Source organism: Mirounga angustirostris, unplaced genomic scaffold (genome assembly GCF_029215605.1).
Source record: "Mirounga angustirostris isolate CCGP_5_RB_7025 unplaced genomic scaffold, mMirAng1.0.hap1 SCAF_2, whole genome shotgun sequence".
NCBI classification, from domain to species: domain Eukaryota; kingdom Metazoa; phylum Chordata; class Mammalia; order Carnivora; family Phocidae; genus Mirounga; species Mirounga angustirostris.
Window position 1 is genome coordinate 104,454,402 of NW_026991710.1, and position 288,358 is coordinate 104,742,759.

Sequence of the window (288,358 nt, forward strand, 5' to 3'; positions counted from 1 at the left end):
TACATGCTGAGCTCTGAGTTCTCCACAGGGATCGATCTCACAACCCTGAGATCATGAGCTGACCTGAAACCAAGAGTTAGATGATTAACTGACTGAACCACCCAGATGCCCCGAGCATGAATTGTTTATAAACCTGAACAAATGAGTGATGTGAGTAGGGTAACTTGTTACATAAATACCCATGATTAACATCTATTAATTAATATCAAATAATCCTTACTTTATTTGGTATTTTGAGATGTTTGATCTGTTTCATTTTTTAATCTTTATACAATAATTAGTCTAAAAAATAAGTAGTCTAAAGTTTTATAAGAAATGTCCACTAATTCATTTGAGGTATGTCTAGAATAATAATGTTATGAAAAGAATATTCTCAAAAAAGGTAAAGCCTATATATTCCTTTTTTCACTGAGCAAGTCTAGTGTGATAGGAAAGTAACCTTCCTAAAAGATTCTCTTGAGTATACTACTACTACTTTACAATTTTATCATGTATTAACCTTTCTAAAATACCTAAATAATTAATCTAAAGGAATTTAGGGTAGACAAAAAATACACACACGCATACACACATACATAAGATTGAAACATGGCCTGATTTGACTCATTGTTTTAAGACATGTATTGTCTAGAAACTTGAACAAGCAAATGTTTAGTCATTATCCATAAACTCTTGTTTCAAGAATTGTTATAACCTTCTGTTCTGAAGCAAATTTCTTTTAATACTTAAGTGAAATAACTAACACTGATTTTTAAAATTCATATCTCATGTAAATTCTTATCCATTAAAAAATTAACAATCTGTTATTTTACACATCGATATTATGAGAAAGAGGAAATGTTTTATAACTTGAGTTTCTTCAGGTCTTCAATTTAGACATGATATGTTAACATACAAGTTGCAATTAGTTTCTTTACAAAATAAAGGAGATCAATATGTACACATAGCTTGATCTAAAGAAAAATAAAGTTTTATTAAAGAAAATTTATATGGTTATTAAAATTATACTTTCTTAAAATTCTAGGGAAATATAATACACAATAACATTTGTATATTTCACAGCAAACATCAAGTTTGTCTGTAGAATTGTAGTGATAGTTGTTATTTACTTAGTGTCTTACTGTTTGTGGTTCTCTCCTTTTTCTAACATTTTATTCTTTGCTGTATGCCACCTTGATTTCTGAGCAGGTCTTCTTATTTCCCAGTATTTAACAGATATAAAGACTTCTGTGGATTCTCTTCAAAGTACATACATTCCATTATTTATCTGTACAGTTTCTGAAAGCCTCTCTTATGTAAAACACATAGTGATAGGATAATGGAGGTTTGCAGATATAAATTCTGTCCCTAAGGAACTTGTTCATCTAAAAGGAAAGGTAAGCTACATAAGTAATTTAATACTGTAAAAGGCAGAAACTAATAAATACCAAAATAGAAGTATTGATAAAACGCTGGGAGAATTTAGAGGAGGGACAACTAATGCTCAGAGTAAAGTGTCAAGGACAAGTTTATGAAGGCCATGATATTTCAGCCTGGATGGGAAAACTGTGCTATTTGCATACCACCACGTAGTTGGAGCAAAGGAAACTCCAGGTAAAGATAACAATGTAACAAATAGCGAGGCTGAAACTGTTGAACAATGAAAAGAGAGGAGAACTACATCCACTGAGTACAGCTTGGCAAAAGTTTTACATTCGCCATTAGCTTGAAATAATACAGTTTCAATGCTAATGGCCACAGCTCTATAAAAAGGATTCAAGTGATAGTCAAGAATTCTATATATTCCTGCAGAGAAAACTTTGCCCTTTGCCTATCCCCATTGCCGCTACAATTACAGCTACAACTATCTGCTTTGGGACAATCTGCCTTGGGACCATCAAGACCAATATCTTTACTCACTTTTCTCCTGTTGTTTCAGATAACCTTATAATTTGCAAGTCTGATGGGTAGGATGACCATTTAACAGAATTTTCCTGGGACAGTCCCAGTGTATGCTTTTTTATCTTGTAATTATTATTGGGGCCTCTTTTTAGGTTTTGATAATAAATTATATGGACTTAGAAGGCTCTATAAATCACATTTCTGGCTTTATTTCCTATATGACCCCAAACTCCCGATTCTCTCTTGATACCTTCTGGATTAACCAATGTCAGTTACCTGAAAAATCCCCTCAAACCTTTCTCTGAATATTCCTTTCCTTTTCTCGATCTAACTGCAACCAGGCTCTCCCTGAGTATGTATTTCCACTAAAGTTCTTGCAGGTAAGGGTTATTTTAAATCCCATCCATGCCCCTCCATTCATATGGTGCTGAAGTCATCCTTCTTGGTTCTCATTGATGCTTCCAGAACCTTCTCCTTTATTCTTCCCTGAGAACAATCATCTGAGAATTTTATGATATAGGATTAATACAACAAAACTGTCCCTTCTCTTTGCAGTCATCTACCAGCTCCTGATCCATTCTCCCTCTTTTCTTCAATATTTAATATTTTGTTTCCTTCTGCATTCCACAGTCATAATTCAGGTAAGTAATCCTCCAATGCTTGATCTCTGAGTTGCTGTCCTTTGTCCACTAATGATCTTGCTCCCCCACCTTAGCCACATAATCCCTTTGTTATGACCAAGACCTTGTCATTTTTAGTACCTACAACTTTTCCATAGCCACAATTTCAAGTATCCTAAACCTCCACCCAAACTTCAGCTCATTTTCCACAGTACCCTGACTCCAATAATTTGTTAGCTCCCCTGGGGCTTTGACTTGGCCGTCTTTCCCTGTTTCTCATTTTCTTATATATCCCTCTCCCCAATTTAAGTCTCATGATCAAGCATTACAACCACTATCTTCCATATACCCAAATTCATGCCCAGTTTACTCTATGCCTATACCTATGATGTATGGGATAAAGGAAACACACCTGTGCACACAAACTTGCTGACCTTTCCCACTTCAAATTTACTTTTTTGTTCTTATATTTATTTTTTTAAAGATTTTGTTTATTTATTTGAGAGAGAGCGAAAGTGAGAGAGATCACAGAGGGAGAGGGAGAAGCAGACTCATGGCTGAGCAGGGAGCCCGATGAGGGGCTCGATCCCAGGACCCTCGGATCATGACCTGAGCCGAAGGCAGACGCTTAACCAACTGAGCCACCCGGGCGCCCCTTCACTTCAAATTTAATATCACTAACTCAAATTGTCCCCTAATAATATGGTAATCAAATTAAATTTTCCTAATCCACTCACTTTCCTGCTCTCCTAAACAAGCATTTCATATTTACTCCCCGTTTCTCAGTTTTACTTAATGACCTTGCTTTCAGTTTTGATGAAACTATCTGAAGCCTCAGAAGAAAACTACCACCATCAACTCTCTCCATCTACCTACATCCAGCCACATAAACTTGCCATTTCTCTTGTTACTATACATGAATGCCTGATATTCCAGTTACAGCAAAACCTCCTCATGTAAACTCTGTTCCATTAACTCTCACCATTCAAGGACATTTCTTTTGAAAATCACACTTTCTCCTCCATCATGAGGATTTCTTTCTCTTGAATCTCTCTGTAATATGCCATAATTCCTGATACCTTTAAAAGAAGAAAACTAAACAAGCCAAAATCAAATCCTCTCAACTTCATTTCCATCTTCAATTACCATTTCAGTTCTCTCATTCCTTTTAATAAAATTCTTTGAAACCAATGTCTATGTTCATTGTTTCCAATTCCTTACCTCCCCTTCTTCTTGAAATACTTGAACCAGGCTTTCACCATTACCTCTCTTACATAACTGCCCTTGTCAAAGCCTGGAGTAACTCTCCACTCTGTCAATCCACCTGTCCATTCTCATCCCCATGTTCCTCAATCTGTCAGCAGTATTTGACAGAGTTGGTCACTATCTTCTCTGCAAACACTTTCTTCTCTTGGTTTCTAGGACATGACTTCCTCATGAATTTCCTTTCATCTCTGGCTGTGTTTATTCTCTTCTTCCATAAATAACTTCTCTCCTTCACCTGAGAGTGTTGAAATGGTCCATGCCTTAGTCTTAGACCTCTTTTCTCTTCTATCTACACTCAACCTCTTGGCAATCTCATCCTCTTTCTATATGCAGTGACTCCCAACTCTGTATCTTTTAAGTGAAACTGTGTGCTGAACTGCAGGCTCATGTATTCAACTCCTTTGTCAGTATCTGCATTTGGATAGGCATCTCAAATGTAACGTCGAAAAGTGAGCTGCTGATAGCTCTCACCTTAAAGATCTACTCCTTTGGGGCGCCTGAGTGGCTCAGTCGTTAAGCGTCTGCCTTCGGCTTGGGTCATGATCCTGGAGTCCTGGGATCGAGCCCCTCATCAGGCTCCCTGCTCGGCCAGGGGCCTGCTCCTCCCTCTCCCACTCCCCCTGCTTATGTTCCTTCTCTAGCTGTCTCTCTCTCTCTCTGTCAAATAAATAAAATAAAATCTTTTTTTTTTAAAAAAAAAAAAGATCTACTCCTTTTTTAATCTATCTCATTTCATTTAAAGTCAACTCACTCCTTCATTTTGCTCAGCCAAAATGTTAAAGTCATCTTTGACTCCTCTGTATTTTCCTCATGAGCAAATGTGTATTGTGCGCATTCTAAGCACTATGTATTCTTCTATGTGCTGGAACTACAATAGTGAAGTGAAATTAGACCAGAATTCCTGGTCTCATAGGGCATAAATACTAGTTGACAAAGTCAGACAATAAACAAAATAAAATTATAAACTATATAGTATTTTATAATGTTACTAGTAGTATGATGAAAAATTAACAAGGGTGGGAGACGAAGAGTGCTATGGGTGTAATTAGAAATTTTAAATCAGATACCATGGAAGTCTTTACAAAGAAAATAACAACTGAGTGAAGACTTGAAATATATGAGAAATTGGAGCATGTGGATTTTTAGGAAAAGAACATTCCACTTGGAAGAAATACTGAGTGCAAGCATTCTGAGTCAAGAGTGGGCCATATATGTTCTTGAAACAGTAAGCAGGCCAGTATGGCTAGAGCAATGGGAGCATGAGGAAATGAGGGTTGTGAATTAGGTGAGAGCCAGGTCATGGAGCGACTAATCTTTCATTTTTACAGAGTGAGATAGGAAACGACTGGAGGGTTTTGAGCAGAAGAAAATCATCATTTGACAGAATTACTCTGTATTATCTTTGAGAAGAACTTATATTAAGGCAATGGTATAATCAGAAAGATGAGTTTGAAAACTACTACAATGATCTTATATAGTTTATATAATTCACTTTATGTAATTCACTTTATTCTTTTTTTTTTAATTCACTTTATTCTAATAACAACTCCTTGGAAGGGATATTATTTTATATATACTTTATATAATTCACTTTATTCTAGTAACTCCTTGGAAGGGATAATATTTTTCATAATAGTGAAGGAATACTCAACATATTTAATGATGAATAAGTCCCAGACACTGGCAAACTATAAGAGTCACCAGTCTTAATTACCTAATAGAGCCCTGCCCATGGAAATGAGGTGAACACCAGCCCTGCTAGGCTGAGTAGGGATAGGTACAATGTATGAACTCCTAAATGAAAGAGATTGCAGCTCCTATTCTGTAATACTTATTAAAGTGTTTTTCTTGTTGGGTCTTATAATATATATAGTCAACCTCAGCCCACTGCATAAATTTGAACTTCTGAAACAATTTTATAATCTCTAGAAGTTTACATGCCCTATAAATGCTAAAAAACTAAATTCATAACACAGAAACAGGGCATTTAGAAAAATTACTAATTTTTAAAATTTATTAGTCACTTAACAAAATTGGGATCTTATACTAAATAATGATGTAATCTTTAGTTTAATTTATCCCACTCTATGCTATTACATATTATACATATATATCATTAAAAATTTATAATTTTAATACACCATAACTTTAATGATTTTTAGAAAAGGAGGATTGATTCTTTAGAGGCTACAGTTTCCTTGACCTAAATATCATTTCTCTATTTAGTGAAAAGAACTAATCTTAACAGAAAAAATATATGCATATTTCTTGTACATTTTAATTGCTCTCTGCATTGTTAATTAATTGAGCTAATACTTTTTTTTTATCTAACTGTTAATCAGACATTGGTGATTTGTTCGCCTCACCAGACAACTTAAAGCAACACTATCCATACTTTTGACTGTAAACTATCTATAAATAGCCAAATTGCTCCAAGCCAAGAATGAGGTCATTTTATGATACACTCAATAAGTCCTGCTTTGTTTTGTAACTTTTCTAGTATATTGTTGGGTTTAAAAATTATATAGAATAGACATTTTCTGTGCAAGTATACTTCAATACTTTTCCCCACGCTTACTATAAAATACAAGTCAAAACACAGAAGTGATTTTTTTTTTTTTTACACAGAAATGGGATTATACTATCCATACTAATCTGGAAAACTATTTTTTCCCATTTCCCAATTTATCACAGTCGTTTTCCCAGGTCAACACTTACAAAGCTAACTTAATATTTTAAATGGAAGCATAACATTTCCTATGGCCATTCTGATTATTCCTTTTCTAAAAAATAATTTCATTACAGGTCTACAATATCTTATTTGCAATTCCAAAATTAATTTTTTTCTCACTCAAATGGGAAATCTAACCTGAGGCAATATGATATCATGTATTATCTTTCTTTAAACTACTTAATTTGAATATTCATACATTTTGCTGAAAAAATATGAATGTGCTTGATTATGAGGTGCTGCTCCTGGACTCCTAGTGGTATTAATAATATATGAGGGGGCGCCTGGGTGGCTCAGTTGGTTAAGCGACTGCCTTCGGCTCAGGTCATGATCCTGGAGTCCCGGGATCAAGTCCCACATCAGGCTCCCTGCTCGGCAGGGAGTCTGCTTCTCCCTCTGACCCTCGCCCCTCTCATTCTTTCTCTGTCATTCTCTCTCTCTCAAAAATAATAAAAAAAAATAATAATATATGAGATATGCTTTATATTATTGCTTTAAGAATACCAAAACATCAGAATTTTTAAGTGTATCTGGCCCCAAGGGTTTTGGTTAATGGTTTGTAGATCTGTATAAAGAATGCTACAATAAATATCTTTTTACCTATCTAATTAAAGACCGGGATTTTAGTTTTTATACTCTAGATTTCTAGAAGTGAAATTATTGGATCATAGATTATGCATTTCTTCAATTCTTTAATGCCCTAAATTGCTTTCAGAAATCTTGTAATCCCCATTTTTAACAAATATGTGCTTATATGTTTCTATTTCTCATGGTTTCACCAGCAAAATATTTAGACAAACTTTTAATATAATAACTACATCGACTATCTTAATTTCTATACTGATATTTCTCAGACTAAATCTGCCATACTAGGATTACGATTCACAAAATTTCATAAATAATCCTAATACCCAGCAGACGATTTCGAAGAGTGGCTCAGGATGTGTGAAGCATAAATGTCACTTGTAGTAATTATATTACAAAGAGCTTTCTTCTAATCATTTCCAACATTTACCTGTTACCTCATTTCATTTACCTTTATTTCCTGGATTACCATCCTTTTGATGCTATTGTCTGTTAACTGTACAATTAACAATAACTCACGTTAGTCTGTTCTCTTTTCCTTCATACTTCTCTCTCTTCAGTTTCATTGGAGATTACTCTTCTGAGTGCACTTTAACTTTAGATATTGCCTTTTTGCTTCCTCAATGTTTTACCTCTTGGAGCATTTCCTTTTCTTTTCTTTTCTTTTTTTTTTTAAGATTTATTTATTTATTTGACAGAGAGAGACACAGCGAGAGAGGGAACACAAGCAGGGGGAGTAGGAGAGGGAGAAGCAGGCTTCCCCGCGGTGCAGGGAGCCCGACACGGGGCTCGATCCCAGGACCCTGGGACCATGACCTGAGCCGAAGGCAGACGCTTAACAACTGAGCCGCCTAGGTGCCCCTCTGTGAGCATTTTCACCTACTATAGTATTGAGCTAATAATCCCACATTTATTTCTCCACACTAAAATATTCCCCTGGTTTCACACACATACTGGTACCGACTGTGACGTATAATATCTGTGCTATATACTCTACTGGAATATCCCATATGCATTTCATACCCCACTTTTTCCTCAGCATCTGCCTTCTCAAAATGCTTTTTTAACATCTTATATATCACAGGAGCTAGCAATGCCTGGCATTTAACAGAGTCAAGAAATATTTTATAAATACCTGAATACAAAGCAATAGTGCTTTAAATAAAAATATTTCTTTTTTTTAAGATTTTATTTATTTATTTGAGAGAGAGAATGAGAGACAGAGAGCATGAGAGTGGGGAGGGTCAGAGGGAGAAGCAAACTCCCTGCCGAGCAGGGAGCCCGATGCGGGACTCGATCCCGGGACTCCAGGATCATGACCTGAGCTGAAGGCAGTCGCTCAAACCAACTGAGCCACCCAGGCGCCCTAAATAAAAATATTTTCATAGTCATTATCTAACACCCAGAATGTCCAACACTCACAATAATTTTTTGATAAGGGCAGGATAATTTCAAAGAAGTTAAGCAGCTTTAAAAAGGGCATAAGGCAGAATCAGGAATAAAATCAAGTTTTCCGGTTTTAAATCAGTATCTCTATTTCATCATGGAGATTTTAACTGATGAGCCCTTATTTTATTCACTTTTATAAAGTATATATTGATACTTTTGTACTGTAGCTTAAACATATTGTAAAAAATATAAAATCATGCTGAACACTAAATAGATTAGAGAATTGAGAGTGGACAATGAATGTGAAAATCCTAAAATTATTACATTACGATGTATACACAGATAAATGTATGGGTGTAAGCATGTTTCTAAATTACTTTTTTTTTTTTTTTTTTTTTACTTACAAGCATTTTCACTGGAAATCAAAGACAATGGCAGAGCCCTCCGAGCCAGAACAAGATGCCTTTAGTGTTGGTCTGCCCATGTAGTGTCCAGTGATAATGTGGACAGAAGTAGATGGTTTTGATTTTTCCAAGAGAATATATTTTATTGTATGCGGCATGAGAGTACAAAGAAATATCGCCTGATTTCATGACTAGTACGCATGAATCACAATCACTTCTTTGAATTCTTTCAAAGAGGTCAAAATCAATCCAAGGATACAACCTTTTCCTATTTCATAATATTGCTGAAAGTGTGTGAGCAGCAGATATGACTGTGCCTCTTTCTACTTGTGGGAACATTGCAGCCTATCCATTATCCAGTTGTTCCTTCCTGCTTCTGCCCTATGTTGGCGGAATAGTATTTTCCCACACTGGTTTTCTTCAGATGACTCAGTAAATCCTTCGGCTCTGAGTAAAGCTCTCTGCACACCACCCCTTCCCAGGGTGTACAGAATGCACGCCCGTGGAGCATACATGTCAGGATTTGATCAAGAAGCTGAATATGGCTCGGCGCCTGGTTTGCATTTTATGGTCACAAAAAACACTGGGCGAAACCATCATTCTGCAGATCTTTTACTTGCTTGGAGCATCATGCCATTGCTGAGAACACCGGGGTTCCAGAGAACTCTCTGGCCTTTTCAACTGACTTCCTCTGTGCTTCATCCAGACCATCATTTCTCAGTGCATTTTTTAAAAGATATATTGCTTATTAACAACCTTTTTAAAAGGCAGGAGATTGTGAAGACCCATAATCTCTTCTGCAAATCTAACATGAAATTTTTGGAGATAAAAACCTAACCTGACTAGACATGAGGTTATTCATAATCTTTATTTATCCTGTTTAGTGTGACTATGCATTCAGGTCCCTGCAGAAATATTAATTTGTTTGATTATTGGGTGCCACCTAAGACATAATTCATTGGAAGTGCTATAATAATATACAGTATGTGTACCATATTACCTTTCCAAAATTAAAAAAAAAAAAACAAACTGAATTTCAAATCACATCTAGTTCCAAGGGTTTGAAGTAAGAGAGTGTGGACCTATAAATATATACTAACTTACATCTATGCACTAGCCTGGAAAGATTACTGTGATATACTAGGTCTTAAAAACGTTTTTGAAGAATGGCATAATTCCATTAAAAACAAATACATATATATTTGTGTGCATGGGATGTATGGTTACATATAAGTATAAATATAAGTATAAATATAAAGATGACTAGAAGCTTATGGTATTCTAGTGTATATTCTATTTTATATTGTTTCATACAAGTCAATGTCTTCATACACAAGTACATAAATTTTCCTTGAATAGTTGGATTAGGTGGGGTTAGGGCACATGAGGGAGGAGGCAGTTGTATCATATTGTTTTACTACAAATATAATTATTTCTAATTCTGCTACTATTAGCAAAAACATGTGTTAAGTACTTACTATACGGCAGATATTGAAATAAGCATTTGCATTAATCATTTAATATTTAATAAAATTCTTTGGAATAGGTAATATTATTTACATTTATTACATTTATTTAATTTAATACACTTTCTACTCTGAGTTTTTATTTTTTTATTATATTTTTAAAGATTTTATTTATTTGACAGAGAGAGACACAGCAAGAGAGGGAACACAGCAGGGGGAGTGGGAGAGGGAGAAGCAGGCTTCCCGCCAAGCAGGGAGCCCGATGCGGGGCTCGATCCCAGGACCCTGGGATCATGACCTGAGCCGAAGACAGAGGCTTAACAACTGAGCCACGCAGGCGCCCCTCTACTCTGAGTTTTTAAAAGGTTACCAAAAAGCATAAGACCTAAAAAATGGCAAAAATTTCCATTTTGCCTACATAAAATTATAAAATTTGTTAATTATTTTAAGCTATATTAAAAAGAGATTCAATTTTTACATGTAATAAATTGTCTTTAGTATATTTATTAAAAAATATCCATAAGTAAGAGTAATAAGTAGTAATGTTTAGCAACCAGCCTGTAGGATGTGGGGTGGGGGAACAGAAGGAAAGGGAAGCCTGATATATTGCATTTGTCCATTTATAGAATATAAATACTCCCATCATTGTCAATTTCAAGCTATCCCACATGACACCATTGAAGACGGGGTTGCAATGAGATATATGTGATTGCTCTTGGGATCCAGTGTAGGCTGGCTCTAGTGACCCTTGGAAGGATAACTCAATAACCCCAGAGATGATGAAATTCATTTTAAAACAGAAATATAAATGCCTATGCTAAAATGTTTTAGATGTGCTCATTAAAAAGGAAAGAAAAATGCAAGTAAAACAAAACAAAGCAAACAGGTACAAACAAGATTATTTTAATTAAGTTCATTACATTTTTAATATACAAATATAATTTTTAGCCCAGAGTTTTTTAAAGACAAATAAGTAGCTATAATTATTGAATATAATTGCATCTATCTGAACGGTCAACATAATTAACCATGCTCACGAGTTTTAAGAAGTGGGTTTTTTTTGAGGTAGCGCAATACACTTCAAGTCACAGTATTCAAGGAGTGAGCACATGGAGACCATGTCATTTCTTTTTTTTTTAAGATTTTATTTATTTATTTGAGACAGAGAGAATGAGAGACAGAGAGCATGAGAGGGAGGAGGGTCAGAGGGAGAAGCAGACTCCCTGCCGAGCAGGGAGCCCGATGCGGGACTCGATCCCGAGACTCCAGGATCATGACCTGAGCTGAAGGCAGTCGCTTAACCAACTGAGCCACCCAGGCACCCAACAATGTCATTTCAACAGCATATTTCAAACCTCTGATTTCTTAGGCTAGTGCTTAGAAAGCTCTGAAGAATGTCACCTAGTTTCTCCCTAATGAATATTTAAGATCTCCTTTTAGTAAAGTGAATGAGAAGATTAGGAAGGAAAAGAAATGCTGACTGTCATATGGACTACTCTGAGGAAAGGTAGAATTACTTGGATCTTTAAAGTGGTATTGGTAGAGTCATGACTCTTAGAATCCAGGTAAATTTTTCAATATAATTGTTACATAATTGTTAATAATATACATGAAAAATAGAATACCCTTATCCAGAAGTTATTTATGAGGTGGCAAAAGTAGTACATACTCCTTTCTTCTAAGTAATAGTTTAGATATAAAAATATTAATAAGGAATAACACTCATGATGATTAATTTTATGTGTCAATTTGACTGGTACACGAGGTACCCAGGCATTTGGTCAAACATTATTCGGGGTGTGTCTTTGAGGGTATTTCTGAATGAGGATAGCATTTAAATCAGTAGACTGATAAAGCAGAATGCCCATCCTAATATATGTAGACCTCATCCAATGAGTTGAAGATCTGAATAGAACAAAAGGCTGAGTAAAAGATAATTCCTTTTGCCTAACTGTGTTAGAGCTGGGACATTGCCTTTTCCTGCCTTTGACCCCAAACTGAAATATCAGGTCTCCTGGATCTCCAGTTTGCTGACAGAAAGTCTTTGGACTTGTCAGCCTCCATAACTGCCTAAGCCAATTCCTTATATTATGTATATATGTAACATATACATATAATTATACATTATATACATATATGCATACACATATACACACACTTCTGTTTCTCTCAAGAAACATAATACAGTATTTAATTAATTTTGTTTGAAGAAAATCAATGTAAAAGATTAAAATAACAATGAAATTCAATATGATCAACATGATTCACCCCCACCACCCTGTTATCTCTCTATCTCACTCTCTCTTTTTTTCCCTCATTTGTTTCACTCCAGCCACATTGGCTTTCTTGTTCCTTGAATATGCCTGACACATTATTGCTTAAGGTATTTCCACCAGGTATTCACAGATCAGGTATCTGATTTTCTATTAGATAGTCACAGGAGAAACTCCCTCAACTGCTTCAGGTTTTTATTCAAATGTCTTTTTTTTTTTTTTTTAGTAAGACCCTCCCTCATCCTTCTATTTAATATTCCAAGAGACTAACCAAAAACTGACCTAATTGTAGCCCCCTACCTTTGCTGCTTTATTTTTTCTCCTTAATATTTATCAGTATATAATATACTATATGTAATATGTGTTTACATATATAATAAATATTAGATAGATACATAGGCACATAGATTTTAGTGGAGGAGAGACAATAAACTATATTTATATCTACCTCAACCTGTTCTGTTTTCTGTATTGCTATATGTCTAGTGATGAGAATGGTGATTGACACTGAGTAGATGCTAACAAATATTGAATAAATAAATGACTCCTCCATGTGACAGATGTTCTGTATGTAGGAAACTATGTAAAAAAACTGTATACAACAAACAACAGACGTTTCAACAATTAAGAAACTAAAAGAAGAGTAATGATGATATTGATTGAAACCAATTAATGTAATCCCACACATAGTCTAATGAAGAAATATCAAATGATAATATCAATAGATGAAGAAAAAGCATTTAATAAAATCCAACACCCATTCGTGATAACAACTCTCAGAAAACTCAGAATAGATGAAGACTTCCTCAGCTTGATGATAAAGAATCTAAAAAAAAATGTACAGCTAATATACTAAATGCTGACAAACTTGAAGATTTCCTGTTTCAAGCAAAGAATCCGGTAAAGATTTTTTCTTCTCACCTCTGCTTTTCAACATCATACTGGAAATTCAAGGTAATGCAATAAAACAAGAAAAAGAAACAAATGGCATACTGATTGGGAAGGAAGAAATAAAATGTCTTTGTACACAGATGACATAATTATCTAAGTAGGAAATCCAAAAGAATCAAAAAAATTCTTAGAATTAATACATGATTATAAGAAGTTTGCAGGATATAAGGTTAATATATATAAGGCAATGGCTTCCTATATAATGAACACTGGAATTTGAAGTTAAAAACACATTACTATTTACATTAGCCCGAGAAAAATGAAAGATTTCATTTATTTGAAAAAGAGAAACAGTGAGAGAGGGAACACAAGCAGGGGGAGTGGGAGAGGGAGAAGCAGGCCTCCTGCTGAGCAGGGAGCTCAATGTGGGGCTCGATCCCAGGACCCTGGGATCATGACCTGAGCAGAAGGCAGATGCTTAACAACTGAGACACCCAGGTGCCCCCCAAATGAAATATTTTGATTAAAACTAACAAAATGTGTACAAGAATGATGAGGAAAACTGCAAAACTCTGATGAAAGATACCAAAAAAGAACCAAATAAATAGAGAGATAATTTCATGTGCAAAAATAGGAAGATGCAATACTCATTCTAAAGTTTTTATGGAGAGACAGCAGACCAAGAACATCCAACTCAGTGTTGAAGGAGAAGAACAAAGTTGAAGGACTAACACTCCCCAACTTGATGATTTACTATAAAGCTATAGTAATCAAGAGAGCGTGATATTAATAATACATAAATAGACAAATTGGTCAATGGAACACAAGAGAAAATCCAGAAATACACCCACACAAATATAAACAACTGATCTTTGACAACAGAGTAAAGGCAATATTATGGAACAGAGACAGTCTTTTCAAAAAATAGTACTGAAAAAACTAGACATTCACATGGAAAAAAAAAATGAATCTAGACACAGACCTTATACCCTTCACAAAAACTAACTCAAAATGGATCATAGACCTAAATGTAAATACTAAGTTATAAAACTCTTGAAGATAATGTAGGAGAAAACCCAGATGCTCTTGGGTATGATAATGACTTTTTAGATACAATACCAAAGTTCTGGTCAATGAAAGAAATAATTGATAAGCTATACCTCCTTAAAATGAAAAACTTCTGCCCTGTGAAAGACAATGTCAAAAGAATGACAAGACAAGCCACAGACTGGGAGAAAATATTTGCAAAAGACACATTTGTTAAATGACTGTTCTTAAATATACAAAGAAATCTTAAATCCAATAATAAGAAAACAAATAACCCAATTAAAAAATGGGCCAAAGACCTGAACAGACACTTTACCAAAGAAGATACACAGTTGGCAAGTAAGCATATGAAAAGATCATCCTATGTCATTAGGAGACTGCAAATTAAAACAACGATAAGGTACCACTACACACCTATTAGAATGGGTAAAATCCAGAATGCTGATAACACTAAAAGCTGGTGAAGACAGAGAGCAACAGAACTCTCAGTCATTGCTCTTGGGAATATAAAATGATAGGTCCATTTTGGAACACAGTTTGGCAGTTTCTTACAAAGCTTAACATACTGTCACTATGTGATCCAGCAGTTGCCCTTCTTGGTTTTTTTTTTTTTTTTTTAAAGATTTTATTTATTTGAGACAGAGAGAATGAGAGAGACAGAGAGCACATGAGAGGGGGGAGGGTCAGAGGGAGAAGCAGACTCCCTGCCGAGCAGGGAGCCCGATGTGGGACTCGATCCAGGGACTCCAGGATCATGACCTGAGCCGAAGGCAGTCGCTTAACCAACTGAGCCACCCAGGCGCCCGCCCTTCTTGGTATTTACCTAAACAAGTTGAAGTCTTATGTCTACCCAAAATTCTGCTCACAGCTATTTATTGTAGTTTTATTCATAACTACTGAAACTTAGAAGCAACCAAGATGTCCTTCAGTAGGTGAGTAGATAAATAAACTGTGCTACATCTGGGCAATGGAATATTATTCAGCATTAAAAAGAAATGAGCTATCAAGCCATGAAAAGACATGAGAAATCTTAAAAACATATTACTAAGTGAAAGAAGCCAATCTAGAAAGGCTACATATTGTGTGATTCCAACTACAGGACATTCTGGAAAAGACAAAACTATAGAGACAGTAAAAAGATCTATGGTTGCCAGGGGCTAGTTTTGAGGGAGTGAGAGATGAATAGGCAGAGCACAGATGACCTAATTATTGTGTATGATACTATATGGATGGACACATTCATTATACATTTGCCCAAACCCATAGAATGTACATCAATAGTGAACCTTAATGTAAACTATAAACTTTGAGTGATTATGATTTATCAATATAGGTTCATCAGTTGTAACAACTGTACTACTGTGGTGTGGAATGTTGATATTGAGGGAGGTTGTGCTTGTATAGGGATGGGGGGTATCTGCACTTCTTTCTCAATTTTGCTGTCAGCCTAAAACTGCTCTACAAAATACAGTTTATTCACTAAAAGAGAGAGAGGAGACAGACACTATCGAGAAGCCATCAACAGAGTATCATAATTTTAGCTTCAAATAATGACTCTGCTCTAAAAATTGTTCTCTATTTGTTCTTTTATTCTCATTTCCTCATTTCCCATTCCAAGAAATCAGAATTCTTTCTAAGGCTGATACAGCCTTTTAGAATATTAGTAATAGTCTTATATATAGATCAATCGATTCCTTCCATACTTTTTCCTATTTTTTTCACAAATTCATGTATGTTGTATGTAGCCTAGTAATTTAAACACAGTCAATATTTATTAAATAACTATTGATTGATTTTATAAGACACTGATATACACGATGTAGTCACTAATTCCATTGCTCTATACTAAATTATAATTAATACCCACATGTATTCTATATTGCAATGGTCTTACCTTACAAAGTACATTTTAAAATATTAGATTTAAAAATAAATCTTCATCAGTACAGTTATCCAAAGATCTTCTTATTTCTTTAAAACAACTTCAAAGGAGGTCTTTGTTTAAATTTTTTAAGTCTCATTTCTAGAATTTTGCAACAACAGTGCCAAGGTTGCATTACATCTTTTTAAACATACCCCTAGTTCTATAATGATATAATATTATCATAATAGAACAGTTCAGATTCATTTTATTTTTTAATTTTATTTAAATTTAAATTTAAATTTATATTTTATATTTTATATAAATTTATATTTATATATTTAAGTTTAAATTTTATTTTATTTATTTTATTTAATTTTTTAAAAAGACTTATGTATTTGAGAGAGAGAGTGGGGGGGGCGGGAGAGGGAGAGAGAGAGTCTGAAGCAAACTCCATGCTGAGCGCAGAGCCCAACATGGAGCTCGATCGCACCACTAGCAGATCACGATCTGAGCTGAAACGTAGTCCAACGCTTAACCAACTGAGTCACCCAGTGCCCCGGATTCATTTTATTTTTAATTAAACAACTGAGTAATAATGATTTACTTCACAGGGCACCACACCAAGCTTCAGGATACATGAATTCAAAACAGGTTCTTCTGTTTACTAGCTTTATTGGTTTAGGTGCATCATTTTACTTACTACGGTTTGAGGTCCCTCATGTGTTGGATTGGAATAGGTTATTTCCAAAGTTCTTCCCAATGCTAATGCTCAACTATTCCAGTTTAAGAGAATTGACATTTCTAGATACTAATCTTCAAACTATGTCAAAATACCATCAACCCAACATAATAATGCGTATTCAAAAAGTTTAAACATTCCAAAATTCTTACAAAAGTCTTTTTTTTTTTTTTTTTTGTCTTCTGTAACATTCCAGAATTAACAAATATGGCCTGCAGCATGTAAAAACAATGCTAGAGAAACGTTAAAAGTGTGTTTTAATTGAGTAATTTTCTTCCTTGGCATGTCCGTCTTTGTCTTGTTAAGAGCCTCACTTTTCCATATTATTATAGACATATCCTCTGCCCTCTATTCCTGGCTTACTATCATTACCTGCTAAATGTTGCTTTTTAAAATGTTTGCTGGTTCATTTTGGGACCCTAAGTTAAGTAAGAATTAGAGAACTACAAAGTGTGGTTTAAATAAAAATGACTTGCTTTTGTACAAAATATTTTAACCTTAAAAATCTGTGAATATTGTGGGTCTATAAACAAGTAGAAATAAATCCTTTCCAGTGCAGTGAATTTTCTACAAAAATTTCTATTTCTAATAGAAAATACTGGTGTAACTGGTATAACTGAATGGTTATAAACAGCAACCACTATTAATATATTTCTTTTTTTTCCTTTTAAAGGTTTTTTTAAATTTTATTATGTTATTCACCATACATTACATCATTAGTTTTTGATGTAGTGTTCCACGATTCACTGTTTGCGTATAAAACCCAGTGCTCCATGCAATACGTGCCCTCTTTAATACCCATCACCAGGCTAACCCATCCTTTTTTTAATAAAAATATATAGCAAGCTTCTTTTTTGGTCATAATGTTACTTGACAATGTGCTAAAAGAAAATAAAACAATATAAATCTTCCCATAAATAAGACATAACCTGCTTGGTTGATGACAACATTGAAAAATAACATTACATATGAAATGATTAAGTGCTGAATGAATATTGTAGATACATAATTTTAGGCGTTGGGAAAGGAAATTTTCACAGTTGTTTTGGCCTAGGTCCTTTAGAAAGTAGACCCTGAGTTTTATATTAAATACTGACCCTTTATTTGGGAGATACAAACTAGACTAGGATGATGGAAATAATAAGAAAAGAAAAGAAAACAAGACGCAGGAGGTGAAATGCTGTGAGTGATAAGAGGCATTGACAGTACTGACTCTTTCTTCAAGAGAGTCTCTGAGACATAGCAGGTCGCTGGGAACCATGTTTACTCAGCACAGATGACATCAGCAATAGGACTGTGAGGGGGAGCTACTCTCAGAGGGGTCCACAGGAGAGAGAAAGGGGATGGAATTTATCCTCTCTTTCCCATCAGTCAAGGTTTACCCCATGGGGAGCCAACTCCTCACATTTCCGGCTTTCATAATGGTGCCCCTGAAAGCCTGCTCAGTTCCCAGTACCCCAAGCTCCTAGGTGTCATCCCCGTCTGCAAGAAAGAGCAACTTAGCTTGGATGGTGTGCCAACCAAGGGAAAGAAAAAGGCAATTTAGGAAAAAATTCTGAGAATATAATAGGTTTGAAAGGTCAGGGAAAACTTGTAGACTTTGGGATAGGTAAAATTTGGATAATTTTTAAAAAAAGAGAGACAATGTTCTGGTAGGGAAACACTATAAAGTAGGAAAGAGAAGAATGCACATGGAACATTATAAACAGACTGAGTAGCGTAGAAAGAAAGTTTTGGATAAAGAAATGACTCATCAGAGGGTTTGGTAAAGAGTTTGAACAGGATTGATTGTTGGGCCAAAACATTTACATTTGACTCCCACCAAGGAAGCACTGCTAATTGGTGAGTTAACTAGGCATGTGATTGGTGTGGGATATTTAGAGCCTCAATTTGATAGTAGGGTATAGGACTAATTTGAAGAGTGAGAGCATGGTTGCTGAAGAACAATGAAGTGGAGATGTTTTAAAAACCACCATTTATTAAATGAGCTTAATAGGATAGAAACTATGTTAAGTATTTTTTATGCATTATCTCATTTAATTCTATACCATAACAATTTTTTCATTATTCTCTCTTAAAGATGAAAAGGAGGGGTGCTTAGGTGGCTCAGTCGTTAGGTGTCTGCCTTTGGCTCAGGTCATGATCCCAGGGTCCTGGGATCGAGCCCTGTATCGGGCTCCCTGCTCAGTGGGAGTCCTGCTTCTCCCTCTCCCATTCCCCCTGCTTGTGTTCCCTCTCTCACTGCCTCTCTCTCCCTGTCAAATAAATAAAAATGTAAAAAAAATCTTCAAAGACAAAAAGGAGGCCTTGAAGTTAAGTAACTTGACACAACTAATAATAATCCCATCCTGCAATCAAACAGACCAGTTATCTAGTTTATATTTTAACTACTAAACAACTGTCTAAAAAATTTTATTGCATATCATTTTCAGTTTAATAAAATCCAAATAGGTATAGCATAAGATTTAAATATGACATTTCCATTGTATTATAGACTTACAAAAATCCCATCTGCTGAGGTCAATATAATAAATCCTCAAAATCTTCATATTCTAAAGTGAGGTAATGGGCCACCTACTCAGAACACTGTGAATTTATTTCTGTCAGCATCAGTGCATCACCCGTACCCCAGCCTACAGAAGAGAATACCAAGAGGAGATTTGAAGTTGAATTTTGAAAAGCTCATTTGTCATGCCTTTCCCGGTACCCAACCCCCTCCCCAGTGGCAAGTAGAGTGGTATGCCATTTCACCTTAGGCTAAGCCAGAGGGAGAGCTTTATGTGTGTGCTCCGGAATAAATAAGAAAAAGATCTAGAAAGTCTGAAATTAAAGGGCTATTTATAGAGTGAGCATTTCAGGAGAGGTCCCTCTGGGATTGATCTATACTTTCACTGACAGAGAGCCAGAGGTGTGCTTGTCATGAGTCATTTGTGGACATCTGGATGAAAGCAAGCACGCTGGAATAGGATGCATTCAAAAAGTTTTCCTGATAGGAGGGAGGTGACCTCAGCAGAGAGGGCATGGACATTAAGTGTGATAATGGTATGGGAGATTGTAAGTGAGCAGCTGGAAAAGGCAGAGCCCACAGAGAACTTCAGCTGGAGGTCCACAGCACAGAGTCTCTAAGGAGCCCTGAGAAAGAGGTAGCTATGGACACCTGCCCCCTCTGATTGTAATTCTTCCACTTAAGAAGACTTTTTCAAAAAGAAGAAGGAGAAGAAGAAGAAGAAGAAGAAGAAGAAGAAGAAGAAGAAGAAGAAGAAGAAGAAGAAGAAGACTTAAAAAAAAGATTTATTTATTTGAGAGAGAGAGAGAGAGAGAGAGAGAGAGAAAAATCACGTGTGGGGGGAGGGGCAGAGGGAGAGAATCTCAAGCAGGCTCCTGACTAAGCAGGGAGCTGGATGCTGGGCTCGATCCCACGAGCCATGAGATCATGACCTGAGCTGAAATCCCAAGTTGGATACTTAACTGACTGAGCCACCCAGGCACCCCAAGAAGAAAAAGACTTCTTCTGTCCTTCCCAGCTACTCCTCCCTATTCTCCAAACCTGGAGACGGAGTAGCACAAATAGAGTAGCATGAAGAGAAGAGAAATTGTCAGCCACCACCTTCTCACCACCTGCCAGTGTGCATATTTGAGGCAGACCCAGGGTAGGGCAATAAGAAATGCTGTAAATTGGTAGATAGTCTGAAGATTTTATACTAGACTGGACTGGTTTTGAAAATACCCAAAACACTGCAACTCATCAAGATTTTATCCAAGTGATTAGAAAGATAGTAGATGGGAGATGGGGTCTAAGTAGGGAGTAGACATGGAAAAAAATAAAGTTGTTTTCTGCTAGCTCTCCTCAGGGACCAGAACTTTCAGTGACAGCTAATATGCTAATTTACTTATATTATAGCTGCTTTTGTAGTACTTTTAAAAGCATACTAACATATAAAAAGCAAATATTATACATCTTCAGTAAGATTGTAGATAAGATTAAAATTAATAGAAATCCTAATATTATAATTCCACTTTGAAACTTAATGTGTTGTAATAATTCCCATATAAGACAATGAGTATATATTGACATATATAATATGTTGTAATATTTCCATAAAAGACAATGAGCATATTGTATGTTTTGGTGGGGGCAGTGATGTGTAATGGGAGAGAGAGTGGACTGTTCTATACATATGACAGGAATAATCAACAGTTGGTTGGGAAAATTACTTTGATGCAGTAAAAGGCAAAATATACACTAGTGGTAGACTGCTATAATATATTGTGATATACAGTCATATGTGAATTGAGCCTTTGAAGAAAAATTTAATAAAAAGAAGATAATTTTTTCAAAAAATTGATAGTAGTGAGTTTTTAGTAAAATGTGTTAAGGGAAAGAAGGTAAATATTATATACTCTAGAGAATTTTTTTTAGTTTTTAGTGATCATTAAATGCTGGAACCATGGAGAAAGTGCCATCCACGGTCCTTATAAATGCAACTTAATTCGTCTTGTGCCACAAACCAGTTTATAAATTTTTGACTATAGAAAATGCTTTTTATTATTTTATATAATTGTTTCAATTATAGGACTTTCTGTACTTTATTGTTTTGTAATTAACATATGCAATGTGCTCAATTAACTTCCACCCTATCCCAGTTTTCTGTTCTCCCAGCTTTTCCGGTAGCTTTCCCATCACTAAACCATCACGTCCATGTTTGTTCAAACCATACACATACGTACACTCAAAGCACCCACTAGCTTCTAAGTTATGACAGGGTCTTATGAATGCTTTTCGTATGAGTAGATGGATGAGAAAATGAATAAAAGAAGGAAGAAATGAACAATGTGTTTGTATTTAACTCTTTCTGTGATAAGCTAAAGGCCATTCTAATTTAAATTCTTAGAGTCCTTCTCAGGTGGGATAAGAAAATGGAACAAAATGCGTAATTTCAGCTGGCAGTCTCTGTTCTTTAATGGCCATTCTTTTTGTGGCTTTTCTTCCCATAACTTCTGGGCCCAACAACTATATTCTTTTACCAGTTATAGTGAATTCTGAGAAAAATAGAAACTTCTTAGTCCCACATTTACATATTCCTCTTCATCTTTCCCTCATGCTGAGAGCACCGACTAGAAATTGAGAAAAGAGAGGATTTGCTATAGTGACATTTTTTCAACCGTCTTTTATTTATATCTTAGACACATGATTCAATATCTCTTTTGGACAACTGTCTTTGTTTTTAAATTCTCACCATAGCATTCTCATTCTTTGATGTTTCCAGATGTGATGTCCTATGTTACTCTTTCTTTCAGGTGTTGTGTGCACACATGCATGTCTGTGTGTCCATGAGGGGAGTCATGCCTGGGTGGGGTGGCTAAGAATGAGGAACAGAAGAGCAGAAGGATACTTGGGAAGGAAAAGGGAATATGTGCTTGTAATCTTTCCAGACACTGAGCTGTTCCAAAATTCTGCAAATCAACTTTTCTCTATGACATTTTCCTAATTTTCAGATATAGGTGATAAGCCTAATAGCCCTTCATTCTTTTCCTTCCTTTTGTTAATGGTAACTAATATTAATGATAATAACAGCATGCACTGTGTGTTTGCTTTGTGCAGGTCCTCTTCTTTGTGCTCTGCATGCACATTCAATTCTCACAATGAATCTTTGAGGCAATTGTTTTTATTATTCTCATTTTATAGGTAAGAAAACTGAGGCAAGGAATATTAACAAACTTGCCTGAGGTCATTCAACAATGTAAGGGGTAAAGCCAGAATAAGAACCTATGAATTTTTTTGATTTTGATTTTAATATTCATGTTCTTAAACTCTTATAATACAATTGATTTTTTTCTATTAGGCAGAACCTGTCTCTACTTGGTCAAAAAAAAGGAGGTTTGGAGGAGAAAAACTATCCAGTGAGAGGAAATGCATATCTTCCTCCCTCCAGAGCAACCTCTGGGGCATGGGATAGAGCCCTCTCCCACATCCCATCTGATACCAAAACACAATGCTCCTTAATACATGAAATTCTCTTTTTATGTTTTTAAACTATAAAGATGAGTAAAGATATAATGCCTGTTCTGGGTTTAATTTTATGAAATTTTGGGTTTTACAAATGATCTAAAGAAAAAGATAATATTGTAAATGGCTTTTTAGAAACATTGTCCCTTTTTGGTTAAAGTCTGCCACCGTGTGGCTACTTTCAAAAACAACATTTTTAGAAATTCTCTTTCTTAAGCATTTAGGTCTGTAAGGTAAGCTAGCAGGGTGTTAATCAGTGTAGAGAGCCTGTTTGTGGGAACATTATTACTGTGAGAAGCATTACCTATTCCTTGCTACCTGCTTTTGAGGTAGATACATATAACTTGTCTACGGTTTGCAAGCACGATTTCATTCATCCGTCATTGAGTACTGACACAAACCCTGGACAAGGATCTTTAGATTCCAACTTGGTCTCTAATGTCAAAGAATTGTGATCTGTAGCATCACATGACTAATACATGTCAGAATTGGATTTTAACCCACTTCTGCCTTACACTGGAACGAGACGTATAGGGGCCTAACCTTTTTTTCTCCCCAATGCCTTCAAGTTGCTAGGCATTTTTTAGTATATTAATTATATTTGTCAAATAACCAAAATATCTAAGCTTCATCTTACTAGGTTAGCATAAAATTCATAGTAGTATTAGTATTATCTATATTTTCATGTACCTTTTTGAAATTTCCATTAAAAATTAAGAAAAGCATATTCTGTGGGCCGCCTGGGTGGCTTAGATGGTTAAGTGTCTGCCTTCAGCTCAGGTCATGATCTCAGGGTCCTGGGATCGAGTCCCGCATCGGGCTCCCTGCTTGGCGGGGAGCCTGCTTCTCCCTCTCCCCCTACTGTTCCCCCTGCTTGTGCTCTCTCGCTCTCTCTGTCAAATAAATAAATAAAATCTTAAAAGAAAAGAAAAGAAAAGAAAAGCATATTCTACAAGCTAAAGTTGAACACAGTAATTTTAGTACTTACTCACTTCTATGGAGAGTAATAGCAGAATTGAAATCTCTATAAGATGGAAGATAATGTCCAAAAATGAACTATTTAATATTAATTTAAATTTACTAAAATTTTTATTTAAAATTTGATTATATATATATATATATATATATATATATATATATATATATATATATATATATGGTTTCCTATTTTTGCTTACAAACAAGGTATTTTGTCTTTGAGGAAAATTTTAATTCATTTTATTTTTCTAAAATACAGATCCTGAATCTGTCCATGGAAAGAGCCTGGAGATAGTAACACCCAGAAGCAATGAGCACAGGTACACAGAGACCTTGATTTCTAAATACGTTTCACATTAAAGGGAGCCAGAGGTCCATGGGGAAATGACTGATTGGGGTATCAGCAGGGAAAGTGTAAGGTGAGCCCTGACATCTCAATGTACCAGAAACTAAGGAAGCACTAAAGGAAGAATGTCAAAAGGACAAAGAAACCAGTTTAGTAGGCTCCCAATGCCCAAATTTGGAACATTTTAAGCATAGAAAAAAATAATAAGTGTGTCTGATTGTAAAATATTCTACAAATTAAATGCATATGTTCATAATAATACTTGTAGACAGAGGGGAGAGTGGGAGAGGTGAGAGGAGAGGAGGGGTGGGGAAGGGAGGGAAGGGAAGAGAAATCTATTTTTCCACCACCTAAATGGACTATTACAATACCTTAATATAAAAATTCTTAATTAATGTTTAAGTACTAGCACTTACTCTGCCTTTTGGAGAAAATGTAGTACATCTCAAGTTGGTGAAGGAAAAATTTTATTCTAGAAGTATTCTCAATAATAAATGTGAAAAGAGCAATGGATTTAGAAAAATCACTTATAGTGACACCCAATGAAATAGTCAATTCAGGCAAGGATCATTTATGGATGCTGAAATATTTCCAAAATATTTCTTCAAAGATTGCATGCTAATTCAAAAGGATAATTAACATTTTTTTGATAATTAACCTTTATAATGGAGGAATCTGGTGGTCAACACCTTAACTAAGTAACCAAATTTAGCATCATTAATACTGAGAAATATCTGATATTATGTGCCCCCTACTGTGATGCAATATGATGAAACAGACTGGAAATAATGAAGCCTTTAACCTATTTTCCAGTGTAGGTAAAATAAAGAGATAGAGAAATAAATAACAACAACATGGCAACAAACAAATCAGAAAAATCCCCAAAGACAAGTCTAGTCTCTTCAATTGTCAATAACTTGAGACTTCTGGTTTCTAGTCCAAGCATGTAAGGAGCTTGGAAGTCGCCACTTTATCTTAACAACAAGCAAAAAGTTGAACAAAATGAAAAGTCAGCAAATCCTCTTAGATCCATCAGAAGTGAGGTCACAGGGCAAACTGCTGTCCTCAAAATTGGAGAGACACAAGGGCTTCCAGGTACATAGACTCATACCTTACCTGAGCAGAAACTTCCCTGGGAGCCAGTACCAGGATAAAAAAAACCCTAAACTCTAATTGAGGAATTACTGGAGGCTCAGTGTGGACAAGTCTGAGAGTTAAAAACTCCAGGGTTCCCAGTCATAGGGAGGTCCCCACCCACTTACGAATTTTACCTTCAGGGCTTGACCTGGTTCTCACAGTGAATACTGGAGAAAAATCTCTTTGCCTATGGTGCAAGGAGTGGAAAAGTAACCAGTTTTGAAATACACCAGAACATTCTGGTCTTCTTAACAAGGCTTGCCCTCAAGATTACCAGAGCCTAACCACAGAAATTTTTTCAGTGCCTTACTGACCGGGGAAAAGGGATGTAACTCAACTCCAGACCTTTCTGGCTATCTGTAATGGGGTCTTAATGGGGTTCTCCTAAAATTCATATGTTGAAGCCCTAATCCCCAATGTGATTATATTTGGAGATAAGGCTTTTAGAAGGTAATTAAGCTAAATAAGGCCATAAGGGTTAGGTCTTACTATAAACTGAATACTTGTGTCTCCCTAAAATTCACATGTTGAAACCCAATCCCCATTTAGAAGATTTGGAGGTGGGGCTTTTGGGAGATGATTAAGGCATGAAGATGGAGTCCTCATCAATGGGATTAATGCCCTTATAAAAGACCCCCCAGGGAGCTCTCTTCCTCCTCTGCCATGTGAGGACACAGCAAAAAAGGTGATTATCTACAAACCAAGATGAAGGGCCTCATCAGATATGGAATCTGCCAGCATTTTGATCTTGAACTTCCTAACCTCCCGGCTGTGAGAAATAAATTTCTGCTTGTGAGCCATCCAGTCTATGGTATTTCTGTTATAGTAGTCTTAACAGACTGAGATGGGTTCTAATTCCACAGGCTTTTTGGTCTTATAAGTAGAGGAAGAAAGAAAGTGATCTCTTTCCATGTGCATGCACTGAGGAACGGACATGTGAAGACATAGTAAGAAGATAGCGATCTGCAAGATAGAAAAAGAACTCTCACCAGGAACCAAATCACCATGCACCCTGATTTTGGACTTCCCAGCCTCCAGAACTAAGACAGATAAATTTCTGTTGTTTAAGCCACCCAGTCTATGGTATTTTGATAGGTTAGGTATTAAGATAGATTTTAGTACCAAGAAGTGGGGTGCTGCTGTAACAAAAACCTCATGTATGGAGGTGACTTTGGAACTGGGTACTGGATGAAGACTGGAAGAGTTTTGAGGTATATGTTACAAATATGGACGGTAAGAGAGATTCCAGTGAGGACTCGGAAAGAAAAGAAGAGAGAGCTGGAGAGAAAGTTTTCATCTTCTTAGAGAATCCATAAATAATCATAAGTAACCACAATAGAATATTGGTGAAGATGTGGATATAAAAGGTCTCAGAAAGAAATGAAGAACATGTTATTGGAAACTGAAGGAAAGGACAGGAAAGGTGACCCTTGTTATAAAGTGGCAAAAAACTCGACTAATTTTTGTTCTTGTCTTAGCATTTTGTAAAAGGTAAAACTTGTGAGCAAAGAAATTGGATATTTAGCTGAAGGTAAGTCTAAGTGTTGAAAGAGTGACTTGGTTCCTTATGGCTACTTACAGTAAAATGGAAGAAGAGAGAGGGAAATTAAAGAAGAAAATGGCAGGCAAAAAGGAACCAGAACTTGAAGATTTGGAAACTTCTTAGTCTTTCTATATTGCAAAAAATGAGAAAGCATGTTCTGAAGAGAACACCAAGAGTATGGCTGGACTATCACCCTGCAAAGAGTTTATGGGATTATACAGCAGAAGTACTGCCAATTTGACCTGAAGGAGATGGAGACAGGACACAATGAAAAAAGCCTGTCAGACTTCTTGGATTTAACAGAATGGAATGATAGAATTGTTCAGTTGAGAAAGTGCTATCTTTTCTTCAAGAAGAAGGAAAAATGAACCTGAAGGCATCAGGATCATCAGGACATATCATCAGGAAAACCATCTTGGTTTCAAAAGGCCAGAGAGCCTCCGCCTGAAACCTTGGGAATGGGACCACTTTACAGAGACTTGGAGGTAGGACTACCTGGAAGAAACACGGAGATGGAACCACCTGGAGTCTTGGGGAAGGGACCACCCAGCAGAGCCTTGGGAATAGGGTGGCCTGGCATAGCTGCAGGGGCAGAACCCTGATACAGCATGACCCATGACTTCAAGCATACAAAAACAAGAACTCACCATACATCATATTATTAGCATAAACTGATCCAACTGATACAGTGTGGTCCAAAACTTCAAGCATACAGAATCACCATTATCAGATACAATATTACAAGCTCTCTGAGGTTATCTCCCACTAGCTGGGTAAAAACCAGGCCTCCTGAAGACAAACCTTTCTTTGGAATGTATGTGCAGGGTTTGAGTGATCTTGGTCAGCTGAGTTAACTCTTGACTGCATTGCTATTAGGGTAATGCTATTCTCATGGAATGTGCTAGAAAGTGTTCATCTGCTTTTATTTTTGGAATATACTTTGTAGAATTAGTATCATTTCTTCCTTAAATCTTTGATAGAATTCACCAGTGAAAACATCTGGCTCTGGGGTTCTCTTTTTTGGAAGGTTATTAATTATTGATTCCATTTTTTTAACAGATTTAGGCCAATTTAGATTATTTGTTTCTCTGTATGAATTCTGATAATTTGTATCTTTCAATGAGTTGGTCCATTTTTTCTAGTTAATAAAATCATGGACATAAGTAATTTGGTATTCTTCCATTATCTTTTTGGCACTCACAGAACCAGTCCTATTTCATTTCTAATATTGGTAATTTGTGTTCTCCTCTTTTTTCTCTGTTAGCCTGGCTGAATGTTTATCAAATTCATTATTTTTTTCAGAGAACCAGCTTTTGGTTATGCTGATATTCTCTATTCTTTCTCTTTTCAGTTTCACTGATTTCTGTGTCAAATTTTATTATTTTCTTCTGCCTCCTTCAGTCTTCAGTTGTTATTCTTTCCCTAGTTTCTTAGAGTGGAAATTTAGGTTATTGATCTTATATATTCTTTCCTAGTACATGAATTTAATGTTACATTATTTGTTATATAACACTACATAAATTTTCCTCTAAGCATTGATTTTACTGCATCCCACATATTTTTATATTATATTTTCATTTACTTTCATATCAAAATATTTTAAATTTCTCTTGAGACCCTTTTTTAACCCATGTTTTATTTCAAAGTATGTTGTTTAATTCCAAATACTTGACAATTTCCTAGCTATCTTTTTATTTTTGATTTCTAGTTTAATTTCACTGTGGCCTGAGAAATATTTGTATGATTTCTATTCTTTTAAATTTGTTAAGATGTGTTTTATGACCAAGAATATGGTATATTTTAGCAAATGCCGTGTGAGCTTGAGAAGGTTTTTTGACTATCATTAGATAGAGCATTCTGTAAAGGTCAATTTGATCAAGTTGACTGTTAAGTGTTTTTCAGGTAAACTCTATCGTTAGTGTTTTTATGCTTCTGAGACCTCTCAACCACTGGAAGAGGTGCGTTGAAGACTCCAGCTACAACACTTTTGTCTATTATTCCTTTCAGTTATATCACTTGTTGCTTCACAGATTTTGATGCTTTGTTGGTGAGTATACACATGTTTAAGACTGTGATATCTTCTCAGAGAATTAATCCCTTTATTAGTACATGGTGCCCATCATCATCTCTGATAACTTTCCTTGCCCTGAGGTCTCCTCTTTCTGAAAGTGATATAGGTATTCCAGTTTTCTTTTAATCAATGTTAACATTGCATATACTTTTCTCCATCCTGTAATTTTAACCTTGTTGAGTTTTTATATTTAGAATGGGTTTCCTGTAGACAACACGTAGCTTTATTCACTCTGATAATCTATGTCTCTTAATTGGTGCATTTAGACCACTATCACTTACACTGATTATTGATAGAGTTGGAGTAATATCTACCACGCATGTAACTTTTTAATATTCCTTACATTTGTTCTTTACTTTCCCCCCTCTTTTTTCTGCTTTTCTGGATTTCATTGAGCATGTTATATAATTTGAGTTTTCTCTCCTTTCTTAGCATATAAATTATGCCACTTAAAAAATTTTTAAGTTTCCTGAGGGTTTGAAATATATATTTAAATTAATCAAAGTCACTTCCAAATAATACTATGCCACTTAATGTGTAAGATGGCTTTCTCATGAAGAGTATTCACAATTCCTCTCCATCCTTTATGGCATTTCTGTCACTCATTTCACTTATTCATATGCTATAATCACAAAATAAATTGTTACTATTATTCCTATAAACAGTTATATTTTAGATCTATTGAAAAAGAAAAATAGAATATTTTATTTTCATTCATTCATTCATTCATTCATTCATCATTCTTCAACCTTTTTCTTTATGTAGATCTGAGTTTCAGACTTACATTATTTTACTTCTCCCTAAAGAACTTTTAATATTTCCTTCAGAGCAGGTGTGCTGAGAGTGAATTCCCTTAGTTGTGGGTGTGTATACATGTGATGTGTGTGTACACACACAAGAGAGACAAAGACACAAAAAGTCTTTATGTTCTTTGGAAGGACATCCCTCTGAAGGGTAATCTCACTGGGTATAGAATTCTAGATGCTTCTTTTCTTTCTTTCAATAATTTGAATATTTCACTCTCCTCTTCTTGTTTGTATGATTTCTGATGTGAAGTCCATAGAATTTTTTTTTTTTCTTTTGCTTAGTAGGTAAGATATTTCCCCTCCCTCTCTTCTGGCTTCTTTAAAGATTTGCTTCTTTTTTTCTGGTTTTCTATAGTGTGAATATATGCCTAAGTATAGTTTTAATTTGTTTATTTGTTTGTTTTGTATTTATGCTGTGTTATTCTCTGAGATTCCTGGATCTGTAGTCTGGTGTCAGCTATTAATTTTGAAGATGTTTTGTCCATTATTACCTCAAATATTTCTTTTGCTCCATATTGTCTCTTTCTTCTTCTGGCATTCCTAATCCATATATGTTAATTTTTGAAATGTTCCAAGTTCTTAGAGTTTCTGTTCTTCTTCTCTTCCTCTCTCTCTTTTTTTTTTTTCTTCACTCTTTGCATTTCAGTTTGGGAAGTTTCCATTGGTCTGTCGTGAGGCTCTCTGAATCCTTCCTCAGTGTTTCCATACTGATAAGATCTTTGAAGGTATTCTTTATGTTACAGTTTTTGATTTCTAGCATTTCCTTTTGAACTTTTATAGAGTTCCCACCTATCTGCTTACATTAGTCATCTCTTCCTGAATATGGACTTATGTTTTCAATTGGAGCACTTAGCATGTGATTCATAGTTAACTTAAATTGTTTTCCTGGTAATTCCAAAATTTGTGTCATATCTGAGTCTGCTACTGATGTTTGCTTTATCTCTTCAGATTTTTTTTTCTTGCTTTTTGGCATGCTTGCAGTTTTTTGTTCAAAATGAGTCATGGTGTATTGGAGAATAGGAACCGCAGTAAAGAGGTCTTAGTGTGAGCATGTATGCTAATCTGGGTAGAAGTTGAGCAGTGATTAATGTTTGCTGTGGCTGTGGGTGTCAGTGGCTTTAAATTATTTTTTATTATGCTGTTATTTTTGTCTCCCTCCTTCACTTTGGGCTTCCCTAGGTACTCCCTCCTCCTCAGGGTGTCTCTACATCTTGCAGCTCTTTCAACAATATTCTGCTGTCATTATACTGAAATCCAGTGTGTGTGGTGCTAAGATGTGGGACGGGAATGATCCTGTCATCTTATGATTAAATCTTGGTCTTTTAGTGAGTCTGTAACTCTGGGCTATGACCTTGAGAGGAAGGCAAGAGATAGTTGGAGTGGGAAAAATTTCCTTCCCTTATCTAGGATAATGCTCTGTGTAAAGTCTTTTCCCCTTGAAAACCAGGCCTTTGTTATGAAGAATACTCTGGGCAGATTTCACAGTGATTACTCTTCCCCTCTTCCAGCCGAAGTCACAAGGTCAGAGAACTTTTATGTTCACCATGAGAACCTGGTGAAGCTCCTGCAAATAAAACCTATGAAAGTGTGGGGATCATCCAAGACTGCAGCCCCCTTGAGCTTCTTACTCTCACACTACTCCTCACTCAGCCTCCAGCAAGTCTTCAAAATTACCGTCTAAGTGTCCTTCTCAGTTTATGACTTCAGTAGCTTCTGCTCGAGGTAAGCAGATCTCAGAGGTGACTCCAGATTTGCCTGTCTCTCCAGATTTCAGGGCAACAAGGTTCCTGGTCTGATGTATCCAAGAAAAGTCATGGATTTTCAATTTGTTCTACCTTTTCTTGTTGTAGTCACAGAACTGACAACTTACAAGTTTTTTATACATTGGAGTTTAGACTGGAATTCTGTAACATGAACACACTTATTGTGGTGTTCATCAGGCTTCTTTTTATGAGACAGCATCTTCTCTATGAGTTCATCACATATAGAAGATTTCCATGGAGAAAAGCTAACTGCATAGGGTCTTCTAATTTAGGTTTATCAAACAAACAAGCAGTGCACATCCTAGTGTTGTCAAGCATTTTACATTCAGAAAGCTGAATATCTTTTCGTATAGTACTACAGCCTCTGGGTTTAGGAGCTGTGCTGTTTCAACTCTCCATGGATTAATAAATACTTAACAACTATGTTTATGGTTCCACCTGCATTTTGCAAATGTTCTCTGCATATCTAGTTGACCCCAGTTGGGATCAACTGGTTATCAGGGAAAGACAGAAGTATCAAACCCCATCATGAACAGTCACCATCTGGGTAGTTATCAGATAAACAGTGTAAACAGAAATATGCCATCTTGATTAAGTCCGTATGAATGTTACTCCAAACCACATTAATGAAGGGCTATAGAATGGCTACACATAGATACCAGGTAACTTCTCTGCAAGAAGAGAGTATTTCAGATCCCAGTGCCTGTAAGTAGTATGCGTGGCATTTGTTTACTGCTGAAGCAGAAGGTACAGTCTTAGTTGCGAGGCAAGCAATTCTATTTTGAGAATAGAAGGCGGCTGTATTTTTGGAGCTGTGTGTGGAGCTCTGGTTTTCATGTCTTGTTGCAGTACTCTCTTGACTGCCAGATCATCTGCACACAGAACTTGTAGACAAGCTCCAGAAAATGGTTCAAAACATGTATTTCAAATAAAGAAATTAAATGATCTGTGTCACTAATTTCATTCATCCTTATCATCCATTTTTCCAGTTGACCTATGATGCACCTCATCTTGATGCCTTCAATACAGTGCTCTTGGCACTTGACGGCTTATCTGGTCATAGTGTAAGCCTGCCTTCCGCCCACTCCCTTACCACCATTCCATTTGATATGAGTTACTTTTAATTAACAGAATTATTTAAAAGATGGCCAAAGTTGGGGCGAGGACATATTGAATTCATCAAATAAACAGCAGGATGCTGTAATTAAGTCTTTACTTGGAGCCTAAACTCTGTTACAATATTGAAATTGATATTACTTCTACCCTCCATTTTCGAGTCTGAAAAAATAATATTCATAAATATTAATATATTGTGAACTCTAAAGTGCCATGCAAACCAAGTTATTAACTCTTTCCAATTCTTTAGTACTGAAAAAATTTACAATAGAGCTTTTTTTCCTCAAATGTTTAGTAGATCAAGAGTCTGCCATTTCCAATTTTTTTTTTAAAGATTTTATTTATTTATTTGAGAGAGAGAATGAGATAGAGAGAGCATGAGAGGGGAGAGGGTCAGAGGGAGAAGGAGACTCCCTGCCGAGCAGGGAGCCCGATGCGGGACTCGATCCCGGGACTCCAGGATCGTGACCTGAGCCACCCAGGCGCCCCTGCCATTTCCAATTTTATTTATTTATTACATAGATCTTAAAATATTTTAGTTTTTCTATTAATTTATTTGAGACTTCCTTGCAGAATACTGCTTTCTCAAAACTGATAGGAATTTCAGAATTTCTAGAAGGTTGACAACATGAAACACCCATATATCTTTAAACATAATTAAGATGCTACTGTCTTATTAAATTGCGTACTTCTTACAAAAAAATCAAATGTTTTAATTAGAGAAAAATATTGCTCATTATGAAAGGGTAGCAAGAAAGATATTAGTGAATTTAAACAATGAACTACAGCTACTGCTTTGTGATTTTTGTTCCAGGGAATGTTGTTGGCAGCCTCTAGGGTGGACCTCATTATCCATGCCCCCTGGTGTTCTTGTTTTGTCTAATACTTTTCCTTCTAGTGTGGGTGGGACTTTTGAATTGCTTCTAACTAATACAATATGACAAAGGTGACACGATGTACTTATTAGATTATGTGTATATATATTACAAAATATTGTAACCCATTTTACTAGTAGATTCTCTCTCTTGCTGGATTTGAAGCAAGCTGCCGTATTGTGAGCTGCCATGTGAAGGACATGTGGCAAGAAGCTGAGGATGCCCTCAGGCCCACAGTCTGGCAAACTACAAGGGACTGAATGCTACCAACAAGACTGTAAGTTAGGAAGTCGGGTCTCTCACAGTCAAGTCTCAAACGAGATCACCACTTGGCTGACTCTTTGATTGCCGCTTTGTGACACACTAAGCTAAGCTGTGCTCAGGCTCTTGACCCAGAGAAACTGTAAGGCAATAAATGTGTGTTGTTGAGGCCACTGAGTTTTTAGCACTATTGTTAAACAGCGGCAGGTAAATAATACACTGAGTTTTACAATGTTCTTTTTAATTTAAAGACTGAATATAACTCCTGCGGATGATTTTCTCCATTTGCTCTAAATGAACACTCTTGTCAGTTTTGCCACATGAATGGGAATGATAGCTAACATTGATTGAACTCTTACTAAGTACCAGGCATGCACTATCCACTTCATGGGCATTATCTCATTAGTTCTATTTTCCAGCATGGAAGATCCACCCCTTCATCATCATCCAATCAATCTGAAAATCACAATGTACCTCCAATACAGATAGAAACCATTTAATTTTAAGAAATATCTGGTGGATTGTAAAGATTAGAATTCACTGAGCACAAAACCGTGTGACTAATAATACAGAATTGTTGAAAACAAACAAAAGTATCATAAACTTTAGCAAAATTATTAAAGACATAAACAATTGAATCAGCATGACACTTAGATCATCTCATCCATCCTTCTGAATAACATCAATGTAATGTCTTGAGTTATGAAATTATATGGTAAGTGTAATCATAAAAAGGGATGAAAAACAGAGACAGATTTACCATTTGCAAGCATTAGTCTACAATAAGGCAATAATGCACCCACCAAGAAGAAAAGGTGAAACACAAGTTATCAAAGCAAATATATTTACTTCAAATCACAGCGCTCTTTTAAGAAAATCCTTTTAAAAAGAAACAAATAACATGTCACAGACCTACTGGGGATCAGAAAGAGTTTGAGCCATCCCCTCAACATGTTTGATACAAACTTATTACTACCAATCTTTTGACTAAAAAGCAATAAAACAGTTTCATAAAATATTGTTCAAATTTAACATATAGATTATAAAAAGAACCTGGTGATAAAACCATAGAGTAGTATTTTGGTTATATGCAATATAGTAGTATTCAGTGACATACTCGCTTTTCCTGAAAGGATTAACATATTCAATTTCTTCAAATGTATTTTTTTATTTGGAGACAATAAAACTTTTAGTTTTTTTCTGAAATATTTGTCATATATAGGCTTCTGTTCAACTTTATATGGTTATTGTTTTCTTTGAACTAAGTTTTATTAATATGTTGTCCTGTCTGAATCTACTTCATTGAAATTTATTCAAATTCATTTAAAAGTGAATACATTATTAATATTTCTTTTCACACAACCATATTCTCGTATTTGAATTTATTTACCTGTAAATATTTCAACGTATTTATTTTATATAATTTTCTCATTTTGCTCCAAGTTTTATAGAAATTTACTATAAATTTTGAAATTCTACGTATGTAAGTATGTGGTGCTGTTTTTAAATGAACAAAACTGTTTCCTTTCCATAAAATTGGAATATATTTAAAAACTTTTCCCTAATATAGGTAAGATTAACAGTATTTAACTTTCATCTAGAACTTTTTCTAAATAAATTGAGATATATCTCATACTCTGGCAGATGATAACTTACAGTGACCACGTGAGCTGATTTCTCTCATTTTACAAATGAAGAAGTCAGTCGTGGAATGTTCAAATGACTTACACTTGACCTAGTTGAGAGTAGGAAGCAGAGTCAGGATTAGATCCAATAATTTTGAGATTCTTAAAATTCATCTTTATTTAAGTGCAAAAATTAAGAGTCTTGACTACAATAGTATCTTATTTGTGATTGTCTATATTATTTTGACTTAACATTGTTTTATAAGTATTAAACTGTCACTTTTTATTTGTTTGTTTCTCTAGAAACATTTCTTTGGTATAACCACACATAAGAATTACAACTGAGAAGTAATTTATTTTCCTTGCCTTGTTTATTTTGTGTTTATTGTTTCCTTGCATCTTGTTATGAGTTCATGAATAGAGTGGAAAGGAAGGGGTTAATATGTTCTGCCACTCCAAAATTACTACCCACAACCAAAATCATAGCTTAGTTTCGTTTCAAAACACATGTTTGCCATTTTTAATCACAGACTCAGTGATTAAGAATGGGAGGAAAAAGAGACATGACTAAGGAGCAATTCAAATAAAGAATTAAGATGTTGTGATATGTTTATGAAGACTAGAGACATCTGGAATATTCCAACTAAATAGTACAGATAATGCACTCTTTTATTTAATAAGAGCTTTGAGTACCATAAAATATCAAAATAAAGTATCAAAATCCTGAATTATTTTTCCTTTGTCTTCTAGTGTATGCCAAGTTCTGAGTTTTTTCTTTATTCCAATGTGTATTGTGTTCACTACTTCTGACTCATGAGATTTGAATCTTCTTTATTAAAGAGAATCTATATTGTGTTCAAACAATATCATGTTAATCAAATCTTGAATTAGTTATGCTTGTCCTGTAGGACTATTCACTTAGACCACTCTATTCAAAAGGAAGACATGTGATGTTTAATAGGGGATAAATATTCTGATCCCATAGAATTTCTCTTTTACTTGAAAGAGAAATGAAAGTGGAATAGCTTTTATTACCTGGGATTGTATCAGTCAAGATCTAGTTGCAGGAACTCTTAGGCATTCTAGCTGTTTCAATAAAGACATTTAGGGAATGAGGTACTTTCAGAATTATTGTGATAGTGCTAGAAACAGAAATGTCCCACCATGGGCACTATGACTTCTGCCACATGAATCAGCAAGGTGGAAAAACAGCTGGCCACATGGAATAATTAATTTCAACAAAACACTAAAGTAAATGTGATCCAGAGCTTAGGAATTAGCTGCAGCTACAAATGATATAATTGTTGCTTCTCAATACACACAAATTAGACACTGGCACACCAGTGTGGACATGCATCCATGGCTGTGCTGGCTGGCAGAGAAAGAGCTAAAGCAAAATGAAGATGGCATCTGTATATGTTTACCTAACAAATTCCACGTGCATGCATTTAAATAGAGGAACATTGTGTGAAGAACCATGGATGACAGCGTGTCTGAAAAAAGGCCTCTAGAAAAACATACTAAAGGTAGACTGGAAGATTTGAATAGAAGGTGAATGTCAAGCTATAATACCCACTCTAGTGTTCTGAATTTTTTGTTTTTTCTCATTTGTCATACTGTTCAATATATTCTTCTGAGTCCCTTGGATTTATCTGTGAGGACCACCCTTTACCACATTTTAGAAAACAATGTTTTAGACTGTGCCATAAAACAATTTATTATTGCTTTTTAACATTTTATTTTATTTTGAATTTTAGGCATCCTTCGTGGGCTGAAATTTTACAGGCATTTGTTAGAAACTATATGAATTCCAGGCATCATCCCAGGTTCAGAGAAAACAAAATTATTTATTTTCCTTGCTCTTTTGGTAGTATGCCACTTGATACAATACAATTAAGACAAAGAAGTAGAAGGAAGAACAGAAGGAAGAAAGTAGAATTAAAGATTTAAGAACATTTATTCAGTCTCTACATAAAGGAAAGAATTACAAATTTTAAAAAGGTAGGTGTTTATAAAGGAAAACAAATAGATTTAACAACAATAGCTACAACAACCAAAAAAAAAAAAAATCTCAGACCCCCATTGATTAAGGCAACAAACATGAATTATTTCATTAAAAAGGGAAGACAAATAGCTAATATATAAAAATAGAGTAGAAATACATGTTAAAGGAAAACACACCTTTTTACCACTTAAATGGGTCAGGATTTAAGATGTTATATTCAAATATATTTGTTTCTTGGTTTTGCTGGGAGGAGAATTCTGATATACTTTGGTTTTGAATATAAATTGGTATATAATTTTTGGAAAGCAACTCGGCAATGAGTAATAAGAGTCATTAAAAGTTTAGATTCTTGGGGCACCTGGGTAGCTTATTGGTAAAGCATAGGACTCTTGGTTTTATCTCAGGTTGTGATTGCAGGATCTTGAGATCCAGCCCAGCATTAGGCTCTGCCCTCAGCAGGGAATTTGCTTGGGATTCTCTCTCTCCCTCTCCCTCTGCCCCTCCCCTCTGTGTGCTCGCTCTCTCTGTCTCTTTCTCTCTAAAATAAATAAATAGATCAATCAATCAATCCTTTAAAAAAAGTTTAGATTCTTTTAAATTTTTTTTTAGAGATTTTTTTTTTTTTTTTTTTTATCTGAGAGAGAGAATGGGAGACGGAGGGCATGAGAGGGGGAGGATCAGAGGGAGAAGCAGACTCCCTGCCGAGCAGGGAGCCCGATGCGGGACTCGATCCCGGGACTCCAGGATCATGACCTGAGCCGAAGGCAGTTGCTTAACCAACTGAGCCACCCAGGCGCCCCTCTTTTAAATTTTTTATAATGTGACGAAACATGGTAGAAGTTGTATCTGTTTTCTCATCTCTGTATCTTGTGCAGCTTTTAAAGTACCTGACATGAGGATAATTTTTAATAAATTTTGCTGGATGAATGAATGAAGATTTATCAAAACATAAATTTCAATAGCAAAATAACCTAAAAAAATCCTGATTGTCAGCATTAGAGGAAGATTTAATTTTTGGCCTATTCATATAACAAAATGTTATTCAGCCAATAAAATAATATGCATATAAAATTATTATAATGGCAAATGAATGCTCATTAAGCAATAATACAAAATAAAGTAGTCTTAACATAGTCTATACTTCATTATCTCAAATAAATTTAAATTGAAAATATGATAACATTTTAGCTTTGGGTCAAAGTTACTTGTGTTCTTAGAATCAGCTTTTCTGGAGGGACTCTTCTAATACTTCACTCGCCTATTGATGATGGAAGTTACAGTTCAAATTGTTCAGTATTTTCAATATTTTTTACTTAACACTTCTTTGACAAGTATATAAATTACCTGTAAGTCAAAGACATCCATTGTCTAGATTCTCACTATATTCTAGCATGAAGTTCAATGTCAGATTCATTTTAATATTAAGGCATTTTTTAACTATTACCCATATTAATATATGTTTAGTTTGAGATAAATTGGTAGTTATACCTGTAAAGATAAAATATGACCAACACTTGACATATTATGTATTTGAACAAAAGAATAGATTGTCACAAGCAGTTGTTGGACTGAACAGTTTCTCCAAATTATGGTATGTAATTACTAGTTTGTGGCAAATGCCACAATATTGAGAAGCTTAGTCTCACATTTAGTATAAGCAATTTCCATTCCAGTGGGTTTGCTCACAAACTCACATGTACTATATTATAAAGGATTTTAAAGCTAACCCTTCATTTTGTTTCTCCCATAAGTGTGATGTTAAAAAATATGATTTTAGTTTCCATCATGTAGTTTCAGATTTATTTACATACACTGGTGGTTCCACATAATCTTTGGAAATTGAACACTGGCCAGGATTTTAAAAAAATAAGCAAACATATATATTATATAATTGTGTGTGTGTGTGTGTGTGTGTGTAAAGCAAAGAGATATAGATAATGGAAAAAGAAAACTAAGTACCAAATAATACAGGCCAAAAACATTTTATAAAAGACTAGACAGGATAAAGTTTAGAAAAAAATGACTTTTGTCTCTATCCTGTGTTGCCTTGAGGAAGTTACTGCCTGCTTCTCTACAGAAATGGACAGCAACAGCCTAGACATCAGTGTCCTCATGAAATAAGTACAGACTAACCAGTTGCCTTCGGGCACTGAATATCCCACCCTACTATCCAAAAATCCTTAGTGCTGTGGATTATAATTTAGGGAGATTGTGACTTCCCAGTCATAATACACCTCACAGTTTAAAATTCAAGACTACAAAAGGTCAGAAGGTAAAAAGAAAAAAGTGCAGTTGATGCAAAACAGATATAGAAATTTTGAATCATATTCAAAATATTGACTTTATACATATACACACATACATATGTTTAAAAAAAAAGATTACAAATAGGAGCAGTCAACAATGGTCATCTGGTAGAGTTTTCAGTACAAATCTTATTTCCCATGCTCTAAAACAGTGGCCAGCAAATGTCAGCCTTCAGGCCAAATTGGGTCTGCTTCTTGTTTTTGTAAATAAAGTTTTATTGGAACATAGCCATACCCAGTAATTTCTATATTATCTATAGCTGATGTCACATTACAAGCACAAGGTTAATAAGTAGTATGGCAGAAACTGTCTGATCCTCAAAACCTAAAATATTTACTATCTTGCCTTTTATAGAAAATTTTGCCAATCCCTGCTCTAAACTCACAGACTGAAGCCTGGCTTTTGATTCCCTCTCAGCGCACATTACATGTTACCAGCACAGCCAACACCTACCAGAGCAAGAGCTCACAAACCAAAATAACTAAACACATGAGAAAAACAGTACCTTATAGAAAGTCAAACTGGACAACATAGGCCATAATAAGGAGAGAATTTTGATAGATGGAACAAGACTCTAAAATTAGTACATTAAAGATAGAAAGATAATTGATGGCTACTGTCAATATAAAACAAGGATTAAAATTCATTTAAAATGAAATAGACAGGGGTACCTGGGTGGCTCAGTTGGTTAAGTGATCAACTTTTGATCTCAGCTTAGGTCTTGATCTCAGGGTTGTGAGCTTAAGCCCCCCATTGGGATCCACACTGGGCATGGAGCCTACTTAATAAAAATAAATAAATAAATAAATAAATAAATAAATAAATAAATAAATAAATAAATAAATAAATAAAATGAAGTAGACAATATTAAGTATGAAAAAATATGAGTTGATATAAAGAGAACTAAAAGTTAATCAGTGGTAGGTTAAATGACTATAATTGAACAGTGAAATAGTGAGTTGGAACATCAGATTGAGGAATTTTCACAGAAGGCAGCAAGAAATGCTATGAACTGGCTTATGGATAACTACCAAGAAATAAGATTTTTCCAAAGGAATTAAAAGAATGGAAAGGGAAAAATATTCCAAGAAATAAAGGAGTTTGGGGACATCTGGATGGCTCAGTCGGCTAAGCATCTCACTCTTTATCTCAGCTCAGGTCTTGAACTCAGGGTCGTGAGTTGAAACCCTGCATTGGGCTCCATGCTGGGCGTGGAGCCTACTAAAAAACAAAAAACAAAAAAACAAGATAAGAAAGGAGGTTTTTGTTTTTGTTTTGTTTTTTATTCTTTAATATGCCAGGCTATTATTTACTACTAAAAATTATTTAAAAAATTATTAAAATAATTTAAAAACTATCAAATTTTAAAATACTTTCTTAAAAGATCAAAAAGCTGACATTATATGATAGGAATTACCATATAAAGTTTAGGAAAAGATGAGAACCTACAGAGCTAACTTCAACATTAAAGTAGCTCTTGCCCTGAAGACATTTGCCAAAATTTAAAAAGTTTATAAATAAAACATTTAATTTTTAAGTTGTGGTAGGATTTGAAAACTAAGAAAAAACTCAGACGTCTCTGAGAGTGTGGAGTCTAATAGGTAACCTTCTATTAAAGCTGTAGGTCCCAAACTGTAAGGCCAGTTGAGATAACTAGATAGATATACCTAGTCACCCTGCCTTCTCCAAAACACTGAAAATAAAGTTGCCTTGGAACTGATTAGAATAGGCAATGGAGAAACATCTCTAAGAGTTGAAGTCACAAGGCTGCTCTCAAAGTCACAAGGTAGCATAGGAAAAAAAACAAAGCAAAACAAAACAAACAAAAACCAACCAAGCAAACAAACAAAAAACCCAACAAAACTCAAGTTATGAATTAACTGTATTTCCTTGTTCCAAGATTCACTTTTTGCCTGGGGGTGGGGGGACATCCCATTTTAACATTTAGCAGTCAGAATGTATATTATCTTTGCTGAAGACCCAGCAGCAATTGTGACTTATCATTGACTGTACAAGAACATCAAATATGCAGTGTCAGTATGTTAGGAAAAAAATCAAAGACAAAATAATGGAGTAATTTTTCAATAAATACTCACTTTGAGCTAATTTTCAGTGTGAAAAAGATTTTAAGTGTACTTTGTCCAATTTATCTTGCTTATAGCTTCCTTTTTATACATATAAAAGAATGACACATAACAACAATCAAAATTAGTTTTTAAAAAGTCTTTAAATAAAAATCCAGTTATGGGAAAACAATTTTTGTGTGTGTGTGATTTACTTGGCAGCATTACTTAGTGATTTATAAAATGCTTTTATTGCTTTATTTTACTTTTTTACTTTAGCTTCAGTGAAAACAGTAGTGGTTGCTGACTAGTAGTAATCCACATACACCTAACAGAAGCCTTTACAGAAGCACATCTATCTTTTTTTTTTTTTTAAAGATTTTTATTTATTTGACAGAGAGATACAGCGAGAGAGGGAACACAAGCAGGGGGAGTGGAGAGGGAGAAGCAGGCTTCCCGTTGAGCAGGGAGCCTGATGCGGGGCTCGATCCCAGGACCCTGGGATCATGACCTGAGCTGAAGGCAGACGCTTAACGACTGAGCCACCCAGGCGCCCCGAAGCACATCTATCTTAAGCCTCAAGGAACATCACAAATAATTTGCCAATTAAAATGAACAATTAAGATTCAAACTTAACTAGTTAAACAAAGAAGCGATTTACTATGAGCAGAAACTAGCAATAACAATGGAAAGCAGAAACAGATGATTACATATTTCTGATATTGGCATTGTCAGACACATATTTAAAATGATATCAAAACTATGTTTAACATATTCAAAGAAATAGAAAACAAGCTTGAAAATATCTGTGGGGTATAGTTAACTACAAAACACAACAGGATATTAAGGTATAAGAATTCAGTAATTAGGGCGCCTGGGTGGCTCAGTTGGTTAAGTGACTGCCTTCGGCTCAGGTCATGATCCTGGAGTCCCTGGATCGAGTCCTGCATCGGGCTCCCTGCTCGGCAGGGAGTCTGCTTCTCCCTCTGACCCTCCCCCCTCTCATGTGCTCTCTCTCATTCTCTCTCTCTCAAATAAATAAATAAAATCTTTTAAAAAAAAAAAAAGAGGGGCACCTGGGTGGCTCGGTCGTTAAGCGTCTGCCTTCGGCTCAGGTCATGATCTCGGGGTCCTGGGATCGAGCCCCGCATCGGGCTCCCCGCTCCGCGGGAGGCCTGCTTCTCCCTCTCCCACTCCCACTGCTTGTGTTCCTTCTCTCGCTGTATCTCTTCTTGTCAAATAAATAAAATCTTTAAAAAAAAAAAGAATTCAGTAATTAAACTGAAAAATAAATGGATGAGTTTAGAAGTAGGTTAGACACAGCTGAAAATAGAATTAGTGAATTGGAATGCAAGTCAGAAAAATTATCCAGAATTAAGCATAGAGAAAATGAAAGAGAAAAATATTAAAGTGATATTATAAGACATAGAAGGTATCACGAGAAGTACTAATATATGTCTAAGTAGAGTTACAGAAGGAAAAACAAGGAGAAAGAAACCCTGCAAATATAATGGCTGAACATTTTGCAGAAATAATGAAAGAATGATCTGTATCATGAAGACTTCAATTTCCAAGCAGGATTACAAAACCACTTTATATCTACTCATATACCAAAATAAAACTGCAAAATACCAAAAATAAAGGGCATTTTAATAATAGTAAGTGAAAAATATCTCTTGAGCAAGAGATAAAAAGAAATTGGAACAAAATTGACAGCAAAGTGAAAGTAAAACTTCTGTGTAATCAACTGTGCTTATAAATATGAATACTGATTTTTGAGAAAAAAAGATTCATGTGAATTGAACTATCAATGTATAGTATTAGAAATACTCTATTTTCTTTTTTCATATTTGCACTAAAATGGCATATGACAAAAAATCTTTGTCTAAATGACTTAAAATAATTTTGAATTTTGAATTATATTCTTAAAGAAAAAAATCTTCCAGGAACAGGGGCACTATAAACTATTTCTACCAGCAGCTTCTATTTTAAAGGAAATTAAAAAAGATATATTTCAAGCAGAATGCAAATGGTCCAGGATAGAATGTTTGTGTTAGAAGGCAGACTGAAAAGAAAAAAAAAAAAAAAAAAGTGTGAAGTACATTATTGTCTTTTTAAAAACAAAATTGCTGTGTAAGGTTAAAGTAAAATGAAGAATTGAAAAGAAATACCAAATTAAGATGTAAGTTGAAAAGTAAATGAATGTAAAAAAAATGTGTTGTTCAAGAAGAAGCCTCTTTTTTGCTTAAGGTATTGAATTATTATAAACTTTGAGAAGAATGTTTTTGTAATTTCTAGAGGTAAAACTAAAATAGCCAAAACAGAGCACATATCATCCAATGTAGTAGAGAAAGATGAAAGAAATATCTAATTAATTAAAAGCAAGTAAGAAACACAGAAATAAGCAAAAACATACAACTAGAGGAAAAATAACAAAATTAGATAGAAGATAGAAATATAAGAGCAATTATAAATTGTTTACATTTATATTAATTTACATTAAATGTAAATAGATAAAAAGCTCCAGTTAAGAGATAATGATAATTAGGATGTTGATTTTTAAAAAATGAACATATTTTCAAAAATAATACTATGTCAAAAGACACATTTAAAACATTAGGGTACAGAGAATAGTTGGTGAAAGGATAAAAAAAAATTTGCCATGATAATACTAAAGAATACTGGCTACCTGTCAACATATTAGACAAAAATAGACTTTAAAGGAAAGTATATTATTTGGAATAAAGAATCACATCTTAATTAGAAAATGTTTAAGTCATGAAAAATATATAAATATTTTATATAATATATACATATATAATGTCTTAAAATACAGAACAAGAATAGCTATATAACCATAAGGAGATTTAAATCTTCAATCAAAAATGCAGATTTAGGGGGGCTTGGGTGTCTCAGTTGTTAAGCGTCTGCCTTTGGCTCAGGTCATAATCCCAGGGTCCTGGGGTCGAGCCCTGCATTGAGCTCCCTGCTCCATGGGAAGCCTGCTTCTCCTCTCCCACTCCCCCTGCTTATGTTCCCTCTCTCGCCGTGTCTCTCTCTGCCAAATAAATAAATAAATTTTTTTAAAAAAATGCAGATTTAACATGCCTCTTTTAGTATCAAAACATGAAGCCTGCAGAAAATCAAAAATGATATATAAGATTTGAGTAGCATAATTAATAAACAACTTAATGGTTGTGGGTAGAACCCTGCACCCAAGAACTACAGAATTCACATTCTTTTTGTAGTTTTATCAACTTATTTGACATCTTGAGACAGGATGAGATCACCAAGGCACTGAGAGCTTAGAAAAGAGAAGGGAACAATTTGTTCAACTCTGGGGTGCTAAATAGTAAAACATCTGAGACTGAAAAATAATGGTTCATGAGGCAGGAAGGTATCCTGAAAGGCAAATGAGTAGTTAATCAAGGAGAAAGAAGTGCCCATCAACTGCCACCCTGATAGGAAAAAAATCAGTAGGGAGCCTGGGTGGCTCAGTCAGTTAAGTGCCTGCCTTCAGCTCAGGTCATGATCCCAGGATCCTGGGATCGAGCCCCTCATCAGGCTCCCTGCTCAGTGGGGAGTCTGCTTCTGCCTCTCTCTCTGCCCCACCTCCCCACTCGTGTTCTCTCTCTCTCAAATAAATAAATAAAATCTTTAAAAAAATGGCAAAAGTTAAAGATAAAAAAAGAATCTTAAAGGTATCAAGAGAAAAACAATTAGTCACATATGACAGAAACTCTGTGACTGTCAGCTGATCCTTTACCAGGAACTTAGCAGGCAAGAAGAAAGTGGCAGGGAGTGCCTGAGTGGCTCAGTTGGTTAAGTGTCTGATTCTTGGACTCAGCTCAGGTCTTGATCTCAGGGTCCTGTGATCTCAAGGTTGTGAGTTCAAGCCCCATGTTGGGTATGGAGCCTACTTAAACAACAACAACAACAAAAAACAGGGAGTGGCAGGATATATTCAAAGTGCTGAAAAAGAAAAAAACTTACAACCAAGAATAATTTACCTGGCAAGATTATCATTCAGAATTGAAGGACAGATAAAGAGTTGACCAGAAAACCAAAACCTAAGGGAGTTTATCACCACTAAACCAGCCTTATAAGAAATGTTAAAGGGTCCTTTTTAAGCAGAAAAAAAAAAAAAAAGGGCCATAACGAAACATAGGAAAATAATAAGAAAGAAAAAATCTCACTGGTAAAGGCAAATATATAGTAAAGGCAAAGAATCAGCACCGCCCCCCCCCCAAAAAAAATTCCATAGATTGCTTCGGAGTAGGTTAAGAAAATGTGAGAGGAGAGAAATTAAAGATTTCTTTCTATCACAGATTATTGATTTTGAATATAACACAGTGAATAAATAGTGACAAAGGGATATAGATTCCATGTATCAGGAAGGTGGTGAAAGCTGCAGTGTTTGCTGAAGGAGTTAGTTTTCACATATTTTGAAATGTAACTATATATTAATAAATATTCTTGTGTTACAGAGGAAACCATAAAATAAATTACTAAATATTTAAAGGTGAATGATAATGAAATCACAGTACATAATATTTTATAATTAAACCTTTTTTTTGTGGAGTAAGGCTAATCTAATACTTTGAGGGAACTTTATAATTTTAAATATATTTATCAGGAATTAAAACATCTAAAATACTGAATTAAACACTTAGCACAAAAAGTTGTAAAGCAACAGAACTGAACAAAGAAATAAGAGTGAGATATAATATGGGTAAGGACAAAAATCCTACCCACCTGTATCAATGTTATCAAGAACTGGTTTATAAGACTCAGTATTAAACCCACCCCAAATCAATGTTAAATTCACAATAGTAACCATACATCTGAAATTCAGCCTATCTGCAAAAACTATAGTAACTTCAATTCCACAGCTAAAAGTTAACCAATCTTGAACTCTTCCCATTTCTGAAAGTTTGCCATCTCTAATGGCCAGACTTACCCAAATTTCAGATCAGTTCTCTTCTTAGCTCAGAAATACTGTGTCCTACAAATGCAGCTCTCACTTGTTTAGCAAGTAATCAGCTATTTATTTCACATATGGAGTAGAGGCTTCTTCCTTTGACATTATGTATCCCAAAGATATTCATTTCCATAGGGGGACAATTACAAGGGTATTCACTGCAGACTAATTTGTGATGTCAGGGAGTTGGAAGCAAACTGGGTGTCTACAACTGTGTAAGTAGATATAGGTTAAGGGTAATGGATACATTCCTAATAGTAAAAGGCAAAAGTCAGAAACAATAATTTAGATGTCCACATACAATAGCAACACTTTAAAATCTTTAAAACAGTGTTTGGTAAAAAAGATAAGAAACAGGATGAGACACATACACAATATAATCCAAATCATCTATCTCAGTCAAAAATACAGGACAACTCTATAATAAATATTTTGCAAAAATATGGAAACAGAAAGACACACTTTCCTCTCATTAGAATATTTGCCTCTGGGAGTCCTGTAATGGGAGTGAAGAATGATGAGGAGAGGAGAGTAAGGTAGAATACACTAAAATAAAGTAAGCCAAGTATAATGAAGAGTAAAGGGAGAGAGAGAAAGGGAGAGGAAGGGAGAGGAGAGGAGAATAGAAAACCTAGGGGAGAAAAAGGAATGGGGGTGGGAATTGGAAGGGAAGAGAAAAAAGAAGAAAGGAGAGGACCAGAAGCAAGAGAGGGAAAGAAAGGGGAAGAGAAAAACAGGGAGAGAAGGATAAGGAAGAGAGGGGAGAAGGGAAGGAAAAGGAATGGAAGAGAAGGGGAGAAGAGGGAAGAAAAGGAGGAAGTAGGAAGGAGAATACTTTTCCAGACAGTGTTGCTAATATGTTATAAATTAAAGAGTATGACTAACCTAAGCTTTTTTACCTGGGGTCTAAAACATGAGAAAAAAAATTCAGACAATTAATGAAGTAATGATGGCAAATGTCTACAGATCAGAGTAACAAATTATTATAAAACTATTTGTTTTAATGTATTCTAGAGCTCACATGAGCTGTATTCTCTAGTTTCTTTCATGCCTGGACAAAAAATATATATATATATAATTTCCCATACAGTCCATTAAAATTGATGAATATCTTCTCTCTTAGAAGCATCTATTTTCATGTTTCTTGAAAGCTCTCACTAGTTCTTTTCTTAAAACAATTGAACTTTTGGTGGACAAGCAAAGATAAACTAAACTTTGTGTTTTTTTCATACATTCAGTCTCTATATGTCTTTTTCTTTTATTTAACTTTTTTGTGGGGCATCCTTACTTTTCATCATGCACTGTATTATCACAATTTTTGAAACCCAAGAGAATAAAATATAAAAAAGGCTTCATCTCTTGTCTTTCAGTATAATATTTTTCTATGTCGTATCTTAAATTATGTACCTATGTATACCTAGACTGTAATTTTATGCATAGGTGTTATCTATAAATGAATGTCTTACTTTAAAGTCATTATCATGGAAAGCTTCCACTTACTCAAATAACCATACCATAGTCTAAATCATTTTTTATAATCCTCTTTCAGAATTGTTCACAAAGTTATTTTATGTACTGAATATATACATATTTACAGAAATATTACTTAATTTTGCCATATCTCATTTTTTAAATTAAAAACAATATTACACAAAATGAACACCCCCATTCCACAAAATGGATGATTTTCGCCTGTTCTCCCAAATTAAATCCACTTATAGATGACTAAATTTAAAACTATAGGGACTAAATATGAAGATTACTCCACAGGTTCTACAAACAAACAAACAAACAAAATCAAACAGAAGTACCTGATCTCTTACAAGAAGTATCTAAATGTTTTCTTTCTATTCTTTCCTACCTGAGTGATTGAATTGTGGTGCATTAGCAACAACAACAAACAAACAAAAAAACCCTAATATTCTTTTAAAACCATACACCATAGCCATGGTTTGGTCCCACAAAGAAAAAAAGAGACAGAAAATAAAATAGACTCTTAAATGTAGAGAACAAACTGATGGTTACCAGAAGGGCGCCGGGTGGGGGGATGAGTGAAAAAGGAGCAGGGGACTAAGAGGACACTTATCATGATGAGCACAGAGTAATGTACAGACTTGTTGAACCATTACATTGTACAACTGAAAGGAATATAACACTGCATGTTAGTTATACTTGAATTTAAAAAATGAATAAAAAAAGTTTAGTTCCGCTTCAGTTAATCTACAAATCTTTGTTGGCTAAATTACACAGAAAAATGGTATTAAGATTGAAACTTGTTGGCAGAGATATGGGTTTGGGAAAAGGATTAAAAATGTCTCTCTTTTAAAAGAAAATCTTCCAATGTTTTAGAAAGTTTGCAAGTCCTAAAAATACAGAATTGTTGAAATTTAACTTTCTTGTTAGAAATGTTGGAATTTAATTTTCTTGTCTGTTTCCAACTCACTCATTATATATGCTATATATGTCATTATATACCGTAGTGGAATATGCAAAAGTGAATGCTCTAACCTAAACAAAGGAATTGGTGAAAGCATTTATATTATGCTGTCTACATCAGAGAACTTGAATTTGCTGTCTGCTCTATTGCTCTTAAACTTTTTTTTTTTTACCTTAAATAAGGAAAGGCACTAGGAGATTCCTAAAGATCTTTTTTTCTTTGCCACTATCCCTAGGCAAGAAGGAGGAATTAGCCTTGTAACCAGATCTTTTTAGTCTCTGCATTTAATTTTAAGCAAGAAACCAGACGACTAAAGGTGTAAGGCTGACATAGAACAGCAGAGGGCAGTATTTACTCATAGCTGAATCATGTCAGGGCTCAGAAAAAAATTTGGTGGGGTCACTGTGGCAGAAATGTGTGACATATGCCCTATATTTGCATTCCTTGGCTTAAATTCGTATTTTCTAAATGGTTTCCCTTAAAGGGGAAAGAATACTCACCTGGTTCCCAGTAACTTTTTTTTCTTTAGTGAAACAATGCATGCCACCACAAAAATTAGCTACAGTAAATAGCAGAAGAATTAACCCGAGTGCAGTACGTGGCACGTGGGCATTTTTAAAAATTTTGATTTCATTTTATTTATTTCTATTTTTCTCGTATCTATCCTTTCCCCAGGTAAAAAACAAAACAAAACAACAACAACAACAACAAAACCGAAACACAACTTGATCAGGATTCCTTTGGCTACAAAACGTCAAGGGGGAAATACTCCAAGAGGGATCAAAATTCCAAACTTTGCAACAGGAAAAGATCTCCATCTTTCCAAAGGGCTATCATTGTTATTGTTGAAACTGTAAGGTTTAGCTACTGGCACCTGGGATCCATTTGGGAAGGGAAACAAAACAAACACTGAGTTCCCTTGGCTTTTCCTATAGGAAGTCCAAAGTGCGATTGGTAGATTGGTACTGAGGCCTTGGTGCCCCTCGTCACCTGGAAGGGAGGGGAGGGGGCAAATGCAGGTTTAGAGTTTGGCTCGCTCTGGACCTCAGGGAGCTCATTCTGTAGACAGAGGAGGAACGAGGACGATTTTGCGTGGCTTCTGTCGGGTCGCGTTGTACAGCAGCTCTCTCCCCTCCCATCGAAAGAGAGGAGGCAGAGAGGAGGCAGGAAATGGTTAAAGCAAATCTGCACTGTGCATTCCCAGACAGGCTTTGCTTAATCCTTCCTCCCCGCTCTAACAGACCCTCACCCCCCGCCTTTCTTTTATTTCTCTCGACCCCCTTACCCTGAGTTATTACTAGCATAACAACCTAACGGTCTTCCCTCGGACCCCGCCACTAAAGTTATTTATCTGCAAACCTGACCCCACCCCCATCTATCCTGCGGCAGCTTTTTGCTGTTATTGCTCTGACGCCGGCCAAGATTTGACCAAAGAGAAAGAAAGAAAAAAAAAGGAAAAAAAAAATCATCCCCCTTCTCAGCGCCTCCGACTCGCCGGGCTCCCACACCCGACCGCCTACAGTCCTCCGGGAGGCTGCAGTGATTAGCATCCTGAGAAGCCAGTCGGAGGCCCAGAGAGCCGGAGAGCGCTCGCGGTAGGAGTGCCAGGCGGGGCTGCCTCAGCTCCGGCCCAATGGGGCTGGGGCGAGGGAGGGGCAGTAGGTGACAGGACCCGGAGTTGGGGGGAGTCCGGGCGAACTAAAGTGCGGGGATCAATGAGCGGCGAGCAAAGTTTCTGAGCCCTGCTCCAGCTCGCGGTCCTCCCTCCCCCTCTGTTTGTGTTTCAGCGACGGTCGCTGTGTGTGCGTGTGCGTGTGTGTGTGTGTGTGTGTGTGCGTGCGCGCAGCGGGGAAGAGGCGGGGAGTGTGAGGGACCAGCCGGAGGTTGAGAGCTGCTCGCTGAGCTCCAGCTCCACAGCGGTACAACCTTCATCCCCGGCAGGCGAGAAGCCGAGCGCTGACAGGCGCCGTCCGGAGCTGCCGCGGGCGCCGCCACAGCCCGGCGCCGACTTCCCCGCCTCCACCGCCAACGGTGAAGGAGAAAGAGGGACCAACCACCCCCCGCCCCAGACAAAAAGGCTTGTGGATTACAAAGTGAAACCGACACGGGACAATAAAAGCAAAGATAACGGGGGCAGGGGCGAGGCGCACTGGAGCGGGCTTCCGACTGGGGCCGCCGGAGAACGATCCCCCTGGCATGGTGAGGGGAGGGGACTCCGGGACCGCGCGCCGTTCCTGCCCGACCCCTGCGAGGCCGAGAAGAAAGGGGGACGGACCTGCACTCGATCTGGATGTACAACGAATGAGTCGGCAGGCACCTCGGCAGAGGTAAAAAACAAAAACAAAACAAGAATGCTGAGGAGCACTGGATGTTGCCTGCGCGCCACCACCGGCTCGAAGCCGCAGCAGGGGCGGCGGCGGCGGCGGCGGGAGGAGAAGGGACGGAGCTGAGCGCTCCTGGGTACCCGAGCCCTAGCTCCAACGCGAGCGCTTGGAACGCAGTCGCCAGCTGCCAGCGCGCAGACGCCGGCGCCCGGGCCTCCGCGGCCACTTCTGCAGCCCTGTTGGAGGGGCCTGGCAGCCTTGTTAGTGAGGACTCGAGGAAATCCCTTGTCTCCAGCTTTTGGGAAAGGAATTCGATAATCTCCCGGTTCCCCACCGCCCCCTCCCCCGTGCGCAATTGTTCTCGCCACACATCTCTACCGAAGTCTTTCTTCCCTCTTCAGTTTCTTCGCCTTGGGTAAGTTCTAAAGTTTCTGAAGACAATTGTTTGCAATGATTCCTCATATACCTTAAACGCAGGCAACGCCTCTCCCAAATCCACATCCACCCGGGCGAAAACGCTCAGACTCTCTGGATTCAAAAAACCAAGTGAAGGGGGGAAATGTAGGCGGTTTGAGAAACTTTTCTGGGAATTCATCAACGCACAGGAGTGTCCCGCGGAATGCCTTGCCGCCTTTCGTCAGGGCATCTCTCTTGTACTACGAGTCCAAATGACTACCTGGAGCCTTTCTCTGACGCGATTTGCTTCAGCTGGGCTGGAGGTTCTTTGAAATAGCAGCGCTCTCAGAGCCATCGGCTGCACTTTTTGCTGGGGCTCCTTCATCTCTGCTGTACTCTTTTGCTTCACTCTTCCTTCTCTTTCTCACACCGTTCCAGGGAGCCAGGACCATGGACTTGGCATCAGACAGGGCACCTGGACGCCCAAGGCTCCAGCTGCCCACCCTATCAGTATTTCAGCTCCTCCGAGTCTTTTGGCTGCTATCACAGCTCCCCGGGCCGGCCCGGGTCAGCGGGGCTGAGCAGCGCCAGGTGTTCCAAGTGCTGGAGGAGCAACCGCCCGGCACGCTGGTGGGCACCATCCAGACGCGCCCGGGCTTCACCTACCGGCTCAGCGAAAGCCACGCCCTGTTTGCCATAAACAGCAGCACCGGGGCCCTCTACACCACCGCCACCATCGACCGCGAGAGCTTGCCCAGCGACGTGATCAACCTGGTGGTCCTTTCCAGCTCTCCCACCTACCCCACCGAAGTGCGAGTGCTGGTGCGGGACCTCAATGACAACGCCCCGGTCTTCCCCGATCCCTCCATCGTGGTCACTTTCAAGGAGGACAGTAGCAGCGGGCGCCAAGTCATCTTGGATACGGCCACCGACTCGGATATCGGCTCCAATGGTGTGGACCATCGCTCTTACCGCATCATCCAGGGCAACGAGGCGGGTCGCTTCCGCCTGGACATCACCCTGAACCCGAGCGGCGAGGGTGCGTTTCTGCATCTGGTGTCCAAGGGCGGGCTGGACCGCGAGGTCACACCGCAGTACCAGCTATTGGTGGAAGTGGAGGACAAGGGTGAGCCGAAGCGGCGGGGCTACCTTCAGGTAAACGTGACTGTGCAAGACATAAATGACAACCCCCCGGTTTTTGGTAGTTCCCACTACCAGGCGGGGGTGCCTGAGGACGCGGCGGTGGGCTCCAGCGTCCTCCAGGTGGCGGCGGCGGACGCGGACGAGGGCACCAATGCGGACATACGCTATCGGCTGCAGGACGAGGGAACTCCCTTCCAAATGGACCCCGAAACGGGGCTTATCACGGTGCGGGAGCCCCTGGACTTCGAGGCCAGGCGCCAATACTCGCTTACCGTGCAGGCTATGGACCGGGGCGTGCCCTCCCTCACTGGGCGTGCCGAGGCTCTCATTCAGCTGCTAGATGTCAACGACAACGACCCCGTGGTGAAATTCCGCTACTTCCCGGCCACCTCGCGCTACGCCTCTGTAGATGAGAACGCTCAGGTGGGCACTGTGGTGGCTCTGCTCACCGTGACGGACGCAGACTCGCCCGCGGCCAACGGGAATATTTCTGTGCAGATCCTAGGGGGCAATGAGCAGCGCCACTTTGAGGTGCAGAGCAGCAAAGTTCCGAACCTGAGCCTCATCAAAGTGGCCAGCGCCCTAGACCGCGAGCGCATCCCTTCTTACAACCTCACAGTTTCGGTCTCTGACAACTCCGGGGCGCCCCCTGGCGCAGCGGTCCAGGCGCGTTCTTCTGTGGCAAGCCTGGTGATTTTCGTAAATGACATCAATGACCACCCTCCTGTCTTTGCACAGCAAGTGTACAGAGTGAACCTGAGCGAGGAGGCGCCCCCGGGAAGCTATGTGAGTGGAGTGTCTGCCACTGATGGAGACTCTGGTCTCAATGCTAATCTGCGTTACAGCATCGTCTCTGGCAACGGACTAGGTTGGTTCCATATCAGCGAACATAGCGGCCTGGTGACCACTGGGGTTGCCGGGGGCTTGGACCGTGAACTGGCTTCCCAGATTGTACTGAATATCAGTGCTCGGGACCAGGGGGTTCACCCCAAGTTTTCCTATGCCCAGCTTGTAGTAACTCTCCTGGATGTGAATGATGAAAAGCCAGTATTCAGCCAGCCAGAAGGGTATGATGTGTCCGTGGTTGAGAATGCCCCCACAGGGACAGAGCTACTGGTGCTCAGGGCAACTGATAGAGACCTGGGTGACAATGGGACAGTGCGCTTCTCCCTGCAAGAGGCTGAGACTGACCGGAGATCCTTCCGGCTGGATCCTGTGTTTGGGAGGTTGAGTACTATCGCCTCCTTGGACAGAGAGGAGCAAGCTTTCTACTCCCTATTGGTTCTGGCCACAGATCTGGGCTCCCCTCCCCAGTCATCAATGGTTCGCATAAATGTGAGTCTCCTGGATGTGAATGACAACAGTCCTGTGTTTTACCCAATCCAATACTTTGCTCATATTCAGGAGAATGAGCCTGGAGGAAGTTACATCACTACAGTATCTGCCACTGACCCAGACTTGGGTCTCAACGGAACTATCAAATATAGTATATCAGCTGGGGACAGGTCTCGGTTTCAAGTCAATGCTCAAAGTGGGGTTATTTCTACCAGAATGGCCCTAGACAGAGAAGAAAAAACAGCGTACCAGTTGCAAATAGTGGCTACTGATGGTGGCAATTTACAGTCTCCCAACCAGGCGATAGTAACCATCACTGTATTGGACACTCAAGACAACCCACCTGTATTCAGCCAGGCTGCCTACAGCTTCGTGGTATTTGAGAATGTGGCTCTGGGATATCATGTGGGTAGTGTGTCTGCATCCACCATGGATCTCAATTCCAACATCAGTTATCTCATTACTACTGGGGATCAGAAAGGTATGTTTGCTATCAACCAGGTCACTGGGCACCTTACCACAGCAAGTGTGATTGACAGAGAAGAGCAATCCTTTTATCAGCTGAAAGTAGTGGCCAGTGGGGGCACAGTGACTGGAGACACTATGGTTAACATAACGGTTAAGGATTTGAATGACAACTCTCCCCATTTCCTTCAGGCAGTAGAGAGCGTAAACGTAGTAGAGAATTGGCAGGCAGGTCACAGCATTTTCCAAGCCAAAGCTGTGGACCCTGATGAAGGTGTCAATGGCATGGTACTCTATAGCCTGAAGCAAAACCCCAAGAACCTGTTTACTATCAATGAAAAGAATGGTAATATTAGTCTGCTAGGGCCCCTGGATGTTCATGCTGGTTCCTACCAAATAGAGATCCTGGCATCTGATATGGGTGTTCCACAGCTCTCCTCTAGTTTCATCTTAACAGTTTATGTTCATGATGTAAATGACAACCCACCAGTGTTTGATCAACTTTCTTATGAGGTCACCCTTTCTGAGTCAGAACCTGTGAATTCTCGATTCTTTAAAGTGCAAGCTTTTGATAAGGATTCAGGAGCAAATGGTGAAATTGCATACAGCATTGCTGAAGGAAATACAGGGGATGCTTTTGGCATATTCCCAGATGGTCAATTGTATATAAAAAGTGAACTGGACCGTGAACTTCAAGACAGATATGTTTTACTGGTTGTTGCTTCTGACAGAGCAGTGGAACCCCTTAGTGCTACTGTGAATGTTACTGTAATTTTAGAAGATGTAAATGATAACAGGCCTCTTTTTAACAGTACCAATTACACATTTTATTTTGAAGAGGAGCAGAGAGCTGGGTCATTTGTGGGCAAAGTAAATGCTATAGATAAAGACTTTGGGCCAAATGGAGAAGTAAGGTATTCTTTTGAAATGGTGCAGCCAGATTTTGAGTTGCATGCTATTAGTGGGGAAATTAGAAATACTCGTCAATTTGACAGGGAGTCTCTTATGAGGCAGAGGGGGACTGCAGTGTTTAGCTTTACAGTCATTGCAACAGATCAGGGGCTCCCTCAGCCTCTCAAGGATCAGGCCACAGTGCATGTTTACATGAAGGATATAAATGATAATGCTCCCAAATTTTTAAAAGACTTTTACCAAGCCACCATATCAGAGTCAGCAGCCAACCTGACACAAGTTTTAAGAGTATCTGCCTCAGATGTTGATGAAGGTAATAATGGACTCATTCATTATTCCGTAATGAAAGGGAATGAAGAAAGACAGTTTGCTATAGACAGTACCTCTGGTCAGGTGACACTAATCGGCAAATTAGACTATGAAGCAACACCTGCCTATTCCCTTGTAATTCAAGCAGTGGATTCAGGTGCAGTCTCCCTCAACTCAACCTGTACCTTAAATATTGATATTTTAGATGAAAATGACAATACCCCTTCTTTCCCTAAATCAACACTATTTGTTGATGTTTTGGAAAACATGAGAATTGGTGAACTCGTGTCCTCTGTTACCGCAACCGATTCAGATTCAGGTGACAATGCTGATTTACATTACAGTATTACTGGAACTAACAACCATGGAACTTTTAGCATTAGCCCAAACACTGGGAGTATTTTTCTTGCCAAAAAATTGGACTTTGAGACACAGTCTTTGTACAAATTAAATATAACAGCAAAAGACCAAGGAAGGCCTCCTCGTTCATCTACAATGTCAGTGGTTATACATGTGAGGGACTTTAATGACAATCCTCCTAGCTTTCCTCCTGGGGATATTTTCAAGTCTATTGTTGAGAACATTCCCATTGGAACGTCTGTCATTTCAGTGACTGCACATGACCCTGATGCAGACATTAACGGGCAACTATCCTATACAATCATTCAACAAATGCCCAGGGGCAACCACTTTGGCATAGATGAAGTCAAAGGCACTATATATACTAATGCTGAAATAGATCGGGAATTTGCCAATCTCTTTGAGTTAACTGTAAAAGCCAATGATCAAGCTGTGCCTATAGAAACAAGACGCTACGCTTTGAAAAACGTGACCATTTTGGTCACAGACCTCAATGACAACGTTCCAATGTTTATATCACAAAATGCCCTTGCTGCAGACCCTTCGGCTGTGATTGGTTCTGTTCTGACAACGATAATGGCTGCAGACCCAGATGAAGGGGCTAACGGAGAAGTGGAGTATGAGATCATCAATGGGGACACAGACACCTTCATTGTGGATCGTTATAGTGGAGACTTGAGAGTGGCTTCAGCTCTGGTGCCTTCACAGCTGATCTATAACCTCATAGTTTCAGCAACAGACCTTGGCCCTGAAAGGAGGAAATCGACCACTGAACTGACCATCATTCTTCAGGGCCTTGATGGACCTGTTTTTACTCAACCCAAATATATAACTATTTTGAAGGAAGGTGAACCCATCGGTACCAATGTAATATCCATAGAAGCAGCTAGCCCTAGAGGATCTGAAGCCCCGGTGGAGTATTATATTGTTTCAGTTCGTTGTGAAGAAAAAACAGTTGGACGCCTCTTTACTATTGGACGACAAACTGGAGTAATTCAGACTGCAGCCATTCTGGACCGGGAGCAAGGAGCATGTCTTTACCTGGTGGATGTGTATGCCATAGAGAAATCAACCGCTTTTCCCAGAACGCAGAGAGCAGAGGTAATGATTTTGTAGTCATTTATGAATTTTTTGTTGATGTGCTTTTTAGAAAGACTGTTCTCTCATATTTACTTTCTATAATTATTTACCTTCATTGTTTATTGTTAATATTACTGACAGGCATGTATAAAATGTTTTGTCACATAAAAGAACAAGAGTCACATAAAATTGAGCTTTCATCATGGTCAAAACCAAATGGTGAACAGCTTATATGCTTCACCTCATAGCAATCGTATGTATAAAGCCAGGGAGAAATCTAGCCATTTCAGAAGTGAAAAAAAAAAAAAAAATCCGTTTATCTAAGCTGAATCAGTGCACTAACTAGACACTTCTCAGTGAAGAAGTATGCTAGAGAATGTGCAACTTCAGACTTAAGTTTCTGTTCCCAAACGAAGAACTTTGGTAGAAATCAGCATTAGAGCATAGCTTTCTGGAGGAGTGGCAAGATAGCAGAGCCTGGCAGTTTACATCAGGACAGTATTAACTTTCACATCCTCAGCAGTCTTGGCAGTTTCTTTATAGACAGTGACTAATTTTAATGTGCTGAGCCAAGTTTGGAGAGATTCCTGATTTCATCTGCTTTCACATTTGAGGCACTATCTTCTGACTTAGGGTAATCCTTTCTCTTCCCTCTTGAATGAAAGCATGTAATGTGCTGTGAATTATCAGAGATTAGAGGGTGCTGCTTGATACAAATCTCTGTTCAGGGCTATGGTATGGGCACATGTCGTTCTGTCTGCTGATGGGTAAGAAATTAGGGTTTCTAGCATATGCCTAAAGATTTCCAAGCTTGGCCTTCCCTGGGTGTATTTTAGGCTACTACCTCTGTGTATTATTGATTTGTATTTTCATTAAACTACTTCCAATGTTGTTTTGATAATCAATTAGAAATCACATAGCTGTACTCTGGAAAGCTCTTGTTCTCTGTTTTCTAAGTTCCTTCTCTCCCTCCCCCTCCCCTCAAAGACATTCTAGTGTCACTCAGCCAAAAACACAAAATATCAAATGTGGTTTGTGATACTTGGCAGTAACCCAGACACAATATACTAGTGAAATTGAGGCTTACGTATTTGTTTTCTTGCTTTCTTTTTTGTGTGTGGGGGGGGTAAATGGAGGGTGCGGGGTTTTCTTAATTTAAAATGTTCATTTATTTTTATTATCTTTTTGAATCCTTTGTGATTTTTTTTTAATAATAGCTAGCTGTATCTATTCTTCAGATAGAGCGGTATATTCACGGCCTAGAGGGTATTAGAGATATAATTAGAGATATAATTCTTAATAGAGATATAATTCTTAGAGATATAATTCTAACTGGAGTTTTATCTTATATACATAGCCCTGAAGGGACTTCTAACCCAAATGTCCTCTTTTATCTAATAAGCTTTTAAAGATCTTCACATGGGTCTTATATGTTAAGCTATTTGGTTTAACTTAGGCCATGATTTACATATAATTTTATATTGATTTCAGGTTATGCCTCACATTAACCTATTTCTACCTTCATTCTCTGGGATTATTTATTAGATAGAGAGATTTAATTAGTTAGAAAACTGAAATATTTATTGAAGATAGGCAATTGAGTCTTTCTAGACCTTTAGATGAATTTGTTAAACAGTAAAACAAATTATGTTATTGGTTGTTGTTGTTGTTTGGTTTAGTGCATTATATTTTATTAGAACAACATGGAGCGTGAGAATAAATGCCCATTGGTATCATTAGATTTATTTTGTCTTACTCATTAAATATGCAAAGATCGGCTTGGCTTAAATTTATTAAATAGTGCTGTCTCTGTAATAGGCATGAGGATTTAAAAGTAATAATCGTAAGTCATTTTGCTGGTAATAAGGGATAGTATGTCTGTTACTTTTTAAACATCAAATAACACCAATATAAAAAGTTGTTCATATTTACTGCACCCTATTTATCTAAAAATCTGGGGATAATTCATTATGATGATTTTTTTTTTATAAGAAAAAAACTGTGAGGGTATTTTCTGTGAACTAAAGTGCTGAAATTGTAAACCATGTTTGAGTTTCCAAGCTCCAACCATTCCTATAATTAAAAGCAAATGTGTTTCTCCAAAGAATATTGAAAGCAGTAGTTGGGAGCTAGAATTTCATATTATTATTGGTTGTATTTTTCAGGTATATACAATAAAGTTCTTTTTTCCTTCTGCTCAAACAATTAATTTACTGTGATTGTGCAAAAATAAGTTATGTTACCTCTGGTTGTCAGAGGTGATTTTTCAGTTGTTTGTTTTCAAGTGCAAACTTTGCTCCAATACATTTTTTTTTTTTAATTATTCATGTGCACTGATAGAGCTCTGAGTTGCTTACTCAGGTTTCTGGCTAGAGTCATAGCTGATCACATTCCATGGGCAAGCATAGGGTCAGTGGGTAAAAGAGAAATGATTTAATCTGCATTCTTTTTCAAGCTCTGACACTTGTGGAAAGGGCTGAGGACTGTGGCTCTGATATTGCTCATTCCAGAGATCTGTCCAATTGTACACCTTCACTTACCCTACTTATCATACCTAAACCTTTGGCATTAACAGGAATTTTTCAAGGATGGATTCTGAGTTGCAGACACAAGGTTTATTATAGTTTTGTGTCTTAGTATTGTTGGATGAATCTTGATCATGTTAGAACAGCTCATAAAAAGTTTGTACCATTTTTCTAGGTTCAAGAAAAAATAGGGATGTAATAGTTCAATAAACATTTCTTTTTTAATATGTGTTGTATAGAAACATGCAACTTAGGGACTTGGTTGTACCTCAACAAAGCCAGAGGTTTTGTTTCATTGATCTTTATTATCTCAGAGTCTAGTATATACCTGAGGTATAGTAGTGTTTAGGACGTGTTTGTTAAATGAGATGGTAGAAGAGTTAAGACCAGAATATGTTTTATTCGCCTCAGGAATAACTCAACAGAGAGAAACTGGGGGAATGGAGGAAATTAGTAAACCTGATCTTGATCATGAATTGAACTAAGGACATAAAGACATGCCAATTATCTCTGTTGTACAAGTGAATTGAGAGTTGTCAGAAAACTAAAAGAGGAAAGAGAAACTTAGGTGGGTGGTCTTACATGGAACTTAGGGTTTAAATGGAAGGACATACTGTATATGGGTCCAGCTGACATTTCTCAAATATGTTGGTCTTAGTACCCCTGTATGCTCTTAGAAATTGTTAAGGACTTCAGAGAGCTTTTGGTTAGGTGTGTCTTACCTATCGAAATTTATCATTTTGAACATTAGAACTGAGAAAAAAATTAAATATTTATTAATTTGTCTAAAAATAATATTAAACACATATTTTAATTTATTAAAAACCTTTATTTTCCCAAACTTAAAAAAATAATGGAAAAAGAGACATTATTTTATATTTTCATAAATCCCTTTAATATTTGGCTTAAGAGAACACAACTAGATTCTGAAATCTTCTCATGCATTCCATTGCAATAAATTATTTCAGTTAAAGTATATGAACAGAATCCATCCTCACTCAGATCTATGAAGTTGGATCAGGGAGACATACTTTGGTATTCTTTTAAGATAATTGTCAATTTTCTTTTGATACTACACCAGAACTCCACAAGTGGCACTTTCTTAAAATTTACTTGCAGTGTGGAATTTGAAATCCTATCAGTGAACTTTGTATACTTTGTTACATAAAAATACATTGATCTATCTTGCATTTTGAATGGATCTTTTATTACCTACTCATGACTTAGAAATATCAGGAATTGATCATTTGGAAAATATTGTTATAAGTGCTAAGAATCGTATCAAAAAGCTCTTTAAATATATATTGACTCTCAACTTCATGGCAATGGTTAGAAGTTTTTCAAAATTTGAGTTTTTTACTCAAAATCTCAAATTTTATTATCAGTAACATGTATTATTTTTTCCTTCAAGTGTCAGATCCCTTTTGTTCACTTGCTAACAAACAAGTATCTGCCACATACTCAAGTCTAAAAAAATATAGTTTCCCTACCAGTTATTTTTTTAAATAAAAACTGTATTCCATAAGTAAAGCAGCTAGTTTAGCTTGCAGTTTAATCACATGCGTGCTTTTCTTTGAGACAACTATAATCCTTAGGTACAGATTAGTGGTTTATGTACATTGTACTGTTTGCCACACAAAATATTGAAAATCACTGAGATTCAAGGGCCTAGGTTTTATAAATTTAATAATTTTGCTATTTCTTCAAAAGATTTTCTTCAGTTTTCAGGTGAAACTGGCATTTTATTTTTACTGTGAGTGCCTAGCAGTGAAGAATACAATTACTGCTAGGACACTTGAGAGCTATTTTGGAAAAGTACTGCTTTAATTTGTGCTAAGGCACCAGCAGTTTACCCATCATTGCTTTTGCACTTCTAGTGTACATGTCAATACAGAAGAAAAGGCAAGCAATGGTGTGCATTATTATGAAGACAGTTTTGACTTCCAAGGCCTCTTTAATGGGTCCCTGGTATGCCTCGAGCCCCATGTTGCACTGAGGAGAACCATTGGTCTAGGTAATGAGATTTTCGCATTTCAGTTTAAGAAAAGCCACTAGAAATAGTCTATTAGAAGTGTGTATAGAATATTAGGTGCACAGACTATGACATTAACAGGAATGAGTTTTAGCAATTGGGCAATAAATTAATATATTTTCACAGTGAACAGCATCAAGATTTCTAAGAAAAATGATGGGACATTTGTAAAATTAGTGCTAAATGATTGTCTTCTAGACAGTTTAGAATCAGAGTTAGTGAACCTTAATTAAATGTCTGTATATCTTGTGTATCATCCCTCACAGGCAAAAAATAAGCAACAGAACTGGGTAAATAATAATAATAATAATTAAAATAACATCGATTATTGCTATGTTCAGTCATTGAGTTAAGTGCTAAGTGCTTTGAGATTTTACCATTTGATGCTCATAACACTGTTAATATCATTCCCACTTCATAGCTATGGAAACAGTCTCAGACAAGTTAAATGATTTGCTTAAATTCAGATAGATAGAAAGGAAAATCACATCCAGACTTACATACGTCCATTATTTATACTCATACCTACTATTCTAGAAAGGCAGGGCAATCTGTGGTTTCAGTTAAGAGAAGGGCCCTTTACCCTGTGGATATGCGTATATATGTATGCTTTTAATAATCTTGTTTTCAGGCCCTTATTTATTGTTAAGAAATCTTTGAAAAGTAGTTTTATATATTATCTGAACTAAGGGAAATACGGTTTTTGCTTGACTCAATCCTGGCCATCAGCAGATGCTGTACATTTTATGGGTCAGTTAGTGGTGGTAGCAATCCCAAATTGCAGCATGTGGAAGTGTTTCTGGAGCAGAGAGGAAGGGTCAGAATACAAGAGAGGGGAGCTGGAGACAAATGAAGAGCACAGGTATTGGTAATGCCTCTTCTAATCCATAGAACTGTACAATTTGGGAGTAGTTGCTGTAATTTATGAAGGTGGAGAATCCATTTTTAGATTAACAGATGATAAATCTTACTCTCCTAAGGAATATGATGAAGTTGGAGTAGATGGCGTATGAAGATTATATTAAAGGAGGGGAAACATTTTATTGATTTTTCTTCTTTTGATCTCCAGAGTGTTCTTTTTAAAAAGCAACCTGTGATTATTTTCTGATTTTATTTTTTTCTTATTGATATGTTTCTAAATTTATTCAACAAAATGTTGTGATTAAATTTTCAAGACATATACAAATGTGTATTACAAACAGCAATATTGATGGCCAATTAAGCTCATGCTCCATGTTTATATATGGCTTCAGGATGCTTGATTTGGTCTCTCTGTTTTGGTAATAGATTTCCGTGGACATAATTTATCTTCTGACTAATTTATTCTTTCTTTTTTTTTTCCCTTGCCTTTATTAAAACACTGATCATTTTAATTCCTTATTGTTCCAGTAGATTTTGAGGCAACTACTCTAGGATTATTTTGGAAAAGTATATATGTACTTAGCATTTTGTGGAATCAATTCTTCATTGTATTGTTTACAGCTTGCACTTTGTCATCATTATAGTGAAAAACTGCCTAGTGACCTCATTAGTTTTGAGGGACTGTTGAATTAGTGACTATAAAGGATTCCGCAGGCCTGAAGGTGGGTCCTCTATTCCAAGAATTAGTAAATCTGAAGTTCAGCTCTATATAATACCCATGAAAGTAGGTAGTATTCAGAATTAGGAGCGTGTGACTAACAATAGGAAAAGAATAACTGACAAATAATTTGGGCCAAGATGAATTTAGAAATACTTTAAAATATCTTAGATATAAAATGTGGTAAATACTTTTTAATGTTTTCAGGCTTTAAGCAGTCTGACAACAGTGGCCAATTTTAGTAGATTAAATAAGGAGGAGAGCGTATAAGGAATGGAGACAAGTAAAAACAATTCTATTAGACAAGTGTTTTTTATAAAATACACATACACAATTATATATTAACATATATAATATCATATATTAGCATATATGCAACTATTATACAAAGACTGTTGGATTTTCCCTGGTGTTAAGATCTGAGATAAAATGGGACAATAAAGTCATGGAGAAGAAACATAATCTAATTGGCAGATAATTTATATGTGGTAATCAAGAATTGACTATAGGTCCACAGTCTTTTTCAGTTTCCAGACATATATCCATATTTAAGAAACAATCAGTGAGTAAAAGCCAAATTTTAAGGAACATTAAGAAACATTGAGGAAATGTTGACGGACATTGACAAACCCTGCTGGACAACTGACAGTTGGGAACCATGGGGTTGTTACTGATTATTTGTTTCAGATTATTTGATATTTTTCTGAAATATTTTGTCATTTACAGATATATGTAAAGTGCTTACACTATATCAGACAGTGGTAAGCACTGGGCATTGTCTTGCTTTCACAATACTCTTGGAGGTATAACAACACCTCATTATTCAACAAATGACATACTGAGGCTAGTGGAGGTTTAGTTTATGGAGCTGGTTTATAGTGAAAGCAGGATTTGAACCCAGCAGCCTGACTCCACAGTATGTACTTTTAATCTCCACACAGCACTGACTAACACTACGTATTGTAACAATGGTGGATACTTTCTGTAGTCTCATAGGCATACAATTTTTATTGTGTAAAAATTTGTTTTCATAGTTTGATATTTCTTCATACTGGTGACGGAGGAAATACGGGGTAAATTTAAATTTAGGTAATGACCTAGTAGTAGGTCATTAGCTCCCTATTAATCTTTATTTAGGTTAGGCTTAAATGAATGGACCTACAATTTGTAAGTTCCTCATTTTGATTTGTTAAACTTGAGGTGGGAATACATTTCCATTCTTCCAGTTACTGCCTCATTTATTTTCTTCCCTTTTCAGCAAAATTTCTTGAAAAAGTTGCTTATACATGCTTTCTTTCTTCTCATTATCTCTTAAACTCATCTCATCGGGCTTAACTTCTGCCACTCCAATGAAAATTGCTCTTACCAAGGCCACCATGATAGCCACATTTCTACATCCAACGGTTGGTTCTCAGTGCTCATTGTATACATACTTCTAAGTCATCATACTGTGGATTTTTAATCCTATTTCTCGGATCCATTCCATCTCAGCCTCCTTTACCAGTTTCTCTCCATGTCCTTAAATTCTAAATGTTGTAATGTCCATGGAATCAATTCTTGAAAACTCTTCTCTTTTCAATGCACACTTATTTTCTCGAGGATCTCAATCAACCTTATGATTTTAAATAACATATATACATTGATGACTCCAAAATTTTGTTTCTACCCTATGTATTTCTCCTTAATCCCATATTTATATAACCAACCACTTACTCATTATGTTTAATTAGTTTCTTAATAGATATTTTAAATTAATGTTTCAAAACTGAGCTTCTGTTATCTTCTCCAATAAAAATCTATTTCACCCCTAGCCATCTCCTTCTCAATTGATGGCAATTCCAATCTTTAATTGTTCAAAAAGGTAAAAAAAACTTGGAATCCTCCTGACTCCTTACTACCCTACATACAATCTATTTAGCTAATCTTGGATATCTTAAAACTATATGCAGAAACTGGATCATTTCTCATCACTTCTACCATTACTATCTTGATCTAAGATACTGTCATCCTTTCTTTCGATTATTGAAGACATTTTCTTGCTGATTCCCAACATCCTTTCCTACTATTCTCTTCCCTTGCTTGTCTGCTTTACCCATACTGGTGTCATGCTAGGAACACACCTGCCTTGGAGCCTTTCCTCCCGGCCCTTCCTTCTGCATAGAACACTCTTTCCTGTATATACCTATTTGGATAATTTTCTCCCATTTGGATAATTCCCTTCCTTCAAGTATTTGCTCATACCTAACATTCTAATTGAGAATTAATCTTCCTTCACTAACATCACTGTAGCCACCTTCTCATCCTGCCTGATCTCTATTTCCCTGCTGTAGTTTTTCATATTCCTCTTCCATAGGATTTACCAGTCTCCTGAACCAGCCTCTTCTTATCTCCCAAATGCTAAATGTTGGGATACCCCTGGAATCAGTTCTTGAAATTCTTCCCTTTCTAATCTACACTATTCTGTTGAGGAGCTCAATCAATCTCATTAATTTCAAGTATCTATCTATCTATCTATCTATCTATCTATCTAATCTATATCTATCATCTACTATACATGTATAAGTATGTGTCTGATATAATTTACTGATCTATAATTTTGATTATGGTTTATCTGTCTTTCTCCCACTAGATCACCCTATGTGACCAGCTCTTGTCAGTTACTTTTCTGACTTTTTTTCCTCCTGGCTCTCCTTACTGAGCTTGCTCAGCAACCACAGTGAGGGCTCTAGGCCCCAGCTCAGGTTCTTCTGCCTCTGAGTCTTTGTGCTAGCTGTTTTTTCTCTCTTTCCTTCTTTTTGTTTCTCCTTAGACTCTATCATCACCCAACATAACACATACGTTACTTCTTTATTTTGTTTACGATATGTCTTCTCTCTAAAATATATGTTCCATGAGGGGAAAAATTTTCATCTGTTTATTACTGCTGTATTCCCAGTACCTACAGTAGGGCTGGCTCAATTCAGACATTCAGTAAATCTTTGATAAACTAAGGAATTACTGTTGAACACATTGCAAATAAACTGCTTAAATGCTAGGAACTCAGTCAGTGATGCATGCTGAAGAAAAGAAGCCATTTTTCATATTTCAAGCCAAGCTATGGAACTTCTTCTGAAATTAGTGAAGCTAGCTAATTGGCAAGGACTGATTTTCCTGGATAAAATGACAGTGGCTGTATGACTTGACTGGCTAAGAGCCTTGTAACCCAATATTAAGAAATTGTTAGTGTCTGAAGAACAGTGAGATCAACTAATGCTTATTTTATTGATATTTTTGTGAAGTAGAACATTTTTGAATATATATCACAATGTAACTACACTATTACTATGTCTTCTCATTTTCTTGGAACTTATCTAATTTTGCTTTAGAGGGCAAATCTTAACTTATCATAAACGGTGCTCTTGAGCAAAAAAGGGAATACATAGACACTTTTTAAAAAATTAGTACTTTCAATAGTAATAAATTTAGGTATTGTTATTCTTTTTTTTTTCAAATTTACCATCCTTGATCAACATCTGACATTAGCAATATTAGTAAATTTGATTAATAAAATACAGCAGAGAAAATGTTGCTTAATAACTCATCCTGACTGAGGTTTGGTTGGCAGAATGTATGGTTTTGATTTGGAAGAATCTCGATTCAAATGTTGTCACAGCTACTCGCATTTTCCTCATCTGTAAAATTTGAATGACAATACTCATTTCACTCTCATTTCCCTTATTACAAGGGGGAAAAAAAAGTACTCAGTGAAGTTTTTAAGTTTCCTCCTCTTTTCTCCAAAGTACAGGCATGCACAGAACTATTAACATTAAAAAAATACTTTCTATTTCTAAAGCGTTTTGGAGCACTATCCTTCCTTTTTCTTGATTTCCCTAACAAGTCTGTAAGGAGGTAAGTCAGGTGTTCTCTTCATTTTAAGGAAAAAGCACAGAGAATTTCATGATTTGTGTGTGGTCACCAATCTAGACTACATCTGGGTTTTTCTGACTTTGGTCAACATGTTTGACATTAAGCCACATTGTCCAGTCTGTGGTTAAATTAATGCTATTTACCCATCCACCATTTTATTGTTGTTGACATAATTCAATAATAGTTGTAGTCCCTTAAGTGAAGTAATTTATTAATCCAGAAACTTTGTTGAGAAGCTTAGTTGCTTATGACACATTAAAATATTAGATTATTCATTATCTATTTCATTTTGAAGCCTTATCTTTGATTCAGATGGGGAATGTTCATCTCCCCATTTTTCAATGATGGTAGTGAAATATCAACTACCATGAAATTGTGTGTTTATTTGTGAACTTATTTTGGAAATATTTTTTTTATCAACTACCTAATGCAGTTCTCTTAACTGAAGTCAAATTGTCTTCATCAAATGAAGGTTAAACTATTTTTTCTTCAAAACTACTTTGATTTTTATGAGACATATAAATTCTGGTAACTTCTTAAGTGAGAGTTTTCTAATTCATAGTTTAAACATTTCCCCAAAAGAAAAATGTTTTGCTACTTACAGAAAATTTGAAAATAAGCATATGCCCAGAGACAATGGGCTTCCCTCTTGCTTGGTGTAGTGTTCTATAGTATATAACTGTTTGTTCTTTGGTCAAAATAACTACAGTTTATATTTATGTATATATCCACTTCATTCTACAATGGATTTGAAATAGGTTACAATAAAAGAAAAATAATTTAATGAATCTCCAGGAAGCAAAAATAAGTGATTGCTAAAAAATAATTCTGGAATATATAAGATTTGTGTACAGAAATGTATAACTTAGGTAGTCAGCTGAGTTTATGTTTAGCTTTCTATAGGCCAAATCAAATAGAGAAATGAGATCAGGTATATAAGTCATAGTGTTCTAGGACTAAACAAACACATACATGTGTAAGAGTGTTAACAAAAAATATATACATTTTTCTAAAACTAGGGGCCTAAGAGGAATTTGTCTCACAGATGCTCAAAAAGAGATCTTTTTTTAAGAGATGATATTTTAAAATGGTACCCTCACTAGTACAATGACAGATTTTCAACATCTCTTTATTGTGATATCTTTTACTATGGGTTTATGGCAAATTGTAAAAGTGTGATTCTGACAAATTATTTACTTATGGATCAGAGGAGATTCCCCATTGGTAAAGTGCTTATGTTTGGCTTTATTTCATGTGATGAGTTAATATTTTATAGCCACACAAAGAACAATCCTGTTGGGGTTTTCACATTAACACATCTGCAGCACATCACGGGGAAAACCTGACTTATAAGGGTTTTCAGTACAATTTTAGCTTAATTTATGAGGAGATTGGTATTTTTAAAGGCAAAATTGGTTAATTTAAGGCAATCCTCTAAAACACTTGGCACAAATCTAGCAATCTGTTTCTTAGATTGTGCCTGTTTCTTAGAGACAGACTCAGAGTTACTAAATGATACTGAATTGATTGTATTGCTTTATTGTAGCATTTTTCCTTAGCAGTAGCCACATGCTAAAAATTTAATTCATCCTCTATCTTTTAAGATGGTACATTAAATTCTCCACTAAGAAGATTAAAATACTAATTCATGTGTATGACTAAGTGGGACAGAACTGCTCATATTGCAATGCCAACTGAATATTTTATTACTTTGCATAATAAAATAGGGAAAGTTATTTGTTTATCCATTGAGGTTGTAATTGGTTACAAGTAAATAATGAATCCTTAGTATTTGAAGTCCAGAGCCTGGCAGATTTAGAACACCACTTGACCTCTGACTTTCTGGAAAATTAAGGAAGTGGGAGTAAAAATTTTCTTTATAGGACAAGATGGTTCAGGATGGGAGGGACAACACAGCTTGCCAAAAATTTTGGTCAAACTGAACACAGATGGCTGTAACCGATAGAGGTGTCTATTACTGTATTTTCTTCTCAGCACTTTTCTTTGTGTCAGTGTGTTTATACTGAGATGAAGAATATTTTGTTGCTCAGCAACCAAGAGAAAATACATTCAGAGAATCCATTTTTGTTAAAAAAAAAAAATGTTGTGGTAGATATTAGATAGTGGAGGATGGGGCAGTATTTCCAGGAGATTCTCCAGGAGGGAAGTGTTTGTTACACACGTCTAAAACTGAATAAATCACATTGTACATTTTACTTTTTAGCTTGTCTCTACCTTCTACCTTAAATACTATTTGAAAACAATGGCCTAAGTAAATGCATTTTTTTAGTCAATAGTATGTTATAATGCATAGGGTAAACATTTGAAGAAGTAAAACTATAATTTAAATGTCACTTTCATACTTTATTTTTTTTCTATTTTTCTTTTCAAACTTTGATTAAGGGATTTAATGTGTACTTTACTTTCTGAAGTTTTATTTTATTCTTTTTTTATTTTTTATTTTTTATTTTTTTATTTTTTATTATTTTTATTTTTTTTTAAAGATTTTATTTATTTATTTGACAGAGAGAGACACAGTGAGAGCAGGATCACAAGCAGGGGGAGAAGGAGAAACAGGCTTCCCGCGGAGCAGGGAGCCCGATGCGGGGCTCGATCCCAGGACCCTGGGATCATGACCTGAGCTGAAGGCAGACACTTAACCACTGAGCCACCCAGGCGCCCCTCTTATTTTATTCTTAATAATTGAATGCAGTTGTGCATGCATGGTTAAACACTAAAATAAACAAATTTGGGAGTCAGAATAATTTTGTTCAAATCTTGGCTTTACCCTTTTGTGCTGTGTGACCTTGAAGCAGAGGCTAACTTCTCTGAGCCACAGTACCTTCATCTGTTAAAGGCAGGGAATTCTAACCACTTACCTTTTTTAAAATTTTTTAATAGTATTTTTTATTATGCTATGTTAATCACCATACATTACATCATTAGTTTTTGATGTAGTGTTCCATGATTCATTGTTTGTGTATAACACCCAGAGCTCTATTCAGTATGTGCCCTCTTTAATACCCATCACCAGGCTAACCCATCCCCCCACCCTCCTCCCCTCTAGAACCCCCAGTTTGTTTCTCAGAGTCCATAGTCTAACCACTTATCTTATTAAGTGTTGTGACAAAAAGGTCCAGTACACATAGCAGAGCAGATTTTCTTAAAAGACGGTTTGGTTTACTTTTATTGATGCTACATTCAGTTACTCCTTGTGTGGTCCAGAAGGCAATGATTAAAAAAAAAAAAAAGGTAAACAACTACTGGTATGTAAATAGCTACTGTTTATGCAGGAATTGGGATGAATTTCTAATGATACCATGCAGAAAGGAAACAAAACCAAACTTATAAGTTCTATTTCCAAGTTTTAGGAAAATTATTAAAGAAACACATTAAAAATGACCTCTGTGGTAATTTTCTTCATGATAATATATCAGGTTGAAAAATAATTTTTAAGTGACAGTGACTACTGAGCTGAAAGACATAACTAAGGAAAGAAAGATTATTAACTAAGACAGGGGAGAGATATAGTTTTCAAAATATCGAGTTTGCTCATGATTTAAGTAAATTGCAGGATTCTTTTAAAAATTTAAATATAATACAAAGCCAGAGAAGCATTATCCAACTCATACACCATGTTCTGATAAAAGTATCAAATATTAAAGTCATTTTCTCAATATTTGGAGCTTCTTAAAGCAACTGTGTGAAATAGATTGCACAAAAGAGGACACATGCTTTGATACCTATTTCACAGAGCTGCTTTGAAGAATAATATAAATAAATGTACAGGATATTCCCCCCAAAATAAGTATTAGGTCACCTTTTTCATTTACATAGATGGTAATTTTGTCTTTTAGTAGCCAAAATATCAAGGATATAACATTGAGAGCTGCATAAATGACACCTCATCTTTTCATTCCTGCTTTTAAATGAGAACAAGTTTGAGAGCTTTCTTGGTTTTTCCCAGTAGAGAATTCAACCTACTTAGGATTTCCAATTTTCTTCTAAGATGGAAGGTGGACATAGAAACAAGAGATATTAATTTTTTCCTGGCCAGTTGTCCAGATGTATATGTCTACCTTGCTCAATCTTTTCCTGCACATTGTCACTTAGGCACTAACCAAGGACTTCTAAATTAGGACTTTGTTCTTACTTTTTTTTAAGTTCTTATTTAAATTCCAGCTACTTATAATACAGTATAATATTAGTTTCAGGTGTACAATATAGTGATTCAACACTTCTATATATCACTTGGTGCTCATCACAACAAGTGCACTCCTTAATCTCCATTCCCTATTTCACCATCCCCCTGCCCACCTCCCCTGTGATAACCATTAGTGTGTTCTCTGTATTTAAGAATCTGTTTTCTTGGTTAGGACTTTGTTCTTATTTTTTATTGTAAACAATTTATTTGCCTTTGTATTGACTTCCCATTCTTAACTTTCATTCCAGCGTTCAATATGCCAGACATCCTGTTCAGTACTAGAAATTCAAATTTGCCTTTTCCAGATGCATGCTTTCAAGAGACAACAGTATAATAGGTAGACAAACATCACTTAAACCATTATCAGAAAATGTAGAAAACTGCTATGATGAAAAATGTCTTACAGTTAATTGTAGTAACTGGTTCCATGCAATTGAGATTATTTATCCTACTTAATTGTTTAGTTTTTGTACTTCATAAGGGGTTGTCTACATATTTTAAGCTATTTGAAGTAAAATTATTTTCATGCTCCATATTCTGAGAAAACATCTGTGAAACAATGCTTACCTTTATTATTTTCCCATTTTTAAAAAAATATTTGATATATCACTCTATGTAACTAAATGGAGTTTGAGTTAAAGTATGCCCACCATTGGGCTCATCCCAGAAATACTGTAGTGTACCTGGTCTCAGGCTGCTTCTCAGTCCTAATGTGTGTCCCCTTCCTCACAGTTTGGACACAGGTCCATTCTGTGCTGCTACCGTCTCTGCCCTTAAGAGCTATCTGTGCCCTAAGATGCCTCTGCACATGTTTACATTTGATGACATATTTGCTCAGGAATTATGTTTAATCATCTGTCTTCAACATTATTTCCTTCTCTGGTAGTGGTTATTAAACAATAACAGCATGGTTATTAACTAATAATTATTGAACAATAATAGCAACTACCCCTAAAACAATGTGAATTATTTATTAAGAAAAGATGGCTATTCATGCTTTTTAATTCAAATCTCAAAATAATTCTGTGAAATAGATGCTGTTATTGTCATTTTACAGATGAGAAAACTCAGGCTTAGGAAGGACAAATTTGCTCCCTTTGGGCCATACAATTAGAAAGACAGAAAGCAGGGATTGGAACCCAGGCATTAACTCCAAAACTCATCCCTGCCAATAGCAGAATTCAACTGAAGTTGCTGACAAAGATATCAGTTTGGGAACTTAAAAAAAAAGAGTCATCAATATTTTCACTGTACATGGCATATTATTTGCAAATTATATATATATGTATATATGTGTATATATATATATAATAGCATGGTTGCTTTTTAAGATATCACTTTAAGTCTTTTTGGAATGAGTCATAAATTAAAAAAATGTAGATACAGGATTTTAAGCAAATAAATCTGGAATATATTTTTTAAAATATGACTGGTATCACTGACTCATACAAAATACGGGAATATATAAAAACATTATTTCCTTCAACATAGATTTCAAGAGCTTTTATTGTTTCTATTTGGAAATATTGAACGGAAGCAAAATTTAAACTTTTAAAAATATTTAATTTTCATATGGTGATGTCTTTTAGTTTGATTAGTTCTCAAAACTTAATGCACATCAGAATCCCTTATGTAGATAATTATTTGAAATGTAGATTATTTTTCAGAAGATTCAAGAAAGATCCTTGGAACCTGCTTTTTTTTTTTTTTTAGTCCCACAGTGATTCTGATGCAAATGGACACAGACCTCATTGTAAGACACCATTATTCTTTACTAGGTTAGGTTTTATACAAGCAATTAATCACACTTTTGCAAATTTGAAAAACTCTTCTCTGAAGCAGTAACAGTGCTAGATCAACACATGAGCATTAAATGTATAGATACATTTTCTAACTTGATATCTACTGAAAAATAGTATAATACTTTGGCAATAGGTGACAAGATATGGCAAGTATGTATAAATAATAGTGAAATAATAAAATGTAAATTGAAATAAAAATGTACACTGCTCTATTTATTGCTTAATTAAGCTCATGTAAATGTCTTATAAATAGTTATATGACTTTCAATATCCCCTCACTGTCTTCTCAGGAATTACTTTTAACAAGATAGCTTTTATCTATCTATCTATCTATCTATCTATCTATCTATCTATCTATCTATCTATCTATCAATTTTTATATTTGTTATACATTTAGAAAGAAGATGGGAACAATAGACTTTTTGTTAGAATATGTCACATTTTAAGTGATTAAAACTTCTTAGGAAAAACAATATTTCAGAGAGATACACAGGGAAAAGAACAATATGGAAGAACTATGTAGTTTCAAGTGCTCATAGAGCCATTCCCAAGAGAGTATATTTAAAAGGAATTAAAATAAAGATCTTTTGCTGAGAACAGAATGTATAAGGTGTATTTAAAAGTACATCAGGTGGCCTAAGATAGTAGATATATAGGAATCTATGCTAATATTAGAGATTTAGATTTAACAGTAAATGATATATTATGAACTTTACTGACTTATTTGAGGAAGACCTCTTAATTTTCATATTATAGTTCAATAATTGTTCAATTACTATTAGTATGAAGTCTCAAAGTGTTTTTATTTATGAAGTTTTCTGAAAAGTGAAATCATGGGAGCTATAAAAAAGTCCACTTATGAGAAAATTGATTAATCATTAAAGAACTGTTAAAGAAATTTGGGATCCATCATGTACTCAATTAAATCCATCATGCCCTCATTATCTTTTTAAAGTTCTGACTTGTATACTGTGTAATGCGTTTTAATTTTATGTATATGCTCCCTTATCTAAAAGCATTTATATTTACAAATAAGAGTATTTTTACATACAGCAATCAAGATCAATCAATAGCTATACATGCAACATTCTATATGTAACAGAGTAAGAGAACACTTGAAAAAAATTGTACTTTCACTTAATGGAAACATGTGCCCAGCCATCTGGAACACTTCTGCATAATATAGAGACATTTGGCATTTTAAAGAAAGGATTTTGAATTAAACCAGAAATCTTTTGTGTCTTCCAAAGACATTGATTTATTGAGACTATGTGTGGCTTTCCCTCATATACAGAAGATTAATGATTTCCTAAATGCCCTTTCATTCTTTCATTTTATAAAATGAATATGTACAGTTAAGCAAAATGACATCTTTGAGATTCTATGAATAAAGATGACAAGAAATATTCCAAAGTATTTTGTTTGAAAAATTCATCACATGATAACAAAATATAATTTTTCCAAAAATAAAAGATGATCTTGGCATTATTGAATGATGGTTGAATGAATGAATGAATGAATGAATAAGTAAATAGATGACTATCTTAATATTACACGAGTGATTTGTATGAAGCACATTAGAGAGTACTATAAAATCATTCTATCCTGTGATTTATAAACTTCTTAATTTTCAGCATGGTGACTGATGTTGATAAACTTAAAGCATCAAGCAGATCTTACCAGTGTGAAGTAATTTATATAAAGATGTTTTTGAGAGTAAAGTTTTTTTTAAGCTCAAATAATTTTAAATCTTATAATTCAAGTATTAAAATAATAGCTTTTATGTTATCAAATTTGAAATTGTTGTTATATGGCTTTTTGCGTTCAAATTTTTATATTATTTTTAATTTTTATTGAGATTCTGTAACTGAAGTTATACATTTATTATTTATGTTAAAATAAGAGTCTGAGTCCCTTCTTCAGTGGTCTGTTTTAATATAAAATGTTCATGTGGAATGGTTACCAGAGAGATAGATTTTTGTTATTTCTTGTCCAGGACACACACAAATCTTCATAGTCAAGTAAATTGAAAGATTTTATATAATTACATATATACAGGGTTGAGCAAAAGGGTTATATCAACAAAAATAGGAAAATAAATTTTAGGACCCCCAACAAAACCCTGAAAACTCACTTGAACATGAATAAATTTAATCAATTAACTCTTTATTGACTGATCAGAACTGTTTCACTGACTGACATTTATATATTCTGAATAAAAAAAAACACATAAAAAAGAAATGCCTAATTATGTGTCCGTAAAGCATGTCTTATGGTGTCTAAAATTGTTAACAAGTAGTTTATCTTATGAAAGGGATTCATTAAGTTTACCAATAATTATAATTGTAGTGATTTGAGATTTTATAGTTACTTGATTTATCATTTTAAAACAAAGCTATGTGAAAATTGCTGAGTTATATCTTTCACTATATGTTTGCATGAGGAACACATTGACTTAGTAGAAAAATTAATAACTAAATTATTTTTAAAGTAAATAACTAAAATATACTTTTATATTTTACTGGTTCTTATCTAAAGTAAATGCATTCTAAGGACAAACTTCTAATCAAAATAATATTCAGATGATTTATTAAATTATTACATGATATATTTTATTTAGTTTTATAGTGTGTTTTGGATTTTAATGTAAATATATCTAAATTAAAAAACAAACTAAAAATAGCATTTTTAATATTGAGAGCATGAGGTATGTTGTATACATTTAAAAAAGAGTATTTTGGTTAGCATATGACTTCTTCTTTAATGTGCAAAAGGTTTCTCGTACTTTTTTTTTCCATATTAAAAAATTCAGATTTTGTGTTCTTAATTCTTAGGGATCCTTTATATTTCAGAGTGCTAAGTCTGTGTCATTTCATTATTATTACTGAATGATGGCCATATTATCTTCTTTGGATTTTTGCTTTCTATATTAGGCAATACATTTCAATCTGTCTTAAGATCATCTCATTACACTTGCAAAATATTTCTTTTCTTAAGAAATTTATTTAGGCTGCTACTACAGAGAGCAAGGTCAGTGGCCAAGACTTGTTAGTCAAACTTTTTCATAATTGTTTCATATATATAGTTTAATAACTATATTGTTATGTTTCATAACATAGATATGTATACATATACATCCATTAATATGAAAAATATTGGTGAATTCTTTGTACATAGTTCATATTCTGAACCAAATAATCATGTGTTTGCCATTGTATTTTATTTTAATTTAGGCTTCTGAATTAGAAAGATTTGTTTAAAGACTTTTCCCCCTTATTTTCTTATTTACTATGAATATAGTCTTAAATATTAAAAAATTCCTAAAACGGTGTATTTGTCACAATTTAACATGATCATGGCTAGCACTTAAATATTTTGTAGATCTCATCATATGCATATAATTTTATTCTTTATAGTAAAAGCAATTGGGTGAAGAGAGAAACAAAATGTTTTATTACTCCATAGCTAAGAATACTACAATGAAATCTAAAATGCTACTGTAAAACTCTGTTCATTCATTTCACTGCTCTTTTTATTTCTTGTTTTTTATATTAAATCAGAGTTTTTTAAATGGAGAATGTTTCACCTGTGTACAGTTCTTCTGAGTAAATACCTAAAGCAAATGAATCAATGCTATATAATTTTGAAACTGTACATTGGGTTATAATGAACTATACTGCTAACATTAATTGTATGAGTGCTTTAGTTACTAGATAGTAAATGTTCTGCTTCATTTTTACATAATTTCATGTAGAAGCTACATAAGGTTTTTAAGAAATCAGTCACTCTGCAGTTTTAAATTTTGTCCAGTGAGTACTTTGGTATATTAAGGGCTCTGTATTTTCCCGTAAAAGCTAAGGTATGTCTTTTAAAATCTGCATCTAGTCTTCCGTATACTGATAGCTTACTCTCCTTCAGTCAGCGCAAACATTTTCAGAAGCCAATCAATATTTTATTCTAGGTGTGTTGCACTGTATCTTCACGGGTTTAAAAACGATGATGAATGAAGCAACTTCAATTCACGGGGCCTGTTGCTTTTTAGTTTCCCCGGCTGGAATCGACAGCCTCACTTCCAGACGCCTCTCGCTTTTCCACTGTGTAACCATCCGCTGACTGTTCTAATGGACCCCCTGAATCAATCAAGAACTTTTATCCAATTTAGAATTCCATTTGGTTGGAACATGATGAAACTTTAATTCTATTTCTCAACATAGTATTAGTAGGAGCAGTTCTTAGTGATTTTATTTATCTCAGACTTTTGAGCATATTTTTAAAAATCTGAGTTTGCATACCGACTACCTAGTATGTGAAGAACGTCACTGCTTAGAAAATTAAATAAAAAAATAAATATTGGCCCTTCTCTGATAAAAAAGAGTTTGAGAAGCCACGGTATAGGAAAAAAAAAAAAAAAGGAATGTAGCGGCAACTTCCTGAGAGCAGGCAGAGTAAATTAGTTGACCACATTGTTAGGTATGTTAATTTGAAAGGGCTTCCAGAAGATAAGTTTTTTTTTTTTTTTAAAGATTTTATTTATTTATTTGACAGAGAGAGACACAGAGAGAGAGCGAACGCAAGCAGGGGGAGCAGTAGAGGGAGAAGCAGGCTTCCCGCCGAGCAGGGAGCCCGATGGGGGACTCGATCCCAGGACCCTGGGATCATGACCTGAGCCGAAGGCAGACGCTTAACGACTGAGCCACGCAGGCACCCCCAGAAGTTAAGTTTGATCTTGGGCTTACATGAATTGCTAAACGCAAATAGGGAGGGAGAAAACACCGGGCATTTTCCAAAGGCAAACTCAGCTCAGGACTGTGTAAAATGGGAATCAAGAAAAGTTATTGAGCTGGTCACAGGACCGTTTGTTTTAAGAGATGAACTGATAGATAGATTTTGATGGGAGTTGCAGGAGTGAGCATGAGAAGTACATTAGGACAGAGAGATTTTCTTGACATGTAAAGCAATTTACACTTTTAAAGTTGCCAGGGACCTCTCACAACTCAATTACTGTAATGAAAAAAAGGTCCTTATGTCTCACACTTGGGTCTTTAATTCCTTTTGAACTTATTTTTGTGTACGGTGTAAAAAAGTGATTATTCTTTTGCATGTAGCTTCCAGTTCTCCTAACACCGTTTATTGAAAAGATTGTCTTTTCTCCATTAAATATTCTTGCTTCTTCTGTCACAGATTAAGTGACCATATATGAGTGAGTTTATTTCCGGGTTCTCATTCTTGTTCCATGGATCTGTTTATTTTTATGCCAGTACCATACTATTTTGATTAGTATAGCTTTGTAGTATATTTTGAAATCTGGGATTGTGATGCCTCCAGCTTTGTTTTTCTTTTTCAAGATTGCTTTGGCTATTCAAGATCTTTTGTAGTTCCATCCAAATTTTAGGATTATTTGCTCTAGTTCTGTGAAAAATACTATTGGTATTTTGATAGGGATTGCATTAAATCTGTAGATTGCATAATATGGACATTTTAACAATATTAACTCTTCAAATACATGAGTATATCTTTCCATTTGAATTCACTTATATGTGGAATCTAAAAAAACGAAACAAACAAAAATAGACTCTTAAATACAGAAAATAAACTGGTGGTTGCTGAAATGGGGATATGGGTGAAATAGGTGAAGGAGATTAAGAGGTATGAACTTCCAGTTATAAAATAGTCACAAAGATGAAAAGTACAGCATTAAGAATATAAGCAATAATATTATAATAATGTATGGGACAAATGGTGACTGTGCTTATTGTGGTGAGCACTGAGTAATGTATAAAATTGTTGAATCAATATGTTGACACCTGAAACTAATGTAACGTTGTATGTCAACTATAATCCAGTTAAAAAAAGTTCCTGATGAATGTTGAGCAGTGCTGTAAATTTTACCAGAGCATATCCAAGAGACATCGAGTGTGGATTTTGAATAAAACATCCTTAGTGTCTATAGCAGTACCTGGCGCAGGGCAATGATCAATAAAAGTTGAAGAAATGAATTCATTGAAGTGAATTTTATGAATAACTGGGGTTAGCTTTCTTGGTGCTATTGTAGCTATTGCCTTCAGATTATTTTCTCTTTTACCTTTAGGAGGCACATTTGTAATTTGGTCATATTTAAATTGCTAATAGAAACAAAGATCATCTTCTAATCAAAGTCCTAGAATTGCTGACACTTTTCTTGTACACATTATAGGTGATCAAAATATTTGTGAACTTGGTGAACCAGGTGACTGTCCAGGTGTCTCCTGGAGGGAATAGTGAATGGAGCAGGTCATTGTCCTGCTTACACAATGTATTTTTACACTGGAGTAAGCAGTGGGAAAAAAAAAAAAAAAAAAAAAAAAACTCTGTAAAATAAAAATATTGGGCAGCGAGGGTGCTAACTTTGCCTTTTCTGTGTTTTGGACTTGGAGATTCTAAATTTGAAGTGATATCAGTATCACCCGATATCAGAATCGGGTTTCTTCTACTATTAGCCTTGTGCTTAAGGCCAAAGAGAAATGTCTAAGGACCTCTTGAGAACAATAGGGAAAAAGGATAATAATAATATATGTTATTTTCCTTTAATTTTTTTTCTGGGATTTTTGTTCATGTTGTTATTATAACCATTTAAAGATAGCTAATCTTAGAAGTTGCCTTTGATACCACAAAAAAATGATACATAAATTACGTGTTGTTCTTCCTTCTCTTTTTTATTAGTAGAATAAAGAAGAAGATTTAAAAAAAATCTTCTCTCTCAAGCCTCTAGCTAGTGTGTAGATTTTCTAGTAGCACTTAATGATTTTTCCTTCTCCTAAATATTGTCTGGCATGCATTATTAATGAACTTTGATTTGCATTTGCATATTGGAATTTCTTGTTGGCTTATAATTAAATTAGAGTACACTCAGAGTTTCCAAGGGTTGTAGTTTACATATATATCTTATGTTTTTATTCTATAATTTGTAGTTTATGCATATACATATGCATATAGTCCTTTAAATGTTAACAGGAAGATTTTTCCAGCTGCCCAGCCAGAGAGCACAATATTCAGTATCTAAGCTGAGCTGCCTTATCTGTATGAGATCAGTCTTTTGGAGAAAGCGATGAAAGTTTTCTTATTTAATTTGCTTTCAACTAGACTTTTTTTAAAATTTTAAGTGATGCCCTTAGTAGGTCATTAGACTTTGAGAGTTATTCACTTTGTTAGCCCAAACACTAAAACTCTGTGTCTTTTAACTCTGATTAGTGACACTTTAATAAAGTCATTTGAAGTTCAGTGGACTGAATTTTCCAACTTTTCTGATGTTTCTATGGTCACGGAAAAGCAACCTGTATTGAAGCTTGTGTACAATCTTTTAAATGCAAATCTTGGAAAACTGTGTGTAATTTTGTATATCTGACTTCAACACTGACTGCAAAATGTGAGGGATCAACACTGACTGCAAAATGTGAGGGATTAGAATAAAAGAAGTAGCAGTGTTCCTTCTTTTTTGTTTTTTAAGTTTGGGTACAGTAAGTGGTGGGAAATAGAAAAGTTGTCATTTGGCTAAACTTGAGTCTTTGAGGAGAAAAAATGTGTGGGTAAAACTTTTATGGCTATACTTTTTTTTTTTTTTTGATAAGTCAATAGCACAAAACCTCATTTTCTTCCACATGATCAGATAAGGGCAATGCAAAGCTATTGAATCAAAATTTTCTTAGAGATAGATCCTTGAGTTATTTTTTTCAGAAAAGTAAAGGAAGAGTATGTCCAATTGCTATAATTAAATCATGCACGGTGAACTCACTTTGGAGGAATTAATGCATTTTGTATTGGATTGTGGACTTGAGTGAACATTTACAACATGTGAGAATGGAAAGGATGAAAAATTATGGTGTCTTTTAGTTCACAAGAAGCCAAGGAGGCAGGTCATTGACTTGATTTTCATGGGAAGACCGACTCTAGCCTGCTCGCATATTCAGGGGCCGAAGAACCTGGTATTGACAGCCCCAGTTTGGGAGGGGAACATGCAGGAGCATTGTGCCATGGTTTGTTGAGAAAAAACAAGGGAAGATTTAAAACAAAGCTGTGAATGGAAACAGTAGTCCTTGTGTCTTGAAGCTGACTGACTTTTCTCTGTAGTGCTTCATGAAAATGTTACCCTTTCACTAAATAAGGTCTATACTGTGCTAAGAGGAATGTTTAAGTTATAATTCAGTGACTTTCAAGAGTGGAAGCACATACATACACTTTTGAAGGAAATAAGGTGGGAGCAATTAATTGCAAATGCCATAAAAAGCATGAGCCTGAGATATAGGCTCAGTGCTCGTCAAAAAATATATAAATATACTAAGAGATTCATTTTTCCAAATCAAATGAGTTAGTAGCCTTGCCTATTTTTTTATATTTCTAAATCTTGATATTAATAAATTTGGATATTTGTGTTATATATTCAATTATATAGGAAATATAGCTTAGTGTTTAATTATTGCCTTAGTGGATTTTTTTCTTTTCTATCGTAGTAATTAACTGATGGATATTTTCTATGAATTAATTTTATGGAAACAACAGAAATGTCATTATGTAGACAGAATCTAAGACCAACAATATCCATTTATTCACTAGGGATTAATAAATGCTTGTGTTTAACAAGTGAGAACACCAATAAATTATGACAAGGTAAAGGAGAAACTAGTGGCTAACAGTGAATATGGAGCTTTTTTGAATTTTTAATGAGTTATAAAGTATATTGTGCAATGTTGAAAATGAATATTTATTTGTAATGAAGCAGTCTTCTGGAAAACTAATAAAAGAACAAAGGGCTTCTTTGAAATAATATCTTGGGATAATAACTGATAAAAAATGCTTAATTTTGGTTCCTGTAGCTTTAATTAACAAACCTCAATCATAAATATATATTACCAATTATACATGCAATACATAGTTTATATCATATACATACAAAATACACATAATATATATTATCTCTCTAGATATAAATTTCAATCATTCAACTTATTTTATATGTAGAGATAAAGACACATAGGTAGAAAGACCAGCCCATTAATGGTACTAAATACAAATTATAAAATAAAAATAAAAGAAGAAAGATAAGCAAATACAGTACAATAACATTTACAAATATTTTTGGAAGTACAAGTAAACGTCAGTTATACTTCCAGTGGAAAAATAGTCGGTTTTCTATAACTAACTCTCTTTTACCAGTAACTCTTCAGTTTGTTGATTTAAAGAGATGACTGCTAACATTTAACAAAAAACATTCATTTTGGAAAAGAAAAGTTAATGTGTATGTTTGGATATATTTGATATATAATTTGAACATTATGTATAAAATCTATAACATTATTAGACCATAAATAACTACTAATAAATTAAAGTTTGTAAGAATTCTCACTTTGTTATATTGCCATTGTGGTTTGATCCATTGTTCACCAGATTAAAATAATAATCAAATTTATTTTTAAAAATTAATATATCTTACTTAAAATGTTCAGATTTTTTTTAATGTGTATTTCCTAACATTTTAAAAAGAGCCAAAACTTTATTTATATTCATTGGACCTGAGGGATACATGACAGAAAATGAATTGACTTTTGCATTTGGTTATATAACCAATTCACTTAGCCATTTTATTTTTTTAATTTAAAAAAATATTTAAAAGATTTTATTTATGTGAGAGAGAGAGCATGAGAGGGAGGAGGGTCAGAGGGATATGCAGGACTCGATCCGGGACTCCAGGATCATGACCTGAGCTGAAGGCAGATGCTTAACCAACTGAGCAGCCCAGGTGCCCTCACTTAGCCATTTTAAATTGTGTATACCAGTTGCTAAGAGTTAGCAATTTTATCATAATCATCATAGTGATGCATAATAACCTTTGCATCTACTACTTGGGAGTTTTAGAGTTGAGAAGAGTTAAACACAACAATATTAAAAGAACTAGAAAGATAATAAATTTTAGAGTTGGGGGCTCAGGGTTCAAATTTCATTTCATAAGGCTCACTTAGCCCCTGAACTAGCTCTATGACATTGAGAGTTATTAAAAATTTCTGACCCTCAGTTTTTTGATCCTAAAATAATTATTTTGTTAATACCTACCTTACTTAGTTACTGTGCATCCTAATTAGTGAATACAGCAGCACATCTAATATAGTAGTTTCTATATTGTAAGCAATAGCTTAAGGAAATAATTGTTTATCACATAAATTGGAACATATCCTTTGATATTACAAAACGGTACCATAAAAAAACAAACAAACAAACAAACAAACAAAAAAAACCTTCAGGGCGCCTGGGTGGCTCAGTTGGTTAAGAAGCTGCCTTCGGCTCAGGTCATGATCCTGGAGTCCCTGGATCTAGTCCCGCATCGGGATCCCTGCTTGGCAGGGAGTCTGTTTCGTCCTCTGACCCTATCCCCTCTCATGTGTTCTCTCTCTCTCATTCTCTCTCTCTCAAATAAATAAATAAATCTTAAAAAAAAAAAAAACTTCAAAGGTCAGAGAACATCACAACAAAATATCAAAGTGCCCACACCTGTAATAGAATAGAGCTCTATATCTGGGTGTACACTTTGGAAAGGTGAGGGATTCTTTCTGTCCTCATTTCTCGTGCTCATCATTGTATCCCCTGCACTGAGTTAAATGCCTGACAGCTAAAGTGTCATCAATAATCATTTATTGAGAAAGTGAATAAACACCACAGGATTAGAGTGGGAGAAAATTAATTAATGTGAAAACTATGTTCTTAACCTAGATTGCACACTGGAGGGTTTTTTGTTGTTATTGTTGTTGTTGTTTTTGTTGTTGTTTTTACTGTATGAATACATAAAGTAATATTCCTGAAGAACATATATAAATAATCCAGCAAATATTAAAACTTGGAACCATATAGTGTTGGCTATATGGATAATCTCAGCAAAAATGATTTGATAATGCTATATTTTACTTGTGATTGAAACAAGGCATTTCTTTCCCTAAGATAGTGTGCTAAGTTTATTACAAAACTGAGGATAGCTTATATTAAAATGATCACATCTGGGCACCTGGGTGGCTCAGTTGGTTAAGGGACTGCCTTCGGCTCAGGTCATGATCCTGGAGTCCTGGGATCGAGTCCCGCATCGGGCTCCCTGCTCAGCAAGGAGTCTGCTTCTCCCTCTGACCCTCCCCCTTCTCATGCTCTCTCTCTCTCTCTCAAATAAATAAATAAAATCTTTAAAAAAATGATCATGTCTGAAAGAAAACTGCTGACATTTTATGATGCTAAAGAATATGGAAGAATCTGGGAATTCTATATAGATAACTCTTGGAAAATTATAGTTGTTTTCCAAAACTCCAACCAAATTCAGGACGATTAAAAACTCAAATAAATTATCATATAGGAAATAATCTATGTGCTAGGAATATTGTATAGTGCAACAATTGAGAGTGATACTGAAAAAAGGACATAAATTATCCAGAAAGGTAGAAGAATGTAATGAAAATAGCAAAATTAGGATTCCCAAGTCTAGGGAAGAAAATAAAAAAAGGCATTTTTTGTTGAAATGTATAAAATGATATAAAGTATAGCTGAAACTGGCATTTGTTCAGAATTTACCAGTATATTAAAGATAATGGCTAACATTTGTAGCATGGAAGAGATGTATTTAGAAAAGTAATATAATATCCAGTATTCTGTTATATATACTATATTAATACATATGTTATGGATTGAATTACACCAATATCACAAGAGATGAAATGGGTTGAAACTTTAAAAGAGGTTTTAAATTAGTTTGTGAATGGTTTTCACACCCTTCTACAAATGGCCCTGTGCTTCCATAGCCTGAGATGGAATATTGGATCCAATGACCTGAAGTCTTTGCATTCCAGGTAAAGGTCACACCTAGAGAGATTTACAGGGACTTAAACAGGCAAATAACACACATAGATTTTTATGTGTAATATATGTCATGTCATGGTTTAATGTAATGCCTACTTTTAAACTTTTAAATATACCAGTAATGCATTTTGGGAGAATAATAGTGAATTCACTTATAATATTGTAATTTTGCTTGACATTTGTATGTCACAAACTAGTTTCAAATTATAAAAAGATGCGCAAAGCCTCATCTGAAATAAACAAATAACTGTGATTAACTTATAAAAGTGAAAGACAATAAAAACTGATTAATATCTGGTTTAATACAATTCAGAGAGCTTTCATAGGCCCCTAACCTCAGTGAAAAATTTCAGACATGCATATTGAATTGACAGCTACTGACTATATTTAATTTATTTTGTAACTATATTTAATTTATTTAAATATATATTTAATTTATATTTAATTTATTTTGTAACTATCGTCAGGTTTTCATGTGTGAGTCCATTACTTCCAATTAAATTTGGATTCAGTAAATTTCTATCCAGTAAAGCTTGGTTATTTGGTACTTCATAAATATACACATTTCACATAATGAGTGAATAATTTATATTATGATTTCTCTTGGGTAGGATGGCTTCTTAAAGGAACACAAAGGAACAGTAAATTTTGATTCCAGTAATTCATCACTTAAGAGCCAGTTGAATGTGGAAGTAACTTGGTTGTGTTTATCTTTGGTCACAGTCACTGTTTTCTTTCTTTCTCCCCAACAAGAGGAGAGAGACTTGAAGCTTTTTCTCTACTTGGACCATGCAAATTCAAAGAAATTGAGAAAACAGGCCCTGTATTTGCTGTAATTTTATCATTATTTTTTCCAAGTACAAAAGTCAAACCTCATCCTACTTTATTTAGATGATCTTCCAAAGTCCTGTTCCTTAATGCTGATTATTTTTTTAATCAGTTTCAATGACTTAGTTTCTTGTATGCAACAGAAAGCATCCAGTTTGGTCTTTGTAAGGAGTGAAAGACTAGGAAGGAAGTATGTGTTGTATAGCCAGTGTTTCCAGTTAGTAGTTTTTGCCTTTGTTTACTGTGTTTCTCATTCAGCCCAAATGTCCCTATCTATAACAGCTTTGGAGAAGCACCTTTGTCCCCAGGGCTGGCCTCCAGGAAGGCTTGGATCCTTGCAAGTTTGGAGAAATGGGTACTGGCTGTCATCCATAGGAAAACAGAACAAGTTTACAGAGCTCCTGCTGATTTCCTTGAAAGTTCTCGCCCCTCCCGCACTGCAGTGAGCCATTTAATGTTACTAGGGACAGACACTAGTCAGAAAGATTTCTGAGGTATCCAGTCAAGCAGTCCATTACATTTGAAGAAGAATGCCTGATACTTTAAGGCAGGGTGGTTCATCATATTCCCCGTTCTGGGATTTGTCATGAAAAGACTCAAATTATTATTTTTACTATTAGATTAGAGACACAGGGATGGTGACAGGTTTCTCAGTAGAAGATTACTGTCTTCAGGCATCACTCGGCAGCCAATCAGAGCCAACACTTAGTGGACTTGCATATGGTCATATGATGTGCTTGACTGGTCAGATTGGAGTAAGGCTTGTTTTTTGTTTTTTGTTTTTTTTTTAGTTCTGTTTTACTTCATCTTTATTTAATGAGCTTACATTCAAAGGCAATGAATCATATGAGTTTCTAATTTTAGGTTTAAAGTATATATGAACATAAGCTTGGTGCCACCAATTTGGAATTAAAATGTAAAGACAAAACACAAGAACCATTCCCAATACAGTGACTCCTTCAAAGTGTTTCACAACTTTCATTTTCATGTTGATCTTGGTCAATGCACTTTTTTTTTTACATTTAGTTTTATAATTTTAGTTCCAGCAGTATTAGTCATACATAAATGAACAAAAGAGAATTTCACATTTTTGAGAAACTGTGAATAACGTGATATATTTTCTTTTGTTTTCCTCTGCTGTTTTGTTAAGAAACTAGTTTTGTATGGTCATATTATTTGTATCAGCTTGTCTGCAATACTGTGAATCTTTACATTTCTCTCTTTTCTTAAATCAGAGTAACTTCAATGTCATTGTATATGCAAGAGTTCTTCTTTATACCACAGCTTTTTGTCTTCTTGTCCTAATGTATAGAACTGAACTATGTACAAAATTAGGAAGTAAATGCATCATGAGTTAAGGGGCAGAATTTTGTTACAATTTTTCAAAATTTGTCAGTGAATGTTAGAATTAGAAATATTTGTACAAACAGAGCAATTAAAAAAAATTTGTATAAGTCTCCTTCTGATTATGACCTTTGACTAAGTTTTTGGATTCACAATTCTTCCTACCATGAGATACTCTTCTTTCTGAGAAAGGTGAATTCTTCAGAATTTATTCAGAATTCCCCCACTTTCTACAGAATTCTAAACTCTTCCTAACCCAGGATGAACTTGTTTTTGAGGTATCCCCCACTGGAGGCACAGGACTTGGTGCAGCTATTCAAATCACTTCAGAAAGATGAATACTCCCTACTGAAGCATTTTATACTGGAATTTCAATAGGCAGTAGATAGACTAAGCTTTTAGCTTTATTATAATGTAACTCTTATGTTCTCTAACAAACACTTTTTTATAAAGGAGTTTAGGTTGTTGCAAAACATTGCTGTTTTAATTTTTATGATTTGTATAACATAAAATAGATATTGTGAAGATTCACACATTGAAGTGCAATAAATAAATAAAAAATAAAAAATAAATAAACACAATATAATTCTAAGTGATTATATGCAGGGCAATTAAAATATTCTGGAAGCTTTTTGATCACCTAATGCAGTGATTTTCAAACTAGAGTTGGAGAGGCCTAAGGGCCAGGAGAAATTTTTACCAGTGTTTCTCTCCCTTTTCAATATTTCAAGCAGAGCAGTTCCAAGATTAACTATTTTAAATGTTTTCTTCAACCTAATATTTACTTTTAATATAACAATTTTTCAAGACTAAAAAATATTTGAACAGGATAGGTAATTACTAGTGTTTTCTTTGAAAATTTACGAGCATGAGGGTTGCCAACGGATTTGGGAAATGCATCTCTTATGCTCGACTATTCCTCCTAGATAAAGAGTTATTTTTCAGTTGTTACTTTTTAAGCCCATTTGTCAGTATTTCCAAGTGCACTGTACATATTACAGTAAGGATCTTTTTAAAGTGGGACTTGGGGTCACTGATATCAAAGAGTGGTTCTTCAAGTCGCTTCCCCATCTGGGTAACTGATGGTAGGGACGCTTTCCTCTGTGAGTGCTGTCAGTCTTGTCCTTTGCAGTTTCAACACATATAAGTTGTCCTTCAGTGAAATGAAATGGGGGCTTTCCTATGCTTCTCTAACACATGGCAGCCTTGGCATTAGAGGGAAAAAAAGCTAGCATCAACTGTATATGCCACAAGACTATATTGGATTCAGCGGTGGTATTAGAAAAATGATGCATTTCCATATTGTTCTGTCCCCAGTAGAGTACTTTGCCCATAATAGGCTCTTGATGAATGTGTTTCTAATTCATAATTATCCCTCTTCTGTATGGTAATGTTAAAATTTGATTCCACTCTAACTTGAAGATGTCTTCAAATCCTTCTGAAATTCTCGAAAAATACAAAAGGTGCATTCTTAACAACTAATAAAGATTTTAAATGACCCAAACCAGATCTTATTTTTCAAGAAATGTTCAGCTCCATAGGAAGTTTGGCATTCAGTTAGAATGACTTCTTTATTCAAACAGTTTTACAATAATTTGAAAATGAAAACCAGCCAGCATTTAGTGATGATAGTCTACACAATTTCACCAAAACATTACTTCATCACAAACAAAGAAACTATTCATTGCCTGTTAGGCATCATTTCAACATCTGTCCACTATTGACTTGTCGATTTTATATTAAGAATATGATGTAAATTAAAATTTTAATTGTTTTCTTTTTACTTTAAAATGGTATTTTGCCCCCTTGGAATTGGCCCAAAAGTGAGATAAATATGTTTTAAAGTAAACACTTTTCATGATATGTTTACTATTCTTTGTCGATCTATTAGTTGGTCTAAGACTTGACGTTATCTTTAAAAACATAAATGACTATTTATCTTTAGAATAAAATAGTGCTATAACAAAGCTTATGGTCACAAAGATTTGGAAGGATCATGGGTCTAGGCAAAAAGTCTCAGTGGTGGGTTTGTGTCATAAAACAGGTCTGCTGTTTTTGTCATATGGATTACATACAGTAAACTTTACTTTTAAATGAACATTTGGTACATTTTACTCTTTAAAAAGTATATTATTTAATGGCTGAAAAATTCCAAATGAACAATAAATAGAGGATATGCTTTGGTTGAATGCTGTAGCATTTAAGAATTTGCAAAGTCATCATTATAGAATTGACCCGAAGATCTCAGAAATGTTTCATAATCAACCATCCTTTCTGCAGACTAGATTTTAATCATCAAAGGAAGATAGATATCTATGCTGTTACTAAACAAATATTTCCAAAGTGAGTGTAATTCATAAGGTAAATAGTAAAGACTGGAAATATGCTACATTAAAAAATAGAAGGTTATGTCTATGTTTTAAAACAAAGATCAAAAATTACATTGCATTTTACAATATTTTAGAAAAAGCCTATAAACCACTAAAATGGTTTTGAAAGATTTTGCCCCATTTTTTTCATTGATTACTTATGGAAAAAATAAATTAACATTTTCTCAAATCAGTTGTTGCTAAAATTAATGGATTTTTTTCTTTATGAGATTTTTTATTTAATAAACATGTCTATTTGTAACCAACATATATTTTATTTGCTTTGGATATAGTTTCTGATCCAAATGCAGAAGCAATAACTAAGATACTTTGGGGTTACATGTAGATAGAGTCAACTTCCAAAATTCTACACTTAGACTCTTTTTATTATGGTTGCCTATAAGTGAATTTTTGATTATGTCCTTGCTGGTGGAATGATGAACAAATTATCCCTCCCTTTTCTTATCCATGCTATAGTAATAGTATCTGCAAAGTAAGAAAAGAGAGTCTCTGGCCAATTTAAACAGGGCTGAAGTTCACCGTTCTTAGTCCCAAGAAGCCAATTCAGGAAGAGAAATTAAACCACAGTTGAGAGGGTGGTAAGCTATAGCTAGGAAATGAATATCAAGCCTCAATTCTAACAGAAGGATAGAAATCAAAGAATGAAGGACAGATTGGTAGACGGGTGAGTAGTGAACTAACCATGCAGAGTTTAATGAAAGGACTGATTGGAACAATTGGGTAGGAGGGAAAATATATCTAAAGTTTAGTTTTAAGTTGATCAGAGTCTTGGGTCAAACATGGTATCCTAAAAGAACTGTTCAAAGCAGTATTCTCAGAATTGTTTCTGAGACTTTCTGAATTTTTTGGATTTAAAAATGTTGGAGAAAATCGTAATAGCTTAGCTTCAACTGTACATTTATATCATGGCAGCATTTCCCATGATCCACATGTTTTTTCATTCAGATATGCATATAAAGAACTTTAGTATAGTTTCTACTTATTAATAATTTTGATTCTTCACTTTTCTCAAAAATTTCTTGCATGTCATCAATTATTTCTATATTTAGCCCATTTAGTTTTAGAGGACTTTCATATGTTATATTGATACTGATAAGAAAGTTAAAGACCTTTTTAGAAAAATCTTTATTTTCAAGCAAATGATTGATACATTTATTAATTTTCTTTAATCCTAAAACATACTTCTCTACAGTAAAATTAAATAACCTCTATTATACCTATTAGAATTAGCTAGCTATAACAGCATATTTAAAGGGCACTCTTACTAAGTCAATAGCCTCTACATGTATTAATATAACAAGATATAACAAAAATAAATTCTTTTATCCATCTCATTACAGAATGCATTCCAGATCTGGTGTAAAGGCATTTAGGTAAATGGAAAGGAAAAATGACCCTACAGTGATAATGATGGAAAAAATATTAGAGATGTGGTTTGAATCTCAGCACTTTTTACAGCTTTATGCTCTTGGTCAAGTTACTTAACTTTTGTGAAGTTCAATTTTCTTATCTGTGAAATGGGAAAAACACCTATATTTAGGGTTTTGTGAATATTAAAGAATGTAATTTATGTATTGCACATATAACAATGCCTTTTATGTTATCACAGGTAAAATATTTTACATATTTATCTCATTTGTTTGTGGTGATGTGGAGATGGTGGTTCAGTCTCTTTGTTTTGTTCTCCATTGATTCACAGACTCAACTGAACTGGGATGGGTGGTGCTTTATGGGAGAGAAAAAAATTTGTGATAATAATGGTAATGATGAGAAAGTGACTTCCAGGATCCTTTTCTTTTTTTTTTCTGTCTTTTCTTTTTCCTTTCCTTTTCCTTTTCCTTTTTCCTTTCCTTTTCCTTTCCTTTTCCTTTTTCCTTTCCTTTCCTTTCCTTTCCTTTCCTTTCCTTTCCTTTCCTTTCCTTTCCTTTCCTTTCCTTTCCTTTCCTTTCCTTTCCTTCCCTTCCCTTCCCTTCCCTTCCCTTCCCTTCCCTTCCCTTTTTTTTTAACAGGTCCTCTTGCTACAGGGCCATTGCCAGTGTGCCCAACACAGACATATAGAAGCACAAATAGTCCTTCCTCCCCCTCCTCCTAATATATTTGTGTTAGAAGATTTTCTCTATCACAGCTGCATCCCTTGATTGACATAATAATATCCTGTGAGTAGCAGCCCTGCTGTTTGGATCATGTTTTGTTTTCTGTCAGCAGTGTATCACAAGTATTTTCCTCAGTGGGCTAAACAGACCCCGAGTGGGAGGCCGATAAAAGCAGCCTCGTCTTCATGCATCACTTTGAATGATTTCAAAGAGAAAAGAAGCAGCTGTGACAGTGTTCACACGAGCCACTCAGGGTGGTCTTATCTTTGTAGTCTAACAATAATAGTACACCCTGGCTTGCATTCCTCAGCTTGAGCAGGGCAAAGTCGCCTAAGAGTCATACATTTTTATTCCTTGACATGTCTTAAAATTGGATCTGTGATAAAGGGAATAACATCTTTACCTCCCTGGGTAATTTGTCTTCAAAGTAAATGTGGAGATGTGCTGTTTATGGATTTATTGCATGTCTGAATCAATATTTATTTTATACAGATACTTGAACTAATATGTAACAGATTGGTTTATATATGCAATCTGGAGGGTTTTTTTTATTTGATTAAGGGAATATGAAAAGAAGTTTTCTATATATGCAGGAGATTATTATAGTAATAATATTCTGCCCTAAAATTGTAGATCCAACTTTTTGCTATTTTATATGTCATGAGCCATGTTCACATATTTGGAAATGTTCTATGAAAGAATTATTTTCAGGGCGCCTGGGTGGCTCAGTTGGTTAAGCGACTGCCTTCGGCTCAGGTCATGATCCTGGAGTCCCGGGATCGAGTCCCGCATGGGGCTCCCTGCTCTGCGGGGAGCCTGCTTCTCCCTCTCCCACTCCCCCTGCTTGTGTTCCCTCTCTCGCTGTGTCTTTCTCTGTCAAATAAATAAATAAAAATCTTTAAAAAAAAAAAAAAGAATTATTTTCAAAAGTGACTATATAATACAAGTGAAAAGACCAGATAACATAAGTAAGATATAGTTGAGTTGGAGAATGTTTTATACAATATACATACAAATGAAAGTCATTCACCAATAGATGATGGGGCGTTGCATGAAACCTCCAATAGTTCTATGTTGGACGTTCATGAACCAAAAACAAGGGAAATTTAATTCCCTGAGGGTGTCACTGTATTTTTAAATTTCTTCTATTTTATAATCTCACCATGTGCCCCGCCCAACATCTCCCATTGCCTGCTATCATACAAAGCACATGGCAGTAATGATGAATGAATAAAATAAAAAGTGAACACACCATATGATGTGCTATATAAAATGCAGTATAAAACAATATTCAAGTAGACACAATAATCGATCATCATTGTGCTCAAGTGTAAATGTCTGCGTTTCTGAGCATCTGTAAATAAAAAGAAGCATTAACACTTCTCAGGTGTCACAAGTGATCATAGACTAAAATGCTTAATTTGTTTCTAGTGGATAAATGTCTGAAAAAGAGACTCTTGATTCCAGTTTTTTTTTTTAAAGATTTTATTTATGTATTTGAGAGAGAGAATGAGACAGAGAGAAAGCACATGAGAGGGGGGAGGGTCAGAGGGAGAAGCAGACTCCCCGCTGAGCAGGGAGCCCGATGCGGGACTCGATCCAGGGACTCCAGGATCATGACCTGAGCCGAAGGCAGTCGCTTAACCAACTGAGCCACCCAGGCGCCCTCGGCTCATTTTTAACTAGGTATTTTTTTTTGAAGATTTTATTTATTTATTTATTTATTTATTTATTTATTTATTTATTTATTTTAAAGATTTTATTTATTTATTTGAGAGAGAATGAGAGAGAGCACATGAGAGGGGGGAGGGTTGGAGGGAGAAGCAGACCCCCTGCTGAGCAGGGAGCCCGACGTGGGACTCGATCCCGGGACTCCAGGATCATGACCTGAGCCGAAGGCAGTCGCTTAACCAACTGAGCCACCCAGGCACCCCCAGGTTTTTTTTTTTTTTTTTTTTTAAGATTTTATTTATCTGACAGAGAGAGACACGCAACCAGAGAGGGAACACAAGCAGGGGGAGTGGGAGAGGGAGAAGCAGGCTTCCCGCAGAGCAGGGAGCCCGATGTGGGGCTTGATCCCAGGACCCTGGGATCATGACCTGAGCCGAAGGCAGACGCTTAACGACTGAGCCACCCAGGCACCCCTTGATTCCAGTTTTTATGATGAATTTAGGCTGGTATACAATCTCTTGATCAATAACAAACATTGTTACTAGCTCACTTAAATTAATGCAGATTCTTATAGAGCAAAAATGAACTATAAAAACAAGATCAAGGATATATTTATATTTTAATCCAGAAAATTTCAGACATTTAAGTAATAATAACAAAAGAAATGAATCAAATAGAATTTTAGTAGAAATGATATTAGTAAATATGCCTACTAGTATTAACTAAACAAAATATATTTAGTATCCCAGCTTTGTTCACTAATACTAGCTTTTCACACAAAGACACAGGAAATTTCATTTTATTGCTCGGTCTTGTGGTTTTTACTCCTTTCACCAAAGAGAAACAAAATATTTTCTCTCCCCATTGCGGCTCCGATTTAAAGTGTTAACAGCTAAAGCACAAATTGTTGAACACTGCTAGCATGTGCTCTATGGATATGTTTGAATCAAGGGCTTTTATAAAGGGCTCAGACTTTCCTCCTAGGGGGCTGTCATTTGCTATAGATACTCTTTTTCACTGTGGAGGAATAGCCTCTGAGGACCTCTCAACATTGTTAGTCAAATCCTATAGATTAATGAACTGGGCCACGTATCCCTTCCCCTTCACTTATGAAAGGAATAGCTAACTAATTCATAGAGCTGGAAGATTATATCCTTTTGCCCTTTGGTATTAGTTTCTTTTGTAGTTATTTAATCTTTAAATACATAAATCCAACTGGAGTTCTTGTAAGTAAGCCAGCAAGGGAGGGGGAAAAACACTATTATTATGAGAGTGTAGTTAGAGAAAATGTAAATGGAATTTCAGTTGACTGATACTAGCCTCTTTTTTCTTTAGAAGAATTATGTTTAATTTTAAGCCTCTCTTTTTGAAATAATTGGGACTTACTATGAACAAATTTCCTGTTATGTTGTGAGGTTAAATGATTTTTTATTACCATTTGTGTCCACATTTTCTGTCTTTTGCGAGGATTTGGTGTGTGGTAATGGATTTTGAAGCCAAAAATTATATGTTAGAAAAAAGAATGCAAGTGGAAGTGGAAAGTACAGCCCTTTACATTGTACTTTCTTTAGAACCCACATTCTAGGTATTATAAATTACAAACTTGTTTGCTGGATGAAGCATGACTGTTTTACCAAGGTTTATTTAGAAAGTAGTTAATTGTGCGTGAGTCATAATCACCATTGTTGATTGGCCTATATTAAATTTATGATCAGACTTAGTAGCTAAATGTTCAACAAAGAATAGAAGCACAAACATCTATGCAGCATTTACCAGATTTTGCTCTAGCATGTTGACACATAGTTGCATATTTAATGTTCCCAAAAGTCCTCTGAGGTAGGTACTGCTACTCTCTCCATTATCCCAATGAAAAAAGTGTCATTGACAGGTAGAGATAATTCACCCAAGGTCATTATGGCCAAATGAAAAAATCTTCTTACTGTAGCAAATTAGGTTATTTAGTAAATATCCTTGATTTGGGGAATATTATTGTCTTCTTAATAAGTGAGTTAACTGTACTAGAATGCTAAACTGGCAGTGCATGTTGACCAGGACAATATGTCCCTCAAATAAACTGTGCTCATACATCTTTGCTAAATGGGATATTTTTAGACGGTACATTGCTTATATATTCAAATGCAAGTCATTTATTTAAGGGTGGCTTGCAAACTGCTACTCAATAAATTGACTAATGATTACTAGTATAAGATTTATCAGTTTTGAAAATATAATTATTTATAAGATCATTATTTATAATTCTGTTATTGTCTAATTTTCCTTTTAAACCAAAAACATGTACCTTCTTTTTGGTATGAGTATAGTAACCCAAAAGAAAATAGAAGCTTCAAAGAGAAAACTGAAATAGTGGAGAGTAACCATTAGAGGAAAATCATACTTGCATATAAATTAATATTGAAGCGGGGCGCCTGGGTGGCTCAGTTGGTTAAGCGACTGCCTTCAGCTCAGGTCATGATCCTGGAGTCCCGGGATCGAGTCCCGCATCGGGCTCCCTGCTCGGCAGGGAGTCTGCTTCTCCCTCTGATCCTCCTCCCTTTCATGCTCTCTGTCTCTCATTCTCTCTGTCTCAAAATAAATAAATAAAAATCTTTAAAAAAATTAAAAAAAATAAATTAATATTGAAGCAATAGTGCAATATTGGCATTTAGGGCATGAATGCCCTTATGTTTTGCCTGGTTTTTTTTTTTGTGTGTGTGTGTGTATGTGTGTGTGTTTTGCTTTTATTTTTTATTTTATTTTTATTTATTTAGTTTTTTTTTTTTTTTTGCCTGTTTCTCTTACTTATAGGCTCTAGCCTGAATCTCTGGGTAGAAATAATTCCAGTTTATATTCCTTAACCTTACTCTAAAAACACTACTTACTGACTTTCCGCTGGTGTCCACTCACCCACATTCCCGAGATGGGTGGTCCTTGGGACACAGTCACCTAAGTTCAAGTGTCCTAAATTCTTCTCTTTCCTCCCTCTAGGCATTACCTTTCCCTCAGTTTCTCCACTCCAACTCAGCTCATCTTTTACTCTTCTCCGACATTCTGAAGCGCTCGTGTTCCTCCACAATGCTCCTCTCTCACACATTAGCAGCACTAACACTACTGTCACCCTGGGAATTATTCCCTCCTTCCTCTTTCCCAAACGGATAAGGGTCTGGAGTCATAATATCTGATTCACATCCTGCATTCACAGTTTACTGGCTTTTTGACCTCAGCAAGTCAGTTTAACTTCATTAAGCTTCCATTTCTTCTACATAGATAACATCATTCCCCCCTCAGGCTTGTAGGGAGGGTAAGATTATGTAATGAAAACATAGTTCTTAGCAGCGAACCTGGTGCTAGATTGCATATTAGCTATTATTATTGTTATTCCCATAGTACAACCCCACTGTTAAGTTATTATTTCTTACATAATTAATTAATTCAGGAACATTTAATCAAGCCTGTTATGTCCAAGGATCCAAGTAAACAGATATTGTCCTCAAGGAGCTCACAGTCAGGTAGGGGAGGCCTGACCAGATGAGGGATAATTGTACTGTGCCGAATACTATTTGCATTGACCTGCAGTATATACGCACTTAGGTGTGGCTGTCCACCCGACTATTCTTATAAAACTTTACATACCTTTAGGGAGGAGGATGGATTACAGACAGAATATGGGACGCATAACCATCTTTATTCATTAAAATTTTAATTTACTAAAATAAAAATTATAAGCATGTAAAATATGGTTTTGGTTAATTCTGGGATAAATATTTATGGATATGAGTACACTAATGTGTATTGTTTTGAGTACTTTTCATTAAATTCAGTGTAAATTGCTAGTTACTTTATGGCTAACTATGCATTTTTTCCCTATAGGGCAAAGTTCAATTTAATTAGCTGCAATGAATATGTATTAGATCTTAATTCTCTCAGAGGTACTGTGATATGTGTTAGAGGGAGTTCAAATAGAATAAAAAAGTGTCTGTCTTTTGAGATTTTTGGTCATTTATTGGCTAATCATATAAAGCAGTTACACATATAAAGCAGTTCAGTATAACATGTACAAGGAAAAAAATATAACAAGGGGCAGTGGGAATAAAGGGAATGTGATCCATCAGATTGCAGCAATCTGAAAGGAATCGTGAGGGAGATGGCATTTGACAGAATAAACAAAAGATGATGCATTTTCGATAGTGATGGAGTAGAGATTCACATGCCCATGAAAGGTTTGGGAAATACAGTTATTCTGTTTGTTTTAGATCTAGGTTGGTGTGCAGGCAGTAATGTTGAGATGTGAGCTAACAAATATTCGTTTAAAACTTGCTACCTTGAACAGGGACTGTATTCGATGACAAACAAAGACATAAATTTGCCCTAATAAGGAGGACAGGCAACTAAACAATTTATTTTAAAGTTGTGATATTTGCAAACTTTAAAAAAATTTTATTTTATTTTATTTAAATTCAATTAATTAACATACAGTGTTATTACATTACATGCAGTATTATTAGTGTCAGAGGTAGAGTTCAGCGATTCATCAGTTATATATAACACCAATGCTCATTATATCACATGCCCTCCTTAATGTCCATCACTCAGTTACACCATCCCCCCAAGCACCTCCCCTCCAGCAACCCTCAATTTGTTTCCTAGAGTTAAGAGTCTCTTATGGTTTGTCTCCCTCTCTGATTTCAGTCAAAAACCTGGGCACTTTAAGAATGTATTGGAAGGGACCTGAAACTAGCCTGTGGATCACTTAAGGAGTCACTATAGAAGTGATACTTAAACTGCAGCTTGAAGGATCACTTGAAATTAATTAGGCAAAATTCAATGGTCAGGAGGCAGTGTTCCAAGCAGAAAGAATAGCATGCCTAAATGCCCTGAGGTGGGAAAGGGTACAACTCTGAGAAACTGAAAAATGAGAAGTCTACTGAGGTGGCAGATTGAGTGCTGAAAGGAAAGAAGTGAGTTGAGCAGGAAGAGTCAGGCTGGGTAGGAGGATGAAGAGCTCCAGAAGCCAGGTTAAAAGTTTAGTATTCCTCATGCCGAAAGGGGAAGCCACTGAAGAGTTTTCATCAAAGTATTGATTTGATCATATTTGTGTTTTATAAAAAGTCTTCTAGCTGAATGGAACCAAACTAGTTAGAGGTTGGGGACATTACATCATAGTAGTTCAGCGTAGAGAACATGGAGCCCTAGATTAGGAGGTGGCTGTGAGATGGGAGGTACAGGAATGGATTTGAATGTGTCGCTGAAGTGGTAGTGAGTGGTTCTTGGTGATGAATTGGATGTACATGTGGAGGATGATGGAAGTGGCAAGATGGTTGGTTTCTGCCTTGAACAGCTAAGTGATTGGTAAGTTAGGGAGCACTGGAGGAGGTGATGCATGTAGTTTGTTAAATGAGGTTATTCTGTGACACCCAGTGGAAATATCAGGCAGGTAGATATTTGCATCTGGAGCACCACAGGAGCTGTCTAGGTTAAAATTTATATCTGGAGTTTAGTATTCATGAAAGTAACATGAGAGCAGTTGTGTTATCCAAAGGAGACTGGGCTCTCTTTTTATATTAAACATCATCACTACAAGCTCAAAACTTCAACTATATGCTTTGACTCCTTGTGCCTATGTGTAAGGCAGTTGTTGAGCCTTGCCAGTTTGGGTCCCAATTTCTTTCTCATTCATACTGCCATTTCTATTTTCAATGGTCTAGTTAGGTTCTTGTTATTTCTTACCAGAACTATTACATATTTGAGGGTAGCAAGACTGGTTGCCAGGAGATTAACAATTACAGCAAACTAGGAGAGTTATGACTATCATTTGAACAAGGGTATTAGCTGTGGGGAAAGAGGAAAATGGATGGATTTAATAAATATAGGATATGGAAAGAAGGAATGGAAAATGAGTATTTGACTAAAACTAGTAGTAACGGGACATTAGAAATACCTCAGCATATGTGTATACTAGAACTTTTTTCCCCTTCACTTTTTGTTTAATATTCTTTTTTTTTTAAGATTTTATTTATTTATTTGAGACAGAGAGAATGAGAGAGAGCACATGAGAGGGGGGGAGGGTCAGAGGGAGAAGCAGACTCCCCGCCGAGCAGGGAGCCCGATGCGGGACTCAATCCAGGGACTCCAGGATCATGACCTGAGCCGAAGGCAGTTGCTCAACCAACTGAGCCACCCAGGCGCCCCCCTTCATTTTTAACATAACAAATATACATCAAGTGATATCAGTGTATTTTATCATACTGCTCTACAAAACCTTATCTAGCAATAACAAGTCTTTCAGGTAAAATTGATTTGAAGTGAATTTTAGTAGAGCTAAGACTAAGTATTTGCCAGATAATTTTTCTAAATATCATTTATGAAACCATTTTATTATATATATATTAAACCATTTAATATTTATAAAAATTTTATGAAACACTTATCACTTCTGACAAATAAGGAAATTGAGGAACAGAAAAGTTATGCTGTATCTATCCTTAGATCATACAATTTTACAAAAACAGATTTGAGTCTAGATGTTCTATTTCCAGCAAATGTACTGTTATCTCTGAAAATAGAGGGTTGCATATGTTTTAAGCACTTAGTAATGTGTGAAGAACTATGGGGCTTATGAGAAATGCATGACTTAATATTTAAATGCACATAGATATTTAAAATATCTATTAAATATCCATTAAATACATATAATATTTAAAAACTCATTGGAACAGAGAGCAGAAAAGTGGTTGCCAGGGGAACCACTGGTAATGGGGGAAATAGGAAGGAGTCGTAAAACAGTACAAACTCTCAGTTGTAAGATGAAGAAGGTCTGAGGATCTAATGTAAAACATGGTGACTGTAGTTGATAGCACTGTACTGTATAACTGAAATTTGCTAAGAGTAGAACTTAAATGTTCTCACCGAAAAAAAAAAGAAAGAAAGAAAAATAAATATGTGAAGTGATGGATGTATTAATTAACTAGGTGGGAGACTCCTTTCACAATGTATACATATATCAAATCACCACGATGTGCACTTTAAACATATCCTACAATTTTATATGTTAATTATACCTCAGTAAAGCTGTAATATACATACATACGTAAATCAATACATACTTACAGCTTAATTATCAGGTTGGGGGATAAAAGAACACACTCTAATTAGTTTTAAAACCACATATAATAGGAAGTTAAGTTATTTAGTTGTTCAAAGTGAGTTGAGTTCAATGAGAGATGTTTGAAATGAAAAAGATTTTCTGTAGGGGAAATTCAAGGTTTACCTTTATCATTTATACTCAGACATCTACAAACATTCAGCTTTCCTTAAGTAGCACGTGAGGAAATTACTGCTAACTAGGATGTACAAAAATCGGGTTTGGTGACTTGCCAACAAATCTACCATGGTTTTAAATCAGAGAACAGAATGTGTGGGTGTGTGCATGTGTGTGTGTGTGTGTGTGTGTGTGTGTAAATCCCACCCTGTCTCGGGTAGGTAGATATTATGAACAAAAGGGAAAAAGGCAATTTCCTACCTGATGGTGTGGAACTCTCTAAATCTGCCAGTCCAATTGTTTTTTCTCTTCTGTTTTAGGTTTTATAGGACTTTCTAAATAGTCAATTTAGTATTTGTTACCAGTTGAGAAATTATTTTTCTGAAGCCAGTATGAAGTGTTAAGTATTTATAGACAGAAACTTTGGCAAAGAATATAGAGAATCTTGAAATGGCCTTTCGCCGTGGCAGAAGAGCTTGTACAGATTCAAGTGCAAATCCAGATTTGTAGAGAATAAGTGCGGGTTTGTGGAAATAAAGTGTATGATTGAGAAAGCCGGTTTTTCCGGTATGACTTAGTGATTATTAAATAGCTGTGTGTTTTATATGAATTGCTTGGAGGGAAGCTCCATAGCATTTAGTAGTAAACAATTTATGCAGTTAAAATATGAAAAAGTCAAAGAAAAGCAAACTAAAAAGACTTTTTAGAGTAGAATGGGAATTGAGCCAATAAGCCTGACTGGTAGAGTCTTTGGAGGGAAGCCAGGAAGTCTGTGATATTTCTCTAGTTTGGATATATATATGTGGTATTGGATAAAAAATGTTAACTCTTTCCATTGAATTTGAGACTTTCCTGATTCTGAAACTCAAAACAGAATGCAAATTAAGGTTTTTTAAGAGTATGATAAAAAAAATACCAATGTATCCATGACATTTGGCAATGCCTTAGCCCTCTCTAAAATGTCAAGATAGGAAAATATCCAAAACCTTTTTTTTTTTTTTGAGAAAAAGAGAAAGTTGGATTCTAGCCAATGCCTGCTGAGGAATTCTTATGAGAATTTCTGGAAACTGTACTTTTTAAGGTAATCATGTTCTCCATGCTTGCATAGCCCCAAATGTTACTTGAATGAATTTAAAGTCTCATCAGTTTGTGCCTTGTTGTTGTACATCCTTTAGACTTCAGTGGTCAAATTTCATTTTGGCGAGGTGACCAAAAAAATATATTGTGTTTGACACTACACAATCTAAGAAACTTTAAGAATAAATATGCCAAGAAAGAGTTATGTTTAGTAGTTTGAATTATATATACATATGTATATATTTAAAGATTTTATTTATTAATTTGACAGAGAGAGACACAGCGAGAGAGGGAACACAAGCAGGGGGAGTGGGAGAGGGAGAAGCAGGCTCTCCACTGAGCAGGGAGCCCGATGCGGGGCTTGATCCCAGGACCCTGGGACCATGACCAGAGCCGAAGGCAGACGCTTAATGACTGAGCCACCCAAGCGCCCCTGAATTATATTTTTTATGTATGATATGTATGTCCCCTTATGTTAGACAAATCTATGTCAGCCTTTTGCTTTCTCATTAAAATAAATAGACATGAGATGCCTGATATACATATGAAATGGTTGGAGGGCAGAAGTGAGATATGATTTCAGGTAAATAATGTAAAATCAGCAGAGCTCTCATCTGAACTTAAAAGTTTTAAATCTTATCAACATAGCTTTCAAGGGGCAGGGAACAACTGTCTACAATCAGAAATGGCCAAGAAGAAAAATGCCTATGTTTTCTGCAACAATTTGGGAGATTACTATCACTTGTATTAATTAATTAATTAATTCTGTTATTTAATATAGATGGTACAGATGTGCCCATAGCATTGAGTTTTTTCAAATTCTGGTAAATTATACATAACACAAAATTTGCCATTTTAAGCACTTTTAAGTGTGCAGGTCCTTTGCCACCATTCATTTCCAGAACTTATTCATCTTCCCAAACTGAAACTCTGTATCCGTAAAACACAAACACTCCTTTCCCCCAACCCCTAGATCTTGACAACTACCATTCTGATTCTGTCTCTATGAATTTGATTACTCTAGAAGCTTCATATAAATAGAATCATACAATATTTGTCCTTAGTGACTGGATTATCTCACTTAATATAATGTCTTTAAGGTTCATGTGTATTGTAGCATGTGTCAGAATTTCTTTTCTTTTTTTTATTATGTTATGTTAATCACCATACATTGCATCATTAGTTTTTGATGTAGAATTCCCTTTCTTTTTAAGGATGAATAATACTTCATTGTATGTATATACTGCATTTTATGGATCTATTCGTTTGTTCAGTGGGTGCTTGAGTTGCTTCCATCTTCTACTACTGTGTGCATTGCTTTATATCATATGATCCTTTAAAAGGGCGGCTGGGAAGGAAGGAGTCAAGAAGGTGAACAATGTATCTCTTTGGGGAGGATCAACTGTGGGGAAAGATGGAAGATAGTTGGACAAATATATAAATCGGATAATTTTGCAGAGTGAAAGATTTTATGAATAAAACTAAACATGGTGATGTAATGGAGAATGATGGAGGTATATGGAGAATACCCTTTGCATAAGGTCATTTAGGGAACACCTTTCTGAGAATGAGGCATCTTAAATGACGATTGTTCAACTAGTCCACTCCATCAGGGTGAGGACCATGTTTTCCTCGTTGGCTAGTATATCTGCAGTGCCTAGCCCAGAGCCTGGCACTTGACAGCATTCACTATTTATTGAATGTAAGAAGAGTGAAGGGGAATGACAGTAAATAGGTCTTCACCATGTAAAAGAGCTGCTTCCACCTCCCATAGTTCTTTTTCCCATATCTCATCTGCCTTGTATGGTCCTTTTCTACACCGCTTTAGGCAGCCCAGGGAGAGTGATTGGTCAGGATTTGACAGAGGGAAGACAAATAAATTATTAAGGAAAAAAAAGAATGACGGCTTAACAAAAATGATATCAATAGTAATGACACTGGTATCAAAATATAGTATAATGATGCTTTATAAGTATAAGTCACTTTTAAATATATTTTAATAGGTATCATTTTATTTCATCCTTATTTATTTTTATTTTTAAAAAATATTTATTTATTTAATTTAGGGAGAGAGAGAGTGTGTGCACGAATTGAGGGGGGGAGGGACAGAGGGAGAAGCAGACTCCCCGCTGAGCAGGGAGCCCCACCTGGGTCTCCATCTCGGGACCCTGAGATCATGACCTGAGCCAAAACCAAGAGTCAGACGCTCAACAGGCTGAGCCACCTAAGTGCCCCTTATTTCATCTTTAGAACTACCAGAGACAGTGTGACAGGTATTATGTGACAGGTGACCTTTGATGAGTCGAGATATGTAGATTACGCAAACTAGTGAATGGAGGGCTGGCTTTTTAAAAAGGGGGAGAGAGCTTCTCAAATAACCCTTATCTTACATATATGACACAATGATTCATGATTAATCATGTTATTGAGGTTGAGTTTGGAATTTTTACAAGAATGCAGATCACATTCATTTACATAATAATAGTTCAAAGTGTTTTGATATATGCTTGTATCCTTACAGTGGCCCAATGAGAAAGACAACATTATCACATTCATGTCTATAGACATAGAAAGAGAAGTTGAGACAAGTTGTCTTGATCAATGTTATATATAGCAAGTGGAAAACCCATGCTTTTAATCTAGGAATCTATGTTCTTATGGATTTCTTTATCTAGTCAGAATATTTCTTAAAAAATTCTAAACCTAACATCTTTCTTTTTAAAAATAATATATATTGCTTTTTCTTTTTTACGAAATGTTGGCTTTTTATTGGAACAAATTTAGAAAATACACAAAAGAACAAAACAAGAATGATCACCATAATAACCTGGTATGAATAATTGAACTTCTTTCTTCCTAAAAATATTATATTTGAAATGTATTATTCAATTTGTTTAGAGGCTTGAGGATGATTGGATTTAAATCTATTATTTAAATTTATTTTAGTGAGGGGCACCTGGGTGGCTCAGTAGGTTAAGTCTCTGCCTTAGGCTCAAGTTCCTGGGATCAGCCTGGTGTCAGGCTCCCTGATCAGTGGAGAGTCTGCTTCTTCCTCTCCCTCTGCCCTGCCCACCCTTCCACTCATGTTCTCTCTCTCTCTCTCTCGCTTTCTCTCTCTCTCTCAAATAAATAAAATCTTAAAAAATAAATTTATTTTAGTGAAATAATAATAATTAATGAATCACGTGAATCAGAATTGCCATGGATGTAGTTTCACATATATGAAGCAAATCAACATAAGAATATTTCCCTGTACTTTCCTTTTTATCTTGATTTTATCTTAATTTCTCTAACAAAGACATGTTTTTTTTCCAAAAAGAGGTGTAGAGATGAGAATAAGTGTTATAGGTAAAAAAAAGTTTGACATTTATCACTGTGTGCCTAAAAAATGTTCCTTCTAATAAATGAAGCTTTATTTCTGTAACTAGAATCTGTATGTGTATGTGTTGAATATTTGTGTTCTGTTGCTTACAAAAGACACTTCAGCAGCACACAAGTCAATAATACTAGTATTAATATCAGCTCTCTCTTTTTTTTTTAAGATTTTATTTATTTATTTGAGAGAGAGAATGAGAGACAGAGAGCACGAGAGGGAAGAGGGCAGAGGGAGAAGCAGACCCCCCGCTGAGCAGGGAGCCCGATGTGGGACTCGATCCCGGGACTCCAGGATCACGACCTGAGCCGAAGGCAGTCGCTTAACCAACTGAGCCACCCAGGCGCCCAATATCAGCTCTCTTTTAATGAGCACTGTGTGCCATCCAGATTCCATATGCTTTACACCCTTTATCTCACCCTAATCATCACAACTATATGAGCAAGATACTTTTATTGTGTCAAGGTTACTAATGAAGAAACAGGGACATATGCAGGTTAAATAATTTCCTAATGCCATACAGGTGAAAAATGACAAAGCCAGGATTTAAACCCACCAATAGGACTATAGTACCCATGCCTTCCTTTAGAAATTAATTGAGGGCAAGAAACTACCCTTGTTTAATATCTAACTTGAAACAGCATCTAGATGAAGATAATAAATCTATTGGAAAATAATGGGGACTGTATCCATTCAGTTTTAAATTATTTCCACTTTAAATAAATTAGGATAAATGACATGTTCGTTAAAGGGTGAAATGTTAGGAAAAACCTCAGTTCTAGTCATAGACCTCTGCTAACCCTGAAGTCATAGGCCTCTTCAAACCCTGAAGTGGGGACACCACTTTAACTCTTTGGCCTCAGATTCTTTATTCACAGGAACCAGACGAGATGATCTGTAAATTCCTTGCCAACTCTAAAATTCTGTTGTCACCTTCCACGTTATCACTTGATGGTTTGTAAGCCATATAGAGTAGTGATAGTTTCAGTTTCCCCCACGTTTCTCGTGCATCCTTACTTGTAAAAGTGAAATTGAGTGTAATGAAAAAATGTAAATCGTTATTCGCATTTGGTTCTCGTTGAAGTTCTTGCAGCATTCCAGAAGTTTGGTGACAAGCTCCTGTTTTTAAAGCGATGAAACATCAGCGTAAATCTGTGGCTTGACAATATTCCATAACAGATTACTGAAAATAGTCTTTGGAAAAACTCACAAAAGGAGGTGCTATTTATAAGGAGCTATCTTGGCTTCAGTACAAATAAGTTATATGAGATAAACATCACTTTCTTATTCTATAGATTTACTGATTTCGAAAGGCCTCTTACCTATTTTTAAGAGCTGTAGCAAGATATAATTCATATACCATAAATTTCACCTTTTTAAAGGGTACAATTTGGTGGTTTTTAGTATATTTACAGAACTGTCCAGATTGATCTGTATTTTGTCTTTGCTTGTCCAGAGCATCTATCCCAAGAAAGTGTGCAGTGCTGGCATTCTATCAACATTTGCTGAATGAACCACTTAATGACTATAAGGGTATATAAAGCAGAAAGAGGCAGATAATCCTAGCTAAACCCAGATGAAATCACTTGTAGAAACACAAGGAATGATTATGTATTTAGATATAGAGTCCCAGAAGCATGCAAATAAATGATTAAAAGAACATGTTTATTTGTAATATTAGCACCTAGAAAAACAGTGTAGGCTTGTTAGCATGAGATAAGTTTTCCAGTCTGACATTTGTCCCTTATATATCTCAAGTAATTTTATGTAGGACTTAAATTCACAGATACATCTTGGCAGCTTCAGAGCAAAATGAATTAACACTTTGGAGTTCTTATTGTTTTAATAGATTATCCCTTGAGAAAGGCAGTATCATGACATTCAGTGGCAACGTTTAGAATGTTCCTATGGGCCTAAGTGATTTAGCAACTCATAAAACCAATGGAAAGAAAGTTTGGTCATTATTTTATGTTCCTTCTTGGTGATTCTAAATTGAAGGCACAGCAAAAATGTTTTCCGTGGCAACCTCTTTTGTCTTAAGATTCAGTGATGTAACACATTTGCAAAGCAGCTAAATTATTGTTCATGTATATGCTTGGTTGAGGTATTCATTACTACAAAGAAGATAAAAAACTTGAAGATTTTATTTACTTTCATGTTTCACCTGTAGTTGCAGTGGACATTGCCTGCATGTTCAGGTCACTGAATGACCATTCTTTATGTACCTGCTCAGGCCTTGGCAACCTAGTTGGCTGCCCTAATGAGTTGGGTTCCCTGATGTTTGGGTCTGGAAATGTGTAGTTAAAAACGACTGCACTCAAAGGAAGTAAGCTCTTTTAGATCTCTGCTCTGGGTTCAGTAGTTTTTATTATCCAGTAGCTATCTTTTGTAACTTGGCTCAAAAGATTTTCTTGACTTTGATGCTGTCCGTAAAAGCATTTTAAGGAACTATTTAATTACTACTTTTAACTGATTAAAAAATTGTATAAAAAGTTTTAATATGTGGTAATTTTCTAAGCTTTTCATTTGAATAAGTAATTACTTAGATTTATAGTCACCTGCACTACAATTATATAAAACCTATTTTTATGATGATGTTACATTTGCCTGATATCATGCAAAACTTTATTCATTTTGCATCTGGGAGCCCCATTATATATATGAATGAGTTGAGGCTTCGAAAAGGTGACAAGTGTTTGGATAAGTAGCATCAAGACTAGACAGAACCCAGGTAATGTACAGAGACCTGTGCCTAATCTCACACGGCTGTGGAGAACTTATTTTCAGCAAAACAATGTCTTTCATATCCACTTATTGCTATTAATTTGAATTCTATTGGGTATGCATTTAATTTGCAAATTTTATTGGTTTCTCATTTGTATAAGAACTATTCATTTATGAAATTTTTACTAAGTTTATATTTTTACATATTTAAATATGTATTGTTTCCACTCCAGATTATGCTGCTCTTCCCTATCCTTATGTTTTCTTGACTTATAACTAATATTATTTCTGAAGCTAGACCCCAAAGAAATTAATTATGGTTTTGCTAAGATTTGTTTAAATAGAAGTCTTTAGAAATTCTTAAATATATTATTTATGAGTAGTAATGAATACATACTTGAGTGGTTATTTATTCTTTTGTTACATGTATTTTGAATAATTATGCACATTTTAAAAGACAAGTTATTATCCTACTTAAACTTTTAAATTTTGGATTTTTATAGGTAATTTGCTTTTCCAGAGCACTGGACATGAAAGAATTAAAAATTACTCAAATCATGAATAAATAGAATAAAAAATATTGGCGAGTTCTCACAAACCAAAGCAAAACTTAGGACATTTTATTTGATTTTAATATTACCTTAACAAAAAAATATGTTAAATGTTTTAAAAATACTTATTAAAAGTAGAGAAAACTTTGTTCATTTATTTACACAATTATTCTCTCTAGTAGGCAAGGGAGTGTAAATTATATGTTGTTGGTTCTTTTAATAAACAGTTTACTCAAGAAGAAAACCTAAAAGACACTGCAGGCATACACTGGGTTGGAACAGCTTATTGATATCTGCAGAACATGACACTCCTCTATCCAACATGATTTTCCTCCTTCCTTCCTTCCTTCCTTCCTTCCTTCCTTCCTTCCTTCCTTCCTTCCTTCCTTCCTTCCTTCCTTCCTTCCTTCGTCCTCCCTCCCTTTTTCTTCTTTCTTTCTTTCTTTCTTTCTTTCTTTCTTTCTTTCTTTCTTTCTTTCTTTCTTTCTTTCTTTCTTTCTTTCTTTCAGAAGTAGAGAGGGAGACTAGGAATGTGCAATCAGGGAGAGGAGCAGAGGGAGAGGGAAAGAGAAAATCCTCAAGGAGACTCCACCCTGGAGTGTGGAGTCCAAAGTAGGGCACCATCCCATGACTCTGAAATCATGACCTGAGCCAAAATCAAGAGTCGGTTGCTTAACTGACTGAGCCACCCAGGTGCCCCAAACACAATTTAAAAAAACCCATACACATGAGAATAGCTCTATGCCAGCTCTATCCCACACTAATAGACCACTACTGGTTGCATATATTGTATTGAATTGAACATATAGAGGAATGAATTTAGGAATATAGTCTTTTAAAACCTGAACTGTTTGTAATAAAATGTAATTGCAAGAGCCCAATATAAAGGATAACTTTAAGAATGTCATTAGAAAGTAAGGTGTATGAGGTCAAAAAATGTGGTCAGTTTTGTTTATTATTATGTATCTACCATTTAGAACAGTACATAGAAGACGCTAAATATTTATTGTCATTCCTGCTCACCAAAATGCACAATGGAATTCCTCAAATCGATATGATCCTCTAAATTTAACAACATTCACCCAATAAATTAAGAGAAAAATTCCATGCTCAATATTCACCACTGTGATGTAACTTAAATTACTTTCTCATTACTATTATGAAAATTTTAAATGTAGGAAGTGAACTGAACTGAAAAGATTTTCTAAAGGATAGTTTCATTGGCTATGGAGTAAGTGAGAATTATATCCTCTATTGTAAAATGCTTATGAAAACTGCTTGATTTGCAACTTCATTGGTTATATTAAGAGTTCATTCTGTACACAAAAAAAAACAAAACAAAAAACGTCTTCTTGTGAAAAGAAATGCATCTACATAATGGTCAACAAAAAAACTTGATTAAATGAAATATGAAAAATGGCTGTAGGCTCATTCCAATTTCTTTGAGTTTTAGTTATTTAGAAGCATAATGCTTGTGTCTTACTTCTGACAAAGAATACACTTTTTGAAAATTGAGAACAAATTTTCTTTTATTTACATGATTAAAAACATGCTAGAGAGAATGAAAAATATTAACATGCTAAACTAACTTTTGAAAAGTGAAAGTAATAGATTGTAGAACTCCTAAAGAATTGTCCATATTTTCTAGTAAATAAGTTATATGTATTTAATCTTTCTCTTCAAAATTTGAACTTATTTCATATATTTTAAAGAACTAAATTTCTAACTTGTACTTTACAGTTTTTATGGAATTTAATTCTTAGGGAAATTAAGTAGGTGAAGGTAATTATAAAAGAGACACAAATTAAAAGAGATAAACTTTGGCTTTGGCTGTTCTGAACACTATTAAGACAATCAAGTGACAATGTTAACCTGCAAAAGCCAGGTCATTTTTGTTACAATAGTCTATATTGAGGTTTTTTTTCAGAAAATATTTTTGAAAAGAAAGACCTATACAGTGTAATGTACAAATGTTTGTGGTAGTTTAAGGGAAATTTTATGTGAAAATTTGCCTAATGCAAATTTTATTGACAATATTTAAAAATATTGTCAATAAAATGTTGACAATGCTTAATCACTCTTTAATATTAGTAACAAAGTTAACAATGACTATTAAAACTGGGGCTTATTCTCTTATTAGAAACTATTCTCTGACTAACTGAACAAATAATCACAGGCTCTAATATATAAATACAGTCACTAGAGGAAAGGGATAGATTTCCTGTAACTTTTATTAACATATGCAGACAGTGAGAATTCTATTAGTCTAGACAAGGGAACTGCAATATTTCTTTGGCCTTCCTTATTTTGACAGATCTGAAGTGCTTGCAATTCTGTACTACCAGGTTTCCATGAATCCCCTACTCATATAGTTTAATTTTTGCATACTTATCAGGTGTTTAAAAAATGTGATTAGTTTCTTTTTTTAAAATTATTTATTTTAAAGAAAGAGAGGAAGAGAGAGATTTCAGTAGTGGGAAGGGCAGAGAGAGAGAGAGAGAGAATCTCAAGCAGACTCCATGCTGAGTGCAGCGCCTGATGTGGGGCTTCATCTCAGGACCCTAACGCAAATGGAAATCAAGAGTTTGACGTGCAACCGACTGTGCCACCCAGGCGCCCCTCTTTTTTCTTTCTTTTTTTTTTTGGTAATGTTTGAAGTTTTTACTTAAATTCAAAGCTGTGGTCATCAAGATAGTATGGTACTGATAAAAAACAGACACATAGATCAATGGAACAGAATAGAAAACCCAGAAATGGACTCACAACTATATGGTTAACTAATCTTCGACAAAGTGATTATATATATATAGGTTCCAGTGGAGAGAATATACTTTGGTTTGAAAAATAAAATCAGAACATCTATTGATACCATACTAAGTGTTGTATTGTCATGAATTAAGGAGTGAGAGTGTAGTGACAAAATAATCGAACCATATTTCATGGAGATGGTTAGTTGTAGTCAGTACATATTCATAACGGGCATGTCTTTTTCATGACTCTTGAGTCTTATCTCATATCTTGCATAAGTATACAGACATTTCCTTGTATTTTGCATGATTTTGCTTTCTATTGGGAGAATACATTTCTGTAGCAATTTAAAGATTTCTTGGAAATGAAATATTTTTTAAAGTTTACTGAGTTTCATTTGTTATTGCTATTTTGCTATTTTGGTCACTTGGCTTTGGCAATGAAAAATAGAAGACAAATAGCCTTCTGTACTGAAACATCTTTTTAATTTAATTTGTCATTTATTTCTTTATTCTTGAAATTTAATAAATTTTCCTTCTGTTAATTAGTTATTTTCATAGTCATCAGGAGATCATTCTTAGATTTTCATTATTTGATATTATTGTGATAGTTGATGGTTCATCCCTGCTCTTAATTTTACATATAAAACACCATATTTGGGGCACCTGGGTGGCTCAGTGGGTTAACCATCTGCCTTCAGCTCAGGTCATGATCCCAGGGTCCTGGGATTGAGCCCCACATCGGGCTCCCTGCTCAGCGGGGAGCCTGCTTCTCCCTCTGCCTGCCGCTCCCCCTGCTTGTGCTCTCTCTCTCTGTCAAATAAATAAAATATTTAAAAAAATAAAACACCATTCTCTTCATTTGTGTGTATGTAAGAACAAAATATGCTTCTGCAATGAGCATGTTGGCTTATTTTTTTACATTTCATATTTTTTTAAAGTTTTTATTTAAATTCCAGTTCGTTAACATACAGTATTTTATAAGTTTCAGGTGTACAATATAGTGATTCAACACTTCCATACAACACCCAGTGCTCATCATGACAAGTGCACTCCTTAATCCCCATCACCTATTTAATCCATCCTCCCAGCCCCTCCCCTCTGATAACCACCAGTTGTTCTCTATAATTAAGAGTCTTTTTCTTGATTTCCCTCTCTCTCTCCCCTATGATTTTTTGTTTTGTTTCTTAAATTGCACATATGAGTGAAATTATGTGGTATTTGTCTTGCTCTGACTGACTTATTTTGCTTAACATTATACTCTCTAGTTCCATCCATGTCATTGCAAATGGCAAGATTTCATTCTTTTTATGGCTGAATAATATTCCATTGAATGTGTGTGTGTGTGTGTGTGTGTCTAGAGAGAGAGAGAAGATATATATAGATAGACAAGATATGGATAGATAAAGAAGATCTGATCTATATCTAGATATATAGATAGAGATGTGATATATATATATATATATATATATATATATATATATATATATATATCTCAATATATCTCATATCCTTTCTATCCATTCATCAGTCAGTGAGCACTTGGGCTGCTTCCATATTTTGGCTATTGTAAATTAATGCTGCTATAAACACAGAGGTGCTTGTATCCTTTTATTTGGTGTTTTTGTATTCTTTGGGTAAATACCCAGTACTGCAATTGCCAGATCATAGGGTAGTTCTATTTTTAACTGTTTGAGGAACCTCCATACTGTTTCCCACAGTGGCTACACCAGTTCACATTCCCATCAACAGTGAACAAGAGTTCCTTTTTCTCCACATCCTTGCCAACACTTGTTGTTTCTTGTGTTGCTGATTTTAGCCATTCTGATAGGTGCGAGGTGATATCTCACTGTAGTTTTGATTTGCATTTCCCTGATGGCAAGTAATGATGAAATTATTTTCAAGTGTCTGTTGGCCATATGTATGTCTTCTTTGGAGAAATGTCTGTTCATGTCTTCTTTCCATTTTTTAATTGGGTTGTTTTTTAGGTGTTGAATATATAAGTTCTTTATATATTTTAGATACTAACCCTTTATTGGATATGTTATTTGTAAATATCTTCTCCCATTCAATAGGTTGCTTTTTAGTTTTGTTGACTCTTCCCTTCATTGTGCAGAAACTTTTTATTTTGATGTCATGCCAATAGCTTATTTTTGCTTTTGTTTCCCTTGCCTCAGGGGACGTATCGAGAAAAAAGTTGCTAGTGCTGATGTCAAAGAAGTTACTGCCTGTGTTCTTTTCTAAGATTTTTATGGTTTCAGGAGTCTTTAATCCATTTTGAATTTATTTTTTGTGTTATGAATGGTGTTAAGAAAGTGGTCCAGTTTCTTTCTTTTGCATGTTGCTGTCCAGTTTTTCTAACACTATTTGTTGTAGAGACTGTCTTTTTCCCATTGGATATTCTTAATAGCTTTGTCGAAAATTAATTGACTATATAGTTGTATATTTATTTCTTAGTTTTCTATTCTGTTCGATTGATCTATGTATCTGTTTTTTGTGCCAGTACCATACTGTTTTGATTACTATAGCATTGTAATATAACTTGAAGTTCAGAATTGTGATGCCTCCAGTTTTGCTTTTCTTTTTCAAGATTGCTAGGCTGTTTGAGGTCTTTTGTGGTTCATACACATTTTAGGATTTTTGTTCTAGTTCTGTGAAAAATGCTGTTGGTATTTTGATACGGATGGCATTAAATGTGTAGATTGCTTTGAGTAGTATAGACATTTTAACAATATTTGTTCTTGCAATCCATGAGCATGGAATGCCTTTCCATTTCTTTGTGTCATCTTGCATTTCTTTCATCAGTGTTTTATAGTTTTCATAATACAAGTCTTTCACCTCTTTGATTATGTTTATTCCTAGGTATCTTATTATTTTGGGTGCAGTTGTAAATTGTATTGTTTTCTTAATTCCTCTTTCTGCTGCTTCATTATTGGTATATAGAAATGCAACAGGTTTCTGTATCTTGATTTTCTTCCTGTGACTTGAATGAATTCATTTATCTGTTCTAGCAGTGGAGTCTTTCGGGTTTTCCATATATAGTATCATATCATCTGCAAATAGTGAAAGTTTTACTTCTTTCTTATTGATTTGGATCCTTTTTTTTTAAAGATTTTATTTATTTATTTGAGAGAGAGGGAATGAGAGACAGAGAGCACGAGAGGGAAGAGGGTCAGAGGGCGAAGCAGACCCCTTTGCTGAGCAGAGAGCCCGATGCGGGACTCGATTCCGGGACTCCAGGATCATGACCTGAGCCGAAGGCAGTCGTTTAACCAACTGAGACACCCAGGCGCCCCAGATTTGGATCCTTTTTATTTCTTTTTGTTGTCTAATAGCTGTGGCTAGGGCTTCCAGTACTATGTTGAATAAAAGTGAAGAGAGTGCACAACGTTGTCTTATTTCTGATGTTAGGGGAAAAGCTCTCAGTTTTTCCCCATTAAGGATGATGTTAGCTGTGGGTTTTTCATATATAGCCTGTATTATATTGAACTATGTTCTCTCTAAACCTACTCTGTTGAGGGTTTTTCTGCATCTATTGAAATGATCATATGGTTCTTATCCTTTCTCTTATTGATGTGATCTATAACATTGACCAATTTGTGAATATTGAATCACCATTGCAACCCAGGAGTAAATCCCATTTGATCATGGTGAGTGATTTTTTTTTTAATGTATTGTTGGATTCGGTTGAAGATTTTTGCATCTACATTCTTAGGGATATTGGCCTGTGGTCGTCTTATTCAGTAGAGTCTTTATCTCGTTTTTGTATCAGGGTAATGAGCATATTGGCTTTTAAGTCATTGAATAAACATATATTAAGTGCCTCTTGTATGACAGACACTATGGTGGAAACTAAACATTGCCATCAGAGCTAAGAAGAGAAGCAGTCTGAGTTCATTGAAATAGGATTTCTAAATATAATTAAAGCATAGTGCACTGTAAAAAAATTTTTGTTTTGGCAGGGAGTTCAAGATTTTCAGAAGATATATGTTATATTTCCCATCAAACAAAAACTACATTCATTCCTATTTATTGATGAGCTAATGCTGTTTCAAATAAATTAAAATTGTTATAGTTTTGAAGTAAAAAAATAACCCCACACAGCTCTAAAATGTTTTTTTTTTTTTTTAGATTTTATTTATTCATTGGAGAGAGAGACAGAGTGAGTATGAGCAGGGGGAGAGGCAGAGGGAGAGGGGAAAGGAGGCTCCCTGCTGAGCAGGGAGCCAGATGCAGGGCTCGATCCCAGGACCTGAAGATCCCAGAACCTGACGATCATGACCTGAGCCAAAGACAGATGCCCAACCATCTGAGCCACCAGGCGCCCCTCTAAAATGGGGTTTTAATCTTATAGTTTGAGATAGTTGTTTAAAATCTTTAAGGAAGTGTAGTGAATATACTAATAAGCAACTAAACTAAAATAGATTGGCTGTAAGTCAAAATTTTATATCATTTATGTCAAGTAATAGAAATTTCTCCCACATTGAAGACTAATGTGCAAAGTGAAATTGAGCAGAGGGATTATTTTGACATTGCAACAATTCCATTTAAAAAAAAAAGAGTATATTGTTTTTTATTTAAATTCAATTAACCAACATATAGTACCTCATTAGTTTTTGATTTAGTGTTTAACACCCAATGTTCTTCACATCACATGCCCTCTTTAATGCCCATTAAAAACAGAGTGTAGCCAAGTCTAATGTGGGTACTAGAAAGCCACTAAAGATGGAGTGTATATATTCATGGGGACTGCATTCTCTTATTGTAATTCTGTCATTATTGTTCTCTTACAGGGTTCCCATTTTTTTCATAATTTTCTATGCTTAAGAAAGGCAATCTGATTGACTCAACCCAGTCATAATTTGCTCCTCTTGGGTCAAGTAGTCCTACCTTCCTCCCCCAGTCTTTGGTTTGGGTGGGGGGGGACTTGAAGGTCACATCTTGTTTTGAGTTGCCCTTCTAAAAGATAGGGGTATGGCATGTGAAATGAGAATGGGAAGTTCTACAGGTTAGGAAAATTTATTAATAGATTCATGGCAATAAAACATATCACACATTATAAGGTATATCACAGATACTAGTACATATAATCTTTTATCTTTTTTTGCCTTTTAAATAAAATAGTAATCTGTTATTTACAAATGAAGATTGAGTAAAATAGTCAATTAATGAATCCATTGTCATGACTTGTGTATTTGTTAACTGTTGACACAATAATGTTGCATAATAACAAGCCACAAAAATCTCAAAGGCCTACAGGAATACACATCTTTCTTGTACACCTGCAGGTAGGCTACAGTCCGGCTGATCTAGGCTGGGCTCAACTGGGGGCTCTGCTTCAGACTCTACAAGTCTCTTAGCTGAGGCTTGTCAACTCAATATTTGCTGTTTTCCTTCTGATACGAGTGGACTAGCAGGGACATATTGTTCTAGTGACCATGACAGAGGTACAAGAGAGCAAGCATATTTCAAGTCCCCACTTGAGTCATATTTGTAAATATCCCATTGACCAAAACAGTTGGTCATCATGGATGAGTCCAATGTCAAGAGATAGAGAGAGAAAGCCCACTTTTAGTGGGAGGAACTGTGAAGTTGCTTATAGAGAGGACTGAAAAATCAGGGGTGAACTTTATGAAGTTGCTTATAGAGAGGGGTGAAGAATCAGGGTCAGTGATTCAGTCGGCCACAACTTGTAACTTTAATATAAATCAAACTACTTTTCTATTTTTTCAGCAGCCTGAATAGAAGTATTATATATTTTATAAAATACCGTATCTACTGGACAAAAACAAAAGTGAAAAGTGAAGAAATAAAAGGATGGAATATTTTTATTTGTTTGTTTTATACTACATTTTCCTTTTGATATTTGTCTACCACATTCAGATTAACATCTATTGAAAAGTGTACTACAGGATGCTTTTGCAGGGTGTTTGTTTTGAAGAATAGTATAAAAATTTCTGTAAGTTTCATATTCAACCACACATATTTTAACCTGATCTTTTATTCTGCATTTACTTTTGGGCGTCCTTAAGAATCTGTTAAAATTCTGAAATTATGCAGTATTGATTTCAGGAAAAGATGAAGTGGATACACATGATTGCCTCTGCCTTAAAAGAAATCCTTATTTGGTTCTAATTTGAACAATATTGAAAGCACAACAAAACTAACTTTCTATTATGTCACCACACATTTAGCGAGTTATGGAAAGCATTCTGTTTCAAGAATGGAGTTAACTATGTCTTGTCCGCGCTTCTAGCCATTCTTGTCATTTCTGGCTACTCTCCAAGCCTGCCTGTTACTCATACAGATTTCTTTCCTAGTTAGAAATGCATTGAAATCCCAGGAACATATGCTGCTCACTGCTAGAAGAGTTTTAGTGATGAGAGATTAATGTAATTGCTTTTGTTTGAGAAATATAATTGGTCACAGTTACATACATGTAGCTTATATGAGAAATATGTTTTGTTTTAAAATTCACTATGTTTATTTTTATTTTGCTTTTAAAATTAAACTAAAAAGAATCTGAAATGTGCATGCTTCCTTCTTTCCTCATATTCCAGAACATTTGGAATAGAAAAAGTACAAATTTGTGTGAAATAAATGCACAGGTATCTAAATATACACATAACTTAAAATTGAGGTATAAAGTTTAAAATGACAAAATATTTGCTAGCCTAAAATTCCAAAAAGAGGAGTATTATAATTCCCAAATTAAGTGTCATTTCCTCAAATGTTATCATTATATCATGTTTGTTTTACTAAAGTGTATTCTGTAAAACAATAGAGTAAAATAGTAGTTAGTATATATCAGATAACATGTTAGTGCTCATCTTCTAGTACAATGCAATAATCGTTCAGGTTTCTTTTTTTTTTTTCATCATTCTAAAGAAAAACTATACCTAAATACATAGATTTATTTTCTGGTGATCTCTGAAACTTTCAGTAGAGTTTGAACCTGCAACAGACCTGTGTCCGCAAGAGTTTCTGGTTCACGTACAAATACAGTGGTGGAGGCTCTGTCGGTTTTCCTTAATAGGTCCCACCTAGCCCCTGTCTGTCTTTCATAGCATGGGATCATAGGTCTTTTCTCCAAAGTCTGATTTCTCCCTTCTCTTTGAAGATTTCAGTTTCAAAAGTTCAGAAATACCATTAGGATGAGAGAGTGTACTATTAATACAGCTACCACATACTCTTCTGAATTAGGTAGGTTATACATTATAAATAAGTAACCACCTAAAAACATTGTTCACAGAATATGATTAGACCTTGCATACCTACATAGTCCAAACATTACATTCTTGACATTTAGGACTTTTAAATGTAAACTGTTCTTTGCTAGGGCCTTCTCATAACTAAAATATGAGTCAGTTGCAAACCATAATAGAGTTTGGCTCTGCAACATGATGAAGTGTTCTGGATGTAGTGAAACATTTCGCCCAGACTCATGGCAGCACAATTCCCAGTGGTCACCCAAAATAGGGAAAGAAATGAAGAACAAAATTAAAGGAACTATGCAAACCCTGGCACCATCCTTTCATGGCAATACAGCTTTTTATTTATTATTGCTAAGAAACGAAAGTACTTAAGAGTTTAAACACATAAATGATAGTACAAGTACGTATTGAATTTTCTCTTTCCTAATGACTGAATTTAGCTCTCAACTTGAAATGTTGAAAAAGAGTGTATATATATGTATGTGTGTGTGTGTGTGTGTGTTCTATCAAGTGAAATTATGTGGTTAGTTCGGTAAGAAAACGAACATAGAATGTCAAACTTTCTGCTGAAATTTAATTAGAACTTCTGCTATGTAATCTTAGTATATATAGGCTTTGACATAAATTTGCTAAATAAAACTTTGTTATTGGAAGCCTATATAGCATGTAAAATGTGTCAATCTCACTAAATTAAATGAATCCTGTAGTAGTTGGCTTCAATTGAAGAGTGAACATGTGAAACTATTGCCAAACATTTAAAATATAAATTTGATTATTTACTTGAGCCATGGTTTTGATATTTTTATCCTGATGTTTTTCTTTAATGAATATTGTGCTCGAGTCTCAAATTTCATATCCAGTCCCAGAATGTTCCTTTTTACACACCACCCTGATGCGGTGATAACAAGCTGTCCCCCAGCACCGAGCCCCTCACTGCACTGAGGGTAAGCTGCTACTCCGCACACAGTCTCCTCTCAGGCAGGAAAGGTGGAGTTTTCCTTTTCAGGGTCAAAGGAAGTGACAGGCCCGGCGTGATGGGTGTACTGATCATAGCGGGGATTTCAGCTTGGTTAATTTCCTTTCAACTTCAAGTCCTCACTTGAGCCTGCATACAGAAAATGAAGTGGGAGGTCTCAGCATCTTGTTTCACTCTGATGAATAAAAGTTGTTTTGAGTGTAAGATTAAACTTCCCCCCCCCAGTGAATTTCAGTAGCACCTACACAGTATAAACCAGGGCATCATTTAGTAGAGTGCTATTTGAGTGACATCATAATGACCTATGAAGGGTCATGCGCATTTGAATGAGCTTAGTTATTACTTCAGGTTTACTCATGATTTGTGTGGTATTTAGTGTAGCTGTTTCTTTTTTTTTTTTTATTCTTATGTTAATCCCCATACATTACATCATTAGTTTTAGATGAAGTGTTCCATGATTCATTGTTTGTGCATAACACCCAGTGCTCCATGCAGAATGTGCCCTCCTCAATACCCACCACCAGGCTAACCCATCCTCCCACCCCCCTCCCCTCTAGAACCCTGTTTGTTTCTCAGAGTCCATCGTCTCTCATGGTTCGTCTACCCCTCCGATTTCCCCCGCTTCATTCCCTCCCTCCCGCTACCCCCTTCTTCTTTTTTTTTCTTAACATATATTGCATTATTTGTTTCAGAGGTACAGATCTGAGATTCAACAGTCTTGCACAATTCACAGCGCTTACCCGAGCACATACCCTCCCCAGTGTCTATCACCCAGTCACCCCATCCCTCCCACCCCACCCCCCACTCCAACAACACTCAGTTTGTTTCCTGTGATTAAGAATTCCTCATATCAGTGAGATCATATGATACATGTCTTTCTCTGTTTGACTTATTTCACTCAACATAATACCCTCCAGTTCCATCCACGTCGTTGCAAATGGCAAGATCTCATTCTTTTTGATGGCTGCATAATATTCCATTGTATATATATACCACATCTTCTTTATCCATTCATCTGTCGATGGACATCTTGGCTCTTTCCACAGTTTGGCTATTGTGGACATTGCTGCTATAAACATTGGGGTGCACGTAGCCCTTCGGATCCCTACTTTTGTATCTTTGGGGTAAATACCCAGTAGTGCAATTGCTGGGTCATATGGTAGCTCTATTTTCAACTTTTTGAGGAACCTCCATACTGTTTTCCAGAGTGGCTGCACCAGCTTGCATTCCCACCAACAGTGTAGGAGGGTTCCCCTTTCTCCGCATCCCCGCCAACATCTGTCGTTTCCTGACTTGTTAATTTTAGCCATTCTGACTGGTGTGAGGTGGTATCTCATTGAGGTTTTGATTTGGATTTCCCTGATAGTGTAGCTGTTTCTGAAGTCATGATGGGCGTTGATTAAATCTTATATTCCAGTCTCCCAAGTGGGAGATTTTCTGAACACAACATGCATGTTTGTCTGAAGCTCTTTTAAGTTATCATTCTGAGTATGAAGTTATTGAATTATCATCCAATAGGATTTCATATCATAAAATTTACACATGATGGCATGAGAGGCAAAGCTAGGAAATCAATAGGATTTGGATTGGTTCTTGAGTTACTTAAGGAACTTAATTTGGGGTGTCAGTTCCACAAAAATAAAAAGACAATAATGTATTTTTGCCACTAAAAAAGCAACTAATCAAGTACTATGGGTCTTGATGCATCTTTTACTATTTTAGAGTTTTGTGTAGATTATGTCTATCTCACCAATCATTTAGATTTTAGTCATTTCTGAAAATGAATATTTATGATTGCATCTTTCAAGAAAAAGAAACAAATTCTTTGTAGACATTTTATTTTATTTTATTTTTTAAAGATTTTATTTATTTATTTGAGAGAGAGAATGAGAGAGAGCACATGAGAGAGGGGAGGGTCAGAGGGAGAAGCAGACTCCCCGCTCAGCAGGGAGCCCGATATGGGACTCGATCCCGGGACTCCAGGATCATGACCTGAGCCAAAGGCAGTCACTTAACCAACTGAGCCACCCAGGCGCCCCTTTGTAGACATTTTAAAAAGCGGTAACTTTTATTGATATCTACAGAGAATTTATCTAGTTTCCTTACTTGTAATATATACCCACCACCTTCCTGCTCAATGATTGAGTTTTCGGTGGCATTGATAAAACAAACCTTCACAGATTATTTTCCCCTATTGTAAATATGAAGAAACTTAAAAATGAAAAAAAAATGTAGGTGAAATAGTATTTGTAGAGTAGACAATCAAATTTTAATATCTTCAAAGTCATTTTCTTATCGATATCAAATGCATATTTTGTTTGAAAGCTCATTGTCTTCATGCACAGATGCTTTGGTCTAAGATATTCAGCTTGCACTCTGGCTCTGGCTTTTTCTACACACAGGTCTCTGGAAAAATCACTGCGCTTGAGTTAGGAGGCTTACCATTGTTTTTCTTAGATAAATCACTTGACATTTCAATGCCTTAGTTTTGATTTTCTGTAAAATAAAGGAGATAGACTTGATATTTAAAACTCCTCTAAAATTTTAATACATCTACTTGCAAATAAATGGGTTTCTGAACTTTTAGTGTACTATAAACTCTACAGTTTCCCCAAAGGAAAAAAAATATATTGTTTTTCATTCTTATTTCTTAAGAACCATTTTATGTAGTTTGTAGGGAGGTTTTGAATTAAAAAATATGTTTTAGATATGTGTTCATCCTTATTCACTAAGGACCACTTTATTTAGCCTGCAGAAAGGTTATGAATTTAAGAATATGTTTTTAATTGTGGTTGATCTAGTGACCACAATGAAATTACTGATTTATTAGCTGGGGTATCAGTTCATAATGGACCTTGATATTTTAGTCAATTCCTTAACCTTGACTGTAACATATTATCTTCGTAATATCAATTTAAATCAGTGAAATGCCATGTTTTATAGTTATAGCTACATGTATGAATGATAATTGATAATTGATATTGCTAATTAATGATTACTTATTGATTATGCAGTTGTATGCTGATTTATTCACTTAAAAATTAAAAATAAATCTCCAAGATATAATATCCTTCTTAAGCACTACAAAATAAAATGATAAGACTGCATATTACAGAAAAAAATTAAGATGAAAGCTTTGTACTCATTTCATAACAACTATTTACCCGGTTTGTAAATAGTAAATTTTTTTGTTTTTAAATATCTATTTAATTACTCAGCAGGCTGAATATCAAGGACTCTTCCTTCAGCATAAAGAAGTTTGGTGACAATACTTAAAACCGTATTTTTTTTTAACTTTTACCTTTATCAAACTACCAAAAGACAGCCTGTTTTTAAATTAATTGGTCATTAGCCCCCTTAATCTCAGTCATGTTTTTGTTTCTAAATATAATCATTCATTTACCAGGTTTCACTGACTAGGATCAGGTGTCTCAGCAAAGAAAGTCATTATTCTAAAAGTCTTTAAATGGTGACAGAGGTGGTGGCAGTGGACAATACCTATGGCTCAACCATTAGCTGCAGCTGATGTTTTGTTATGAATAAGTCAACCACAAAGTTACCAACTGCCCTTGTAATTGTAGCAGGTGAAACCACATATGTTTCTGAAGGCCAGCTATCTAAGCACAAAGGTCAACATTTGATAGGCAGGCATAAAATATGCAAGTGCCTTATCTTCGTGGTATAATGTTTCTTTAATCTTTAAAGGTAAATTCTCACAAACTTTCAGAATAGATACCTTGAAAATGCCCCCTGGATTTAAATTATGGAAGCTGTTGGCAGTTTCTGTTTTATTTTGATTTTAAATACAGCCACTTGTGAAGGGAAGTTTCTGAGTTCAAAATGTGATTTTATTTATTTTAATTTGCAAAATGATTATTTTATTTTATTTTAATTTTGCAAAATGAATATTTAAAAACAATTATTTTATTTCAGGTCTAAACAACTGTAAAGATAATGTAAAACCCTGAAGTAACAATGTTAGCACTAAAAGATTAGCTGTTCAGTAGTTTTGGTTTGTATTTTTAGAGAATGGAGTGTATTTTTCTACATATACTTTTTTTGGCTTAGGAACAATATCGTAGACTATTTTAAAATCTTGGAATTTTAAAATAAACTACTAATAGCCATTGTCTGTATTATGAAAGTGATCTTGTTTGTATAGAAAGAAGTCTTTAAAAATTATAAAGTCTTAATTCTTGTTTCCAGATATCTTTTCTAAACTTTTAATGTTTGATTCCTGTGTTTTATATGATAACATTTCAAACAATTCATATCAAATCTTAGTCCAGAGAAGGCATCGTAATGGAATAAGGCTTTTAGGGTAGTGGCAGATCCAAGAGTGAGCCAAGCACAGGTTAGGGTCTGGAGTCATCAGAAGGGTGGTAGCTGGTAAGGGCAAGAGACAAGGCAATCCAGAGAACTATCCATGGTGTGGGAGATAAACTTTTTGGGACTGAGATGTCAATATTTCTATTATCAAGCTCCACTTCTTTCCTGCAAGGGGTGTGAACTGTCTTATTTTCTTCTGTATTTTTAGTGACTAACATATGCCTGTTGTGTGATAGATTCTAAAATACTGAATGAATAAATACTGAAATCAGTGACAATCTCATCACAAACAGGATCTGTAGTCCTGAAATTCTTGGTAGGTAGAAACATGGCACAGGGGATCAGGAGAAGTGAAGGGATTGCAGGATGACACCTACCTGTGCTAAGGAGTTCATATCTCCTTTTCTATATAATTCATTACCCCAAGCTATTGGGAGAACTGAGAAAAACCATGCTAAAAACTTTTTAGGGGTATCTGAGGAATTGTGGAATACAAAAGATATACTGGGCAATTAAGAGAAATATCCAGATTTCTGCCCCCCAAGAAAGGAATGGGAAGTTCTTAACTTTTTAATTGGTAAGCTGACACTGATTTTAGGAAAAAGGATAGCCTGACTTATTAAATGAATGGCATGTGGTATCCAAAAAAAATAACCTTTGCATATATCAGATGCAATGATGAAATGTTCTAGATCTGTTTTTATAATTCGTTGACTATAGATACATTCATAAATGTTTAGTTTTGGACTCATTAATATTAAACTAAATTTATTCTTTCTAATAAAATAGGAAAGCTCAGGGGCACCTGGGTGTCTCAGTTGGTTAAGCATCTGCCTTCAGCTCAGGTCATGATCCCAGGGTCCTGGGATCGAGCCCCGCATCAGGCTCCCTGCTCAGTGGGGAGTCTGCCACTCCCTCTCCATTTGCCTCTCCCCCAGCTCATGCTCTCTCTCACTCTCTCTCTCAAATAAATAAAATCTTAAAATAAATAAAATAAAATAAAATAAAATAGGAAAGCTCTTTCTACACCTGAAATGATGAAGTTGGCCAAAATATCATAGAGCATACACGATCAAAGACTTCTAGAGCTGTATCTAGGGATCAATAGAACAGTCTTTATTTTTTCTTAAATTCTTTTTTTAAAAGATTTTATTTATTTATTTATTTATTTATTTATTTATTTATTTATTTATTTATCAGAGAGAGAGGGAGAGAGCACAAACAGGGGGAGCGGCAGGCAGAGGGAGAAGCAGGCTCCCTGCTGAGCAAGGAGCCCCATGTGGTACTCGATCCCGGGACCGAGGGATCATGACCTGAGCAGAAGGCAGACACTTAACTGACCGAGCCACCCAGGCGTCCCAATTTTTTTTTTTTCTTAAGTTCTGACAGAGAAAGATTTATTGACTGACCCAAGATTATATGGCTAGTTAGTTCATATGTGAGTGATTCAGTTTCCAGACAGAAATAATATGTACATATAGTTGTGACATACTTTTCAAATATGATTCATTGTGTTTATTGAACATACACACCTACACATGAGAGAGACAGGTTTGCATGGCAGTAGAGAAAACTTATTTTCTAGCTCTGTGTCATTGACCAATTACTTAACCTCTTTACCTTTGATAACTAGTTTCTCTAATGGGAAAATAATTGTTTTTCCTCATAGGGCTCCTTTGAGGACTTTTTAAAATGTGTGTGTGTATGTATATATATGTATGTACACACACACATATAACCTAAAACTATGTCTAGCATGTATATTAGTTATTTTGCTATAACTATTCAAATATAGAAGAGATTTGTTCAATTCATGAACTCACCATTTATAATGAGGTAGCTTTCTGGAATACCCAGCATGTTTCTAGTGCATGGTACTCTTCCCTGATGCATCTTTGATGTCATATTTAATTGGTGCCAATATAGATTATCCTTATTCTCAATTTAGTGTTCTTCCTTAAACACACACATGCATACACACCCATATACACTTAGACAAATACACACACTCCTATATTCACATTCACAAATACACTTAGAAAATATCTTTCTCTCTTTCTCTCTCTCTCTCTCCCACACACACACACAAGGTTGGCATGTTAGTTTCCAGTTGGACCAAGTCATAAAATTAGGGATGAAAGATAATTTAGAATTGAAAAAAAAATCTATTAAGCTAAAATGTCAGAGTTGAGTTATGAGGTATTTCTATCAGTTATCTCTTATTCTTCATTTATTTTTCTACTGTATTTTAAGGACTGTGCACACATATATGAAAGTTCAGACACATATAATATGAAGATAATTATTAATTTCTAAAGAACATTAATGATTATATTTTTGGATGACCATCTGTTCATTGATTCTTAAATCCATATTTTTCAGGCTTTTGAAATACATACATGTGTATTTATGTATGTCAAAACTCTTCCTACATGAAAACTATGAAGTTTTGGAACTATGTTCCAGAGATGAACAATAAATTATAATTTTGACTTTGGGTTGTAGGGCCTGGAATTCTGATTTATTAAATCATTTTCTCAAAGTCTCTCTCTAGCTCTAAGGAACTCCTAGGTCTGTGCTCACAAATTCAAAACCAAGATTAACGTTTTATCAAACACTTCCCTCTGGGCTAAGCATTTTGCTGGCATCATCAAAGTCTAGTCTTCAGAAAATGCTCTAAGACACATAGTATTATCTCGATTTTAAGATGAGGAGACTAAGGCCAAGATAAATGAAGTGCTCAAGTTTACCCAGCTAATAAGTCGGGGAGCCAGAACCTGAATTTCAGTTTTTCTAATTTGAAATAACCCACGTTATTTACAACCAGACAAGGCAGTTGGACATTGGCTGCGTTGGAGATACTGTGGACCTTTTCTTAAAGGAAGTGACTTAGAGAATGATGTGAGCCCAAACTAGAGGTGGCACATTACCAACTGCTTGGCACTGCCTGTCTGGACTAATTTGAGCCATTTGTTGTGATTAAACCTCTCCTATTAAAAGGTGGAATTAGAGGTATCATAGTTCTTTAGTACTTAATTTTATATATTGGTTTCTGAGTTTTTCTTTTTATCATTTGCTCATCTATTTATTAGTCTAGCTCTGCTATCGTTCTCGTTCATTCCCGGTCAGAGAATAATGACAGTCCTACCTCTTGCTTCCCCCTCTACCCCATCTCCACCTCTTTCCGGAAAAGAAGAAATCAGAATTCTTTTGCTCTCTTCTCTTCTCTTTCCTCATATTCGTCTGCATTGCTCTTAGATCTGATGGAGTTTTTATAGTTTAACTATAAAATATGACATTTCATCTCACGAGAAAAATGTCTTGGTTATATCCTAGCTAAATGGCTGGATGGACTTTTCTCTCCATGACTTAATTTTGTGACCCAACTGGGGAAACTTATAGTTTTATTAGCAGCTGTCTTCCCTTTTCTTATCAGATATACAGCTTTTAGCACCTAGCTCAAAAGAGAAAACACACGGTTTGAAGTTCTTCTTTAGACTTCACAAACCCTTCCTTCTAAACAGTTTTTCTTAGTCAGAGAAACAAACAACTCTGACTAATCTTTCAAACAAAGCTGTTAATATTTGCAATCTACATAAACAGTACCTTTGAAAGGAATGAATGCTTTGCTTTAGTCACAATAAGAAGTGCTGATAGAAGGGGAAATAGAAAGAAAAAAAGATGCGTGTATTTCCCCCCATGGGTTGGGAGTTGATGTTAAAGGGGAAAACGCTGAGCGTTTCTTCAAACGAAATGTGAACTTCTTTATTTCTCCCAGACGTTGCTAATATGTAAACATTTCAGGAAGAAATTCTACACCTCCTCATTTGTGTGTCGGCTGACATTTCATGGTTGAATGGCACAGGGTCCTAAGTCTGGGCAGTTCTGCAGTGGTGCACAAATCTGGGGATTAAATCAACAGTTGATCTGTGCTCCTTTTCTTGTATAAACTCCAAGGCAACCCTGTAAACTCAGTTACCATCAACAAATCAAATGATTTTTACTTGAATTTTTATATTTTTATAAAGATTTTTTTTTTTTTTTTGCGAGAGAGAGAATGAGAGAGAGCATGAGAGGGAGGAGGGTCAGAGGGAGAAGCAGACTCTCTGCTGAGCAGGGAGCCCGATGCGGGACTCGATCCCGGGACTCCAGGATCATGACCTGAGCCGAAGGCAGTTGCTTAACCAACTGAGCCACCCAGGCGCCCTTTTTATAAAGATTTCACAGCTTTCTTTAGGATATTTCCTGTTATTTGGATGTTATATAAAGGTTCTGATTCTTTTTTGAAGGTCTAGTTAACCAGTGGACTCCTGGTATATGTTTTCACTGGTACCTTGCAGGCATGTGGGGCATTCATGTGTTGTTTCTTTCTCTCCTCGTAGGTTGAAATAACACTTCAGGATATCAATGACAATCCACCAGTATTTCCAACAGACATGCTGGATCTTACTGTGGAGGAGAACATTGGAGATGGCTCTAAGATTATGCAACTGACAGCGATGGATGCTGATGAGGTAACTCAGAGCCTGAATTTGTTTTGAAACCTAATATTCCAGTGATCTATCAAATTTCTACTGTATGTTGACCACTTTTAGTACCCAATAATTAAGGTTAAGCATTGAATGCTCTTTTCCAAAGAATGTCAATTGTTGAAATGTGATATAAGAGGCTAAGATAGAGACTATCAAGAGGTAATTTTCCTTTGATCAGCAATTCACTGTTCAGTTAATTGCTGGTTGCATTTTAGATTTCTTAGTCAAATTAGTTTAATTTCTCAAATAATTAAAAAATATCTACAGATATAACCATATTTTTTATGCCTTTATCATTGGCTTCTGACTCGGTTTTGGCCCAGGTCATGATCTTAGGGTTGTGAGATCAAGCCCCACATTGGGGTCCATGCTCAGTGCAGAGTCTGCTTGAGATTCTCTCTCCCTTGTCCTCTGCTTCTCCTCACCCCCACCCCCGCCTCAAATAAATAAGTACATCTTAAAAAAAAGAAACAGAAATTTCTTGTCTAGTGGTGAATGTAAAATTTGGGGGCACAATTTAGATTTCTCTATATTTCAAATTTAGCTATTTAATCACAGTGCTCTAAATGACTAACAACTTATATAATTTGTAATTTATATTTTTCCTGTGAAAAAAGCCCATTGCCTCTTTTCTCCTACTTGCTAGGTAAAGGAATTAATTCATGTTAAGGAATTATGGAAAGAGGGATAACTTTCCCTGACACCAATATCTCCTTTCACCTTAAGCTACTAAGCCCAACACACATCAGAGGATTTAATTTTTTTGCCCTCAATTAAATTTCAGAAGCATCTGAAAACTTTTGGTCTTTGAGTAAGATCTTCATGAATTTATTTCTTTAACTTTAAAAGGTAAATAAATAAAAAAAAGCAGGTGAATTTTAACAGCTAATAGCTAACACATAAATGTAAGGACTTAATTAAATTTTGACAAAATCTAAGGAAAAGTAAACAAAATAAAGCATAGATATTTAGATACTTATAGTTTTCTATTAAAAATTTTGGTGTTTTAAGTTTAGTATCTTCGACTCAATTTTATAAAGTGTAAAACAACAAAAACCCAGCTAAGTAAAACTAAAAATTAAATTGGCTTTATTTGATGATTCATGAATCAGGCAGCATCCCATCTAGCAATAAGAAAAGAGCTCCGCCAAGCTCTAGAAATGGAAAATTTTTTAAAGGCTAAAAGGGGATGGGAAAAGGAATTTATTAGCAAAGAATGCATTCTTTCAGGCAAGGTCACCTTCCTAAGGGGAACAGGGTGGATTATCTCACTAGTGCTGACCAGGTAATTCCATGTTGACTGGTTGAAGGTTACATTTCTGGAGGGGTGGGGGGTCTGAAATTGCAATTAAATAAGAATTACATCTTGGTTAGTTGACATGAGATTTAGCATAAGTGACTCCATTTGGGGATTTCTGTCTCCTTTTTACCAATTCCTCCCTTTTGATTGGACTCTCAGTTTAACTGTGAAATATGATACATATTTAAGGCATTAGCACCACTCACAGCTACCACTCAGTCATTTGTACAGCTTTTGCCAATCTTCTGTGTGGCATTCATAGGTCATGACTTTTTTTTTTTTTTTTTTTTTTTTTTTTTTTTTTTTGCTTAATCTCTGTGATATTCATAGCCCACAACTTCAGGTTTACAGTTTTTAAGCTGGTCATTCTCTTCATTTCTTTTCTGATGTTCCAGTCTTAGAGAGATCATTTGCTTGGTGACTAGCAGCAGCAAACATGCATTTAAAACCTTTCAGAGAATACAATGTTCCAGGGAGATTACTATGATCATTATAAGCAGGATAATTCCCAACGTTTGGAATGTACTTCTTAGCCTGGTCCCCCAAACCAAATCAATCGAAATTAGGTAAATCAAGGAAAGACCCTGCTGAAGGAGTCACCTTTTTAAGCTAAGTGGCCTGCTCAGTGATCTCATTAAACTGAGTTTCAATTTCCACAAAAGTGTTAATCCAGGTGCAGCGGATGATGTTGGCCACAGCACAGATACCTTATCACTCAGCTAAAAAATATTCAAGGGACCAACTTTGTCTAGTGAGTCTAAGGATTTTTGTTGGGTGGCTATTGTTTTTGCAGACTGTGCAGTACTTTCAAGAGTTAAGGAGAGGCTTCTAATCATAGCCTCATTTATATTTACTCCCAACCAGAGAAGTAAGGCCCTGCCAAAGGAAGTGAATCCTAAATCATTAATTCCTTCTGGTAATTCCTTTCTAACTCAACAATGTAAATCTAGGGGAGTCGACCAGTGAGGTGTCTTTGTTTGTGGAAAGTTAGGGACACAGTTAGATAACCTAAGAGGCATTGCCTGGCTATGCACCAGCTATTTAGGCATTCATGGGTCCAAGGAGAATGATAACCACCACAGGAAAAAACAAAAAACAAAAAACAAAAAACAAAAAACAAACCCTGTAGGGGTATAAACCATTCTTGATAAGGTGGTACTGTTAATGGACGGATAGGAGTTTTAATGACAAATCCAGCGGTCTGAGAGGCAAAGCCTCCCTCCCTTAGCAATGGTGTGGGAGATACTGGTGATGGCATTATCTTTCCAGGCCAATGCCAGAGTAAAGGAAAGAGAGGGTTTTATGTTTAGTTAGAGTGTGAAGTCTTGATCTGGCATCTTGGGAAGAAGCTATTTACCTTGATGTCAGCTACTTCTCTTTCTAGTCAATTTGACTTGGAGGTTTCCAGCATTTGTACAAGACCAGATGTCAAGAGGAGTTTTCTTTAACTGTGAGATGTTTACCCACAAGTCCCTGGAGTTTGGCTGCCATCTGAGTAGTGAGCAGGACCTGGTACAGTCCTTTCCAAGGAGATTGAAGGGAAGTCTTTGTTCTTAGCAATTCCAAATCAGAAGGGTGAGAGAAAGTTGGAAATGGTACTTTGGTGAGATGTAGCCAGATATTTGAGAAAGCTAGAATTCAGGATCTAGTCCAATTTATAAGTATGTAACAAAACCTCAAAGACAACAAGTTTAGAATCTAATATCTAGAAAGGTGCAAACATAATTTTTCTTTCTACAGTTAGTACCATTTTAAAAAGATAATTGTAGTAAAACGAATTTGTTTGCATTATTTACAAAAGTGCATTATTTATGATTATTTACATAAGTGCAACAGAAGTAGTGACTGACCATAAAAGGTTTTTAAGAACTTTGCTGTATCCTTAGAAGCAAGATCCCAGGCCAGTTTTTCCAAAGGGCTTTTTTTTTTTTTTTTTGGCTCCATAAAGTCAACCTCAGTTCCTTAAAACTGTTTGATCATATGTGAATCTATACACATCTCTCTTAAATATGACATTCCAGTTAAGCCTTGGTAATATAACCACTATTTCCAATTGTGTCCTGTTAAAGGAAAATAGATTCTCATTTAATTTGTGCAAATAACTATATTGCCATGAAACAACTATATTGCCAGAAAAAATAGTTTCTGAATTCTGGAGGGATCAGGTAGGGAGAAAAAGAAAATGCTTTATCTTTGTTCACAAAGGTATACTTTACCAATCTTCTATAAGCCATAGCAAAAAGAGAAAAAGAAACAAAAAGAAAAAAAAATGTTTCTTATATCTGATAAAACATTAAAAACCAGCAATGTTTTAAACAAAAGTCATGCAGAATTATAATCATCCTCCTTAGTTCCTTTAGTCTGATGTAATTAATACTTGTTCTACTTGAATCCAGCTTTTTCATTAGCTCCGAAAATTCTTACCCCATTCAGTTTTGTTTTGTTTTTGTTTTAAAGTTATCAGAAACCTGTATTTTGGAGTACTTTCCATGAGTCTTCTTGAAGATGAAGCACTTTTGCCAAAGTATCAGAATGAAAAAACTGTCTATAAATGACAAAAGACTTTAAAATGGCCATGATTAAAAATCTGATGCGAGTTCACTATAATTCACAAGGAAATGTGTGTAAAATATTACATATCATTTTAAGATAATAACTGGAATTATGACTGAAAACATATGCCAAGACATATCAGATTTCCAAGAATTTTACATTATTTCTGGAACACTTATACCTATACAACATAAAAATGCTTTAGTATTATTTCTTATTTGACAATGTTTCCCACATAATTTAACATATCAAATAAACTTAATTACTTTCAATGACTTAATATCTTTTTATAAGGAGAGAGACCAAATCTTTTTTTTTTTTTAAAGATTTTATTTACTTGACAGAGAGAGAGACACAGCGAGAGAGGGAACACAAGGAGGGAGGAGTGGGAGAGGGAGGAGCAGGCTTCCCGTGGAGCAGGGAGCCCGATGCAGGGCTCAATCCCAGGACCCTGGAATCACGACCTGAGCTGAAGGCAGATGCTTAACGACTGAGCCACCCAGGTGCCCTAAGACCAAATCTTTTGAGATGTTTCAGGGACCCTCTTGAAAATCCCAAAGTTAAATCAAGGTCAAAAAAACTTCGTTTAGAATTTGATTTTTAGGAAGGTTGTCAAAAAATATCAAAAGGCTTTAAGACCATAGGTCACTATGAAATAATATTCAGTTATCTATTTAACCAAAGTGACAATTAAAGACTTCATAGGCAAATATAGAAGACTTCATGGTTCTGAGTAAAACTTAATTCTTTTAATATTGAGAGTCCTAGGCTTAAGTAATCAAAGACTTGATAAAAACAACACAGGAAATTATTTTGATGAAACACGGAATTCTTGTTTTTTAGGTATATTACTTTGAAAGGTAAGGAAATCCTTTTATAATCTCCAAGAAGAGCAGACCAATGGACCAAGAAGACTTTGTCCTTTTAACAGACAGAAAACCAAATTCTGATTTTACACCAGCTTACTTTTGATATTAGAACTCATTTGCTTAATTAAATTCATTCTGATCTTAGCCAGAGTTGATCACACATAAAATTCCTTTCACTCATTATTTTTAGTGGTTTTTGTTACATATATTAGGATTTTTCACTTTTAGAAGCCTTTGATTTCTAATGAAAACTACGAAGTAAGCAATTATGAACTGTCTTTTATATTAGCATTCTGTGGATTGGCAGACTTATAAAAACTTTTTTATAATTTCTAGAAACATGTACTTTCTCAAAGAAAATTTCTCAACATGGCATAAAACATGTTTGCCAATGAAACTATCTTTAGTTTCTCTGTAAAAGGAAGCTAAAAGTGGATAAGCTTATGTTCAATAACATGTTTCAGTATTTTATTTTATTTGTAAATGATCTGGATATTCAATGGCTATAACTTGACTCATAACTTAACCTAGCAAAACTTTAAAGTTTCAGATTACCAAAAAATTTGGGAAACCTAAAAAGTTTACCTAAAACTTTTTATACTACTTATATCTATTTTATTTACTTGTTAAACAATTACATTTAGATTACTTATGAAAATTTCATCATGACAAGTTATTTTTATTGCTGACAAATTTATAACAGAGATAACAAAAACTTATTTGATTAATCTAGGTAAAGTAAAAATTGTATGACTGCATTATATTCAATGTTGAAAACTCTAAGGACATGTATATTTTAATTAAAATAACAAATTAGTTTTAATTGAATTAGTTTTAATATTGAACATTTTCCCAGATTACATGAACCCAAAAAGCATTTGGGTTAGTTTGCATTATATTTTTGAGAATTTTTGTGAATATTAAATTTATATAAGCTCATATTTATTTAAGCCAATTAAATGTAGCTCTTTCACCAATTAATTTTAGTAATACCATCTGGAGGCAGAGGTGGTAGAATTTGCTACCACCAGATGGTATTATTAAAATTAATTTATATATATATGTGTGTGTGTATATATATATGTGTGTGTGTATATATATATATATATATATACACTCACATAAACATACAGAAAGAGAGATATTGGGGCACCTGGATGGCTCAGTTGATTTAGCAACTGACTCTTGGTTTCAGCTCAGGTAATGATCTCGGGGGCATGAGATTGAGCCCTGTGTCAGGCTCCGTGCTGTGGGGAGTCAGCTTGAGATGCTTTCCTCCTTGCTCTTCCCTGCCCCCCTCTCTACTCCACCTGCTCACCCTTGCTCTCTTTCTAAAATAAATAAATAAGTAAATAAATAAATAATAAAATCTTAAAAAGAAGAGAGACATTGTAGCTTCTATATACTTAATATTTCCCATTAGCTCAAATTCTAAATTACTTCCTTTTTTTTTTTTCTGATAAGAATTACCTCTCCAAAGTTCATTACACCAGCTTACTTTTAACATTAACACTTAGATCTCGAAGGCACAGTGAAGAATGCAAGTTATAAGCTTTTAAAGATAAATAGGAATGTTTTGGGATTGGTAAAAAAGAGTAAATGAACTTTCAACTGCCTCTAGAGCTGGATTTTTACTTTTGCAAAGATTTGTAAGATAAGGACAGTTGCTCTCAATTCCTCAAAGAATTGGGTTGCAACTTAAATGACATCATAGGTTGATTCACCCATAAATCCTTTTACAAGGGCTTTAGAAGGTTTTTCTTTCCCTCTGGATTCATAGTTTTGTTTTAGCTTAGGGGAGAAAGCCTAAAAAAAATTCTTTTAGGCTCTGGAATTTGGCCAATTTCTGACCACAGAGCTACTTTTTAGTTTTAGCTGGGACAAATAGTAAATATTTCTGGCAGTATTGTATAACCCCTTGGACTGAAGAGGTGTCCCCAAAGAGGATGCATAAGATATTTTGTTTTCCTCCTTCTACTGGCTGCTACAGACAGAGATCTGGGAGAGCTGACTCTGGCAAGAATTATCACTCTTAGCTGGCCTCCACTAGTTTTTTCAGGATCCCATCTGTAGCTCTGGTATTTACCAGAATTTGGCTAGGTTTTTCATTATTTTTAACTTTAGTTTTCCCTTGGCTGTTTAAGACAATAGCAACAGTTTACCAGAAAATCCCTCAGAGTCCCATCAACTTTGGGAAAGTCCCATCAACTTTGGGAGATCCCCATTAGCAATGGGCCCTCCTTCAAGAGTAGACGTGTGGTGTCTGTAAGGTCATTAACTTGGCAGATTTTTTGCTTATGGCCACATAAAGGAAATTCAGACAGAGGGTTACTAGAATGTATACTCAAATAGAGGATAGAGGGAAGCAGCAAGACTTACATACATTAGCCTTATGTTTTTTTGTTTGTTTGTTTTTAGGTACCTTTTATACCTTGAATTTTTCATTAGCCTTTTGAAACAAATCTTTTAATGAAGGTATTTTGGAATTCTGAAGACTTTCAGAGGTTTTTGTATGCCAATTAAAATAGGTATTCCATTCTGTTTCTTTGATTTGGGAGTCCTCGCTTTTAAATGCACTTCTTAAATGATCTTACCTAATTGGAATGTTCCTTATAATGGCCACTGTAATTCTAGGTTATAATTACTTGAGGGCTGGCAGCAGTTTGCTAGGACCGTAGGCACAATTGGGGTTTAACCCACATTTTCTGTCCAGCCATATCTAGCTGCTAATTGGGTGTGACTCACTTATCTGCCCAGCCATATCCAGGGCTCCCAACCTGAGAGATACCAAACCAAGTTCTCAGGACACAAAACAAGCTTAGGAAGATTTAGCTATTTTTATAAATATTTATCTCTTCCAGGACCATAATCCTTAGACATAAAATAACCAGGTGTGTAAGAAGGTAGCAGAAATTCTTTAGATTTTAAGCATCTCATTTTTATTATAATTACTTTTTTCAGATAAGCCTTTGGGTCTCTCAGAACCAAGCTAATACCTAAAAGGGATGTGCCTCTCGGTTGGTGATTGTACAGTGTTTCACAGGGTACCTCTTGCATGGAAATTTGCTTGAGATTGGCAGGAGACCTGGTGTCAGTTTCACTTATTCCATGACGAACTTATTCTATTACAAGAGTCTTTGATTTAGGTGGTAAGCATCACAATAGCTTTTAAGTGATTGACCAATGCCCACCAATTTTTGCAGCTTTTTGGCCTCTGAGACCCCTGTTAGCAATAGCCTTTATCTACATAAAACAAGACAAACATGTGCCTCTTAACATGCCAGCAGTAACCAGAAGATGTTATTGCAGACTGGCCAAGAGAAGGCTGTGTGCAACACCGGCATTTCCCAGTGTAGATTAAAGCAACAGCCTCCAGCAAATGGGGACTGTGGACTGGAACTGGGGAAAAGACTAAACCAGAAAATTCCAATAGAAAACTACAATCTGGACACTGCAGATTGTAGGTGGGGAAAGGGATTCCAGTCTACTGGGGGATTGCAGACTAAATCAAGAGCTGGGGACTAAGGTTTTGGATAGAAGCATCTGCCTAGCTCGAGCTGACTCACTAAGTCTTGGAATGGAAGGCCAATTAGGTTGGGAGCTCAACACAAAGAGAGCAGTGCTCAAAACCAAGAGTAACTTACCCAACATCCTCAGAAATAGCTAGAAAGACAGTGAACTCAAAGGAGTTCCTTGGGTCCTGAACCTGTGTTTCTTGTCCCTGAAGCTATTGAAAGTCTTTTTTAGACTTGCCACTGCCACCAGATCTGTTACACAACACAAATTCAACTGAGTAAATTTACAAATTGGCTTTATTCAACAGCTCATAAATCAGGCAGCATCCCATTTAACGAGAGAAAGGAGCTCTGCCAATCTGTAGAAAAGAAATGGTTTTTAAAGGCTAAAAGGGGGTGGAAAATGAAATTATTATCAAAATGTATTTTTTTAGACAAGGTCACCTTCCTAAGGAGAACAGAAAGGGTCTATTGAGTAGATTACCTAACTAGTACTGACAAAATAATTCCATGTTGACTGGTTAAAAGTTACATTCCTAGAGTTCAAACTGCAATGAAATTCAGTATTACGTCTTGGTTTGTTGACATGGGGCTTAGCACAAGGGACTCCATTTTGGGCCTACTATCTCTTTTTTAACAATTGAGAAAAATTTTTTCCAAATTCTAGCTACTATTAAAAGTTATGTGACTACTTATATTATTATTGATAAGAGATGTCATCAGCTATTATTTAGGAAACACTTCATTTTCTTAAAGCTCATCACTGATAATATATATTTGGAAAGCTCAATTCACAAACTTTGATTAACTCTCATTTAGAAAAGTAGTAAACCTATGATCCAGCAATTGCACTGCTAGGTATTTACCAAAAGAATACAAAAATACTAATTTGAAGGGAGACATGCATCCCAATATTTATAGCAGCATTATCAACAATAGCCAAACTATGGAAAGAGCCCAAATCTCCACTGACTGAAGAATGGATAAAGAAGTTGTGGTTTATTATATATAGGAATATATATATATATATATATATATATATATATATATATATATATGTTTATATATATATATGTATATATATATATATATAATATATTACTCAGCCATAAAAAAATGAAGTCTTGCCATTTGTAATGACATGGGTAGAGCTAGAGAGTATTATGTTAAGCAAAATAAGTCAGTCAGAGAAAGACAAATAATATATGATTTCACGCATATGTGGAATTTAAGGACCAAAACAAATGATCATAGGGGAAAGAAAGAGAAAGAAAAACCAAGAAACAACTCTTAACTATAGAGAACAAGCTGATAGTTACCAGAGGGGAGGGGGTGAGTGGGATGGTGAAATAGGTGATGGAGATTAAGGAGGGCACTTGTGATGAGCACTGGGTGTTGCATAGAAGTGTTGAATCACTAAATTGTACACCTGATACTAACACTACACTGTATGTTAACTAACTGGAATTTAAATAAAAACCAAAAAAGAAAAAACAAAAAAATGTGAAGAGTTAAAAAAAAAGGAAAACAGTTAAAAAAAAAAAAAAAAGGAACCCATGCAATTGGTACAAGATGATTCACATTAAAGACATGTAACTGTAGTGACTCTCATTGGCTATACTTTCTGTAGGACTAGGACAAAGAAACCTCCTTTTTAAGTGGTTTATTCAAAGAGTGAAGCAATAATCATGTAAATTATAATAAATATATATCCTAATGGAATATACTATTCTTTTAAGAACTGATTATTTGAAAGAGATGCTATGATGTTGATACTGTTATAATTTTATATCCCTCTCTATTTTTTCAAGTTATGACAAATAAGGGTTTCTACAAATACAGTGCTGTCTGCATATTTAAGTTTCTCCATCTAACTTTTTTGTGTGTGTTTGTGTGTATGAGTGCACATAATTGCATTGCCTTCAAGTTTATCTTTTGAGATATAGTTATATTTACAATGAGATCTGAGGGAAGCTGGGAAGATACTTATGTGTCTAGGTATTTATATCAACATTGTTTTAGTGTACTTTGTTTTATTTCTATTGAGCTTCATTTTTTAAGTTTTAAAAGAAGTGTAAGTACCATGCAGTTGTTATCACTTAGACATCCTAGTATGAATAACTACTGAGGGGTGCCTGGGTGGCTCAGATAGTTAAGCGTCTGCCTTCAGCTCGGGTCATGATCTCCAGGTCCTGGGATCAAGCCCCGCATCGGGCTCCTTGCTCAGCTGGGAGTCTGTTTCTCCTTCCTCTGCCTCTCCCCACTGCTCCTGCTCTCTCTCTCTCTCTTGCTCTGTGTCTCTCTGTCTCAAATGAATAAATAATTAAAAAAAAAATGCTTTAAAAATAAAACCTACTGAAATGTAAGATGATTATATCTAGGATATGCAAGAAGTGCATCTGGGGTGAGACAAGGTGTGGAGTTAAAGGGCAGGAAAGTGTAATGTCGTGCAGAAGAAATAGACCAGAGAAATGGAGGAAGGGTTATTTGAAATTCAGGGGGAGGTAGGGATGCTGACAATTTGTGCAAAGTGTGACTGCCTGAAGGCATAAAAATCACCAAGTACTCTGTGATCAGATCTGTTGGTGGGGGAAGGGAAAGGCAGGAGAGGATGGGAGGGAGGAAGTAGGTTTACCTACAATTTTAAAAGAAAGGAGGACTTTTTTGTAAAACTGCTTTTGAACTATGATTTTTTAAAGATTAAGCTCATGAGGTTGCTGTCCTTCTTGAATACATTTTCTCTTAAAAATTTTAGTAGCTTTTAAATGATCACTATTTCAACTCATGATGTGAGGAATCAACATTTCTCTGGCCTTATGCCCAATAGAATGGATACCTCAGCTTTCTATGGCCTTCAGAATCATTAGCTGTTTCCTTTATTGAGTAGCTTGCAATGAATTAATATTAATGCTTTTAGATAAACCTTCATCCTATTTTCTACTCTATCCTCAACTTTTTACCTCTTAGTTGATTTTTTTTTTTAAGAGAGAGAACTGGGGGAGGGGCAAAAGGAGGGGGAGAGAATCTCAAGCAGACTCCATGTCCAGCCCAGAACCAATGTAGGGCTTGATCTCACGACCCTGAGATCATGACCTGAGTCAAAATCAAGAGGCGGATGCTTAACAGACTGAGCCACCCAGGTGCCCCTCTTATTTGAATTTGAAATATATATATATATATACACACACACACACACACACATTTGAAATGTTTTCTCTCTTACTAAGTCATGGCTGTTTTCTTTCTTCATCTAGTTTGAATAAGACTCAATATTGAATGAAAGGGTTTTCTTTTACTTTGTAGTTAGCATTAAATTTTCCCACAACTATCCAGTGGACTGGTTTTAAAAGATTAATAGAATTATTTAAAATACTAATAAATATGTAGGTCATTAGCAAACTATACATCAATACATTCTTTATTAGTTATACGTTTTTCTTTAATTGCTAAATCAAACATAAAAATATTAGTATGTTAGAGAAATTCTAGTAAGGCACTGGAGAATAATGCCTGGGTAAAGGAATTGGTTTTAGGAAGAAACATGTACATGTTGAACTTAATTTAAATATCATTTGAAACATATGTTGGATCAAGATACACATCTTTCAGAAGCACATGACTTTGTCAGTCTCTTGTTTCCTTTTATAAACAGAATTATTATGCTTGTAATGGGCCAGGATACTCAAGCTTTGTTTCATGGTACCGTACTTGTTTTTGAAAATACTACTTAAGGTTATAAAATGCATTTGCAATTTATAGCTATTTACTTTTAGAATTCCTTCCATGTGCTTTTGTCTCTGTGGTTCCTCAGGAGGGTAGAATATTTTTAACCAGCATTATTTCCACCACACTGCTGCTGAAATACGATATTTGTTTCTCGTGGTATTGCTGATACTGCATATTTTGGATATTAAATAAATAGACTTTTCAAAAGACCTAATTAAATCATTACTCTTGGCCAGACATTTTCAGACATTCACCAGAACTATTAATTCACTGCATCAGCTGATTTTGAATATAAAAAACTGTTTTATCAACATAATTTGATGCTTTTGCTTCTGTTCAGAAGAATTATCATAACTTAGGAGCATTAATTATGACAGTTATTTTGTGGACAGGACATCTCTAAATTTCAAACCATTTGTGTAATAGCTTTCAATATGTTTTTGTTTCTTTGCCTTCCCCTAATTTCCAAATAATTGCCATTTTTAATAGGTCAAAATTGAATGTAGCTGTTTTTATACCTGGACTGCTTTACTAGACTAATGGAACTTAGTGAAACAGAATAAATAGTACAGAATGTAGTCAGATTAAAAGTCTAAAATTCTTATTGAATGTTTTTGTTAAACCATTCCATTACAATAAATATGTTAGCTACCCCATGTACACCTGAATATACAAGATACATGTGGTATTGTGTTAAGCTCAGCTATTCCATTACTAAATTAAAAGGTGCTTTGAGGCATTGACTTTACTAAATTTTAAGATTGGCTTGGAGAATGCAGTACAAAAATGTAGCAAATGCCACTAAACATGTATTTTGAAAGAGTATTTTTGCCTTTGACTGTTAGAAATCATGCCCTTATACGTTTGACCATGAAGGATGAAACATATCTAATCTGTGAAGGAAAGAATGGAAACCGTGGGTACCATAATCTCCTGGCATACCAGCCTTATAGTCCTACACATCCTAAATTTATGTTCTTCCCAATATCTTTCTTGAGAGTTCTTAGCCTGGATATTTTGATAAGTAAATTTCTAGAGGTTAATAATCGTAAAGAGCATGCTTATTTTATGTAAGTATATTTAAATCAAAAAGGAATTTTTGGAAGTCAATGATTCCAACACTAATTATACCTCAGTGTCAAAATGCAACAATGACATACAATAGGAAATCAGAAAACATACTTTTCCTGGGATATATAGCAACTCAGTTGTATTTTTATTTAAAGTATTCATTTACAGGAATCTATCCTCAAATGCACTTAACCCATTACATAAAAACAGAAATAAAAATAACAGCTAACATTGTCATATACTTTCTGAAGGATCATTCTAGGTTTTTTACATGTATGAACTCATTCAGTCTTCACAATGGCCCAGTGTGGCAGGTAATGTTATTGTCCTGATTGCACTGATAAAGAAACATCAGCTCATAGAGGCTGAGTATAAGGCCCAAGGACACACAATTAACAAGTGGCGGAGCAGATTCAACCCCCAAAGCATCAGATCTCAACCAGTACAGTGTATAATATTTAACTCAATATTTTAATTATAATATACATAATTAAGAAACATCTAAATCACACTGCTTGTAATTTCAACATTGGACTGTCATGTTTATAATATATTTAATATATAATATATTTTAAAATAAAATACATATAATGTATTTTAAAAATACTATGAGGTTAGCATTCCCCATCATCAAATCCAGATGGGTTCTTTACTTTAAATTCTTTTTTTTTTTAAGATTTTTAATTTATTTATTTGACAGAGAGAGACACAGCGAGAGAGGGAACACAAACAGGGGGAGTGGGAGAGGGAGAAGCAGGCTTCCCGCCCAACAGGGAGCCCAATACGGGGCTTGATCCCAGGACCCTGGGATCATGACCCGAGCCAAAGGCCGACACTTAATGACTGAGCCACCCAGTCACCCCTTTACTTTAAATTCTTCTAAATTTCTTTTTTTTCTTTCTTTTTTTTTTTTTTCCACTTTGCTAAGATCTACTCTCTCTTGAAGCCTTCCCTTTAACCTCAATTAGTGCCTATGAAGTGATGTGCTTAAACAGCGTTGGGCACTTAAACACGTGAAGAATGCTGTGTTTTTCTCAACCTTTCTGTGTCCTCTGCCAACTTTCTAGTTTAGACTTCAAAGTTCTGAGGGCCACCGCTCAAAGATCTAAGAGTACATAAGAAATCACCCCTGCTTTCATTTTACAGAACATGGACTTGGAACCTACAAAGAATACAGATTGTAGAAAGTTTCACCTTGAGGAACTGAAGCCCCAGCCTCTTGGGGCCAAACTCTACTCACTCTTTGCCTTCTCCGGTCTCTCCCCACTCTAGTTCTTCCTACAATATCAAGAACCTTGAGAGATTGCTTCCAATTAAAACAAGATTAATATTTTCTTGGCCATAAAATTCAAGGCAGTTTGTGTTGCAGTTGAGATTCTCAAAAATATACCCATAACCTAACATGTTAGTTTGACCTTCTTCTTCTATTCTTCATTTAAACTCTCCACTCTAACAAACTGTTTAACAGTGAGTAATCCAGACATATCATTCTCCTTCCCTCTGCATTTTTGCTTAAACTGAAATGTTTCCTTAGTCCTTGCTTAAAAAAAAAATTCTACAAGCCCCAATTCAGCTCCATATATACTCTCCTTTATTATCTTCCCTAAAGAAATCAACTCAAAATAATCCATCTCTCTTCTTGGTTCTTACAGTGTCTATGGCAAGCCTCCTCCACTTAGCACTTGTCTCATTTAATTACCTTCTCATGCTGAATCAGAAGGACCATGAGCTCAGAGTCAGGCAGACTTGGGTTTGAAATCCACACTAACACTTGCAGTGTGACTATGTGTAAGTTAACCAGCATCTCGGAACCCAGTGTCTTCATTTGTGAAATGGCACCTCATGAAGTTGTGAACTGAAGTGAGAGGATGCATACATAGTGCTGTCACAGTGCCTGGCACAGAGCCATCCTTCAGCAAATCCTCTGGTTATGCGGTTAATAGTAGTAGTGTCATTTGTATTTTCTGTAGCGACAACTTGACTCCTTTCTATGTGTACATTTTATGAGTTAAAACATATATATAGCTAATACTGATGGCTGAGATTTTCTGTGTTATTTAATGGATAAATGGTGAAAGATGATGTAATATACTACTTTGGTTTGTTATCTTTTGAAATCTTTTAGTATCTTATCAAATAAAGCCAAAAGCCTCACTTTGTCGAATACATACTCAACATAAGAAATGATGCCCTTTACTGTTGTACTTCTAACAACTGAGATGCGGGTCTTTTCCTCAGGGTGCAAATGCTCTGGTCACATACACTATCATTAGTGGAGCTGATGACAGTTTCCGCATTGACCCTGAATCTGGAGATCTGATAGCAACCAAGCGGTTGGACAGGGAACGCCGTTCCAAATATTCTTTGCTGGTTCGGGCAGATGATGGTCTTCAATCCTCAGATATGAGAATTAATATCACTGTCAGTGATGTGAATGACCACACGCCCAAGTTCTCCAGACCTGTGTACTCTTTTGACATCCCAGAAGACACAACCCCAGGTAGGTGGCACACCCTTAAGTATGTTTTGCAAAGATCGCTTTTGACTACAATTATGGACCATGTTTTGCCTGCTCTTAATTAGTGACTAGTTTTTACCATATGCTGCTAGGTATAAAAATATATGTGCTAGGTATTTTAGTCTGTTAATTAACCACCTTCAGTACAGTTCCCCCCCAAATTGCTAGACTTTTAAGAACAAATGAGGTTAGCAATTCATCTGATTACCAATTACAAATACTTCTGTTTCTGAAAGTATTTGTGATGAGTTGTTAATTTTTTTGGCAACAACAGTTTTGATACTGTTTTCCCACTTTATACTCTGTGATATTTTACAGCCCATTTAAACATTTTATGTGTTAATATCATTTCTAAATGCTGACTTCTAAAAAATGGTCATATAATATGTAGTTTGCTACCTCTGCATCCATTCTGAGTCAATATACTTCAGAAAGGCATTTGCAAGACAAGACTACATCTTTATTTTTAACATATTTTAATTGGTTATAAAAATTAAAATAAATGGATATTTTAAAAATTCTAATATGATTATAGTGTTATGTAGACAAAGCAGAAAGAAAAGCACATGAAAATCTGTGAATACTAGCTCTAACACTTAGAGCCTGTGTGGCCCAGGGCAAGTTCATTCATTACTCTTAGCTTCAATTTTACCTTCTGTAAAATGGAAACAATAATTCCTGTTAGAATTAAGGTAAAGGTTAATTCAGAGAATACATCATATATACCGTAGTTAACATGGGGCTTAGGAATTAGCATGTACCCAGCAAGTGTTAGTAGAATCTCGTCCTGAATTGTCAGCTTGCCTCTTTGAACATATTATGTTGTGATTGTTGAGTTTGAGTACTAAAGATCCATATTTCTGGTGTGTGTTTGCTTCATTTCCATTATTGGAAATTCTTATCTAAAATTGAAATTTTATTCCGAATTACATTTGGAATGATTTTGCGTAATAAGGCATATGTTGTGGAAACTCATTTGACAAAGAAATTAAATATTTATAGACTACTCCTTACTGCAGTTTTCCCTTCACTCCCCAACATGAGTTGTGCAAGTCCTTCATGAAATTATCATCACATTTATTTCTGCCTTAATTATAGCACTGACCACACAAGCTATCAAGTGATATCCACTGAGCTTAAGTCTGCATTATTTCTGGGGACCCCTACTTCCTGATACTAGCAATGGGCCCCAATATATGTTCACTGCAATCACCAATATGTTCACGAATTGGTAGTGCCAGGCAGAAAAATAGTGTCAGAAGTATTATTTCTCCAGAACATTTACACTGTAACATAAAATTTACTGAGTATTTAATATGCTATATGTTTTGTTAATATTTGGGAAGGTTGGTATCAGTGTTAATATAGAAATCTGCAGACTGTTGTATTCACTATATTTTCATAGGGATTCTCTAGTTAAAATATTTTCCTGTACAAATAAAATTTGTTGGTGTCTGAATATATTCTCTTAGTAATACCCTTATCCCATTAATTTTAGGCTATTAATTTTTTTTTGATAGGTTCTTTGGTAGCAGCTATTTTAGCTACAGATGATGACTCTGGTGTGAATGGAGAAATTACATATATTGTGAATGAAGATGATGAAGATGGCATATTTTTCCTGAATCCAGTTACTGGAGTCTTTAATTTGACTCGAGTATTAGATTATGAAGCACAGCAATATTATATCCTTACTGTTCGAGCTGAAGATGGTGGGGGACAATTTACTACCATTAGAGTTTATTTTAATGTACTAGATGTAAATGATAACCCACCTGTTTTCAGCTTAAATTCATATAGCACATCTTTAATGGAGAATCTACCTCTAGGATCTACTGTTCTTGTGTTTAATGTTACCGATGCAGATGATGGTATGTACTTTATTTTATACACTTAAAAATTTATTAAAAATGTCCACAGATTTATATTATTTTTATTTACTGTGTTCAGTTGTCACAAAGAGGGACAGATTTATGATTTAACTATAGAGGATTAAAATTAAGTGCTTTAAGCTTATTAGAAGGATGAACTTAGGTATCTACCATGATTATTTTTGTAATCTGGTCAGTTAATAAATGACTCCTATCAAATGGAAAAAAAATAAGTGCTTTATCAGTTAAATTCTTATTTATAACAGTTACACAGCATGCACTGTTATCATTCTATAACCTTTATTTCCCTTTTTACAGTATCACAGCTTAATAACGTAGAAGTCATAAAACAGCTTTTTACTAGTTTTTTGTCAGATTAATAAAAATATTTGTATATATTATTTTAACATAAAAAGGATAAAATTTGGAAGCAAAAGGAAAACCAGCATTTTAAAAAATACTTAATGCATAATTAGTTTTAAATTTCTGACTGAAAAGTTCTAATAATATTCTAGGAAGCTTTCATGCTTGATTCAAAGGACAGTCTCAGATCTCTTTAATTTATGCTATATAATCAAGTTGAGATTTTGCTTTAAAGCTAGACTTCACATGTGTTTGATTTTATTTATTGCAAAAGCATTTGACAAACTTTCTTTTAAAATATAACTCTCAAAAAATAAAATAAAATATAACTCTGCTGGTCTTTCTTCTAAGATGTGTTTGTCAATACACATATCGGATAATACAGGACTAGAGATAACATTGTGCAGATTATCAGTCTTTAACTGAACTGTTTGGAAAGTTAATACCTTGTTTCCCCTTTTATTGGATGAGTTCAATGTCCTATCGCTTGAGAAAACAAGGGGCAGAACTTTAAAGAGGAAATAGGTTTCTAGCTTGAAGATATGCTTAGTGACATGGGCCTATCAATCTTAATTTAGAATTTCCTGATTCTTACTGACTTGGATGAATGACTAAAGTAATTTCAGAATACCATCCTATCTCAACATTCTCCTCTATACTTACATAGACGATCCTTTCAGGATTATCTACAAGTGTCCCTGAGAAAGATATGAGGGGCAAAAAGCACAGTATTTTATATATGTTTCAATTCATAAAATTGGAAATACTTTCTTCAGAATTCATGAAGGGCATTGTGAAGTTTTCCCCTTTTATGTTTAAGTAGTTAATACTGGTCACAGGAATATATATAAAAATAGAAGAATCTGTAATACTAGTACTACTACTGTTGTTGCTAGTAATATTAATAAGAATAACAGAAATTTATGGCATATTTAGTAAGTAACCAGTCTAGGCCTAAGAACATTGCTCACCCTGTTTCACGTACATCAGCCCAGCTCAGCTCAATTAGACTTTGTAGACAATTGAGCTTAATCTCTATTTTGGGAGTTGATTTCTCTATTATAACCTTAGTTTATCTGCTCCCTGGATATGAATATCTTATTTGTCCTTGTGACTGGTCCTGACTTTTCTGTAGTGAAGAATTTTCTGCCATGTTTCTTTGTGATTCATTATTATGCATTATAGAGAGACCGTTGTTTCATAGGATTGTGTGCGTCTCTGGGCTAAATTATATTTATCCTCATACCTTCAATTATCGGGAACTGAAAAATAGCAAATAAGAAACTTTCTTTGTGAAAATCTGCTGGAATATTCCACACACACATATGCACAGACATACATTAACCATTGACTTCTACTTACTTTTCATGCATTTTTTTCCCTTTAATTGTGTTTGTGTTGGGTAAAAAGTGTCAAGCTACATTTTTCCATTGTTTTAGTTTTGAATACTTTTATCAGTGTAATTTCCTGTACCTTGACCTAAAATATAGGACATGGTTCCTATTCTTTCTGAATTTCAAGGATTGTGATAAGACTGTACAAGGGTAACCTCGCTTATTTAAAATTGCCAACTTGGTCACACTGAATAGTTCTCAAAGTATTTCACAAACAGTATTATTTAGACATTTTTTTAAAATAACAAATTCATCTTGGGGCACCTGGGTGGCTCAGTCGGTTAAGCATCTGCCTTCGGCTCAGGTCTGAAGGGTCCTGGGGTCAAGCCCCGCATTGGGCTCCCTGCTCAGTGGGTAGCCTGCTTCTACCTCTTCCTCTGCTGCTCCCCCTGCTTGTACTCACTCTATCTCTCTGTCAAATAAATAAATAAAATCTTAACCCCCCCCAAAAAAAACAAATTCATCTAATCTCTGATCAAAAGTTTCCTGATGAGGAAATATTATCATCTGAAGAAATTTTATATAAAAATAAAATTACTATTTTCTGTTCCCTATACCCAGATTCAGAGTTCAACATCAAATTTGAGATTACAGAATCTTTTAATAAGAATAGGTCAAATATCTTAACTATTTTCATAAGATAAATAGTGTATGTATTAATCTCAAGGCTTCCCTATATACAGTGTAAAAAGTATTATATTGAGGCAAACTTTTATAAACTTAACTTCATGGAAATATACTGGCTTTGATAATTATTATGTTATTATCCTAGAAATAAATGCATATGCTCTTCAAAATATTGGGAGTCATAGAGTGTTCTGAGAATAATGCAATGGTAATGCTGAATAAGTTCACCTGTCCATGCTTGGTACAATTGCAGGTCATTCAAATGAAAGGAGTTTCATATTCTGGTGACTTGGTGACCTTGTTGGAACTGCTTAAAGATGCATAAAGATGAATGCCGTCTGAAGCAGTTCCATGGGTTACAGCTGTGTGATACGTAGACAAATGCTAGCTTATCGTAGCATAATTAGACAACGTTTTCGAACTGTAAATGAATACACACATTTCATAACAGAATTATATACCTATAGTTATGTGCTATATTTCCTGGAACTAAATTATTCCTGAGACTGAAAAAAAAAAAAAAAAACCAACACAACCACACACACACAATAAAACTTTCAGAAGGAATCATGTGACTAAACCACTTTCAGAACATTGAACACAAATGGTTAGAAGTATGAACAGTTTTAAGTTTAAAGACCTGGTGAGCTATAAAACACCACTAAAGTCAAATTCTGATACTTATGGGTAGATTACAGATTTTAAAATAATGTATGTACTGTTTCATGATTTGAATATTTGATGCAAAGAACAGAGAAAGACAAATGGTCTGGCCTCTCTATTTTTTTGGACACTACAAATGTTTCTATCTATCCACATCTCTTTTCTAGCTGTAGAGCACATGCCCAAAGTCATTTAGATTTGTCAGAAATGAAAAGTTCTTTTCTTTACAGTAAAGTAAATATAAGCGGCTTTTGTGGCCTGTAATTGTAACAATAAGGATTCATGAAGTTCCTGAGATGAGAGCTGTTTTTTCGATGGTGTGGCAGTATTTTGTACAGGAGTTGTTATATTTTTATGTTTATATTCTCAAAGATGATTGTTATTGTGAGTTCATTGGAATGGTATTTAATATCTGTATCTGTCATTTTGAATTTGAATATAAAATCAAATTTTTCTTTTTTCATAATTCTTGTTAAAGTTTAATATTTATTACTTATCCCACCCACCTACCCCACCAAACCTTTTCCCTTAAAAAAAGAGGCTGCTCTGTTGTTTACAAGGAGGCTATAAAGTCTTGGTATCATGTTCTCTTTTTGCCTCTCAAATTTAGTTGTTTACTCAGGAAATAGCAAACACTGTGGACTGAGGGTGTTCAGATCCTTGCTTTAATTGCTTGCATTCCAATTGATTTATGTAGAAATGCTAGGCTATCACTTCGTAACCATGTGTACTTTTGTCAGTTTTTCTAATTTCTTTTGATCTTGGGCATGAAAGATTTTATATGCTTTCACAGAACTAAATTTTATATCTCTGCTTGCTGGTATTATTTTATCCAGATATTTTCATAACTTTTTCTCAGTAATAATTGGATCTGAATTTGTGCCTCAAAGAATAGGAATTCAAAATTTACTGATGGATTTAACCATAAAAAATGCAGAAAATTTCCTTAGTAATATGACTTAAAAATATATAAAAATATAAATTCAAATTAAATTTCTTTCTAGGAATATATATATATATATATATATCCCTATATGTCACCTATATAAAATTTCCATTAATTGCACCAATTGATGGAACTTTTCTTTGCACCAGTTGATGTAACTTTTTCTTCCCTCATTCCTGTGTAATTTTAAGTCAAGGGTTGAAGAAGGCTGTTGACCTTGTTCAATCCAGATCTTAAAATTCTCTTTATCTCCTGCTGGTAAATTGACCTGTGGCCTCCATTAGCTTTATTTATTCATATTTTTCCTGATCTTCAGAGTCCTAATTATTCTGAACTTTACACTGCTTTGTTCACTTGTGAATAGTTTAAACAAACTATAAAGATTAAAAGCCACAACTCATAATGAAGGGGAAAATCCAAACTTTTCAAAGATCTACTGAATCCTTGTTTATCTTAGAAATTTTTACGAATAAACCAGCATCTAAAAGTTATTTTCATACATATTTCTTCTCTCTATCAACATACAGATAAAGGATATTAGATAGAGACCATAAAATCACAGGAAAAGAGAAATTCTAGCATTTTTTTTAAGGAGCAGACAAGCTTACCTAGTAGAAAAGAAAATCCCATTACTCTACTCAAACTCGCCTTTGTAAGGAACCTGACAAGTTTCAAGAAAAGATAAAAGCTAACTCAAGTAGTCATAGAATCCCGAGAAAGTATTTTGCAAGAAAAAAAGAGAAAAAAAGTGATTAAATTGTTCTAGAAGACTCTTGGCACAGAGTGGACATCATTTCTGACACCTAAATAGTTTACTTAAAAAAAAAAATTTTTTTAAAGATTTTATTTTTAAGTAACCTTTACACCCAGCACTGGGCTCGAACTCACAACCCCAAGATCAAGAGTCACATGCTCTACTGACTGAGCCAGCCAGGTGTCCCTGATGCCTGAATAGTTTAAATTAACTTCAGAAGTAGAGGAGCTATTTGTAAGCAATTAATGTAACTCAACAGATTTTCCCTAGTGTAAAACCTCAGAGTATAAAATCTTTATTAAGAATGAATTATCTAGAGGCACAATATATTTCTTAGCAACGCTTATAATATCTTACAGTATCCCAACATCTTTAGGATAAGATATAAAAACGTACATGGCATTATGCACAAATGAAGAAAACACTTCTGGGGCAAGAAATCAGTTTTATTTCTGTTTTCACTGCTTATCTGTTATTGACTTTTAAATTATTTACTAAAAATGATTGGCCAATCCACTCTCCACTCATTCGTTTTAGAATATTCTGTGCAATCATTTTTTGAAATGAGAAATTATGTATATATTTTTTTACAATTAAAGAGTGACACATGTTCCTAGGAAAAATAGATAAAATAGCATCTAAATATAGCCCAATAAAAGTGTGAGCATTTATATTTGCAGGCTCTTGTGTATCATTTTACTGCTAACATTTCCTTCAAAGAATACTTTTAAAAGACATTAAATGTACATAATAAAATTTGAGAGAGAATTATTTTCACAAAGGCCATTAGCCAAATGCTTAATAAGAATTAAAAAGTATTTATTGGTTCTGACAAGAAATGTAAAAGTAGACTTAAAACATCCATGGCTAATGCCGTACATCAGAAAATTTTATTACCCTTCCCTGAAAATTGGTGTCAGCCTCGATAAATTACTGAAGTTCTAAATGTTTGGCTAACAGTAGAGAGTGTGGCACTGTTAATGTTGAACCCTCAGGAGCTATGTTACAGAAATAAGGAAATGTATAGAAATATATTCACTCCCTGGAATATTTTTCTCCTCTTTATTTTTGTAATTTAACATTTCAACATCGTAGTGAATAGCAAGCAGTATATAGATCATTCATTTGCCGATTTTAAACATCTTTTCACATGAAAAGTTAACAGGCAATGAATTATGTGTGTGTATGACTTACAAAAAAATTAACTGCAGCTAAATCATCCATAAGGTGTGTTTGGGGCGTCATCTATCAAATATGCAAGTTTTATCTCAGAATTTTTGGTGCAACTTAGTCTGTAATCAGCATGCATTTGGGAAAATTTAATTTTTTTTCCCTTCCATTTCAGGCATCAACTCCCAGTTGGCCTATAGCATTGCTTCAGGTGATAGCCTCGGTCAGTTTACAGTTGACAAGAATGGTGTACTGAAAGTCCTTAAAAGTTTGGACCGGGAAATTCAGTCCTTCTACAACCTGGTTGTTCAGGTGCATGACCTGCCACCGCTTCCAGCCTGCAGATTCACCAGCACTGCCCACGTCTCCATTATTTTGTTGGATGTAAATGATAACCCACCAACATTTCTTTCCCCTAAATTGACATACATTCCAGAAAACACACCCATTGATACTATTGTTTTCAAAGCTCAAGCAACGGACCCAGACAGCGGCCCAAACAGCTATATTGAATACACCCTGCTAAACCCTTTGGGAAACAAGTTCAGCATTGGAACCATTGATGGTGAAGTGAGGCTCACTGGAGAACTGGATAGAGAAGAGGTTTCTAATTACACTCTGACAGTGGTGGCTACAGACAAGGGTCAACCAGCTCTCTCTTCGTCTACCGAGGTTGTAGTTATGGTACTTGACATCAATGATAACAACCCTGTTTTTGTGCAGGCCTTGTATAAAGTGGAGATTAATGAGAACACACTTACTGGAACAGATATAATACAAGTATATGCAGCAGATGGAGATGAAGGTACAAATGGACAGGTTCGCTATGGCATCGTTGATGGTAATGCCAATCAGGAATTTCGCATCGACTCTGTCACAGGGGCCATCACTGTGGCTAAGCCATTGGATAGAGAAAGAACTCCCACTTACTCTTTAACTGTTCAGGCAGCAGATCGTGGCAGTACCCCCAGAACTGACACCACCACTGTCAGCATTGTTCTACTGGATATTAATGATTTTGTTCCCATGTTTGAGCTGTCTCCATATTCTGTAAATGTCCCCGAGAATTTAGGGACACTGCCCAGAACAATTCTTCAGGTTAGTATATTTAAATTAAGCAAATATTGTGTTCACTCTAAGACATCTAATTTAAAAGTCCACCCTCTCTGGGGTCCCTGGGTGGCTCAGTCAGTTAAGCATCTGGCTTTGGCTCGGGTCATGGTCTCGGGGTCCTGGGATCAAGCCCCACATCGGGCTCCTAGCTCAGCAGGGAGCCTGCTTCTCCCTCTCCCTCTGCTTCTCCCCCTGCTTGTGCTCTCTCTCTCTCAAATGAATAAATAAAATCTTAAAAAAAAAAAAAGTCCACCCTCTCCTACACCCACCTCTTCTTCATTCTCTTCATAAATGCTTAACTGCAGATAAACAAATCTTGAAAAGGAAAGGTTAATGAAAATTATGCCTAAGAACCTATTGATTTCCTCGTAGATTAAAATGTTGTATTTCAGTTATGTTCTTCTGTGTGTAATCATGTTGCACACATTTACATATTTGTGTATTTTGCATTTTGTTTCAGTATAACAGTAATATCTAAACATAGTAAGAAAATAAAATGATATAAAAGTTTGAAAACATTGTTGTTTTCATTGTAATGAAAACATTACATTGTTCTCACTTCCCTTTTTACAAATGCAACTACCTAGATGAAACTGATGTCAAAAATTTTTGTGAAACCTTCCAAAAATACTATGCTTTGATTTTATTCACATTTTTACACAAATAATACATATTTACTCTGTACCATTTTTATTTCTCACTTGAAACTTAAAATTGTGCCTTTGGAAACTTTTAATATTGGTACATAGGACATTTTTTTTAATGGTACATTTTACTTTGTGATAGACCGTGTGTTAGTTTTACTCACATTCCTGGCATGCCTTGTTCTCTCCTATAGGTGGTGGCAAGAGATGATGATCAAGGTTCTAATAGCAAACTCTCATATGTTCTACTTGGTGGTAATGAAGACAATGCTTTTACTCTCTCAGCTAGTGGAGAACTTCGAGTAATACAGAGTTTGGACCGCGAAACAAAGGAGCACTTTGTCTTGATGATCACAGCTACAGATTCAGGTAAATCTTGTCTGGTTGTGAAGAATCTCTTCACAATATAAATAAATGAAAGTCTATTTGTCTACCATGAAATTAAATATTTGTTGAAATGTGCTAATCCTTGGAACTCTGATTATATCTATATGATTTAGAGCACACATATTGCTTCGTGAAGTTTGTGTATAAATATGTAAGTGGTAAGGGCTTGAGTACAGAGCTCTATTCTTGTAAGACAAAATGCATCCTTGCCCAGCAAGCCATCTGAGTACCTTTGAGGATGACCTGATACTCTACCACTTGAGCCGTGAGGCATTTCAAGTATTTTAAGCTTTGAAAACATCCAGATGGGGGCGCCTGGGTGGCTCAGTCATTAAGCGTCTGCCTTCAGCTCAGGTCCTGATCCTAGGATCCTGGGACCAAGCCCTGTGTCGGGCCCCCTGCTCAGTGGGAATCCTGCTTCTCCCTCTCCTACTCCCCCTGCTTGTGTTCCCTCTCTCGCTGTCTCTCTCTCTCTGTCAAATAAATAAATAAAATCTTAAAAAAAAAAAAAATCCAGATGGTTCTAACTGGTCATGGAGATAATAGAGTGGGTCCAGAGTTTTACTTCATTAGTATTCTCGGTTTTGTAAGTAGCTGTAACAGGTATTTGATGAAGCCCCACAGAGCTCCAAAAAAGAGTATCAGTGAGAGCCAGTATTCTCATTGAGTTAGCAGTGTAACAGACTATGATAAAAATAATGAAAAATAATATACATTAGTTAGCTTTTAGTGTCTGGAAGTAGTAATTATGTAACATTGTATAGCAGGTAGTACAAAATATAATTTATTAAAAAAAGATTTACCATTATTTTGTTTTGCATATATTGATTCTATAAATACTGAAACTTCTAATTCAAAATTGAAATAATTAAAAGTTGGTCAAAGAAACTTTAGACCTTGAAGAAAGTGTGTATTGCTTAATTATTTGTTGAGTAAATGATTGAATGAATGAATTAATCATTGATTTCCAGGAGTGGTAATGAATTATGAAACATTGTCCTATGTAACATTCATTTATAATAATAGTCACAACTTGGGGTACTTGAATGGCATAGTCGGTTAAATGTCCAACTCTTGGTTTCAGGGTCATAAGATCAAGCCTGATGTCAGACTCCACGCTCATCATGGAGTCTGCTTGGGTTTCTCTCTCCCTCTCTTACTGCCCTCCCCCTCAAATAAATACATAAATCTTTAAAAAACATAGTCACGACTTATTATTTAAGTATTAAAGAATTTGATAATGTTGACATAGTTTTTAAAAATGTGTTGAAATTGTTTTAAGCCAAGACACTTTGTTGGAACCTTAAATGCCTAAAATTATATACAATTGTGTATGTGTGTTTATATATATTTATATTCATGAATATGATATATATTTATATAGATAAGTAGATGTGTGGATACCGATACAGAAGAACAATTGTGAGTTTACAAATGAGCTGTTTTTACTGTTGTTGAAATGTTTTTGATGAACATAATTTATTAATATTTTTGTTATATATGACCAATTCCGGAGTATACAATATATTGTTTCATGTCACTACTTATGAAAGAGCAGGAGATTTTGAGATTACAAGTAATGATAGATTTATGTTCAGTATTCAAATGATAGTGTCGCTGATTATTAATTGAGGAGGCTCTTATATATTATTTGCTATTTGCTTTTGGGAATGTAATTATCTGAGACCTACAGAGAAAGCACAATTCTCTGTATTTTTTTTTTTTTAATATGTGTGGATGACCATGTTACATTTTATGTAAACTATAAAATTCTGAGGACTGATGAACAGAATATGGTGTGGTAACCACATAAAGCTTAAACCAAGTTGATCTGAAGCATGTTTTATTATGTGTGTAGTCAGTATTTTGCTTCATGGTTAGTAGGCACAAAGGGTAAGCATCCCCATGTAAAAAAAATGCAGCCACTACCACATTGCTCATATCAATCCAGTATTTCAAGAGTCGCCTAGAAAGAAGAGAGGATAAAACTGAGTAGAAACTAGTAGTCAGATATTTAGAACCAAGGTTTTATTACTAAAACATCCCAGTTTTAGCTTCTCTCTCCAGTTACTACTGAAAATATGCGGTCAATTCTAGGCGTGCATGAAAACATAGCTTTTGTGGAGGTGAAGTGGGGGAGGAGAAACCAGGACCAGAAATCTAGTTGGCTAAGTCAGCAGTCACGTGAAGGTCATCCCCAGGTGAGAAGCAGGATGTGACTGTGAGAGTTAGGGGTGCAGTGCAGGGTGACTTGGGATGGGCAGGCACAGCCCACAAGTTCTCCATCAGAGGATTTGTACTTTGGAACATTCTAAGTCAAAAGGCATGGCAGAGAAGGAATGTAACCATGTAGACAAGAGTGCCTGTTTTCAACCACATAATTCTGAGAATTTAAATTATTTTTGTGTGTCTATGCAGTCAAGGAGTGGAAGATATTGTGAAGAAGAAAGGAATGTTGTTTTTTTGTTTTTGTTTTTGTTTTTGATATATGGCCATCTGTGTCATGCAGTATACCAGGTTTTACAGACATTAACCAGTTTCTACACATCACTTTCTTCATCATCTTGAAGACTTAACCTGTTCTTTTGACTTGACTTAAAGTAAACTCAAACTCAGAGTGGTTAACTAATTTGTTCAGGGGATGCCTGGGTGGCTCAGTCGGTTAAGTGTCTGCCTTCGGCTCAGGTCATGATCCCGGGGTCCTGGGATTGAGCCCCACATTGGGCTCCTTGCTCAGCGGGAGCCTGCCTCTCCCTCTGCGTCTTCTCTCTGACAAATAAATAAATAAAATCTTAAAAAGAAAAATAATTTGCTCAGGATTACACAGCTATGTGGCAGAGTATGATTCAGACCTCAGTCAGCATAGCTGACTTTCAAGTTCAGAGTATACAGTGTTTTTAGTGTGTAGGTAAAGTAAAATTTCAAAAAGTAATATTGATTTCCAAAATTATTTTATTTGCAAAACAAACCCACTAATAATCTATATGATATAATGATAAAATACTTTTAATTTGAATTTAAATCTATTTGAATTCTGGTTCTGTCATAATTTTCTTTGTGATTCAGGCAAGGTATATCATCTCTCTCAATCTTAGTGTCTTCTTCAGTAATATGGGGACAATTAACTATAAAGTAGTTTATTATAAGGTTTGACTGAAACAACATATGTTAAATTACTAAATATGCCTATCACAGTGTGTAAATGATGATTTTAATAAGAATGGCAATTCATGCATTTTGAATACTTTAAAGTTCTTAGAAATATTTGTCCTGTCCCTTACTACATAAGTATTCTTACTAGAAGATGTATAGATGCATTGGTTTAAAAAACATTTTTTAGAAATTGCAGTTCACATTGTTTCATTTTATACTTTACTACTTTAAAAGGTTTTTATTTGTAGCAGAGATTTATTTTCAAACTTCCAAAGAATATGTTATGTAGTAAGTATTTCACCATTCAAGAAGACCACAGATTTTTAAAACTGTAGTTCAGCCAAATCATAGTTAACTCCTTATTTTGTGGACTGACCAACAAACTTAACCAGGACTTGTGGTACTGTTTCTCCATCAAAATGACAATATAGAAGGGACATTTCATTAGGAAAAAGAAAAAAAAGAAAAAGAAAACTTGTATTGATAGAGCTAAAAGTGTTTTCTTCTAATAGACATAGGTGAATGAGCCTGTTAGGAGGAGCTTTCATGAGGAGGAGATTCAATAGAACAATGCTCTAAATGTACAGACTGTGAGGAACCAAGCTGGTTCCAGGGAGCCAGACTGTGTGAGTTCCTGGTGCCACGAGCCTTGAGCCTGAGGAAAATTAGGGACCTAGGATTCTTAATGTAAGGACAAATAATAGAATTATAACTCTAATTTCTATGAAGGATTATTGCCATTACATGAGAAATGCGAAGACTAGGTGTGTGTTGATTCTGCCCAATATTGAGATAACAGAGTTATGAGTTATGGAAATTCACATTATCAGTAAAATTAAGGAATTTGGAAGTTTGTCATTCAGAGCCTTAAGTATGGTGTTAGGGAACATGATGGGAGGCATAAATGAGATTCAGCATTTTGGTGGCCCTGGAAATTAGAGAATTGACTGAACTTTGTCCCAAAGCACAGATTTTTATGAGAGCTCTTTTTTTTTTTTTTTTTTTTTTTTTTTTTGAGTTGCCCTGAAATGAACTGATGTGTCTGAAGCTAATGGAGAAGTATTCAGTTAGGTGTCTGAAGATCACCTAATATAGATCACATAGAAAACAATCAGAAATTGTATAGGAAAGGACTAACTTATTTTAAAGTCATTAAAACTCATATGTGACTATGATTTTATGTTCAATTCATTCTCATACTTTGGGTATCACAAATAAACCACTTTTATGTGAGTTTGAGATATCAGGTTTCAGAATCTACCATTTAATCCTGTATTCCAACAATGAAGTTTCTGACACAGGATTTAAAATACAGATTAAATGCTTAGATTTAAAAGTCAAATTGGTAGGCGACATGAGAAAATTCAGAAAAATATGGCAGCTTTTAGATCCCACATGTCATGGTATTCTCAAATTTGCAGCATTTTAAGAACCAGGAAAATATCAAAGTAGTCTAAGTAAGAAAAAAAAATTGACAGTTTTATTCTAGGTCACAAATCACTTTTCCTTTGCTTTTTAAAAATTCTTACCTGATGGCAACCCAAAAATGAGTCAACTTTGGCAATATGGCAATAATTGAATCAGCAGGGTTTATTTATTCATTTTTATGTATTTATTTTTATTAGCAAAACTTTAAATCTTTGAATATTGAGAAAATATTAGCATTCCACTCTCATATTTTTATTTACTGACAGCACAGATATCAAGTAGCACATCTGGAAACTCTCTAACTACTCCTGACTACTGCTTAAAATGGGTTACAACCACACTATCACATGTATGTGGGGCTGAAGGTTACACTGCTAAACAACAAAACCAGAACACAGTATACTCATTCTACCTCGTTTTTTCCTATAGGATTAAATTTTAAATGGTAGTTTAATGAGTTGAGACTATAACTCAGTTAAAAATAATATTTTATTTAACTATAATTAAAAATTAAACATCCCCCTTCATTCTGTATTCCCTACTGTTACTTTTTTCCCCCAGAAATACGTACTGTATCAAGTAATTTTTTTTTAACTTTAAAGATTTTATTTATTTGTTTGAGAGAGAGAGAGAGTATGAGCAGAGGGGAGAGGCTGAAGCAGAGGGAGAAGCTGACTCTCTCCTGAGCAAGGAACCCGATGCAGGTCTCGATCCCAGGACCCTAGGATCATGACCTGAGCTGAAGGCTGACGCTTAACCGACTGAGCCACCCAGGCACCTCTCAAGTACAAATTTTTTGAAGCTAAAGTTTCAACTTGGCACAGTAATGAAGGTCCTGCAGAGAACTCATCACTATGTGGTTCCTTCTAAGAGGGCAGCTGACTTTAAAGCAGTTAGTGCCCTTCACATGGTTTGGCATTCTATTCTCAAGTAGCCTTCCTTAGAAGAGTTTTCCTTATCATTGTCTTATATGTGCAATAAATAAAATAATATGATTTTAATATAGTAAGTTGCACAGAATTATCAGGGAACCTAGAACAATACACTTAAAACATTAAATCAGAGAATTAATTTGCAAAATGGAAGTATATCCTGAGGTAAATACATAGCTCTGTAGTTAAACTGAGGCTCAAATCTCACCTCTGCCATTTCCTAGCTACATAACCTGGCATAAGTTTACCTTCATGTTCATATTGATAAAATGAATATACTAATTTCTACACAAAAAGCTTATTGGCAGAAATAAATAAGAGAATGACTTAGTTTAGCTTTTAATATTAGTCAGCATGTTTGCTGAACATCTGAAGCTCAGTAAGGCCAAACAAAACCTTTTGACTCTAACTACTCCCTACCCTCCATAAATTGCTCTGTTTCCACAAGTTCCCAATTGTTGTTATTATTCTTTGTTCCTCTTTCTCTGTACCCCACATTGAACAAGTCCCTTGACAAGTAGACTCTGCCTTAAAAAAAATATCCAAAATGTCCTAAATTTATCCACTTTTCTTCATTTCTACTACCACCACTTTGGTCTAAGCCAGGGCTAATATAATAGCTCTCTAACTGCCTAACTTTTCTCCCCAAAGTACATTCTCCAACAAGCAGCTCATGAACTTTGAAACTATAAATCAGATCATCATGCCCCATCGCTTGCTTGAGAACCCTTCAGTGGTTTCTAAGAATAAAGCCTGAATTTCTCACCATTGACACATGGCATTAAATGACCTGGCCTCTGTCCACCTGTCTGACCTCCTCTCTCTCCACCCACTGCCGCCTTCATCAGGCGCCTTCCCTCGAGCCCTGGGCAGGCTCAGCCATGGTCACCTCCCAGCTCTGCATTCAGTGTCATCAGGTTGATGGGTTGAAATCGGCCAGTGTGGAAGTATTTGCCACACCAAAATTCACAAATGCTGCCAGTCCAGTGGCTTGCTTCTGGAGAGTACTTGTCAAACTTTTATTGCAAATTGCTAATGCCAGTTAATCTGCCCTCTTTTAATTTAAAAATGCCAACCTTGTCCTGCCTTTTCCCCTGTGCCCATGTGCTTCTCTTTATCTGGAGTGTTCTACTCTATAGCTGGCTTTTTTTTTTTTTTTTTTTTTTTTTTTACGGTCAGACACATCATGTCTTGCTCATTTTGTTGTTATATCTAGGTGAGATGTCAACTTCTCAGAAACAATTTATCTGACTACCAATCTAATGTAATCCCCTCTCTCCAGTGTCACTCTCTATCACTTTACCTTGTTGTGATTTTTTTTTTAAGATTTTATTTATTTATTTATTTGACAGAGAGAGAGAGAGCACAAGTAGGCAGAGCGGCAGGCAAAAGGAGAGGGAGAAGAGGGCTCTCAGCTGAACAGGGAGCTTGATGTGGGACTCGATCCCAGGACCCCGGGATCATGACCTGAGCTGAAGGCAGACGCTTAACCATATGAATCACCCAGGCACCCTACCTTGTTGTGATTTTGTCTTAACATTATTATCTGAAACTGTATGCTTATAAATAATAAATGAGTATGTGCATTTTGTTTACCCCATCAATAGCTATCCTTCTTCCAGTAGAATGGAAATTTCCTAAGTCTTGTCAAGAAATGAATTGCCAGAACCACCCAGAACAGAACCTGTGACATAATAGGTGCTTAATTAAATCTGTTGAATGAAAAACTGATTTAATGGGTGAAAAATGATGATAATTAGTAACCAATTAATCACCGCCCTGTTATTTTAATATACGTGTTATTTCATATTTATTTACCATACTTTTAGTTTATTGTATATTTATCACTTGCAGATTTTTTCAAAGGACCTACCAAAAAGGAAAAGTGCCAATCTTTTTAAACTCATGGCTGAAATTCCAGAAGTTTTTGCTATGTTGGTTGTGGTCATTCAAATTGACCTCTTCTTTGAAAAACAGCACAAGTGTTTAAGGCTCTGGAGTGTTTAGTGTGATGTGATAAATTGCAGTCATATGTAAGGACCCACTGAAGCATTTTATGGCTTTAATTTCAGTTTCAAATACTTAAAATAGTGTTTAAGCTATGTTCTCATGACTTTCCCCTGAACCTTCTGGATCTTATTCAATTCTGTTATCTGTTAGATGTTTCTAGGTAGGACTTGTCCTACTCTGTGTTATGCCACCTACCTTTTCTTAATTTGATTCACTAATACAAAATCTGCATAAGAAGAAACCATGAGCTTTTGAAGTGTTACCATTTGGCAGTTCTTTTGTATGTGGGCTTCGCAAAACAAAAAAGTGTGAGCCTTCCATATCTCTCAAATACGCAAAGCACCTTTTTAGCTACAAAAACTATATCATACATATGGTATTTAGCTTCATGTGGCTTAATAATAAGGGCCTATGACTCTTCACATACATGTAATATGAAAAGATTCACTTGTTTTGAGTTTCGTTGTAGAAATTTTGGTGTTTAGATATACCATCCCAATAGATAGACATCTATACAAGTAATTTTTCCAGAACTTTTTGATATATGTTTTTTTTTAAATTCAAGATGATCTTCTGCCCTCACCAGTGAATTTAGAATCTGTGAATCATTAATATCTGCACTACTCTTTCAAGGAACTGCATTAATATGTGAGAAAGCAGTAAAACAAGGTGATATGACAATAGGGGAATGTTAGTTATAATTCAGTGTATAAATTGGAAGGATTTTGAAAGAGAACGGTCTATGAAAAACTTCCAAATTAGAGAAACCTGACTTAAAATGGTAGTTTTATAGCCAGAAGCCTTCTTGGAGATGAGCCAGTCCATTTTCTTTATATTTGAGATAAGAAAAGTGAGGCCTGGAAAAATAGGCAGTTTGCCAGAGCTTGAAGACCAAGAGTGACAGAGTCAAGAACAATATCCAAGGATTTCTGCCTTTCAACTGAGTTCTTTCTCACGTCTACTGTATTTATGAAGCAGGATCTGCTGACTCTCTGCATAACATAGATTTCCAGAAACATGATTTTAAGAAAGCTTCTCTTCTTATATGCTGTTCATTGTATCCTCCTAATGCATAAAAAGTTTAACTGTTATTTTTTCCCAAATAAATTGATGTCTCAAAATATGCTTAAGTGAAGTCAAATTAATTAGAATCAGTAATTTCAATATTGATCTTTTGAAAATAGGCTTAAATTTAGCCATTGTTCAAATTAAATTGCTAAGTAGGAGAATATATAAAAAAATTCATTAGGCTTTCCAGGTAGAAGATGATAATATTACCAATTATCCCTGCCAGTTGTCATTTTGCATTTATTAAAATCAAACCATGAGGCTGATTTAATAGACCTTATAAGTGAATTCTGAGTACAGTCAATGAGACACTTATGCTTTTATGGGCTACATTAATGTGTGACAAATATCTTGATATTGTTTTGTCAGAAAGTATTTGTGGAGCAGTCTCTTTCAGCTCTTCTACGTACTGGTGAATGGTGAAAAGTGAAAATTTCTGTTCTCAAAGATAGACAAAACCCAAAATATAATACATAGACCAGGAGTGATATGAGATGCTATGAAGTTAAATAGAGCAGGTTAAGTGGCAAGAGAGTGAGGAACTGGAGGTATAGTTTTTGATCGTATAGTCCGGAAAGTGAAATGTGAGGATCTAGGTAAATAATGTTGCTTGCAGATGAAAACAGCCCTGAGGCAGGGATCAAGTTAACCACACCCAAAGAACAGCAGAAGGTCCTGAAGGGCTGGACTACAGTGAAAAAGAGAAATTCTGTCTTGGAGGATGAGGTAGGCAGAAGCTAGATCACATAAACATTTTAGGGCGGCGTAAAGAACTTTAATTTTGTTCAAAGAGAAAGGTGAAGCCTTGTTAGGGCTTGGGACAGGGAGTGACAGGGGGCTTTGGAAAGATCTGGTTTTGTGGAGAAGAGATCTGGCTTTGTGGTAGTGATGAAGAACAAGAGCAGAAGTAGAGATGGTGTTTAAAAGACCATGACGGCAATCCCTGAGATAGAGTTTGAAATTAGGTGACAGTGTGGAGGTGGGGTGAAGGAACGAAATTTCTTATCCATTTTAAAGATTGAGCCAGTGGGACTTGATAATGAGATTGGAGGTGTGGGAAGTTAAGGAAAAGAGATGAGACAAACAGGAGTCCTAGAATATTTGCCTTGGAAATTTGGAGATGGAGAGAGAGAATTTTAGGATAAATTATCAAGAACTATTTTTTGGATATAGTATATTTTAGATCTGAGATAAACAGTGGAGATGCCAGGTAGATAGATATAGAAGTTTAGTTCTCATGAAAGACACTGGGGTAGAGACAACATGGAGTCATAAACTTTAGATGCTCTCCATTCTGGGCATACTGAGTGCTTGTATGTGCCAGAATTTTACACTATATCGTCTCATTTAATTTCATCACAGCCCTGTAAATTAGATACTTTTATTCCAATTTTATGCATTAAAAGAAAAACAAAAACCCTGAGTATCAGAGAAGGTAAGCAACTTGACTTAAGCATGCAGCTGTTTTTCAGTGAAAACAGGATTCAAAACTGGTAAACCTGGGCAAGGAGAACATTTCTTGACCATTACTCACTGCTTCCCACATATTAACTTACCTACTTGTGATATGTTTTGTATAGACCATGTTCATAAGAATTTCTTCTCTCTGGATTAAATGTTATTTTTATATTAAAAAAAAACCATTGGTTTATAAAAAAAACAACTTGTGGTTTTCAGCCATTAAAACAGCTTGCAAAATAAGAATATTCATAAATTTGAAATCAAAGGATTGATATTCTCTTCAAATCAGGAAATGTGTATCTAAAGTTTTATAAAGTGCAAAACAAATGTTAGATATTTTACTAAGAATATACAATATGTATGATACACACGTACATATACATACGATGATTCAGTTGGGCTGTGTGCTCACGTTTGCATTTAATTTGGGGGTGGGAAATTAATCAGTGCACAAATTAAATACATTATTCTTTATTTGTTCTTAGTCTAATATATAAAAAGGGATATAGAGATATTCTGGATATAGATTTGGCCAAAAAGTTTAGTTATGAAGCATCTATGTGTCAGCATAACTAATAGGTCTGAGGGGAAAAGTTCAGTTATTAGCATTTCTAATTAAGGGCATTTATCATCTGACTGAAAGAAGGACTAAACTTCATTCTTATACAGGGGTAGAAAATTACTTTTTAATGGAGGGGAAACATGATGCTTTTGCAAAAGTTGATTCTGAAAGCTAAAAGGGCTAATCACCATGTTTTATTTTCTTGGTGAAGATATGATGACATTTGAATTAATGCTATCTGTCACATTGTTTGGTTGAGACAGTCATTGCATTACAAATGGCTCTATAATCAAAAGAGAGCTCAGAAATGTGGAATATGACATATTACATCTGAAGATAGTTGTTTTTTTTAAATGTTCCAGAAAGATGGCATTTTGTCAGCATTATTTGTGGGAAAATGTTGGAGAAGAGCTTGCCTTGTCTGTTATGATGAACATTTTTAATAATGAAAATTGCTAGAAAACTTTCCATAAGGCACCAGTGATTCCATAAATCAGATAGAACCAGGATTATCTTCAATTACTAAAAATTAATTGCATTTAACTTGCTTTCATATTTGAGTCTAAGGCAGTTTTGGTTATTTCCATCTGAGTTGTTGAAGGAAAGTCTTTCCACAAACAATTTACTGATCTAGTAAGCTTTAATTCAGCAATTCATGAAATCAAGCAGTATCCAATCTAATAGAAGGAACCTTCGCAGAGCTGTACAAGGCAAGAGATTCATATAGACGAGGTGAGCAGAAACAAGGACATTATACTAGGCATTTGCTGACTGATTAAAGCGAGGTTACTTTCCCTATATGGCACATGAGGAGATTTGGAGTCAGTTGAGGTGATTTGTGCTGAAGAGGCAAGGGCTGGTTGGTTGACGTAGGCCTCTGTTTCTGGGAGAAACCCCAAACACAGAAACTTAGTTTTAAGTTCTGGTTTGCTGATGGGAGGCTTAGCATGAATGACTCCATCTTGGGCCAAATAAGGTTACTTTAACAAAATATTTGTCCTAGATGAGAATTTTGTTTCCAAGGTTGATAACTGATGATTATTTTACTTCCACTTATTTCTAGTAAGGCTTTGTACCATATCTGTTAGTGACATAAGTGTTATTATAAATTATTTATTTATATACTTTTCTTTAAATCAACTACTCTTTAGTAGGAAAAATATTTCCTCTGTAGAATTTCATTTATCTATTCATAAGATACAAATACCAAAACATGATTTAACCTCCAAAATTCTGTTAAATAAGAGTTAGAATTGTCATTATGTTGCATAGAATTAAAATTTAATAAAATAATTTCATATAAGCCATAGATATAAGTAGACAAAGGACCCAACGTTGAAATGGAAATAAACTATTTGCAATGGAAAGGAAAATGTGTATGTTATAAAAGATAAACATTAAGTATCATAAAAACTAAGTTGATCTCATTGTTAGTTTTTTTTTTCTTTTCAAAAGTCCTTTAATTTTATCCTGTTAAAACATAATCATTTTGTAGCCTATTTTTTATGATTATTTCATAAATATGTAATTCAATATTTCCACTAAGTAGGCAGGAGGAAGGTTGTGTTTAGCCTTTGAAGGCAGCCTTGGTGTCTCAGAGTTTTAACAGGGGTTGAGGATTTTTTTTAATATCCTCTAAAAAGTAATTCCTCAAGACCTACTTTTTGTGCAGGATAAAATATTTTATTAACATTACGTATGGCTTTATAAAATTTTTTAATTGTGGTAATATATATATAAAACGTAATTACCATTTTAATTACTTTTAAGTGTACCGTTCAACAGCATTAAGTACATTCACATGGTTGTACAACTTTTCCATGTCATTTTCATAACATTATTATATAGTTGCTTTAATTTTACTTATCACCTCTATTTAGTATAAGAATTTATCAAGGAGGGCGCCTGGGTGGCTCAGATGGTTAAGCGTCTGCCTTCGGCTCAGGTCATGATCTCAGAGTCCTGGGATCGAGTCCCGCATCGGGCTCCCTGCTCCTTGGGAGCCTGCTTCTCCCTCTGCCTTTCTCTCTCGCTCTGTCTCTCATGAATAAAAAAAAAAAAAAAAAAAAAAAAAAAAAAAAAAATCAAGGAAATATAGTATTTTGTGTTTGTTTTGTTTTTAAAGATTTTATTTATTTATTTGACAGAGCGAGAGAGCACAAGTAGGCAGAAAGGTAGGCAGAGGGAGAAGCAGGCTCCCTGTGGAGCAGGGAACCCAACGCGGGGCTCGATCCCAGGACCCTGGGATCATAACCAGAGCTGAAGGCAGATGCTTAACCCACTGAGCCACCCAGGCACCCCGAAATATAGTGTTTTTGATAAGGATTCCTGCAGAGATAATTTAAAAATCAGGTGTTATCTAAGCATATATATACCTAATTGATATAAATATATTTGTAGAACTAATTAGCAGAAATAAATTACATTATAAAATGTAATTTCTAAAATATTAAACTTCCGGTCATATTTAAATGTTCCATACTTATTTGCTTTATACATTTGCTGAATTCAGATTTAAATCTCACCACAAAAGTTCCAATGTTGTTATAGAATGGCTGAAATTCAGTGCATTTTCAGTGGATGGCTTACGAACTGTGAGAAAACCATGTTTACTTCCTGGGAAAGAAAAAAAGAAGCTAATACTTTACTAACAAACACACACCCAGTCAGAGGACCCATTCACCAAATGTTTGATGTCAAGAATGAAGTCGGCTTTGTTGCAAAGCAACAGATTTCAGTTAGGCAAAAATTTTTATTTCTGCGGAACAGTTTTTCATATTTCACAAAAGTATGTTTAATTTATAAGGGCTAACATAAAAAATGTAATCTCCCTGCAGTTTGAACTTTAATTACTCATTTAGATTCATTTATTACACTTACTAAAGATGTATTTTCTGATAGAGTAGTTGTCTGAAACTTTTTTCTTTTTAACATCTTATTATAAATTACCTTGAACTTTATCTTGATATATTTGAGCTTATTAAGCCACCAGTGTTAAAAGGCTTAATGCTTATTTAATTTACTTAATAATTTCCCAAATTCAAAAATATAGAGTATAACTCAGACAAAGCATGGAACTACCCACAGTAGCATGGATTTTCAGAAGATTAAGCTGTGAATATTCTTTCTCCGTGGACGTAATTTATTTTCACACACTTTTAAGAATGCTTTTCAGAATCATGTGCATTGTTTGCTATTTGCTTTAAAAATTTCAGGTTTCGGGCGCCTGGGTGGCTCAGATGGTTAAGCGTCTGCCGTCGGCTCAGGTCATGATCCCAGGGTCCTGGGATCGAGTCCCGCATTGGGCTCCCTGCTCCTTGGGAGCCTGCTTCTCCCTCTGCCTCTCTCTCTCTGTCTCTCATGAACAAATAAATAAAATCTTAAAAAAAAAAAATTCTCTTTGTTTAAAATAAATAAATAAATAAATAAAAATTTCAGGTTTCTATCAATTTATTCATGTTTATTTTACATTTATATGTATATGTATATACATATATACATATGTATACACATGAATGTGTATATATACAATACATAAAATTTTACAAAATGAAATTTGAAGTTCTTTTTATCTTTTGACTCATAATTATATTTGAAATGTCCACTGCACCTCCTAGCCTCCACGGTTACAAATTTGAGACCTTAACTTTTTATTTCATTTGTATCTTCAACCCTTTTCATTGGCCCCCCATCATCCACTAGGAGTCTGTGTCATTACATCCTGCCTCTTCTTTCTGATTGCATCTGTTTTTCATAAATCAATCCCAGATGAAATTGAAAAATCTTGCCCTATTACGCCACTGCCTATATAATTCATCATTATCAGATCTATTCAAACTAAACATTGGCCCCTCGTATTCTGATTCTTCTCCTAGGACTCAGGATTAATTGGGACCCTCTGTTTATAAGTAGTAGACTATCTCCAAAACTTTGACCTTTGTCTGCAGTCTTGTTCTCTGACCCCAGGCTTAGGCTAAGGCCTGTATTCCCAGATGTATATTTCTAGAAGTATTCAGCTCTTTGAACTTTCAGCCAGTCACTAGACCAGATTTCATATAAAGAATCAAAGGAAAAGACTACAGAACGAGGACACGGCCTAATGGTATGCATTATGGGTTTATATAAAGATGAATTAAATAAAATTATCTTGCTCTCAATTAGCTTATAACTTAATAGAGGATATGGCAGAAGTGCACTGATAGTAATGATAATATAGAGTGAAACATCTGTAATAAGAATGGCATAGTTTATCTGAGCCCAATGAACTAAAAAAAGATTTTTTTAAGAGTTCAAAATTGGCTTGCTCTTTCCACTATGGCTGAATGTAAATAAATTGCTTAAATTCTTTGAGTCTAATTTTTCATCAAAAAAATTAAACAATACCTACATCATGGAATCTGTATATTAAATGAGTAATACATACAAAAGATCCATATATGTATATATACCATATATATCTGATTTCAAGTAAGTATTCAACAATATATATATATATATACAAGTATGTGTATATATTCATTTATATTTCCATTTATAGATAAAAAATATGGGCTAAGTTTACCCAGAATAATTGATATTTCATTTTTTGACATAGGAGTGTTGAGGCTTTTTTGGCAACTTGCAAGAGGCGACAACAGGTAGTCAGTTGCATGTACCAGCCTGGAGTCAACAGAAAGTTCTGGACTAAAGATAAAGTAATAGTAAGCACTGTGTAGCACTTCACAAGGAATATAACAGAAAGATGTTAGGAAACAGGAACATAAAGACCCTGGACCACTTCTTCACACAGTTAAGAGGTAGAGTATAAAAACAAGCAAACACAGAAAAGCAACAATGAAAACATGACTTCATTATTCAATTAGTAGGTAAGAGGACAGGCTAAGATTTGTGTGGGCCAATGACTAGGGAACTTGTGTCTTTCATCTGAGATGAGTGATATAGAAATGAAACTTATTTGAAATCAGAGGGGATTCCATATTTCTTTCTTGATTTCATCTTCCTGCTTAAAGTTGAGAGGTAGTGACTTCCAGAGCTCACACTATCAGTAGAAAAAAATGAGGCGGGATCTGGGTGTATGGTGGTAGGCCCCATTCCCAAGAACAAAAGTAAAATATATTGGAGGCAGAATTCAAATGTAGGGTTAGTTAAATCTCAGTAAAATACTTAGAAAGTTAGAACAATGTGTTTGTAAGCTTTCCTTGTAAAACTGAAAAAAGTAGATGAGACCTGCATGCACATCCTTTGGGGCAACAAGAAAGGGAGACCACTGGAGAAATTGTGGTTCACTCTATCAGTTCATGAAGAAAATAGGAAGAGAACCCTAAGTACTGATAAAGTGAGTTGTGGTGGCTACTAAGGGGAGAGTAGGGGAATCTGGGGATCATTCTTTGCTTGAGAAGAGTCCCCATGTTGATATGATCTCTACTGTTTCTATTTAGAGAAATTAAAATTTGAAAAAATGATTTTGAAAATGCATCTAAAGGCAGTTGATTTGACTTTTAGTTGTGGGACAACCCACAGAATCTAACCAAATTTAACCATCTATGTGGCTGCTTCTCAAGCCAGGACCATCTGTTGTTACTGGTGTGCTTTTAAAATCTTCTGGAAAATTAGGCCTTCTCGGGTATGAAGACAGTGAGATTAAACTTGCTGAACATTTTCCTGCATAAACAATGTTTTTTCTCTTTTTGCTTACTGATTCAGAAGACATATCAGCAACAACATTTATGTAGTTTATAGACAAAGGAAGAAATCACATGTTCCTGACCAAATGAGTTAGTCATCATTTTATGTGGTTTTCCATATGTGTGTCATCAGACACTTTAGAATACCAAAGACAAAACCTTTGGTTGGCAGTTACTGGGTTATTTCTTAACAAGTTTAAGTATATATTGTTGATTAGAGAGCAATGTGTATACCAGAAATATGTAGGTCTTCTTTAAACTCTCACTGTAAGTTATCAAATTTTTTATTTTTAAATTTTCAAGCAACATGTCCTCCACAAAACTATGAAAGTTTTGAAAGCTAAGTGTCTCATATTGTTATACTACAAAAGAATCATTAAGAGGAAAGGATGGCTCAAATATTTTCCTAAAATATTATTATATAACTGACTCAGAAGTTTTGTTGGGGAACAAAAATCCTGGGAATTATGATATTGAAATCTGTGAGATTTAAAAACGAACCTTCTATAAGTCAGTTTTTAATTTTTCTTGTTTCTAAAGCAAATACAAGAAAAAGGAGTAATAAAGAATGCATTTTAACCATGTGCCAGTCACTCTGCTAAGCATGTTACATTTCCCTCAATACTTCTTTGGGGTAGGTTCTGTGCTTATTATTCCCATTTTACAGATAAGGAGACTGAAACTTAGTGAGTAGAGTTCAATGTCAGTAGAAGATATGAAAGAGCCCTCCATCTCCTCCTATCCTTTGCTTCTAGGACATTGATTTAGTTATTCCCTCTCTCAATTCATCATAGTATACACACTCATCTTCCCATGACAGCCTCTTTCGCTCACATTAAAGCATAGATATCCTCTACTTACATTTTTTCAGTGTAACCAGAGGAAGAGATACTAACATGATGCAGATATTTAACTTCCATTTCACCAAATTATATATAATTAAACACACATAAGAGATTTAGGCCAAACATTGGTCATCAATAATACCCCGAAGATATGTAGTTAGCTTTAACATGACTCTTGTGAGAAATTCTAAATCTCTATGAACCATGAGAAACAATGGACTCTGAGAAACAAACTGAGGGTTCTAGAGGGGAGGGGGTGGGGGAATGGGTTAGCCCGGTGATGAGTATTAAGGAGGGCACATACTGCACGGAGCACTGGGTGCTATACGAAAACAATGAATCGTGGATCACTATATCAAAAACTAATGATGTAAAGTATGATGATTAACATAACATAATAAAAAAAATCAGTGGCATAAAGAACAACAACAAAAAAAACTAATGATGTATTGTATGGTGACTAACATAACATAATTAAAAAAAAAAAAAAAGAAATTCAAAATCTCTGACAAGATTATTGTCTCCAAATACCCCACAAACATCAACTGGCAAATAACTAAGTTCCCTCACAGATGCGCCTTTTCCTCCAACTCATGACTTGTGTTGTTTTCTGGGCCCAGATTGTCCAAAGTCCGAGCACATTTCCCTGAGTGGCACCTGTCCAGATACTAACAACACCTTCCAGCTTTTTGCCAGTGGCAAACATCTTCACATCCAAGTCACGTGGGTTAAATCCCAGCTTCCTCACTATATCTATGGCCTTGAAAAGTCATTTAACCTAATCATCAGCTTATTTAAACATAAGATGGAGAGAGCAGAAGTACTAACTGATGAGATTAGACAAGATAATCTATGTCAACTTCTTAAACCAGTACTTGCATACCTAAGGACTCAATAAGCACTTGATATAATCATTATTAATGTGTTGAGTGAAATTTTTAAAGTCTTATTTTGATGTGCTTCTCCAGTGTTTATAATACCTCCAAATCTATTTTGTGTGTGAAATATTTGTGAAATCATTTTACCATTATTTACACTAAGTGACTAGTGAAAAGGCAATTATACTATTTTAGTAAGTTTGTAGTTAATTATACACATAAGCAATAGTGAGGACTAATTTTCTTCCCTTTAGTATAAAATCAAACATCTGAAAGGTAAGACTTACGACGCCTGGCTGAATTAGTTAAGTTTCTGACTCTTGATTTTGGCTTGGATCATGATCTTGGGGTTGTGAGATCAAGCCCTGCATTGTGCTCTGTGCTCCCCGGGGAGCCTGCTTAGGATTCTCTCTCTTCCTCTCCCTCTGCTCCTCCCTCACCACATGTGCACTCTCTCTCCCCCCCCCCTCAAAAATAAAAATAAATAAATAAATAAATAAATAAATAAATAACAAATAAATAAATAAATAATAAAATGAAATAAAAGATAAGACTTTGGCAGTCACGAATTTAAAAATATGTTAGTGTAAATAGAATGCTTAATGTAAAATATCTTACCGAGAAAGATATATATGGCAATAATTATCACCATGTAGCCTAAATTTAATTGCATAGGTTTCTGGGAATGATCATGCTTCATTACAGTGCCCAGCTCAACTGGTCATGCACATTTTCATCTAACATAGTCTGAGCTTCCTTGTATAGAGCACAAAAATAACAGATCACCAAACCCACTGGGGTCCATAATTTTCCAGTTTGCTGATTTTGGTTCCTATACGTTTGAGCATACGAGCTGGCTTGGTATCAGGCCATCAGTAAGTACAATATAAGAACATAGAAAAAGTTTAAATAGTAGTAAAGGAAATATCAGCAAATCACAAGATTACTAGAAAAAAGAATATAGAAGGTTGTGAATCGCAACACCGTTCTGTGAGAGTAAAAGGTCACACCATAAAAATTTTACAGAGAAATGAATGAGTCAGTGAATGGATGGCTTTTTTAAAAAAGTGTTGAGTGCTAGAAATAAGTAGAATTTAAACTTCATATAAGAAGAAATAATTTTCATGGGAAAAAGTTTTAATATTTTAAACAGAAAAGGAGAGTGTTCAGGGCTTTGTTTCATTTTAGATAAACACAGTTAAACAGAGCTCTATTGTTTTTATTTAGAGAAGTTAAAATTTGAAAAATGATTTTGAAAATGCATCTAAAGGCAGTTGATTTGACTTTTAGTTGTGGGACAACCTACAGAATCTAACCAAATACGGCATCTGATTCACATCACCACAAAGAGTCTGTTAACTTTGCATAGCACAGGCAATGTACGCCAAGGTTTTGTTAAATGTTGGCTTTTCATTATATGTTGATAACAGAACTGGAACAAGAAATAAAAAAGAACTGTTTCACATTTATATTAAATAGTAAATAAATGTAACAAAAGTAATTCTAAGTTAGCTCATTGACATGTTATTTCCAACAAGTGGAAGGTTGTGGTTTTGAGACATCACTTGAAGCTTTATCTTTTTCCTTTACAAACAAATATTAGTACAGAAAAGGGGATCTAAAGACTTAGAAACCCAAATTTTTTATATTAACATTGATAGTCACGACTAGGAATTTAGCTTTCTTGCCTTGTCAGTTGGCCAGCTATTCAGTGCCCATGGATATTCTCCAAATCTGGACTGAGCTATTTTAATGGAATTTCAGAGAAACCAGCAGTGCCTCTTTTGTGGTGTTTAAATGATGTTGTTGTGTTCTGCATTGCTGAATCAGCACCTTTAAAATAGAACGAGAGGTTGACATACTCTTTTTGTGCAGTATCACCAGGAAAGATTTGAAATACTAGTTTATAAATGAAAATATTTTCTTTCTTTTTTATCATCTGAATCAATTTTTTAATTATGTTCAGTTAGCCAACATATAGTACATCATTAGTTTTTGATACTTTTCTTGTAACAAAATTAAAAATCACTCCACTGCTTGTAGCCTTTAGAAATTTCACTTTGAGATGTTTTCTAAAGTCTCTTCAGTAGTGCTATCTACCAATGAGTCATTGTTAAATTTGCTATTATCTTTGTTATTTATAAACATTAAAAACTCGATTTTCTTTTCCTTCTAGGATCCCCTGCCCTGACTGGAACTGGAACAATCAGTGTCATAGTAGATGACGTCAATGATAATGTCCCCACTTTTGCCAGTAAAATGTATTTCACCACAATTTCTGAAGATGCACCAACTGGAACAGATGTGTTATTGGTAAATGCCTCAGATGCTGATGCTTCAACAAATGCAGTTATCAGGTCAGTACATTTCCCTTTGTAAATTCTGATTGTTTTTCTCATGAAACAGTCTTTGGATTAAATGAATATAATGCTTAATTTTGCTAGGAAGTCTGTAATATTAACACATAGCCCTATTGTGGCTACCTGCTGTTAAATAACCAACTATGCCTAAAATGAGGATTCAAACAATAATAATTTTATTTAGTGTTCTAAAATTTTAATATATTAATTTTATTTATATTTTTATCATATCTCATGATTTTGTAGTTCATGTAAATCGTTTGTAGGGCAGGGTTCACGGGGAGATTCTTCTGCTTCATGTGATTGACTGGTATCACTTAGTGGTATTTACCTGGTCCATGGGTGGCTGGAGGGTTTAAGATGTCTTCACTCAATGCCTGGTGCCTTGGGAGGGATGGCTCAGCTGGACCCCTGTCTCTGATCTTGTAGTCTCAGGGCTTCTCAATGTGGTTCTTTAGCAGGTAGCTAAAATGGGCTACATGGTAGCTTTGGGCTCCAGGAACTTTGGGTGAAAGCTGCCAGTGCTCTTAGAGAAAAGGCTTGGAAGTGGCACAGCATCACTTCCATAATATTCTATTTGTTGAAGCAGTCATGACCTGCCCAGATTCCCTGGGAGGAGAAATGCACATCCCCTCTTGATGGGAGGAGTATCAAAGAATTTTGGCCATTTTTAGCCCAACCGCTAGCCCCAGTAAGAATATTTATATTTTCAAAGTTTAAAAAGTTTATTTTACTCTACTTACATCTGCTTAAAATGGCAAAAAACAAGATGGTACCTTGTTCAGGGAGCATGTGAAAGCAGTTTGGTTGTTACATTTGGTGGATCTAGCTGAGTCACATTCTTCCAGGCCCATTCTAAACTTTGAGAAATGAAGATTTCCAAATTTTCCAGAGAAAAGTCTCGAAGACATAAATATTTCTTACCCACACGTCACCCCCACCTTCTATAGACTGATATTAGGTAAATGAGAGTGGATCAGATGGCTATGGCAGTAATGGTCAGAAGAGAGAATTTGAGGGTTCAGAGGACTTATCAGTCAAGGGCTGTGCATGTTGCTATTGTGATGATTTGGTTAGGGATTTGTTTTGTTTGTTACTAATTTCCTATTTACAAAATCACTTTGGGAAACTGGCATTTATCTCTTCCTACTGGTAGAGATGACTGACTTATGTAGAAGGCCTCAAAGTATTTTTCATTTAATTAACATGCATTGAGTTGTTAGTATGAGTGACAAGGCAGCATTTCCACTTTCTTCAAGCCTGCATTCTTTTTTAGGTAGATAAACAATTTAATACAACATAAATACGATTACTTCATATGGTGAATGCAGCCTTGAAAAGAAAGCAGGCTTATATAACAGAGAGTGACAAGGGACTTTTAGGTATGGTTATTATGGGTGGCCTCTCTAAGGAGGTGACATTTAGGCTGGAAGAACTGGACTGTGGGATGAAAGTAAGCATGGTGTCTTTAGGAGGGTTTGGGAGCACGGACCAAAGTGAGAAAGGGGCCAGAGAGGTAGGCAGAGATCAGATCATGTAGGCCATCTGAGGGCTCCTAGGTCATGGTAAGAAATTGAAATTTTTATTTATTTTTATTTATTTATTTTTTTAGAAATTGAGATTTTTAATTTTATTTTTATGTGAAAAACTATTGGAGTATTTCAAACAGGGACCAACATAAACTGTTCTGTTTGGGTTGGATTGCAGGAGGCAGGACTGTAGAAAGAAGCCACTGGGAGAGAAACCGGTGAGACCATTTAGGTGCTAATTAATATAGTGGTTGAAACAAAAGTTGGAGGTCCATGTACTAAGGTGGAGAAATGACAACTGAGTGAATAGATTTGGAAAAATATTTGAGATTGTAAGTGGGAATAAGAAAAAGAGAAATCAGAGTCATCTACTAAGTTTTTGGCTTGAACATCTGGGCAGATGGTACCATTGTAGGTAACACTGGAGGAGAAACAGGTGTGAGAGAAACTAGTTCTTATTTGAACACAACTTAAGATGACTACGAGTCATTCACATGGAGGTATCAGTTGGGACATTGAAGATACAAGTCTGAAACTTAGGTTAGGGTCAGGGCTGGAGATACAGATTTGGGAGTCATCAATGCTTAGAGCACATTTAAAACCAAGAAAATTAATAAGAACACTTTAGGAGAGAGTATAGAGCAACAAAAGAAGGGCAAGAACTGACTCCTTGGAATCCTCCCAATGCTTGAAAGACAGGTGTAGAAGGAAGAGTCACCTAGGTAGCCTAGCAGTCTGGCCAGAGTCACAGGAGGAAATCCAGAAGATGGACACTGACATGCACTGTAGGATGGAAGGCAATGCACGAACTTCTTTCAGACTCCTGGAACCTTCTTCCAGAGCTGAATTCCAAGAGGCTTATACAGTCAAATCATTAAGGATGGAGAAAATTTCTGCCCAAGGTCATAACTATATGGCTCTTGGGTCCCTGCGCTCAGCACCACCTGGAGAGAGGCAAGTTCAACTTACCTTCTTCCTGGTATGAGCCTCAAAACGCCAGTAAATACCACCTCCTTTGCTTGTCCTACACCAAAGCATAGAAATCATGGAATCCATACCCTAAGAACTAAGTCTTAGCTTAGTGTTAAGAGCACAGCCTTGGGAATGAAGCTGACTATACTATTAATTGTGGGGCAGCTTATTTAACACTTCTCGGGGTCAGTTTTCTTATCAATAAAATAAGTATACTAAATAATAAAACTGACTTGATAGAATTATTGTGACGACAAATAAAACAATTAAGTGGACTGCTTAGAATAGTGCCTAGAACAAAAAATACTCAATATCCATCAATGCATACTGTCCTAACCCTTGCAAAGCACTTTTCCCTTTGCCTGTCATCTCTTAGTGCTCAGTAAGTTTCTGACAATTTTGGAAGAGATGTCCTATCCATTGTAGTGTTATAGTCCAGTAAATCTTTATCTGCCATGCCAAGGAGTCTTTCTCTAAAGATAGTATGCAGACTATCACCAATCAGTGGCAGAACAGTATCCTTGTCTGAGATGTTTCAATTGCTGAAACAACTGTGAAGCCGCATGCTTACAAAATCAATGCAAGTACTAGAAGAAAATGCTATGAGGATATACTGTCTTCTAGAGTATGTCAGATTTGCACTGCTAAATGTGAGCAATGGTGATCAATGTAAAGTTGGTCTAGAAAATCCTGTTTGTATTTCCAGAATGATGTACTGGTAGCTTTGAAATGATTGTTTTGATTTGATAGTATGTATTTTGGTTGTTTGGTTGACTGGTTGAATTTTCTTCTTCCTTTAAAATCAGAGAATTAACTTCATACTTTTACATTCACTGAGATCTATAAAATACGTCTGCAAAAATCTTTAAATGACTACATTGACTGTCATATAGTGAGATAATATAGAAATCGAAGCTGTTTTTATCTTGTAAAAATAATTAAATTCACTTACCTTAGGACAGACAATTATTACAGCTTAGATTTAAAATACTTTCATAGATAAAGTAAATAGTGATGCCAGCCTAAACCTTATTTACTCTGGCTTGATATCTTTTTAAAAAATATTTTATTTATTTATTTGACAGAGAGAGAGAGAGAGATCACAAGTATGCAGACAGGCAGGCAGAGGGAGAGAGAGAAGCAGGCTCCCTGCTGAGCACGGAGCCTGGGTGGTCTGATTATCTTTTTAATGGAATATTAAAAACTTCTATATTAAGTGTTAATCATGCCTTGCTAATCATGGAATCGAGAGAAACCCATTCTCCTAGTTAACAGAGTAATTTTATATTAATATTATATTGCTTATTTAAGTATTATGTAAGTAAGTCATTTACCCATCTATTGATGGGCTCTCTAATAGCACAACCCGTTATGTGTCATATAATTTGTTAATTTTCCCTTATGGTCTACCATAATCTTGTACACAGTGGTCACCCGACAAATACTTATTTATATTTTTCTTTCTACCTATTTGATCAAGCTATCCATTTTTATGGACGGTGCACTTACTTTAAGTTATATACTTTATTTCACTCTTAGTGTTTTCCCCTCTAGTAAACTAGTCTGCATTAATTCCTAGTTTTTATCTACTTTAAATATTTGCTTCCCAGACAGACACCCATTCCAGAAGTTAGCTTTTAAGGATACATATCCCTTTTTCTCCCAACTGGACCAAATCTCCATTTAAACTTCACTTCTAACTTTCATGTCACAGCACTGGAGAAACTCACAAAATTATATTGACAGGGTCAACATTCAAAGGCAGATCCCTCACTCTGTGTTCTTAATCCCATCCCACTTAATTTCCTCCAAATCTTTAATTCAACAGTGTTTGCATTTCTCTCTTGGATCTTCAAATCATCCCTGTTCCCTGGATCATGTATTGATTGATCCCTGTGGAAATGCTCAGAATATCTGCTACTGAATGCTGGTTCCTTTATTTACCTACCATAACTTAGAAAAGTCATGCCTGTGTCCCTAAGATTGCATATATCCATCAGTAAAAGTGGAGATATGAAGTGTTACTTTACAATTGGTAAGAGTTAAATATATATTGATCAAATGCCATGTAGTATATATGTAATCAGTTAAGATGCGTAAATGTCTCTAATACAATTATCGGGACACAAAAGTCACTAAATTAATGTTAGGTTTTTTTTTTCTTTTTATTCTTCTTATATCTATTTTACCCCTAATATCTTCTTGCTTATACAGTGTCTGCAGCATAGCAGTGACTGACAAATAAATGTATTGAATGAATGATTCCAATTCTTAGAACTGTTGTTTTTACTCACTTTTTTTTACACCACATTTTTGAGAGAGTGGGTCACTTCCTCACAGTTTTCTCCAACCATTTATTCCTGAAAATCTTTCAATCTGATTTTCTCCTCCATGGCTTTATTAAAAAAATAATCTATCTGAAGTTTCTGCTGAAATTTATCAAATTTATTCATAACACTCAAATGATCTTTCTGAGTATTTTCCTTTACCTTTTGCAATATTTGCGCTACAGGTCATCTCTTCTCTTGGCATTCTTTTCTCTCCTCAATGTATACGTAATATTATCTCTTATTTCTTACTCTGCATCTCTGACCTCGCTTTCTAATTTACCTTCTGATCTCCTCTCTGTACAAAATAATTTGGATAGTCCCCCACAATATTTTTTCTCAGTCCTTTTTTCCCCTTTCTTTGTGTGTGTGAGAGAGCAAGAGAGTGAGAAAGCGAGAAAGAGAGAGAGAGAGAAAATGAGAGAGAGAGAAAATAATTCATTTTCACAGCTGCAACCATCCAGAAAACTATGCAGAGAATTCTAAATCTGTGCTATCCATTCTGACTCCATCCCTGAGATCCCTGCCTATATTTGTAAATCTGTAGTGGACACCCCTACCTGGAGGTTCTGTTGGCATCAGAAGCACAATATATCAGAAACTCCTAACTTTTCCTGTTTCTCCTCTTGGCATTCTGCTTTCTTTTAATGGTGTTGCCTTGCCTTCTTCATCCCTGTTTGCTAGCCAAGGGTCATCCTCTCCCTCTCTACTCAGTCAATGGACAAGTTCTCACATTTCTTCTTCACTAATGCCTCTGGCACCCATTCTTTTCTGTGCAATCTTCCTGCCAAGATTCTAGTTCAGCCCACAATTACATCATGCCTGGACTATTATAATAAAAATTAACTTTCCTCCCTGACTCTAGTTTCTAATCCCTCCAATCTGTATACCATCCTGTACTGTGTAATTTTGGACCCTCACTATGTCCCAGGCACTTTAAGTCCCGAGGACTTGGACCCTCTAGCTACCACAAGGAGAGCAGTTCAGGAAAGGAGATAACTTTGTAATCCTGTAATTATAGTACTCTGCGACAAGTATATAGTTTAAGCACAGATGGGGTGGAAAGAGAAGAACAGCATACTCAGTGCTATCTGAAGAAATCCATAGAAGCTTCGAGTAATTAATGATTTTTGGAAAGACCGAGAAGTAGCTTATCAACAAATACAGTACGAAAGACTTTCTAGGCAAAGACAATAACAAGCATAAGGGCAAGGAGCTCTGCAGAAGCACAGGGTCCGGGAAGCAAAGCTCTTCCGTACGGTTGGTATGGGTGAGGAATGGGCCTCGTATACCACATGAAAAATTCACACTCCTGTCTGTATCTAACGGGAGAAACAACTGAAGTGTTCCAACTGGGCAATAACATGACTAGATTACATTTTATGATGATTTATCAGTGTTGTAGGAAGTGATCTGGATGAAGCCGAGCCTGGGTCAGTGAATGAAAGAGCAATGGCAGTAATATGAACCAGCTTGGGCATTCAGTGGCTCAGCTTTAACAATGATACTCCTTTCCTCAAAATCCTTCAACTTCCAGTTGGCCTATGGCATAATGCCCAGTCTCCATATTCCAGGCACTCCATAAACAGCCCCGGCTTATTCTGCCCAAACCCCCAACATACAGCCTAACTTGCAGGCTCACTGGATCACTTTCTGCTCCTGGGAAAAGGATCTGTGCTTTCCCAAGCCTTATGGCCTTGTTCAAGTTCTTCTGTATCCTAGATCAAGGTTCTGCAAACTGCAGTCTGCAGGCTAGATTCCGCCCAGTGCCTGCATTTGTAAATGAAGTCGTACTGGAATAAAGCCATGCCCGTTCGTGTACTTTTGTCCACGGCTGCTTTTGTGCGCAATGGCAAGCTGAGTATTGTAGCAGAGCTTTTCTGGCCTCCAAAGCCATATTTACTAACACTGGCCTTTTACAGGAAAAAAAAAAAAAAAAATCTGCTAATTCCTGACCTGAAACACCTTTCTCCCTTTTCACCACTATTGTAAGATGGGTAGACCCTTTAAAACCCAGCTTCAATTTAGCCTTCCTCAGGGAAGGCTTTCTTTTAATCATTCCACTCAAAAGCGCTCTCTTTGGCTTTTGGATACCTAGAGCAGCGCTTCTGGACAGTTTCATAACACTCAAATGCACTGCCTGGCTTTGTACTTTCTTTTCTTTCTCTCTTTCTTCCATTTAGGATATAAGTTTGAGGGCAGGATTTTTACCTTCTAATCCTTGTATCTTTTAGTCCACCTATCCATTTAACTTAAGTATGTAGATGGATTATAATAGATTACATATGATAAATTATTAAATTGTAACTACACAGGTGTATGTGCTCTGTTATGTGTGTAATCCTAGACTTTTACTTCTCAGCATGTACCAATTACAATTCCAAATGCATTTCGTATGAAATTACATTTAATACTCAAGACTACCAAGTGAAAGGAATGCATATGTGATCCACACTTTACAGGTGGAAAGAAAAAGCTTAGAAAGATTAAGGAATTTAATGAATTGAAGTGTTTTGAGTGAGGTAAATATTCATGCCCAGGTGAATTGTGTTTCGAAGTGCAGTCTTTTAACTATTACTAAATTATCGTATTCTAGTAACATATAGCACAATGTTTTATGATCCTAGTAGATCTCAGGGAGAGACAAAAAAAGGTTAAAAAATCAAATTGGGGTATTTTAGCTTTACAAGTGCAAAAATGAATGATTCAGATTTTAGAGAACAATGATGTCAGTTTATGCCAATAATCTGAAGCAGTCATTTCTTATTCTTGAATCAGCAAATAAATAACACATTTGTTGATTTCTTTGAACCAAATCGATGTAAACAACGCTACACTGACATCCCTTAAATAAAAAAAGTCCCCTTTGGCCTTAGCAAGCAGTACAGCATTTCTTGTCTCCACTAGATCCACTCAGGCTGCTTTTTACCTTCTTTATACTGTGGTCTAATGGAGCAAGTATGTGTTGAAGTCATAAAGACGGAAGTTCCAACTCTAGATTTACCATTTTTAGATGGTATGCTTTGTTGTGCAACCCCATGAGTCTCTCTTAGATTCAGACTCCTCATCTTTAAAAAATCCAAAACAAAACCAAAGTGTCAGGGTTGTTTTGAAGTTAAATGAGAGCATATATAAAATGCCTTGTAGTGTGCTCAGTACACACTAAGAACACAGTAAGATGCTGCAGATCTTTAAAGACCAGCATAGATGTTTAGATGTTAAAAAGCACAAAACCCAGGGCGCCTGGGTGGCTCAGTCGGTTAAGCGACTGCCTTCGGCTCAGGTCATGATCCTGGAGTCCCGGGATCGAGTCCCGCATCGGGCTCCCTGCTTGGCAGGGAGTTTGCTTCTCCCTCTGACCCTCCTCCCTCTCATGCTCTCTGTCTCTCATTCTCTCTCTCTCAAATAAATAAATAAAATCTTAAAAAAAAAAAAGCACAAAACCCAATCTAATAGAGTTTATACCCTTAGAAGAAATTAATGTAGACCAGAGAAGCGGGAAAGATCTCCATGAAGGGATGAGAACCAAACCAAGACTGAAGTGATAGGGGAAAGGCAAACCTGGGCATATTATTTTGGCCGTCTATCCATTGTGTCCCTTCTATCTGTGTGTGTGTGTGCATGTGTGTGTGTGTATTTTAACTTACAAGTATAAATTGCACGATACTGGTATTATAGATATTATGAGACGTTACAGAACACTTTATATTTAAAATCGACTTTTGATATACTTCAGAATCAGATAAAGTCTAGAAAAAAATCACATATTAACCTGACAATTTATTCTTTAATGTTCAAAAATAGTAAATATGTTAATTACTTTTAAACAGACAATCATATGCTCCATAGCGTGTATAATAGCATAAAATAAAGAATAAGAATTTACAGTACAAGATTTCATTATGGATTATTTCATTAAACTTGGAGCAGAACTCACATCATTTGCCTTTCAGCACATTGCTCTTTCTTCATATACCATGATCTTGTCATATACAAAAATCCAAATCTAAATTTGCATGCATTTTTCATTACTTTAATTTTATTTTTATTTGTGAATAGTTGAGGGAATATTTAATTGACCCCTGATCTTTGCTGTCAAAAAGCTGTATAAAAGTCTTTGATGCTATGAATTACTCTTTTTTTTCCCTGTTATTTGGTCATTTCTACATCCACTGTTATAGGGAAACAAGGTTTCCCAGAATAAAATCACACAATTCTCATAATTCAGGTTCTCACAGAATTTATTGAAGAGGTAAAACAATTTGATTACCTCATGAGTCCTGAATTTCTAACTTTAAGAATTCAATTATAAGCCTCGGATATTTTTATTTTGACAAAGGGATTAGATATCTAGTGTGTAAGGGCAGTAATTATACTGTATAAAGAGTCACTTCTGGTCCAGGAAATGGAATTCTCATTTAGTCCTGATCCTGGCATGTGGGTGTGCCAAAAAGTGTTAAAATTCTGAGTGATATCAAATACTGTATAAATACTGAAGTCATTTCTCAGCCAAAACTCCCTCTTCTACTTTTTTTTTCTATTTTGCTATCATTTTATAGGACTTCTATTTTTAAAAAATATCAGCTCCCCAACAGTTCATTATTTCTCTAAAAAAGGATGAAAATGCTGAAATGTTTGTTTTAAACTCTGAGCTTAATGGAAGGAACGTACACTCTACTTGCCGCAATGTAGGCCTTTTTTTAAACTGCCTCTATTAGATACTTGCCGTTGCTATGTTTTCATGGGCACAAACCAAACTATAGAAACATGCAGTTAATTCCAACAAGGGCATTTCTTTGTTGGCATAAAGGAGAAAACTTTTAAAGGCATCCATTTCCTTGCCACTCTCCAACCTTAAAAACAATGGACCACAGCCAGTTTCTGAACCTTCAAGCTTAGCTACTTCTTTTCTAGCTGATCTCTGAGGAATACAGAGATAGCTTTCCTCTTCATAAAGAAGAGAGAAGCTATTCTCAGTGGAAACTCCTGCCCATTAACCAATCTGGTTAGCATCAGAATATCCATGAAAATGTCATACCTCTCCTGACAACAAGAAAGAAAAGCATAGCCATATGAGGAATGACAAATGAGAGAATTAGTAAACAGGAATGTCTTTGTATAAATAATCTGTTCTTTAGTTGTTCTGGGTAGTCAATGGATGTCAAATACAGTGTTTTGTCTTTAAAAATAAGATCTTCATCTGATCTCTGGTTTATTATGGTGCACAGCAGAAAAATAATTTTTAGATTCATTTAACAGATGTTCATTTGTGATCCTGGCCACTAACCACAATATCAGAGCAAGGCCCTGATTTATGCTTCCAGGTTCACTTATTTATAATGCGGTTGTCTTCTGGATATATTTTGGGGCCTTGCATGATCCAAGAAATCCACGGAACTTGTGAGGACCCGCTTGAGCTCACTGGACATTTCACAGTAAAGATTGTCAATTAGATGCTCACATAAAATTTGAAATATTTATCTTCTAGCCATATTCTTTAATTGTTGTGTGATCATACTTAAAGTGATTTTTTTTTACATTTCTGTCTCAGTTTTTAAATTTTAGTGAATAGATGCTACAACATGATAACCAGAAAAAATATGCCCATCTCTGCTCTCTCTAGTTATAGGATCATTGGTGGAAACTCTCAGTTCACCATCAACCCATCCACGGGACAAATCATCACAAGTGCATTGCTAGACAGGGAAACAAAAGAGAATTATACTTTAGTTGTGGTCTCCAGTGATGCTGGATCCCCAGAGCCGCTTTCCAGTTCTACCAGTGTGCTCGTCACTGTTACTGATGTCAATGACAATCCACCAAGATTTCAACATCACCCATATGTCACACACATCCCATCTCCTACTCCTCCAGGTAATGAAGCCAACTCTGAGGTCTCATGGATAAATGCAAAATATACATTGGACATTTTCTATAAATATATTTCTGTTTCTTTTACATGGATATTTCTGATTTAGCTTAGGTTTGCAAATCCTCTAAAATTCAACTTGTTTTGACTAATGAAATTGAAGGAATGTTGAATCTCATAATTTAATTATTTTATCCTAGACCAATTGTGCTTAAGATTTTATAATTGCTACATCTTTCCTGGTACTCTTTCTTAATATTACTTGAATATTTTCACATGATTAAAATAGTCACTTCATAGTCAAGAAGAGTTCTGCCCTGAGATATAATTTGTCAATTCCCTGAAAGGAAGGACATTGTTTTTTGTTTTTTTGTTTTGTCTTGTTTTGTTTTGTTTGCCATATGCTAATACCTGAAACATCTGGGAGGTAGTAAGCAGTCAATTATATTTGTTGGTTGAAAATAAATATTTTACCTCAATCCTTCATCGATAGGTTTTCAAAAATATTTAATGAATGGATACTTCTAATGAATTATTGTTATTAATGTTTTATTCCAGTTTTGATGGATGAAGGTTTTCTGTTAGTAAGTTTATTAAGACGTTAATGACCACTTTCATATGACAATATGCATTTCTCTTTCTTCATTTAAATTAGTTTGGTTTTATTTGCTTGTTTGTAAAGAATGGCAGTCTCTCTTAAAAACTGCACAAATAATCTGCCATTTGTAATCTTTGAGATGCATTTCCAAACAGGAAAATATACAAATATAGGCCGAAATTAATTTGATCTGCCTTACTTTAAAATATTTTTAATTAGAAGAAAAAGCAAATGGATCCAGGATTTCTCCTCTCAGTGATCTTTGATCTTATATTCACTTGAGAATGTCAAATTGATACCAATTCAAAGTATGAAATGCATAATTTTTTGTGGCAATTTTTTATCAAAAGGAAATGTCAATATCAAAGTCATAAATCCCTGATGAAGGCCTCTAGCTGAAATGATGCTGGCAGGCATGATTCTAATTACGTCCAATGTGTGGGGATACAAAATAGCATCCCCTATAAAAAGTGAGTATGTAATGCTTGAGCATCTTTTCCTCATTAGACTTATTATAATTAATCAGAATCACTGGCCTTAATAAAAGACTTTTCACTTTTGTCACAAACTTTACTGTAGGGGAATGAGTGCAGGTTTGGAAAAGGTTTCCAAATGAGTATATCAAAAACATGTCCTTATGGCAGTTTTTCTGCATATTCCTGCTACAATCTGTTCCATTGGCAGTCGTCCCAAGCACTAACTTTTGGAATCCAAACTGAGTCCGTTCTTCCTCAGTTTTTATTTCATACTACTTTATAATTGTTCTAATTGATTTATGGTTATATATATATATGTATGTATTTTATCTCCATGTGACAATAGCTCACTAATAAAAGAATGCTGCTAAGAAAGAGTGGATATAAAGAATCAAAACAATCTTTTAAAACAAATTAAAAATTTTGTTGACATGATTACCTGTAGGGCAAATCAAAGATGTTTTAAGACATACAGAGCAGTTATCTTTTTTCATTGGGTAGAAACAGAGCTCTTAGCAGAGCTCCCATAGTAGTATCATGTTTGTTGGAAGTTGTGTTATGTACAGATTTTCCTCCTAGGAACTATAATTCTGAATGATTAGCCATTGCTCTTCCCTGTGCTTCTCTCAAAGGCATACTGAAAAATATTAAATCCAGTAGAGCATATGGCTTTTAGTTAGAAAATGGCAGGTCAGTCCCTGAAGACTACCATTAAGTAGATTTGACTTGGGGACTTCAGAGATAATACAGGAGTTACTGTTCTCCCCCAGTAGTCATGAGAAAGTAAAGTGATATTAGGGAGCAATATAATATTTTGTATACACTAATCTACTAGCAAATGTTTTATTTGGGTTTTGTGTGATTGTAACCGCACTCTCCCTCTTTCATAGGTTCCTTCGTCTTCGCAGTTACAGTCACAGATGCTGATATTGGACCTAATTCTGAACTGCATTATTCACTTTTGGGTAGAAACTCTGAAAAATTTCACATTGATCCACTGAGAGGGGCTATTATGGCAGCTGGACCACTAAATGGGGCTTCGGAAGTGACATTTTCTGTATATGTAAAAGACGGGGGCTCATTTCCAAAGACAGATTCTACAACAGTGACTGTCAGATTTGTGAACAAGGCAGATTTCCCTAAAGTCAGAGCCAAAGAACAGACTTTCATGTTTCCTGAAAACCAGCCAGTCGGCACTCTTGTCACCACCATTACAGGGTCCTCCTTGAGAGGAGAACCTTTGTCCTATTATATTGCAAGCGGGAACCTTGACAGTACATTCCAAATCGATCAAATAACAGGGCAGGTGTCCATTAGTCAACCTCTGGATTTTGAAAAGATACAAAAATATGTCATATGGATAGAGGCCAGGGATGGAGGCTTCCCTCCTTTATCCTCTTATGAGAAACTTGACTTAACAGTCTTAGATGTCAATGATAATTCCCCTGTTTTTAAGGAAGATCCATTTGTATCTGAAATATTGGAAAATCTTTCTCCTCGCAAAATACTTACTGTTTCGGCAACGGATAAGGACAGTGGACCCAATGGACAGTTAGATTATGAAATTGTTAATGGCAATAAAGAACATAGTTTTGCTATTAATCATGCCACTGGTGAAATTAGAAGCATTCGGCCATTAGACAGGGAAAAAATATCACAGTATGTGCTTACCATAAAGTCTTCAGACAAAGGCTCCCCTTCTCAGAGTACCTCAGTAAAAGTCATCATTAACATCTTAGATGAAAATGATAATGCCCCTAGGTTTTCTCAGATATTCAGTGCCTATGTTCCTGAAAATTCCCCTTTAGGATACACAGTTACACGTGTCACAACTTCTGATGAAGACATTGGTATAAATGCAATTAGTAGATATTCTATAACAGACACAAGTCTTCCATTTACAATTAATCCCAGCACAGGAGATATTGTGATTAGTAGACCTTTAAATAGAGAAGATACGGACCGTTACAGAATCCGAGTTTCTGCGCATGATTCTGGGTGGACCGTAAGTACAGATGTCACAATATTTGTGACAGACATCAATGACAATGCTCCAAGATTTAGCAGACCCTCCTATTACTTGGATTGCCCTGAGCTTCCTGAAATTGGCTCCAAAGTGACTCAGGTATCTGCAACTGATCCTGATGAGGGATCAAATGGACAAGTGTTTTATTTTATAAAATCTCAGTCAGAATATTTCAGGATTAATGCCACCACAGGAGAGATTTTCAATAAACAGGTCTTAAAATACCAGAATGTCAGTGGCTTCAGTAATGTGAACATCAACAGACATAGTTTTATAGTGACATCTTCAGATCGAGGGAATCCTTCATTACTTAGTGAGACAACAGTTACCATCAACACAGTGGACAGTAACGACAATGCACCACAATTCCTTAAACCTAAATATTTTACTCCGGTCACCAAAAATGTTAAAGTGGGTACGAAGTTAATCAAAGTTACTGCAGTAGATGATAGAGATTTTGGTCTGAATTCTGAGGTGGAATATTTGATTTCTAATGAAAATCATTTTGGAAAATTTAAGTTGGACAATAGTACAGGGTGGATTTCAGTGGCATCTTCGCTGATATCTGACCTGAATCAAAACTTTTTGATCATTGTCACTGCAAGAGATAAAGGAAACCCTCCACTTTCATCCCAAGCCACCGTCCAAATAATTGTCACCGAGGAAAACTACCATACACCCGAATTCTCTCAAAGTCACATGAGTGCAACCATCCCCGAAAGCCATAGTATCGGGGCCATCGTCAGAACTGTTTCTGCAAGAGACAGAGATTCAGCTATGAACGGCTTGATTGGGTACAGTATTTCCTCAGGAAATGAAGAAGGCATTTTTGCAATCAATTCCTCCACAGGTATATTAACACTAGCCAAAGCTCTTGATTATGAGTTATGCCAGAAACATGAAATGACTATTAGTGCAACAGACGGAGGATGGGTTGCAAGAACTGGTTACTGCAGTGTGACTGTAAATGTGATTGATGTGAACGACAATTCTCCAGTATTTTTCCCAGATGAATATTTCCCTACTGTTTTGGAAAATGCCCCAAGTGGAACAACAGTCATCCACCTAAATGCAACAGATGCTGACTCTGGAACCAATGCTGTGATTGCATACACGTTACAGTCATCTGACAGTGACCTCTTTGTCATTGACCCTAACACAGGAGTCATCACCACTCAAGGCTTCTTGGATTTTGAGACCAAGCAGAGCTACCATCTTACTGTGAAAGCCTTCAATGTCCCTGACGAAGAAAGGTGCAGTTTTGCCACTGTTAATATACAATTAAAAGGGACGAATGAATATGTGCCTCGCTTTGTTTCCAAACTTTACTATTTTGAAATCTCAGAAGCAGCTTCTAAAGGTACTATTGTTGGAGAAGTGTTTGCCAGTGACCGTGATTTGGGCACTGATGGGGAAGTACACTATTTGATTTTTGGTAACAGCCGAAAGAAGGGTTTCCAGATCAATAAGAAGACTGGACAAATTTATGTTTCTGGACTTCTTGATAGGGAAAAAGAAGAAAGGGTATCTTTGAAGGTGTTGGCCAAGAATTTTGGCAGCATCAGGGGTGCAGATATCGATGAGGTCACTGTAAATGTCACGGTGCTTGATGCCAATGACCCACCCATTTTTAGTTTAAATATCTACAGCGTTCAGATCAGTGAAGGGGTACCAACTGGGACTCATGTGACATTTGTCAGTGCCTTTGACTCAGACTCTGTCCCCAGCTGGAGCAGGTTTTCTTACTTCATTGGATCAGGGAATGAAAATGGTGCCTTTTCCATTAATCCACAGACAGGACAGATCACTGTCACTGCAGAATTAGATAGAGAAACCCTACCTATCTATAATCTCACGGTTTTGGCGGTTGATTCAGGGACCCCCTCAGCTACAGGAAGTGCCTCCCTGTTGGTTACCCTCGAAGATATAAATGATAATGGACCTATGCTGACCATCAGTGAAGGTGAAGTTATGGAAAACAAACGCCCAGGAACTCTGGTGATGACACTTCAGTCCACTGATCCCGATCTCCCTCCAAATCAAGGCCCCTTCACCTATTACTTGCTGAGCACAGGTCCCGCCACCAATTATTTTAGTCTGAACACTGCTGGAGTTCTGAGCACAACCAGAGAGATTGACAGAGAACAGATTGCAGACTTCTATCTGTCCGTGATTACTAGGGATTCTGGTGTTCCTCAAATGTCCTCCACAGGAACCGTGCATATCACTGTTATAGACCAAAATGATAATCCTTCCCAGTCTCGGACCGTGGAGATATTTGTTAATTATTATGGCAATTTGTTTCCTGGTGGGATTTTAGGTTCCGTGAAGCCACAGGATCCGGATGTGTTAGACACCTTCCACTGCTCCCTTACTTCGGGAGTTACAAGCCTGTTCAGTATTCCAAGGGGTACTTGTGATCTAAATTCACAGCCGAGGTCAACAGATGGCACATTTGATCTCACTGTCCTTAGCAATGATGGAGTTCACAGCGCAGTCACGAGCAATATCCGAGTTTTCTTTGCTGGATTTTCTAATGCTACAGTGGATAACAGCATCCTACTGCGTCTCAGTGTTCCAACAGTAAAGGACTTCTTGACTAACCACTACCTTCATTTTCTACGCATTGCCAGCTCCCAACTGACAGGCCTAGGGACCGCTGTGCAACTTTATGGTGCGTATGAGGAGAACAATAAAACGTTTCTTTTAGCAGCTGTGAAGCGGAACAGTAATCAGTATGTGAATCCCAGTGGTGTAGCCACCTTCTTTGAAAGCATCAAAGAGATCCTTCTCCGGCAGAGTGGAGTGAAGGTAGAATCCGTGGATCATGACTCATGTATTCATGGCCCATGTCAGAATGGAGGGAGCTGTATAAGAAGACTGGCTGTGAGCTCTGTATTAAAGAGCCATGAGAGTCTTCCAGTCATCATTGTGGCAAATGAACCTCTGCAGCCTTTCTTATGCAAGTGTTTGCCAGGTTACGCTGGTAGCTGGTGTGAAATAGATATAGATGAATGTCTTCCATCACCTTGCCACAATGGTGGGACCTGTCACAATTTAGTAGGAGGATTTTCCTGCAGCTGCCCAGATGGCTTCACTGGCAGGGCCTGTGAACGAGATATCAATGAGTGCCTGCCAGGTCCGTGCAAGAATGGTGCTGTCTGCCAAAATGTTCCAGGAAGCTTCAACTGTGTTTGCAAAACTGGATACACAGGTAGGATGATGTTGGGCTCTATCCCTAAAACTTTAACCATGTCAAGTATAATGGAAAGCAGTGGATTTTGTCATTTTTAAATGATTTTCCAGGGCACCAGGGTGGCTCAGATGGTTAAGCGTCTGCCTTCGGCTCAGGTCATGATCCCGGGGTTCTGGGCTCAAGTGCCGCATCGGGCTCTCTGCTCCTTGGGAGCCTGCTTCTCCCTCTGCCTCTCTCTCTCTCTCTCTGTCTGTCTCTCATGAATAAATAAAGAAAATCTTTTAAAAAATAAATTATTTTCCATTACAATGGGCATAATCATAGCAAATGTTTTAAACACTTACTATTGGCTGACATTGTTGTAGGAATAATTATTTTCCAGTTTGTACAGAAAGGAAGCTGAAGTAGAGGGAAGGTAAGTCAGTTTTCTAAGGTGACCCAGATTTGTCACAGAGTCAGATGGTAAGCCTACACAGTTATTTCCAGAGTTTGAGCTCTTAGTCAATCTGCTGAGTGTCTTGTACAAGACCAAAAATAGTATAATATCTTCAAATAAGAATATTCTAAAGTTTAAAGGACGTAAGATATTTAAAGCATAAGACCCAGACCATTTTATGTCCTAAATAACTGTTAACAATTATTGCTGTTTGATTCTCCTATCATCACCATTTTTAATGATCTTTTAAAATCATCGTCATCGTTATTATTGAAATTTGATCCACACTGTCACAATAGAGCAAAAGCAGTGTTTTAAGATTGAAATCAAAATGCTTTGTTATTTCTACTATCAGGTAGAAAGCATAATAGCTGACTTCCCTGGTAAGCCACAATAAAACTGAAGCATAATTTACCTTGACATTCTAGAAGCATAATAAAATATAGAGCAGCATATGTTTCACTAGTCTTTGGAATCTTAATAAGATACGATGTACAAATTACATATATCTCTATCAGTTTCTGTATTGTCTGTCTATCATCTATCTATCATCTCGCCATCTATCTAACCTCTATCTATTAGCTGATCAGTTGTTGGTACACTTTGAAATGTGTATAAATATTATGCTGTTAATAAGTTTGAGGAGAAAGTCTCTGCTGTAATTTGCACACTATACTGTGTTAGGCCATATATATTACACTGGATTGCTCTGCAGTGTTTACAAACACAGTTCAAAGTACCAGTGAGATAGGTAAAACCAGGACATATATATATTTTTTTAATTTGGTAAATATTTCACAGAATAATACTTCAAAAGAGTTTTTATAAGAAAATACATTTAGCAGGACACCTGGGTGGCTCAGTAGGTTAAGCATCTGTCTTCAGCTCAGGTCATGATCCCAGGGTCCTGGGATCGAGCCCCATGTCAGGCTCCCTGCTCAGCAGGGAACTTGCTTCTCCCTCTGCCTACCTCTTCCCCTGCTTGTGCTCTCTCTCTCTCTCTGACAAATAAATAAATGAAATCTTAAAAAATAAAGAAAACACATTTAGCTATTATATTTTTAAAAAGATTTATTTATGTATTTTAGAGAGAGAGCAAGAGAGAGAGCATGCACGCATGGTGGGAGGAGGGGTACAAGGAGAAAATCTTCAAGCAGACTCCCTGCTGAGCAAGGAGCTCCACCAGGGCTCAGTCAGATGACCCATGAGATCATGACCTGAGCTGAAATCAGGAGGTGGACACTTAACCGACTGAGCCACCCAGGTGCCCCTAGCTATTATATTTTTAAAAAGGTACCCATCATGTATATACTTACGGCTTCATACTTGAAGAATTGAATTGCTAGATGGTGACATAAAACAAGTCTGAATAAGTCAAAGCAGAACATACAAGCTTTACGTACTAATAAAATAATATTCTTGAAATATAAGTGAAGAAAAGGGGCAACAATAATGTGTAATGAAAAGAATCAAAGGATTTTATAGTATTTGATTTAGCTATAGCTTTTGGGAAGTCATTTAACCTTGCTGACCTTCAATTTCCCCATCGGCAAAATGAAAATAATCATACTTATCTTTTAGGTTTGTTGTAGTAAATAAAGATAAGGGTTGTAAAACACCTATCAGAGTGTCCAGCATTCTATAAGTAGCCATGCAAATTAGTAGTGTTGGTAGTAGTGTTATGTAGTGGTAATAATAGAGGTATAGCACAGAATTTCTACAAAGACAAGAAGCCTCCACAGCACAGGGTGTGAATCTTACCCCAGTTGTATTCTTAGCGTCATGAATAATAGGGCTATATCCATGTATCTATTTAATGTTCTTCAGAATTTCTAGAAAATTTTCCTTAGTCTTCCCACTCCAACCCAAAAAATTACTTCCTCTGCTGAGAATTCAACTATAAGGATTATTTCTTTGTCCATTTTAGTATAATACACTCATTCGCACTTAGATTTAAAATGAGTTTATACTTAGTCCTAGAATGAAAAATGTGTGAAGGCGTTTGTAGTGAATAGGGAACAGTGGAAAGTACCATGGGTATGAGTGAAGGCCCCATATGCTGATTTCAGCATAAATATTGCTTCATGATTGGACAGAGAACTAATTCTTTAACATAACTTCCCTCTAGTTTGTTTCTTTCTTTGATTCATTACATTTAAATGTACATTGCATACTTTTCTAAATGTAGTAATTGAAACTTTGGGGAATTCCCCCCTTTTCGTTAGGAACTATGCCTAACATTTACCAAGTTGCTATTTAAAGCCCCGCTTAAAGTTCTTTACATCATAGACATTATTATTCATTTAGTAATTCATTTAGTTCTTCTAAAAATTCAATGAAGCTGTATTATTATTATTATTATTATTATCATCATTATTATTATTACTTTAAAGGCACAAAATATTGGGTCTCAGATAGGTTAAAAGAGATTAAATAACTTGCCTCCAGCATGGCACAGAAGGTGGTCTAAATGGGTTTTCACTGTAAACTTGACTCTAGAGCCTCTTTTTATATGTATGTGATTCTTCATCACACATTGGTGTGTATTTGCTATGGATTATTACAGCAAGCCCATGATATCTTTTAAGATCTTTTGTGCACTATTCTACTGGATCTGCACAAAAAGCATATGAGATAATGTATTGGTAGGAGATTGGTCAAGAACTGAAATTACTTCCAGGTAGGAAGGTACTTAATAATAAGAAATAGCTTGCAAAATCTTTAAACTGACTAAGAATGAAGGTCAGGAAAATTGGCCAATAACTTCAGCAATGAGAACACTGTAGGTATTGCAAGAAACCACTGCCAATCATCTTGTCTACCAGCAGGGCTGCAATGAGTGAGTCCCAGAACAGTCCCTGCTTTGCTTTCATTCTCCAAATATCATTCAACTTTCACCCACTGGCAGAATCTAAGCCTGAGCCCTGTTGGAAAGGAGTCTAGAAAAGACTCCTTTAGAAAGAAAATATCTTTTGTATTACTCATGCCTCAGAAATTCATGGGATCCTGGAGGAAATTAGCAGCTTAATAACTACAAATCCAGTATTTCTTTTCCTATACAAATGACATTTCTTGCACTTAATAGAACACTCATTAGAAACAATTCAACTCTCACCCAGTGGCAGAATCTAAGCCTGAGCCCTGTTGGAAAAGGGTCTAGAAAAGGACTTCCAGCCCCTACAATACAGAAGGATAGGAATGATGCTGAGTGTCAAGACATAATATCTGGCATAGAAAGACTGTAGAAAATTCAGCCTACATTCTGGTAACTCTAGGGCCAGAGCTGCCAAAGACTAGATCGTAATGTCTTTCTGTTAGGAAAGTTATTTGAAGTTACAAGAGTAATTTGAAATTACTATGGTAATTTTACACACTGCCCCGCTTCAGAGCTCATTTTATCCTTCATTTGCATAGTTAGAGATAATCCAACTGATCAAGAATGATGTAAACAAACATAAAGTTGAATGATTAATACGAATCTTCTATTTTTGAGTTCATGTAATTCATAGTTTTAAATTCTATGTGCATAGTCCATCCAGTACAACTAGCAGATAATTCAAGTCTGATAGTTTTATTTCTTTGTTTTGTTTTACAGGAAACAGTATAACAAAAATCATAGTGACAAATTCTTAATCCATACGGAATGTATTGTTCAAATGTCTGTATCTATTTAATGTTCTTTGTAAAGGTAATCCCTGAAGAATCATTTTGAGTTAGTCCTTCCAGGTAGTCTTTACCAGCTAACCTGACTCAGGAAGATGGAGTAAATGCATCAGAACATTAAAGGAGCTAATCAGAGCTATTAAGCCATAAAACAAAATTCTTACTTAAGCATATGTGTAGTGTTTGCTTCAGCAGCACATATACTTAAGCATATGTGTACCTCATAGAATGAATTTCTAAGACTATTCAGTCTAGTTAGCTTTACTTTTATTAATGCTAATTAAGTACTAATGCTTTGGTAAAGCTTTACCCAAAGCCTGTGTATATTCAAATGTTTTTTGGACATCAGAACTATTTCCGATCACCCACACCCTATTTATTTGTTTGAACTTTTACTTGCATTTTTTCAATGATTTTTAAAGTCTGTGGCATTACAAACTGGAACTGTGAGATTTTCTTAACTTTATGTTTAAAGTAATCCTCAGATATTACCCCATCACACACACACACTACCACCACAACCATCACCACTGTATATTTCACATAAAGTTAGAAATTGCTCTAAAGATTGGAAGAGTGAGTGGCTTATGCACTGATGAAAACCAAGAGACTTTATCCTAAGAATCCTACAGGGAGTGATTGTTAGCTAAATAGCAATTTTGGTGTGAACATCCTCTAAGGGTGTAAGTACAAAAATGAATATTGTGGAACAACTAAATAAAATGATATGAAGGGATATAGTTATTACCACATTGCCAACAGTATATTTCTGATATATGAATTTATCATATATATTTTTTAAATTTTATTTTAAAGTTGGTAACCATAGGATCACATAATACATATGAATTAAGGATTTTTTTAAAGTGAATGAGTGATTTAGAAAGAATGAATTTGTTTGTATAACTTGTGTTTTGGATCTCTTCTTCTTAATTACTGGAAAAATAACCAAAAGGAAATTGGAAAAAAAAAAAATAGACTTCACATTCAGTAACAATCACTTATGTTTCATTGTTAAAAAAATTGTTCTATAGGGGTGCCTGGGTGTCTCAGTCATTAAGCGTCTGCCTTCAGCTCAGGTCATGATCCCAGGGTCCTGGGATCGAGCCCTGCATCGGGCTCCCTGCTCAGCGGAAAGCCTGCTTTTCCCTCTCCCACTCCCCCTGCTTGTGTTCCCTCTCTCGCTGTGTCAAATAAATAAATAAAATCTTTAAAAAACAAAACAAAACAAACAAAAAAAGAAAACTTGTTCTATAATAGAATTTAATTTTTATATCACTAAGTGGAATTTTGATTCACTGTAACACAGCATATTAGAATTAATTGATTTAATATAGTATAAGGCATGTGAAAAATTACTTTCTAGATTTTCACAAGGTTTAATAATACCAGAAATTACATCATTGTCAATATACCTCAGTAAATAAAAAAATATATATATATATATCTTTTGTTTTATTCATGCCTCATAAGTTCAGGGGATCCTGGAGGAAATTAGCAGCTTAATAACTACAAATCCAGTATTTCTTTTCCTATACAAATGACATTTCTTGCACTTAATAAAACACTAATTAGAAAGCACAATTATAGTCAGTAACCACTTACCATTTGTCTTCCTGCTCCAAGTGTCCACTGTTTGTAGCATAATCCTGCATTAAGCCTTTCAGAGGAATGAATGGTGTAAAATGCAGCATGTAGATAGTGCTTATTTTCAAATCTGGGTCTCTCTAACAGAATTAGTTCATAGCCCCTTTAACCTTTCCCATCCACTTTCACACATCTGGATGCATTTTAGGTGTGGTATTTGGAGTAATGCCAGGGTTTATTACCATATGGAGAAGTTTTCCTATGGTCTCAAGTAAATCCTGATATTTCAGGGGAGGATGAGATTTGCCCATTCATCACTTTTATGACATTTGAAGGTATAAATAGGAATTTTTTTCCAGACATATAAAGTTATATACAGGTTGTGCATGGTAATTTTACTGAGAAACTTGGCAAACATTTGCTTTCGTGAGGAAGGGAGTTGTAACTGAGTCATTCTTTTAAAATCACAAGTTGTACGCGAACGTTGTCAATGATCATGTGATCAGAACACCATAGAATATAAACAAAATGTAGTGAATAGTTCAGAAATGAAATTTTCTGTGAGATACAAAAGTGACTCATTTCTTGTTTTGATTACTTTAAAATATGATTTGCAACTTATGAAAGTATTAATAAGGGCGCCTGAGTGGCTCAGATGGTTAAGCGTCTGCCTTCGGCTCAGGTCATGATCCCAGGGTCCTGGGATCGAGTCCCACATCGGGCTCCCTGCTCCTTGGGAGCCTGCTTCTCCCTCTGCCTCTCTCTCTCTCTCTCTCTGTCTCTCATGAATAAATAAATAAAAATCTTCAAAAAAAAAAAAAAGAAAGTATTAATAAGAGGCTTCCAGAAGCTTAAGTGCTTCTTATTTCTGCAGAAAACAAACATATTTGTAAGCTTATCATGGATATTATGAATGTCATTATACATCATCATTTGTAGTATCATTGAAATTGTATTTGTACATATTTTAAAATACAAAAGGAAAACAGTTGTTTTTTCCTTTTGTTTTTCTAACTAGCAGCTCTTAAACATGATATTTTTGCTTTCTTTTGATGTAAAAAAACATACTATTTGATCAGGATCCTTAGATGAGCTATCTTCATAGTTCTTTGCACAATAATAGGAAACATTAACATAGTGTGAAAAAAGCTACTTTCTGCTAAAATAATAAAAAAAGCTTATAAGCATAAATATTCAGAATAAGTAACACATATATTAGGAAATCAGATTTATTAATAATATAATCAATATAGATATAAATTGGACTTTGATAGTTTCACATAGTCTCCCTTCTATCTATGTATAAATACAATAGATGCAAAAATAGTAATTGTTGTGACTATATTACACATAATCTAAGAAATCATCATATTCTCATAGGTGTTCAAATTTAACAGGTGAGAATAAATTTAGCTCTGCTCCACATAATCAACATTAAAATGTTCTATTGGAATGAATGAAATTTGAATATACAGCCTTGTTGATAAGACCGCAGGTGATCACAACAGATTCAGTTTATGAATTCAGCACACCTTCTGCCCCAAACATGAAGATAATATGCTAAATTTCTTTTGTAAGCTTAAACTATAATCTTGGAAAGTCTGTGGATAGATACCCTGGCCTCCCATGATGCATTCATTTTCTTCTTCAGTAACTCCCATTCTTCAAGTTCTAAGAGCTTATACTTCTCAAAGCACACCTCCTTCTATCAATGATAAATAATTTATATCAACACAATTAATTGATGAATGTCAAAGCAATGAAACCAGTTTATTCTTGAAACAGCTGCTATCACAACATAACTTGATAGAACAAGGCTTTTTATGTTCTAGAGATATGGTTGCATTTCTTTGTGAAAGCCCTATCAGTATACTTGCAAGCCTCAAGGCTCTGACAAATATTGTTAATTGACTTGCAGTATTAATTAAGTTAATGATCCAAGATTTGGCTTCACGGTGCTCCAACACATCAGATTTTTTTTTGTACGAGAAGTATGTTAGAGTAATTCAAACTGCTGCATTCTCTGATAAGCATTATGCCATTAACATGAGAATTTAAGTAGATTGATGTGTGGGGAACAATACAGAATTTGCTGCTGACTTCTAACTGGATAATAGAGCATGAACTTTCCAAACCTGAGAAATTTGCATTTCAAGGCTTTCCTTTAATTCTATGTAAAATTATATACTCTAACATTAACATATAAATATGACTATTTTTCTCAAACTCAACAGTAAATTGATTTATTTAACTCCTAGCAGAGTCATTTTTTACATTTTTTTATATCTATCGACTAGAGAAAATAAGAAAATAAAGCTCTGGTTTAAATTAAAATGCAAAATGAAAGGTTGAATTTTTTTCTCTTACTAATATCTATTTATATTGTTGTATACTCAAAGAATCAGATTCCATTGAGAATTTATTTTAACTTTCAAAAGAAATTCATTCTCACACTAATATTTTCTTAGTTTGTAGCTTCTTCTGCCATTTCCATAGTAGCATCTTTTAATACATAAGTAAGTCTTACTTAATTTGGGTTTTCTTTCCATCTTTAATTTTGGACTAACTGAAATAACCTATAGTTTATATTTCCATTAAAATCAGATGTCTATGTTAAATTCTAATTTTGCAAGGGTTAGATAACCAGTTTATATAAATTACAAAAAAAAAAAAACCACCTAATTTTCTTTTGTTGTTATTGTTTAAACCAAAATTTTAAAAGGCAGTCTTTTCCAACAGGATTCAAAAGAAGATATAATTGAGATTTATGGTATCAAAGACTTGTGTTTTTATACACTTACATATTTTTTCTTAGAGAGCACATATGTCCAAATAGTTGCATAATTGTTCATGACAATGTTCCCTAAATTGGTTACTCTTTGCTCCCCGTTTCCAGTCTTCCAGAAGTAAAGTTGTAATTTTGTAACCCGCTAACTTGTTTTCATAATATTAGACTAACCACACTTATAAAATATATTAGTTGACCCTTGAACAAAACAGGTTTGAACTGTGCACGTCCAGTTATATGTATATATTTTTTATAAATACAGTACTACAGATGTATTTTCTCTTCCTTCTCATTTTCTTTTTTTTTCTTTTTTTTTTTTTTAAGATTTTATTTATTTATTTGACAGAGAGAATGAGAGAGAGAGAGCACATGAGAGGGGGGAGGGTCAGAGGGAGAAGCAGACCCCCTGCTGAGCAAGGAGCCCGATATGGGACTCGATCCCGGGACTCCAGGATCATGACCTGAGCTGAAGGCAGTCGCTTAACCAACTGAGCCACCCAGGCGCCCCCTTCTCATTTTCTTAATAGCATTTTATTTTCTCTAGCTTACTTTATTGCAAGAAGACAGTATTTAATACATATAACATACAAAATATGTGTTAATCAACTATGTTATTGGTAAGGCTTCTAGTCAAAGCAGGCTATTAGTAATTAACTAATACTAGGGGAGTCAACAGTTTTATGTGGATTTTCAACTACAGGGGTTGGCTTCTTTACAAACCCAGTGTTGTTCAAGGATAACTGTACTCGGTACATGCTACTTTTAACATAATTCTAAAAGAAATTTCCAAAAAAAGAAAAATGAAACCTTACTTAATCCAATAGTGCATGGGAATGTTCTTATAGTGGAAAAACAATGCAAGGAGTGGATGTGACTTTCCTGATTGCAAATAAGTAATTAAAAGTACAGCCAATAAGTCTTATTTATTCTCTATTGGGCAATACTAATATAAAGGGAAAAAAAATCCACTTCTCTAGAGTGATCTGTCCGAAATTCAATTGGAAAACACCATAGGAGAGAGTTCTATGACAGCGCATGTCTCTGGCGTGATATTGTACAGGCTTATAATAAAGCTGTTCTGCCTGTTTCTCAAATGTAGCTCATTGCTGCAATACTTAAAACCTAATTTCTGTGTCTCTAGATTAGTAACTTGTGTATTTTCATTATTTCCCCCTAGAATGGAAAGGTATTCTAAAAATGTTACCGTTTTGCCTTTTAAGGAGGTTCCCCATTTTATTTATAAAGAAAAAAAATGTTGTTTATGACCTTGTGATGTAGAGAAACATGTTTAGTTAGCAGTGTCATGAGGTCTGACTCACGCTTATAATTTTAAACTAGAACAAATGTAGCTACATAATCAAGCCACAAAAACAGAACTAAGTTAAACAAAACTTTGACTCTGTTTTAAGCATAGTAATCATGATGAAATGGATTATCTATGCTCGACATTAAGTCTAGTGGTGTATATAAAACTTACATGTTTTCGTAAGATATTTAATAAAGGCATTAGTGCAATCATGCTAAGAAGTAGAAAATAGCTTTACAGAAACAAACTCTATTTAATTAAATAATTCAATCCCCATATCAATGAGTGGAAATAAACAAAGCACACCATAATGTCTCATTGTTTCTGGGAATTGGAAAACTAACAAATAAATTATTGAAATAATTTAGAATTATAGAAAAGTGGCATTAGAACACATTTATATTTACATAAAAAAATTACCACCACCACCACAACAAAACAAATAGGACTGGCCATATACTCTACATTGGCCTACCTAGACATTAACTATTCAGTCACAGCTTTGCAAAACCTGGATATGGGAGCAGACCTACACTGGTCTGTGCCATAGTTTTATAATTTCTGAGGCAAAATATTAGCCTTCAAGAGACTTCTCCTTCATCTATGAAATGTAAATGTTTCCTGTTGCTTGGATTAATCTCCCCCACTGAAACGGAAATGCCATGTTCTGACACTTACTTGTTTTTTTCTCTCTCTCTTTTTTTTTTTTTTTGACTGCCATATCCCTATCTTCTAGCCTTCCTGGCCAGTAATAGGCACTCAGTCAATATTAGTTGATTCAACTTAAGATGATCTATGAGAAGTCCTTATAAACTGAAAAATATGCTGGTTAGGTATTAATGTTTTAGAAAAAAGACAAGGTAGGGGTGCCTGGGTGGCTCAGGTGGTTAAGCGTCTGCCTTCGGCTCAGGTCGTGATCTCCAGGTCCTGGGATCCAGCCCCATGTCGGGCTCCCAGCTCAGCGGGGAGTCTGCTTCTCCCTCTTCCTCTGCCTCTCCCCCTGCTTCTCTCTCTCTTTCTCAAATAAATAAATAAAATCTTAAAAAAAGAAAAAAAAGACAAGCTATACATAACCTGTACTCTAGAATAAATATTAAGTATTTGAAATATATGTTGTGTTTCCTGATTTCTTATTCTGTTTTACAGCAGATATGTGTCAGTGAAGGGATATTTCTTGAGAGTGAAAGTATTTTAGTTTGATAAGCTAAATAAGACTGTTTCTTACCTTTAAAAAATCTGAGTCAAGGAAATCTCTACAGTGAGACTTTTACTGTAAAAGTTTCAAATCTCATTATAAAATTGAAAAAGGAAGCAACATTGACAAGATAAAATAAATTCAGTGAAAACATTTAAGTACGTTCACCATTTGTGATTTTCCCGAAAACAGTAGTTCCTTCCAAGATGATTATGTAAATTATTTCCTATTTTAAGCACATCTTTACAATAGGTTAACTAAATAAGATTTTGAACTGAGAGGTATTTCAATTTTCTCATGTCAAGTAAAATATTCTTATATTTCTTTTCTCCAAATACGATCTCTCAGAATAGATTTTTACATATGGTTATAAAGTAATGTTATTAATATGTTTATGCACAAGATTTTTTTAACGAGTTTGATACTTTTCAGGTAAAATGTGTGAATCTTCAGTCAATTACTGTGAATGTAACCCCTGCTTTAATGGTGGTTCCTGCCAAAGTGGTGTGGAGTCATACTATTGTCATTGTCCATTTGGTGAGTATAGCTTAGCTGTTGATATAAAATATCAATCTGTTTTGGCACACAGTTTAGCAATTTTATTTTATCGTGGTCATGACTGATTAATAAAATATTAGTTGTTTTACAAAGGAGGTTTTAGCAAAATAAAATTACAAAGGTTTAATATTTTTTAATAAGTTAACTATGGAAATGCCATTGAATATATTGCTTCAGTTATTACTAGAAAAGTAATCAACTCAAGATAATTGAATTTGATGTTGTCTCCTCAGGACATTTCCCCTCAAATATTTATGGATGACTTCTTTGTGGCCTGGAACCTATCAAAGAAAAAAAATCTTTTAAGTACTATCTGACATCACTCTCTATTTAAAATCTTTAAGGATAATTAGCCAAAATGTTTTTTTGTTTGTTTGTTTGGTTTTGTTTTGTTTTGCTACTTTTCTTTTTTACATTAATTCAACCACTTCTAATAGAAGGATTTAGTAACTAGACTTGAAGTTTTTTCATGATAGGCTTTTTGTAGATATTGCCAAATAACTAATCACAATTCAGACTAATGTGTTCTTTTGAGGAAGAGAGTCGTTAGAATTTTTCTGTACACATTTGTATTTATTCACCATAATGGAGTGGACTAAAAGATTCCTTTCAGATCTCACTCAAATGTGACTCAGCACTGGGACAGCCACAGACTATGAGAACAGCTTTGGAGAGAGCTTTTATTTTAACTTGGATTGTTTCATTGATTTGTGATTACTACACTACAGTTTGAAGGATACTTTACCCCACAATATATTATTCATCTCCAGATGTCCTACAGTAATTAGAGACCCTATCTCTCTCCATAAACAAGAGAGGAGAAAGATATTTTTCTAGTCTTTCCTTGAGCAATCACTGAGCTACATGGACTCTGAAAAGGGACTCTCAATGTGTAGTTGCGAATAGAACTTAAAAAGAATCTGAGGTTTCTAGTAATAGTAAAATGTAGTGTTAATTCATTTTCAAATAACTCCACGACTCTAGTTTTATTTTCATAAAGCACAACATCAATAGAATGATAAAGAAAAACAGAATTTAAGTATCTAATTGTGAGCCATGCATTTTAGCAATGGTTCTGAGGCCCAGAAATAGAGGGCTTTGTCTAAAGTTAAAAAATAAAAACAAAACAAAACTACCCCAAGATGCTACAGTGACTAGAACACAATTTTATTTTCAGTCCAGTATGACATTTACAGTATCCCTGCTTTTTAAAATTTCTCTAAGATTCTCACCAACAATGCCTCTGAAGCAGTGAAAAGCAGATTAAGGTCAAAATAAGCACAACTTCAGATCTCCCAAAACTTCTTTCAATAATCTCTTATAATCCTAAAGGGTATTGCTTTCGACAGATAACCACAAGCAGGTTTCATGGCTTAACTTGTGTTAAGATATGGGGATTGGAATGAAAGATAAGGGGATTGGAATGAAAAGTGGAAAAAAATGATTTTCAAAGTGACTGAAGAAAGGTTTTTACATTGTTAGAGATTCCTTTACATTGCAGTTGCAAATATGAGGACTTAAGATAATTGATATCAAATAGAAACAAATCGTTGCTGCAGTGTAGCTGATACAACAATCGTTGCCTATTGGGCAAAAGTGTCTTGGGGTCCAAATGGATGTTGCCCTCACCCTACCAGAGATCCCAGGGGACTAGCTCAGCAATATGAATTAGAGACAGATCACAGATCACAGGGCAAATTTCTCCCTCCATTTATCCCAGTGGCAAAAACCAAAAAACAACAACAAAACCCCCCAATAATTTAAACTTTGATGTTGTCCTTTGGCAACAGAAGATTTATAAAAGAAAAAAAAACAAAACAGAAAACCTTGAAATGGTAATACATGACTTGAGACCAGAGAGATAGAATTAAAAGGACAAAGTATTTTCCTTTTCAAATTGAATGGGGGTGGAACACGCAAATACAAATGACAGATGGAATGCCTCAAACAAATAGCTGGAGGTAGTTACACATGCATCCTATAAATCAACATCTTAACTATAATTTTGAAGTTGGAAAAAAAAATTGCACTGTTTACTTTCTCATCAGTGAAAGATTTGTTGTTTGGATTTTTAAATTTTTTTTAGATTTTTATTTTTTTAGATTGTAATTTAGAAAAACATAAAGTGCTTAAGATTTTATAAAGGGAGCCTGTATAATGATAACTTCATATGTATGTGTATGTATGTGTAATTACCCATTCACAGAATATTCCTTATTAGAGTAATTTTAATAATTTCTCTTGATCTTTATGTAGTTCTATTTCGTGACATTTCATTTGAAGGGCTGTTTTAAAATCTTCCTTAAATTTTATTTTATTTCAAAAACAAAAATCTACCTTTTTCTAGAAACAATAACAAAACTCTTTAAGAAGCAAAATATTCCATAAACAAACATTTTCATGCCTGAAAATATCCGAATCAATTTGTATCAAGTATCAATTTGAATAAAAATATAGGACATCTTCCCAGTATCTATATGCTTTCTACATATATTTATATTCAATTGTTTTTAAAGATTTTATTTATTTATTTGTGAGAGAGCATGGAGCAGGGGGAGGCGCAAAGGGGGAAGCAGATTCCCCTCTGAGCAGGGAGGCCGATGCGGGGCTCCATCCCAGCACCCTGAGATCATGACCTGCGCCGAAGGCAGACGCTTAACTGACTGAGCCACCCAGGGGCCCTATATTCAATTTTTTTAAAGGATTTATTTATTTACAAGAGAAAGAGAGAGAGAATGAGGCAGGGAGGGGTAGAGGGTGAGGGAGAGAGAAACTTTAGCAGACTCTGCACTCAGCACAGAGCCCGATGCGGGGCTCTGTCTCACAACCCTGAGATCACCACCTGAGCTGGAACCAAGAGTCAGATGCTTAACCTACTGGGCCACCCAGACACCCCTATATTTAATTTTTAAGTCCATGTTCATATTTTTACCAAAATTTAATCAGGAGAGTCCTGAGAGAACACATAGTACAATTTTTTTCTTCAACTCTATTTTATTTGTATAGTTTATCTTTGCTGTTTCTTTAACTTTGGTTACTCTTTCTGTATATATAAGTAAGGTATATATAATATAGTAAATGTATATTTAATATAAATAAACTTTTAAAGTTTGTTGCATATATGTTATATATATGATATAAATTATAAATATAATACTATATGATATACATCATATGTATTATGTATACATAAATGTATGACATATGATATACATAGTATATATAATTTCTATCATTTCTTTACTTTTTAACTTCATTTAAAGTTTAAAAATAAATAATATGCATATTTCCGGCACATTTATAATGAATATTATCTCAGCCTTGACAGAGCAGGAAAAGATAAACAACACAAGCTTTTACAGCAGCTTCTAGGCCATTTTAATTTAAAGAACATTTGGATATAAGATGTAGTGCAGTCAAAACAACTAGACAATCAGTAGATCTGGCCTCAAATTTTGGCTCTGTCTCCCATGGTTCTGTGACCTCAGGCAAGTTTTAAATATTCTGTGAAATGATGGCATTAGTTTCTTCTAGCTGAACAATTCCCTGACTCTAAATTTAATGCATTTATGAGAGATGTACAGCCAAAATTAAGGAATGGAACCTTTGCAAGTTAGTAAGAATCATGATGTATTGGCGTGGGTTAATTTTCCAATCATTTGCTACAGTTGACTAATATTTGTGGGAAAAGAATTTTGGCGTAACATCGTAACATCAATAAAACTCATTTTTCAAGATGAGAAAGAACCAGCACAAACAAGTGGGAATTCTGGGTTTCAGAAAAAAGGCAGAAAGCTATTTTAAAGTAGTCTGTTGTAAATCATACCCAAAGAAGGTATAAAACAAGAAAGAGATAAAAACTTAAGACAGTTATTTCCTTCCCGAACAACAGTGATTCCCTTCCCTGATCTTGTGGCTCCTGAAAATACCATGAGGACAGGGACTAATATTTTTTAAGGTCAAAACAAAATTTGCCAACCTCAACTGAATTGAAATTGTTTTTGAAAATTATATATTATAAAGGAAGTTATCTCGGTTGAAAATTGCAGCATATTAAAACTTTTAAAAAGTTGACAAACTAATTTTGAAAGGTTTCCAGGAAGGAAATCTCTTCAGACATACTCCATTCCACTAATTCTAATTTTTACAAATGAGACCTACTTAGATGTTTCCTAGTTGGCCAAAGAAAAACAAATACAGCAGTTTTTTCACCTCTTGTGTGTTTTAAAGATCATTAATTTGTTCTATTTCAACTTAGTTTAGACAGTTTTCTTTGGAGATTAATACAAAAAAGGTTGTTAAAAGCATGATTCATTATTGTAATTTAAGAATATCTTAATCAAAGTCATTTACTAACACGTCACTGGAATTTCATGTATCAATCTGTCAATTCTCCCATCTATAGGTGTCTTTGGAAAACACTGTGAGTTGAATAGCTACGGATTTGAGGAGTTATCATACATGGAATTTCCCAGCTTGGATCCCAATAACAACTATATTTATGTCAAATTTTCAACTATTAAAAGTCATGCTTTACTGCTTTACAACTATGACAACCAGACAGGGGACCGGGCTGAGTTTTTGGCCCTTGAAATTGCTGAAGAAAGACTAAGATTCTCTTATAATCTAGGCAGTGGTACATATAAACTCACCACCATGAAGAAGGTGTCAGATGGACATTTTCACACCGTGATCGCCCGGAGAGCAGGAATGGTAAGACATTTCATTCTATGTTAAAGCTTGTTTACTTGTTGTACATCCGGTCAATCAAGCCTTCAAGTTAAAGCATGGATTGAGGTGCAAATTTGACCAGTTTTGTTATGAACTACAGCAGCAAAGAGGTAATGTCTTTCTTTTGCTCACGACAACTATTTGTCACAAAAAACAACTTGTCTCAAAAACAACAAAATGTAGCAAAATAAAGAAAACATCGTAGTGCATAAACATTTCATTTTATACATTTCCTATATGTGTTTAAAGCCATGTCAGAACTGTACTTAAAATGGCTACTTTTCTAAGTATCCCAGCCCTAACTGAAGAAACAATTTGAAAACAAATGAAAAAACTTTCCTACAAATAAATTATTGACAAAAGATGATACTAATACATATTCCAATACAGTAGTGAGTAATTCTTACTGTACCAGAACCTCAATGTGCTGTCATCTGTGAGGTCTACGACATAGTATGAAAATGAAGTTTTTGTTTGTTGACTATCTAAGGTATTCTCAGAATTATAAACTCAGTAATATTAAAGATTTCCATATTATATTCCATTTAATTATATGGCTCTCATATTACAATAAGGTGGTGCATATTTACTTAGTATTTATGTTCATTAAACAAGCATTTTTCTTTATAAAGGAAAATGCATGATGTATTTTCCCTATTAGGGTTTGAAAACATTTGAGATAGAGTAATAGAATGGAAAGACTTATTTATTTATGTATTCATTTATTTGCCTTCCCAACTATCTCTTCATGGACTCCCCCATTTTCAACAACAATCGAGGGTTTTTGAAAAAGTAATTGCTAACAAAAACTATTTTAAAATATTTTTGGATTTTACATCAGGGTTTTAAAATTATAACTACTCTTTAAAATTTACATTTCACCCTTCAAAAGAAATAGAATGAAAAAGCATAACGTCATATGTTAAAATAAAAATTAGCCAAAAAAACCCAAAATACATGTTCTGAAATAATTTTTAAATGAAGAAACTTGGGATCTAAATGATTATAGTTTTATCTCTTAGCTCTGTGGCAATCTGAAAAATATAAAAAATATTATAATGAGTTATATGGTTCTGAAACTGATCAAATGAATCGTATATTTGATGATACAAATATTTTTAACACTAAATTTTGGGAACCCTTTATATTGTTGGACTACATGTAAAAAACTTGCAGAAAGAACATAGAAAATGTTTTTTACCATGTTTTTGCTATTTTTTCTGTGATCCATAGTTTAAAACAAAAATTTTTGTGCCCTTTATAATTACAGATTTCATAAAGGCATAAGACAGAAGCAATCTTATTATGTTAATTTTTTCTGACAAATATAGATAACAAGCAGTCTTTATCAAAGGACAAAATTCTCCATTTGTTTTTCCAGAGTATTTTAAATCCATGTGCTTTGGGACTTTTTTAATGACATCGGCTATAATGTTTTTTCTCCCCGCAACTCTAATATAAAATAGGAAAGAAGATTTAAACAACTTTTAAATACAGAAATATTTTCATACAAGGAAAAAAAAAAAAAAGAATAGTGATGGGTCTAAAGATGACCAGATAATCGTATCATCACCATCAAGGTTAGATGTCCTGTTATTCATCCACAGATATCCCCATATCCACTGTGTTGCATTCAGGGTTCTACCAGGTTATTAGATGTAGTCTATTGAAATATATGTGAGAGAGCAATAAAAGTATCAGTGAAAATTTGTGAATCATTTTCATTATATGTTGTCTTCCATTTTCTTATGCTGGTGTTAATATTCTGTAACTATAACTTTTTTCTAATATATTTAATTTATAAAACTTCTACTTAACAAAATTACCCCTAAAATTCTGAAAGTAAGATCAAAACAAGAATAAAATTTAGTAACAATAATTGCAATTTAGAGCATCAATGTTTGTAAAGTAATTTATTTAAAAAATCTACTTGAAAAGTACTCATTTGGAGCTTTGATTTGACAGTAATTCAAGGTGGCTTTGTTTATTGAAAAGGGGTTGAACTGAAAATAAAAATTTGGTTTATAAATGGGAATAATATCTCCACATTTTGATATTAATGCAAAGATTAATATAAATCATATCTAAAATTTTATATATTTGATATTAAATAGGTGCTTGATAAATGTTAGTCATCCTGAGTTTCCAACAACACTGCCCCATATAGCCTTTTGAGGTTAAAAAAAAAATCTTTTACTTAATCTCAATAAAGTTTTAATTATGAATAGTGCCTAAAGAGTCACAATGACTTCAGTGGATCCTAATAGGGGTATAACAAACAAAACTTGGAAATAATAATTTTTTAGGTTAGTAATAAGTCAGTATGTTTATCTCTGCCTGAGATTTTTAAAACCAGCCTAATACCAAACTAGTATGCTCAGAGAAGGACCTCTAGGAGAATACAGATTTAGAGAATTCCGGTATTCCTGACTATCAATTTACCCCAGCATTATCAAACCTGACAGAATTAGAACAAACATGTGGAGTCTGCTATCTATATTGTATATTGGGGCTTCCATGAGCCACAATGATTTACTAATAATGACAGGACCCTAATGGGGCATAGCAGGTAACACCTCACCCCAATTCTCCAAGCATATGTGAGATAACCAAATTGCTAAGGTGTGGTCAACAGACGTTTATGTAGAATAGATGATTTTATCTGATGACCTCCCAGGTCCCTTTAAATTTCATAAAGATTTAATTCTATTGAACTAGCACTTGGGAGCAAGAGGGAGAGCAAAGAAAGAGGTACTGTGTATGCCAAAAGGGATAGAAAAAAAATGCTTTCAGTGCATTTGTAAAGTGTGGCCATAGTCATCAAGTTTTAAAGAATACCAAATGTGGAAAAAAATACCTTTGTCATTCTTCAGTCAGAGGAAAAAAATGTCATCCTATCTTAAAGAACATCCAAAATAAGGCCCCTACTGGATTTTGAATCTGTCGTTTTCTGCAGTTCAAAGGGATTTTGTTAGAAACTGGCAAAATCATTAACTTCTCAGCTTTGAATCATTGAATAGACAGGATAGAAACATCTCAATTTACAGCAGTACTGGTAGAAAAATTCAACGGTAAGAGAAAGCACATTTAACTCTGAAGATTAAATTGCACAAGGCGCTATTCAAATAAAACTTCCCCTCTGGCGTTCTTTCTTTGTGCTGTATCATGAAGCTTTTAGAAAATAAGAAAACTATATTAACTCTTAAGATTGACCGAAATATGATGCCGTTATGTAAGTGGGTTCTTTTTTTTTCCTATTTGAGACATTCATATATATCTATGTGATATTCTGTAGTTTGTGATAGCTTTAGGGATCTCTAGAATGGAGGGACACTTTGCATAGTATACAAAGAGGGATGTGTAAACATTTTTGTTTTAGAAATAAAGGGAATTGTGCTTAAGTCAAATAGTCAACATGAGCGACACAAATTGTATCTCAAAAACCTAGTATTGCTTTTGAGACTGAATGTCACTCAATTATTATAGAACACTGGAAAAAAATTAACTATTGAAAGAATTAACTAAATGAGGCATGAAATTCTTGACACAGAATTGGAAGTGTGTTTCCTAAAAATATTAGTATTTATTATAATTGCCTTGAGAAGGTGGCCGGGAAAAGATTTACATGGCTCATGAGAATTTATTGTATGGGGTTTATAATCAATTCTAATAATTAACTGATAGAAAAATCTTTGAATATTTTAGCTAGTAATATTTGATGCACAAAAACTATAAATTGACCCCATTCTTTATTTTTGAAATGCTAGATATTTAAGATACACTTTTACAAATGTCCCATCCAAATATAATTTTTTATGGACAATCTCTAAAAAATAACATCCACCATTGATAAACATTGGATGTTAAGGAAATGAATCATTTCCATATGTAATAATTCAGGAAGTCAGAGAACCTGATATTTTTGCATATAAGTCAGGTATAATGTTAGTCAACTCGCTCAACCTCCCTGTGCTGTTTCTGACATTTGCTTTGCTTTTATTACAATTAACCTCAAATGAAAACCATTCTTAAAAATTAATACTTGCATAGTATTTATGTTTTTATTATATAATTGGATTAGCCCTGCTTGTGGCATTCAAGTAAATTTAAGTAGAACCCTTTACTGTTTGCCTTGGGAGAAACCCTTAGTCCTCCTGTACTTCTGGATTTGGGGTTAGGCATTCTCCTGTGATTTACTGGCCATGTTCTGAAATACCACATTGTGAATATCATCCTTATAATTTCACCAACTAAAATTTGCAAAATTTTGTCACTTGCAGAATTTTACTGCAGTTTGGGGAACGAAGGAGGGACATTACAATAGCATTGCAGAGCACAGGATAACATGAATATGCAACAACCTTGGTCTTATACTGGACCACAGTCATCTCTAGTGGCCATTGCTCGATATGGAGAAACCTGACTTCTGTCATATTCCTGTATCTTGTGACCACAATTTGATAACTCCATTTATTGATCACATCGAGTATTCAGCATTCATATGTTCTAGTAAACAGAAGAGTTTTGTCTCGGGGGTATGCATTTCTTGGAATGCAAAAATAGTTACTGTTAGTTGTAATTTAAATATTATTGGGGAGTTTCTACTGTATCACAATAGATAATGCATTCTAATAATGCAGAAATGCACTGTAATACACTATTTATAAATAAAGATTCTTATCATAAGTGGAAGGGGCATCTAACTGACTTGTTTACTTTGTCTCAAACTTTATTTTTAATACAAGTATAATAATTTTCATAGATTGCTCTAATAGTATTTACACTGTGCTTTGAAAATATTTTTGTAAATACGACTAAAATATTATTGGAATAAGACTTCTGAAAATCAGAACTCTAATGTCTTTTCATTTGTTAGAATAGCTGGATAATACCTTAAACAGGTTTCTTAAGATTGTAACCCCAGGAAACTGTCCCATATGTCCCATAAGCTTCCTGTATGATATTGTAAGAGACATTAATGGCATTTATAGTTTTTCATTTATAAAACAAAGGGGCTGGAGAAGATTTTTCAAAGTACCCTCCCACCTCTTATATGTAATGCTTTCACAGTTTTAGACATGTGAAAGAAATATGTGTCCAAAATTTGGTATTGTAATTGTACTATGTCATAATATACTAATTGTTATCACAATTTCAAAATCATGTCCATGTAAAAACAAGTGCTGGGTAGTGTTGGCTGAAAGGACAATGGGGATGGCAGAACCCAAGATGAATGTTTCCTTCTGCTTTATAGGCAGCTTCCTTAACTGTGGACTCTTGTACTGAGAACCAAGAACCAGGGTACTGCACTGTCAGTAATGTGGCAGTTTCAGATGACTGGTGAGTAAAATTATTAGTTTGATCTTTATTATTAATTGACATTAAAAAGGAAATTATACCGGGACGCCTGGGTGGCTCAGTCAGTTGAGCTTCTGACTCTTGATCTCAGCTCCGGTCTTGATTTCAGGGTCATAAGTTTGAGACCTGCGTTAGTAGGATGTGGAGCCTACTTAAAAAAAAAAAAAAAAGGAACTTATACATTTAAAGATAATTGTATTATGCTAAGTGTTATAAAAGTTTACAATAGTTTATCCTCTCCAAAGGAATTTTCATGCTGTAAAATAAAAAGTTAATAACTTGTGTACAGAATATGTAAAAATGGTGTGAAATGAAGCGGTAGAGATGAGTATAAAGCTAGAGGAAGGAAAGACTAATGTAGCCTATACTCTTTGAGATGATTCACGAAATCGTTGCATGTGACTTGGGTCCTGCAAGATTAGGCTAAGGACCCCACTCGTTTTAAATACCTTCTCTGAAAGTTGTATGTGACAATTATCCACAGATATTTTTCAATGGCACCTCAAGCTGAAACACAGCATTATGTCATCTAAAACATAAGTGATTTTAAAAGAAATAGCAACAGAGAAAAATAAATATCGACATATCATCCATGGTATTAATTAACTTATTGACATCGTTATCATCTTGTAATGAAGAAAAAATATAAACTAACATTAATAATAGAGTTGTCACTATTTCTACTGCACTGTATCTTCCTTCTGATAATATGCTTCCTCTTGCAAATTCAACATTGTTTTATACATCCCACTTGACTAACTGAAAATGTCATTTCCATAAGTTTTATTATTTTTCATACCTTGAAAACCTAATAATCCTGTAGAAATCTGTTAGAGGATATGCACCAATAGGAAATATTTTTTTAATTAATTAATTAATTTTTATTTTTTTTAAAGATTTTATTTATTTATTTGACAGAGAGATAGAGAGAGAGCACAAGTAGGCAGAGAGGCAGGCAGAGGGAGAGGGAGAAGCAGACTCTCCACTGAGCAGGGAGTCCGACACGGGCTCGATCCCAGGACCCTGGGATCATGACCTGAGCTGAAGGCAGCCACTTAACCGACTGAACCACCCAGGCGCCCCAATAGGAAATATTTTCCTTCAAATTTACCACGCTATAACACATGCCAGAAAAAGTTATGTTCGCTGTTTTTAAAACTAAACATTCTACTGAAATCTATCATGTTGGAACTAATATACTTATCTCTGCTTTCTTATGTAGGACTCTTGATGTTCAGCCAAATCGAGTCACAGTTGGAGGTATCAGATCACTAGAACCGATCCTTCAGAGGAGAGGACATGTGGAAAGCCATGATTTTGTTGGGTGTATAATGGAATTTGCAGTCAATGGAAGGCCTCTGGAACCCAGCCAAGCTTTGGCCGCACAAGGCATCCTAGATCAGTATGGCAATTTTATTTCTTACTATTTTAAAGAAAAAATGCACAAAATTTTCATAATTGAGCATCCAAAGATGAGATTATTGTGCCTAAAGCCCTAAAAGCATCAAATGTTTTACATTGTTTTGAATTTTAAATATTTATTTATAGTTGCGAAATTTTGTTTGGCATAAAATGTGATATTTAGTTAGAGAGTTAACTCTTGTTTTCTGGAGTCTAAGAAAAACTACGTATGCATGTATGCTTGCATATGCGTCACGTTACCTTAAGTAGTTGTTGGGAAGTTTATAGTGACTTAAGTAGAGTAAATCTCACAGAAAAGAACCTGGCATATAATAATAATATATAAATGTTAGTGATAATGTATGCCAAAAACAATTTGACATTAAATAGTTTTAGATACAAACGTGTATATTTTCAAAAACTTGATACATCTTTAACAAGCAATAATTTGATTAATTATAAAATATTTTATTTATTGGGCCCCTCAGTGTTTCTCAAACATAGTAGGTATACTTTCACTTCAAGACTTTCTTACTTTCTGTTTCCTCTGCCTGGAATGATCTTCTACCAAATATGCTTTGCTCTTTCAATTTGTTTAGGTCTTTACAAAGATGGGTCCTTCCTTCACTGATGAATCTAGAGGATCCAGCAACACCGCCCCACCCCCAAAAAGCTCCCAATACTCTGTCTATCTTAATTTTCCCATAGAACTTTCTTCATTCTACCATACCCCACGTTTATCTAATTTTTGTTTTATTTTGTTTTTTGACTTTATCCTCCACAAGGAAAAATAAATACTCCATGAACATACGGATTTTTTCATCACTTTACCCCCATGCTTAGAATAGTATGCTTATAATTGGCATACAGTAAGCATTCAATTAGCGTCAGTTGAATGAGTTGTCTGGGAGGAGATGTGTAAGCAAATAAGTATGTGGCCCTTAGTAACATTAACCAAAGATGTCCTACTCCAACAAGAATTCATTCAAAGAAGAAATTATCACCTCTTTTTATGTGTTGTGTAAGATGTCATTTTGTCTAATTTTCTCCTTTGGGAATGAGGCGGAACATGTGTTACAGGACAGCTCCTAATTTGAGGAGATACTCCAAATGTAGTTGTAACTTGACTTTCAAAGAAGTGAGTGCATGAAACTCAGCAAGTTAATAAAAGTTTATATCTGATTTTAATGAATGCCCTCACACACTTCATTTTGTGCCTTACGAGTCTTTATTACGATTTCCTTCTAGATGTCCTCGGCTGGAAGGTGCTTGCACTCACAGTCCCTGCCAACATGGTGGCATGTGTATGGACTACTGGTCATGGCAGCTGTGTCATTGCAAAGAAGGACTAACTGGGAAATACTGTGAAAAATGTACGCAAGCTGTTTTATCTTTTGCAGGATATTATAATAATCATGAAAAGTATAAATATATGCTCTTAAATACGTAATTGTATTCAAAGAATTGTTTTCATTCTAAATGCTGAAAATATTAAATGGGAATAATTGGTACAAGTATAGTGACATTTTCTACTTATTTTTAACTTGAAGAAGAGTGATATTCTTTTAGAATTATTTACCTAAATTTTTAATTTCCATTTTATGAATTTATTACCATAGTGAACCTAATTGATGGGAATGTTAGACAATTTATAAGGTCGAGGGCTAACCCAGGTTTTGGCTTAGTATTATCTGCCTGTAGGGGATATTTCTCCAGTAAATATTTCTTATGTGGTAGAAAAGTGTAAGTACTAAATGACTGGATACTGAGTTCGAACATCATACATTGTCAGTGTAATCTATTATAATTAAGGATGATACTTGCATTTTATTTTATTTATTTTTTTAAGATTTTATTCATTTATTTTGAGAGAGAGAGAGAGGAGGGGCAGAGGCAAAGGGAGAGAGAGAATCTCAAGTAGACTCCCCGTTCAGCACAGAGCCCATCGCAGGACTCTGTTTCATGACCCTGAGGTCATAACTTGACCCCAAATCAAGAGCCAGATACTTGGATGCCTGGGTGGCTCAGTTGGTTAAGAGTCTGCCTTCGGCTCAGGTTATGATCCCGGAGTCCCAGGATCGAGTCCCAGGATTGCGTCCCGGGATCGAGTCCAGCATCGGGCTCTGTGCTCAGCAGGGAGTCTGCACCCTCTGACCCTCTCCCTGCTTCTCCCTCTGACCTTCCTCCTCCTCGTGCTTTCTCTCTCTCTCTCAAATAAATAAATAAAAATTAAAAAAAAAAAAAGAGTCGGACACTTAACTGACTGAACTACCCGGACACTCCAATACTTGCATTTTAGTTTATAATTATTAGAATTGGTTTTGAGTCTTTTTAAATCTTTTTATTGTTATTTGCTTTTAAATGCTAATACTATTTTTAATAAGACATTAGTGGTGTTCAAGCCATCTTTCGAACATGGCATTCTCTAATTTTAAGCTGTGTATCCCACTAATCCTAATGGGGTTTCTTTTATAAAATTTGCTTTATTTTCAAATATGTGATTACTACTTAAAGTCATTGCAGTTATTTGACCACTTCCTAAGAAGTCTTGATTCTATTAAAGTATGAGAATGAATAGAAATTCATGATCACATTAAGGATATAATGTAGTTGAGAAGATCTTACTAGAAGAAGGTACAATTATGTTTAATTTTAAGGATAAAATCAATACATAAAAAAGTATGTTGTCACATAATATTTTTTTATCATAGTGAGTATTTTAGTAAGTAGGAACCCAATTATGTCTGGAATATGAAATGAGTCATTGGCTTGAGGAATGCCTGAGGTCCTTTTTTTAAATTGAGGTAGAACTCACATACTATAAAATTTACCTTTATAAGTATACTATTCAATGCTGAAACTCTTTTGAGTTCATTTGCTTTATGTCCTTTCCTTAGCTATATTCACTGTCTTCTAAAGTTCAGTAGTGTGGACATTTTATCACATTATGATAAATTATAATCATACATGACAATTACATGTAATGATAAACTAAATTCTATGTGATCATATGATTATTACTACTAATAAAGTTGCTACAAATATAAATACTTGATTATGCACTTCTTTGTCCAAATTTGTAATGTGCTAGAGGCTTAAGATTATAAATCATTTAACTGTGAAAACGTATATTCATTCGTGAATTTTGGAAGCACAGTAAAACTTACTATAAATGCATATTTCAATTCCATATTTTTAACAGGTGGTATCTCTATGGGTATTCATGACTTATATCATATATCAAATATGTTAATATTTCCCAAATGATTAATGCTTCTGAATTGGATTTAAGTGTGTGAAATTAACTTACACAATAATTCACAAGTGGAAATAATTTTTTTTCAAGGGGAAGATTGGGGAACATTGATTCCAAAATATTTTTTTATAGTTTTTGTCACCTCTAAAAACTATTTAAGAAGCCAAATGGACACATTCATTTTTCCCTTTCTTCATTGGCTTTCAGCTATTACTCCTGACACTGCCTTATCATTAGAAGGCAAAGGGCGCTTGGATTACCACATGAGTCAGAATGAGAAGCGGGAATATTTGTTAAGACAGAGCATACGAGGTGCCATGTTGGAGCCTTTTGGTGTGAACAGTCTGGAAATAAAATTCAGAACAAGAAGCGAGAATGGCATTTTAATCCATATCCAAGAAAGCAGCAATTACACTACTGTGAAGGTAAGATAAAAGCTAATGGTGACTTCATTTGATTAGACCGCCTGCTGTGTCATGGTTTAAATCACTTCGCCCATAATTTCTGTCCTTTTCTTTACAACCCATTAGAGTTCCGACTAATGCTGGGCACGATTCCAATATCATCTATCTTAACTATTCCCCAGGCACTGGCCAGAGTCACAAAGATCTGAAGGGTTTGGTTTCTAAACACTTTTGTCTTGGTTTCGAGTAAAGACCACTGCTAGCACTGCTAGGCAGGCCAGCATAGAAAGAATTTGTTGCAATCTGTTTTGTCAAATAAAAATTTATATTGCTTTTATTTCTCTACTTTTAAACAAAGTAAAACAAAAAGATAATGTGTCTTTGAGATTTAAAAAAAAAAAGTCTCCAAAAATTATTCCAAACACTAATATGCTTATATTAATTGGTGGGACTAGAATAAGGAAAAACATTTTTAAATTATCTGGCTTTATTCTGGAGCATATAGCCAATTCACTATCTTTGGAATTATTGTAAGTTAAATCACAGCTGAGTTCTCCAAATAATTTCTTTTTTTTTTTTTAAGATTTTATTTATTTATTTATTTGAGAGAGAGTATGAGAGAGAGCACATGAGAGAGGGGAGGGTCAGAGGGAGAAGCAGACTCCCTGCCGAGCGGGAAGCCCGATGCGGGACTCGATCCAGGGACTCCAGGATCATGACCTGAGCCGAAGGCAGTCGCTTAACCAACTGAGCCACCCAGGCGCCCTCCAAATAATTTCTAAATAAATTATTTTTAAAGAGAACAATGTATTGACTTATCATTAGACTTTTACATAATATTTTCACTATAAATGAAATGCTAAACTGGTGAATAATTTCCTTAGAGATGCATTTTCCTTCAGCTCTTAGCTTTCTTAATTTCTATCAGTCTGCTTTCTTTCCCACAAATAAGACTTCATCTTTTAAATCATCAGTTTCTTTAGTTTAGTTATCTTGACTGATTTCTATTGATATCACTTTGATATTATAATACTACTCATAATTTTTATATGAATTTTGGTAAATTCTGAAGAACATAAACCCATATTTCCTATATTATTTTCACCTATAAATCAATGTTTTGAAAATTACTAGGAGCTTAGTTCATGAAGACAAAAGGCAGTATACATAGCAAATTACTAGGTTTAATTCACATAAAATACTAAAAATAAAAACAGATGTTCACCTCTAAACTTCAACCTCTTTATTCTTAAAATTTCTCTCCATCCAAGTCAACTCTGGTTGTTATGGTGCATGCACATATCTTTAATAAGTAGTACAAAAACAGGGGCGCCTGGGTGGCTCAGTTGGTTAAGCGACTGCCTTCGGCTCAGGTCATGATCCTGGAGTCCCTGGATCGAGTCCCGCATCGGGCTCCCTGCTCGGCAGGGAGCCTGCTTCTGCCTCTGACCCTCCCCCCCTCATGTGCTCTCTCTCTCTCTCTCATTCTCTCTGTCTCAAATAAATAAATAAAATCTTTAAAAAAAAATAAGTAGTACAAAAAAATCTTTCTAAAATTCTCACAATCCTCATAGTTAGGTCATTCTTGACTGAGGTTGATGTTTATCCCTCCCCCACCCCAGGGGACATGTGACAATGTCCTGAGGCAATTTTTTCTTGATGAAATGTTTTATTAAAATGCTAAAAACTTTTTTTTTCCTTCTTTTTCAATCTGGAGGTATTTTTTTATTGTCACAGTGGGGAAGGGGTGCTACCAGCATCTAGTAGGTAGAGGTCAGGCATGTCACTAAACATCCTACATTGCACAACACAGCACCCCACAGCAAAGAAATATGGAGTCCAAAATGTCAAGAGTAATGAGGTTGAGGAACTCTGCTCTAATCCAGTACAAAAGAACATCTTCAGGTTATAACTTTACCTCCATTATTGAAACAAAGAGCCCAGTTCAGAATTAATAAAGCTACTGCAAAACAAAGCCCATTGTATTCTATTATTATTTGGTGTTTATAATTTGCACTGGAAAGTGTATCAGAACCTAAGAAAGTAATGAAGTCCAGAAAGAAGTAAACCTTCACAGTCTACGAGAAACACTTTTTTTATATGCGTTGAGAGGCTTTGACATTGAGGTCTGTGCATTATCTGTTAAGCTGCTTTCCAAGTCCTCGTGCCATTTAAATGACATATGAAATATTTCTTTACATTATCTCTTTAAGCCAAGAGATACAAAATACAATGTGGTTGAAGAAATTAGAGACAGAACTTTTTTTTTTTTCCTTAAGGAAGAAGCTGAATGTCAGGATCCATATTTGTCACCATAAAATCTTGCATTTCCAACAGGACAGCAGCATGCAACTCTCCAGATTTTCTTACATTGGTAGCAAGCACTTAGAAAGAGATTTTTTTTTTTTTCTGAAGGAAAAGTAAATGCTAATGAATAAAAATAATGACTAATGCAGACCAAAATGCACATTTTTTTGGTATGAATATTTTGAAAAGTAGCTTTTTAGAGATTAAGGGGCTTGGCAGGTAAAATAAGTAGATTAAAAAAACAGTGAATAAGGAGAACAAAATAGACAAGTAGAGAATGGCTGTTGTCAGTAAGCAGGCAAGTTATTTGGATGACAGGAATACGGTCTACTTATACAGGCTAGGAAGCTAGTCAGGAGGGGCTGTTACTTTTCATTTAGCTTATCGGGGACTAAGGCCCCTGGTTTTCTTCTTTCTTTCTTTTGACTCACTTTCTGACAGTTTCTTTCTTTCTCTCTTTTTTTCTCTTTTTCTTTCTCTCTTTCTCTCCCTTTCATTCTTTCTTTCCCTTTCTCTTTCTATTCCTTCCTTCCTTCCTTCCTTCCTTCCTTCCTTCCTTCCTTCCTTCCTTCCTTCCTCCCTTCATCAATCCACCTCTCCCTTCTCCCTCTCTCTCACACACAAAGGCAGCTAAATGATATTTAAAAAAAAAGAGAGAGAGTTGGGTAAATGGGATTTCAAATGGTTTGAGAGGAGAGTATCAGGAGTGGGTAACAATAGCAATGTGAGGAGAGAGGAGAATATGTAGAATAGATAGAATCTGTTCGGATAAAAAAGAAGTTAGGTAGAGAGAATTTGAGATAGAAAAACAGAAGGAAGCATACTTGTGTATAATTGTGTTGACGGTATATTTAAAGTATTTCACAAATCTCCCTTCTTTTACTGCAATTGTGTATCTCCATATTTGGAGTTCTGTGATACTGTCAGATGATGGACTTTATGTTTGTTCCAAATCAATTCTATTGTTTTGGCATATGGTTTTTTTGTTTTTGTTTTTGGGTGAGGCCAAGTGTAGTGTACAGGGTTGGGATGAGGGACTCAGAGCTTTAGATTAAAAAGTAAATAAAATAAATAAATCTGTGGGTAAATCAAACCAAGCAAAAAATTAGCATAAAAATGAGCATGATGTTTTCTAAGTTAGGAAGGATATAGGAGCCCGGGAGAGTGTTATTGGGGAGAAGCAAAACATTAGAAATGTTACAATGGGAACTTGTGTTCTCATTCACCAGACTCCATGGTGTATTCTAAAGACTCTCTTATCAGAGCTGATGAATAAAAGGGATGCCACGGTTTGATCAGGTAGGAGGGAAACGCAGAGCTGGGAGAAGGCTCTTCCCAAGAATTCTTTCCAAAAGGACTCTGGCTCTACCCAAAGAGGGGTTGCTGTTTTTACTGTGTGTTTCACGAGACATTGCCCATTTGATGAAGTGTTATTGTCATTTAACCACAACTTTCTTTTCTTTTCCCATCTGAGTTTGGTACTGAATATATATTATTATCTAGAAAGGCCACTTTAATAAAATAGTACAATAGGAATAACGTATGTAAATGTGTTAGGCATATTTTCCACAAAGCAAAAATGAACTAATTTTTAGTTCTACCAGCTGTGTTTGTTGCATGTAGAAATAGCATTTGATCCGAGTGACAAAATAACCTATCCCTCCTTTCATCCCTGTCACTTGATACACAGTGCCACTTCATCCCCCGGCCCAGGCACCAGCTCTGTCTGGCAGCATGATGGGATTATGCTCTCTGAACCAAATGTTCATCTTGCCTCATAAATTATTTCATTTTCTAAAGTACTCAGAATACTGGAAACTTGGTAGCTGGAAACTGGAGTAGGAGCATCCTGTTACCCAGTGTTCTCCTGGGCAAAGTCAAAGAAACTAAATACCCCTTAGATAAATTATAAAAGGCAGCCAAAGTGAAGACCTGCCCAGACACCTCATTATTAAGAACTCACTCATTATTCATCATAGTTTTCATCTCAATAAATGATATAAAAAATAGACATGCTTTCTTCTAAAATTCCAGTGCGTTAGAGATGACAGATGAAAGAATTTCTTTTTGTCGATTTTCCCAACTATGCTTCATTTTTACCTCAGCATTGATGTTTCTTTTTGCAAGTAGTTTTAACCTTTTTTGATCACTCTGGACCATTTACTAAACTGACAGATTTTTTTTTTTTTACGCTTGCCATTGTGATTAAATTAGAAGTAATTAAAAAAAAAAGGTGTACTTTACTTAAAATGGTTTTTCACTCCATTATTATCTCAGTCGGATTCTGGAAGATAATTTTATGCATCTTGAAAAATTAGGTATGAATATAATAACACCTTGCAAACTATTGAAACAATCGAATGTGAAGGTATATGTTACCTAAATTTGTAGAAGCAGTATGGGTTAAGTGTACTCTGATACAGCCAGACTCTTCAGCTAGTCTGTTGGCTTTAAATTGATCAGGATTTTAAGGTTTCACTTTATTTTGATTCTGTTTTTATTCAAGCACATCATAGTTTAACTGTACATTCTTTTTAATACATCTTACAGATTAAAAATGGCAAAGTCCATTTTACATCAGATGCAGGAATTGCTGGGAAAGTGGAGAGAAATATTCCTGAAGCGTATGTTGCCGATGGTCACTGGCATACTTTTCTAATTGGAAAAAATGGAACAGCCACAGTACTGTCCATTGACAGAATATATAACAGAGATGTCATCCACCCTACCCAGGATTTTGGTGGCCTCGATGTGCTCACTATATCTCTTGGAGGAATTCCACCTAATCAAGCTCATCGAGATTCTCAAACAGGTAAATGCTTGGGTTGAGCAAAGGAAAGGTAATATTGTTCCCATCAAAGTAGTTGGACTGCTGAAAATATCCATTATGCAGATTCTAAGACTATCATAACTATCCTTAGAAAGCCTATATGATTGGCCGTCACTTGCTTTAGCCATTTGCACTTGCTCTACCAGATTCATAATTCAGCCCACGGTGCTTCCCTTGTCCACCAAACATTTATTTATTCATTAATTCACTTACTCATTCATTTGTTCACTCACATGACAGATATTTTACTGAGCCCTGTACTTGGCACTGGGAGTACAATGGTGGACTAAATAAATAGCTACTCTCTTCACATGACACATGGCCAAGTAAGGAAGATGAAAATCAATGAAGTCATTATACAAGTAAATATATTATTTTAGAATATAATAAATGTGAAGAAGGAATATAGAATTCTAAGAGATTTCCAAAAAAGGAAAAAAGGGAAACTTGCCTGGGAAATTGACATTGGCACTTCAATCTGAACTATAAAAATGAAGATGGGAGAGTATGAAAGCTTAATTGATATTGATAGAAACTTTAACAAAAAGTAGATTAAGTCAAGATCACAGAAGCTGGCCTATTGGCATATTGGAGACTGATGTCACAGGTAAAGGATGAAGTTGGAGAATGAAGCAGGGCCTTCCAGACCATGTCACATTTTTGGTCTTACTCTTAGGACAATGGGAAGTCACTAAAAAAGTTCTCTTAGGAGTGTCAAGATTAGATATGCAGTGATATTAAATACCTTTCAGGTTACAACATGGAGAATGCATTGGAGGAGGACAGGAGTGTACTTCCATAAATTAGCTGGGATGATATTGCTGTGATCTAGGCAAGGTATTGTGTGAGTTTTTAACTAGTCTGGTGCAAAGGAGTTAGTAAGAAGTGGATAGGTAAGAAATACTTTAGGAATTAAAATAAACCAAACTGTTGATGGTTTTGGTGAAATTCAGGAAGGTTTCTGACTTGTGAACTAGAAGAAGGGCAGTGCCACCGAAAGAGGAAACTGCAGAGCAGTGCCGAAAGAAGCATGTCTACAGGAAATATCAAGATGGTGGTTTGGGACCTTTGGGGTTTGGAACATCTTTGCGAAAGACTTTTGGATAGGTGGACTATAATCAGAAGTAGACACCAGCTGGAAATACATACTAGGAGTTAGCTGAGTCAAGCAGGTAACTGAAGTACGGAACGTGGATGCGATAACCTAATGTGAGGGTGTGGAGTGGAAAGAAAGCCTAGAGCCTTAGCTTAAGCAACTCTGGGAGTCAGTGGTTGTTTAGAGGAAAATGAAACATAAAAGAGACTAAGTCATAGAAAGAAAATCTGGAAAGTAGGAACAAAAGCAGATGTTACAGAAGCTCATGGAAAAAGAGTGTATCGGGGATGGAAATACCACTACAGTGGAAGGATACCAGGAAAATATAAAAATGCAGGGGAGAGTAATAGACTTAAGGCACAAAAGTAAAAGTCCAGGTCATAACTTGTTCTTATATACTTAGCTTATTTTAGAATATGGATGCTAATTCATTTGGATGTTGTAGGAAACAAACCAATGTAAATCATACTCTTTTGTTAGTGTCAAAATAGATTCCTGGGCTCTCATACAGGAGCATGAACAATATTAGCACATCCAAGTCCAACAGAGAGTTTCTCAACTTTAAAAAAATAATAATTATTTGCCTCTAAGGAGCCATTTTAGATGTTTTTTTTCTAACTTCTGCCCTTCCCACCTCGTGAAGTGTTCATGCCATAGTTACACTCGATATCCGCCCTCTAGAGGACCATAAAGCACTGTAATAGCTTTTTCTTTTGCTCTCCAGGAGGAGGCGATGTTCTGCTCCTTGGGAGCAATATCGCCTCTATGGAGAATGCATGATATCTAATGATTAAAGCTATTTTTTTTGTTGTTGTTCTTTTTGCTGTTGTTCTTTATAAGTATTTCTTAATACCTTTTATTTCTATGTATTTCTATGTAGGCAGTTCTTGGTCTGTAGACTATAAAAATAGGACAAATAGATAAATAAATAAAAAGAGGGAGAAAAAGAAAATCCAGGCTGAGTCATTCATAAATTTTCAGAAAGAGCAATATCTGAGCAATTCTCTCCATACTTTTGTCACGGAAATCTTACATACCTTAAGCTATGTTGTAAGACGCACGGAGTTACCTGCTTCCGACCGGGCGATGGCTCTGAGACTGTGGTTTCTAAGCTCTCATGACATGACCGTGCAGCTTCTTTTTACCAGAGTCCCCGAGGGCAGCGTTTTAAGTCTTGGTTTTCTCTACAATGCCTCACAGCTCCTTCTTCGCCCCGCAGGTTTTGACGGCTGCATTGCTTCTATGCTGTATGGTGGCGAAAGTCTTCCTTTCAGTGGGAAGCATAGCTTGGCCTCCATCTCTAAGACAGATCCCTCCGTGAAGATTGGCTGCCGTGGCCCGAACATTTGTGCCAGCAACCCCTGCTGGGGCGACTTGCTGTGCCTTAATCAGTGGTACGCCTACAAGTGCGTTCCTCCTGGAGACTGCGCCTCGCACCCGTGCCAGAATGGGGGCAGCTGCGAGCCGGGCCTGCACTCTGGCTTCACCTGTAGCTGCCCAGAGTCGCACACTGGGAGGACCTGTGAGACGGTGGTGGCCTGCCTCGGTGTCCTCTGTCCGCAGGGGAGAGTGTGCAAAGCTGGAAGTCCTGGAGGCCATGTCTGTGTTCCGAGCCAGGGTCCTGAAGAGATCTCCCTGCCTCTGTGGGCCGTGCCTGCCATCGTGGGCAGCTGCGCCACCGTCCTGGCCCTCCTGGTCCTCAGCCTGATTCTGTGTAACCAGTGCAGGGGGAAGAAGACCAAAAGCCCCAAAGAGGAGAAGAAACCGAAGGAGAAGAAGAAGAAGGGAAGTGAGAATGTTGCTTTTGATGACCCAGACAATATCCCCCCCTACGGGGACGATATGACTGTGAGGAAGCAGCCTGAGGGGAACCCGAAGCCAGACATCATTGAGCGGGAGAACCCCTACCTCATCTACGATGAGACTGACCTTCCCCACAACTCAGAAACCATCCCCAGCGCCCCCTTGGCTTCTCCAGAGCAAGAGATAGAGCATTACGACATCGACAACGCCAGCAGCATCGCCCCTTCTGACGCGGACATCATCCAACACTACAAGCAGTTCCGCAGCCACACGCCTAAATTTTCTATCCAGAGGCACAGTCCCCTAGGTTTTGCGAGGCAGTCCCCCATGCCCCTAGGAGCGAGCAGTTTGACTTACCAGCCTTCCTATGGTCAGGGCTTGAGAACCAGCTCCCTGAGCCACTCCGCTTGCCCAACTCCCAACCCCCTGTCTCGCCACAGCCCAGCCCCGTTCTCGAAGTCCTCTACTTTCTACAGGAACAGCCCGGCCAGGGAATTGCATCTGCCAATAAGAGATGGAAATACTTTGGAAATGCATGGTGATGCCTGCCAACCTGGCATTTTCAACTACTCCACGAGGCTGGGAAGGAGAAGTAAGAGTCCTCAGGCCATGGCCTCGCATGGCTCTAGGCCGGGGAGTCGCTTAAAGCAGCCAATTGGGCAGATTCCTCTGGAATCTTCTCCTCCGGTAGGACTGTCGATTGAAGAGGTGGAGAGGCTAAACACCCCTCGCCCTAGAAACCCAAGTATCTGCAGTGCAGATCATGGAAGGTCTTCTTCAGAAGAGGACTGCAGAAGGCCGTTGTCCAGAACAAGGAACCCAGCAGATGGCATCCCAGCTCCAGAATCTTCTTCTGACAGTGACTCACATGAGTCTTTCACTTGCTCAGAGATGGAATATGACAGGGAAAAGCCAATGGTGTATACTTCCAGGATGCCCAAATTATCTCAAGTCAATGAATCTGACGCAGATGATGAAGATAATTATGGAGCCAGACTGAAGCCTAGAAGATACCATGGCCGCAGGGCTGAGGGAGGACCTGGGGGCACACAGGCAGCAGCACCAGGGGTTGCTGACAACACACTGCCCTTGAGGCTTGGGCAGCAAGCAGGGAATTTCAACTGGGACAACCTTTTGAACTGGGGCCCTGGCTTCGGCCATTATGTAGACGTTTTTAAAGATTTGGCATCTCTCCCAGAAAAAGCAGCAGCAAACGAAGAAGGCAAGAATGGGACAACGAAGCCGGTCCCCAAAGATGGGGAAGCAGAGCAGTATGTGTGAACTTTATGTACTGGCATTACAAAAATCGAAAAACAAGGGACACTCAAACCTTTGTGAGGTTGCCGACTAAGGAGGGTCCCGTTTGCAAAACAGGCCAGTATGGACTGGTGTTTGGAGGGAAACTTTAAAAAATAATAACCACAATGCTGCTGAAACAGACTCAACGCAAGTCTTTAATTTAAATATGCTTGGTTGAATTTATTTTCCTGCATGCATTGTATTTTGTAACTAGTTATGTGGCATGCAGCCTTTGGAAAGTTTTCTCTTATTTACCAGTGTTTGATTTGTGATTTTTTAAAAATCAATTACCGTTGCCATTGCAGAAATGAATTTGTGCTTTCTCAGTGGGGTATGTGTATCGTTTCCATTGTATTATCATTGTTATGTTTTGCATTGCAAGATCCTTGAGGTTTAAGCAATCCTTGTAAAGTGTAGAAAGGGCCCTCCTATCCTTGAATGAAAGACTAAGTATTAACACTTCAGAATTATAGATTCCATATTCGATGTTGCTCAGAAATGTCTGATATTTGAGGTTAAGTTTTACATGACAGTGGGTACTAAAGTTAAGTCATTTTGTTCAGCACTTTAGAACTTTCCTACAAAATCGTGTTAAAACTTCTGAATCTTTTTTTTTTTTTTTTTTTTTTGTAAACCGTTCCGGTCTCCTGACCTTCATCAGGCTTCCACTAGGAACAAAATGACTGCGTATTATCCCTAGAACACTGCTCCCTTCCTACTGTGGAATGATATTCTCAGCGGCACTTCTCAGAGACACTTTTGGAAGTTATTTATTGAAAAATGTTCTATGCTTTTAAAATTTTAAAGAATCGACCTAAAGAAAGCCTGTGATTGGACTTATTTTTCAACCACTTAACATCTGTCCCAAGTACCCAGTTTTTATAATTTATATAAAGTCAGTTTTCAACTCTTCTTTCTTTCCACCATTTTGTAGATCATTTTTTACTACCGTGTAAAAACTTTTTTTTACACCTAAGCTGTGTTTTTGATACTGATATTTTCCTATGCTGAAATGTTTTCTTACTTTCAGGGAAGGTAAGAAAATACTTTTTTTACATTTGTTACTTATGTAACGTTCATATTTTTCACATTTTGATATTTGTAACATACTGTATGCTTTCTACTTGTAAATGCCAACAATAGAATTAAAATATTTATTTAAAATACTTTGCATTCATCGAGTGATGTTAAATTTTCATCTTTCTATACTCTTTTATGCCCAATTTGAATAATCTCTACTTGTCATTAGGCAAGGTGAACTATGAATGGGCGACGTCATTTTCTTCTAAAAAACCTCAGTGTGGATAATTGCCAGAACAGATATTTTAAGGTCACTTTAGTACATTCCTACCTGTCAGAGTTCTTGAAATTCCCTAGGGCATAATGAGTCTAGACAAGATTTCGTCTTTGGGGATTAACTTTGTTATGAACCTGGTTTAAGCCTTCAAGGCAATAAATGTTTGGAAGTTCCCAGCAGAGTATGTTCACTGAAGGCCAGCTTTAGACCAGGCTTATAGTTATAGGAACAGCAATGAATTAAACCTAATTATGGAAAATGTCTGGGTCTCATTTTCTCCAAGGACCTGGCCCAAAATGTTCTAAATCGGATGGTGGATAGGAAGAATGACAGTGAAGTCTCTGCTACACAGAACTGTCTTTAATTTATTGATCACTCTGCTGCATAAATTCTAAACACATTTTGCATGCTATCCTAGCCAAGACAGACCTCTCTTTTCAAGTAGTCACCCAAGAGTGAAACAATTCAGAAGGGACTAGAACAAGATTCGTTTGTGTATAAAAAGTTACATCTGAAATAGGATTTCTGCAAATCACCTCACAATCTCAAAATTTTTGTAATTAAATATCTGCCACGTAACTAATATTTGTTCAGAATATTATCCTCTAACATTGACTATGCCATACTGAATAGGGATTTTAACAATATGTAGAAGTTTTGGGTACAAAAATATGTAAATGTTTTTAGTAAATACAGTATTTTTAAATTAATACCAACAGATTGAGATACATGCCAGAATTATTTTGTCATTTAATAATGATGAGATTTTTTGTTTGTTTCAGAATAGGAAATAAAATGTGGGTTTAATCTAAATTGTAACATTCCTACAGTGCAGTTTAGAGACTGAATGTAAGACACTAATCTAATTTTCTTTTTTTTTGTCACCTGTGATGAGCCAACATGTTTTAGTATTTCCCTATGAATTTTAGTATTATGAATTTATGTGCCAAATATGGGAACACGCTGATTGCTTTGCATAACTCAAAACAGAATACTTTTTTTTCTCAAAATCTCTGAAGCAGCTCAAAATGTCTTCAAGGATATAAATTGTGTAATTGAGAACAGAGCTAAAAGTAAAAATGATAACCATGATTATAGCTAAGGGTTAAGAGGGCCAAACCTGATGCCAAGACTCTGTATTCTAGTTCTCTAAGAATTCTTTGTGAGATAGAGAATTATTATCCCCTTGATTAATCAATCCCAGTTTAGGAATAAGATCGGAGTTTTATAGGGCAATTTCTAGTCTTTGGTTCTTCTTAGAAATCTTTTCCATTGAAGGAAGAACTATACTTGTAGCAAAACAAATCAGAAATGTATGGAATGTAGGTCTCACTTCAAATGGAGATTAACATTTAATGTAGTGAAATAGAGGAGTGACAAAGCATGAACGATGGTGGAAGTGGGAGAGGGATTAAAGGCAGATTGACAAGGTAACACTCTCCAAAATTAACAGTGAGTAGGGACCTGCATGCTCACATTTAAAATCATGACCTCCGAATTTTAATTCAGCCCCTGTTAGGGTTCGTTGAATTGCCTGCAATCCAGTCACTCTGGGGCTTTCTTTCAGTTGCGCACTGAAGATGCCGCAGCGAGCACGTTGTCAGGAGCAGCATGTGAGCATCCCACGCGGGATGCGTAGGTTTAGAGCAGCAACGCAGCCCAGTTCTTAGTTCTTGCTGTTTGCTGTTGTCTTGAAGGTTGTTTCTGGAAATTCCTAAATTGGCTGCTGTGGTCAATAGCTTATTTAGATAAATTAAAATCATTGTAAGGGAATGAAGATCAAAATGAAAATGGAGACAACTTCTCTCTTTGATGCCTGCTATCACAGTGTTTACCAACGCCGAGGTCGATGAGAAACATAACTGGCCTAAACTATTGAGAGTGATGCCCCTTATAAGTATTTTATTTACAGTGGGAGATAAAATACATCACCATGCGGCTTTATTACTCCCAAACATTCCATCTAAGAACAAAGCACTATTTTAATGAAAATGCATTTTTATTTATTTGGATTCAACATCATGGTAAAATTAATCTGTAAAAGGTGAAAATGACTTTAAAATTTTGAATCGATATCTCAGCAATGCACTTTTTTCTTAATTTATTTTATGTCTTCTATTTAATTTTAAAAAGCATTTCAAGAGGACTAAATTTGCCCTTCCCTAGGAAAAATAAGACTAGAGATGAAATAAATTTTAGCGTACATGTATTAGAGCTTACAGCGTGAAATAAAATATTAAAGTCTATGATTAATGTGGTAAATATTCCTTAAAGACACTTTGAGTGAAATATCACAACATTAATAATGTATACTGTTACTACTACTGAGCCAAGCAGTAACAGTTTATCAGTCCAAAAGTTATAAGCCAATGTTATAATGAATTCAACATTTTCATTTATTGTTAATGAGGGAAAAGACATTAGGTTCTAATAAATGTTGGTGTGAACAAATGAATACCAATAATCCAATCCTAACATCATCTATGTATCTCTGACAATCATTGCAAATAAATATATTCTGGACTAAAGACCATGAAGTACAATATTCTCCTTCAACAGAGAAATAAACTGAGCTATAAAGGTCAGTATCCTGGGTAAATCTCTTTAATCACAAACTATAATTAGTGACCTTTACATGCCAGGCCCTCTTCTAAATCATGGGATAAAATAGTGAAGAAAACAGACAAAATACCTCCCTCAATGGAACGGACATAGTAGTAAAGGAAAGAGACAATCGATACAGAAATGCAGTAATATTTATGCAGTGTGATATCTAGTGGAAATAAGTGCTAGCGAGCCAACTGAAGCAGGGGAAGGACTAGTTATTGATTTGGGAATGTGTATGCTATTTTATTTTATTATTATTTTTTTAATTTACTCAGTTGATTTTTTTAAAGATATTTATTTACTTATTTGTCAGAGAGAGAGAGAGCATGAACAAGGGGGAGCGGCAGGCAGAGGGAGAAGCAGACTCCCCACCGAGCAGGGAGCCTGATGTGGGACTTGATCCCAGGACCCCAGGATCATGACCTGAGCTGAAGGCAGACATTTAACCAACTGAGCCACCCAGATGTCCCCGTTGATTTTTTTTATTATTATGTTCAGCTAGCCAGCATATAGTACATCATTAGTTTTTGATGTAGTGCTCAACGATTCATTAGTTGCGTATAACACCCAACACATGCCCTCCTTAATACCCATCACCCGGTTAGCCCATCTCCCCTACCCCCCTCCCTTCCGTATGTGTATGCTATTTTAGATGGGTTGGTCAAGGAAGACCTTTCTGGAAAGATGACATTTGAGCAGAATGCTGAATGAGGCAGAAGAGCAAGCCATGGACTCTCATGGATAATGCTGCTGTGGGCAGGGGAGTGGATGAGGAAGCCCAGAGTAGGAGAACATTCTATGTTGGAGGAACAACCAGAGAGTGAAAGGCCAAATCTTTGTCTACACATCAGCAAAGACTGCACCACAAGAATCTTAGGGATGAATGGAAAAAGTAAGAATAATAATTCATAACAGGCCCAGAAAGAATTATTGTGGAAGCAAATCTTCATGTATATATATTACCTGGTGAAATAAGAGCATCTCTAAATGCAAGGGAAATCCTGAGAATGCTGCTATGTACTCACTCTGCCCTGGTGTCTAAGATCCAGAAGACAAAAGGCGAGATGTGTATAATGGAGATAAATATCTATTCTAACATTGATTGATTCATGCTATCCTGGATGACCGATCCAAATCTGTAGACACATTCACAGGAAGCATGTTAAGATGTATGAAAATAAGGCAGTCTGTTTCCTTATTGCTGAGATATTAACATGTCCAAAGTATCAGATATCTACTGATTGGAAAGTTGCAGAAATTTCTGTTTTAAAAATCAACTTCTATTTTTATGAAGTGGATCATTTGCAAGAAAAAATTTTCAAACAGAATGAAATTTATATTGGTGGAATGAGTGATGGTGAACAAAATATCTCTAAGACACAATGATATATCTGTCTGAATTCAAGGTAACTACGGCTTGTCCAAAAGTCTCTTGCTGAGTCCATAATAAGTGAAGTTCACCTCTATCTTTGCAATGCTAATAAACCTTTTTTAAATCCAAGTGAAGTGCGGTGAAGTAGGATTAAGGTTTAAAGACATACTTTTGGCATTTACCATAAAACCTCTTGGAGGAAGTCTTTTTATGTACTCTACAGTGTGCATATGTCAAACTCATAATTATGTTAGGATTCCTATAGGCAATTCTGACAAATGTGACGTCATATAGGTAACCTAAGGACTCCTTGAACTTATTAATGGAATATGCTGAGTGAATGACAGACTTTTCAAATCCTCATGTGATGTGTGATATATTCAAGGTAGATACACTGAAAACATTTGTGAGAGAGTCTCCATATCTGAAGATATATAATTAAAATAAAAAGACCCACAGACTGCTTAAAAATGCACTGCACAAAGGCAGATAATTTCCAGGTGACCCATTTGGATGCTTCCAATTTTATTAGCTTATGAATCAATTTACCAAACTCCCAAATCAGGCTGCAAACTATAGAGTATATTCACCATGGTATTCTGGCAGAAAGTTAGGATCTTAATCTGTGTACCATTTTAGCCCAAATAAAATAACCAATGGGGTACTAAGTTCTTTGGCAATGGTACTGAGTTCCCTATTTTAAATTGAAACCATATTGTGTATGGTGCAGACATTGATCGAAATAAGATTCCATTTTGCTAGGGCAGTCTGCTCACTCAGGTCATCCTTTTCTTACCCTATTCACACAGTCTTAAGCCAGAATGCTGCCCAAAACAGAGTTACTGATACTTGATTGTGAAGTCTAAAGTAATACATCTAGGGAAATATCTCTTTAGAAAAGCAATATGAATAAGAAAATGAGGACAGCATAACCTACCCCAGAAATGGGTTAATTCTTTTAGAGCTATGAGTCTGAAGGAAAGAAAGTTATCCTGTATTAAATCTGGGGTAATTTTCATCGGCAAGTCAGATGATGAGATGGACTTTTCATGGGAAACTGATAAATTTGGAAAATGGCTTTGGATAGAAAAGAACATGGAAAAAAAAGAGCCTGCTTTCCTTTGCTTTGGCAGAACTGTCAATCAAGAAACTTGAGTCGGGACACCTGGGGGGCTCAGTCGGTTGGTTGGGCGTCCAACTCTTGGTTTCAGCTCAGGTCATAATCTCAAGGTTGTGAGATGGAGCCCCACTTCAGGCTCTGTGCTGGGCACAGAGAGATTCTCTCTCTCTCCTTCTCCCTGTCCCCTTCCCCCCATGCACGTGCTCTCTCTCTCTCTCTCTCTCCCTTCCTAAAATAAATAAATCAATCTTAAAAAAAAAAAAGAAACTTGAGTTGTCAATCATCTGCTGTACAACAGAAAACCATTAATATCTCAAAAGTATTTCTTCTAATCCATGCAAAAATTTATGATAGCAGATGCTGCATATAGTGATGCATGGATCTGGGGAGTGAATCAAAATCAAATTTTTTTTTTCTTTTAAGTTTTTAGACAGTGAGTATATGGTAGTGTTCTCTGATAGAGGATGGTTTGGACTGTCAGTATTAAAACATAGAAAATAAGTACATTTGCATTTGAAATCTTCTTAATTTATACAACTTCAGATCAAGAACAGAGTGAGTCCAAGAAATGCTCAACAGATTTTTAAATGGCAAAGCCAATTATCTACAATTTAGAGGCAGCTTTCTGTCCAAACTAAGGCACAGTCCCTGGCCACTCTGCATTTAATGCACCTATAAATAGATATTTACGGATTAAAAGCATAACTATTCCCTATAAATTAGCTTGTAAGTGTGTCTTGGTAATGTATACAGTTTTTAATTTGCTCAGCACTGTGTGTCAAGCACTGGGAAGAACTAAGCAAATAAGATGATTTTTGTCTTCAAGAAACTTGTGAACGTTGGTGACTAAACGCTCCCTTTTCCAAAACACAAATTTGCATAGTTCCGTTTTCAGAGAATAGTGTCAGTATTTCCACAGACATTTCTTTTTTTAAAAAAGATTGTATTTATTTATTTATTTGAGACAGAGTATGAGCTGAGAGAGGGAGAAGCAGACATCCTGCTGAGGAGGGAGCCCGATGTGGGGCTCGATCCCAGGACCCCAAGATCATGACCTGAGCCAAAGGCAGACGCTTAACCGACTGAACCACCCAGACATCCTAAAATTTCTGTTTGTACTCATGTGCATTCCTCGTGCAGTAGTCTCCTCCACATTCACTATACTCAATAACTTTCTGAACCTTTAAAAATGACTGCATTTTCAAGAGTAACAAACTAATAGGTTTAGTGACCTTTAAAGAAAATTTTAGGCAAGTTACTAATATTTTTTGGTAGTTCCTACATTGTCTATTTAGGTTGGACTTAGTTAATATCCCTGGTTTTGAAAGCAATTGCCCTGAACTATTATCAACTTTGTTCTATCATATGCTACTTGTTTTGAAACTAGTTCATTTGTTTTCAGGATTATATTTTTTCACAAAATTTGGTGTCATCCCCAGTAAAAAAGTATGTAAGGTTATCCAGAACCAGCATGTTTTGCTGAGTTTGTGGTAAATGGGACTGAATCTTAAATATTAAAATCATTAAAAAAGTACATGAACAAGATTAGTTTAAAAAGGAAGTAAAGGGGCACCTGGGTGGCTCAGTCGTTAAGTGTCTGCCTTCGGCTCAGGTCATGGTCCCAGGGTCCTGGGATTGAGCCCCACATCGGGCTCCCTGCTCAGCGGGAAGCCTGCTTCTCCCTCTCCCACTCCCACTGCTTGTGTTCCCTTTCTTGCTGTATCTCTCTCTGTCAAATAAATAAAATCTTAAAAAAAAAAAAAAAGGAAGTAAAAGCAGTAACGCTAACAATTTAGATCTGATATCTTATGAGTACCACTCTTTGATATCACATACAGACACATATTTATACATACCTAAACAAAGCAAATTGTGACCTTTTTCAAAATTGAGACTTCTTGGGTATTTTTGACAATTCGATACTGTTGAGACTTGAGGAAATATTCTACTCTTCTTGAAGTAAGGATTTAAAGGGAATGATTTTGCAGTCAGTATGCTGAGCGTTCTCTTAATTCTAAGAGAATGTGATGTGACTATGAAGTCCCTGATGGGATGGTTGACCATTTGCATCAGCAACTGAGATGGTGAACACCTGGGGGACAGAGTCTCACAGGGAGGGAGGCAAAAGAGCAAAGTCCTCACCATGGGCAGAGTCCTGTGTCAGAGCTGAAAACGGCTAGGGTGTGTGCACTGTGGTGAGGGAACAGAGAGGGGCTCAAAAGGAGAAAAGAGAAGTAATACTCAATGTTGACAAGACCATTTAATCTCATCTATAACTTTAGTTGCTCAAAGTAACACTTTCGATGTTGACAAGGCCATTTAATCTCATCTGTAACTTTAGTTGCTCAAAGTAACATTTTTTTTTTGATCTTAGAAGATACATAGAAGATTCTGATGACAGATTTATGGCATTAGGCTTACAAAAAACATGACAAGCAGAGGATTCATGAATCAGTTATTTATGTATATCTTTTCTGAAGAATGAGCACTAGGAACCCTCACCGCAAGCATCTCTCTTCCACACTCACTGCATATTCACAACACCAGCAAGCCTTACAGTATTAATACCTTACAATCTTAATAAAGATGTATTATCTGACGCTTGATTCCTATTGAAAAATTTCTAAGATGCATGAAATTAAAGTATACTTATGAAATTATATTTAATGGTTAATTTGCTTTGTAATTTAGTTTGTTCAATAGTTGAGATACATCTCTTCCCAGTAATGGCAATAGATGCACCAATGTGATTATAGTTATATAAGTAACATTGTCCCACAGTTCACCCTATGATGTTTCTCTGCTCTGCAATTGTAAGCCATTACTCTTCAGTCTGTCATATTACTGTCATTATCATCATCATTTGTGACCCTGTCTTTTACATTCAGCATCATTTCGGATCCTTTGGTTTAAAGCAATGAACTAATGTCTTCTTGCTTCAAACCAGGCTGGCTTGTCAGCTCTTTTTATTTCCCTGAAGTCCACGGCCAAGCCAGTGTTTGATGCTTGCCCTCGTGGCTGGCAGCCCACCCGTTTCATCGCCGCCTATGACAGCTGCCTAGGCCTTGCTGTCATCCATTCTCTACACAATTGTAATGCGGTGAGGTCGTGTCATGGTAAACAGATTTTCATTTTCATAACTGTGCTACATAATTAAATCGTCATGGACTAGCAAAGTATCGTCCCTACATTTTGATTTTAAGACTCCAATGAATTTCCTTCCTTTAGCATCAGGAACCTATTAGAATCAGGGTAGATAGTGACAAAAAAAATTGCAGAATAGTGATCACTATTCTACTTGGTTTTATTTTGTTTTGTTTGTTTCTGTTTTTATTCTTCATTTACTATATGTTGGTTTGTGCTGGTCATAATGGAGCCTATGAGGATGCCACAAACAACATCCAAGTCCTAGGGACACCTTGATTTATAGGGAGGATATACTTCTGTCAAAATAAAATAAAATAAAAATTGGCAGTAAGATTTAGTCCTTTGAAATTAGCTATTATTCTTCCCAAATTTAGTTCTAAATACTGGGGATCAAATGGTTAAATGACTCCTAATTGCCACAGGCTGGTAAGGGCCAGAGCCAGGATTTGAGCTGGGTTTGAACGGATTTCAAAGTTCACTCTCTTTCTCCTACTATCTCATATGTGTATACGCCTTTTCAGATTTCAAAGAATCTTCCAATGAGTTTTCTAATTTGAACATTATATCACATCTGTGGTGTTGATCAAGAATGATTGTCACATTTTACCAAGAGGAAAATGGAGAGAAAGAGACTTGCTCAAAGTCACAGTTAATAGCTGGTGGAGTTAATGCTTCTCTCTAAATAGACTTATTAACCCATTTGGAGTGTTTTCTTCCAGTTTATTATGATAAAATGTGGAAAGGGTGAAATGCCAGAGTGTCATCTTTGGCATGAAACTTTAGTCATTTTAAAAACGCTGAGCCAGGAATTGTCATGCTAAAACTAATGATGTTAGAATTTGAATCTGACCAATGGTGAATATTACTGGAAATCAGGAACCCATATGAAAGAAGTTGTAAAGAAAATATGACGTCAAAAAGCTAAAAATAAAGAGCAATATATAGAGAAGTCCATCATAAAAAATTTGTCATGTCTGGGTGGCTCAGTCGGTTGAGCATCTGATCTTGGTTTCTGCTCAGGTCATGATCTCAGGGTCATGGAATCCAGTTTGGCCTTGGGCTCCTTGCTCAGCGGGGAGCCTGCAGGAGATTCTCTCTCACACTCTCCCTCTGTCCCTCCCCCCCTCGTTCACACTCTCTCTTTTATATAAACAAATCTTAAAAAAAAAACTGGCTAAACAACTTATGTACATTATTTAATTTAATTATTTGATTTCATTTATCTCACAACTACCATAATTTTATTCTCTGATTTGCATATGAGTAAATGGAGGGTTAGGGCTTTGTTCAAAGTCATGTAACTGATGAAGAGTAAAACTAAAATTTATGAGTTGAAAGGCAACTTTACTACTAAATATGCCAATCACTTTCATGTTAGTCAAGGTTTCCTCCTGGTTAGTAGTATGCTTTCACTTTTGCCCACCATACTTAATATGGTTTGCCTTTGCCATGTTTTCCCACAACATGGCTTACATATCTGTCTCTTTTCCCTTATTTCTTTTTGCTTGAGATGCTGATCCTGAACCAATGTGCTTCTGCCATTACTTCTTCTTTGCTGTTCCTCTATGTGTATAAGGATGATAGTTATACCTACTCATAAACTGGTGCGAAGAGTAAGTGGATTAATTTATGTAAAGTGCTTACAACATAAAGTGCTCTCACATAACCAGAACTCTGACTATAATGAGGATGAAGCAGATCATTTTTCTCTGAAATTTTAGTGAGCATCCATAAGGATTTTAATCCTGAGGCTGGGGTTTCTATTGTCAGACTGATAGAATCTGATCCAACCTCTCTAGTCAAATGAGTAGAAAAGATACCAAACTAATCTTTTAATATTCTTGGTATAAAAGTAGAAGCTTTTTACTCCACAGAAGAGGCAAACAAATTTGAAAGACCTTTCTGATATCATTATAAGCCTTCAAAGACAAGGGTCTAAGTGGACAATCTTAAGGGTTTGTAATCTAGAATACCAAATGGGCAACAGTGATATATCATGGTTAGTACTCTTGATTAGACTTGAAGTAATGAGTTCAAATTTTTAAATATTTCTTGTCAAAAGTATATTCTCTTCAGAAAGTCATTGTGGGTGCATTTTTTACCTTTCTACATCTAAGGTTTCTCTTATATTGAAATGAGTTGGTTTTTCCTTGTAGTTTGCAGCCGGAAAAGTTGCAGTTGAGGCATAAATGAGAAGCCAGTTCAGTTAACATAATGATTTCTAGGGCAGCCAATTTCATATCTTTCTCAAGTATGAGAGTTATAAATCATCATATGGTCTCTGGGTGAATCATTGCTCTTGTGAAGAAGAACTGCACATGTAAGATTACTGCTCATCAATTATTATTGCGAAATAATAGAATACTTCAAAAGCTTCAAGTGAAATAAGTCAGACAGAGAAAGACAAATACTGCATGATCTCATTTATATGTGGAACTGAAAAAAAAAAAAAAATGAACTCATGGAAACAGAGAACAGCGGTGTTTGCCAGAGGCAAGGGCTAGGGGGTAGGAGAAATGAGGGAAGAGGGTCAAAACTTACAAACTTCCAATTATAAGGTAAATGAGTCCGGGGGATGTAAGGTACAGCATGGTGACTATAGTTATAGATATTGTGTATATTTGAAAGTTGCTAAGAGAGTAGATCTTAAAAGTTCTGGACACAAGAAAAAAATGTGTAAATATGGGAAGTGATGGATATTAACTAAACTTACTGTGGTGACCATTTCACAATATATACATGTATCAAGTTATTACTTCATACAACTTAAACTAAGACAATGTTACATGTCTGTTATAGCTGAATAAAACCGGGACAAAAAGAACTACCATAATTCCTACTTAAACAAAAGCCGGGGCACTCAGGTGGCTCAGCTGGTTAGGCATGTGACTCATGATTTTGGCTTAAGTCATGCTCTTGTGGGTCCTGGGATTGAGCCCTATGTCAGGCTCCAGGCTCAGCTCCAGGCTCAGCAGAGCTCCAGGCTCTGCTGGAGATTCTCCCTCTCCCTCTGCTCCTCCCACTAACTTGCTTGTACTCTCTCTTTCCAATAAATAAGTAAATCTTAAAAAAAAAAAAAAAAAACTACAGATGACTCTTCTCTGAAATACAAAGTCTCAAATGGTTTATAAGACCTTTCCTAAATAGTAAAAAAAATAAAATAATGAATTACTCATACATTTATAATACTTTGTCTTTTCCTTGAGGTATTTTATGTAAACATGGTCATCACTTAAAAATTTAGCTTTTAACTTAATCTTTAAAACTCAAGAATGCTGATTTTTAATAAGCATTGCTATAAGAATACATTATAAAAACAAGATAGTGGCACTCTGAAGACCGAAAAGTCTTCCTGAAGTTCTTTACAATAATTAGGTAAATAACAATGCCTTAGAAGAGTTCATTTTAATTTTCTAAAACGGTTTTCCTCTTATAATATTCCAGACTTTACAAGTAGGTTCTAAAGAATAGAAATGTGCTGAAGAAAGACAAGGAACGTTTTCGGGCAAGTCACAAAAAGAAAAATTAATAAGAGTTACACATTTTTCATACTTAAAAGTGCTTATTTTGATTTAGTTCTCACTTATGTAATGCTAGATGATGCTGTGAAGCCCACACTAGTAACTCCTTTTCAGAAGCCACACTATCCAGGGTTACTGGGATCAAATACTAAAATAGCATTAGCTGACTTCTGTTTATAAATTATTTTTCCTGTTTCTGTGAGTTCTATGAATTACATTGTATAGTCTCCTTCCTTTTAAGGAAGAAAGGATATTCCCGTGAAAATACTGTGGCCTAGAAACAAAGAAACAAACACAACTTTATTTATTGTAGAGCATACTCATTGAGGGAACTGTGTTGTTATAAAATCCTGGGTGTCCTCAGGACCAATGTCTACAAATTTAAAATGTCACCATGTACTAACATCAGTGGAAGCTGGGTTTCTAAATACAAAGCAGCATTTATCTTCTATGACTTTTAGAATGCTACTAGAGTGTTGAAATGGAATGCTCATCTCTCTCTCTCCCCTATTTGATTACATGCATGCTCGTGTTGATTTATTTTGTTCTCATTTCCTCCTGGGTACAGTTTAGTCCACTGATGTTTCTCAGCAGTTACAACTACACCTAAAAAGCCCACCAATGGAGAAAGAAGAAAAACACTCGGTTCAAACGATATCTGAAGCACAATATACAAAACACATCAACAGAAAACGCCAGGGCTTCCCCTGCTGAAGCTTCTGTCTTGGGTGTGAGTAACGGTACAGGAGGACTGGGGAGGCTGGAGGTGTGTGAGGCGTGTTCCCTGCACTCTGTCCACTGAACCCCTGTCGCACCCAACACAGCCTCTTAGGGATTGGGGTTTGGGGGCAAACCCTCAACTCGAACTTTGCTCTCATCTCAGATCTTTTAAAAATTATATTGACACCATATCAAATTGCTCAGGTTTTCTGAATGACTGTCTTCCAATGATTAAGAGATTTTATTAAACAGAATGTGGGAAACTACACATGTAGACTGTAAAGCAAAATGCAAACATGTTCAGGATTGCCACACAGGTACGTTCTTTTCAGCACTCCAACCTTGCATGTGTACATTCTTTCTTCTAAATCTTTCTGAAGGCTAGATAAATCACTTCTTAACGGAAAAGAGAATAATTCAAGAAATCTAATTAGAATTTGCTTTAAAATAATGAATAATATTTTTTTGTTTTCATTTTTTGGTGTTAAGAATAGGGAGGTTAATACAAAAATGTACAATATAATTCTTAGTGAATTCTATCTTTCAAGTTATATAATATGTGGTCCTGAAATGCCAGGAGAAGATATTCTGAGGTGGAGTTACTGTTTTTTTTTTTTTTTTTTTCTTGCTGTTTTTGACTAGAGAATTTAATTAAGGTCTAGTATCCTCAGACAAGAAATAAAGCAGATGGAGATAGGATATAATATGGAGAACAAGACTTACTGGGGTAGTAAGATGATTTTATTGTATATGATATGATATCAGTTAAAACATTAATAAATTTTACTCTTCTTGTGAGTTTAAAGAGTCAGAAAACATCTCTCAGGCACTGGGAGTTAGCTTCTGCGGTCATGTTCTGACTTAAGCAACAACCAGTTGCCAACTCCACTTCTTTGGCTTGGAGCTAGTTTTGATTGCTTGGGGTGATGGATAGGTAAGCTCTATGGATGACTTCATAGTTGGAGCATTATCTTTCTGCTCTAACATTGCTTTGGTATTTAGTAAACTGTGAGCTGTTCTTAAAATATTGCCAATGATTCTAAAGGAGCCCACTCCTAGGATGAAAATATGGGTGCAATATAAAGATTTCTTATCAGTATCTCTTTTTGTGCAATAATGGGCAGCCATATTATTGACCTTATTTCCAAAACTTTTCATCCCACTGATACATGATACATAAATTTATTTGTATATTTATCGATGCATTTCTCCATGTTACTGATGAAACATTCAGAATAGAATGTGAACTAATTCTCTCTACAATCTTTTTGAGGTAGCCATGTAAGTCTTCGATCAGACCTAAAAGCAGAAGAACAATCTAATAAAAATACCCATCCTTTTATAAAAGATATTTAAGTGATAATATCAGACTGTTCTGACTTTTAGCCAGATTCAGAAATATGAACATATGTGGCAGCATATTTTATAATCAGTTGTAATAGTTCCTCATTTTTCTGTCATGTCTTCTCAAAGTCTTTCTGCAAATCTTAAGAACTTGGTTTCAGGACTGTATCATACATTTATAAATCAGTCTTACAAACTGATTTTAGAAGAATAATTATGGGATTGATTAGATTATCAACAAAGTTTTTGCTGCATCTTCTTGCAGAGACAACCCCTGTAGGAAAATTTTATTTCTCATCTTACTGACATCAGGCTTGGCCATGTGAATTCTTTGCCAATGAAAGGTGAATGTGTAATATATGACACTTCTGAGCAAATCTACAAGCAGCTTATGTGAGGTAGAGGCTCCCCCTTCCACCTGGATATTGGCATGGTGAGCATATGGAGAAGAGCTGCAGTGAACATTGATATGAGTGAGAAATAAACCTTTCTTGTTATGAGCCACTGAAATATTGGGCGATTTGTTACTGTAGCATTGTCTATTGAAAGCTGACTGATACAGAGGAGCTCATGAAACAAAGACTTGAATAACTGTGAACTTCAAGTTTAATAGTGTGAAATGTTCTTGGAAGGAAATTGCAATGAAGATATTATTTGTTGTAGAAATTGCAGCAAATCCTTTAAACTCTCTTATTATTTGTATCAGATTATTTCACTAAAATATTTTGGCACATAGTAATGTAAATATTTTAAGATAGAAAGTCATAATTCTGCTTCTATCTCGCAGTAGATGAAAGCAAGTGAGAATTAATTGGTCTGTGTTTTTCAGAGGTACACTTAGCCATCTGTTGATTGAATTATTAATACTCCCTCTGAATTCATGCGTTGTTGTTACTTGTCCTTTGGTAACAAATAAGAAGCACCGGTTTGTAGATTATCCTTCCTCCTATAATACAAGTTTAATTTATTCTCTATCATTAAAAACTGTATTACAGAGGAACATATTAAAATACTCAACAGAGGGTAATTAGCTGTCTATGTTGTATATGCAGTAATAATGCTTGAAACTCCTAAATTTAATAAGTAAACTCAAGCTGAAACAAAAGAAACGGCTTGTCTGAGGTTAACAGTTAACTCAGACAAACCAAGTGACTTAAGGTTCCCTGTAGACATTTCTGCTTTTCTTCTAATTCTCATATTGCTCAGTTTCCTAATCAATAACAGAATCAAAATTACAGAATTTTCTTTCCCTGAGATATAAATTTCCCCTGTGACTCTCACTGAAGGGCAGGAACAGTCAGCAATGGTCCAGAAAATCTGATAGCAGATACTGCGGTTTCAATAAAATAGAATTTAAATTTGTGAGTTAATTTTGTTATTTAAATGGTCAGGGATGGCAGCTCTTTCTGCCCATGGGGCCTGTCCCCATGCTTTAATAAAACTCCTTTTTTTTGGGCGCCTGGGTGACTCAGATGGTTGAGCATCTGCCTTCGGCTCAGGTCATGATCTCAGGGTCCTGGGATCGAGTCCTGCATCAGGCTTCCTGCTCCTTGGAAGCTTGCTTCTCCCTCTGCCTCTCTCTCTCTCTCTCTCTCTCTCATGAATAAATAAATAAAATCTTTAAAAAACAAAACAAAACAAAAACCCTTTTTTTGCACCAAATAAAATAAAATAAAAGGTCAGGGACATCAAAGTATTCAAAAAGGCTCAGAACTAAACTTCTCCAAAAGGGTGACTTCAGAATATTTTGATTAACCAGTCTCTGCCTACTTTTTAAAAACTTGGGGGGCTGGGGCGCCTCAGTGGCACAATTGGTTAAGCCTCTGACTCTTGGTTTCGGCTCAGGTCATGATCTCAGGGTCGTGAGATCGAGCCCCGAGTCAGGCTCCGTGCTCAGCACAGAGTCTGCTTCAGATTCTCTCTCCCTCTCCCTCTGCGCCTCCCGCTTATGTCCTCCCCCCGCCCCTCAGATAAATATATCTAAAAATTTGGGGGAAAAGGTACAATTTAATGCTGATGCCAGTTGATCTTTCTTTCCCCTTCATTTAGTGGCAAATGAATCTGCCATTTTATTTCCAGGGCATGGATATGATTTAAGTCAGCCGCCATTGTAGAGCTTAACTAGATAACTTTTAAATGAATGGTTGTGCATTTACTACAATCTTTGCAGGTTTTGGATTCAAGTATCTTCAACTAAACTAGACTTCCTGTAGAAAGATGTAATATTTTCTTCTTCTGAACAATTCAGAGCATTCCAAGGGTTTCTAAGGAAAAAGAAAATAAAGGTGAAGGAAAGCTAACATTTTGCACACCACTGATGGAGCATAGAAAAAAGTTTAGAACAGAACTGAAAATCCATTAAATGTTTTGTATTCCAGGGATAACCATTGCTAATTTTGAATGCTCAGCAGAAGTTTTTCCATTATAACTTTTGGGGGGATCAGTATTTTTTCTTTAATAATAAAATAGCTCTCTGTGCTCCTGTGACTCTCATTAAGCTACTCAAAGAAAACACTAGTTCGCTATCCTTTATCATTACCCTCCTTAGGTAGAAAAGTCTAGATTTGAGTGTTTGTTGTTTATTTTTGTGGTGTGGTTTTATAGTCATTTGCCTTTATCAAAAAAATCAGTATGAAATATTCATGATCTCTTTACTAGAATATATCTAAAAAGATTACAATATCTTACTTTTAAATGGGGAATTTCTGTAAAAATATTATTTTTGTAAAACTAAACCAAGCAAAGAGAGGTTCTGGAGTTTTATAATAATGTTATGACAGTGTCCATAAATAATCATGAAGAAAACGAGTCCTAACTTTTAGTCCGTTAATTAGAAATAGTATAGTATAACTTTAGTAAGTATAAAATACTTTCAAACTAGATAAAAACAAACAGTATTTTTTCATAAAAATTTAAGTTGATATAAAAGCATTATTTTCAAAAGAAGAAATATGATGTAATTGTGAAAGAAAAAAATTCTATGCTTTTAAATCTGGCATAAGTACTACTTATAAAATGAAATGATATGGCTTCACCAGTCATACATTATTCAAAAATGTATTTAAATATTAAAATTGTTTCTTTACACAAAGTATAATTCACCTTTTAAAAATAATCAAGTGCATCTTTAACATCACTGTTCAAAAAGCAATGGCAAATGAAAGTTATATGTCAAGATACTTAATAAGAAATATTCAAGATCCAAAAGCTTGGCTCATCCTAATATATTACATAGGAAGGAATAGCATATGCATTTTCATATAGGCATTCATACTTGAATATGTTAAAATATGGTTTGCAAACTGAGACAAGCTCAAATTCATCACTTTCTGGTGGTGATAGCATATGCTAGCAAATTTTCTACAAAGAATGTTGCATGAAAAATTAATAAAGAAGGCCAACATGTTGTCTGATGGAACTAACTGAGCAACAGGAAGTTACTTATCAGACATTATAAGATTATAGGCGTAGGTGTAAGAGAAGACCCATGGCACAAGTTGGTCAGTTGGTCATAAAACCAATTGGGATCAATTTGCAGCATTTCTGAAAAACATGAAGTAATTCCTCTGTGTAATATTTTCCTTGTCAAAGCTATATCTGATGGAATAATGACCACTCCAGTCCTCTGAGAGCTCAGCATTGGTGATATCATTGTTAGTAGTATGGGTGGGTGGCTCATGTTTGCAGTCATCAGGATCTTGGAGGGAGATGATTCATCTCCCATTGCTTTCATTTCCCTTTCTATATGCGTTCAGTAAAGAACATTCCATATGGAAACAAAGTGAGGAGAATAAAAGTCGAGAAAGCGTCCAGTGAATCCTATACCCTGGGTACATAGTAGTTCCTTGCTTACACTTTTATAACAATCAGTCCTGTGTGGAACAAGAAAAACCACACTGCTGAACCAGTTCCAAGTTAGTATATTTACCTTCTGACATTCTCATCCAATCATTCATTTATTTAACAAATATTTATTCAGTGCCTTGTTTATGCAGGTGACAAAGATGAAGAAGAGATGGAAACTCTCCTTGATACAGCTTAGAATCTAGAGAAACTGCAAATCTCTGAGTCAGGGAAGTTTTGTGTTCGTTAGAAAATGAAAGAAGGCAACAAGCCTATGTTCATTTCCTATTACTGCTATAACAAATTACCATGCAGGGAAGGGGCTCAATACACCATCAGCTTATTAGCATACATTTCTGGAAGTCAGAAGTCCAAAATCAGTTTCATTGGGCTAAAAATCAAGGTGTCAGCTGGCCTGAATTCCTCCTACACCGTCTAAGGGAGAACTCGTTTCCTTGCCTTTCCTTACATTTGGAGGCCTCTTGTTATCCTTGGCTTGTGGCCCCTTCCTCTGCCTTCAAAGCCAGCATCACACCATCTTCTCTGCTCGCTGAAATCTGCCTCTGTCCTTACATCTCTCTCCAACTCTGATCCTCGTGCCTCCCTCTTCTAGAAATATATGTGATTATATCGGGCCCAACAGGATAACCCAGTGTAACCATCCATCTCAAGATCCTTAATTTTATCACATTTTCAAAGTTCCTTTTACATGTCCACTGATAGACTCCCAAGTTCGTGGGACCATTATTGAGCCGAGGATCTGAGATCGAAGAGTGAGCGGTGGCATAAGCAGAGATTGACAGTGAGGCAGAGATCAGTTCTTCTCAGTTGTTTAGTCTTCTGTATAAAGTCTGGATTAACATCATGAGGAATTCTTGAATTTTATTAGTTTCAGAGGTAGAGTTTAGTGACTCATCAGTTGCATATAACACCCAGTGCTCACGACATCACGTGCCCTCCTTAACACCCATCGCCCAGTTACCCCTTCCCCCTACCCCCCTCCTCTCCAGCAACCCTCAGTTTGTTTCCTACAGTTAAGAGTCTCTTATGGTTTGTCTCCATCTCTGGTTTCATCTTATTTAATTTTTCCTTCCTTTCCCCTATGTTCATCTGTTTTGTTTCTTAAATTCCACATATGAGTGAAATCATATGACATTTGTCTTTCTCTAACTTATTTCGTTTAGCATAATACCCTCTAGTTCTCTCCACATCATTGCAAGTGGCAAGATTTCATTCTTTTTTTTTTTTTTTAAGATTTTATTTATTTGACGGAGAGAAATACAGCGAGAGAGGGAACACAAGCAGGGGGAGTGGGAGAGGGAGAAGCAGGCTTCCCGCTGAGCAGGAACCCCAATGTTTGGGGCTCAATCCCAGGACCCCGGGATCATGAGCTGAGCCGAAGGCAGACGCTTGACAACTGAGCCACCCAGGCACCCCTCATTCTTTCTTTCTTGATAAAAAGTCTCTGCAGTGTAGGGATAGAGGGAACATACCTCAATATCATAAAAGCCATATACAAAAACCCACAGCGAATATCATCCTCAATGGGGAAACACTGAGAGCTTTTCCCCCAAGGTCAGGAACACAACAGGGATATCCACTCTCACCACTGCTATTCAACATAGTACTGGAAGTCCTAGCCTCAGCAAGCAGGCAACAACAAGAAATAAAAGGCATCCAAATCAGCAAAGAAGAAGTCAAACTCTCACTCTTTGCAGATGATATGACACTCTATGTTGAAAACCCAAAAGACTCCACCCCCAAAATTGCTAGAACTCATACAGGAATTCAGCAAAGTGGCAGGATAGAAAATCAATGTACAGAAGTCAGTTGTATTTCTATACACTAACAATGAAGCAGAAGAAAAAGAAATCAAGGAGTCGATCCCATTTACAATTGCACCCAAAACCATAAGATACCTAGGAATAAATCTAACCAAAAAGGCAAAGGATCTATACTCAGAAAACTATAGAATACTTATGAAAGAAATTGAGGAAGACACAAAGAAATGGAAAAACGTTCCATGTTCATGGATTGGAAGAACAAATATTGTGAAAATGTCTATGCTACCTAGAGCAATCTACACATTTAATGCAATCCCATCAAAATACCATCCACTTTTTTTCAAAGAAATGGAACAAATAATCCTAAAATTTGTATGGAACCAGAAAAGACCCCGAATAGCCAGAGGGATGTTGAAAAAGAAAAGCAAAGCCGGCGGCATCACAATTCCGGACTTCAGGCTCTATTCCAAAGCTGTAATCATCAAGACAGTATGGTCCTGGCACAAAAACAGACACATAGATCAATGGAACAGAATAGAGAGCCCAGAAATGGACCCTCAACTCTATGGTCAACTAATCTTTTCTTTTTTTTTTTAAAGATTAATACATTTATTTGAGACAGAGAAAAAGAGATTGAAAAAAGGCAGGGGGGAGTGGCAGAGGGAAAGGGAGAGAGAGAATCTTCAAGCTGACTTGGGGCTGAGCTGGGAATCCGAGGTGGGACTTGATCTCACAATCCATGAGATCATGACCTGCGAGGAAACCAAGAGTCCGAGACTTAACTGACTGAGCCACCCAGATGCATTTTTTTTTCCTTTTTTGCAAGCACGAAATTTGCATGGCCTAATTTGTGTCACTTCTTCTGGGAACAAGGGACTGGAGTGGAGCAAGAGTAAGAATAAAGGCTTACTTGGTTTCTATATTATCATATATTCATTCGGAAAACAAAATCAGTAACAATTAGGCTGGTGTTCCTGAGATAAAATGCTTTATTTTACTAACTTAGTTCACCGTAAAAAGGAGCATAGACTTTTAGCCTCTGAATCGGAAAAGTTATTAACTGTGAAATTCGGGAAATCAAGGCCCTACCGCCCGTTAGATTTTGCTTGAGTCAAGAGCTCAACGGTAAACTCTCGGAAAATGCGTGGGTTGCCGCACACAGTTGATTGAAAAAGCGAGCTCCGGCCTTAGGACACCAAAACGATGACTCTCAGAGCCCTAGTCGCAGCGGTTCACCATAATTGAAATTACCTTTTTAATTGGAACATGATTGTTCTGATCCGTTACTCAGTTGATGCTCATAAAATGTTGAAATGCCCTCTTACCTCTTGCTCACTCAGTTTTGTGGTGAAATATGGTCCTATCACAGGCTGACACCCCCAAATTCCGAGGTAATGCGGTATGTTTGTGTGGTATGTTTGGACGACACATGCTCAAAATTCATGGGTCCTATAGATCCTTGACGTGCCTACCAAGGATTCTTACATCCAGGTCCTTAGACACAGCACCGCCAGGCCCTAGCTGCGCTGACTGCACCATCTGGAGCTGCAGGGTTGGCGTGGCTCCTGCCGCTTCGAAGCGGAATGTTCTGCGCGGCTGTAACGACGCTCTCCGCGTGGCTCTGCCACCAGGTGATTCCTCCCGGGAAAAGTTGTGTTCACTTCCAGCGCACGGGTTCAGCTCTGATCTGTGTCGGCTAATCTGAACCACGTGAAGGCTGATGGTGGAGCTCTTCTTAAGAGAAAATAAAATTCAGTGGTTTGGAAAGAGTTTTACGCACTGAAGCTGAGAACGCTGACGAAAAGACAAGGCAGGTTGCGCCATGAAACTCAGCCGTGGCCCGACGCGTCTCCAGTGCCACCCGTCCGCCCTCTCAAGATTTGACCCAACTCGGGGATGTGTGTCCCGTTAACACGCTAAGGAGCGTGGCAGTGAAGTGTCTTTGCCCATCTTGATGTGTCCGAGGCAGTATACACTTAGTTACTTAATGCGTGTGACCTGGTTAATGTGGCCATTCAGTCCCGAATAGATGTGCATCCTCATATGACATCTATGTCAGTAACTGCATGCGTCGGAAATGCCGCCTAGAAATAATTAAAATTGGAGACGAAAGGCTGGGCACGAACAGAAGCAATTGCAGTTGTGTTGGGATAATTTTGCTTTATTCAGCTTTTAAAAAAAATCAGGGCAATTAATAAAGAGGTCAGCTGGGACAAGTTTTTTGATACTCGTAAAATTTCACAAATGTTAAGCCCATTAATACAATTTCTTTTTACCTCTCAAACAACTTTAAGGGGCTCTTGCAGAAAGAGGGAGCTTGAGAATAGTACAGCTTCTCTTAGTAACCAGCCTTTGCCTAGTGATTAAATGGTCTGGCTCCAAACCAGCCAGCTCATTGTTTTTTTTACCCACAGTGTGAAAGAAAAATCATCTTTGTGCCAACCCCACATCATATAAAACCCTAACAATGTGTTGAGTGTGACTTAAGAGCCCATAATGCATTTTTCATGAAGGTAAGGAAAATCCATTAAGGAGATTAATTTGTGTTGGGAGAGCCTACCTCTCTATAGCCAAAAATATCTGTTCTGTTCACTGTGGTTTACTGATATACCATGATAGTATTGAGGCCTACTGATGGCAATGTTATTTGTACCATTATATCTTCTGCAGATGGATCACTTATGAATTATTAGAAAGTTATTTCTCAAAGGGAACTATTTATTGATTTGGTGCTATACTTTCTTTTTTTCTTTTTGGTAATTATTATACTTAGAGGTTTTTGTTTTGTTTTGTTTTGTTTTGTTTAAAGCCTGTTATAAGCCTAATAATTTCTTCAGGAATGTTCATGTTGTGAAAAGCTGTACTTTTTACTCAGGTAATATTCATCTGCTCCTCCTCTGCTAGAACTCTCTAGAAAAAAAAATGATATAGCTAAAATACATTGTTTAATTGATTAGCAATATACTAGATTTAACCATTTGATACTCTTGTTGAAGAAAGATAATTAACTGACTTCAGTTGAACCCTATAGTTAACTTTTTTGAAATAATAAAGTGGACCTTTTACGTTTTAAATAATGGAAGTCATACAAACTCATTACAGTGAGGTAGCTTGAAGGGAGGGAGCAGATTATCCTTACACTACCTCACAGCTCATTTATTCATATCAGCAGAGATTCTCAACTTTGCTCATTGGAATCACCTGAAGCACTTAAAACACTCTACATGCCTGGTGCTACCCTTCGAGTTTCTGATCTAACTGCTCTGGCATTGCGCCTGACCATCATAGTTTTCCAAGGTCTCCAGGTGATTCTGATATCCAGCCAAAGTTGGGAACCATTAAGCTAGAGGAAGAATAAAAGATCTAAAACTGGAATGCCCTTGCTAGAAATGGGCAGGAGGAACGAGAGGAAGGAAATTCTATCATTTCCCCCTCAAATATTTCCATCCACCAGCCCGGTTTCATGTTTTCCACTTACGGCTCTTCTAACTGTGAGGTATTGCTGTTGAATATTGTTGTTAACCAGAAATATAAAGCATCTGAGACTTGAGGTTCTCATTTTTGTGGCTGCTTTGGTCTGCGTGTGTAGCTGTTGCATATGTTTGTGCAAGGTGCTTACTGCACAAGGACAGACCCCTGGTGGTGGAATCTAACCTGTGTTCCCCACTTCTGGTATGCCAGGATGCAGGGCTTTGCTTGCCAGCGGAAGGATGACCTTTACCTAATTCGTACAAAGTGCTTCACAGGATGGTGGTAGACCTGGAAGGAATGGAAGACTCATGTTTTTGATCCGATTATTGGGTTCGCCAACAGAAGGTGCCCTGCACCACACTATAGGCTGTGATCTCAGAGGGAAAAGTGGAGCCTTGAAGCAGATAGCGGATCCAGCCTGGCCTTGGCCACCCAGATGCAGACATCAGACCCATTCAGCAGCCGTACTCAAGTGGACTCCAGAGGCCAGGAGGATGGACAAGAACTGTGCAACAGTGGCAAGGAAAGAAAGGAGCTCAAAAAAACCGAGTTTTCTGAGGCAGCACTAGCTGGGACTTGAGCTTACTATATAGGTACTCTGTAATAATTTTCCCTTTCTATATGAGTAATAACCTTCATGTTTAAGAGATAGGTGTTTGAGATGGCTACTTTTGCTTTGGATAAACTCATAAGGAAGTTTTGACAGGAAGGTCTTGACAGGAAGGATTAATTTAGATAGGTAGAAAACTGTAGGATTTATGGAAACACACACTCACACTCCACCCAAACACACACCACATGTGCACAAACTCACAGAACAAGCACACATTTATTTTATTAGAATTCCTGGATGCTCCAACCAAGCTATGTTTGGAACATAGAAAAATGAGAGAGAATGACAGCAAAATAATAAAAAACATAGGGACAATAGTTAGATTAAATAAATTTTTAATTCTGTATGACCTCAAGGAATTCACCTAACTTCTTACTCTCTAGTTTCCTCAATTAAGCAAAGAGGATGAAAATGCTAAGGGGACACCCTGTGCATTGTTGCTGTGAGTTTAACGAGACAATCCATACAGAGAGCAGGGCTCAGAGCTTGACACATTTTAAATACTTAATAAGAATTAGTTATACTTTTTATTAATCAGTTATCAATTTAAGCTTTACAAAGAATAAACACTTTAATTCTTTGACAACATATTGCAAAATGCTTCACGATTGTCCTCATAACAAAGTAGTCTTCTCCACTGATGGAGTTCTTCCTTTTCAAAAATTTGCGGTTAAATAAAATCCTAAGCTTGGAGAGGGACAGGTTTTTAAAATATTGGCAGGGGGCCTGGAATTTTTAAAAATAATAATTCTTATCACCCCTACAATCATCTGAACCACTCCAATCACTGCCAAACATTTCTTTGTTACCATAGAGACCCATAGAGATATTCATATATTAAATAACAAACATTGCTCAACAAGAATAGAACTGAAGATGAGACGCTCCTGCTTAAATTTCTGAATTAGATTCAGTTTTGCCAGAAAATGGGCGTGCAAAAGATTTGGACATATGGAAGATTCTTCAAGTTTTATTATAAAGCCAACTTAGGTCCTCGAAATATAGTATAATCTGTACATTGAATAAGTAAGTCTCCCCGGGTGTAATTAGTTCTATTTTCTCCTCTAATGATTGCCCCTGCCCGCCTTTTTGAATACAACTGAAAGATTTTTCTTGATGTTCTCTGATAATAAAATACCTTTGGTGACTTTAATCTCCCTACCAGTCTAAAGGCATAGTATACTTCTTTTTATGTTAACATGTTCAGCACTATAAAATTGTGAAAATTCTGCACTCCTTTCAAAGGAAAATCTCCTGGGGTCTCCTAGCTTTGGGTATGTGTTTGTGTTGTGTATGTTTGAAGGAGGGGGTGTCTAAGATGCACAATAATTTTTTAAAGACTTTTATTCATTTATTTGAGAGAGAGAGAGAGAGCACAAACAAGGGGAGGGGCAGAGGGAGAGGGAGAAGCAGGCTCCGCTCTGAGCAGGGAGCCCAACACGGGGCTCCATCCCAGGACCCCAACACAGGCTCCATCCCAGGACCCCGGGATCATGACATGAGCCAAAGGCAGACGCTTAACTGACTGAGCCACCCAGTGCCCCTAAGATGCATAATAATCTTACTCTAAAGAAATCGTCCAAATTCTCATTGCTCCTGCCCTCTCTATTTTATCCTCTGTTACAGTCTTAAAAAGCAAAGGTATTAAGAGCCAAGAGCCTTGAAGGAGTTTGCTCCCTTCCTTTGCATGTCCTGCACAGGTCTTCTCGAACCTCCTATTATATTAGATTTTGGGAGTAGTTGGAATTTACTGCTGTGGGGACTTAGTTGGACTACTTTTTTCTTTTTAATACTCCGCTGTATAAGGTGCTAAGTTGTGCGGCATATTCTTAGATAGGATAGGGGCCAGGTATTTTAAGGCAATTTTTTCTAGGTTTTGAACTCCTGGAGTATTTAGGATAGCCGTAATAACTTTTGTTTGTGTGTTTTCTAATTAATAAAGTGTCATTTAATACAATGGAGCCATTCTTCACTCTGGAATGTTACCAACAATGTGAGATGTTACTAGGAACGTTCATACAGCTTGCCCAAGTCACTGAGGGCTGTAGGTATTTTAAATCTTCCACTTTCTCCTCCCCTTCCTCCTCCTCTTTCCCCTTCATTAACAGCAGTAACAGGAATAGCAACTAGTAACTTAAGACTGTGTCTCAGGCAAAGTTTCAAGTACACATAGTTTCCCTTGAAATCTGGCTAAGCGTAAGAGTCAACAACGCTAAGTATCCCATCATAATGAATTTCCAAATCAAGCATTATAAATTTCAGCCTGGATTTCAGCAAACTGATGCCTCTAAAACCATCCTCTCAACACTAGTATTTATCAGCTCCCCTTTTGCTGAAGGAACTCTGGGCCAGCCTTGCCAAGTTGCCATGAATAATTCTTACTGTTTCACAGAAAGTGGAAAGGCATTATGTTCTTGTAAGAATCCGGGAAATGTTTCTGTTCAACTGAAAATATTCCATTCTTTCTTCACAAACTGCAGTGGCCACACCTCCCACCTGTCAGAGTTATATATACACCATCAAGAAGGTTTAGTCATTTTCCCAAGCTTGTGTGGTGGGCTCGGGCCCCTCCCCATCCCGTGTACAATGTGGAAGGAAGTACATATGCATGAGGAAGAGACTCATTAACTCTATGGCAAGTCTGTGGTTCAAAGTATCTATTTTGTGGAGGGTCAGAAAAGGTTATGTAACTCTCATTTTAATCAACATTTCCAAGATGTTAAAGTAGACTTGTTTTCTTTTTTAAAGGATGGGGTGGGGGAAGTAGAGATAATTCCTCTAATAGTATCCAATACACTTTCGGACAGACATTTGGGAATAAAAAATGTTATGTGCAGATTTTCAAAGGCTTAAAGCTTTTCAAATAAATGTATGCACCATTAGCATTCACTCAGCTATAAAGGCTATAAAGACTTTGATCTTCCTTTAAAAGAAGCAAGAGAAAAAAGAAGGGAGTAAAAGAAAGAAGTGAGAAAGAGAAGCTGTCAGCAATTTGAATGCGGCCAATTATTACACCACTTATAAAGAGCTAATTAAACACGATTGCTTCCAAGAAGAATCATTTTTACTCTTTTTGTGTTCTCTTTTTATTTGTACTGTAAAGAAACTTGATTATTGATAAGACCCACGTTGCAAGCTGAATTGGAATGTCTTTCTACAATAATGGTACCATTCCTTTAGTTTCCTCGAGTCCAGTCTATATGGCATTTCTGGTTTAGGAATTCTATTCTCACGACTTCAGCCTGAAGTTCAGTTTCAACAGTTTTCAAATAACGTGTAGGATTACTGAATTTGTATGTCTAGTTCTCTCCCTGTATTCATACCAGGACATAACTATATTCTATTTATTTATATTTCCAGCAATTAAGAATTACTGTCCAGATGTACATTCAAGACCTAGGAACCATTCTTAACACATCTCTTCCTCTGCCTCACCTCCTTATCTTCAGTCAGTTCTCAAGGCTTGTTTCGAACTACCTCCTAAATTCTCTACGGTGGTTTCTTTCTTGTGTCTGTCAACTTCCATCTCATTTTTTCTCTGGGGTATTGTTGAAATTTGCTCTCAATGGCTGGTTCCCTCCTCATTTTTGAAAGTGCTCCTCAATAAATCTTTTCTCACTGGGACCTAAATACCCTTACATTTAAAATACTTTAAATAAACATATAAAATAAAATAATAAATAACCTACCCCAATAACATGAAAACATTTTTTGTATAGTACATTTGGGAACTATACTATTTTTTAAGATCACGATTAGATCCTTAATTTACCTCAAATTCATTTTGTATACGGTGTGAGGTAACGGTCACGATTCTTCTGCACAGATTTCCAATAGTCCCAGCGCCATTTATCGAAAAGACCGTCTTTTCCCAGCTGTTGTGCATGTCAAATTTATTTCACATTCTGTTCTTGTACCTGTGCATCTGTGGCTGGGCTCTCTTTATATATTGTTGAATTATTTTTCTATTCTTATAGCACAATGTCATAGTTACCATAACTTTATTATATATTTTAAAATCAATTAGAGTGGGTCCTTCCAATTTTCTAAAAATTCTTTTCTTTGTTATTCTTAATGCTTTGCTATATACCATTTTAAATCAATTTACCAAGTATGATGCTAGGAAAATGCTGTGACACCCTTTATCATAATAAGGAAGTTCCTGTGCATAATTTGTTTTATAATGTTTTTTTTTATCATGAACAGTTGCTGAATTTATCCAATGTTTTTACTGTATCTTCGGTGATTGCATGATTTTCTCTTCTGTTACGTAAAGGTCATGAATTTCCCAATTGTTTTTTCAAATATTAAAGTAAACTTTCATTTCTAAAATAAACCCAGAATAGGGGAGCCTGGGTGGCTCAGTCGGTTAAGAGTCTGCCTTCAGCTCAGGTCATTATCTCAGGGTCCTGGGATCAAGCCCCATGTCAGGCTCCCTGCTCAATGGGGAGTCAGCTTGTCCCTCTCCCTCTGCCCTACACCCTGTTCATGCTCTCTTTCTCTCTTTCATATAAATAAATAATATAGTTTTAAAAATAAATTAAAAGAAAAGAAAATCAACCTAGAAGAGTAAAACAATAGTATCCTTTAAAATTATTTACTAGATTTGATTTAATATATTAGTCTAAAATGTTTGCATCTAATTAATGAATAGGTTGCTGTGTAAATGTTATTTGAAAAAATAATATATTTCACATTTTGGTATCAAAGTCTGGCTTCATAAAAATGGTGAGTGTTCTCTCCTTTTCTATTTTCTGGAAGAATTTGTGAAAAAAAGGCATTATTTATTTTTTAAGATTTTAGTAGGAATTGTTGGTGAAGTAATCTAAGTGCAGGGTGTCCTTTGTAAAAAGTTTTTTTTTAAAAAAAGTTTTTGCTAATTATTTGAATTTAAATAAAATAATAAAAAAGATGTCAGTTGAAAAAAAAGTTTTTAATAATGCCTACAAATACTTTTATTTCAGTGAAAGTGCTCATATTTTCATTTTATACTTTGTCAATATTGGTTTTGTTTTTAGAATTATTCAATTTCATCTAAACTTGCAATTAACTTGCATAAGATTAGCCACAATATTGTTAGGCACTATATAATGCATATATACATAATATAATAATTACTATGATAAAATATTATTTTATTGTCTGGGTGATTTGTAGTGTTCCCTCCCATTCATTACAGATAGCATTATTTGTGCCTTTCTCTTTTATTCTTTTAGCAGTTTCTTGGGAGTTTAACATTTGTAGAATGTTTTCATAAAAACAATTTTGCCTTTGCTGATTATTTATTATATGTTGTTTTCTCTTTACTAACTTCTGTTCTTATCATTTTTCTTTTACTTTTTTGGATATAAGTTTTTGTTTGTTTCTAACTTATAATTGATTTTGGGTTTTTGTCTTTCCTAATATATGCATTTAAGGCAATAATTCTCTTTTAACATGCAAGAGTGTTGATATGTAGCATTTTATGAGCTATTATTATTCATGAATAATTTCCACTCTTAATTATAATTTTTTCTCTGACTTCTAAGTTCTTTAGAAATTTATTGTTTTATTTAAGAAAATATGGTATTTTATAGTTACCTTTTGCTAATGATTTCTTGCTTTATTTTATTGTTGGCAGATTAAATCTTCTGTATGATCTCAACTTTGAAATTTATTGAAAGCTTTACACCTGGCATATGGTCATTGTTTTGTTTATATTTTATGTGTTCTTGAAAGTAATGTGCACATTGCAATTTAGGAGATTGAGGTTCTTTATATATCCATTAGTTCAAATTTGCAATCATGTTGTTCAAATATAGTGTACTCTTCATACTTATATTTTTCTACTTGTTCCACCTATTAGTGCTGGAAATATCTCAAAATTTCCTGCTACTGTGCAAATTTCTGTTTTTCTTTTAGTTTTGTCAGGTTTTACTCTGCATGGTTTAAAGTCATGCTTTTAGGTTTATACAAATTTAGATTTTTTATGTTTCTATCTATTGAATCATTTTTCAATATGAAGTATCTCTCTTATTTCTTGCAATGAATTTTTTTTAAAGGTTTTATTTATTTATTTGACAGAGAGAGAGAGACAGCGAGAGAGGAAACACCAGCAGGGGGGAGTGGGAGAGGGAGAAGCAGGTTCCTGGCTCAGCAGGGAGCCCGATGCAGGGCTCGATCCCAGGACCCTGGGATTATGACCTGAGCCGAAGACAGATGCTTAACGACTGAGTCATCCAGGTGCCCTCTTGCAATGAGTTTTACCTACAAGTCTATTGTATGATTTATATTAATATATCAATCCTTGTTGCCTTTTTAGTGTTTTCACAGTAGCTCTTTTTCCATTCTTTAATTTTCAGCATATATATATATATATATATATATATATATATATATATATATGTCATTTTGTGTATGTGATATAAAAACATTTGACGTAGTCGGATTTTGTATTTTATCCAACCCAACCATCTTCTTCCCTTAATGGCAACATTTCTTTTATTTATATGTAATAATTGACTAAACTGAGATCAAGTTGCCCAGTTTATGAAAACAAAGTTACCTATACTAACCTTCAGAATGAAGTCAATTTATATTAGAGTAGTACCTTTACGAACTAACCGTCATAGATCTCTGATCTTATTTTCCCTCTTTCCCCCCGCCAATGCATATATCTCAGTTTATCATCCCATCTGATTCCAAATTCCAATTATATGTTCAAGTTGGATATATGCATATATATATATTCCTGTTTCCTAATTCTGTATCAATAACATGCATATTCATATTGTTCTATGCTGCTTGAGATCAGTAATAGGCTGAAGTTTTTTCTACATCATAAAAAGTCAATATACATTAGAACTGCATATATTTATACCAATATGGGCATCTATAAAGGATATTTAAGGCCACATATCAAACTGAATAAATATAGTAAGATTATACCACTGTTCCTTCTGGCTTATTTATTTATTTATTTATTTATTTATTTATTTATTTATTTAGAGGCGGGGAGAGAGGGAGGGATGGGAGAGGCAGAGGGAGAGAGAGAATCTTAAGTAGGCTCCACGCCCAGCCTGGAGCCCAATGTGGGGCTTGATCTCACAACCTTGAAATCATGATCTGAGCCAAAATCAAGAGTCAGACACCTAACTGACTGAGCCACCCAGGCACCTCTCTTTCTGGCATATTTAACACACACATATTTATAGCTATGAATGTAAGCATATAACTACAGAGAAAGTTAGGGTGTTTTACACCAATCCTAAAAATTTGGTCTTGGTCTTTCCTCACACCTAAGAGAAACTTTTCAAGAGAACACAGAGAACTAAAGCTCAATTTCAATAGATATTTTTAGATATGTAGATAACTAAATATATGAAAAAGAAAATATTTGTGCACACCCACTTACATTATGTAATGGCAAATAGCCAGTGTGAGGTGGGCAGTGAGAAATAGTTCAAAGAATGTTAATTATGATCTGCACATTTAGGGAGGGGGGGTATTGCCATTATTTTTTTAGTAAGATAAACCTCAGCTGAGCAAATGAAATTATATTCTTTAAACAGCAACCAAACAGAGGCACCTGGGTGGCTCAGTTGGTTAAATATCTGCCTTCAGCTGGGGTCATGATCCTGGGGTTCTGCCATCGAGGAGCCCTGTGTCTGGCTCCCTGCTCAGTGGGGAGTCTGCTTCTCCCTCTTCCTTTGCCCCTCCCCACTGCTCGTGCTCGCTCTCTCTCTCAAATAAATAAATAAAATATTGAAAAAGATTAAAATAAAACAACCAAATGATAAAAATAATCTTAGCAACATTTACTGAGTGCCTCTTTTTTTTTTTTTAAAGATTTTATTTATTGGACAGAAAGAGACACAGCGAGAGAAGGAACACAAGCAGGGGGAGTGGGAGAGGGAGAAGCAGGCTTCCTGCAGAGCAGGGAGCCTGATGCGGGGCTCGATCCCAGCACCCTGGGATCATGACCTGAGTCGAAGGCAGATGCTTAACCATCTGAGCCACCCAGGCGCCCCTGCCATGTTCTTTATGTGCATAAGCCCACTGTTCCTCTCAATGGCTCATAAGCTAAGATATTATTATTATTATCTTCAATTATGAAGTTTTAGAAAGTAAAGGGAAATTAGGTAACTTGCCCAAGGTCACAAAGCTAGTAGGTATCAGAGCTGGGGTTAGATTGAAGGCAGACATTCTAAATGCTTCAAAGTCCAATCTGTTGAATATTATACTAACTATATTCATAGCAATAAAATAGTTTGCATTTGTACAGTTCAGTGGTTCGTAACCCAAAGTCATGGAGGCTTGGAAACCTCAATGGAACCAGTGAATGTCTCTGAACAACTTTCATGCTCCTAAGTAGCATGATTATTACTCATACATTATCTTGTGATAAAGTGTCTCTATTTCTACTCATTTTGTAAATATTTCTAGGTATGGGACTCCTTTCTTGGCCCTGGAGACACAACCATGAAGAAAACAAAATTCCTCCTCTCAAGGAGCTTGCATTTCAGTAAGGGAAGAGAGAGGATAAATAAGTAATCAGATATGATAGCATGGTAGAAATATGGTAAATAAATAGAGATAAAGACAGCCCTGGCTCCACCACTTTCTAGATGTGTCATCTTGGGGAAATTACATAAACTCTTTGTACCTCTGTTACTTCCCCTGTAAGAAGGGAGATAACAGTACCTACTCACTGAGGTGTTATGAAAATTAAATGAATAAGTATTTGTAAAAGTCTTAGAACTCTGCCTGGTGCCAAATAACACTATAAAAGTATATGTTAAATAAAGTTTTTTTAAATTTGTTACTAAATACTTTAAATTAAGCAAGATTAAAGAGATTAGATATTAGGATAATTAAAGATAGAGGAACTTGGTATTTTAAGAAAACAACAACAACAACAATAGGGGAAGGTGTCTCTGTTAAGTTTCCACGGGAGCAAAGACCTGACAAAAAAATTCAGAAAGTGAGCCTTGAGGTACTTGGTGAACAACATTCCAAGCAATGGAAATAGCAAACACAAAGGCCTTGGACATGTGGTTGAATGGCTGGAAGAACAATAGACAGGGTTTAGAATGTCTGGGGCATGGGGTGAAGGGAGAGGGTGGTGAGATATCAGTTTGTTCTTGGCCAAGGGAAAGAGGCCATGGTCAAATCTGCTTTCATGATGAGTGAAGTTAGAAGACACGGGAGGGTTTGGGGGCAGCAGGAGTGACATGATCCTACTCACTGCATATAATTTTCACACTAATTGCCACTGAGAACTGGAAGAATTCATTGTAAGAGGCAAGAATGGAAGAAAAACATTAATCAGGAATTATTGCAATAATCCATGGAGAGGTGATGCTGGCCTGAACTAATATTATTGGAGGAGGGCATGGGAAGTGATTGTTTTCCAGTAGATTTTCTGCTTTAAATTTAAATGCCCAAACCTAACTCCTCATGTGGCTCCCACTGTCCCCTCCCTCCTAAATGCACCTTTATTGGTCTTTCCCATCTGAGGAAATGACAACTTCATTCTTCCAATTGTTTAGTTCAAATATCTTGAAATCATCCTTGACTGCTCTCTTTCTCTAACACCTTGTGACACACTTCTCAGTGACTCACATCATCTACCTTGAAAACACTCCCTTCGGGCACCTGGGTGGCTCAGTCATTAAGCGTCTGCCTTCGGCTCAGGTCATGATCTCGGGGTCCTGGGATCTGGCCCCGCATTAGGCTCCCTGCTCAGCAGGAAGCCTGCTTCTCCCTCTCCCACTCCCCCTGCTTGTGTTCCCTCTCTCGCTGTCTCTCTCTCTGTCAAATAAATAAAATCTTAAAACAAAAAACAAAACAAAAAAACACTCCCTTCATCTAATTCTTCCACTGCCTTCTGAATCTAATCTGCCATCATGTTCTTGCCTACATTATTATAAAATAACATCTTAATTAGTCTCCCTTCTACCGTTCTTCCCCTTTAAATGTTTTCTCAATAGAATGGGCAAATAGAGAGAGAACCTGTGTAGATACATCAGATTTTATTAGTTCTTTCCTCAAAACCCAACATCAGCTTCCCACCTCACTGGAAAGGGAAGCCAAAGTCCTGCTGATGGACTGCAAGTCCCACATGAGCTGCTCATTTCCTGTACCGGGTCTCCCCTTTCTCTCATTTTCAATACTCAGGGCCCTTTCTGTTTGTTGAATGTTCTAGATACATACCACCTTAGTCTTTAGTATCTTTTTTCCTCTGCTTGAAATATTCTATCCTGGGCGCCTGGGTGGCTCAGATGGTTAAGTGTCTGCCTTCGGTTCAGGTCATGATCCCAGGGTCCTGGGATGGAGTCCTGCATTGGGCTCCTTGCTCAGTGGGGAGTCTACTTCTCTCTCTTTCTCTCTCTCTCTCTCTGGCAAATAAATAAAAAAAATAAAATCTTAAAAAAAAAAAAGAAATATTCTGTCCAAAGAAATCCACATGACTGGAGCACCTGGGTGGCTCAGTCAGGTTGAATGGCTGACTCTTGATTTCGGCTCACGTCATGATGTCAGGGTTTGGGCATGGAGCTCTACATCAGGCTCTGCCCTCAGTGGGGAGTCTGCTGGAGATTCTCTCTTTCCTCTTTCCCTCTGCCTCTCCCCCTGATCTCTCTCTCTCTCTAAAATAATGAATTAAATAAATCTTTATATAAAAAAAAGAAAATAGAAAAGAAAAAAAGAAATCAACATGACTGGATCTCTCACATCCTGCAGGTCCTTACTCAGAGTAATCTCCGTGAAGTCTTCCCTGACAACCCAATCCAAAATTCCAAGGCCCTACACCTACACACATAGACACACATACACACTGCTTTCTTTTTATCATTTATCACTATCATTACTTTATACAGCATGCATTTTGCTTATTCATGTCATTTATTTGTCTGTCTTGTGTTAGAATCTAGATTCTAAATGTTTACAAGTGAAAAATTTGAGAAATATTATAAAAGAAGAGTTGACAATAATTCAAGATTTAAAATGTATTTTTAGTTTTTAAATTAACTGAGCTTAAACCATGAAGCATCTTTAACTTTTTCCTCTTTCCTGAAATTTGAGTCCTTTTAAACTAAAACTGATTAGAAAGATCAATGTCTTTTTAATTAAAAGCATATCGTCAAAAGCCTAACAAAAACAAAAACCTGTAGACCATTCTGAAAATTTCACTAATTTTAATGTAAACTTTAAAAATAAAAAGTAAAATAAAATCATAAAAATAAAATAGTGTTATATGGAGTAGTCAGCTGAATTAAAGCCATTAATTTGATTTTGAGAAACTAAATTGAATTATTGAGTTCACTAATTTAATCCAGAAATGGCTTTTCCTGTCATAAAGAAATTATTTCCTATAAATTTACATCCCTTAATATTTTGTGCATGTAAAAATTTTTATAATGTTCAAAATATTTTTAAATTTTACATTTAATTGATGTTTATTGCCAGTATCAAGTAATTAAATATAAAATGCCCTTTTGTTTGGGATACTGTTGATTACTTATTACAAATGGAAAAATTTAACAGAAGCTTATTCTTAAAAGTCTCTTCACTCCAATTTTTCAGTTTAATCAAACACAGATGGTTTGTACAAGACTAAAATGTTTATCTTTTTTTCTTCGGTATTTATTAGAATCTGAAGCAATTGCTTATCTGTTGAGAGTCTTCCTTTAAAGTATGCATTTGAATAATAAACTATTATAACATAATGGGGACAGATGGATGTTTACACCTAAACTGAATGATATATAATTTTCATGGTCATCATTTTTCCTTTTCAAAGTCTATTTTGGCTTTTTTCCAATTTCTATCCACTTCATTAGTCCTCCATGAATTGTCCAACATGACAGTTATTTGATTTAACCAATTCAAAGGCATCCTATTGAGTAAGTAATCAAGGCCTGCTGATTCAACATTATACTGTGGGGAATAACTGTTTCAAACTGTATTATCTCTCAGCATATAATAAAGAACACTTATATTTTAAAGTTGAATAAAACCTTTAAATTTTTTTTCAACTGAAGCTTACAACTAGGTAAAGTTGTATCAACTTATGATGAAAAATACTAAACCCTAACAATTTGCTTAGGAGACAAATACACACCCTGTGTTCATTATATATTTTAGAATTTTATGCACCTTGAATTTTTTTTCCAGGAAAAAGCATTCTAGATAATTTATCAAACTACTGTTGGACCCTGAAGTAATATCAGTATCTAACAATTATCGTCAAAATGAAGTTAGGGTTTTTTGTTGCTTGGCTTTTTATTATTATTATTTTTTGTGTTTTGTTTTTGTTTTTGTTTTGTTTTGTTTTGTTTGCTTGAGGTTCTGGCATTATTCCACTGTTCTACACAGTTCTAGCAAGATGTTAAAATTGAGATGTTTCCAAAGAAACAACTGTATGCATATTATCCTTTTTCTTTGAAACCAGATGATGGAAATGATCTACATATGATCTTTCTACTCAAACCACATTTAAAAAAAAACAATTATAGAATGTCATGGCAATATCGTTTTCTTTTGCATCAATTGGGACCCAGCGCATGATGTATAATTCCAACCTTGAGTTCATTGCATGGTCCTCTTGCCTCCTAAACTGTCATTCAAGTCATTGTCCACAGCCTTCATTATCTTCATTAGCAGAAAAGAAATTTACAAATACCACTGAAGGAGCAATGATCCTTCCTTTTAGGATCTAGTTCAGTCAGGACACTGCCCTTCCAATAAGAAGTGATATTATACTAAGCATTATATTAAGCCTATTTCCAGCACTCTCACAGGCTCAGAAAATAGGGAAAGACAGAAGAGATGGCACCACCAAGAACAATCAGGAATAATATTTCTAGATAGTAACCAAAATATGCCTGGTGTATTTTGAGTACAGAGGTGTAATGGAATGCAATTAGTATTAAAATATTAACACAAGCAATAACTATTTCTGATCAGAATATGACCAAGAAAAGAAGAGAATTAAGAATAAATGTGGACAGGAAAAAATGTTTATACCCATAAATATTTGGGAATTAACCAGTTCCTTTAGAGTTGATGTACAGCAATTATATTTAAATATTTGTAGAAAATAGATTTATCATTCCAGAAAGAGTATTTTGTCATTCTCATTATATCTTGCCCTTACAAAGGCATAATTTAAAATATTTTGTCATTATTGCTAATATAGATACATGAATGGAGCATGAAATAACAATGGTAATCAAATTCAGGACTCATTGAAGGATTTCCACCTGAAATTTGGTATTATTAGATCTGGCTTAGGTTTGCATTCTCTGAGGATTGTTTCTTCTTATCTATCTGCAATAGAATGGAAATATTCTTAGCATTAGTCAAAATTTTAGGAGGAAATGTCCCTTTCCCATCATAGATTATATTGAAGCTACTGCATAACTGGTGTGTACCATATTTCCTTCATTTTTCTCTTGCCATAACATCCATAAATAGAGCATATTAAGCATACGGTCATCTTATCAGTTCATATCAGTAAAGGGAATGCTCATATTTGTGAAATTATTTCTCAAAAACATGAATATAAATACTTGTGTGGAAATTTGTAACCCTGAAGGGGAGGGAGTTGAAACAACAGCACTTTCTTTTAATATTACGTAAAGATTACATTAAGATATTGTACTATGGATCTAAAAAAAATCTTGAACTCAAAGACCTTGGATCTGGGAATGACTCAATTCATTATCAAAAGAAAATTAGTTGACTACTAAGTTCTAAAAATAAGCAAGACACCAACAGATCAACAACTTGTAATTTTATCTTAAAATTATGGGACATCTCATCCTTGTTTTTATGATTATTTTCAACAATTAATTCATTCTTTCATTTGTTAGGGGATAATGTTAAAATCAGTTTTTCATCCATAGTAAATTTCTTGAAGGGGCATTTTCAAATACAGACATAAAAAGACCAAAAATGTAGAAAGTCTTTGTATTTGTATAATGTAGAAATTCTACTTTTGGCACTTATGGACTATTCATACTAAGTTTTCCACCAAATATGACTAGGAAATCTACCATATCATCCAAAGGTCAGTATATTCTAGGAATGTAGAACTGTTTTAACATACAGAGTCTGGGTAAAACATTACATTAATAAAATAAAGAAGGAAAATCATGGGACTTTCCCAGTAGATGCTAGGAAAGCATTTGATGCAATTCAACATTCCTTCATTATTATATAGAGAAATAAAGCTTCTGGTAAACTAGAAATAAAAGAGAACTTCCCTAATATTATGAAGAAAAATTACATCAAAAATCATACTCAATGGTAAAATAATGACATTTTTCTTAATGAGGAATGGGAATGAAGTAAGAATGCACTCTACATCTCTCTTATTCAACAGTATGCAGGAATTCCTAGCCAGTGCTAAAATATAAAACTAAGAAGTGAAGGTTTAGGGACTGGTTAAAAAGGAAATAAAATTGCCATTATTTATAGATATGATTGGGAACATTAGAATCTGAACAGCCTACAAATAGAATAATATAAATAAATGTGGTTAATATTATTTTTGGATAAAAGGCAATATACAAAAAAATATATTTTCATATCCCAACAAACAGTAGTTGAAAATAAAATTTTAAAGATGATACTCTATATAGAAGCACCATAAACATAATAACTAGGAATAAATAGGGGCGCCTGGGTGGCTCAGTCGTTAAGCGTCTGCCTTCGGCTCAGGTCATGATCCTGGGGTCCTGGGATCGAGCCCCGCATCGGGCTCCTTGCTCTGCGAGGAAGCCTGCTTCTCCCGTTCCCACTCCCCCTGCTTGTGTTCCCTCTCTCGCTATGTCTCTGTCAAATAAATAAAATCTTTAAAAAAAATAACTAGGAATAAATATAATGAAATGTGTGCAACATATCTACACAAAAACTAATTAAATATTACTGAGAGAAATTTAAAACAACAAAAATTAAGGGAAAAGCATACCACATTCATGGGACAGGAAGACCCAGCATTTCAGAAAATTTTGTGCTGAATTTATGCAATCCTTAAAATCTCTACAAGTTCTTATATGAGCTCACAAATTAATTCTAAATTGCATAAAAAATCAAAGAGTTAAAATTAGAGACTATTTTTAAGACCTGCAAAATGTAAAACATTATGGAGTATCATAACTTCTTATAAAGCTATATGAATTATGATAGTGCAGTTTTGGTATAATGAGAGATTAATAGACCAGTGGATCAGAATAGAGTCTAGAAATTGACCCACTCATATTTAGATACTTGATTTTTGGCAGAAATGGTACTGAAAATCCATGGGAAGAATTCTTTTCATTAATTCCCAGAATAATGGATATAGACAAGAAAAATAAATAAATTTTGGTCACATCCTTCATACTGTACTCAAAATCATTTGCATTGGGTTATAGAAATAAATGCGGATGACATAATAATTAGCCCCTAAAAATTAATAAAGGAGAATATTTTTTTATGAGCTCTGAGTAAGGAAAGATTTCTTAAACTGAATACAAAATGCACTAATATTAAAGACAAGATTGATAAAATGGATTACATTAAAGATAAAAAATTCTGTACCTCAAAAGCATTAAGAAAATTGCAACACATATAACAACAAAAATCTCATATAATCTACAAAACAATGAAAAAAAGGTGAAAAAGTCCACTGCAAAATAGAGATGAGACTTGAATAGACTTTCACCAAATTTATACACCTAAGCAATTAATATAGAAAAAAGATGTTTGACTTCATTAATAATTAGAGAAATGCCACTTAGGACCAAAATGAGATACTATTACATACCTAGAAGAATTGCTAAAATTAGGAAGACTGCTGTAACCAAATTTTGTCATCATTACTGGTGGTGTGTAAACTGGTAGAACCACTTGGAAAAGTATTTGACTGCATCCATTCCATTTGGAGATACTACATATATATTATATATAATTATATTGTTATATATTATAATGGGGAGTGTTTCTCCTATAGGTTGTAATATATATAGATATATTACATATAATACTTCTTTACTCCCAAAGAAATGAATGTATATGTGTATATAAGATGTGTAAAAATCTGAAGAGTAAAATTATACGTTAAGAACATATTAAGACTTTATGAGGAAAAAGAAAAGAAAGGGTAATATCCTCCATGGGAAGTGAGTTTAGGGAAGTGAATTTAGATTCTTCAGCTCTGTACACAAGTAAAGTACCAATCTAGACTTTCATAAGAAGAGTACAACTTCAAAGTATAATTAGTTATATCTACCAAAAGTGTCAGAAGTATAAAATTGTAAACACTACCTCTCAGCACATTACTATTAAATCACTTCATGTGCCTAAGCATTTTACATATCACAGTGAGAAAATAATTAGGTATATGTTTAAATACACTTCATCTTTGAGAATACCACATACTTTTTTTGTTAGTCTCTGTTAAAAAAACCCAAGCAAATGAACAGACAAAAAATAATACTGCTTTGTTGGTGGTCAAAAGAGGAATATTTTATCCTTTACAGGTCAGCATGTAACATTGTTTTCCTTAAATATAAGTATGTTAAAATGTAAAGAAACTTTCAAAACTTTGGAAAGAGAAAATTGAAAAAGAGTTTTTTGAGACTTTTTCCCTCATCCAACTTCAAGTTCACAGTGCTGACAAGATCCTTCCTCCCGTTGGTCCCAAATGTTAACTTGAAATGATACAGGGTTACCATTCAAATGGAAAGGTCTGAGACTCTAGCAGTTGGTTACCCTGCAAAATAAAGATAATCTGTGTCCACATTTAAAGGAATAGTGAAATAGTAAAGCATCATAAGATACCAAAGAAATAAAACAAATTTTGTCTCTCATTTGAAGTTATCCTAATAACACTGAGTTTTCTCCACACATTTATGCATGGCTATTTATGCATGGCTATTTATGCATGGCTTTAAGAAAGAAACGACACTTAAAAAAAAAAAAAAAAAGATTTATTTATTTATTTGAGAGAGAGAGAGCAAATAGGGGGAGGGGCAGAGGGAGAGAATTTTTAAGAAGACTTCCCACTGGGTGCAGAGCCTGATGCTGGGGTCGGGGGGCTCAACCTCACCACCCATGTAATCATGACCTGAGCTGAAACCAAGAGCCAGATGCTTAACCTGCTGAGCCACCCAGGTGCACTGAAAGAAACAACATTTTGAATTAGTATGTGTTTTCTTTTATGAAAACTGTAAGTGCACATGTTATTACAGACTGAATGGATGAATATTACTCTATAATAAATATAAAATAATTTACTTCAAGCTTGAGGTTCCTTTCTGTTTTTGTTTTTTTTTAATCTAAAATTACACTAACATTCTCCAAGTATATAAAAGAGAATATCTAACTAGCTCTGAATAAGTGAAGTTTATTCAGCCAGAAGTTGTGATCATAAGATGGAAATAGTCTTTGCTAGCAGTTGGTGTTAAAATCTTAATTTTTAAAAAAATCCTAAACTGATAGCAGTATGACTGAAATAACAACATGACTTTAAATATAATAATTTATTAACATGTTTGGTACAATTTTCAATGCTTGGCAACTTTGGTGAAATTTTTTGTAGAGGGAGACAATTGAAATGAATTTATTTTCAAGTAAATTTCTCAATAGGTTCCTTCATCTCTTTCACTTGTTTCTACCGGAAACAATAATGTACAAATTTATTTCAGAACTCATTTCATAGTAGAAAACATCAACATACTCCTTTAAAAGGTTTTTACTTATTTTAGAGAAAAAAGATAAAATATAATATCTAAAATTTGGCTTTTAAAATTTAACTTACTAGATTCTAAGGAATTTAAATAAAGACTATAGCTAAATAATATATTCATCTTCTCTTCAACAAGTTTAAAATATTTTCTATGCATCTGGCATTGGGTTGAGTGCTAGAAATTTAATTCCTTGATGTCAAGATGTTAGAATATTTGCTATGGTCTGAATAATTGTGTTCCTCCCAAATTCATGTTGAAATCCTAACCCCCAAAGGCAATGGTATTAGGAGGTGGGGACTTGGGGAGGCTCTACCCTCATGAATGGGATCAGTGCTCTTATGAAAAAGACCCCACACAGTTCCCTAGCTTCTTTTGCAATGTGAGGATATAAATTGGGGCCCTTACCTGACGACACTAAGACCCTGATCATGGATTTCCAGCTTCCAGAACTGTGAGAAATAAATTTCTGTTGTTTATAAGCCATCCAGTCTGTGGTATTCTGTTACAGCAGCTCAAGTGGACTAGAACAATGATAATAAAGAGGTTTATTCACCTACTTATCATAAGGCAAGAAAAAAATAATGTACCAATTCCAAGGTGGCAGAAAAGGTGATGAGAATTTGCATGTGTGGGAAAAAGGGCCTTCTAGAAGGAGGTGAGATTTTGATTGATCCTTAAAAAGAATGTTTTTCTGAGCAAAAAATAAATAAAATGATAATGAGCTATTCCAAGCAGAAATTAAATTTGGAGCAGAGACATCATGAATTAGGAAGGGTAATTCATTTCTGCTCACATTTAATTGGTTAAAATTATTTCATGGACATTTCTGAATCCAAGAAGGTCTGTAAAATATATTCCATGGCTGTGCAACTATTTCTAGCAAAATGACACACAGTTCTGAAGAGATTATGGAAATTGTTGGACAGAAACAAAATAAAATAGTTCATTTTTCCATTTGTCTATTGCTGTGTAACATACCTCCCCAAAACATAGTGGCTTAAACTAGAATTTATAATAATTTCTCATGGCACTGAGTTTTGACTAGGAACAGATGGTAGGTTCTTACTTGGGGTCTGTCACAGTTATAGTCAATTAATGACAGGGGATAAAATTATCTGAAGGCTGAACTGCGCTGAATATCCAAGATGTATCACTTAGAACTGGCAGTTAATCCTGACTGTTATTTGGGAACTCAAGCCTAGCTACTGTGGTGCCTGCATGTGGCATTGCCATGCGGCTTTGGCTTCTCACAGCATGGCAACTAGAATCTAAAAGCAAGTCTTTCAAAGGATAGGAAATATACACTCTCAGGGTCGTAAGGACTGAGACAAAAAATTAACACAGTCTTCACTTCTGCCTTATTCTGTTGGTCAAAGCAGTGATCAAGACCTCCCATAGTTAAAGGAAAGAGAAGCGGGCCCACTTTTGGTGGGAGAAGTTTCAAAGAATGCTTGGCCATCTCTAATCCACCATAGTTCTCCCTTTAGTCATATATTATTTATATTCTGGCCCCCTTCCCCTAAAAATACATTCTCTCCATTCCAAGACCATTAAATTTCATCTCAGTACAACATTGGCTCAAAGTTTTGGGTCTTATCACCTAAAGTAGATCCAGGTGTTATGATGTTCCTTAGGTATCTATTGAATATGAGTCCTCTCACTCTAAAATTATGTGAACTAAATTGATAAGTTTCCACACCCTTTCTCCTCTCCCTTAAAAAAACCCACTACATGGGGCACCTGGGTGGCTCAGTCATTAAGCGTCTGCCTTCGGCTCAGGTCATGATCCCAGGGTCCTGGGATCGAGCCCCACATCGGGCTCCTTGCTCAGCGGGAAGCCTGCTTCTCCCTTTCTCCCTCTCCCACTCCCCCTGCTTGTGTTCCCTCTCTCGCTGTCTCTCTCTCTGTCAAAAAATAAATAAAATCTTAAAAAAAAAAAAAAAAAAAACCCACCACATAATGGTAAGACAGAGACAGGATGACCATAATAGACATTCCTATTCAAAAAGGAGGGCATTCTTAGGCGGATAGCAGTCTCTATTTCATAGAAACTCTGAATCAGCCTGGAAGGTGTCACCAGTTCCTTGATTAAGGCTGAGTCCAGCTTTCTGAGAAAAATTTTTTTCTGGCTCTTATCTCTATCCCATGAGCTCTTAGTTCTGTCCTCTGAATTATCCTTCTTGGTTCATGTTCACGACCACATAACCCTCTCTGTCTGCTTGGAAGACTAGGAGGCCATAAGGTCTCTTTTCATTTTGTACTATCTCTGTCCTCACCAGTTCAAGCTATTATTGGTTCTGATGATATAATCCTCTTTAAAATGTTACAGGTTTTCAGTGAATATCATTAGGCTACTTCATTACATAGACCCTTCTCTATCTTGTGAAAGACCCTGTGTGAGGGTTCTATGAGACGATGATTTTAAGATCCAAAAACACTCTATCTTAGAATAGAAGATCAATAAAGTAATCCTTTTAGCTTTTGACTAGCTGAAATGGTATGTGTTACACCACCACAAATTTTTCTTAGCAAAGCATCTTTCATTTTCATGCTGGATTTGATATTTATCCTGAAGTCATTTCTTATTTTGAGATTTTTTTTTTCCTAGAAGAGAATATAGGTGAGAAACAGACTGATTTTCCAACTCAGCAAGTTCTTACTTCTGTATATTTACTGTATATTATGTTCTAAAGCTGAGAAGTTCATTTTTTAGTTTACGTCTGTCTTACATATTTTCTCATAGTCATCTAAGAGAAATAAGTTGTCATCTTCTACCTTTTGCTTGGAAAATCTCCAGAGCCAGATCCATAAGTTAAGTAGGTACCCTTTCTATTTTCCCCATTATTGCCAATTTTTCTGCCACTAAATAATAAGTATATCATTTTCTCTAACCACCAACAACAAATTCCTCTCCATTCTCCCAGAACCCACCAGTAATCTCACTGAGACCCTTCCAGATTTTATTAAGAATCTCCTCTAGGCCCATTCAGCTTTGCTTGCCACCCAGTCCAAAGGTCAGTGATATTTTCCAAAAACAAAAGTCCAAGACCAGATGGCTCACAGGTGAATTCTACCAAACACTTAAAGAAGAGTTAATACCTATTCTTAACCTATTCCAAAAAATACAAGAGGAAGGAAAACTCCCAAATTCATTCTATGAGGTCAGTATCACTCTGATACCAAAACCAAATAAAGACACAACAAGAAAAGAGAACTACAAGCCAGTATCTCTCATGAATATAGATGCAAAAATCCTCAACAAAATATTAGCAAACTGAATCCAACAATACATTAAAAAAATCATATACCACAATCACATGAGATTTATTCCCGTGATGCAAGAGTGCTTTAATATTTGCAAAACAATCAATGTGGTACATCATCTTAACGAGATAAAGGATACAAACCATATGATCATTTTAATAGATGTAGAAAAAGCATTTGACAAAGTACAACATCCATTCATTATTAAAAACCCTCTACAAAGTAGGTCTACAGGGAACATATCTCAACATAATAAAGACCTTAGATAAAAAACCTGCAGCCAATATCATACTCAATGGGGAAAAAATGATAGCTCTTCCCCCAAGATCAAGAATAAGACAAGGATGTCCACTCTCACCACTTTCATTCAACATAGTACTGGAAGTCCTAGCCACAGCAATCAGACAACATAAATAAATAAAAGGCATCTGAATTGGTAAGGAAGAAGTAAAACTCTCACTATTTGCAAATAACATGATATAATACTATATATAGAAAACTCCACCAAAAAACTACTAGAAATGATAAATGAATTCAATTAAGTGGTAGGATACAAAATCAATGTACAGAAATTTACTGTGTTTGTATACACTAATAATGAAGCAGCAGAAAGAGAAATTAAGAAAACAGTACAATTTACAGTTGCACCAAAAACAATAAAATATCTAGGAATAAACTTAACCAAAGAGGTAAGAGACCTGTACTCTGAAAACTATAAAACACTGATGAAAGAAATTCAAGATGATTCAAAGAAATGGAAAGACACTCCATGCTCATGGATTGAAAGAACAAATACTGTTAAAAATCTATATTACCTGGGGCTCCTGGGTGGCTCAGTTGTTAAGCGTCTGCCTTTGGCTCAGGTCATGATTCCAGGTCCTGGGATCAAGCCCCACATCGGGCTCCCTGCTTGGCGGGAAGCCTGCTTCTCCCTCTCCCACTCCCCCTGCTTGTATTCTCTCTCTCACTGTGTCTCTCTCTGTTAAATAAATAAATAAATAAAATCTAAAAAAAAAAAAAATCTATATTACCCAAATCAATCTACACATTTAATGCAATCCCTATCAAAATACCAGTAGCATTTTTCACAGAACCAGAACAAACAATCCTAAAATTTGTATAGAACTATAAAGGACCTCAAACAGCAGAAGCAATCTTGAAAAGGAAAAATGAAACTGGAGATACCACAATTCTAGATTTCAAGTTATTTACAAAGTGTAGTAATTAAAACAGTATAGTAGTGGCATAAAAATAGACACATAGGGGTGCCTGGGTGGCTCAGTTGGTTGAGCGACTGCCTTCTGCTCAGGTCATGATCCTGGAGTCCCTGGATCGAGTCCCGCATCGGGCTCCCTGCTCGGCAGGGAGTCTGTTTCTCCCTCTGACCCTCCTCCCTCTCCTGCTCTCTGTCTCTCATTCTCTCTGTCTCAAATAAATAAATAAAATCTTTAAAAAAAATAGACACATAGATCAATAGAATAGAACAGAAAACCTAGAAATAAACCCACAATTATATGGTCAATTAATCTTTGACAAGGAATGACTATTCAGTGGGAAAGAGACAGTCTCTTCAACAAATGGTGTTGAGAAAACTGGACACCAACATGCAAAAGAATGAAATTTTCTTTCACCATATACAAAAATAAACTCAAAACAGATTGAAGACCTAATTGTGAGACCTGAAACTATAAAAATCCTTGAAGAAAGCATGGGCAGTAATCTCTCTGATATCAGTAGTAGAACATTTTTCTAGCTATGTCTCCTGAGACAAACTATTGAGACTACATCACAATAAAAACTTCTGCACAGTGAAGGAAACAATCAACAAAACTAAAAGGCAACCTACAGAATTGGAGAAGATATTTACAAATGACATATCTGATGAGGGGCTAGTATCCAAAATATACAAAGAACTGATACAACTCAATACCCCCAGAAAAAATAATCTAATTAAAAATGGACAGAAGACATGAACAGACATTTCTCCAAAGAAGACCTACAAATGGTCAAAGGACACATGAAAAGATGCTCAACATCACTGATCATCAGGGAAATACAAATCAAAACCACAATGAGATATCACATCACGTCTATCAAAATGGCTCAAATAAAAAATACAAGAAACAACAACTGTTGGTGAGGATGTGGAGAAAAAGTAACCCTCTTGCACTGTTGGTGGAAATGCAAATTGGTGCAGTGATTGTAGAAAACAGTATGGAAGTTTCTCAAAAAATCAGAAATAAAACTACCCTACAATCCAGGAATCACTCTACTGGGTATTTACCCCCCAAATACAAAACACTCACTCAGAGGGATACATGTAGCCCTATAATTATTGCAGCATTATTTACAATAATCAAATTATGGACTCAGACTGTGTCCATCAATAGATGAATGAATAAAGAAGAAGTGAGATATATCTATATCTATCTATCTTCTATCTATCTATCTATCATCTATCTATCTCTCTATCATCTATCTAGATATAGTGGAATATTATTCATCCACGAAAAATAATGAAATCTTGCCATTTGCAACAAGATGGGTGGAAATAGAGAGTATAATGCTGAGTGAAATAAGTCAGTCAGAGAAATAAAAATACCATTTGATCTCACTCATATGTGGAATTTAAGAAACAGAACAAATGTGCAAAGGAAAAAAAGAGAGAGACAAACCAAGAAATAGACTCTCAACTATAAAGAACAAAGTGATTGTTACTACAGAGAAAGTGGTGGATGAGCAATAGGAGATGGGGATAAAAGAATACACTTATCATGATGAAAAAAAAATCAGTGATATTTTTAGATTCCAAAAATTTGTTGCATAACAAATTACCTGAAAAATTAGAGGCTAAAAACAATAACAATTTAGTCTCATGATTTTGTGTGTCAGAAATTTCAGCATGGGTCATCTGGCCAAATCTTCTGCTCCATGTGGTATTGATTGAAGCCACTCAATAGTATCCGGCTGGTAGGTGGGCTAGTCTAGAAGGACCAGAGCCACTTCACTCATATTTCGGATGCCTTATCAAAGATGGCAGGAAAGACAGGCTCAGTTTGGACTGTTAACCATAATATGCATGGCTTCCAAGCATGGTTGTCAGGATAGTAAGACTTACATATGGTGGATGAAGAAGACTCCTGGAGAGAAAATTCTCAGAGGTAGACATGGAAGCTGCCAGTCTATTAAGGTACAAGCCCAAACACTGACACCAGTTTACTTCATCATTTTGCATTGGTGAAAGTAGTCACAGAGCCTATCCATATTAAAGGTGGGTGTGTTGGTGGGGGGATTTGTAAAGGAGTTAGCACCCCTATTTAATCAATCAGATGCATATTGTATTTAAGAGTATACAATGAGTAGCAGATGAGTATGGAAATCAGAATTAAAGCAATTTTGAATGTCATGAAAAGAGCTTGAATTTTAATCGTAAGAGCAAAGGGGAAGTATCAGAGATAGCTATTGTCAGAGAATTCTAAATGATGACATAATTAATAAATTTGTTGATGAAGGGGTGCCTGGGTGGCACAGTCCGTTAAGCATCCGACTCTTGGTGTCGGCTCAGGTCGCTATCTCAGGGTCATGAGATGGAGCCCCCAGTAGGGTTCTGCACTCAGTATAGAGTCTGCTTACAACTTTCTCTCCCTCTCCCTCTGCCCCTCCCCACTGCTCTCTCTCTCTCTCTCTCTCTCTAATTAATTAATTAAAGCTTTAAAAAAAGAAATTTGTTAGTGGAAGAAAAGAGAAATGGGGCAGAGTCTTGAAGGAAAGGTAAATTTGAATGAAGTTTGGAAGGTTTTGTTTTTGGTTTTGTTTTTAATGGCAGGGGAGATTCACACATGATTTTAGGCTTTAGGGAAGGAGCCAATATGGAATGAGAGATTGACACATAAAGGGGATAATGATGGGATAAGGTCTTATGATGAAACCACAGGAAATGGAATGAGGAGTACAGGGTGCAGGGGTTAGTTTTGTAAAGAAGTTAGCTTGCTCTTTTCCTGTAGTCCAAAGTAAGGTGGCAATCCTATGAATGTTACTATATATGTCAAAAAAAAAAATCTTGGCAGATGAGATTAAATTAGAATTTTGAGATGAAGAGACTACCTTGGATTATCCAGATGGGCCCTAAATGCACTCACATGCATCTTTATTAAGAGGGAGACTCTACACAGAGAAGTAGGCAATGTGAAGATAGAACAGAGAGATATTTGAAGATGGTGGCCTTGGAGACTGATGACGCCATAGATCAAGGAATTCTGGAAGCCACCAGAAGCAGAAGAGGCAAGGAAGGGATGCTTTCCTAGAGCTTCTGGAGGGAGTGGAGCTACGCCAACACCTTGATTTTGGCTCTCTGGCCTCCAGAATTGTGAGAGGATAAAAAGTTTGTCATTTTAAGACACAGCATGTATGGTAATTTGTTACATCAGCCACAAGAAATTGATTCAGAATGTATTAGAATTATACAATTATACTTTGGCATTTCAGTTTATGAAATCACTAGATAGAGTCCTGCACAGACAACCTTAGAGTTTGGTTAGGAATGAGACAATAGCACTCAGTAAAAAGCTAGGCTCTGGAGTCAGAAAATCCTGGGTTCAAATCCTGACTTTGCCATTTATTCACTTGTTGATTCTAAACAAATTAATCTCTCTAAATCTTAGTTTTCTCAATTATAAAATGGGAACGAAAATAATACCTATTTTACAGTGTTACTGGCAAGATAAAAAAATATAATGTATATATAGCAACAAGCATAGTGGCAAACATATTATTAAAAATAACGGAGTGTGTGTGTGTGTGTGTGTGTGTGTTTGGGGGAGGGCACATATAGTCTGGAAGCAGTGTGTAGAACATCACGGTTGATTTTGGGCTTCAGAGTCAAATTTTCTGTGTTCAGTTTCTGGGATTACTGCTTTCTGGATTGGTGACCTTGGACAAGTTATTTAACTTCTCTGTGCCTCAGTTTTATTCTTTGAGAAATGGTGATAATTATAGAATCTCTTTGGTGAATTGTTTTGTTGATAAGGCAATGTATAATTATAATCCATTTATAAAGTGCCTGGAGCTTTGTAAGTACCCAAATTGCACTTGGTAAGTTACTGCAGTTTAAATAAGATATGAAAGTTGCTTAATTTTTACAAAGATTCTCTTTCTTCATTCCAGAATTTTCCATTTTAATTCAAATAATCCATCATCTATATGTTAATTTTATTTGTTCTGTCTCATATGCCACTTTATAGATGTAGTACAAGCCTGGGAATAGAAGAAGTCTTACTATTTATATGAGCCAAGTAAAGCAATTGATAAAGTCAATGTGAAATATTAATTCATTATTTGACCATTTTGTACACTGCAAAATGGTCTTCATCAAAATTTAAGTTGCTTTACAGCTTTAGTGAGCTGAGAGGTAAGGGACCTATGTGAGAGTTAGGAATTTGTGGTTAATTCTTCTGAAACCTGTAGTATTAAATATAAAATTACTCTTATCACTGAGAAAAATTGTTCTCATTTTATCTTTAGTCACATTCATTATGATTGAATGACCAGGAAATTTTTAAAAAGTATGTGGCCTTTCTTTTATTTTTTAAAATACCAATCCATAAAGATATTTTATTTGAAATGAAATCAATAAATGGATATACTGTGATAATTTTATCACAACTATTATCACAATTAAAATATGTATGTTTTATCTGATATGTATATATTTCTTCTTAATGAAAACAATAAAACTTCAGATACTGAAAGAGAGCTATGGATTTATGAAAAACACTACATCTGCAAAATTTCAACCTTCAGTTTTCATATTTCCCTGCTCACTCTTTTAGAGTACCATTCCACTGGAGGAAGGAAATGTAAACTAGTAAAAAACTCAGAAAAAATGATCTACATCAAACAGTAAATGTAAACTTCTCATTTCAGGAAGAGGCCAGGGAGTGGGGAAAAATAATATTAAAAATAGGGAAGAAAGAAGAGAAAGAGTTAGGTTTAAAATCTTAGTATTAACATAGATACAAACACATGAATAAAACAAAGAGGGCAAAGTAATCCATAAAGACTGTTCATTATAAACAGTGCAGTTTATTAATAGCTTATTAATGGTGGTGGTTGAGGGAAAGCACAGCCCAGTCCTCTAAGCTACTAGAGAAGTTGTCTATGAAGGAAAGTGGCTGCCAGAGCCATACATGAAGCTGGAGCAGTGTGGGTGGGTTGGGCGCTAACACAAAGGAGTTGCTTTAGCTAACATCACTGTCTTTTCAAATATCCCGAAAAGAGGAAGGACTAAATAAAAGACTTGTGAGCTCCAAGGGATCTGGTGATGAAGGCTAAGGAGTAAAAGGGCCAGAAATACATGCTCTTCATTCTTCAGTCTTTAAGTTATATTAAATTATGATTTGTAAATAAATGTGAAAATGCATAAAGCAAAATAAATCTTAGAGTTCACTGTGAGGGGTAGCAAATTACTTAGACTTAAGTCTTCTAAAGGGAGAAGACAAATGGAACAGCGCATAGTAAACCACCAAAAGCTAAATCCTTAATTTATCCACTTCTTTGGTTAGAAGACCAAAAAAGGACAGAGGGGAGCTTAGTTCCAACACTCTACTCTGCTAAATGCAATATGCTACAAGCATTTTTAAAGGACAAGATTGTGTGAAAATCCCAGCCTCTGCTTGAAAATAAAAATAGGTTAATATCACCAGCTTTGAAAAATATGACTTTCTTCCCTAATTTCCTATCTACTTCCAGTGGAGTGTTTTAATGCATCATCTTTTCCAAGCAAAGGAAAGCCTCAAAAGTATGTATGTGTGTGATCAGAAGAGATTAATATGTGTGGTGGCTTATCAAAAGGACAAATACTACTTAGTGCTTTTCTCTTTTTTGCCTTATTATTCTTCCTCAATGAGATGGTTATTTCACTTTTATAGTTAAAAATTAATGTTAAGTTTAGTACTTTTGGAAAAAAAGTGGAAAATCAATTTTGAGGAATGTACATTTCATTGATATAAGGGGTTTACATTGTGAGTAGCAATCGATTACTTTTCAGAACATAAATTTTCTTTACATACTCAAAGACTGATAGTCTCCCTTCATTCAATAAATTTCATAAGCTATAATAGGACAATTCATAAGGACCTACTAGGTGCATGCACTCAGCTAGGCTTGGGAGTTATAATAGGGTATATAAGTTTCTTGGTCTCATGGATCCTATATTCTCATGGGGTAGAGAAACAAACAACTAAATATGTCAATTAAATTAATAGAAATTACGATTACTGTTATAAAGGAAACAAAGAATGTTGTGATAGGAAGATTGAAGTGGGGTAGCTGCTTAGATTAGGTAATCAAGGAGGACCCCTCTGAGGAAGTACTGGGACTTGAAGGAAAGCCAAACATGAAAAGAGCTTGGGTGAGCTCCCAGATTTTGACAGACACAAGATCCCCAAGAGAAGGTTTTGTTTGACAAGCTCATGGTAGGCAGAATTCTAAGATGGTATTTGTGAGGTTCTCATCTCCTATTTATCCAATTGGGCACTAATCTGGGCACTGCTGGGAAGGGATTTTTCAGACATAATGGAAGTTCCAAATTCTTTAATCTTCTGATACAGAAATAGCCTGGGTGGGCTTGATGCAATCAGGCTTGAAAAGCAGAGTTTTCTCTGGCTGGTGGCAGAAGTCAGAGGGATGAGCTCTTGCTGCCTTTGAGCAAGAAAGCACAAAGGGAAATTCAGAACTACTGGTGAAGAGGGAGACCTCTAGATGCTGAGAGTGGCCTACAGTCTAGAGCAAGCAAGAAAACAGAGACCTGGTCCACGAGCACTAGGAAATGAATTCTGCCAAATGCCAGTGAGCTGGAAGAAGCAGCATTAGCCTCAGATGAGGATCACAGCCCTGATGGCCGCTCAGTTTCCTGAGCCTCCAATAGGAGGCTACTGTGACTAGAGCTTCCTGGGAGAGGAGGTATAGCCTAAAATGATATTGGCAAGGTAGATGGTGAATAGCAAACAAATCACATAAGCCTATTTAATGTGATGGGTATGTGCTTGGCAGACTGCATGATAGTGTTGAACACTATATGGATTATAACCCATTTTTGTCATCCCAAACAATCAGGCCCTGTGATGTGTAATTTCTAGTATCACACATTGAAGATACAAAGGTGATGAATGCACGGTCACTGGTCACTAAGATGGAAGACTTGATAATCAAGGACAGCAGAATGTGCACACACAAAATTGTTTTAATTGGTAGAAAGAGCTCTTGATGCGTGTTTAGACCAGTGGGAGAGACTTCAGGAAAATGCCCTGGAGGACCAATATGAAGGCTGGGCCTTGAAAAGTGAGTTGAAGTGGCTCAGGCAGACATTCTATTCTTCCTGATGGAAATACTATGGGAAATATACAACACTACCTTTGGAATTGCCTTGCCAGTAAAGAGAAAAGGGAAAGAGAGGGGAGGGGAAGGGGGGACAGAGAAGGGAAAGAAAAAGAAAAGAAAAGAAAATAGATTTAAAGATGGTCAAGACTGTAGAGCTAACTACCCAATTGCAGGAAATACAGGGGATGGAAAAACATTAAATAATACCAGGGGACACATTCAGCCAAATGCAGAATGTTGAAAATTTCCAGAACAAATGATGCAGATTACAAATAAAAATAAAATAAAATTACTATAAAAATAGATTTTAGAAATCTACCAAGCAATTGCAAAAGAGACCTCATTGAGATACTGACTCAAAAATATCACCATATAAAGATATTTTTTAGATAATTGTGGAAAAATAAAAACAGAATAGCTGTAAGATGATATTGAGGGACTATTTTGATTTTGGTGGGTAAGTTCATCTTAGAAGTATATCTATTAAAGATACTTATTGATGTATTTCTGATTAAAATGATATGACACCACATCTATTCATTTATTTACTGTATAATTAGAAAGTAATTAAGAGGGAAAAAGTGATGAACTAGAGACAGTTTTTTGGGTCTTTTTAATGAGTTTTTATTTTTTTTTTAATATTCTAGTTATTTATTTGACAGAGAGAGACAGCGAGAGAGGGAACACAAGCAGGGGGAGTGGGAGAGGGAGAAGCAGCCTTCCCGCGGAGCAGGGAGCCCGATTCGGGGCTCGATCCCAGGACCTGAAATCATGACCTGAGCCGAAGGCAGACGCTTAACGACTGAGCCACCCAGGCGCCCCCCCCCCTTTTTTTTTTTTTTTTTTAAGATTTTATTTATTTATTTGAGAGAGTGAGAATGAGAGTCAGAGAGCATGAGAGGGAGGAGGGTCAGAGGGAGAAGCAGACTCCCCGCCGAGCAGGGAGCCCGATGCGGGACTCGATCCCGGGACTCGATCCCGGGACTCCAGGATCATGACCCGAGCCGAAGGCAGTCGCTTAACCACCTGAGCCACTCAGGCGCCCCCAGGCGCCCCTTTTTAATGAGTTTTCTAAAGACATGACAAGTTGTTGAGGAAAGGTCTTTCACAGACAGCTTATTGATAAAGAGTTTTTGGAAATTTAAAGTGCCTATAACGTATAGGTTCTCCTAAATGTTTGGGAAAAGTAAATCGTTTCTACTGCCCGGTAATGACTTTTTTTTCTGGTGAATGAATTTGCTCTTTCAAAAATCAAAAGCTATCTTAGCTCAATTGTAAACACTCATCTGCTCTCCGTAGCACTTGGCTTCTGTTTCTCTCTTAGACCCTGAAGCTGGGCATTGGTAAAATTTTTATCCTCCTTCATTTCCCGATCTAACTTCTCCTCCTCACAGAACTATCTGCTGCTATGACTTTGAGCATTATTGAAGTTTTAGTTTACAAGAGTGAATCTAAAAGAATTCAATTTCTCCGAAATCTGCCCTACTCTGACTCCGTCTTTTCCACCTCTCGGGCAAGAAAACTCAGAGTAACTAAATAATCCTGTTTCTGCTTCTTCAGTCCCACATCTAATTTACTGTCAGATATTGCAGATGTTAAGTGCTTCTCACACATCTTCAATCTGTTGTATTGTGACTGTCAACAATTTCTTTGAGATGTCTGGTTATTTATTGCAAGAAATGCCAAACTTGTCCCTCTCCTACTTTCCCCCAATTTTGATTTATGTTACTCAAATCTTATAGATCAATCTTTTTTTTAAAGTGAACCTCATGGTTGTCTGGTCACCATGCCATAACAGCTGGGGACAATTTTAGTCACTTAAGCACAAACCCACTAGCCCTGACATTCAAGAAACTCCTAATTATTTTCCTGTTACTTTCTTTCCTAATTATGTTCCTGTGAAGACTACGCAAGCATTTACTTACACTTGTAGTAACAGTAATAGCAATAGCGCTAGTACTAGGAGCAATACACTCACTACATTCCCCTTTATTTATGGGTTCCCTTTGAACAACCCAACTATAGTATTTCAAATATACCTATCAGTTTAAAATATATATATTTATTTATTTAAGAGAGAGAGAGAGCACGCAGAGGGAGTGGGAGAGAGAGAAGCAGACTCCCCGCTGAGGAGGGAGCCCTATGCGGGGCCCTACCCGAGGACCCTGGGATCATGTCCCGAGCCAAAGGCAGACCCGAAACCAACTGAGCCACCCAGGTGCCCCATCACTTCTTTTTAAAAATTTTTTAAAGATTCTATTTATTTATTTGACAGAGAGAGACGCGGCGAGAGAGGGAACAATAGCAGGGGGAGAGGAAGAGGGAGAAGCAGGCTTCCAGCTGAGCAGGGAGCCCCATGCCCCCTCAGGGATCCCGAGACCCTGGGATCATGACTTGAGCCAAAAGCAGACGCTCAACGACTGAGCCACCCAGGCGCCCCCCTACCTATCACTTTTGAACCAACCTTCAATCAATCAGTTTTCATTTAATTGTTTGATTATTCAGTTCCGTTAAGTTCCTGATAGAATACTCTCCTTTCCTTTACACGTTCCAACTTCTCCCAACAGCCCCGGCATCTTCTTTAAAGTCTTAAAGGTCCAGATCACAGTTTTAAAACTACTCATTATAATGTTATGGCCCTCCCTTTACTAGTGGTATTCACTATTTAGGACATTTACTCCTTCAGGTTAAAGAATATCTCTTAATTTTTTCTATTATCTTATCTTAACATAACGGAGAATAGCATGCTGCACATCATAGGAGTTGATAAATATTACTCGGTAATATTTCATAATATTAAAATATGTATCATTTGTCATATTTCATCCCATTTTATAGCAATTTTGCTAGCTAGAAATACCCACTGACATGTAAAAAGGCAAAGCATAACTGCAGAAATTACTCCTTTGATCAAAATCTATAATTTCTTTGCATTGGTGTGCATTTAACTATCTGGGAATGCACCTTCTACAGATGGGAAGATTTTATGGAGGGCTCTTTCTTCCAGATTACTTACAACAATCTTAAATAAAACCAGGCCCCTGAGGGAAATATATTAAGACAAGTTCTTGTTTACTTTTATTTTTTCTTTCATACATATTAGATAATTTTCTGTCCATGAAAAAGATCTTCTTATTCATAGCTTCATGGTAACTTGGTTATATACTAGGTCTGCAAAAAATTCTCAATATTGCCTTTGGGTGGTTGCCAAAAGCTTTCAAGAATAGAAATGCTGATTTATAGTTTACACTTTTCTTTACATGGAATGAAGCTACCAGAAAAAAAATTGCCATTCTATATCATTATTTTTATAATGAAAAATAAAGTTGAATAACAAGGAGCAATTAAATATCAGAACGACATGAAAGACATGTGGGGAAAACTGAGTCACATTTTAAAAATGATTTTCTTGTGTAATATTTTCTAACAGTTAATGCCTCATAACAGGAAATGCCAAAATTTCCTCAGAATTTATTATTTTTGAACTTAAATCTACCAGCGTAAGTCTGAAGGTTGGTTATCATATACTATTAGCCATAGTATAAAAAAATAAAAATATGTAAAAGGTATTTTTTAGTTCTTATAAAATACAAATTTGAACATTTAAATGTAGAAAGCATAATTTCTGTTTTTCATAAAAAAATTAGATTTTATATAGTTTAGTGACCATTCTAAGGAAACATTTAACCTTCTGTTAAAAAAATTTTTGTGTGTGTGTGAATTTTTGTAGTCAAAAAGCCTCCAATAGTTAATGAATATTAGAGTTATTATTCTTTTTGTAACGTTATGGCTTTGATATCTGCAGATTAATTCTTATTTCTATGTATTTCACATAAATTAACACCAGGTAATTTTTATGACCTTACACATTTTATAGTAAATCTTCGTTCCTCAGTTTTCTCCTCTATAACATATGAATGATATTCCCTACCCATTATCATTGTGAGGAATAAACAAATTGAGACATGTAAAATCCTCAATATGATTCTTGGGACATAAACTTTCGATAAATATTAACTGTTATATATTCTAATATGAATGATTTTAAAAAATGTGTCTTCAAACAGGTGCAGTGACATTTTGAATGTCTGTCTTCCTTGCTGGACAAAAAGTACTGAGAGAGAAGTGCCCATGTCTGTTTAACTCATCCCAGAATCTCCTGGCCTAGCAAAGTGCCAGGCACAGAGAATTCCTAATGGCCATTCACTGAATCAATTAGTGGTTTAAAGACCAAACTGGTTAGAGTATGACAAGATAGAATGACTTAGTAAGGAGCTGCCTCTTACTTGCTGTGAATCCAAGCCAGTATTATATATTGTTTGATATGCAATTCGTATTATATTTAATTAAATTAAATTGGGGTTAATAACTTAAGAATAGTTTTCTATGCTTTGATTTAGACATATTAAGACCATAAAGAACCAAAAATGCCAATAACTGGATTTCATTGCAATTTTTTCTGATGCAATTTGATGAAAACCTAGGAGATATTTAAATAGTTAAATTCAATGAGTATTTTATATTTTTGGTGAATATTTGTATTTTCATTATAAAATATATATAAAACAACAGTAAAATATTATTTATGCCATTTATTTCAAATGTGCATTAGATATATAAAGGAGAAGAATCTGAATAAGCTTTTGTCTAAAACTTTATATTCATTTTTCACTCCCCACATTTAAAATCTTTTCCTTAGGCTTATTGTATTTCTAAGTATCTAACTTTTTATAAGGTTATAACCTAAGACAAAATTTTTTACCTTTTATTTACCAAATGTATGCTTCATTTCTCCTTTGTGATTATTAATCAATCTTTCAATGTTTGTTCTTTTTGTTAACATTAGACATTGCTAAACAAAATACTGTCCTTTAAATGGAAATCCTTTATGTTGTTATGCCTCCAAAATTAATGCATGTCTCATAAGCAAAATATTTACATATGATATATAGAACCAAGAACTTTCATTTTCAGTATCATCCACATTATAAAAGCCTTTTATACAGCATGACGCAGTATATGTATGTTTGCAAAGTGCAGATCTGCCAAATATTTATGTCACATTATACAGGGTTATCTGATTGTGTAATGGAAAAACCCTGTCACAGTACATAACATCAGTGTTAGTTTCAAATTGCTGTGAGAACCCAACTTTTGAATCTCTTGATTTATGTAGGCTTCAACGTCTCAGCTTAACACTGATAGAACTTTGTTACATTTAGACTTACATGCATGTGATCTGTTAATGGGAGTATGTGTGTGTGAATACATATGTGTGTGCTCACATATATAGGAGGCCTAAAATACACATGCACAGCCATGAAAATCCATGTGTGGATTATCACCAGCAATTGCAATTGCAGGGAAGATAGTTTTATAAAAGAACTTGGATCCTAAGGTAGGTATTAAAGCTAAAATAACATGAGTCAAAGAGAAGAATAGCCTCATATGCTGTTTTTACATATGGAAAAGATTAATTTTAGTAAGTTGGCAACAAATGTATTCTTGCAATCAACTGTCAATCTACTAAATTTTTATTAGCTTCATTAGAATTTGGCTTCAATTAGGATCCTCTGAGGGGAAGAGAGCCATAGGCCCCTAAAACTCAATTTTCTATCAAATATTTCAATATGTTCTAAAATTTAAACTAAAAGCTGTATTTCATTGATTGAATATGACCTTGAATTAGAAACGTAATTTGTGAATCAGAGCCACATGCTGCATTCTCCATCCAGTTACCAGCAAAGTAGCAACAAGGCATTATAGAATTATATTAAATCAATTTTTCCTCAGGCAAATTTGTCATCATTTAAGTTCCTGTTTCTAAATTCCAATATGAACATGGCCTAGAAGGGGAAAGAATTGTGCTAGTATTTGGGTTTTTATTTTAAATGATTTGCTTATAGAACTGAAAAGCAAAATCTGTGTCGTTATTCTGAAAAAGTAATAACCTCAGGCTAATTTCTAAAGGAAATGAAATTTGACTTAGCACAAAGCAGACTAAAGACCAGATTTTTCATAAAAGTTTTGTTTATAAAGTTTATTTCAACAATTATTTCCTGAGAGCCCACAGGGTGGGGTGTGGGGGGTAAGACTGCCCAAGTAGAGTCAGATTCGGGAGAGCCCTCTATAGAAGTGAAGAAGGGAGAGACAGTTCTGAGAGGGTGGAATGGTCAGAAAAGCACATACTTTTGGAGACTAAGAAGTTGTGATTTTAAAAATCACTAGAGCAATGGTTCTCAAACTTTGATGTGTCTTAGAACCTGCTGCGAGCTAACTGAACATTAAAAAAAAAAAAAATCCACACACACACACACACACACACACAAAAAGCCAGCTGCAGAACTCATACAAATACAGAGGCCCTGGCCCTATCCTCTTTTTTTTTTTTTAAAGATTTTATTTATTTATTTATTTATTTGAGAGAGAGAGAGAAACAGCATGAGAGGGGAGAGGGTCAGAGGGAGAAGCAGA

The 288,358-nt window shown here is 35.6% G+C and overlaps 1 protein-coding gene across 2 annotated transcripts; it reads left to right on the forward strand.

The window, feature by feature from the left end:
• Window positions 1-51,184: 51,184 nt before the first annotated feature.
• FAT4 (FAT atypical cadherin 4) lies at window positions 51,185-227,957 on the forward strand. 2 transcript variants are annotated; one of them, XM_064585034.1, is made up of 18 exons: window positions 51,185-52,216; window positions 52,636-57,822; window positions 128,663-128,794; window positions 144,085-144,346; window positions 145,885-146,235; window positions 152,328-153,250; window positions 154,104-154,278; window positions 174,494-174,674; window positions 185,129-185,379; window positions 187,339-191,688; window positions 203,078-203,182; window positions 207,609-207,916; window positions 213,189-213,274; window positions 214,515-214,694; window positions 215,942-216,066; window positions 218,157-218,374; window positions 223,211-223,472; window positions 225,806-227,957. In XM_064585034.1, exons 2-18 carry the CDS (start codon window positions 52,648-52,650, stop codon window positions 227,668-227,670), a joined length of 14,949 nt encoding a protein of 4,982 aa, XP_064441104.1. In that variant the 5' UTR covers window positions 51,185-52,216; window positions 52,636-52,647; the 3' UTR covers window positions 227,671-227,957. The 2 variants fall into 2 exon arrangements, with proteins under 2 accessions (XP_064441104.1, XP_045736436.2); XM_045880480.3 differs by having other exon boundaries at window positions 51,185-57,822.
• The last annotated feature ends 60,401 nt before the right edge of the window (window positions 227,958-288,358 follow it).

Excerpts from the sequence above, each read along its gene's own strand:
- FAT4 (XM_045880480.3), top strand. The coding sequence starts at position 52,648 with ATGGACTTGGCATCAGACAGGGCACCTGGACGCCCAAGGCTCCAGCTG. Across the intron at positions 154,279-174,493 it reads GATCACAGCTACAGATTCAG|GATCCCCTGCCCTGACTGGA; the intron begins GTAAATCTTGTC and ends TTTTCCTTCTAG. Across the intron at positions 216,067-218,156 it reads TGGGAAATACTGTGAAAAAT|CTATTACTCCTGACACTGCC; the intron begins GTACGCAAGCTG and ends ATTGGCTTTCAG.